Source organism: Colossoma macropomum, unplaced genomic scaffold (assembly GCF_904425465.1).
Source record: "Colossoma macropomum unplaced genomic scaffold, Colossoma_macropomum, whole genome shotgun sequence".
NCBI lineage: Eukaryota > Metazoa > Chordata > Actinopteri > Characiformes > Serrasalmidae > Colossoma > Colossoma macropomum.
Window position 1 is genome coordinate 33,651,855 of NW_023494792.1, and position 235,013 is coordinate 33,886,867.

Genomic DNA, 235,013 nt, shown 5'->3' on the forward strand with positions numbered 1-235,013 from the left:
AGACGTTTTAGACAACAATGTCTGTATTCACAAACCAGTAGGTGTGCTGACCTAGAATCAATATTTGTGACGGTTATTGTCATAAATATGGAGGAATATGGTCTAAGATCAGTCCTGCTTTCTGAATTGGCAGCCAGTAGCTGTACGCAGCATTTTTATAGCTCAAAGCAAGTTGTGCTGTGATCTTAACTACATGGACATATCTGCCTGACCTTAATGAATACCTGAATGAAGTGTTGGTGATGTATTTTTGCAGAAACAGTTCGGGCTATTTGGGTGACTTTTGTGACTATTGTGTTTTTGTTAGCAATGCTGTCCTTGTAACTCCAGCTCTAAACTAAGCAAATGAAATTTGGACTCCAAACGTTTTGGCTCATAACCTACGTCTCAGGTGTTACGAAAACTGGGTAAATTAGATTTTTTGTCGATTTTTTTCTGTTTCTTTAAACATTCTTGAATGAGTAAAACAACATGATGGTCAAGCAAATCCATCTCATTATAATGCCACATATTTCCAAAGGTCAAATACAAGTATTGCGACATTTCTGTGTTATTATATTAGACCAATGTGGTTGTATTACTACCCAATATTGGTATAGTAGCATATCTTAGTAGTGCTTCTATATACTATATGTTGCTACAAAGACTTTCCAAACAATATTTCAAACAATAATGTCATATGAATAAAGATTGGTCTATATTATTATTGACTACTTATTGGATTACATGAATACCTCGATTTATCAAAACACCCACAGAACACTCATCTGGCACTATGATTGGTCGGGATACTCACAGCACAATAGAAAACATTTGGATTGGTTAGAGGGCTCTTTTGTATATTTCAGACTTGAGCAACATCAGCATTTTAAAGGACTAAAAATTAGACTAGTTGAGGGCACTTGAAGAGATCACAGACCTGTTTGTGACCTGCAATTAGAAGTTGTTTTCTGATGCTGTACCGTATTGGTATTTTGAGCAGACCCCTCAATAACAGGCCCACTTTGTGCTCATTCAGGAATCCTGTGTGTGGCAGACCAGTGCCACGGCCTGCGAGAGCTGGCACTCAACTACCACCTCCTGAGCGACGAGCTGCTGCTGGCGCTCTCCTCAGAAAAGCACGTGCACCTGGAGCACCTGCGCATCGATGTGGTGAGCGAGAACCCGGGCCAGACCCAGTTCCACAGCATCAAGAAGAGCAGCTGGGACGCCCTTATCCGCCACTCTCCGCAGGTCAACATCGTCATGTACTTCTTCCTGTACGAGGAGGAGTTCGAGCCGTTCTTCTGTGAGGAAACACCCGTCACGCACCTGTACTTCGGCCGTGCCGTCAGCAAGGACATGCTGGGCCGCATCGGGCTGAACTGTCCGCGCCTGGTGGAGCTGGTGGTATGCGCCAATGGACTGGAGCCCCTGGATGAGGAGCTGATCCGCATCGCCGAGCGCTGCAAGAGCCTGACGGCCATTGGCCTGGGCGAGTGCGAGGTCACCTGCAGCGGTTTCATGGAGTTCGTGAAGATGTGCGGCGGCCGCCTCAGCCAGCTGTCCATCATGGAGGAGGTCCTGATACCGGACAACAGCTACAGTGTGGAGCAGATACACAGCGAGGTGTCCAAGCACCTCGGACGCATCTGGTTCCCTGACATGATGCCCACCTGGTAGACATATGTATGGGCATGTATATGTACAGTACAGTGTAAATGACTAAGAGAATTACATTTAAAGATATTTATTTGAGCACTATGTGTTTATTTGCTCTGACAGATGTCAGAATAAATACAAATAAATTTGAATACAATAAATTGTGATTTAAAGTGTTAACCATTTCCAAACCTCCCCTCGAGGAAACAAAGGATTTACATGTACGTGCAAATATATACTGTGTAAAAGTCAGAGACCACCTTTAATGTACTAAATTTCCAGTCAAAACACTATTTAGTACTTTGTGAAGTTCTTTATTTTCAGGAGATATTTCTGATTTCTAAAGAGATTAGTATAAGTATATTTTTATAAGTATATTTTGTAAGTAATCCACTTATAAAAAGATAAGATAGATAAGGGAAAATAAAAGGAAAACAAGTAAAAAAACAGGGGTTTCCAAAACTGTAGTTCAGACAAATAATTAAAAAAAACATATAGAAAAAATGGAACTCCTAAAAATTGTGCAAGACTTGGTCTGTCCCTCTGCCATGCGATGACTATGAGTCTGAAAAGATGTGTAGCACTCAAGAAGCCAGTACTGAGAAAAACAAATAGACAAAAAAGGTGCTGGCGGTTCTCATTGAACGTGTTCAAGATTACTTGGATTGAGAGAAGACTGAACTGTTCAAGAGTGCAAAAACTGGAAATATGTCCCTGCAGATTTCTTTATAAAACTGAAAGCAAGTCTCCTGAAAGGAACCGAAGCTGTAATAAATCAGTGGAAACAGTAAGTGTTGACAAAAATTGCCATTATATTTAGTTGTTGAGGCTTCTGTGTACTTTTCTGTTAAATATGTTTTCTGAAAAACTAATACATAATGGTTTTGACTGGAAACGTAATAAATTAAGGGTGGCGTCTGGCTTTTGCACAGTACTGTACTTGCACACACTTATGCAAACACACACGTATGTGTACATATGTACTAAAGTCCTTACACGCTTAGATATACTAAGGCAAGAGAGCGCACATGTATGCGAATGCATTCGGACACAAACAAGGGACAAAGAGAGAAAGACTTTTCTGGAATCTTTCTGCATGGAAATATGATACTGACACACTGGACGTGGTGTCTGTGTGGACAGACTGTTTTTCAGACTGAGAGAACTGGACTGTTTTTAACACGGGGGACTTGAAAGCCCCATATTGTGTATAGAAAAGAGATGTCAAATATGTGTAAATGGAAATGTGATTTTCTGTGTTATTAACTGAGGTTTTGTTTCAGGAAGTCAGATATAATGCAGTTTGAGACAGAGACCACCTTCTCACAGAAATACGACTTTCGCTCAGTAGAGACTGAAGATATCGACAGAATAATTCATGAAGCCCAGACTGCTGTGTGCTGCAGTGTCCTCCTGCTGTGGCTGGCTTTTCACAGCCCTCTCCTCCCCATACGGAATTAGGGAACAGGAAGGAGTCGTGGAGGAGTTGAACCGTGCGCTGTTAGGACAAGGTGTAGGTTTGGATAGTCAACACTAGAACAGGTAGAGTCAGTTCTGTTAGAATGGAAACGAAAGCTGTGAGGTTTCAGACAGTGGTCTCTCTCCCAACTGCAGCGGTTACATAACTCGGTTTTGTTCTGTCTCCTTTGTGGATTGAATGTCAGTATGATTAAGCTGTCTTTTCATAGGGGCTTTTCTTACTTTCTGCTATGTGAACAACTATGCTTTTGTTTGTACTTTTTATACTTCAGCGTTAGGCTAATTGTTGAAGACTTTTAGTGGAAGCGTTTATGTAAAGGCAGAATTGAGTTGTTATCTTTGAAAATATTTCCACTAGAATGAGGAGATATATGAGTTGTGTCATTGTGCTGAGCTTCACAGTTCTAGCAAAACTCAAGAGTTTCCTTTCTCACATGGAATATTAATGTGATTATGGCAAAAAAAAGGGTGATTCCTAAGTATGAAGACTGAAGGAGACTTAATGAGTGTCAAATAATGCTGATCTAAGATCAGATGGCCTGATTTTATATAATGAATTCAATAGTTAAAGGACTAGTATTACAGGAAAACAAACCGTTCCTGCTTTTTTGAAATATGTACACTGTAATCGTTATTAAAATTTCAAAGCATGCCATTTACATTCACTCATATGTGCGAACTGTGCTGGAAAAAACTGTTCTTTAGTTTTGTGATGTCACCAAAACCAATGCATTTATATAAATCCACCGATCCAGCCTATAGTAGCTTAATCCTGCCCATTCACATGGAACTTATCAGGAGTGTTTTAGCCTGGACTTCTTATTGAACTAGGCAGCTTGATTAATTCTATGGGATAAAAAAATAATGATTTGTTTCAATCATATTTCTCAATCCCAAGGATGCTTTACAGTATTAACACAAAATTACATTAATACATTTATTATTTTGGTGCATAAATCCACACATATAAAATAAAAAAATGTAGGTTATGGGTCCTTTAATACTGTTGAATTCCTTGTATTAACCTTAAAGGCTTAGATCAGGCATTTTTGAACCAGACTGCAAAAAACACTGAACAGGGAAAAGTCTTGTGTGCACTTATAAGGGACAATAAACTCTTCTCTGTGAAAATAAGACACTTAATTTCATAAGTTTGACTTTATGTTATGAAATCTCTAATGTTGCGTTTTCTTTGTGTGCAATAAATCATCTCGGCTTTCTCATTTGCTTGGTGATCAGAAAAGATATTCAAGACAGGAAAATATGTAAAAGAATGAGGCTGATTTAATGAATGTTGATGGTTTGGTGAGCTCAGCTAACAAACACTGTGACATAAAAAGGCACAAATATGTACTTTTGACATTGAAACATCATCCATCTTGTTCTCTTCCTCCTGTCCCTCTCATGGCGATGTCTTTGCAGGTCAGGAATCCAACACTAGATGGCAGAGGCGGCCCACCGAAACAGGCTCTGACAGCTTTACATAAAAATGCAACGAGCTCTCCAAATCGAATCAGTGCTAGACCCATTTTATTGCAAGCTTCAGCCACAGAGCACCCTTAAGCGAGACGTGGATGGGAAGAGTGAAACGTTCCCTCGGCTTCATCTGCTTGCTTGACCATACAAGTGGGATCATCATTGACCCCTTCAAGAGTGAGGAACGTCAGAAGGACGTCAGAGATACAATTAAGTATTCGAAAGGGGGGGGGGCACGTGTGTCCTCTGCTTTAGCAGATTATTTTCGCACACGGGCAGCCTAGTCAAACCTTAAATAATTAAGAATTAAGTGTAATAACAAAGCCAGAGATGCTCTTAAGTCTTGCTGCAGTGCTTGTGTTTCTGTCTCTCTCCATCAAGCCCAACATGCTCTCAATACGGATACATGAACTGAAAATACCAGGATATTATGTAACATCTGCAAACCTCAATTATTTCATGAGCAGCTCGAAGCGCTCGTGAATACAAATGCGCCCTGCATGACGAGGGGAAAGTAGGTTTCTCGCAGGGAAGCAAATGCTACCAAAGCACCCAGGCAGTCCGGTGAGGCAGCTTTTTGGTGAGAAACTGTGGGAGATGTATCGATTAGCCGGTGCGGCTCGTGCTGCCTAATAGTCTGAACTTCTGCCTGGAGCCCGAGAGAACCTCAGGGACCTGGTTTGGATCAGCCTTCTGCATTTATCCATGAGGCTTGTTAGAAGAGAAGGGGGCTGGAGGAAGCACATTCAGGAGCCGAAGACGGACTGCTTTGAGCTATTCTGCTTATTCCTCGACTGAGCTGACCAGACACGCGTCGTTTAACGCCGCAGTACTGTGTTCTGCATAAAACAGTGCTTTTGCACTTCTGTCTGTGAAACATCACCCATACAAATGGTCTGACCTCTCCCAATATGGCACATGGCCATGTGCAAATCAGTGTACAAATCACTTTCACCTTTTGCAATAATGTCCCTTGTGTCTCAAGAAATCTGACAAAGTTCTGACAAAAGCAGCTCTTGTGCTTCAGTGCTATATTCTAGTGCTGCTGGACAGCTGGGCAGTCGGGGTACTGGGGCTCTGTGCTGTGTCCTGTGGGACAGTAGATGAGGACATGCTGGGGAAAGAAGCACACAGTTCTTTGAGGCTCCTCCACTCTCTGAGCCATCGGTCCCGGTGGTGGGAAGGCAGCTGGTCTATCTGCCTTGCCTTGAGGTGATCGGATAGCACTAGTGTCCCCCTCAGGGCATGTAGAGTGTACCTGCAAGAAAGAGTCCTCATGAAAAATAGCCAGTCTTGAGTGAAAAACAGGCCAGTTTGCAGGGAACTGGTTACTTCACAATAAAGAATGTGAAGGGGATTTTCTTTTTGTCCGTTTGTCTTTAGTAAAATTAGCACAGTGTTATCCATCTGTTACTGTAAATAGTGAGCAAAATTGAAAAGAAAGTGATCAGATTACCTTGGCAGCAGTGCTACGACAGTGGTTAAAATGCAGACCAGGTAGAACATGGGGTCAGCCACTTGCTCCTGCACGAGCCAGTAGGGGTCAGAGGGAGGGTTGCAGCTGACGCAGAGGGCACTGAAGGCCAGACTCACGACGAAGTAAACAATCACACTGCCCACCATGATCACCCAGTGCACCACCGTCTGCAAGCAGCCAAACGGAGAAATCATAATGGCCCATTACTCTAAACCAGCAGTTAGGAAATGACTGGCTTGGCTGACAACAATAGCAGAGCAGTGGTTCCCAGTCCCAGTCCAGCGCACTCCCTGCCCTTCACCGCTGTGGTGTTGCCATCATTCTACCACACCTGGACCCACAAAACCCCCCTGGACCCCCGGGTCTTACAATAGCACATTTAACAGCTTCACAAAACCTGACCAACAGACCCGCAGTTAACTCATTTTACAACAGCAATTAATAACTTTCTATGTAATCCCAGGTTTAGATGCTCAAACTAAGATTAATCCTTGGGCGTGTGCATATGAAACTGACATTTACAACAAACGGCCAATCAGGGAAACATGACGAGGAGTCGAGTGGCTTATTTATCAAAGAAGGGAAAGGAAATCATACAGGAAATGTAAAGTAAAACATTCCTAACAGTGAAAAGCAGCACTGTCGCCACTGTGTTTACTGGAATACTAATTATTCAAATAACTTCTTGATGTCTATGCAGAACGATGTATTTCCTCCACTGAAAAGCAATATTTTTACACGCTTGACACCTCAAACCTCACAAAAAATCACCATGGCACCTTTTGCTGTACATCTAACCTGCTCTAGAGCAGGTTAAGTTTGGGATTTTGGATCTTGGTGGACCCCTCTGGTCCTTTTTGACAGAAAAGCCGTGAGTAGATTGAGCTAAGGTTAAAGTTACTAAAGGCTAAACAAGAAATCCTGAGATATAACCGATTCAACTGATCATCTTATAAACAAACGCTTTGTGAGTTGGATTAGATGCAACAGAGCTGGGAAATCTTGAAGGCTAAGGACACAATGTACAAATTTTGGAAACACTTTGCTGTACTGTAGTGTTCATTAGGCTACATGACACCTACGTAAGTTTGTCATGACTGACAACTGACATAACCCTACATAAATGCTGACAAATGCTTATACTACGTGTCATCTGTCATAAAGGCTACTTTAGCTAACTTTGATCAAAATTGTAATCTTTATAACCTTTACAACCTTAATATTGGAATACGCATTTATGTAGGGTTGTGTCAGCTGTCAACCGGTGTAAATTAATGTAAAGATAATTTCTTCAGAGTGATTTTGCCGCATTTCTATTGGCCCAATCATCATAAAACTTTAACACAATGTAAAGGACAGCTGCTGTATTTAAATTGTGCAGAAAACTAAAAATCGCAAAAATGGAGATAGCTGTTTTTATTGGACAGCGATGATATGTATAGATATTCATATTTGCATATGTTGCATATCCCTTACCACCTGCTCTACTTAGTATGTTACATGTCATGCAAATTCGTGGTATGTGTAACATACTTGGTGAAATGAAGGGGTCTGATTCTGAGAAGGTGGCTAGGACTCTAACTGGGAGCCACAGTGATCAAGCGTGTCAGTTTCGTTGAGGAAAAAGTATGATGTATGTGCAGAAGATAGGGTTCGTTCGACCTAGACTCAGAACGACTCACCCAACTCTTGATCTCGATTGCCAGATGAAGGATGATGGTGAACAGAGACACGGTGTTCATGGGAATTCCCAGAGTGAAGATGTCAATATCAGAGCCTGCGTATGTCTGGAAGAAGCACAAGAAAGACTTGGTTAACAAATTGCCTGCACGAGCATGAATGTGAACTTGAAAGGATAAATAAACAAGGCAGCATTTATGTAGAATGAAAGGCATCCTTACCCAGTATGGCACAAAGAAGCACACAAGACTCTGATAAAAGGCATCTAGGATAGCTATCCAGAAGGTCGAACGCCTGTATCCCTGAAATTGAAATAAAACAGTCTGAATCAGTCTTACAGCAGCACTGTCTCGTCACGGTTTGATGTCACAAAAAGACGTAAAAAATACTTCACTTAGAAATGCTAATGTGGTCAACATTGCATGAAACCTAGTGGGGGAAAGTTAGCATGATCTCCTGTGCGTAAAGCTAACGTGTCCTGACAAGCTTTCATTCAACATTAGTAACAACAGCAATTTTGAAGTACTCCTTTAAAATTTATATGGCACAAAAACAAGTGGATGATGCTGTATGGTGCCTGGTTGCATGCTAAGCGGAATCATGTCAATTATTGTGACTGTTGTTCTCAGAGCTCTACAGTACAGCTTTTGCATTGTTTCTGCTCGATTGCTCTCCGACATATGGGACTATGACAGTATGTAATATGACACTGAGCTCTAACATCACAGATGGAATTTTTCATAAGGTGAGCTGCTATGGTGGTGCTCTGTGAGAGGTCTTACATGTCGCATGATAACAGTGGTAGACATCTATGCATGCGATGCTGTTTCGCCACAGTGCGGCCCTTTCATTACCCATGGCACATGTGACAACTGAGTGTTCACAGACGTGAATGGAAAGAGCTACATGTAATTGTAAAACGACATTCCGTTCATATTTTCACACCCATCTGAGTCGAGACCATGGAGTGTCAGGACGTTGTAGAGAATGCCGTCTAAAACTGAGTGTCCTTGCTGAAACCATGGTTTCAGAATAATTGTTTCATGTGACAATATATGAGTCATTCTATAGAAAACATCCATTTTTGTGTCCCTAGCATTTACAGATATATTACACCTGAAAACATTATAGGGTCAGAATTTATTTATATTTTAAAATAAAGCAAAAACTTATTTTAACAGTTACACCTTCTTGAGCCTCAATTTAGCAATATTGGTCTGTAAATCAATTACATCGAATTCCAAGCACCACAGAAGAGCTCGTCCTCACAGTCATGTGTAAAGGCTGAGTCCATATTTTGAGGTAAAAAAAACTTTCTGCGATTTTAACTGCAATAATCTATATATGACTGTGAAATACATGATTTAAATGACAAAGTAAACAAATGCCAAATAAATATTATAAAATGTATAATGAAAGCTGTTGTCCTCAGGAGTCGTGTCACTGGTGTTACTGGTGTTACTATCATGGCATTTGGAGTGGGCACTGGGTTTTGATGGGCCAACACAGTCAGTATGCCCAGTTTAACCTTTGTTATGAGCTGATTGGTTGATTGGTCAAACTGTTGACAGCAAGAGTAGAGACTCTTGTTGATTGGGCAAGTGAAGAAGTTATTTAAGTAACATTTTAAAACTTAACAGTTTCAATTTTTATAAATTCCACCCAAAATCCTAAAGCAACGGGGTATGGGTGGACAATATGGTGGTGTTAAGCTTTTCTGACCATTCCGTGGATATCATCAGTCGTTAAACAACACTGACCAACTGTGCTTCATTCAAAAAGGCCATAACTGGTCCTGGATTTAGCGCAGCATGTAATATGTTAAATTAAAATCATAGTACTTATAGTTTTTGGTCATATTTCTAAAAACATGGCTCTGCTGGTGCATTTTACACGTTCCAGCTTATCAAGGCTCAGAAAAACTCCACTGTAATACTGTGTATTTTTGCCATTTTGTCCAGTCCTACTACAGACTGATCAAACCGCTGTTTGAAACATTCTACAATCATCTTGCTGAATTAGTGTGAAGGTTTTGTGGACCATGTCTTGCTGTTTGAGCACTGACCCCAGCGTGCTGACCCCTCTTATAGAGCTCCGGCAGCTGCAGCAGCATGTAGGCAGACACCTCCCTGTCCATGATGCCGAACATGATGGGCGGGGTGGAGGTGAAGATGAGGTTGAAGAAGATCATGAACCAGTAGTCAATCATGGCTGTGCCGGAGAAGCCGCAGAAGAACTGGTACCAGAAGAGGAGGTTGACGTAGGCCTGGTGGGAGGTAATAGTAGGGTGATGTGTGTGTGGTTGTTGGGGGGGTGGGGGTAGATTAGCATTAGCAGCTACTAATGAAAGCATTCCTAGTCATTTCAAGGTCAAACTGGAGGAAGGCAGTGAATGATAGTGCTGCTTAATCACACTGCGCTGCTTTACGGCTCTATTTGAAACTGTGATTGAGTGCATGGATTTAAAGTTTACCTTACATTTGGTTACATTATCTAGCCGTTGCATACACTCTTAAAATGGTGTTTCCTCAAGGGTTCTTTAGTAAGGAAAAAGGTTCTATATAGAACCATGAACACTCGAAGAACAGTTTGCATGATTAAAGGGGTCTTTGCATTGTGAAAGGGTTCTTCAGATTGATTAAGAATGTGTTGTATAAGATTCTGTGTAGAAAAGGGTTCTGTATAGCACCAAAAAGCGTTCTTCTATTGTTATAACGTCAAGCTTGCAACAGTAAAAGAACCCTTTTAGGTGCTATATAGAACCCTTTTCAAAAAGGTTCTATATAGAATCATCTACAGCACATTCTCCATCAGTCCCAAGAACCCTTTAATCATGCAAAGGGTTTTTTGAGTGTTCATGATTCTATATAGAACCATTTTCTTTACTACAGAACCCTTGAAGAACCTTCATTTTTTACTGTGTATGAAACTAAAATATATCGAATAAATAATGAATAATAAACTATAAATACCAGGTAAAGAAAGTGTGTTAATTAAAAATTGAAAAACTTTAAATGTACACAAAAGTGATAGTTACCACATTCTTGTAGAAGAAATAGATGATCATGTTCGTCAGCCGAGTGTAGCACCAGTGACCGTGAACCAGGAGGAGCTTCTTTAGGTGTTTGAAGCGAGATATTGCAAAGTCGCTGGCCATGACAGCCTTATGAGTACACACACACACACATACACACACACACACACACACACACACACACACCAGCCAGTCAGCAGCAGAAATGTCGTTCAATATCATTCAACAATGGATGAGTGAATTATATGAGTCATTTGATCCTCTTAACTGCATCTCTGAAAATATCCACAGAGAGAGAGTCTGTAAAGGCCAACACAAACCTGCATCCCTTCCTGCCCAGATATTCCCACGCCCACATCGGCTGCTTGAATCATGTTCACATCATTGGCACCATCACCTGAAGGTGCACAAGAGATCATGTCTTTAGTATTTAGACGACTATAACGGTTACATGCTATCAAACGAGTACATACTGTAGAAGAATAGTAGTACATACACTATCGTTCAAAATTTTCCAGTAATGCATGTTGAATTTTATTTTAGATACAAAGTTTTTATATATGCTCTTTATATATATATTTTATACATAGGCATATTACATGTGTCCAGAATGATGAACAGAGCTGTAGAATGTCCAAGACAGTTGTATAGCATCAAGAATGAAAAGATAAATAAATAAAACTTGACAAAATATTACAGCATTACTTATAATTTACCAACCTCTTGTATCCTAAAAACAACTAAAAATAACTTCTGATGTATTGTATTTCAATCCTTGCTGTAGAAGATATTACTGAATAAAACAACAATGACCAATATTTCCAAAATTTTGAATGACAGTGAAAAGCAACAATAATAATGTCACAGACTGATGACTGTCAAAGCCCCTATAAGCATTCTCTGTGCATTACCTATAGCGAGAGTCATGACCTTGAGTCTGCACCGCAGCAGCGTGACGACCCTGCTCTTCTGCAGAGGAGTGGCCCTGCAGCACAGCACCGAGCGGCAGTGTGTGCACAGCTGCACAAACTGCATCTGCAGGTCATCATCCAGGAGCAGGCTCAGGGTGCGTCCGTCGATCACCAGCCCAATGCTGGCCTCCCTCTCCAGGCTCCCGTCCTGCGGCAACTCCTGCAAAATTCCATTCAGCATGGTCTTACACACGCCCTGGGGTGAGAGAGAGAAACAAAGCAGGAAAAGTTAGGGCTGAGCCTTGAGCTCATCATGCATGCAGGTCAAAGACAGCGTTTGGTAGATATGTTAAGAGTTAAAACAAAACTTTGACAACAGATCAGTTTTGTGATATCTCTTCTTTCCTATCGTGTAGCACTGGAGTTTTTGCTAAATGGAAGTGAAATACTGAAAAAAATGAGGTTAAATCTGCATTCCCAGTGGATTTGTTTAACAATTACATTAATTCTGTCATTCCGTATGTGCCTCTCAGTTTAGCCATAGCTAAGTTAGTTATAGCTACATTGTAGTCACACCTGCTCAATGCGCAGCATTGATGCTGCGACACAGTGTTGTTTGAATGGTTTCTCTTGCACACAGACACGCGATTTTTGCTTTTAAAGGTGCAGTATATAAGATTAGCAACCAATTGAAAACCCATCCTCACCCTGCCCTTTCCAAGCATGTAGTAGAACCTACGGTGGCCATCATGTTTTGGCTTCTTTGTTGACGAGGATTCAGCCTCCCTTGCTTTTTACTTGTGCTAAAGTAATAAGTATGATCCTCCATTTGTCAAAATTTGGGTTCTCAAACTTCTCACAACACAAAATTGCTAGTCAGCACTGGCAGCAACCACTGATTCTTTCTAAGTCTTCCAACCGGTGCTACAACGTCACCAAATTCAAGCTGCCACTTCAGTGTAAAAACGTAAAAGACTCTACAACCAGTGTTTGGTTTGTCCATTCTGGGCTACTTTAGAAACATGGCAGTGCAACATGGCTGTATCCGTTGGAAGAGGACCCACTTGCTATGAAGAGTTCAGTCTAAACGAACAAAAATATAACGATTTGTAGTTATGGGTGATTATACGTCAGTGAGCATGTGGTTTTGTATACTATATTCCATTACTGCTAATAGAGCTCCCTAAATCTCACACACTGCACCTTTAACATCACTTTCATCCTCCTAAACTGATTTTATATACTTGCTATAGGTAACCAGCCATCCAGCCAATGTGTGGTGGACGAAGCTGAGGTAGCCACCAGATGTAAATATTTAGCGTAGAATAATTGATTTGCAGACCGAATTTAAGAACATATAGTGAATATATACATCATGATGTAAGAAGCTGGCAAGTTTGAGACAGTTTTTGACTGGCAAGCTTGAGGCTGGTAGTTTGAGAACAGAGTCAGTGTCAGGAATTTGGTTTAGGCCCTGGCCTTACCTACACTCTGTTTCCCGCAGCCCAAATGGGCAGTTCGTTATTCACACCCTGCAATTATTTAAGGTCATTATATTTACAGCACAGCCAGGGGACCAGTGTGTGGCCATGTCAGTGGTGTCTAGACTTGTGTCTTGTCTCTGTCTCTGTCCGGTCTGGTGTCATTGCTTTGACTTAATCCAGCTGTGTGAATGACAGTAGCCTCAGGGCAAGCGGTCCGGAAAATATCAGCATAATATCTATATAAAAAGTTGCTGCCTGCTGTAGAATCTTATGCGAAAGCCACACAGACATGAATACAGTGAGTATTATGCACATACATTCTCCAAGTGAAGTTCAACTTGTTGTTGATCAGCTAAGACACGTTCATTGTCTGAAGTTCGTTTATTGTGAGACTAATGTTGATAAGAAGTAGTAGCAACCTATTAATAGCACCAATCAGCATCATGCAAACTGCATAACTAAATCATCGTACATTTGTCTAGAGATAAGACCGGCCTAAAGTATGGACAAACGTCAGTCTTCAAGATGGCTACTACTAATGCTACTGCTTTTAGCTATGTGACTGACTTACTTGGATCAATTTTGATAGATAATAGTGCATCATACTGGGTCAGAAGGCACATAAGCAAGTGGATTTGAGGTTATATAACTACTTTACACGGTTTGAGGCAAGTGTATGATGATTTAAGCACGCAGCTTGGTAGTCATAAGCTTCCATTACTTGTTAGCTACATTAGCCTCGTAGCTCCAGTGTAAAACTGAAGAAGCAAATTTCAGACACCTCTTAACTGATCGACTCAATTTGGGATAAGCGGAAATGTGTTTTTCATGCTAAACTGTTATTTTAATAGTCAGGTTTATGTTTTAGTTGCGGAGATACTGGACCTTAGAAAAGGCCATTTTACAGATTTTATTCTAGAAGATTCCTAAACAACAGTCATCTAGTGAAGGTTATAGTTATTAACCATTGTGTCCACTATTTCCTTCCCTTTCCTTTTTTTTTTTTTGCTCGCTTGTGGTCTAAATGCAGCATCTCACTAAACAAACATAAAAGAAGCTGAATAGGATGCTGTGTCAGAAAGACTTGAGGTTGGGGTGGAGGGGGAGAGCATGTCTGAAACAGAAGCTGTCTCCTCCCCTCCTCAGCGCTGTGGAAATGGGATTACAGCACAGCAAAACGAGCCTTTTCAACATCTGCAAATTCACTTCCGCCCTGCTCTCCCAGACTGAAGGCTCGGGGACAGAGGCAAATGCATAAAGAAACAGCACGTCTGTCAAATCGCTGCCTTGTTACAGGCAAACGTTAATGTCTGACCGCGGGTTTCACGGAACTCTAGCCCCAAGGGCCCACAGTGACGAACAGCACCATGTCTCGCCTGCCCCAGTTAAACTAAATACAGCCGCTTCTACTGCGCAGGGCTCTCTCAGAGGGAGCGGCAAAGCTTGACCGCATGCAGGCTTATAGGCCAAAGGATGGAACGCTCAGACGCTTAAAGCGATGATTCAGCCAAAAAAATCAATCTAATTTTCTGTAAAAATGAAAACAAAAGAATCTGTGTCACATGGATAAAAACAAAAGCAGCAACCATCTAAAAGCTGGACCTGTTTCAACCATCAATAAACCTTTTAGCTGACAATTAACAGACATTTTAAAAATTGTGATTATTTATTTGTTTTTTTTTCTTCTATCCACACATTAAAGTACAAATGGTTGATATGGTAGATATCTTGCTTCAAATCTGCCAATAGCTCCCAAATGATGACAGACATGACTGGAGCTCAAATAAACAAACATTACTCACCACTGCCCTCTGCCCACTATAGCTGGTGTTGCAGCACCACTCAGAGGTCAGAACTTGCTGTTTGTTGTTATTAAGGTTCATGTCATTAAATCCATTCTCTTTCTTTTGTTTACATGTCTCTGCCTCAGCCCAGCTGATGAAAACCCACCCAATTCACATCCTGTTTGCTGTGATGACTGTAATAACTGTGGCAGGCCAACCTGAAGCCTGAATTTTGTCTGTGTTCGATAGCAATATGGCATGCACTGCCTCGATGCTTCCATTATTTGCTACTAGAAATGGCATTGATTATGTACCAGGATCCAATAGGATAAGATATCAGATGTCAAGTTAACTATTTGTATTTATTCCTATATAGTAGCAGAGCACTTAAGTAGTTTTAGTGTCTTCAATGAAGTGCTTCAATTAAAAATGGCTCATTTTAAATCATCGTAGTTTTTACAGTTGGTATTGGCTGATACTTAAGGTTTGGTACTGGTAACAGAAAAGAAAAAGCTGGTGTTGTAATGTCTCTCTAAGCTACATTAGCCTCGTAACTTAAATATACTTCAGACACCAAACACATTGAGCGGCCTGGACCTGATTGGAGAGCAAATTTAATGCAGTCAGCTCACACACACACTGAGGTGCGGGACCAAAGGCCCCACACTAAATCAGGATCTGGGGAATGCAGAGTGAGTCTGGCACCTTGTTCTCCGTGTTGAAGGTGAACACCAGATCCTTCTGGTCCAGCAGCTTGCAGGAATAGGCTATGTTGACAGCCGTCTCTAGTTTGTCCCCAGTCAGCACCCATACTTGGATACCCGCTTCTCTCAAGGCCTGGATGGTTTCTGGAACGTTCTCCTGAAGGCGATCCTCAATACCAGTGGCCCCTATAGGCACATGTGTTTCACGTGTTTATCATGCCCAGCCCTCTCTTCACACAAACGGACTAATGCAAGCTGTCACTTTCTATGAAAAACATGTCAGACTTGTACCATTTGATTGAATTTTTGGTTTCATTTACCCAGCAGTGTTAGGTTGTTCTCCATGTCGTCTGCAGTGTCCATGAGCAGCTCTTCTTTCCTGCTGATGGCTGACATGGCTTCCTGTCTCTTCACCTGCCAGGCCATATAGACCTGCTCACTCACAACCTTAGAGAGGATATGCATTAATTAAGATATGCATTTGCATATTTCATATGCTATGTAAATATGCAAATAGATACTTTCATCTCTACTCTTTTATACTTTAACTTATGTCGATTTTTATTTCTATTTTTTATTTTTATTTTCTGCATAGCATGTCACTGTTGTCGGAAGAAAACCTTGTATCTCCATTTTTGGTTTTTCAGTTTTTGACATAATTTGAAAACACCTGTTACCCTTTACATTGTACGTAAATTTCATGAGTGGACCAAAACAAACGACCCAAAATCTATCTATCCATCCATCCATCCATCCAGCTAAGATAAATGGAGAAAGAAAGCATGCATTGTTTTTTGAACATGTTGTCCAAAAAAGTCTCTGTCTGATACAAATAAAAACTGAAAGACTTTACTTTTTTACCTTTTTAGCAAAACACAAGGTCCGTAAGCCATCCTTGGCATACATGTCAAGGTCTGTCTGGGTCTTGTTAGCAATATCTCTGCTCTGACTCTCCACTCGTCGTCTGTCTGGGGGAATTAAAACAGTAAGAAATGTGTTTTTATTGTATTTTTGTGCCCTCTTGTATCAATTAAGGATAGCTTGTAGACTCTATTTAGGCTGCCTGATATATTGTTTGTTTTCTCATTATCGCAATACTGATTTGCAATACTGATACTGCCAGCTCTGATAATATGTATGTAACTAAGCCCAAATTCACTAACTGCTTTATTGTGTGCTGTCAGTGCTCGTAGCACTCTTGGATGAATGCCTTAATCCACATACTCCTCACACATTCCAGATAAGAATATATGAGTTTTGATGAATCAAGGCATTCATATAATCCAAACAGAGGCTGATAGTAACTATTTTTGATGGATATTGAGGGATTTGTACTTTCTGAACACTAATACATTAACTTCTATTCAAGTTTAATTGTAAGGAATTTACTTTTTACTCAATGCATTACATTTAGTCACTAATATTTAGTTCCCAGCTCTCTTTTTGTTTAATTTCGTTCTGTTGTGCTGATGACTGCAACTGTACTGCTTTAGGTTTTGAGCTTTGTCATTTATTTAAGACCAAAAGAGACAAACTAACTCAAGTTCCAATGCTGATAGATGCTGGATGTACTAAGAAGTTCCAAAAGAGTTCTGTAATTTACTCAGTACTTTATTTGAGTCATTACTTCACTGAAGTAACAATATTCTTTATGAAGTTACAGTACTGGAGTATGGGTTTACCCCACATTAAACATAATAGTTTTAAATAATAAAGAATTTAGGTTCAAACAGCGCTGATCACTCTACGGCCACATTGATAGTAAATGGTTTTAACCCATTAAATGGCCAGAACCAGCCAATGGGCCCAAGGTTTTATTACACGCTACTATAACCTTAGAATAGCTCAGCCAGTTTGCATTAAAGTCCCTGTAGTTACGAATAATATGTCTTAGTGTGTAACAAGACTGAGATTTTAAGGAGTTAATATATTTCAAGACATACTACAATCATAATATGAAGCAATATGATTGCAATACTAGTATTTTGTCCATATCTCTTATTATTTTCTACCTTCAAATATGTTCTGCAGCCGCTCCATGATGCCGGAGTCCGCTCCCTTCGTGTACATTATAATCTCTTTGCTGTGCGGGTGGCGCACTATTATGGACATCCTCCTCCGGATGGAGTCAAAAGTCAAGACGTCCAGCACCTTGAACTCTAGCACCTTCCCGCGAGGCAGCCGAACAGTCACGTGGTCAGGGGTGCGCTCCAGCAAGGTGAAGCCATAGGCTTTGGCTGCATGCACCAAAGCTGCCTCATCTGGGCTTTGGGCCTCATAGCACACTTCCTCTGGTGCAACTGAGCTGCTTCCTGTCCGGGCTCCCCCCGTTGCCGCCCTGCGGTTACTGGGTGAGTTATCGGCCTCATTGGGGCCCGCCATTGAGCCTGAGAAAGTGGGGACATCATAGACGGGGGAGTCCGTCAGGTCCATGTGAATAGGTTCTGTGAGAGAGCCCCTCTTGTGGGTGATGTTCTTTAAGGACGCGCTGAGTCTTTGAAAACATGTACCTCGGCCAAACAGAACCTCCAAACACTCGAGCGGACTCCAGGAGATAGAAGAGTTACGCCGCTCGTTGGCCTGAAAGTGAAAATCACATTCTGATATTCTGAAACAAATTCGCTACTAATGTCATAAAAAATCAACAATTTATTTTTTTCTCCGGTTTTGATGTAGTGTGTAAATGCAGTTAAAGTTTCCAAATTTACTGTTTACTCCCCAGTCCACACAGTCCTTATAAGGTAACCAAGCTGCAAAAACAGCCTGATTTGAATTCACTACTTTTGTGATGTCACATAAACCAATACATTTACATATATTTGCTTATTCAGCTAGTTTAGCTCCACCCATTCAAGTTGAAGTTTTAAAGAGTGTTTCAGCCCAGACTGCCTTTATAAAGGCACAATATAGGGCAGCCAATCAGAACAGAGGTAGTTTACATATATCACTCTTAAAGGCATAGAATCAAATCAGCCTGTTTGTTTCTAAGGGATAAAGAGAGGTTAAACAAATGGTCATGTAAAAACTGTTTTTGGTACATAATACTAAACAAAGTAAAAGGAAAGGAAAACGTCCTTTAAAGAAAGAACAAAAGGGTTTGGCTGAATGTCTGCAGCAAAAGCGTCCGGCTAACTGATTGTTAATGAGTTTAGCTGCTGGTGATTCTCCTGCAGAGTTTTATTGCAGCCCTAATCAGATCCACCTGATTCCCCCATTCAGACGCTCCTGAAGGACAGATTAAATGAACCAGGTGTGTTAAATTAGAAGTTTGTAAATTATTAAAAGCCGGTCACTGTAATTGACTGTTACCAACAGAGAGTATGAAGAAGGCTTTTCCTGTATAATAAGCTGGAGTAAGAGTACAGCATTGCAAACCAGCTGAATATTCCAGTAAAGACTATTTGGTTAAATAGTTAATTAATCTCAACCCAGAACCTAATCCTAACCCTCACCCTGGCCCTAATCCTGACCCTAACCTTAACCAAACCCTAATCCAGTGAAGCTCCAGGTACAGAATGGTGTCAGTGTGTCTGTAACAGCTTGTTGAGGATGTTGAGGGGGTCAGTATTAGACCTGTTTCATGTTCAGTTCCTCTCAGATTAACATCTACAGATATGAACTTGGTCACCAAATAAAGTGAAAAACAACTGAATTTGTCAGATTATGAATAAATTTTATTCATGCAGTTAATTAAGAGTCTCTTGATAATTTGCTGAATATGTATTCACTGCTGCTATGTCTGAAAAGGACCATTTAAAATAGTGTCACCACTATATAGATTTACTTTTAGCTTGTAGGGAAAACTGCGCTTGATTTGATGTAAACAGTCAGTGGGCAGTGGGATCACTCTTAGCCCAACTTCTCTGAAATGCCTTTTTTTTGCCACTCATCACTCATTGTGATTTTCAAGTCAGTTGATAATTAATTGCCATCCACGTTTGTAACGTATCAGCTAACAACAATGCTATTGTTGCTGAAATACGGATGTCTACCCAACGGCTAATCTCCCCCGTCTTCCCCACAGGGTAAGACGGCCTCTCTGGTTCTGATGGACCCAGGCTGATACAATCAAAATCAAATCAAATCAAATCAAATCAGATTTATTGTCACATCACAAGAGTACAGGGACACAGGTGAGTGAAAAACTTGAGTGCGAGTTCCACAAATTATGCAGAGAACAGTATTTACACATAGATAAACAAAACTATAGATAGGATAGAAGAATAGATAAAACCAATTAAACTAAAATATATACATATAATCTTACACAATAACTTAAAAATAATAATATTGCACCGAGACATATAATATTGCACTGGGAATGTAGAGTGAGTGTAATCAACTATATACTATATATAGTAATGGATATTACAATGCTATGTAGATGTGCAAGTAATCACACTAGGTGTGGAGGTAGAAGATGGTACAGTAGGTGGCAGAGTATTTAGTAAAGTGCAAGGTACAGGAAGTTAAGTGGAAGCGCAGGGGGAGAGTATTGTCTTTGGATAGGTATTCAAAGTCCAGCTATGCAAGTAAAGTGCGGGAGTACAGTGGGTGCACGTACGTGTAATGGGAAGGGTTGGGCTGGGCAGAGCAGTGATTACTGGCTGTTCAATAGCCTGGTTGCATGGGGGAAGAAGCTGTCTTTGAGCCGACTGGTTCTGGCTTTTAAGCTTCTGAGCCTCCTACCACTCGGCAGCTGAGAGAACAGACAGTGACTAGGATGGGAGGGGTCCTTCATAATCCTTCTGGATTTCCTCAGGCAGCGACTGGTGTATAAATCCAATAGGTTAGGGAGCTGAACCCCGGTGATGGACTGTGCTGTCCGCACCACCCTCTGCAGAGATTTCCTCTCACGAACAGTACAGTTCCCGTACCAGGTGGTGATGCTGCCCGTCAGGATGCTTTCCACAGTGCAGGTGTAGAAGGTCTTAAGGATGCTGGGGTTCAGGCCAAACCTCCTCAGCCTTCTGAGGAAGTAGAGGCGCTGGTGGGCCTTCTTCACCACCTGTGAGGTGTGCACTGCCCATGTCAGGTCCTCGCTGATGTGAACACCGAGAAACTTAAAGCTGCTGACCCTCTCTACCGCAGTCCCATTGATGGAAATCGATGGGTGTACTGTCTCCTGCTTCCTGAAGTCCACGATCAGCTCCTTGGTCTTACTGACGTTTAGAGAGAGGTTATTCTCCTGGCACCAGTTTTCCAGGATTTTAACCTCCTCTCTGTAGGCCGATTCATCATTGTTGGAGATCAGGCCCACAACTGTTGTGTCGTCAGCAAACTTTATGATGACGTTGGAGCTGTGTCTAGCAGTGCAGTCATGGGTGTACAGGGAGTACAGGAGCGGGCTGAGCACACAACCCTGGGGGGCTCCGATGTTGAGGGTCAAAGAGGAGGATGTGATACTTCCCATCCTTACCACCTGCCGTCGGTCCGTCAGGAAGTTCAGGATCCAGCTGCACAGTGTGCTGTTCAGACCCAGATCCCGGAGCTTGCAGTTGAGCCTCGAAGGAACGATTGTGTTGAATGCTGAACTGTAGTCTACAAACAGCATTCTCACATACGTGTCCTTCTTTTCCAGGTGGGAGAGGGCAGTGTGCAGGGTCAGGGCGATTGCATCGTCGGTGGATCTATTCCGCCTATATGCAAATTGCAGTGGGTCCAGGGTGGCAGGCAGTGAGGAACAGATGATATCTCTGACCAGCCTCTCAAAGCATTTGCTTACGATGGAGGTCAGGGCAACAGGTCGCCAGTCGTTCAGACAGGTAATACTAGCTGTCTTTGGAACTGGCACAATGGTGGCTAGTTTGAAACTAGCTGGCACGACCGAGAGAGACAGTGAGGTGTTATAGATGTCTGCAAAAACTCCTGCTAGTTCCCTGTAGCAGGCTTTAAGCACTCTCCCGGGAATGCCATCTGGTCCTGCTGACTTGCGTGGGTTCACCCTCTTGAAGGCTTTGCACACATCAGCTACGGAGACGGAGGGGGCGTTGGGATCAGCGGTGGGCGGGGCGCTCTCCAGTGGTGCTGCGGGAATTCCGTCGAAGCGAGCGTAGAAGTTATTAAGCTCGTCCGGCAGATCAGCGCTGGTACTGGGCAGAGTGCGAGAGGCAGTTTTATAGTCAGAGATTGTATTTAACCCCTGCCATAAGCTTCGTGTGTTGGCTGTGTTGAACTGTGCTTCCACTTTCATTCTGTACGCACGTTTAGCTGCTCTGATGGATTTACGGAGAGCGTAGTTGGATTGCTTGTACTCCTCCGTATTTCCCGCTCTGAATGCAGCGCTGCGTGCGCTGAGGGCGGAGCGAACCTCACAGTTCAGCCAGGGCTTCTGATTGGGGTAAACGCGGACTTGTCTGCAGGGCACTACGTCATCAACACACTTGCGTATGAAGGCGGTGACTGTGTCTGCGTACTCGTCCACGCTGCCCGACGAATCACGGAACATTTCCCAGTCCACATGATCAAAACAATCCTGCAGCATAGCGTCTGATTGGTCAGACCAGCGGCGCACCTCCCTGGTAGTGACCGGCCCCCGTTTCAGCTTCTGCCTATAGGTGGGCAGGAGCAGGATGGAGGAGTGATCTGATTTGCCGAACGGGGGTCGGGGGAGGGATTTGTAACAGTTCCGGATGCTGGAGTAAACATGGTCTAAAATCCTGTCTTTCCGAGTGAAACATGTTACGTGCTGGAATAATGTCGGACAGTAGGTTCGCAGGTTATTCCGATTAAAGTCCCCCGCAACAATAAGTGCAGCCTCCGGGCGCGCGGTCATCTGCTTGCTGATAGCCTCGTGTAGCTTCCCGAGCGCGAGGTCCGAGTCCGCCTGCGGGGGGATGTACACCGCGGCCAGACAGAGTCCCATTATCTCACGGGGCAGCCACGCCGGCCGGCAAAACACGATGAGATATTCCAAATCCGGCGAGCAGAAAGACTCGATGAAATGTACATTCCTCCGATCACACCAAGCGTTATTGATCAGAAAACATACACCTCCTCCTTTGCTTTTCCCGGAGAGCTGCTTGGTTCTATCGGCGCGGTGCAGAGAGAACCCGGCGGGTTCGATGGCATTATCAGGGACCTCATCGGATAACCACGTTTCTGTGAGGCAGAGAACGCTGCAGTCCCGGATCTCTCGCTGGAAGGCGACCCGTGCATGAAGCTCACACAACTTGTTTTCCAAGGACTGCACGTTAGCCAGTAATATGGTGGGAAGAGGCGGCCGATGGGCACGGCGTCTGAGTCTGACGAGCACGCCGGCTCTCTTGCCTCTTTTCCGGCGTCTTCGACGGGTGCGTGGCCGGGCGGCCCAGATGAGTGGCGCCTCTCCAGTGTTAGTAAACAAAGGATCGGCGTTATGGAACTCAAAGTCCGGTTTCCGGTGAGTGATCGACGATCTGATTTCCAGAAGTGTTTGTCGGTCGTAGGTGATAAAACCAGTAACATTTAGTGCAAAAAGAGTTAAAAACAAACACAAAAACAACAAAAAACTGCAAAAGTAAGCGGGAGCTCGCAACACGCACCACTGCTAATCAAATTAATTAGGGACGATGCGATTCCCTCTTTGAATCTCTCAACATTGCAGGTCTGGGGCCAAAAATAATTTGTACTCTGGACAAAGTGCTCTGGTCTGGGTCCTCAAGAGCAATTTAGGAAATTAGCCCTGACCAGCCATGAGAGGGAATCGGCTGCCTGCAACCGTTTGTATTAAGTTCACGCCCATTTAAGGCATGAGCAAAGGGGTGAAAGTAGGCAAGACCATTTGTCTAATTGGAGAAAGTTCAAATTGCCCAGGACAAGCGATCTATGGCCGCTTGTTCGTGAATTTAAATATCCTGATTAATCACTGTGCCACTGAGCTGTTTACCACTGGCGAAGGCAGAATTAGTCATACAAGGGGCCATAATAACAATATCTTGGGGCGTCTGGTTTGGAGACACATGTACTCCGTGCACAGGAGGAGTCATTTGCATGGTGTGCCATTAGCGTTATTATTTTGACATGGGGGTCGTTTTTTGCATCATGACTCAGCTTGCGGGAGCCATAGCCCCGCCCCCCTCCTGGTAAAAGCAGTAAAAGCAAGGTCAGTGCGACTGCATACTCTCACCCTTTGTCTCCGGGCCGTTTCCGTGGAAACCACCACCGTGTTGCAGATGGCCATAGCCAAGAAGAATTCCAGGTAGGGCTTGGCCTCCTCTTCCTCCATCAGCTGGAGCAGAGTATGGTCTGGAATGACCTCCGTTTCCTGTGCAACAACACAAAAGCCAACAGCTTCGGTAAAAATCACGTTATGATTTTCATATTCTGAAACTGACCGGTTGATAACTGACAGTCAATTAACATTTCAGCTAATATCAGCTTCAGGTTTTTTTTTAAAAATGTATAGTTTATTTAAGATATAAATCATTTTGGTGGTGATGTCACATTGGAAGGTTGATGTATTGTTGTACTGTCACTTTAAGACACAACAACACAAGAAGGCAGGGTCTCGTGTAGTATACTAGGAGTGAATGCTGGCCTCAAACACAATGACCTGTAACGCCTATTAAGTCAGTAAAAGTGCACTTTACTTTATGTAAATTATTATAGTTAATAATTAATTGACAACCTAGACTGTAATGTTTCAGCCAAACTGAAGTGTTTGTATTTTTACTGGTCATTCTGAAACTATTTAAGCAGGCAATACACAAATAAAACATTTGCACGTATGTAGGGAGGTATGAACAAAGACCAAACATACGGATATACAGTAGCCGTAAAAAGAATTTGGACACGTTTGTCATTGTTAAACTTTAACAAAGTTCTTAGTGTTTCTTTAATACATGTTGAAGAAGAGAACAAACACTGTTACTACATCAAACTGACTGTGATGTGGTAAAAGCCTGGAGAAGAACTCCAGCCAGACAGCACCAAGGCTACTGTAAAGCACAGCAGTGGAAACCTCAAAGTCTGGAGCTGTTTTACTAACAGTGTTGATGAGCTTGTGTTCATTGATCGGATCATGACCTCACATGTTTGTGATGGCATTTTGGATGCAAACCTGCAGAAGTCTGCAAAGAAACTGGTCAAATGATAACCTGAAACACATCAGGCTCCTTTTGAAAAGTCTTGGAATGGTCAGTGTAAAATAAACGCCACTTGGTTTGGTATTTTGTTGCCAAACACTATGAACTCAATACAGTTTTAAGCATGGCACCAGTGTCCAAATAGGGTTGGACTTCCCATTTCATGAGTTGTGATGCAAAAAATCAAATCAGGCCAAGTCAAAGTTTATTTATATAGCCTTTTTTACAACAGGTGTTGTCACAAAGCAGCTTTACAGAAAAATCTGGGTCTGAGACCCCATGAGCGTCGCCAATGGTGACAGTGGCAATGAAAAACTCCTTAAGTCTGTGCAGCATCATGCCTTAATATTTCTTAGTTTTCTGACGTTTAATCGCTGAGCTTCCAAACCAATATTAAGTAAGCTACTCTAAAATATAAATGAGTGTAATATGCTTACTTAGCCACTCAGATGAGGAATAGAAATTGGACATTATTATTTTTAAATGTCATCATTTTTAAAAATGGCCATCATTTTTAAGTACTTACTCTGGTACAACGTATTACCACTACACCACCCAACCTTATGTCCAAATACTTTTTGGGCCCCTTAAAGTCATTCTTCCGATTAAGTTTACTCTGTTTCTGTGCTGAAATGAGCTTGTATGCTGCAACAGACTGGAGAAAACTGGGTACCGTGTAAACAGGAAACAAAGCATCTAATAAAATATGGGGGGCTTTAATAGACCACCACCAAATTGTATTATTTGTAAATATATGGTAGTGTTAAAATATGTGACGAGGTGATGAGAGGATGTGTGACAGTGATAAATTGATAGGATGTGTAAACATGATTTTATTTAATTATCTGCTTAACCTCTTAAAATCCCAGGCTTATTACATGCTAAGGCTTATTATTCAGTAACTACAGGGACTTCAATGCAAACTGGCTGTGCTATTCTTAGGCTATAAGTGTGTAATAAAACTTTATGTCCGCCAGCGGGTCCTGGCCTTTTAAGGGGCTAAAGGAAAAAGAACATCAACACATTTCATACTCAGCACTATGCATAGTGCGTTTTATAAACATAACAAACCTTAAAAAAACTGTAAATTCCATCAGCTGGAACAGAGTCTGGTCTGGAACGACCTTTCGTTTCCTGTCCAAGCAAATGGCAGCCAACAGCCTCAGCGGTCAGTTATGGCAAAAACACACACTCGCTGACATCACCACGACAACATTGTGTCATATGGCTCCCTACGGTGGAAATATCGTACGATGGAGTGGCAGGAAGGTGCGGTGGGATGGGATGGGGAAGGCTGCGGGATAGCAGTAGGCCATGTTTAATGCACCGCAGCAGGCCCATATGTCAGCACACAGACACTGAGGGCCTCGGAGCCAGCATCCCTGCGCTCCCCGCTCACACCAAGCTGGCCGGCCATCTGCGGGACAGGCTGGGAGAGAGAGCGCTAATGCTGGATCCGTCCACTTTCAGAGACCAGGCATCAACGGCTCGCCAGTCCCACTCAACGCCATCTCAACGCACCTGCCAGTGCCTCTCATAAACATCACAGCTCACCACAGCTCCACTCTGCTGGGTGCTCTCACTAAATCTGGAGAGGGGAGGGGTGGGATGATTACTTTATTGATTCAGTACCCAAACATAACTCACCGGGGAATGATGCATGCGCCATACGCTCTTATATTTATATATTTTTTCACATATAATAAATAATATTGAAAGAAAAAAAGGATGTTTAAAATTGTAGCGAAATTTAAAACTACTGACAATAAGCCCCTCAGTTTCCTCTGGAAGTCTCTGCCATGACTGATCAATTGAATCAAATATGAAGCTTAAGAAAACAGTTACTTAGTTATTGTAAATGCTTACTATGTTTAAACGGTGCGTTAGTGTTATGCTGATATTTCAGTTTTGGGTGGACATGCCATCTAAGGCTTACGTGAGGCAGATTTTGTGTCATTTATAGCTCAGTTGCACAGTTTTATAAGATCACTATTTTGCATAAGGACATGCGAATTTACTGTGTTTTGCTTTGAAATATATGTTGCATTTTTCTTTTCTTTTCTTTAGTGTATGTAGGGTGTAATGAACGCAGAGACTAGCAGACAATGCAGCTTGTTCATTAAAAAAAAACAGATAACAATGGGGGACACTGAAAAAGCCTCAGTGACGCACCTAATGGACACAGTTACACACTGTATCATGTTAACATTTACATTATACCCTCAGGAATACATTAACAAGAGTGTTTGATGTTAGAAGCTTCTAAACAGGTGTTTGAGAAGCCATTTACAGCATCTCTCCTGCTCCTGTCTCTCATTACACCCAACACACTGCTACAAGCTCTTTGAATTTTTTACATGACTTACAGCAGCGGTGCCCAATACGTCGATCACGATCAACCAGTTGATCGCACAGTGCATGTTGGTAGATCGAGCCTCAGGGTATCACATTTCAACACTTTTTTTACTGCTTCTGGCAGCAGGCAGGTTGACGTGATTGACATAAAATGTGGCCACTGTCTTTTGTAAGTGTAATTTACTGCTTGTTACCGTAGCTACGCCACAGTAGCCAAGTAGCCATTGAACTTCCAAAGAAGGGGAACGCTGAGCGGCATTTTCGAACTAAACACAGAAACTATGATGACTAATTCCCGAGCTTAAAATGAACTAAATGAACTAAATAAATGAAAAAAGTGGTCCAGACTACACAAACCAGGCCAACACCGTTCAGTGCAAATTAGTGTGATTTTCCAGTCACTTACCTGTAATGTTGAATATAGCAATATATATCAATATAGGCCTCTGAAGTGCATTAAAACTGTTTCACAGCTTTTAAAAAGGATGAGTTCAGCCTTTTTATTTAAAGTAGATCATGATGGCTTGTAAAAAAGTAGATCTGAAGCCAAAAAAGTATGGGCACCCCTGACTTACAGTATGTACAGCATGACAAACCTGAGTAAAAGCACTGATCTTTCAGATGTGGCCATCTCCTCTCGGCCAGTACGCAGGATTTTAAACTGATATGAAATGGAGTTATGACATAACTGAAGTTTGAGGAAAGACCATGCCTAAAACTCCTCCTTCTCAGTTTCAGCTTCCTATAAATACCAGTCCTTCACTCGTCTTACTCGTGACGAAATTTCACACCCCACCTCCTCTCCCTTCTCCTCCACCCTGTCCACGCCTGCACTTGATCGTGACCCACAGAAGCTGTACTGAACTCCAGCCCAAAATTCCCCAGAGTTCCCCTGCTCTCATTATCTCATTTACCAAGGCGTGGTCTGCATTCGCAAAAGAAAACACAAATCCAACTGTAGCCTAATAGAATTCCACCTGAACCCATCTAGTACCAACAAGAGGCAGACTAAAACTGAACTTTCCTAATGACAGCGCCTGTTAAGATACCTTGTAGCAACAATGACTGCCATCACAGCCAGACAGGCTATGATGAACCTGACTATTCGAACCTCAACCCAGCCTGACAAATAGTTGGGGAGGGACTTTGGAACTTCACCAAACTTGACAGGAATAGTCGAATCCTCATAGTTTTGGCCAAATATTTCAAACTCTACTGTAAAGTACTCACCAGTGGGCTACTGAAGGCACGGCTGCTGGGGGCTCCTGCTGTGACCCTTGGCCTGTGAAGGCTGCTGTGGCCAGGCGAGTGTGCGTTGGCACCCACTGGGCCGTCCTGGGCCTCCTCCAAAGAGAACAGAGGCGGCCGTCTGTTCTGGTGGTAAATAACCTCTTCATCCGTGTCCATCTCCCCTGCCAGGAAGGCCAGGCGCACGGCTGCAAAGCACAACGAGAGCGTGTTATCAGCCAGAGCAGGTGATTATGATGTAGAGCTGCGGTATTTCACGAACTGAAAGGTAGGTGAGAACATTTGGGGAAATGCTGTAAACAAGATACAGACAGACCCATCTGTGCTGTGCTGCAGAGAACCATAGCACCGCACAGTGTGGGCTTTTCTACTCCAGCATGCAGGTCAGTGCATGAAGGGCCTGATAATTAGCTGACGAGTTCAATCAGGTGTGTTAGAGCAGTGGTAGCCCCGCCTTGCGTATCATCGCTGTACAAACACAAGCAATTTTTTTTTAATTTTTAGTTTTCTGCATAATTTGAGCAGCTGTGCTTCACACTGTATGTAAGATTTCATGATAGAGATGCTCTGAAACGGCTTTGAATGAAATCTCTTTACATAGACTTACACTGAAAGTCAGCATTGAGTGTGTTTACATGGACTCAATAATCCGATCATAATTGGATTTCTGCAGTTATCCGATTATTCAAATGGTCATGTAAATGCCATAGTCCGATCTAGAAATCCAATTAAGAAATCTGATAAAGAGAGCTGGATTTTAGCTCAGTAATCAGATTTCTCAGTGAATCTAGACTCTTACTCTGATTTCTTTCGGATTTCTCGGTCTGCGCATGTACGAAAACAAACTGCAGTCCTGGAAAATAAGCAAGATGGCAGCAAAACACTTTTGAAGCGATGCTGAAACCAAACACGAAATAAAGGATTTAAATATTCTTCATCTTCTAGATGATTTATGTTCAGATTTTCAGGTAAAGTGGTACAATGATTTTAAAAAAAGCCGCAGCATGAAGTCCAAGTTTTACATAATGTTTACGTCACGTTTTTTTTCTATGAGTTTATTGGCTGGTTGCAAAGCAGAAATCCGATTACTGTCTGACTCATGTAGACCCAGAGTTTCCCCATTATCTGATTACTCAAGTGCACGTAAACAAGCTGATTAGATCACTGACAAAATCTGATTTTCTGCAGTTATCAGATTATTGAGTGCATGTAAACACACTCACTGTTTTTGCCTTCTCCTGTAAAGTTACCATTTTGGAGATTCTTGTTTTTCTTTGGACAGTGATGATATTTTGTTATTTTTCCTGCTTTAACACATCTGATCCAACTAATCAGCAGAATGTGTGTTGGAACAACAATTTACTTTCATTTTTCCAGGTAATGTAGAACCAGAGAAAATAAATATGCTCAGAAATTGGGCAGAAATTGCACAGTTTGTAAGCAAACATTGTTCTTGCAATGGTAGAATTTTGCTGTAGGTTTTATAAATTGCACTTTCACAGCCTGTAAAATCATACATACATATATATATACAGTATAGTATTTAAGATGTTTCCTTGAGTGTTTATTAAGAATTAAAGCTGAAAAAACACTAAAATATGCTGGGAAGAGGAACCAGGACTGGGTTAAAACAGAGAAAACGTTACCACCATGCACGGCTGAAGTCCTGCACCTAAACTCACCGTTCTCCTCATGGGGGAACTCTGTGCCCACTATGGTGCAGCGGCGGAACACCATTTTGTTCTCAGTCAGAGTGCCTGTCTTGTCTGAAAAGATGTACTGGATCTGCCCCAGGTCCTCAGTGATGTTGAGAGCACGACATTGCACTCGAGTGTCCTTCTCTTCATCATACAGATCCACATCCTGAGTGATGAAGAACACCTGGCCTATCTTCACCAGCTCGATGGACAGATACAGCGAAATGGGGATCATCACCTGGACGGGGAGGCAGAGTGAGAATAGACATATTCTGCCAAAACTGCCAATATAGATAAAAACGTCCTCTCTCTCCTTTCTCCCCCATGCTGTATAAGCCATGACATCCTCTTCTTATTTATTATTACTGATTTATTATTATTTGAACCTCAGATTTTTGGCCTTTGCTCATTTTCTGTGAAGAACATATAAAATAACCCATTTTCAGTGTCTTCACACATTTATATTACACATGTGGTGTTGGGTGAACCCGCGGTGAATAAAAGTGTGGAGGTGCTGTGTCCTTCACTCTGTTCTCCTCCTACATGGCCTGCTGTTAGTGTGTCTGGGTCTGTGTGTGTGTGTGAGGGTGGACAACATGGACAGGCTGCTGACTGGCTACAGCTGCTAAAGGAGAACCCTACGCTGGACACTGGTGATATTTTAAACATCTGGTATTTTTACATATATTATTATGGCTGTATTGATTTAAATAAACAATAATGTGGTGGGTCCACCAGACCACTGAGTAACAAACACATCAACACCACACAAGGCTTAATTCAAATGTGTACATTGGTTCCAGATGAATAAAAATGCATTGCATCAACACACTCATATGAATCGAGTACATTCAAAGTAACACGTTTTTCAGTGTGTAATTAATTATGAAATGATGTAATCATATGTAAACAAGTGAGCAGTGTACACTGCATGTATAGAAAAATTACAATAATAATTACTACAGACTTCTGGCAGTTTAAATCATTTTTGCCAAATTTTTGGTCAAATAGTTTATGTCTTGTTTATTACTGGAGGCTCAAATAAACCATTTTAACTGGTTTCTATGAATCATTTAAATGAGATGAATGAAACCTTTCAGAGTTGAACATAAACAGACTGTGTCATTTATGCAGAACATGCTGTACCTGCAGCAGGATGATCATAGTGAGGAACATGAAGACGCCTGACAGAACAGCAGAGGTAAACGTCCCATCACTGTTTGGGACAAAGTAGATCGGGACACTCGAGAAAGTCTGCAACCAGATGGTATGACCTGAGAGAGAGAGAGAGAGAGAGAGAGAGAGAGAGAGAGAGAATATGGAAGAGAGAAAGGAAGAAAAAAGAGAGAATAAGGGACAGAAAGGAGGAAAGAAATAAGGAAGAGAGGGAACACAGATAGAGAAAGATAGAGAGTGAGAGAATAAGGGAGAGTGAGAGAGAGAGAAAGAAAAAAGAAAGAGAGAGAGAGTAAGTGACACAGTAAGAGAGAGAGAATGAAAAAGAAAGAAAGAAAGAAAGAAAGAAAGAAAGAAAGAAAGAAAGAAAGAAAGAGTGAGAGATAATAAGGAAGGGAGAGAGGGAGAGAGAGAAGGAAGAAGAGACAGTGAAAGAGAATAAATGGGAGAGACAGAGAATAAGAGAACAAGAGAGAGCAAGAGAATTAGGAGGTGTAAGAGAGAGAGAAAGAAAGAGTGAGAGAGAGGGAGAGAGATAGAGACAAAGGAAAGAAGAGTGAGAGAGAACAAAGAGAGAGAAAGAGAGACAGTGAGAGAGAATAAATGAGAGAGACAGAGAATAAGAGAACAAGAGAGAGCAAGAGAATAAGGAAGAGTGAAAGAGAGAAAATAAGAGAGAGAACAAAAGAAAGAGTAAAAGAGAGAGACAGAAAACGAGAGAGTGAGAGGAAGAGAATTAAGGGCAGAAGAGAGAGAGAGAGAGAGAGACATAGAGAGAGAAATTAATCTTTTGCCTTCTGCCGTCTTAACAGACCCCTCAGAGGCTCTGCGTCTGTCCTTCGCTGGTCGAGACCTCACAGAGTGAGTTTTCTACTCAAGGTCATAACAGCACTTTGTATCTTCATCTGTGAGATCATCGTTCATGCGGTGAAGCTCAGGCAGAATAAACACGCAGCTTTTAGCTTCAGCAGATCGACAGAGCTCCTGTGTGAGACCTGTGTTCTATCACACGTTTCTTTACAGTCTTCATGTTTTCACTTCACTCTGCTAAGTGTGTAAGTGGTGTGCGGAGTTCAGAGTGCAGAGAACCTCCTCCTCCTTCTCCTCCTCCTCCTCCTCCTCACTTACCCACAGCTACAATCAAACACATGCAGATGAGCAGCAGCACGCAGAAGAGGACCTCTGTGTTCATCTTCTTCTCCAGCTTACTGCGCTTACTGCGCGGCCTGTTATTGTTCAGCATGGACTTGGTCTCATGGCCTGCAATGAATAAGTCATCAATGAAGAAATCTAGTCTATAACATAGCAATAAGCAGGTAAAGGCCATAATTACATAATATGCATAATAGTACAGTGATGTGCTTTACTTTTTAAAATGAGAGATATCATCATCATCATTATCATCATCATGATATCATTGTAAATTATAGATTATTTTCAGTTTTGTCGCAGTGCACAAATAAATGTGTAACACATACAATACCAAAGGCTACTTTTAAATACCAAAGGCTACTTTTAAATACTAAAGGCTACTTTTAAATACCAAAGGCTACTTTTAAATACTATAGGCTACCTTTAAATACTAAAGGCTACTTTTAAATACTAAAGGCTACTTTTAAATACTATAGGTTACCTTTAAATACTAAAGGCTACTTTTAAATACTAAAGGCTACTTTTAAATACTATAGGTTACCTTTAAATACTAAAGGCTACTTTTAAATACTAAAGGCTACTTTTAAATACTATAGGCTACCTTTAAATACTAAAGGCTACTTTTAAATACTATAGGTTACCTTTAAATACTAAAGGCTACTTTTAAATACTAAAGGCTACTTTTAAATACTAAAGGCTACCTTTAAATACTAAAGGCTACTTTTAAATACTATAGGTTACCTTTAAATACTAAAGGCTACCTTTAAATACTAAAGGCTACTTTTAAATACTATAGGCTACTTTTAAATACTAAAGGCTACTTTTAAATACTATAGGCTACCTTTAAATACTAAAGGCTACTTTTAAATACTATAGGCTACCTTTAAATACTAAAGGCTACTTTTAAATACTATAGGCTACTTTTAAATACCAAAGGCTACTTTTAAATACTATAGGCTACCTTTAAATACTATAGGCTACTTTTAAATACTATAGGCTACTTTTAAATACCAAAGGCTACTTTTAAATACTATAGGCTACCTTTAAATACTATAGGCTACTTTTAAATACTATAGGCTACTTTTAAATACTAAAGGCTATTTTTAAATACTATAGGCTACTTTTAAATACTAAAGGCTACTTTTAAATACTATAGGCTACCTTTAAATACGAAAGGCTACTTTTAAATACTAAAGGCTACTTTTAAATACTAAAGGCTATTTTTAAATACTATAGGCTACTTTTAAATACTAAAGGCTACTTTTAAATACTATAGGCTACCTTTAAATACTAAAGGCTACTTTTAAATACTATATGCTACTTTTAAATACTATAGGCTACCTTTAAAAGGAAGCTCAATTTAATTCCTGCTGATTCAGCACAGTGAGTTTCCATTATGAGCTGATTATTAGTGAGGCATTATTCATAATAATAATAATAAACTGTACCGTATTCCTCCTTATCCTAAATGAAGTTCATTAGCCAAACATGTTTTTGGTTCTCTAGTTTTGTATTGGAGCTCCAAGGCTAATAGAACTAACATGAAATGAAGGCTTTTGTACACACATTAGCTACCACTTAACTAACCTCAAACAGACATGCTTATGTGGTATCAGACACTGTGACATTCTATTATCTTTAAAATGAGTATAAAATTATACTGGAAACCAGTTTATTGAGTCATTTATGGTTCTGGTAAAAATGGTTAAAGAAAAATCCTGAAATATGACAGTAAAGCAGAAAAATTAAGGAAATAGTTTTAAATTCTAACACAATATCTGGTGTGCAAGAGACATTTCAGTGCTTCAGACATTATTAGACATAATAGAAAAGTGAGATAATAACCATGAAGTAGATTAATATGGTGCTCAACCACTAAAAGGGCCAGATTAAAAAATCTCAGGAAGTAGAAATAAATAGTTTTGGGTAGTTTTTTTTTTTTAAAAAAAACTGCCTATTTGCTTGAACTAAACACCTGGCATCTTTTCTTTTTGTGTAACTGCTGGCCCATAGATTGTTGTTAGGGGAAGGGGGTCGGAACGCACCCCACGTTGCAATGCATGCTGGGAACTGTAGTGCATCTCAGCGTGAAAACGAGCTAACAAGAATAGAATAGGCCTTGTGTCTGACACATGGGGTGTAGTCCATATCGCTGCTGTTGGAACAAAACCTCTTATTTTTAGTTTTTAACATAATTTGAAAATGCCTGTTGCCCTTTACATTATGAGTGAAGTTCATGATGAATGGACCAAACTAAACGGCTCAAAATGACTCAGAAAAAAGTCTGGTTCCATTGACTTACATTAAAATTAAAGTAAGTTCTCTGTCCTGTAAAGTTACAATTTTGGAGATACGAGGTTTTGTTCCGGCAACAGCGATATAAATAGGAGTGAGGTCAGTGGATCAGTTGGTTGTTGTTGTTGGGGGCAGTGCTGTAGCTACTGTCTCTGTAGAATGTAGCCCCCCACAAGTTACTGGGTATCAGACCCTGATGTAGGTGCAGCAGTTGCATCGTGGAAATTCATGCCGGCAAGTAAACATCACCTGCAGTCGTGTCCAGGCAACTGAATTGACCATGAAAGCAGTTTCTAAAATTTGGTGTGCTTCTGATTATATGTCTACTTTGAAGCCTTTAGCAGTAAAATGTCCAGAGTTATTGCAGATATACAGAACAAAACAGTGTGTTTATGAAAATTTTTAAAATTTTACAGCATTATTTTTCACAGTTCTTCAAGACGGATGCTGCCACTGTGTTCATCGCTACAGGCTGTTGTCCATCTTTATAGATAGCAGTATGACGTACAGTGTCAGAAACCACATATGTAAGTCTATGCGAGACAACCCGACAACTCGAAGCTCAGAGTGGTTTTAAGATGATTTAGGCATGCACTTTGTAGTCTGCAGTGCTCATTGGAGAGCTGTAAGCTTCTATTACTTGTTAGCTACATTAGCCTTGTAGCTCCAGGGAAGGTTCAGACACCAAACATGTCTTGGCTGATGTGCTTTAAGGGGAAAAACATGCAAAAAAAAAAGTCTATATATATCTTTTTAAAAAAGCAAGCATGACACAGGGGCTGGAAACAGCACTGTACCTGCGTACACCACTATTCCTGAGGCATCAGCTGTATTTCTGACAGTGCATCCACGCAGCAGGAGGTTCTCAATGCCAAAACCTGTCTTCCTCCTGTCTTTTTCCCTGTAAAACACACACACACACACACACATGCATTTCACTGCCAGAATCCTTCCAAAACTGATGTGCATGAATATGTTGGGTCTTTCGTGGCTCATCAGTTGTGTCTGCTATATTTGTTGACATTCAAACCTCTAATTCCTGAAAACTGAATGAAATGTTCAATTGTAGATGGAAAGAACTGCTGGAAATTGGGCCAGTATATGTTGGATGGCAGAGCAACACAGGAAAGGGAGCTCATATTTTCTCAGCTCATATTTATTGCCCTGGACAGAAGCTGGAGCCGGGCCTTGGCTGAGCACTTTGACTAGATGAAGAGATGTGAGAGATGAAGAGTAGTGTGCAGGGCTGATATCTGATCAGGATGAGTCAGCTTACAGAGACATAATCCACCTGCTTTCTTCCTGACAACAATCTCTACCTGAGTACTGACAAAACCATTAAAGAAGAAATTCACAGAATTTTCAAAAGATTTTGCGTAATTAAATGATTAACATGTAATAAAGTCATTCAGAGTGGTTTTACATAAGATATGCAATTCTAGCGAAAGTTACCAAGTCAGAATTGTGAGCGGTGGTGGGCGGGATTCACGAAAGTGTCTTAAGAAACAAAATCTTCGTAAATTTTTGTTTTTTCTTAACTTCATTCTTAGGGAGAAAGTCACGAGAAACTTTGAGATTCTTAAGAATTACCTTAATTTATTTTCTTAACTATTTTCTTGAGAATAATTCTAAGAACAAGTGGTATTCCTGAAAATAAATGTTGTCTTCACCTTCACAAAAGCCTCACACTTGTCTCAGGCTGTAAGAGTCAACAAGGTCAGCGTCTATATTTATCATGGACACTGTCTTTGCTGCTCCTGTCCATCTTCCACCGTCACACCACAATTAGCATATTTTCCAATGAGCATTTTTTTTCCTGTTGGCTGTTCTTTCCGCTGTTACCTCTAGCTCTTGTTTGCTAATTTTTTTTTAAAGTCTAACTTTTTTTAAAAGTCTTTTTGGCGTATGTTGCCATGAGGCAACATTGGCTATGTTTACATGCAAAGATTTTTGCCAATCCGATTACAGATTCAGACTGAGGTGTTTATAAGCACACTCTATTCAACGATTTGATGGAAAATCTTCGTTTACATGCTCACTACAAGTAATCCGATGCAAAATGACGCGCATGCGTGGAGTAGCGTTTAGAGTAAACGTTACCATGACAGCGAACATCACGTGAGGTCCAGTCCGCGTGAGATGAGTTTCCAGTTGGCGCGCTTGTGTTTTAATTGCTTTAAAATGATGTCAGACTCAGGAAAACGTGCTTCACATGTGCTTATAAAGGAAGCGGCGAGAGGAAGACGTCGTGTTCTGAGACACATAAGCTGGTCGTCGTCCCACCGCCGTCTTTTAAAGATCAGAGCATGAACTTCGTCTCCTCTGCAGACCCGTTTCTGCTCCGCCATGCTGAACGGTATAAACTTTCGCCATGACGCGACGCACATGCGCAGAACATACTTACACGTTCCGATTAGAATGTAATCGGATTCAGGCGTTTACATGGCTATTATTCTTCTATTTAACGGATTATTTAGAAGTTTACCCACCTCGTTCAATCGGATAGAAATTGTATTCCGAATGGCCTCAATCGGACTAGTCTATTCCGATTGAGGTGTTTACATGGACGTGTTCTATTCCGATTGAGCTATTAGTCGGATTATTAACGGATTATCAGGCTGCATGTAAACGTGGCTATTGTACGATAATGGGAAGAATCGATATAAAGCCATGTGATCCCTGAAGTGGTGAGACCTGGCTTGTGACTGGCTAAATGAATTCCACTGTCGCACACGTGCCCACCAATAGTGTGACCAAGTACATGCATTTTATTGACTTCCTCAAACTCATCCCCTCATTGTTAACCCTATTGTTGTCTTTAAATATGTATAATGTTATTGTAAAGTGAAGAAAATGAGTTTGTTGCCCTGAGGCAACATTGTGCAAAAGAGGCTTAAAAAATTTAAGACCATCTTAAGAGAATATTTGAGAACATTCTCATAACCTTTTTTTAGTGTTTGTCTTAGGAACCTTCGCAAGCTTTTTCTTGAGAAAGATCATGATTCACGAATCCGGCCCAGATGTCCAAAGTGATTAATGCCTCTTAAAGCTGCCTCACAGAGTGTTATTAACAGAGGTGTGCATCTCGTCTATTTTTCCTATTCAAGTATCTGTAAGGGTTAATGAACAATCGGCCCGAGCAGTGATTTCATCACTCAAATCCCAGCACTTTGAACAGTGCAGAGTACCAGAGTATTCAAATCCTTAGTTGTGATATGAAATGGTTGCTGATGTGTTGCCTGAAGCCTGAGTCATCATTTTACACCAGTTTTGAGATAAAGTTTAAGCCTAAAATATATTTTTTAAATCCGTTCATGGAAAAGAGGTTCATGCATGATCTCATAAGGCCCAAAGAAAACTTTTTTCCAGCTCACTACCATTTTACCATTATCAACATTACATATTAACACTCTGAAGACGCGTGTAGGTTCATTGGTTATTTTTGATAGCAAATGGAATGGCTATAGTCAAAGCCAATGTTGCTAACCCTTGGTGTAGTATGTAGTCAAGACATAGAATTGCCATTTTAACAAATAATTTTTAAAAAGGGATTGAATCTTATGCTCAAACTTGAAAGTATGTGTATTATTACACTCATAATGCAAGGCCCTCCAGGGTACACAGGGTTTTCTACCCTAGTTCATGTGGACCTCACTGGTCTCCATTTATTTAACTTGGACTTCAAAAAGGTGTGTGAACTCTCTTTGTGTGTTGTACTTCACTGTTTAAAGTCCATTCAGGCTGTCAAATGGTTAATGTCTCAGCATTTCCCTTGTATTTCTTATCTACTGCTTGTTACTGTTCATGATTTATTACCTACTTTAGATCTAATGGGTATGTTATGTAGCTAGTGACAGTGAGAAGTTACAATGTGGGCCCATGTGAGCTCTTAGAGTTTAAAGGGTTAATTATTATCCAGGTCTCATGTAGCACCGTAGCACAGACAAATGGACTTCTCAGGGCATTCTGAATTGATCATAACGAGCAGGCTAATTATGTTATTGCAGCTTACTGTCTTCCAGTCTGAGGAGAGGGGAAAGGGCCCATATAAAACAAAGCACAGTGTCACGCTTTCTCAGCTACGTGATAACCCACTTACTACAGCTGCTCCAGCACGCACAATAGAGCTAAATCTGTTTTCCTGGCCTACTTCATACCCGGACGTCCCTGGACGTTCTTGAGTGGGTCGTGTGACACTAATTTGACCGCTGGTACCACTTTCCCCTTGTTAGGGAACAGGCGGCGGTGTGGCCGGCAAAACACACAGAGCGGACATTCCGCACTCCGTTCATTGGTATGGATCAGGCAAATAGAGAGCGGCAGTGGAGGCTGGATGTGGTTGATCGTGCATGAAATTGACTGTTGAGGGTTTCTCTGATACTCACAAAAAGCCATTGAAATGGTTGAGGTCGTCGTTGGGCTTCTCGCAAACAACAACGCCGTTGAAGTTCAGAGGTTCAAACGGAGAATTCTGAAACACAACACAACCAACATGTATGGTTTAACATTTATTTTCATGTATCTTTGACTTAATACAGATATTGATGAGATTAGGGCTGAGTATGCTGATCCATTGACTTTGGCACAGATTCTTGAATGTTTCTTCAATATAATAATACATTAAGGTAAAAGTCAAACAAGCACAATTGCCAAAAAGAAAAGGAGGTAAAATGCAGGTAAAAACAGAAACCAGTGATTTATGAATATACTTTGACCTGTTTTTGAACAAAAACAGTACAAATACAAGCCATGTAATGTTTTATGTCATTAACTTCACTGTCTTTTTGTAAACCACTTGCAAAAAATATATCAGCAAAAAACCCAACAGATCAAAAATAATGTTCCTTAATCCTTTCAGTGCAAGGATTTCAGTCATTTCACCGTGTATAGTGCATAATTTCATCAAGACATTCAGGGAATCCAGAGAAATCTTTGTGCGTAAAGGACAAGAACAAAAATCACATATAAATGCACATGACCTTTGACCCCTCAGATAGCATTGCATTAAAAATCGACCTGCTTCTGTGATGGATCTCACTGCTTGGGCTTGGGAATACTTTGACAAAACAATTATCAATAAACACTGTCTGTTGCTGCATCCACGTTAAGACTGTACTATGCACAGAAGAAGTCACATGTCAAGAAATGCTGCCAACTTCTCTGGGCTCAAGCTCATCTGAAATGGAATGATGCACACGCGTTGTGGTATCACGAGGCAACATTTCAGAGTGTTTAGAGAAATGAAGAACATGTGCTACAACATGGCTGCATAATAAGACATTGTGGGTGCTGGACAGGCTTTTCAGCTCCTCATGAGATAAGGTGTATTTGTTTAGTTGGTGCATATGACTTTTTTCCAAAGAGTCGTCTGGGCCTGAATCGTTCTCTAGAACAGTCTACACTACTGTGGTTTTATATACAGTACTGTGTAAACATCTTGGACACCTAAGCAAATTGTTTGAAACCATTTTCTGATCAAAGGAAATGCCTAATACCAGGTCAAATAGCTTTATAAATGGAGATTTCTCAGGTATGCACAGTGCTGCATGTGGCTTTCACATCTATATCAATGTACTTGACAGCAGATTCTCTTTGTAGACATACGACAATATAAATTTGGTTTAGTTGGTGTATTTGACATTTTCCAAAGTCTAGACTGGGCCTAAATTGCTTTAAAACCCATCTGCTTTCAGAAAGGTCTTTTTGTAATGGGAATAGTTGTAAAAAAGAAGCAAGAATGATAGAGCGAGAGGAACAGCATGAGAAAGACAGAGAGAAAAACGTGTGGGTGGAGAGGTGGGGGGGACAAATAAAGAGGAGGGAGTGGTGGCCTCCTGTGAAAATCATGACAACTAACCTGTAACACCTGTATCTCTAAACCCAATAACATCAACAGTGGAGCTCTTTGCGTGTCACTAAAATGAATCATATACGCGCGGAATGTAAACTACTGGGAGCAGTCAGAGGTGGCTGACGTGTCCTCCGTGAGTTTAGGTATGACCGTGTAGCTACTCCTTAGTTATCTCACAGCTATTTTTGTTCCTGTACCAGACAAGATGAACTCCTGACCCTGCTAAAGACGGCATATGGATTCATGGTACTCAGAATAGACCCTGGGAAATATTAACTATGTGTAAATGATAAACATGGAAAATACTCATACTTGCAAAAATAGTGAATATGCAAAATTCAGATTGATACATGGATTCCACATGAATGAAATCATGAACACAGTTTTTGCCAAAAGTAAGTGAAGAAAGATAAAGTTGTGGTTAGTGTGGTGTAGTGGGTAACATCTTTGCCTTCTATGCTGTAGAGTGGGGTTCAATGCCCCACCTGGGTAAGCATCCTACAGTATACCAATAAGGGTCCTTGGGCAAGACTCCTAACACTGCCTTTGCCTACCTGTGTAAAACTGCTCAAATTGTAAGTCACTCTGGATAAGAGCATCTGCCATAAATGAAATGTTCTTGAATTATTTTGTTCATGTGGAAATTATAGACACATTTGAATGAAGTAAATTCAACGACCTATGCAGATCTTGTAATTGTTCCAATTTAGCGAGTTTTTGAACAGAGCGACACAAATCGCAATCAAAATCTGCTACACTTAGACAGAATATGATTTAGTTTTATTATTATAATCTGAAATATGAAAGCAAATATGAACTGAATACATTGTATGATGATTACATCATACTTCTTAATAAACAAGTTAAACATAAAATCTGCATAGGAACTACAGATAGTTACAGACTTCAACTCGTCACTCCTAAAACTGCACAACTTACGTATTAGCTTGACAGTAATAACTGAATAATGTATGGCAGTAATAATTTATAATAGTTGCTGAAATGTTTATATTAGTTCCAGGATAATAAGCCTTGTGATTATTATGTGAATAATAACATAACAGCAGTGCATTACATTTATCTAGTACTTTTATTTTGCCATCACTCTATACATGTAGGTGGAAATGTGGAAGGTACTTGCATTTGCAAGACAATGCCATTTTTGTTAGTACATAAACAGTGTTCTGAGTCGCGAGAGTTCCAGCCGTGTCCTCACCGTGCTGGAGAAGCCGGGCACCACTTTCCTCTGCTTGAGGTTAGTCTCGCCGTCCAGATTGGCCGTCTCCATGTGGCACACTCCATTAGGGTCGGAGGTGTGTAGGAGCAGGATGTCTGCGGGAATTATCTCATTGGAGAGCACTCTCACAAAATCCCCCACCCTCACATCCTTCCATCTCCTCTCCACAAAGCTTCGCTGGCTCCTGCAGGACACACACACACACACACACACACACACACTCAGCATGTAAACTAAAGCCACACGCCATATAAACAGTCTGTTAAAAAGGCCTGAATACTGAGCTGTAGAGAACACAGTAAAATAACCTTATAATCAGTCATATATGGCTTTCAATTTGATACTGGTCTAATTTTACTTTCTGATCTAATGTGAAGCAAAATATTTACTGCACTATTAATTAACTCACTAATTATCTCAAGTTGGTTTTGCATGTATATTATGTTGATTCATCCCATAATATGTTTGGAACTGATCATTTACACTAGCTGTCAAAAATTTGGGGACATCACGTTTCCCAAAATGTTTCAGTAGTAATTGTCAAATTTTCTAAGGCTGTTTGCAGTGCCTTACACATTAAATGAAAGGAGTATAATGTATCACAATGTTAACTGCACAACATACACTATACTGTTATATCTCACAGTGTGTCACAATGTCACGACACAACTACAGTATAACATCTCACAATGTGTCACAATGTCACAACAGGCACTACAGTGTAATATCTCACAATGTGTCACAATGTCACGGCAGGCACTACAGTGTAATATCTCACAATGTGTCACAATGTCACGACAGGCACTACAGTGTAATATCTCACAATGTGTCACAATGTCACAACAGACACTACAGTGTAATATCTCACAATGTAAGTGTCACAATGTCACGACAGACACTAAAGTGTAATATCTCACAATGTAAGTGTCACAATGTCACGACAGGCACTACAGTGTAATATCTCACAATGTGTCACAATGTCACGGCAGGCACTACAGTGTAATATCTCACAATGTAAGTGTCACAATGTCACGACAGACACTACAGTGTAATATCTCACAATGTAAGTGTCACAATGTCACGACAGGCACTACAGTGTAATATCTCACAATGTGTCACAATGTCACGGCAGGCACTACAGTGTAATATCTCACAATGTAAGTGTCACAATGTCACGACAGACACTACAGTGTAATATCTCACAATGTAAGTGTCACAACCAGCACTACAGTGTAATATGTCACAATGTGTCACAATGTCACAACAGGCACTGCAGTGTAATATCTCACAATGTAAGTGTCACAATGTCACGACAGACACTAAAGTGTAATATCTCACAATGTAAGTGTCACAATGTCACAACAGGCACTACAGTGTAATAACTCACAATGTAAGTGTCACAATGTCACGACAGGTACTACAGTGTAATATCTCACAATGTAAGTGTCACAATGTCACGACAGTCACTACAGTGTAATATCTCACAACGTAAGTGTCAATGTCACAACAGACACTACAGTGTAATATCTCACAATGTAAGTGTCACAATGTCACGACAGGCACTACAGTGTAATATCTCACAATGTAAGTGTCACAATGTCATGACAGGCACTACAGTGTAATATCTCACAATGTAAGTGTCACAATGTCATGACAGGCACTACAGTGTAATATCTCACAATGTAAGTGTCACAATGTCACGACAGGCACTACAGTGTAATATCTCACAATGTAAGTGTCACAATGTCACGACAGGCACTACAGTGTAATATGTCACAATGTGTCACAATGTCACAACAGGCACTGCAGTGTAATATCTCACAATGTAAGTGTCACAATGTCACGACAGACACTACAGTGTAATATCTCACAATGTGTCACAATGTCACGACAGACACTACAGTGTAATATCTCACAATGTAAGTGTCACAATGTCATGACAGACACTACAGTGTAATATGTCACAATGTGTCACAATGTCACAACAGGCACTGCAGTGTAATATCTCACAATGTAAGTGTCACAATGTCACAACAGGCACTACAGTGTAATATCTCACAATGTAAGTGTCACAATGTCATGACAGGCACTACAGTGTAATATCTCACAATGTAAGTGTCACAATGTCACAACAGGCACTACAGTGTAATATCTCACAATGTGTCACAATGTCACGACAGGCACTACAGTGTAATATCTCACAATGTGTCACAATGTCACGACAGACACTACAGTGTAATATCTCACAATGTAAGTGTCACAGTGTCACAACAGGCACTACAGTGTAATATCTCACAATGTAAGTGTCACAGTGTCACAACAGGCACTACAGTGTAATATCTCACAATGTAAGTGTCACAATGTCACGACAGGCACTACAGTGTAATATCTCACAATGTAAGTGTCACAGTGTCACAACAGGCACTACAGTGTAATATCTCACAATGTAAGTGTCACAGTGTCACGACAGGCACTACAGTGTAATATCTCACAATGTGTCACAATGTCACAACAGGCACTACAGTGTAATATGTCACAATGTGTCACAATGTCACAACAGGCACTACAGTGTAATATCTCACAATGTGTCACAATGTCACAACACACACTATAGTGTAATACCTCACGCTGTAAATCACAGTGTCACAGTAGACACTACTGTGTAATATCTCATGGTGTCAAAACAGACAGTGGACTAGAACTGGGTGGGGATGATCAGGACTGCAAGGCTGATGTTCCAGTGCTTTGACTTTGGGTTAAATGGTATGATATGTCTTCAGCTGAGCGGCAGAAGGACAATGACTCCTAAAAAAGAATCCTATCTAATGACAGTTTCATCAAGCATGCTGTCTTACATGCGGGACTGGATGAGGAACATTCTTCAGCAGGACTTCTACGACATGCCACATCAGCCACCCCTCAAAAAAACACAATAGCCTGACAGATAACAGATGCGTCATATTTAGTGCTCTTGTTGTATGCAAACAATGTGCTCTCTTACAGACTGTTTAACAAGCTGTGTAAACACAGGGCCTGAAGGAGTATCAGTGATGCATTGTAGAACTATGTCTGAACTTTCATCTTAGGTTTGATAGCCATCTTATTCATGTCAGTCAGTTTCATATAGGTTATCTGTATGAATCTGACCTATATCTATCCCACATTAGCTTAGTAATCATTAAATAGGTTTTATTATTTATTAAATTGTGTTATGGAGCTCTTTATTTTTGGTTGCTTCCAAGATGTGAAATTTGGAGCAAACACTCTAAACTGTTATGTCAAGTGATGAAACTGCTGACAAAAGAACGTTAGCCCGCAAAACAGGACGAGAATTTTGGACTTTTATGCTGGGATGGCAATTCTCCAAATGGGTTACACTGTGTGAATTTCTTACAGAGCTGCTTTGTTGGAAGAAAAAGAGTTTTGGAGCACCAGACTTGGTGTACTGACCCTGAACACTGGGATTTTCAGTTAAAATCACTTTAGGAGCCTTCAGTACTGCTTAGTTCTATACGTGTTCTGTAAACAGGATGGGAAGGCAATGGAGTAGGTATTACAAAAACAATATTTCATTCTGAAATGTAGTTTGCATATGTGCCTTATTGAATGTAAGCCAGTGCATGCTGTGGTTTTGATGTGGCTAGTTAAAAAAAAACACATAACGATGCCCAATGTGGCTTTTCCACCCCTAAGGCGTTTTTCAATCCACTGTCTAGGCAGAGCAAGGCACATGATCACAGCACTTCCTTCTAGACGTAACCATTTTCAAGGGATCTAGCTTCTCTAAAAGGATTTACATTATCAAGAAAACATGTAACTACTTGATTATGATTGGAATTTAGACATAGACGTTAATCTCCACATCACGTAATGCATATTCGAGGCAGTAAAATGCTGGGGCTCCCTGCAAGATTGAGGGTTATGACTCTGCATTGATCTAAATTCATGACTGCTAATACATAATACACAATTTATAAAATGGACTGTTTTGTACTAGAATCTAACTGGCTGAGCCACTTTTAAAGTCATTGTAAAATACCCAGCCTTTAAATGGCCAGGGCCTGTGGGCGAACGCAAAGTTTTATCACACAATTCTATAACCTAAGAATAGCTCAACCAGTTTGCATTGAAGTCCCTGTAGTTACTAAATAATAAGACTTAGTGTGTACGAAGCCTGGGCTTTTAAGGCTTAATCATTATTAATACCAAATGTAATTGTTTGTTGAACATAAGCTGCTTATAAAAGCAAAAAGCCACCCGAGGCTGTGTGTTACAGTGATTTTACTCTGCTTTCCACTTTCTTTTATACAAACCCAATTCCAAAAAGGCTGGGACAGTCTACTAATAAAAACAGACAGTGGTGATTAGGAAATTCTGTTTGACCTGTATTCAGTTGAAAAGGATAAAAAAGCACAGTATTTGATGTTTTACCATATGAACTTCATTGATTTTTGTATATATATATATATATATATGTATATATATATATATATATATATATATATATATATATGCTCATTCCAAATTTGATGCCTGCAACACAGTGGTGAGCCTCGACCCATCCTTGCTCAATAAGGACTAGGCCTTTCTTGGGTGCTCCTTTTATATCTAAGCATAATTGCATCACCTGAAAACATTTTATATTTGTATATTTTCTAGTCTTAAATTGCTCCTGTCCCCACTCTTTTGGAACATGTTGCTGGCAACAATTTCAGAATAAACATATGGTTATAAATCATTACATACACTATATGGACAAAAGTATTGGGACACCTACACATTACACCTACAGGAGCTTTTATGACATCCCATTCTAAGTCCATAGGCACTAATATGGAGCTGGTCCCTCTTTGCAGTTATAACAGCTTCCAATCTTCTTGGAGGCCTTCTACAAGATTTTGCAGTGTGTCTGTGGGAATTTTTGCTCATTCATCCAGAAGTGTGATCTGACAATCATGTTGGATGTTTCACTGCATTTCACAGCCCAGCTGCATGACAAGTTCATTATAATATGTGTATATTTTATCACCCTTTGGGCCCACTGCTCACCCCACAGTGTGAGCCCTGCAGGCCCCTCCCCTATAAATGATTCTAGGTCTCTTAAAGTTCAGTTCAAGTTTAATTCAGTTGCTTAAAACTCAAAGTTTCTTGACAGTGTTTTGCTTGTTTTTTTAATGTACTAAACATAACAGTCATTAAACATTACTGCTGACCACAAAGAAAACTGTCCCAATCTACCAAACAGCAGTAATTAATTCCAATTTAATGAAGCTTCCCCCTTTACCTGCATATTTGCAATAGGGACTCACTGCAGAATACAGCTGCATAGGCATAATATGAGGAAAAATCTACTGTGAACAATACAGAGAGCTAAACATTTAGAACAGATCTAAACAAAACTGGTTTAAGGGCATAAATATTATAAAATATCTGTGGATTTTAATAAAATCATTCCAAATATGCAGTATCATGACACTATCAAGCAGATCTCTAAAGGCCTACAAAACTGCTGCTTCAACACGTCTCACACAGCCTGCAAGCAGCTGCCGAAAAGAGAGAGAGAGAGAGAGAGAGAGCGAGAGAGAGTCTTGACATCTTAAATTTAGCGACAGCTCAGTTGCCACCAGTTCGGATGTTTTGAAACACTTTCTTTCAACAGCGTTTGTGTGTCTATGTGCGTAAGTGTGATCATGCCTGGGATAAGAAATGTTCCAAAAGAAGACGAGTGTTTGCAGTTTGTGATAAGCAAGACATCTATTTCTGGCAGGCGGCTGTCAGTGGATGTGTGTAAGTGTGAAAAATAATAATATTTGGGCAGCACCTGCGGTTCTATTCCCTGGCTGTGTCTGAGGGTGAGACAGCACCTCTCCGGCTGTGTTGCCCGGCACAGCTGCGCACATCTGCATGGGTTCTTTGTAATAGAGGGCCGCATGCTCTTGAGCGCTTTCTCTATTCTTTGAACTAGTGACTAGTCAGCATATATGGATACAGCTTAATAAAAGAACCAAAGTATGGATTTATGTTATTTTAAATTAGATCAGATTAGATTACAATAGATTACCTTAGTCAGGATTACAATACATCACAATATATTGAATGGAAATGTCAATGACTTTTTCAAAATTTCTGCATAATTAAACAGTTGGATAAATAAAGTAATTGTAATTGCTTTGATATGAAATGGTCCACTCTAATTGTGTGACATCTGAAGCATGTAACCACACAGAAAGCCACAAAATAGTCACCTGACACGTTGTTTACAATGTTTTTGGGATCAGTTTTTGGCCTAAAATGTATTTTGTAAAATCTGTGCACAGCAGAAGGATGCATGCACATGTTATTAGGCAAAGTAGTCCCCAAAGAAAGCGAATTTTTTTTATTTAACTCTATTTTACCATCATCAACATCACATATACAAACTCAGAAGACTCGTGTAGGTTCACTGGTGGCTTTTGATAGTAAATAAAATGGCTATATTTGTGTTGTGGACATTGTGACATCGGGTTTCTATCACAACCACTGTAAAGAAAGTCCAAGTCAGTAGTTTAAAGAAGAAAATACTACCAAACCACTCTGAATTACTTTGTTTACATCTCAACAACATAGTTATGCATACATTTTGCAAACTCAGTGGAATTTCCTTTAGACCCTAAAGGCCCATACATGGGCCCACATATCAGTTCCTCATTCTACTAACTAAATAACTTATTTGTTTCATATTATTTACAGAATAATTTAAGGATGCACTGAATAATAAGTATTGAGGTTATTAGTGAAATAATAAGCCTGTAGGTTAAACAGTAATTTAAATATAATTGGAGGTTATGCAACCTGTTCACTAGGTATGTATCCTTCAAGAACTACGTGACACACACATTTACAGTAAACCTACAGAAGCCTTTCAAAGATTTTTTTAGTCCACCAAACCCACTGCATTCCAAGTGGCTTCAAAGACGATGAACAAACCGAATGAATGAGCGACATTTGTTGAAAACACACTGGGGTGGGGTATGAGCTACAGTGAGAAAAACACCCTGACATAGCAAGTCATGCACCATCAGCATGACAGAGCTTTTAGAGAATCAGATGTGAGGGAAACGAGTGAATCCACAAGTATGAAAGGATTCATATGAACTATTAGACATCTAAGCAAGGTATTTTCTCACCAGTGAAATTGACTATATTACAAACACCTTCCTAACAGGCCCAGCCCACTGTTTAGGTGTACATTTAGCCCATCATTGGTCCATTTCTGACCACAGGAGGACTGTTGACCAGATATTATTTGGATGATGGGCCCTTCTCAGCACAAGAGAATATAGTCTGATGTGAAATTCTACAGAAAAAGAAGAAAAAGAGCAGATCTGTAGTATTGATGGAGGGTTGAATGATGGCTGACATACACTGTGCATCAACAGATGAGCTACAGTCTCTGTTCACCAGCAAGAAAGGGTTTCCAATAAAGTGGACAGTCTGAGTTGATCTAAACTAAGCAATATCTCTCCAGTGCTCAGAAATCCTGCAGTATGTTGGAGACTAATGAGGTATGTCTTGGGGTAAAATACGTACAACTCGACTCACAAATGCAGAGATATGAGTCGTTGTTGTTCCACCTCTGAATACAGCGCACTGAATATTGCAAGCAGTAGCAACGTTACATACAGCAATAACCATCTGACTATCAGATTAGTGAAAGAAATATTACTGTTAATGTTTTCCCCCTGAGGGTTCACATCAGGAGCAAGTGAAGTGAATACTATTACTGCTGCTATCTAATGTCACTGGATTAGTTCATGATTGTAGAAATAAGCCATAATGTACAAACAGCAGCTATCTGAGTGGAGGAAAAACATGTTGATGCTTGAAGCCACGGTCCCTTTAACCTCATGCTGCACACTTATTATGGTGCATTTACTCTTAAGGCCCAGGTCAGAACTAAATCACTCCTGAACTGGTTTATGAGAACATGCAGTTCAAGTACATGAGTGAAAATAAATATGAAAAAAATGATCGCAAATCATGGTCAAACAAAACCATGCTGTGAAAAAAAGCACAAATTTGCTGTAACAGAGGTATTTACAGGCCCTCACAATACAAATCCCTCTGTTTTTTTCCTCATCACTTCTGGCTAATTGGAAGATTTGTGCAATTGACTGCTCACTGTACCACATGTGACTTCTGACTTGAAGAAGCTAAGCTGAATAATCTAAAGCACTTTCACTGTGTCTGAACTCTGAAATGGCGAAATGCTGCATGATCAGTAAGTAACAGGTTCACAATGACAATCTTGTTACGTCAAGAGTTAAAGGGGACGTATTATGCTCATTTTCAATGATCACATTTTGATGATCCATAAAAAACACCAAAACACATGTCTGAAACGCTCTGCTAGAGCTCCTGTGTCTTTAAGCCCCGCCTCCTGACGTGCCTGCTGTGCTCTGATTGGTCAGCTCTAATCTGTTCTGAACTGTCAGAACTGCCAGAGCGATTCTGCCCCTACATGTTACTCCCTAGCTAAGTAGTGTGCTGTGTAACATTAAGTTTAGAAATTCTAGCTTCTATTGTCAAATAGTGACTGCTTGTCGAGTATGAATGTGGATGAACCCCAAATGACCATTTGCGATATTTTGCATTGTTGGGGTGCAGAATCCAGTATTTAAATTCCTATGTAAGTTAGTGCACTATGTAGGGAGCAGGGAGTCGTTTGAGATTTAGCCCGAGCGTGAGAAAAGTGGCGTCGTCAGACTGGCAGAAGAGCCTCTAGTGGGAAATTAGTGACCAAAAAGTACTTATAAACTGAAAGTATTTGCATTAAACAGTGCTGTGTTATCATATGTTCACTGTTATATGGAAAAGGTTTTAAAAATCATCAAATGACCGCAGTTTACAGTGATTGGTGACCGAACGTTCTTCTCCTCATTCAGCGGCCAATGGTTGCTTAGCAACAATACCATATTTTAAAGGAACTACATTTCCAGGCGGAATTCTTGTTAATAATAACTTAAATAATTATCTAAAACATTGTGTATTGTAATATATTTTATGTTGGCCGCCATTTTATAAAAGCAATAAGCCACTTGAGGCAGTGAGTAACTGCGATTTTATCACGGGGAAGGGAGTTTTAGGCACTCCGCCGTGATAAAATCGCAGTAATCCACGGCCTCTGGTGGCTTATTGCTTTAGTAAATGATGTCTATGGAACGCAACATGCATGAGCACATATGCTGCTGATCAAGAATGTCTTCCCTAAGCTGACTGACCCCTCAGCAGACCCCTATTGCTGGAACTACAGGACTGAATACTGAAATGTGTTTTGAACTTGTCTTTGAACCAGTTCAGTAGAATGATCCATACAACCACTGCATTTACTAAAGAACCCTCGAAGAACTGAACATCAGTGGCTTGTCCTGAAAGTGGGAGAAACACTTCAGGGTCCTGAGAGCGTTCCTCAGACAAGAGATGGGTAAGAAAGACTCCAAACAGCATCGCTCCTGACAAATAAGGGAGCTTTTTGAAAATGCCCTTGGGACGACACAGCCATGTCAGAACAGGACGTCAGAGTGTGCTGACCCAGGCCGGTGTGTGTGTGTGGCTGAGCTGCAGCCCACCTGGGTTCCTGTGTATGGAAACACTCTGGGAGGCTCCAAATGGAGCACAGGCTCAAAATACATGAGAGGCACCAAGTAACCATGGCAATAAGTGATGGATTCGGTGTGACTTTTGAAAATAAGAATAATATCTTGGAATACACCTGCGATAATCTTCCCTCTCTCTTTCCCTCGCTCTCTCTCTCTCTCCTTCGCTCACTCCTCCTCATTTTCTCTCCCTCTCTGTCTCTGCTGTGTGGGGAATTACTGCTTTTTTTCACCAGCTATTCTGTTCGGTGGCTCTAAAGTAGATCTAAATGACGTTCTCTCTGTCTTCCCTCTGATGCAACGCTGTGATGAGGGTTTTTACCGAAATGCACACAATGCGTTGGATGCAAGACATTGTTGTGCTGCTCTTCAAAAGGGAGAAAAAATCTCCCACACAAATTTTATTTCTAGGTCAAAAATTCCCATGGGGTTCTGAAACACACAGACGAAGTGAAACGCTCACACACACACACACACACACACACATACACATGCACACAAACGTGCACTGCCACGCACGCAGGCACACGCACAGGCCGAGAGAAGGAGGAGAGAGGGAGAGAGAGAGAGAGAGAGAGAGAGAGAGAGAGAGAGAGAGAGAGTCACAAACACAAGAACGCGCTACACATCTAGGTTTTTAAAAGCTGGCGTAAATTTGTCAGCGTCATGCACCTTCAGAGAGAAGGCACAGCAATTTAAATCCCTCCCGAAAGCACACAGAGTGCAACAGTTCATACTGATGAATCTGTCTTACATAAAACCAAGCGCTGCCACAAAGGGATAATCAGCTGTCTCACAGACAGCTTTCCACATTTGGTGTTTTGTTGTTTTTGTGACTCTTAATGAGGCAATTATAAGTTCCTGGGTCATTACTAGCTGTTCAGTTACACCTTAAATTCAGTGTAATACCTGTTATCAAGCAGTTCTCAAAATAAGTTCCATACTTGGAACATATACTCCATAGGCCTCATTTACCTGAGATTATGCCACTTGTTTTTAAATAAGCACAATATATGTGTTATTTGGACTGCCAGAAAGACCCAGTGGCAAATATGCAAATATACCACATGACAAACAAATAGTGTTTCTAAAAATTTGAAATTTGAAATTTGAAATTACGTCTGCTGTGTTTATCTATCTATCTATCTATCTAAACATATATTAAACAAGAAATTAACACAAAGGCCTCAACAACTACATGTAATGTCATGTCAACATTTCCTGAATGTCCAGTATTCTAGTATTCATTCTTTTTAGGAGAAATCTGCAGGGATGTTTTTTCACACCACTAAGTTCAGTCTTAGAAGTTGCTTTAGCATTTTCTATTTCTATTTTCTATTTTGCATTCAATTTCAATGGCTGGTCAAGTCTGACCAGGAACACCACAGATGTACAAAATCTGAATGAATCACCTGAAGGATTCTTTGAAACTATCCATCCATCATCTAAACCGCTTATCCTTCTGGGTCGCGGTGGGGTGCTGGAGCCTATCCCAGCTGTCATCGGGCGGAAGGCAGGATACACCCTGGACAGGTCGCCAGTCCATCGCAGGGCAGACAAACAGACATATACATCCACACACTCACTCACACCTAGGGGCAATTTAGCACATCCAATTGGCCTGACTGCATGTTTTTGGACCGTGGGAGGAAACCAGAGTACCCGAAGGAAACCCACGCAGACACGGGGAGAACAGGCAAACTCCACACAGAAACGACCCTGGTCGCCCAGCTGGGAATCGAACCCAGGCCATTTTCGCTGTGAGGCAACAGCACTACCCACTGCGCCACTATAAAAAAACATTTATTTAATGTTTTAGCCTCATGGCAGAAATTGGATAAATAAAACCCTCTAAATGAAATATAATACAATGGTAGGGTTATAAACAGAACGGATCCATATTTATGATGGAGAAAAAGGGTCAGTTTTGACCAGAAAACAACTGGAGGAATACAAATAGAATTAATTTATAATAGACGAAAGAGCGAAGGAATCGAATCTGAGCTAAAAACAAAACAACTGGAGGTTTACAAACAGAAAGAAACCATATTTTGATGAAAGAAAAGAACAAATGGACCAAATTTGACTGGAATGCCACCAGAGGGTTAAATGCTGTTAAAATTAAGGGCTCTTTGCAGTGATAGTGAAAAAAGAACCACTTTAGGTTCCTTGGAGAAGCTTTCAATGGATGGTTCTGTACAAAACATGCAATGTGGGACATGCAAAGCTTAAAGACCCCTCTATGGAATCTAAAGGCTCTATACCAAAGGTTTTTCCTGGAACCACACATTCAAGCCAAGAGCCATTTAAGAACCTTTATTTTTACGAGTGTAGCTGTGGACAGGAGCCCACGAGAGGAGAGTTTGTTTGTTTACCTGCTGTATATGAGGCAGAGCGTGCTGTTGAGCTGCCGGTCACTCTGGTAGCGGCGGAAGTCCTCCCAGGCGTCCTTGATGGCAGTAAGAGACAGGATGACGCATATGGGGATGAGGGCCACTTGAGGCTGGAAGGCATTGACCGCTGGAACAAAGTTGAGGGCAGCGATGCCCACAAAGTACAGGTTAGCCCAGCGGTGGAACTGTTCAAACAGGTTCATGGGGATGAAGGACCAGAAGGAGTATTTGGTGGTCTTGATGGCGTTCCCCGCATAGCGCCGATTGGGCTGGTTTTGGGGCTTCAGGCCTTCGTAAGGCAAGTTGGACACCAGCTTTCTCTCGGATTCGCCCGAATCCCTCCATTTGGTCCAGCAGCACCAGCTCGTCCAGGTCATGATGTGTCAGCTGTCTCTCACATCTACATCTACGCATCTAGCAGGTCCTTCTATCCACAGTTGGTTTGAGTTGGTAGTTGGATGTAGTGTTAGGAGTCTTGCCCAAGGATTTAGCAGTGGCGTTCCTGCCTGGATGGGAATCAAATCTTTGATCTCCCGTGTGAGAGGCGATGCTGCTGCTGTCCAACTCCTAACTCTGCGTCAGTATGTGTCTCCGCTTCATTCCAGCTTCTGTCATCTTCTGCTCCCATCCAGTTTCAGGGGTGGTATAGCACTCCTTCAGCTCTTCTTGCAGACAGGCCGGCCCCAAACCCACCCCACCCCTCCACGTGTGCGTGGGACTGACAGACAGGGTGAGTAAAGGAAAGAGACTGAAAGAGACAGAACGAGGAGAAAGAAACCAGCTCGGAGCACACCTGTCAAACTCCCCTGACTGCATAGCATCCACTGAGGCTGATGTCAGAAGAGAAAGCATGCTGTCAGAGCAGTACATACCACATGAGCCCAGCGCTAAATGCTAACTGCTCACATTAGGGCTGTGGAATGCAATGGATGATGATAGACTCCTACCCATGAGCACTCTTCACTTTATTCTGCTTTATTTATATTAAAAAGCTAAGCATGGCCCACAATGCCTTTAAATAATCACAAACTAGCATCAATCTGCATAATGTGAAGCAGCCCGAAATACAGGGCCATTTCTTGGTATAAGTGGTATAAGCAGTTACTAAGGGTCCCTGTACCCTTATGATAAAAGTCTTATGTCAACATTGTTGATGATCATTAAGAAACAAGCACCGTACTTTATTTAATTTGTATTTATTTTACATATTATTTAGTTATTTTTTGTATTCATACACTCTTAGCAAAAAGGGTTCTATATAAGAATATAAAAAAGGGTTCTTTGACTTGCAACAATAGTGGAACCATTTGGGCACTATATAGAATAATTTTAAATGGGTTGATCAAAGAAACATATACAACTGGTTTTCCATCTTAGGCAAGAGCGACTGGCCCATGCAATAAACCATTTATGCATTCAAAAGGTTGTATGAGTGTTTACGGTTCTACATAGAACTGTTACCTTTACTAAAGAACCATTGAAGAACCATTTATTAACAGTGTATACATTGTAGTTGTTTAAATATTGTTGCTGTCCAACACAATCTCCATTTTTTAGATTTTATTTTTCTGCATCATTTGAGCTCATTGGCTGTCCTTGAACTCACGTCATAAATTTCATGATGGACGGGCCAATAGAAATGATCCAAAATGACCAAAAGGTCTCAGTACGTTAGTAAAGTGTGTTTTTGTTGTCATCTGTGAAGTTACCAGTTTGCAGATGGGTCATTCTACAGAAACGTCTTTTTTATCTATCCATTGGAGTCACTAATGTTACTTTTGAAAGGTACCACCAGAGACAGGAACACCAGAGACATTTTAATGAAAAATGAATTTTACAAAATGGCTGCTACAGAGCATCAAACCACATGTTGTCAATCATGGAACATCCACTAAAATAATTTAATTTAATCCATTTGGATTCTATTTTTTCACAATTAGAAAAAGAGTAAAGTAGGTCACACCAATGACTTCAGCTAAAAGCTTCATATGAAATCATGAGCTAAATGAGAAAATCTCTGATAACTGAAAGACTCAGTGGACTCACCATGTGCTTTTCTTCATAGATCCTCAGAAAATAGGTAAAAGGAGGTCAAGTGACGTCATCAGTGTGATTCTTATTTTGAAATAAGAGATTTTTTGTTACGCAGTGACACCAGTGATACGACACCTGGGGACCACAACTTTCATCATATATATTATAATATTTATTTGGAATTTGTTTTCATTATGTCATTTAAATCATATATTTCATAGTCATGTATAGATTATTGCAGTTATATGGCACTCGCCCTTTACACATGACTATGAGGACGAGCTCTTCTGTGGTGCTTGGAATTCTATATAATTGATTTGAAGACCAGTTTTGCTAAATTGAGGCTCAAGAAGGTGTGATTGTTAAAATAACATATAGTTTTATTTTAAAATATAAATAAATTCTAATCCTATAATGTTTTTCAAGTGTAATATATCTGTAAACGCTAAAAAAGATGGTCGTTTCTGTAGAATGACCCAGATACTTGGGCTTTTTATGTTTGCCCCGTATATAGTTATAATTCTTGTTTTACCATTTACACCTTAACATTTATTAAACAGTTTTCTCCCTGATGAAAACAAATGAATTTTATTGTATTAATAATAATTATTACATAATGCTGATTGGTGGAATATGAGCTTCCATTGCTTGTTAGCTACATTAACCTTGTTGTTCCAGTGTAAAACTAAAGAAGCACCAACAAGAACTTTGCACAACAAACAAACTGGGAAATTGTATAAATGAATCATTTTGTATTAAAAATAGTGTCTGTTAACACGTGTGTCATTTCAGGGTCTGTGCCACTGAGCACTGTGCACACTTTCACCAACTCGCCACTGCAGCAAAAACTCATATTTCCACTGCTTTCTTTTTTTTTAATCACATAATGTAAATTGCCAGCTGATCTTTACATTGTGTGTAAAGTTCATGATGAATGGACCAACAGAAATGCTCCAAAATGACTTGTCATATCAGAAATACAAGGTTTTGTTCCGACAGTGACAAACTCCATGTGCTGCAGCTGCAAACCCAAGTCGAAGTTCATTCGCTGTCAGGTTACAGGTCGGAGGAGGAAGTGAGGTGTTGTGCAGGAGGAGGTGAGCATGCAGTCAAACCTGCTCTGAGGCCTGAACGTGGCTTTCTCGTCAGTTACATTCCACTCAGCATAAACACATGAGTCACATGGGGGTAAGTAATTGGGTCATGTGACTTTCTTAAATGGAGAGGAATGAAGTGTGAGGTTAGCATTGCTAAGGCTGACTGGCAACGGGGTGTGACACGGGAATGCAAGTACTAATTGCAGACCAACTACTGAAAATAGAAAAGGCTGCAACACCAGAATTGTGCAGTTTCATCACTAGAGAACTTATTAGACACCCCTCCCCTCCTAGCTCCACCTCGCTGGTGTACAGGTAGAGACTGTTGCTCTCCAAAGAAAACAATCATTTCAACACAGCAGCGGTCCTTTGCATATAAAAAAAATCATGATGAATGGACCAATAGAAATGCTCTAAAATCACTTGGAATAAAACCTCTTTACATTGATTTACATTGAAAGGTAAGAGTGTTTTTGCCCTCTCCTGTAAAGTTACTATTTTGTAGGTACTTTTCTCTGGCCCTGCGATGGACTGGTGAACTGTCCAGGGTGTTTCCTGCCTTCTGCCCAATGACCACTGGAATAAGCTCCAGTTTGTCATCGAGTTTAAAATCTGCTACACACATTTAAATTACTGTGTTCAGCTTCATAAAGACTGAGTGACCAATGAGTGGAAGTATAAGGTAAGTGTTTCTAATAAAGTGGACGGTGGGTGTATATTGTCAAGAAGCCCCCCCAGAAGAGACTGTTTTGATGACTTGAGTGTGTGAAATTCCCTCATTGTACTCTTAGAGAAGGAAAAGAGTTTCCTATCAAAACCAGATCCACAGCTCAGCTGCACAGGCTTGTTAAACAAAGTAAAGCCTTTCATCCTGTTAAAAGCTTAGGACAAAATCAATGAATATTAGCCCAGAATTCACAGCAGTGCTTTCTAGGTATTTCAGAATACACTTTTTAGACATATCGCCAGGGCCTTTATTTTACTTATAGGTAAATTAATAACGATGTCAGGCCTGTTGTTAACGGCTGCGGCACGCTTAAATCATAATCCTCTCCAGAGACTTCATTACAGTAGGTGTTAAAGCAGCTGACCTGAAATCAGAGGCCTTTGGGGGATAGATGAGAGCAGGGCTGGGATGGGACGCTGCTGTATTAACAGAGCTGCATACATTAGAAGGAATGTATGTTCCAATATGCAAAGTAAACCACACTTTTAAAAATAAAGGTGCCAAAAAAGAGTCTCTGAAGCGATGCCATAGAATCCGAAGAATCCATAGAATGCCATAGAACCGCAACTGAAAGGTTTTTTGGTGAACTAAAAGTGGTTTTTTCTACGGTAGTGGTCACCAACCTTAACCATAGTGGGATGGTGTGCCTTCAGATTTTCATTGCAACCAAGAGCACATGTCATATACCTGACTAGTTGTTTAAAGAATGAGACCAACTGATTAAACAAGCAGAATCAGGTGTGCTTCTTTATTTTTGGAGTGAAAACCTGCAGCCACACTGGCACTTTGTGGATGAAACCCTTTATGGCATATTTATTTTTAATGTAAAGGCCAACTAGACTGTATACTAATGTATGATGCACTAAGCGTATGTAGTTTAAAAAATATATACTATATAATCGACCATCAAAGACCATTTTTTTAACAAATAGCAAGACATAGAGGTGATAGACATAATAGAGATAGGAGATCAGCTGTGGTCATTTATTGTGCAGGGTGTAGTTCTACCTTGCTGGTGTTCAGCTAGAGGCTGTAGCTCATCTGTTGATGCAAAATTTGTGTTAGCCATTCTCTAGTCCTTCATCCGTGATCAATTTCTGACCACAGAGCAGCTCTTGGCTGGATATCTTTGGGTGGTGGTCACTCCCAGCTTAGCAGAGACATTGAAGCGTATAAAAACTCTGCTGTGTTTGATACACTCACACCAGCTCCACCTACACACACTACCATATCAGCGTCACTGCAGTGCTGAGAATGACCCACCACCCAAATAGTATCTGATCACTGGTGGTCCTGTGGGGGTCCTGACATCATGAATGGGGTAAAAGGGGGATGACAAAGTATGCAGAGAAACAGATGGACTACAGTCCATCATTGTAGAACTACAAAGTGCACCTATATGGTAAGTAAGGCTGATAAAATGGACACTGAGTGTGCAGTTGTGTGTTGATTTTCCAAGTGAAAGTAAACTGACATTCTCTACAGAGAACAAGCGTGAACATTTTCCTGCAGTTTTTCTTGGAAAAATTCTACTGCAAAGTTTCTGTTTATATGCTGAGTTTAGTGTACAATAAAATATACAATGTGCCACAAGTTTTGCACAGGCCACATTTTATGTTGTATATTAAGTTCAGCAAATCAACAGTAACTGTGAATTAAAATGTTTTCCCTGTAAAGGATGTGTAACTTATTCTGACTTAGAAAATCAACAAAACATGTCATTTGACCGAGGGTGACCAAACGTTTGCATACAACAGTAAATTCAAGAAAGCTACAAAGGACCTAATAAAGCAGCTAGTGATTTTATGTATGTACATATATCGCTGTTGTTGGAGGAAAACCTAGTATCTCCAAAATGGTAACTTTAAAGGAGAAGGAAAAAACCTACTTTACTTTTAATGTAAGTCTATGGAACCAGACTTTGTTCCAAGTCATATTGGGCTGTTTTTTTGGTCCATTCATCATGAAATTTGCACACAATATAAAGGGCAACAGGCATTTTCAAAGTATGGCAAAAACTGAAAAAACACACACACACACACACACACACATATATATATATATATATATATATATATATATATATATATATATATATATAGCCTCTATTAAAACATGCCATGGATTTTCCTAATTCCTAATTACTAAATTAACTCTGTAGCTGCTGGAGACATCATTCTGTTTTCATAAGTCATGGTTAAAACTTTGCGTGCTGTAATTAAAAGGGTAAATTTATACTTTCCCACTGATCCATGCTTGTGTGTAGTCACCCACACGCTCTCACCCACACACACAGAACCCATTTCGGGGCTGGGACAAGCTCCACTGTGCCTGCAGCGCACCATGTGTTTGGAGCGTAGTGCTGAGTGCAGGGTCGCAGCAGTGGAGCACAGCCGGATCGGCCCAGGATACAACTGGGCTGCTCGTTCCAACAGGAGGAGGGCGCAGCTGCTAAAGCAAAACTCTAACCCCCCCCCTACCTCCCACTGTCCCTGCTCTCCTCCCTTCCTCTCCATCTCTCCCTCCATTTCTGAGGCACAGGACAAAGGTCTGTGAGCCTTTTATTCCTGCAGTGACATGGAAGCATTAAAAGAGCAGAAAAGCATCTGATGTTTCTCTTTATTCATGCCCATCTTACATTCCCCCACTAATGCAGCACACACACACACACACACACACACACACACACACACACACACACACACTCACACACACACACATGGTCATAGTAAAACTATTTTTGTGGGGTTTTTCGATTGATTTGTGTGATATCATTTAAACACACCTACTCATAGAAGGACTTTCTTTATTTGTAACTCACTGTTTTACTCATTGTGGAACAAAAGGGATGATATCAAACTATAAGTAATGCATGACATTATGCAGTGACCACACTTCACACTCACTGACAGTGCTATCTCAAACAGCTTCATATGGATAGATAGATAGATAGATAGATAGATAGATAGATAGATAGATAGATACATAGATAGATAGATAGATAGATAGATAGATAGATAGATAGACAGACAAGGCAGATTGTTCCAGACAGCATTTTTTAAAATCAATTTGCTCTTACAGTAATTCGAAATTAATTATTTGCAAGCAGATCTTTAAAAAACTGTTAATTGCTGATTGCTGCTCATCTGACCACAAAACCGTATCCAGCATTTTAGCTTGGTCAATTTTCTACACTCATTGTCCATTTTATCAGCTCCACTTACTATACTTACTGTGCACTTTGTGGTTCTACAGTTACAGACTGTAGTCCATCTGTTTCTCTGCATACTTTGTTAACCCCTTTAACCCTGTTCTTCAGTGGTCAGGACCCCCATGGACCCTCACAGAGCAGGTACTATTTGGGTGGCGGTTCATTCTCAGCACTGCAGTAACACTGACGTGGTGGTGGTGTGTTAGTGTGTGTTGAGTGGATCAGACACAGCAGTGCTGCTGGAGAGAAAAAATATCTGCCTTAAAGGAGATTTTTTCATTATAGGGATCAGCACAATGTGCGCACAACATCATAGTTTTCCTACCATCATGGGGACATTTGGTCCCCACAAAGAACTAAGTACACACACATATACAATGTACTTTAGCACATCTGTGTGGTGTAGTATGACAATGGATGACTGGCTCCTCACAGCGTGTAGGCGTGCTCGTGTGTGTGTGTTGATGGGTCATCCGCTCTACACATGGTCCAGTTTGACTCTGTTTCTGCACGCTTGAGTGAGTTTCTATGACAACACTGAGTAAAGATCACAGAGAGAGTCAGTCTGAGCATCTGTACACAGCTGTACTCACAGCTTCTGGGGAAACAAAAGAGATGCTGCATTTACAGAGGACAGGTTTTGAAGATGTGATACACGTTCCGCTTTTTATTCAAATAAGTTCTGGGCTGGAGAGTCTTCAGAGTCTTCGGCTGGTCCCCATGAAGCACCATCCCAGTCCCCGAATCTCTCACCTGGACATTCCTCGGCCTTTTTAATCCCCCGCTGCAGTCAGCACCTGTCACAGCGAGCTCCGCGCTACACAGGTCAACATGCCATCCCGGCTCTGAGATGGCCAACTTCCTCTTTAATTCTCCAGCCGAGACAGTTCCTCTGCAGCCCCTCCTGACACGACATTGTGATCTTTGGGCTTTGAGCTTTTTGGGGCCTCAGAACTGAGGCAGTTCCACAGGGGAGGTGGAGGGAATTTAGCTTCCTTACAGCACCAGCTCAAGTGGTAGGATGAAAAATAGAAGCCGTCGAACACCCAAAGCAATTTTCACCTCAGATTAGTGAGATTTTTTTTCCCTCCAATTTAAAAGCAATTCTCTAATGCCCCTCAAGAAAAATATAATTAACATTTTAACACCTGGGCTCATAAGGTTTTCTCGGCAGCTAAAGTCGGAGACACAAAATGGCTCCTGAACTGAGAGACTAGTGATGTCATTAACACAGAAAAGCGCAGAGACACACATGCAGTTAATCAGCCAAGACATGTTTGAGGTCCAAATGTTGCTGCTTTTATTTAGAATAAGAGATACGAGGCTAATCTCATTAACAAACCTTGTCTATAGCAGACGTGTCAAACTCCCATATTAAAAGATTTCAAATCTTCAGGTCAGAAAATGTGTCTGGTTTTATTTTACTTTGATATAAATCAAACTACCCATTGTTTATTCAAAATACGCCAAAACATAAATAGCAAAACACACAGACACACACACACACACACACACACACATATATCTATATATATATATAGATATATATGTGTGTATATACATATCACTGCTATCGTAAGAATACCTCGTATCTCCATTTTTGTAATTTTTCAGTTGTTGACATAATTTGAGAATTCCTGTTTCTCTTTACATTCTGTGTAAATTTCATGAATTAACTAAAAGAAATGACCCCAAATGACTTGGAAAAAACGTCTGGTTCCATTGACTTACATTAAAAGTAAAGTATGTTTTTTCCTTCTCCTGTAAAGTTACCATTTTGGAGATATGAGGTTTTCTTCCGACAACAGTGATTGAACTGTAGCTGAAATGCAGCTAGCGTAAAGACTGCTGTTAGGGAGATGTGGGGTGGGGTGGGAGTCCACATTAAGTTGCTGTGCATGCTGGGATTGTAGTGCAGGAGATTGTCTAATAATTATAGAAAATTTAAATAACATTGCAGGCTGGATAGGATTGGGCCTTGTGTTTGGTATGGGGTCTGTAGTTACCCAGATCTTTTCCTTAAATTCAAGCTTCTCTCAAACTACAGCAAGGTCTTCATTGAGGTTGTTGATGTAGTTTAAGATGCAGCATGACTCACTGTAAACTAACAATGATGATCAAAACTTCACCATGAAGATAAACGCAGCAGGCAGCCCATATCAGCCCCATTTTGAAAGACCTGCACTGACTGCCTTTTACAAGTTTTTTAAAGTTCAAAATAGTCTTAAAGCACCTGCATATCTCACAGAATGTCTGTCTGTTTGTTTCAACAAATTATCTTAGATATGCTGATTCTGACCTTCTGCGAAATATAGAAAACATGGAGAGACTCTTTTGATTATTAAGCCTCTAAACTGTGGAGCTCAATTCCACCTTCTATTAGACACTCAAGCTCAGTGCTCACTTTTAAAAAACATTTGAAAATGTTCCTCCTTAATTTAGCATTTTACTTGAAATTCTACAGCTCTTTTTGTATTTATCTAATGTCATTGCTTCATATGCTTTTAAATTAATATGATTTTCCTTTTTACTGTTGTTTCTAGACACAGAGTAGAAGGAAACCAAACTCAGTTTTAATTCCTTCTATTGATATTAAGCTTTATTGCCTGTCTGTAAAGCACTTTGAGCTTCTACCAGTATAAAAAAAACAAATTATGAGTCAATGAATAAAATTATTATTATTATCATTGTTATTTATTATTATTACTACTAGTATTATTATTATTGTTTTAGATAGCCCAAATTCTGGCTCCTCCTTTTGTGCACGCACATCATGCAAGAATGTGGATGTTCATAATTTCTGTAGTTTGTTTATTAATAGCTGTTAATCTTGAACACCTACATCTGGGGTGAGCGGAAAATTATGAAAATTTGTTTTTTTTGCCAAACGCTTCCCTTTAGCATCGGTTAAAGGACCCATATAGTGTGGAATTCCACTTTCCTCATTTTTTTAAATAAAAAAAAAATTGGTGTAGTAGATAAACAATGTTTCGAAATGTACTGCTCTTCATTCCCCTAGAGCATCCAATCAGAATGGAGGTTGTTTATATGTATCAGGCTTAAAGGCCCAGTAACAGGAATAATCTGTTTAATTTAAAAGAATAAAGAGAGACTGAAAAATGGTCATGACCCATATAAAAAAAATAAATGTATAATGTATATATCAAACACATTTGAACATGAATAAAAATGGCCAAAAACATGTTTTATTTATGTACTTGAGTGTTTAAAATACATTTTGAAATGAAAGTGTATTTGAAGTGTATCTGAAATTATACATACCTTATATAATATAATATAAAATACATACCTATACACAAAGTAAAGTGGACCTCGGTTGAAAAATACAAAAAAAGTAGCATATTGGCCCTTTAATGTGACCTTAATGTGAAGTGGTCATGAAATCCTAACTCAATGTAAAGGGTGGCTGCTTTTCAAATGGTATATAAAATATATACAATTTAAAAAGCAACAAAATATTATACAATTTCTGAAAGTATTATTTTGTGGCACCACTGAATCAACACTGCAGCACAGAGAGAGGATGTCAATGTGTGTGTTGTTGAAGGGGGGATAGAAGGTAGAAATTTCTCCCTATTTCTGCCTGCCTTTCATGTTTTGGCCCTCCTGGCCTACGGGGCCATTCTTCAGCTTGGACTGGGGAGTGTGGCGGAACGTTCATGCCTTTCTGCCTTAATGTCCCCCGTGGCTGACTGGCTACGGACGAGAACTCGCTTTTTTTGCCCACCACCCCCCCAACAGGAGCGGATGTGTTGCTTTTTCATCCATTATATATTCTCTGGGTTTTATCAGTATTCTCCGGAAGCCACTCAGTCATAAAGCGAAGATAAAATCCTTCACAGGCAGCTCGGTACACACTCTCATACACCTTCATCCTATATCATCACCTTTCCTTTTCCTAACCAGACCCAGGAAAAGGCATGTATTTATGTCAAAACAGAGTCTCTTTAAAATCTTCTGCGAAAAAAAGGTAATAAAGTGGCATTAAAAACTGCTGAGTTTGCCAAACATTATAGTACATTAAGGTTCTGCCACTTCATTCTGAGCTCAAAGAAATGAGTGATAATGAACTGCAGGCTATGCATTTACATTTAGCCATTTAGCAGATGATTATCTAAAGCAGCTTATTATCTTTAGCCAGCAACAGGAACTGTTCACCTGGAGCATGAGCCAAAGGCCTAAGCTGAAAGACAAAATAGGTCATATATAAAGACCCAAGATGGACCATATATAGACTCATAACTAAAGGTTCCTAAATGGTTCTTGGCTTGGATGTATGGTTCTAGAAAAATGTCTTTAATCGTTATAGAACTATAGATATTGAAACTTTTTGCATCACCGATGCTGATACCAAACTAATATTTTTTATATTTTCTTTATAGACTAGTAATAGACTAATATACTACAACTATAGACTGCTAATAGACTGATGATCTTGAAAAAGAAAATTCCTCCATTTCTTCATAATTTATAAGAAATGGTTATGTATACCCAGCCTAATGCCTCAGATGTTGTTTTCATTATAGTTTTGATATAAAGTTAAGATAAAGTTTGGCCTAAAATGTATTTTTTAAAAGCCGTTCATTCACAGTTGAATGCTGCACAAGTTTGGGCCTCCCAAATTAGCCTGTGCTAAAGTTAAGGCACATTTACATTTCATCTTTTATTTTTCCAATATGTTAAACTCAGCATATGAATAGAAATTGTGCACTAACATTTACAGAAAAACGCCATATGTGTTTACTCTGTGGAGGATGTGTTCACTTATTTTCACTTAGAAAATAAGCAAACAATGTCATTTGACCAGGGGTGCACAAATTTTTGCATATGACTTGTCTGTACACACAGGCAAAGTAGTCCCCAAAGACAACTTTTACCATCATCAACATTACATATTAAACACTCAGAAGCCACGTGTAGGTTCACTGGTGGTTTTGGATAGGGAATAAAATGGCTACATTTGTGTTGTGGACATTGTGACCCCTGGTTCCTATCAGCACCACTGTAAAGAAACCTGAACTGGCACATTTTCCCTACATCAACCCACCCTGAATGACTTTGTTTACATTTAAACCACTGAATTATGCTGACATTCTGAAAAATCGACTAAAATATGATAAATCACGCTTAATGTGACCAGATACATGAGCCAACAAGGTAAACATGGTCTATTTGATGTTAGATTGACTTTAAGATGAGCATCTAAAAGTAGGCTGAAACTACTCAACCACTCTACCCCACAGTAAGAAGTACACAGCTAAAAACATCACAGCATGCTGTGAGTCAGTGCTATTTCAGTCTAGACACGTTACAAAATTGGATTAGACTCAATGGGCCTCATTCAGCAACTGCTCTTAAGAATACATTTATTTTCAAAACCTACTTACGCAGTTTCCACAAAAACTCTGACATTCACCAGTGTTTTCTTATTTGGGTTTGTTCTCAGGTAAGAACAGAATCTACACACACTCAAGAGCACAAAGGTGTGAACAGTTCTGAGGTTTAAGAACACGTCACCAATCTGACGTAGACTTTTTCTAAGCACCTTTCTCAAAAACACATTTGAGAACAAAAACTTTAGAAGATACTGGTGAATAAGGCCCATTGTTTTCCTCTCTGATATCCCACCTAGCATTTTCTGATACCCCTAACCGGCATCAGACCAGATCTAGATTATGCTATTAATTTATGGAGATCCTTCACATTAAACTTTAACAAGGTTCTTCACACTCACATATCTAATTTCTAAAGAACCATCCATTAAAAAACTCGGAACCACTTTACAATTAAACTATCCTTATAAAAGGTTAATGAATGGTTAAAACAATTGTTTATTAATGTTTATTAATGAGCTCATAACCACCTTTAAAAACCAAAACCAGTCATATAAAAGTAACAGTGACCTGTTGCTTGCCAAATAGTGATCCCACATTCGTTTATACTGTTAAACTCAGATCTTACAGGTTACTTATATTACTTTGTCTTCATCAGTCAGCATTATAACAGTCAGCATCATCAGATATATCTTAATAAGTTACAATCATTCAACCACCAGCAGGATGTGTTGTTATGTGGTAATATGTGTTAGTTAGAAATGATCATTTGGCCTAAATGAACTTCAATCACTAAATTTGCATTCCGAAGTATACGCAGTAAAGTATACAGGACCCAAACGAAGTATTATAGTGATCCTTGAGGGTCGGTGGCACCCTTTTCAGGACAGCGTTCCAGGTGTACTGCTCTCCCACTCTGAGATATCTGTGGCTTTCCTAAAGCAGTGTTTCTCAACCCTGGTCCTTGAGGCCCACTGCTCTGCACTTTTCCCTGCTCCAAACACACCAGATCCAATTAATCAGCTCATTAACAGTCTATTATTGAGTTAAAGTCAGTGTGTTAAAGCAGGAAAAGCATGCAGGGCAGTGGGCCTCAGAACCAGGGCTAAAACAATGGCCTAAAGCGTCCTTGGTATCTGTTGTGCTTTGTGTTATTAGTCAATGTGGTTTTCTAATTGTTGAATTGTTAGGTTTTACTGTTTGGTTTGAGGTTTCTTGGCATCTCAAATGGTCTATGATCACTTGTTAAGGAGTTATTAACACTAATAACCACCAAAAGTGAGGCTTAGTAATAGTAATAACCATTAATGAAACTAATTTAAACTGTTCCTAAACACTTTATAAAGGTAGTTTTATTGTAAAGTGGTACCTTAAAGTGGCTTTTTAGAGACTCAGCAATGTTTAATCTATGATGTCACTCCCAAGAACCCATTTTGGCATCAGTGTTGCTGTTTGACCAATTTGTTTTGGTACCAATTTTCCCTGTATAACCTGGGTCAAAGGTTTAAGGACCATTCACAAATCTAAAAAAGCAACATACTCAATACACTCCAAAAACAGATATAAGCTTAATTCAGCTTTAATCATTTAATTTAGATACATTTTGTTATTGTTGACAGTCATTACACAATATATATTTACAGGTCATTATGAAATATCATTACAATTTACAGGATTTTGTACAAAATTGCCTTCCAGATGCCTCGATTGTTCTATCCAGATACTGTCGTGTTTTGATATGGTGACTTTATTCGTTTTCAGCATTCTGTACTCTCAACAGGTGCACGTACAGGCCTTGAGAAAGATTCTGGTTGTTTGCCTGCTCCGCACGAATTTAAGATCTTTCTCAACAATAAGAAACCTAGTACACCAAAAAATACATGTTTAAATAATGATTTATAACATTAACATCTGATAGTATAACTACTGAATTACAAAATTGTGTCTTTTTTTTAATATGATTTAATATCATCTATGATTTTTTTTTCTTAACTTAAATCTATTGGTAGTGATAATGAATTACAAGTATGCTGTATCTCTTTATATCAAGGGGAAACTCACCTTGTCCATTATATCACTTTGTTGAGAACACTTGAGAGATGTCAGTCAGCCGCTTGCTCTCCGTTGATCGCCGCCCATGAGTTTATACAGTGCAGAGATGAGGATTGTGTAGTGTTTTTTGATGACCTACGTTTGGACAGATTGCCAGGATAGTGATGCATCTCTATCTTGTCCTTCCACGGGGCTACGAATGTCCTCAGTCATGTTTTGTTTGCCCCAATCTCGTTCGATTTCCCTCAAAAGTTCAGAGTCCCCACCATAGGAGGGGCAAATTTAAGCCATTTTGGGTGTGTAGGAGAGAGCTCCCCATACAGGCCCATCCACATCCGCTCCAACGACGGCAACGTCACGATGACAACAAGTTACCTGGCGTGTATTTACCCTGTTTGGCTCCCGTAAAGACAGTGTTCTGCGATTTGCGCCCAAGCGAACTCATTTCGAAAGAATAGAAGGATCTTTAACCAGTCAAAACTAAAATGCATTGTGCTCCATCTCGCCGCAGGAGATGCAGAAATGAAAACAAACTGAAGCATGCGTTTTTTTTTTTTTTTAAAAAGATGTCTGAAAGACAGCAGTTTTAACTATAGGAAAATAGGCTTTCAAGGATGACTCCTTCAAAAAATCATCTATAAAGCTTTCCAGGATGCAGTTAGCATTGGCTACGAAGTAAATAGATATACTAACCAAAAAAACGAATCCTTAAAAGATATGCAAACACAAGCATAAATATTTGATCCACAGAGTAAGCGAGTAAGCTACGAATGACAAATATACGTGATATACTGAAACTCCGCCACAGGCCCCAGTTTTTCAGTCTTTGTTGGTGTGTTTGTCAGTCTTTATTATGGTGCTCTCAGAACAACAACAAAAAAAAAAAGTCAATCCTGATGTTTTTTTCGTCCCCATACGTTCCAAGTCTCCTCCATAACAGCAAGAAAGAAATCAGAGAAAAAGGGGCGCAGTTTTGTTTTGCTTTGTTTTTTTTTTAAATTCTCTCTATTTTTTTTTCTTTTAAACATGTTTCGGTCCACTCTCCTTCCTCTCCGGCCCTTCTTAATGAACGTAGTAGAGCCAGTAGACCACGTTGAAGAAGGAGAAGAGGGTGGGGAAGATCATCCTGGACCACTTGTCGATGGAGTTGACATCAGACAGGTCAGGGATGTTGACCTTGAGCTGCGAGGCCCGTCTCCGCAGGCGGCTCTTCTTCTGCGTGGCGTGACGCTCCAGGGCGCTGTGGCCGTAGTTGTGGCGCGCCAGGGCGGCCCGCCTGTACTGCAGCGTGGAGCTGTCGTAGGCCAGCATGCTGCTGCTGCGAGGGTCCCCCAGCCCACGGGACAGATCTCCTGGGCCCATCTCATTCTTCATCTCCACAGTGGTCAGCCGGATGTCATCTGGGTTCATCTGTGAAGGTGGGGAGACAAATTATACTCTTCTCATCCACTCAGTTTTTACTCTGATATTCAGCAAATATTTCCTTTTTTAAAATAACTGGATTTATAAATCTCCACCAAGCATCATGGCAATGTTATGAATAGCATGTAAGCAAAGCAACAATATCATTGAATGCATTACAACTCAGCACTAGATACTGTATTTATATAGTCTTAGCCACAGATATAATTTATAACTAAGTTAAATGTATGACAAATTACTGCTGAGGAAAACATACTGAAAGCAATGGTTAGGATAATGATCAGATTTACAGATTTCAATCAATTTTCTCCATACTCCAAATGTAGCCTATCAGCTAAGACATCTCTGCTGCCCAAAGTTTGCTTCTTTGGTTTTGCACTGGAGCTCAGAGGCTAATGTTGCTCATAGGACTGCACGATATGAACTAAAATGTGATGTTGTATTAAAGCCGTTGGATATCATGATGGCTGTTGGATATGAAAATTCCTTGAAAAGCTCCCTATGATGATGCAGATTTGTTGTAACAGTAGCCATTACTGCTTCATACATTTCGTAGATTTTCTAGATTTGTGAGAACAGCAAAATACAAGTTAATTTTTTTTTTCATTTTTATTAATCAGAATCATGTTTGTATATAAATTCTGCAAGTATCACATTGTTCAGTTTTGGATGCAAATAAAAGGGTTCATTTCCTAAAACACTGGGCAGAAAATTGGCCAAACAGGAATTGTTTTTCTCTATGATATCAAGGTAGATATGGGTAAGAGGGCTCTCCTATTGGTTAGGACTTCAGGAGCTGAAGAGAAGTCCTAAGGTGTTAGTTTAACCATCAGCATAATTGCAAAGTGACAGAAGAATAAACCAATCATGTTTTGATTTTCAATAGGTGAGACTGTTTCATGAGTAAAAATGTCACTCTAGGCCTTCTGGAAGTTCTACATACACCACTGACTGAGAATATGAGTGGCGGCCTATTCAGTGGGTTGTTAGAAATGGCACAGCTTTTGCTGAAAGAGTCACTGTGAAAATTCTACAAGGTAAACTTTTGCTAACATGTCTGTTACAAGCTTCAAGTGAAACATGTAATGTCTTTTAGAAGCTTTGAATGTCTGTGTTTAATCTAAAACTGCCAAAAAATATTCATATAGATCGCTGTTAACTTGGCGCTAACAACCTAATAGAATCCCATAGGGACAGAAGATAGAATTATCGTGGATTTTCATAGATCATTATCCTCATATTTCATATTTATATCCCAAATTGAAGGTCTAGTCATGGTTTGCCACTGATTGTCCCAAACAGTTTATGCATTTTTCTTCAGGTTTACTGTGGAAACTTTTATCACAATAACAATTAAAATGCGATTTATTGTGCAGCTCTAGTAGCTTACAGTGTTCACTGATATGGGCCAGTGCAAACAAGCATTATTTCTCATGTAAATATCTGCTGATACTGATAAACATTTATGAAATGTCAAAATTTACCTGGATTAGCATGACAGTAAAATATTACATTTGTTTGTATAGGGACACAAATGTATTTAAATGAATACATTGTGGATATATTAGAGTACTAATCCAGTGTCACCCAGCTTTTCCAGAACACAATAAATATATCATCGAATGTTGACTTGTTAGCTAACAAGTAATGGAAGCTTTTAGGCAGTTAGCATGCAAACTGCATGCCTTAGTCGCTAAACACATGCCTCTAACTGTGAAGTAGTGGCAAATTCAGGCCTTACAACAGCAACTAGCATTTTTTTATTTAGCTGCATGCTTTTGTCCATTTTTAAAAAGCCCAGTAATGTCAGAAACCACAAAAGCAAGTCTATTTGAGATTCCTTAACAACTCCATAACAACTTAACACAGTTTCTAAGTGTTTACACAATGCCATAAGCTTCCATTACCTGTTAGCGACATTAGCTTCGTAGCTCCAGTGCAAAACTAAAGAAGCAAACTTTGGTTAACAAACATATCTTGGTGAATCGACTACATTTGGGATAGGAAAACTGTGTAAATTAGATTTTTGGCCAAACCGTTGATTAAAACATGTTATTGTCATATGTAGTACACACCATGCTGTAGTTTAAGCAGCAGTTTCTACATAGCAAACAGAGCATAGTCGTTTCCGAATTTCAACCAAGACATGGTTAAAATTCTGTCTGCAAATATAAATAATCAGGCAAATAAATGCAAAGGAAAAGGCGAACTCATGAAGGCAAAGGTCCAGAAGAGTGGTGAGGGAAAGGGCTGCTGAGATGGAGGGAGGGACAAGGCTGGAATAAGGGGAGAACGTGAGGCTCCTCTGAACGCCCCCTCCTCAAAAAAAAACCCACCCAGCAACATGCTCTGATTCACCCCGCTATAAAGAGGAAGCCTACTGCACCCTCCCCTCCTCTGCTCATGTGGGTGTTAGCTTTGCATGAAGCTTTTTCGCCTTTGTTGTGCTATGACTGCTGACTAACCACCAGAACCGCTACCCCGAAAAAAACCATCATCTTTTTATATTTTTGACATGGTGCCTTTGTCATACTGATTTAGAAAATCCCTTTAAACAGCTAAAATCGTTGACTGATCAGTATACATTTTCAGCTGTTATACAGATTACATTCGCTGTTGCAAACTACCTGTAGGTCAGAACATTTCCGGATTCCCTGAGTTACTTAACGATTTATTATTTACCGAGAAATCAATCCAAGCCTACCTCTTCATTTCAGTACTATTTTTAGGCCCTTGTTGACTTGGAAATGCGTATGATATACATTACACAAGTAGCTGCTACGCTAAGCAGGACAAAGGCAGGAGGGAACAATAAAGAGGGGATTTTTAATAGGAACAACAGCTAAGAGTGCCTTAGTAAAGTATTTAGCTAGGTAAGCAAACCTTGTGTGCACAAACTTTGTAAATAACTGCCTTGTTTTGCTTAAAATTGTGATATAAAATGAGAACTGTGGTGCATTGATCCTCTTTTTTGTTGTCGCTAGCCCTTTGCTACCTAGCAAGCTAGCAGAGTAAAGTAGCTGCTATGCTAAGCAGGACGAGGGAAAGAGGGGATTTTTAATAGAAATTACAGCTAAGCCAGCTTTACTGAGGTAATTTGCTAGGTAAGCAAACTTTGTGTGCACAAACTTCGTAAATAACTGCTTTGTTTCGCTTAAAATTGTGATATAAAATGAGAACTGTGGCGCATTGTTCTTTTTTGTTGTCGCTAGCCCTTTGCTACCTAGCAAGCTAGCAGAGTAAAGGAAGAAAATCACATTAGCAGTTCTGCTTAACAGAAAGCATTACCATTAAATGTTATCATTTTTAAGCAAGAAAGATTTTAAAGTGTTATATTGCTCTGGGACAAGTACAGCTTTGGCCCCCATGTTTTTAGCTTCTAAAAAGAAGCTGGCTTCGTCTCAGACCACATACTACTATACTAAATAGTATGCAAAAACAGCACAGATATTAGCAGTACATTCATTAGTATGGCATGTATAGTGTAGTAGTATGTGGTTTGAGACGCAGCCGCTGTGTCAGATTGCAATGACTTCTGGGCAAGCCCTGCTGCTGAGGTCTACATTTACATTGGCTCAATCTCTCAGCCCTCCAAGGAGTCATTTAACCTCACTTGAGCTAATATTTTAACGGAACTGCCCGTAAAACGACCTCAGTGATTCGCCCGGTGGAAAATGTCGAGGCTAAGTCAACGAGGAGCTGTTAAAAGAGTGCGGAAACTGAGAATTCATCACACTGATTGGTTCCCTTCAAAAGCAAAGGAGTCGTCTGCAGTCAGCAAATGGACATGCTTACTGGGAAAGAGTTTCAGGTGCAAAGAGCAAATCAAATCAAAAAAAGGGGGAGTGGAAGTGGTGGAAATGATGATGGCTACCACCATTACTCTAAACCAACCAAAAATCAACAAATACAAAAAAGAAAAACAGCTCAGGTGGTTTCATTATTGCCATTAATTATTTATTTCTGATTGCTTATATCGATGCAGATCCATTTTTAATGTTTTACTTTCCAGTTGGCAGTACCTTAAGTCTCTGCTCGCCTAGTCCTAATGCAGCATCCTCCGCAAAGATTGGATCCCACATCGAGTCATACACGTCAATTTCCCTCTGTTTCATTCTGGCATACAGAGCATCGTCTCTCTGAACTACATTTCCCACCATCCACTGCAAGTACACAAAATCAGCACTGTTACTTGGGAAATGGAAGCTTTGCGACACTCAGAGAATGATAGACAGATAGAGAGAGAAAGAGTGAGCGAGGGAGAGTGAGAGACAGAGAGAGAGAGAGTGAGAGTGAGAAAGAGATAGAAGGGTTTTGGCACATCTAACTTATTCAAGCTCAATAAGATTATGAAGCGAGCGGCTTGACGCCCTGCCAGCCCTGAGCTGAGAGATGACTCGCCCTGTGAAACGGCAAGGTCACCACTTACTGCTACCCAAACTCTGTTCTGATCCGCCAGAGGAAAAATAAAAGCACACAATGTCCTTTGGAGGGTAAAAATCCATTAAACTGTGGTTGATCAGCAAACCTACGCCACTGGAAAAAAACATAAAGGTGAATTTCCAGAGTCATAGCAAAACCTAAAGCCCATTGATCCTGAAAGGGCGCGGGACAGAAGTCACAACACATAACCTCAAAATAACAAACCAGCTATTGCAGAGGAACAGCTGCGCTGGACCAAACCCTGACCAGGTGTTTTTTTTGTTTTTTCTGTTTTTTATTTTTCTGTTTTTTGACATGAGGGCATCCAGACGGACGCTACCTTGTTGGGGTCGGGCCGGAGTTTTTCGTTGTTGGCGGTAGCCGCCTTCTCCGCCGCTTTCTTCTGTCTCTGAGGGCCCCGGCCGAAGAAGATGTAGTTGACGAAGGCGTACTCGAGCAGGGCCAGGAAGACGAAGACGAAGCAGCCCATCAGGTACATATCTATGGCCTTCACGTAGGGGATCTTGGGAAGGGTCTCCCGCAAGTGGGTGTTAATGGTGGTCATGGTCAGCACAGTGGTGATACCTGCAGGTCAAGGGCAAGGTGGTATGTAGAGAATAAAAAATAGCATTAAACAGGACATCACAGGACATCAGGTTTTTCACAGTTTTTTGGAATGAAATAGTTTAATGTAGGACGCAAGCACTGTTAGCACATTCACTCCCTAGTCCATAGAAACTAAGCTGCAAAAACAGCCCACTTTGATTTCATTGTTTGTGTGACGCCCCAAAACTTGTTTAAACATATCCACCTATTCCGCTTTCAGCAGCCTAGCTCCGCCCATTCACGCTGAAGTTATAAGAAGTGTTTCAGCCTGGCCTGCTTTCTGAATGAGATACAATACAGCGAAACCCGTCACAAGAGAGCTTGTCTACCTATATCGGTCTTAAAGGCACAGTAACAAAAACAGCCTGTTTAATTTTAAGGGATAAAAAGAGGTTGGAAAACGGTCATATGAAATGAATTACAACTGTTTTTGCATCCTTAAAACCACACAGACATCAAAAGGGGACAACATTTAAATGTAGGATATGGCCCCCTTAATGACGCCACTCACACTTCACTTTATTACCCTGCAAAAAATGGTATGTTTTCAAGTGAAATGATCTTAAATCCAGGCGATATATCTAATATTTCGCATTTTGAGATGGCTGTGCTCTTATTATAAGATTATCTAATTTATTTCTAGACACTGTTTTCTTGTTTTGTCAAGTAAAATTATTTAACTGCTGGCCTCAGGCACTTTTCTTAAAACAAGCTAAATTTTCTGCCAGTACTGTTAGATAATTTTACTTAATAAAATTGCTTAAAACAAGTAAAAATGTCTAGACATAAGGTAAATAATCTTAGGCTTACAACAATCTCGATAGGAGAAATATTAGGTTTATTGACTAAGATACCATTCTAAAAACACCTACTTTGTACTTGCACTCCCTGGCCACTTTTTTGGAAACACCTACTACATACAGTCAAATGCAAAAGTTTGTGTTGATTTTCTAACTGAAATTAAGTTACACATCCACTACAGAGAACGCACTTCTGCACTTTTTAATGCACAATTACTGTTTATTTACTGAATTTAACATATAGGAAAGAAACAAAACATAAAATGTGGCCTGTGCAAAAGTTATGGGACATTTTATATTTTATGTTATGGTCCAATAAAATAAATTCAGCAAATAAATAGAAATTGTGCTCTAAAATTAACAGAAAAATGCCATAATTAATTGTATTCCTGTAGTTATTCAATTCAAAATCAGCACAACATGTCATTTGGGGTGTTTAAACTTTTGCATATGACTGTAGGTCCATTGTATAAGGTTATAGACTCTCGCCCATCAGCCATGCGCAATTAACCTATCCGTGCCCCACGCTTTGCTTTTTTGTGGCAACTGTTGCCAAGCTGGACAAGCTTTACAGGATTCTGAATCCCATTCAACCTAATGAGAAGGTGTAGCCCACAGCTCACTCTGGGTCAGAACGCCTATATTTACAGTGTATTACTCACTTTTAAATGTTTTGTATCCTGTATGTTGTGAAAGGTTATACTAATTGGGTCCAGTGCTATTGACATATAACCTTATCCTGCATAACCGCTACAGCAGGGACCCGCGATTGAATCACATGTTTGTATATAACTTATCATTTTTATCATTTATTCGCTGGGATCTAAAGGTTTCTGCCTCTACTTGTGTGTGTCTGTTGTTGTCTCAGAGCAGCTTCACTTTATCAATATGTCTCAAGGCTGAATTAGGTTTTGTAAAGTTTGTTGAACCTAGCAACAGTATCTAAGAAACAACGATTGATAGGTCAGTTTGACAGCCAGCCTGTGCCCCATTCATCATTGGTCAGGAAAGCTGTTGTCCAGATGTTATTTGGAAGGTGAATCATTCTCAGCACAGCAGTGACACTGACACGATAGAGTGTGTAACGTCGGTACGAGTGTATCAGACACAACTGTGTTTCAGGGGTTTTTACACATGTCAGTACTGACCATGGATAAAGGTGGATAAAAAATACTGTACAGCAACAGATAAGCCACAATTTCTAACTCTACACCAGCGAGATGGAGCTACAAGGTAAGAGTTTCCAAAAAGGTGGCCAGCGAGTATACAGCTAAGTATGTGGACAATGCTATAGTACAGCGGCAGGGACAGCAGTGTAATACTGCACTCTAGACAGCAGAACAGTACAGTGCAGCACAAGAATCACCATGTAAATAGCAATATAGCACAGAAGCAATAGCAACAGAGTACAGGAACTCAAGAAATAATACAGAGTAATGCTAAGAATGAGTGTTGTATTAAAACTTATGAAGAAAAGTTTAATTTTCCCATTTTTAGTGTTTACACCCTTCATAAACCTGCAGCTGCCATTGTGGTGGCACCTAATGATGACTGGCCCATTTACAATGACTTGGTATGAAATCTTGTTCAATAAGGTTATGGATGTTCAATAAGGTTAAGGATGATCAATAAGGTTATGGATGTTCAGTAAGGTTAAGGATATCCTGAATGGTGCTACTCATTGACCCCGTCGCCCAGGACATCATGAGTTTACTCATGATCGTGACTCCTGGATCATGAGTCTAAAACAGCATGACTGTCCTCACTCTCTCTGGGTGAGTAGAGTGGCTCTTCCTTTCCTAACATCACTCAGCACAATGCTAACCACCACAGTGTCTGTTAGCTAATTCTTAGCAGTTAGCGTTCTCCTCCAAAAGCTGTGAGCCGTCCAACGATGTTGTGTTACTGGCAGTTTGGAAAAATGTGGTGGTTTCATGAGTCTCTGAGTAAACACATGCCAGCTCTAACCCTCCTAGCTTGTTAGTATAGTGTGATAGGTGGAGACCCAGGCAGAATCTCAAATGGGTCCCTAGGCTACGTTCACATTACAAGCCTCACTGATTTTTCACTTTTTTCCGATCTCTCTGACTTGATGGTTCACACTCGTTTAGGTAAGTGATTCAAAACTGTCATTAATGTGAACGAACCGGCGTCCTGAAATGACCCGCATGTGAACATCCTACTCAGCAATGAATCATGTCACTCGAATGAATCACGTGCATCATCAAACAGACTAACGAGCAGAACGAGCTTCGCTGTGAAGATCATTAACTCTGATCAGCTCTCAGCTTCATTATTAGAACGAGATGAAGGAGAAAAAGGTGAGATGAGCTGCTTTTCCACTGTTTACAGGCTTTAACTTCTGTTCGGCGCTGCTGCCATGGTAATGCTAAATGGTGGTGCACATGCAGGGGAAAAAAAGCACATGAATTCTGATCTGAGCGTCACATTAAGGTTGCAGGGCCATGGATCGGATACGTATCTGATCTAGGACCACATATGAAAGTGGCTCAGATCTGATCTGAAAAGATCAGATTTGTGTGTCCACAAAGCCTTGAAAACATCAGATCTGAGTCGCATTAGGGCAAAAAATCGGATTTGTGCCACTTCAACCTGGTAATGTGAATGTAGCCCTAGTCCCTACTTAATGCACTATATAGGTCTTAGAATAATGGCTCCTGGACCAAAACAGTGCATAATTTAACATATATAACTCCCATAGTGCACTATCAGTGCATATGATCATTTAATGTTACTCTAAAGCCTCTGAGATGACATCACCAAAAACCTGCTTGCCATTAAGTATTCTTAATATAACTTTCAGTCTTCAAAAAAAGGAAGCTATTTGAGATTTGGCCACTAATCCTGTAGGCCAGACTTCTGACTTTGTGGGAGAGTTTGGTGCATTCTGTCACAAACCAATGTGGCTACCATCAAAGAGAAAAAGGCATCGGAAAGCTTGAGGATAACTAGCTTAAAAGTTACTAAATGTTTCAAAGAAACCTCTTGGATAACTTTGAAAGATGTAAATCCATGAACTTTTTTGAGTCTAGCAACTATCTCGCTCTGAAAGGCTCGATCATGGGGAACAGAGCAGCCAACTGCTTGCAAAAGTCTGTCAGACTGATAAAAGTAATGTGTACACAAGGCTGTGCAGATAGCCAATCAAATTCCTGATAGTTGTGGCCAACTTAATGCAAAAGATATTAGGGGCAGAGTGTCTGAGGTTGAGACTAAAATGAGAAGGAAATTGGGTAAAAATGCAAAAGACAATGTTATTCTACTGTTATAAAGTCACCTTTTCAGGGATACGACAGTGACGTTAGTGTGGTGCTGTGGAAACAGCAGTAGAGTCCAGCACAATGGACCACAAAGGAGTACAGAAGTGAAGCAGTATAGAGCATCACCACTGTACTGTACTCAATCCAGTTCTGTGCGATTTTATATTCTAGAGAGTGACACGTTTTTATTACACAATATGAAATAACCTTGCTTTGCTTCATGTCACCATTTATCACCCTCACAGCACACAGAATGGATCCATAAATAAACAGTATGAAAACATAGCTGCCTAATGTAAACAGAGAAATGATGCTGCCAAAAGTCACTGTCCTCTCCCCTTCCGTCACAGCCAGGGCTGCAAAAGCACATCCTGTATTTCTCTCGTTTCCGGCCGTCCGGCGGTGTTCCTCACATGCCGGCTCACCTGCCTGACATAGCGCCATTGTTTTTGATGAGTGAGGCGTCTGTATGTACAATCTGTTTAAATTCATATGTACCTAAACAAACACGCTCAGTGTCGACTGCCTCTGATAGTGATCTAATTTACTACCATAGAGAGAGAGAGAAAGAGAGAGACAGAGAGAGAGAGAGAGAGAGAGAGAGAGAGAGAGAGAGAGGGAGAGAGAGAGACTGAATAAGCAGACAGAGAGGATGACGGAGATAGATAGCAAGACAGAGAGATGATTACAGAGAAGAGGAGAAAAAACTAAGAAACAACACAGAAAAAGAGAGAGATGGGACAGAAAGTGAGAAAGAGCAATGAATGAGAGAAAAAGACACTGAGAGACAAAAAAAGAACGAAAAAAGAACGAAAGAAAGAAAGGATGAAAAAGAGAGAAACTGGGAGATATAGATATAGAGAGAACTGAGAAAAAGGAGAAAATGAGAAAACAACTAAGAGCGGGAAAGAAAGAAAGAAAGAAAGAAAGAAAGAAAGAAAGAAAGAAAGAAATAGAAACAGACAAAAAGAGGAGCTAAGAAAAAGAAAGAAACAAAGAAGGAAGATAAACGCTGAAACAGAAAAACTCAGACAGAAAAAAGAGGAAAATGGGAGACAAAGAAAGAGATGAGAACTGAGAAAAAGGAAAGAATGAGAAAACAACTAAAAGCATGAAAGAAAGAATAAAAAGAAAAAGAAAGAAAGAAAAAAACTGAGACAAAGAAAAAAGAGCAAAGAAAAAGAAAGAAACAAACAAAGAAGGAAGATAGATGGTGGAAGAGAGAAACTCAGAGACAAAGAAAAAAGAGGAAGAAAGGAAGAAAGAAAGAAAGAAAGAAAGAAAGACAGAAAGAAAGAAAGAAAGAAAGAAAGAAAGAAAGAAACTGAGAAAGAAACAAAGAAAGGGATAGTAACTGAGAAAAAGGAGAGAATGAGAAAACAATTAAGAGCATGAAAGAAAGAAAAGAAAGAAAGAAAGAAAGAACAACAAAGAGGGGGAAAAAGGCAAAGATGAAAAGAAAGAAGAGAGAGGGCAAAAGAGAATGAGAAAAGAGAGAGCACGAAAGAGAGAGGATCAGAGACAAAGAAAAGGAGAGGAACGGAGAGAAAGAAAGGGAGAGAAAGAGAAAGAAAGAGCAGGGAAGAGAGAGAAAACCAATCAGAGAGAAGGAGGGAGAAGAGAGAGATGGGAGAAAAAGAGACTGACTGAGAGACCATGAACAAAAGAGAGAGAGAGAGAGAGAGAGAGAGAGACAGTGACTTTCTTAGGCTTCTAATAGAGCTATTGTATTTCACTCTAAACATCACGCGGAGGCTGTAGCATCTGTTCAGCTGTCACACGGCTCTCAGTGCAGACAGATTGATTGTGACAAGCAAACCCAAAACGCTAAAGCGCTCCCTCGCTCATCAGTCACCTATTCTATCTGCTGCCTTCCCTGCAGGACCACTGGCAGAGACAGGCACTTTTTCATAACGGCAGAACACGGCCCTATTAGCCAGAGAACACATCAGTAACGACCATCCGGCCCAGAGTTTGTCAGCGCAATCAGAGGCGGTAGATCAGAGGGGATCCGCCCGTGCGATCTTCCGTGGGGTTCAGAGAGGACGGCTTTTTCTCCCAGTGCCGTTCCCCCCATCTCAACAGGGCACCCTGACTGTTTGGCTGCTTTATTGGAGCCGGGCAATTTCTACACCCACGCCAGCCCAGGCACCATCTAATCTAGTTTGGGGAAAGGCTGGCTGCCACAAAGCCCTGATCACAGAGCGTCCTCATTTCTACTTCAGGCGTCCTGCTGAACTGGGTGGGACCTTACGCAAACGTTAGGCTTTTGCTGACCTCTTGGTGTCCAACCTGATCAAAAGCCTTCTCCCCAGAGTCATGCAGCCAATATCCAATCAGTCAGGAGCATCTGAAGCAGGGTCATAAAATAAACTGGGCATTAAACTGGGCTCAGAACGAAAACATCCCAATAGCCACCAAAATGCTAGAGAAATATAAACACAGAAGGGCAAAAAATTACATGGATCTTGATTAAAAAAAATCGAATCCAAGGGGTAAAAACATGCCCACTTCATTCATTCTTTCATCATCTGACCCGCTTATCCTCCTGTGTCACAGGGGGGAGCTGGAGCCTATCCCTGCGCTCATTAGCCACATTTACATGCAGCCTGATAATCCGTTCATGATAAACAATAATGGCTTAATCAGAATAGAATACGTCCATGTAAACACCTCAATTGGAATAGGCTAGTCTGATTGAGGCTATTCAGAATACAATTTCTATCTGATTAACCGAGGTGGGTAATCCTGTAAATAATCCGTTAAATAGTAGAATAATATCCGTGTAAACGCCTGTCTGATTACATTCCCAATCAGAAAGTTTAAGTACATTCTGATCGTGTGCGTCGCATCATAGTGAAAGTTTATTACATTCAACATGGCGGAGCAGAAACAGCTCTGCAGAGGAGACGAAGTTTACGCTCTAATCTTTAAAAGTCAGCGGTGGGACGGACGTCCAGCTTATGTGTCTCAGAACACGACGTCTTCCTCTCGGCCTTTAGTAAGTATGTTTTCCTGAGTCTGACATCATTTTAAAGTAACAAAAACACAAGCACTGCTCACTGCTGCTCGTCTCACTCTGACTGGACTCACGTGATGCTCGCTGTCATGGCAACGTTTACATTAAGTGGTTCTATACACATGTGCATAATTTTGTATCGGATTACTTGTAGTGTGAATGTAAACTGAGATTTTCCATCAGATTGTTGAGTAGAGTGAGAATATAAACACTTCAGTCTTAATCTATAATCGAAGTGTGATCAATCAGATTGGCAAAAAATCTTTGCATGTAAACACAGCCATTGGGTGGAAGGCAGGAAACACCCTGGACATCCTGGGGGGCAATTTAGGATTACCAATTGGCCTGACTGCACGTCCTTTGATTGTGGGAGGAAACCCACACAGACATGAGGAGAACATATAAACTCCACACAGAAAGGGCCGTGGTTGCCCGGCCGGGGAATCGAACCCAGGCTCTTCTCCCTGTGAGGCAACAGTGCTACCCACTGCCCCTGCCTTCTTAATTTCTACGTCTGTTGGAAACATGCTTACTCACCTCTTACAGCAGAACTGCAGTAGTATCTAAAGTGAGATTTTCTCATTTAAGGACTACAAAATCCCCTTCTGATGATGCATCTTGAAGGTGAAAGTGATTTTAAGTGCTTTGGTTTGTGCTGTTTGACTTTTTTCCACTAGCTGGCTGAATACCTCCTTCAATAAAGAAACAGGTTTGAAAAACTGAGGTAAGTGCTATATCACTACGGCTAGCTAGCACCACAGATGTGTTTAGTAACCTCTAGATCAGCGGCTAACATTCAGGATTTGGTGAGCGCTGTAGAGATTCTTTAATGATGCGTGAAGTATTTGCTTAATGCATGCTGGGTGTTGTAGTAAGAGAAGGACAAAAACACAAAAACAGTACAAACTGTGGATGCTGAACTACAGAATGTTACATAACATAACCTATAGTAAACGTAACATATTAAAGGTTAGTTATAGGCCTGAATGTCCCTTTAACATTACATCCAGAAGTATCAGAAGGGCTGGAAATAAACAATGCAGAAAAGCAGATCTCTAGAACAGGGCTGGACATTGGAGTTTCTCCACATAGCTCCACTGTTTTGGTGCAAACCTGTCACAAGCCTCGGGTAGCAGCGGCTCCTAAAACAATTTCTAGATTGTCTGAGTGCTAGCTTACGCCTGAAGCATTTTCCCTGCCCATATTAAATTTAAGATGGCTCAAGATGAAAAGCAAGGAAGGAAAATAAATCAATCTTTGTCACTTGAGTTTTGGTTTGGTGGTTGGATTGGTAAACGTTTTATGTATAGCCTCTTTATACATCTAGATCCTTGAGGTCATAAGTTCAAATAAAATCAAATATTGAGCTATACATAAATATATATATTTATATGTACACACACACACACACACACACACACACACACACACACACATATATATATATATATATATATATATATATATTTCTATAGTGCTTTTTACAACAAAGACGAACACAGGCAGGTTAAACATAGGCATTTGATCATACTTATATGATACTTGGAATATTTTCCTGAGGTAAGCCAGTGTTGGGTGTATTCAGGCTGTTAGAGTTCAGTATGAGTGGTCCTCAGTCCCAGTCCTAAGGGACCCCTGTGTTCTCCTTGCTCTAACACACCTGGCTCATCTTGGCAGCTAATTATCAAGCCCTTGAATCGACAAGTTGAATCAGGTGTGTTCAGGCAGGGAAATTACTAAACTGCACTGAAGTCCCCCAGGACTGAGTCTGAGCAGCTGTACTGTACAAGACCAGCCCCAATATGAAGCACATGCTGTGCAATACCAGCCTCAATCTAAGGCCTATGGCCTACAGAACCAACCCCAATTTGCGGCAGATATTCTGTAAAACCAGTCCCAGTATGGAGCCTATGGTCTATATAACCAGCCCCATCATGAAGCCTATGGTTAGCAGAACCAGCCCCAGTATGGAGCCTATGGTCTATAGAACCAGCCCCATCATGAAGCCCATGGTTAGCAAAACCAGTCCCAGTATGAAGCCCATGGTCTACAGAACCAGCCTTAATGTGAAGCCCATGGTCTACAGGACCAGTCCTAATACAAAGCCTGTCTACTGGACAAGCCCCAGTATGGAACCTATTTACAGAACCAGCCCCAGTGCAAAGCCTATGTTCTGCAGAACCAGCCCCAAAACAACATCTGTGGTTTACATGACCTACCCTGACATGAAGCCCACCATCTACAGGACCAACTCCAGTATGAAACCCAGGACAGGACCTGTCCTTATGTGAAGCCCATTGTCTACAGAATCAGTTCCAGTATGAAGCTTATGGTCTATAGAACCAGCCCCAATATGAAGTTCATGGTCTATAGAACCATTCCCAATATAAAGCCTACAGTCTATAGGACCAGCCCCAACATAGATCCTGGGGTCTACAGACTTAATATGAAGCTCATGGTCTACAGAACCAGCCTCGAAATGAAACCTATCACCTACAGGACCAGTCCTAATATGAAGTCCATTGTCAACAGAACCAGCCCAAATATCAAGCCAGTGGCCAGCAGAACCAATACGAAGCTCATGGTCCACAGAACCAGTCCCAGTATGAAGCCTGTCATCTGCAGAACCAGCCCAATTTGAAATTTATGGACAGAAATCCCACCTAAAGCCACACGGGCAGCAGAGGCGTCATAGTTGATCCAGAAGGAGACCCAGGACAGGATGGTGATCAGGATGGAAGGCATGTAGGTTTGCAAGATGAAGTAGCCGATGTTCCTCTTCAGTTTAAAGCTCAGGGACAAACGTGGGTATGAACCTGGTTGAGATAGAGAGAGAGAGAGAGAGAGAGAGGCCGGTGACATAGCACAAATGTACAAGATCAAAAAAACAAATAAATCCCAGTCTTACCTACCAGTATCAGTGCTTTGCTTATATCTGGGTATATTTTGCAACACTCATGTTCACCAATGTGTCTTCCTAGCTATGAAGAGCAGATTTTATCTTAATCATTATTTGACAGTTTTCATTTGCAGACTATTGTTAACAGCACATGCTGGAACTCTTTTGGCCTAAAGGTGGTTTAAACAGCTTAAAAGAGTTTGAGTGCAGATGAGTGCTGATATTACAAGGGACAAAATAAGGAGCTTTTCTCTCAGTTATCTATTTTAATATTTTAAGTTGAAGTTAATTTGGATTTAAGATATTTTGAAAAGCTTGATGGACAATACACAGATCAGGCATAGCATTATGACCACCTCCTTGTTTCTACACTCATTGTCCATTTTATCAGCTCCACTTACTATATAGGTGCACTTTGTAGTTCTACAATTACAGACTGTAGTCCATCTGTTTCTCTGCATCCTTTGTTAGCCCCCTTTTACCCTGTTCTTCAGTGGTCAGGACCCCCATGGACCCTCACAGAGCAGGTACTATTTGGTACGAGGATGGTATTTTTAATTGGTGGACTATTCTCAGTCCAGCAGTGACACTGAGGTGTTTAAAAACTCCAGCAGCACTGCTGTGTCTGATCCACTCGCACCAGCGCAACACACACTAACACACCACCACCACGTCAGTGTCACTGCAGTGCTGAGAATGATCCACCACCCAAATAGTACCTGCTCTGTGAGGGTCCATGGGGGTCCTGACCACTGAAGAACAGGGTAAAAGGGGGCTAACAAAGGATGCAGAGAAACAGATGGACTACAGTCTGTAATTGTAGAACTACAAAGTGCACCTATATAGTAAGTGGAGCTGATAAAATGGACAATGAGTGTAGAAACAAGGAGGTGGTCATAATGTTATGCCTGATCTTTGTATGTGTTGTTAACAACATAAGATTTTCAAATTTAGCTGTAAATTGTATGATGAAAGACAAGCTTTTGGTTAGAAAAAGATGCACATGGTTTGGCAAAATGCTCCTCCTTATTCTCACAAATACACAAGACCAAGGAACCAAACTAATCACTCCAAAATCGCTTGATTCGTGTTATGAATGCCTGACTTTGACAAACACTTCTCGGACCAGTCCTGCCCGGGGCATCTGAACCAGCCCAAAGTGAAAAAACACAGAAACGTCTACTCTGCCAGCCTAGACCTTGCCTGCCTCTTTTTTGTTCCTGAAAGGCAGACCAGCGACGGTAATAACACAAGCCAAAAAAAACTCAAATTATGCTCTCTTACTCACTGACTTACTCATCCTGCATCGCTCGCAGGCTGGACGGGGTCATTCTACCAAAGCCGTCACAGTCGCAGCGACACTCCGGCTTTGGCCTGTCTCTCTTTGGCCGCACAAAGCCACGTTTGTTTTGGCCGTAGGGCATGTGTGCTGGTGTGCGTGATTGGTACCTGTGGAGAAGACCACGTTCTTGGAGATGAGTTTGTAGTCCACGATTGAAAACTGAGGCAGCTCGATGCGCTCCACTCCAGACACAGCCCCGTCTCCTCCTCTCCAGTAGAACTCAATGTCGTCTGTGGTGTAGCCATCTGTAGGGAGAGAAAGACGAGAGAAAGGTCTATCAGCATGGGCAGAAAGAAGGAACGGCAAAACCCTCTCAGCATCCCATTATTAGCATAAGTTGATTTTGTTGCATCTCCTTAAAAACAGTATTTCATGACTACCCAGTACTACAAAGCACACAAGATGAGAAGTAGTGATCAACAAGACAATAATGTACTCCTAAGGTTATTTGTGGAAAAGAACTGAGCGTCTGATCTTAACCATTAATTGTTTAGCATTATCATTTATGAGATAAGCTGTACATTATAGTACAGGTCACTGGAGTACATTATATATATCACTGTTCTCGAAAGAAAACCTCGTATCTCCAAAATTGTAACTTTACAGGAAAAGGAAAAAACCTACTTTAGTTTTAATGTAAGTCAATGAAACCAGACTTTTTTCCAAGTCATTTTGGGTCGTTTCTTTTGTTCCATTCTTCATGAAATGAAGACACAATGTGAAGGGCAACAGATACTTTCAAATTATGTCAAAAACTGAAAAACAACAAAAATGGAGAGGTTTTGTTCTGCCAGCAACGTTACACGTCTATGGAGCAATTGGAGCAACTTTTATTAGAGGGGGAGCGAATTTGTGCTTTATTGAAACAATAGTTGACTTTCAGTGTAAATAATTGCATTTTTTACATGATTTCATCAGCCTTTTGTAAAACACTTTAGAGTGAGAGCAGCGGAGATACCACAAGAATTGATTCCACTCGTGGAGCAGGGCACTGAGTATGTCAGTACAACACAGAAATGCCACCGTACACCAGACACACTGCGCAACATAGCGTCATGTAGCATTGTGTAGCAGATAGAACAAAGTGCTGCTGCCAGACCTCAAGCCCAAGATCATTTTACACTTTCCTCTTTCAGCATCTTTAGTGAATTCATCACGTTTGGCATCACAAACAGTTAAAGAAGGTGAAAAAAGGCTGGTGACACTGGCCGTGGTGACACAGTGAGCACTCGCCTGTTTATCTTAAAGTCAACCTGAAATCAAAATGGACATTTTTTTGACCTTGTTATTACACATCCTTGGTCACAATAAGCACAACCCATGTGGCATATCATTAAAAAGACAAAATCTTTAAGCTCTCTGCAGTCTTTAATTGAAGTGTAGTGATTTCTGCCTGCTTCTAGACCTCGTCTGATCTTTGGTTGTGTCACCGCGTTCCACCGTCAGGAAAACTATACTAATCAATAATATCTCTATCACTGTGACCGAGAACACCCATCATCACCTCCACTCCCGGCTGCATGAGCATGCATGTCGGCAGATAACCTCCTTGACTCTCCTCACTTTATTCTTGCACTTTCTATGTTTGGACAGATTGGATAATAATCACTTATATTTCATATTGATATTTCAGATAATTTACGCTGAAAACCTGTGTTCATGTTAACTGGAGTGAGGTAGTTCAGATATCTAGCAGAATCGTTGGCAGAACCTTAGGAAGTTACACTCATACAGGGGTTTATTTAACCTGACTTCTTTGCTCTTCTCTTGCTTTTGCTGTGAAAGTGTAAGAAAAGCGAGAGCAGCGCAAATGCTAACAGGCTAGCCTGCTGACCAGCACTTTGCATTGTCTACATCTTTAAAGGTAAAAAAGTACATATTAAAAGTGATCTTTCAATTCATGAATCATGTTTCAGAAACTACAGAAAATACACATCAAAATACTGTAGTACTTAATTTTTTTTTTTACAAAAAAGTGTCTGCTTTTTCTTATTTTTTTCCTTTGGGCTTTCAGCAAAATAGACGGATCCTGCTGATCATGAAAAGTGGGCATCCAATCAAATCCTGATGAATAAGATCATCTCCAGCCCACAATTATGTCCCAGCAGAGTAGCCTGTTCCACTCAGAAATATGTCATGTTAAAGAAGAAAAAGGCACTCTGATTTCTGATTCACACTGACTGAGTTTACTTTGGGATTGACTGCTTTCTCTGTATAAATTTCAAGCTTTGTCACCTACCTTCAATTTCTGTGGTCTCATTCTGGGCGTAATTTATGCAAAATCAGTAAAAGTGGCATGCTGTTGTGCTGAGACAATAAGCAGTGTTTGGAGTCGCTAAGCACCAGCGGTGGTGTATGCGGCTTCTTTTAAAACACTTTTCAGATTTGTTGGATGCTGTGAGGTGCTGGTGGCCTTAAGAGTAGTTCATGGTTTAGCAGAGACAGACCATGTGACCAAAACACAGACAAAAATATAAAGCTGGTCACATTTTGTGTGTATTTTATATGTTGTCAAATAAGTTTATATTCAGTAAACATCACTGATTAATTCTTCATGAACAATTTCAGTATCTTGCAGTCTGCAACAAAGTGTTGCCGGCATTAATCTAACACATGATCTAGTTAGATATCATCGCTGTCCAAAGAAAAACACACATCTCCATGTTTTTTAGATGTTTACATATCTATGCCATTTGAGCTCAGCAGCCGTCTTTTATACTGTGTGACAGTTTCATGGTGAATGGACTAATAGAAATGCTCCAAAATGGCTTGGGATAACATCTCTTTACATTAACTTACAGTTAAAATAAAGAATGTTTTTGCCCTCTCCTGTAAACTGACCATTTTGAAGATACTTGGTCTTTTTTGGACAGCAGCGAGATGCTAGTTGATTAATACAGTATTGTTTTCAAGTTTTCACCTAATGTTAAATAGCTAGCAAGTGTGAGCTAACATTTTTAAGGTTTATTTATAAGTCTAAGTGAACAAAAACTAGTAACTGTTCCTCAGTGAACAACTGCAAGGATTTTAGGTATTTCATCCTATATGGTGCATAATATCAAAAGATTTGGGAAATCCAGAGAAATACTGAATACTGAACCCCTCAGACGGCAATACATTAAAAACCAACAAGCTTTTGTAATTAATATAACCACACTATTAGGAGCCCCATTTTCTGTGTAAATAGTATTTTTTTACAGCTGTAGTTTTGGAAACTCCTGTTATTTTCATTTACTTTGCTTGACGCTCTACTTCCTTATGCAAGTGGATATCTTATATTTAATCTCCTCGGAAGTCTCTTCTGAAAAATGAATAACATAATGTCCTTAATGGCTTTTTTGACTGGAAATGAAATAAATGAGTCTCTGTCTTTTGCACATCACTGTGTATTATATACTATTACACTATAAATATTGACAACAACAGTAGGATTTCTAAACAGGCTGTAACTAAACGATGCCGGGACAGCTTTTGGTTACAAAAGCACACACACAAACACACATGGCTGAGGCAGTGTGCTCGCTGGCCCGTGTTTTCTTCTCTTGCATCGTTACAGTGGATCCCGCTTCATCTGCTGCAGCGCGTGTTGCTGCTTGCGACTCATAATGAGAACCAGTGACCTATTTAGTGTTATAAATAATTAAGGGTGAGTTTCTGAATCTTCATGTTTAAGGGCGTCAGCTGTGCAGCACTTAGTGGCCAGGTACTGGCTTAAAAAGCCCCCCACCCCCCACCCCCCACCCCCCAACACATACCACAAAACACACACACACACAGCACTCGTGAGTGGGGCTTATTCATCCTGTTTAATGGAGGGCTAGACGAACAGGATGTAAAAGATGATAACGGCAAAAAGGTTTTCGGACGACCGAGGTGTACCCGTGTCATCCTCCTGTCTGTGCAGGCTTTTAAATGGGGAGAGAGAGAGAGAGAGAGAGAGAGAGAGAGAGAGGGAGAGAGGGGGGGGGGCTCAAAATGGAGAAAGAGAGCCACAGACTGATAAAAAGATAATGATACAGAAAGAGAGGAGAGTGAGGGACAGACAGAGAGAGAAAGACAGAAAGAAAAGAGAACAGAGAGAGAGAAGAGAGAAAGAGAAAATAAAAGAAAAGGAGAAAGGAAAAACAAAGAGACAGAAAGAGAGGGAGTAAGAAAGAGAGAGTAAGAAATATAGAGAGAACAGTGATAAAAATAATGGGTGGGAGAAAAAAGGAGAGAGAAAGAGAAAGATAGAGAAAGCAAGAGAGAAGAGCGATAGGAGAGAAGGAGAAAGGAAAAGACAGAAAGAGGAAAACAGAGATGGGGAGAGAAGACAGAGAAAAGAAGAAACACAGACAGAAAATGATAGAGAGAGAGAAAAAGATAGAGTAAGAAAGTCAGAGAGAGAGAAGTGATAAAAATACTGTGTGAAAAAGAGAGACAGAAGGGAGATAGAAATAAAAAGAGAAAGAGAGAGACAGAGTGGAGAGAGAGAAAGAGAGAAAGACAGATAGGAAAAGAGTGGAGAAACAGAGCAGAGATAGAAAAAGAGGAGAAAGAGAAAGAGAAAAAACAGATAAAAATAGAGAGACAGGCAAAGACAGAAAGAGAAAGAAAGAAGAAAGTCAGAAAGAAAGAGAGAGAAAAAGAGTAAGAAAGAGAGATAGATGAAAGATAAAAGTATTGGGGGTGTGAAAAAGGAGAGAATGAAAGAGAGAGATAGAAAGAGATAAAACAGAGAGAAATACATAAACAAAAAGACAGACAGAGAAAGACTAGGAGAGAGAGAGAGAGAATGAGAGAGAGGGAGAGAAGAGATATATAGGAGGCAGAGTGAGGAGAGTTAGAAGAGAGTTGGAAGAGAGTGACAGAGGAAGAGAGAAAGAAAGAGATAGAGATGGAGAATGAAGTCAGAACGAAAGAGAAAAGAGACATAAAAATATTGAGCTAGAGAAGGAGAGGGAGAGAGAAATGGAGATGGAGAAAGAGAGAGAGAGAAGACAGAAAAGGAGAGAGTGAAAAAGAGAGAGACTTAGTGAGGAAAGTCAGAGAGAGAGAGAGAGAGAGAGAGAGAGAGAGAGAGAGTGACAGAGTGAGGAGTCTGCGGCTGTGCTAGGCTGGTCATTCGGATTCCATTAAATCCATTATCTCTGTGCCACTGAGTCTGCCTCTGTCAATCGACTGACTGACTTCTGTCAACAGATCACATCACTGTGCTGCAGAGAGAGAGAGAGAGAGGGGGAGAGAGAGAGAGAGAGAGAGAGAGCTGGAGCGGACCCCGCTTTATTAGCTCCTGCGGGGCTGAATAGGAGATCAGAGCGGCCGGGCTGGAGAGGAGGAGGAGGAGGATCCAGTGCTGCAATCTCTGCCTCAGAATCACCTCAATTAAAAATGGATCAAGAATCAAGTTTATCAAGGAAAAAAAAGGAGAGGAAGCCGGGCTCAGACCCACGGCTCATTAGGCTGCATGCAGCAGCGGGGAGCTACACACTGCAGTGAGACACTGGAGATACACACAGCACTGTGTAGAGGACTGTACAGTGCAGTCCTGGGCACTGAGTCTACAAACAGAGACAGGAAGGTTACAGAGAATAACAGAAAAAAGAGGTGCACTGGGCCAAAATGAAAAATGTAACCAGCGCTGCATCTGCTGTGAACATACCTGCAGTGGTGCCACAGCAGGCCTGAGAGTGAGAGGAGCCAAGGGATCTGGATAATGTAGAAAGAGCCGGCTATCTTAGTGGACTGCTCCGACACCTGTATTTATTCACCTCTGCATCAGTGCTTTTCTTTATCGCTATGGGGAAACTCACTATGGCTGTATGACGTGTTTGCACAATGCATGGTGGGTAATGTAGTTAGAGAGCACTGATGGATGAAAACATGAAAAGCATACAAAATGTTGAATTGTCAGTGACAGAGAAAGAGAGAGAGAAAGAGAGGGTGAGAGAATGGGAGAGAGAGAGAGAGAAAGAGAGAATGGGAGTGAGAGAAAGAATTAGAAAGACAGAGAGAGAGAAAGAATGAGAGAGAGAGAGAGAAAGAATGAGCAAGGGAGAGAAAGAGTAAGAAAGAATGAGAAAAAGAGAAAGAGAGGATGTGAAAGAGAGAAAGAGTGAGAGAAAGAGAGAAAGAGAAAGACAGGGAGAGAGAGAAAGAATGAATAAGAGAATGAGAGACAGAGGGAGAGAATGAAAGAGAAAATGTGAGAAAAAGTAAGAGAGAATGAAAGAAAGAGAGAGGGAGAAAGAGAGGGTGAGAGAACGGGAGAGAGAGAGAAAGAGAGAGAGAAAGAGAGAATGGGAGTGAGAGAAAGAATTAGAAAGACAGAGAGAGAGAAAGAATGAGAGAGAGAGAAAGAATGAGAGAGGGAGAGAAAGAGTAAGAAAGAATGAGATGAAGAGAAAGAGAGAACGTGAAAGAGAGAAAGAATGAGAGAAAGAGAGAGAAAGAGAAAGACAGGGAGAGAGAGAAAGAATGAATAGGAGAATGAGAGAGAGGAGAGAATGAAAGAGAAAATGGGAGAAAGAGTAAGACAGAATGAAAGAGAGAGAGAGAGATTAAGGGAGAATAAGAGAGGGGGGGAGAGAGAGAGAGAGAGAGAGAGTAAGGGAGAGAATGGGAGCTGGCTCTGTGCTGCTGAAGGCTCGTGGCGAGTGTGTGTGAGTGTGGGTGATCAAACGGACTCAGGCTGCTCCTCCTCGTCTCCGCGTCTCCAGGGAGGCCCGTAAAGCTCATGCTGAACCTCAGGACCCTCACACAGGCCCAAATCCTGCACTACACACAATCACACACTGTAATGACCAAGTGTAAAAGGGCCTTCGTCCTGATGGAGAGGAGGAGGACGGTGGGCTTTTGTTGGAGCTGTAATGGTTTAATCTGCTCCTGCAGCCAAGGCCTTATTAACCCAACAGGCCTGGGTGCTGCGGCACAGAGCTCCGACCCCTGGCCTGCAGGGGACTCTGTGAGCATGACTGTGATAGCAGATGGAAAATATGTGCACGGAGATGGAGATTTTTATAGAGATTCATCCTTTTAAATTATCCATAGTTTGGTGGTGAATTTTGTTTGCCGTTGATGTGTCTCGACTGAAGGACAGTTGCTAGGTAGGCTGCAGCAGTCTTAGCAGCAGTGGCCTGCGGAGGAGCCTTCCTCTGCAGCTAGCGCCAAATGTCATGGCAACTGCAGCAGTGTTATAATTTCTACCCAATCGGCTGAGACTGCAGTTTAAAATGTTTGAACTATGATCTGACCGATATATTGGCCGATTTTATCAAACCACTGCATTATCGCTATCGGCCAATAACATGCCAAAGTGTACGTGTAGCTTCAGTGTATTATATCTCCAAAATAGTAACTTTACAGGAGACGTAAAAAACACACTCTACTTTTAATGTAAGTCAAAAGAAAACAGACTTTTGTCCAAATCAGGTTTATGTGCAATTATATGTCTTGCTACTGTAACACTGAAATTTCCATATCTATCTATCTATCTATCTATCTATCTATCTATCTATCTATCTATCTATCTATCTATCTATCTATCCATCTTGACTGACATACAATATGACAACCAGAGCAGGTGATTCTACAACAAAAGCACACCTGCACATATTGCAGGTGTAGCATGGGTTGGCAGACATGTGAGGGTTTGTGACATGTGAAAGTTGTCTTGAACTTTTTTCAGTCCAACAGAATGAAACAGACAATAAACCTGATAGCTGAGGCCAGCTTAGCTTAATATAGATAACAGACAGGTCTGTGGAGTGTATGTGGAGTGTAGGTGGAGTGTATGTGGAGTGTATGTGGAGTGTATGTGGAGTATAGGTGGAGTGTATGTGGAGTATATGTGGAGTGTAGGTGGAGTGTTATGTGGAGTGTATGTGGAGTGTATGTGGAGTGTATGTGGAGTGTAGGTGGAGTGTTATGTGGAGTGTATGTGGAGTGTATGTGGAGTGTAGGTGGAGTGTTTGTGGAGTGTATGTGGAGTGTATGTGGAGTGTATGTGGAGTGTAGGTGGAGTGTATGTGGAGTGTAGGTGGAGTGTATGTGGAGTGTAGGTGGAGTGTATGTGGAGTGTATGTGGAGTGTTTGTGGAGTGTATGTGGAGTGTATGTGGAGTATAGGTGGAGTGTATGTGGAGTGTAGGTGGAGTGTATGTGGAGTGTATGTGGAGTGTATGTCGAGTGTATGTCGAGTGTATGTGGAGTGTAGGTGGAGTGTATGTGGAGTGTATGTGGAGTGTAGGTGGAGTGTATGTGGAGTGTATGTGGAGTGTATGTGGAGTGTAGGTGGAGTGTAGGTGGAGTGTTTGTGGAGTGTATGTCGAGTGTATGTGGAGTATAGGTGGAGTGTATGTGGAGTGTAGGTGGAGTGTATGTGGAGTGTATGTGGAGTGTAGGTGGAGTGTATGTGGAGAGTATGTGGAGTGTATGTCGAGTGTATGTGGAGTATAGGTGGAGTGTATGTGGAGTGTAGGTGGAGTGTATGTGGAGTGTATGTGGAGTGTATGTGGAGTGTATGTGGAGTGTATGTGGAGTGTAGGTGGAGTGTAGGTGGAGTGTATGTGGAGTGTATGTGGAGTGTATGTGGAGTGTATGTGGAGTGTAGGTGGAGTGTATGTGGAGTGTAGGTGGAGTGTAGGTGGAGTGTATGTGGAGTGTAGGTGGAGTGTATGTGGAGTGTATGTGGAGTATAGGTGGAGTGTATGTGGAGTGTATGTGGAGTGTATGTGGAGTGTAGGTGGAGTGTATGTGGAGTGTAGGTGGAGTGTATGTGGAGTGTAGGTGGAGTGTATGTGGAGTGTATGTGGAGTGTATGTGGAGTGTATGTGGAGTGTAGGTGGAGTGTATGTGGAGTGTATGTCGAGTGTATGTGGAGTATAGGTGGAGTGTATGTGGAGTGTATGTGGAGTGTATGTGGAGTGTATGTCGAGTGTATGTGGAGTATAGGTGGAGTGTATGTGGAGTGTATGTGGAGTGTAGGTGGAGTGTATGTGGAGTGTATGTGGAGTGTAGGTGGAGTGTTATGTGGAGTGTATGTGGAGTGTATGTGGAGTGTAGGTGGAGTGTTTGTGGAGTGTATGTCGAGTGTATGTGGAGTATAGGTGGAGTGTATGTGGAGTATAGGTGGAGTGTATGTGGAGTGTATGTGGAGTGTAGGTGGAGTGTATGTGGAGTGTATGTGGAGTGTATGTCGAGTGTATGTGGAGTATAGGTGGAGTGTATGTGGAGTGTAGGTGGAGTGTATGTGGAGTGTATGTGGAGTGTATGTGGAGTGTATGTCGAGTGTATGTGGAGTATAGGTGGAGTGTATGTGGAGTGTAGGTGGAGTGTAGGTGGAGTGTATGTGGAGTGTAGGTGGAGTGTAGGTGGAGTGTATGTGGAGTGTATGTCGAGTGTATGTGGAGTATAGGTGGAGTGTATGTGGAGTGTATGTGGAGTGTAGGTGGAGTGTATGTGGAGTGTATGTGGAGTGTAGGTGGAGTGTTATGTGGAGTGTATGTGGAGTGTATGTGGAGTGTAGGTGGAGTGTTTGTGGAGTGTAGGTGGAGTGTAGGTGGAGTGTATGTGGAGTGTAGGTGGAGTGTTATGTGGAGTGTATGTGGAGTGTAGGTGGAGTGTTATGTGGAGTGTATGTGGAGTGTAGGTGGAGTGTTATGTGGAGTGTATGTGGAGTGTAGGTGGAGTGTAGGTGGAGTGTTTGTGGAGTGTATGTGGAGTGTAGGTGGAGTGTAGGTGGAGTGTATGTGGAGTGTATGTGGAGTGTAGGGGGAGTGTTATGTGGAGAGTAGGTGGAGTGTAGGTGGAGTGTAGGTGGAGTGTTATGTGGAGTGTATTGTGGAGTGTATGTGGAGTGTAGGTGGAGTGTATGTGGAGTGTAGGTGGAGTGTAGGTGGAGTGTATGTGGAGTGTAGGTGGAGTGTTATGTGGAGTGTATTGTGGAGTGTTATGTGGAGTGTATTTTCTTCTAAATGTATTGTTTTTCTGTATTTCTCTTATTGATGCTTATTTCTAATTGCTTTGGCAATAATACACCAGCAATAAAGCAACGCTGATTGTGAAAGGAGCAATAAGAGAAAATGAAAGAGAGAATCACTCACAGCTCTCAATCTCCAGCGTGCAGTTCTGCTCGTCCAGTGGGTAGCGTCTCAGGTCCATCATGCAGGCCGCTGTGGTGGTGATCCTGAATGCAGAGCAGACACACACACACGCACACGGATTACTGACGCCTCTCAAGGACACCAGGGACACGAACAGAGCTGAAGTACACCCCTCCTCTACATCGCTCAGTATTTCTCCTCACACACTCCTCACACCTACACACAGGTTTGCTTTTATACAGTGTCAGGATGCTGGGTCATATTTCATGTGTTACACACAAACACACACACACATATATATATCCATATATATATATACATTCTACATATATACAACATGTATTAAATATATCTAAGTGTACATAATGAAGCTTTTGTAAAATACCCTTTACAAAATGAGGAGTGTGTAGATTTGTTTTTCCTACAAAGTATGGAAACCAACACTCGTACACACACACACACACGCGCACACACATTCCCCTTCCCATGCTCCTATAAGCTCCGGAGCCGCTGCTGAACTCAGTTAAGCTTGAGTAGAGTAGATGGGGTCAGACGCAGAGACCATAGAGCAGGACGCCGCTGGAAATGGCCAAATAACTGCGGGCCACTAATTTGTGTTTAAAGTGAAAAGCAGTGAAGCTAAGGAGAAGTGATGAAGTGTGCTGCTGCTTTATTTACTCAATAAACCACACGCGTCCGCAGGCCTGTTTGCTCGGACCACCCGCCGCATGGAGGGCTGCAGTATTTCAGAAAATGAAGGAACCGAATCAAGGAGTCACAGTTTCTCTTCAGCAGGAATAGAAGGTCGTTCTTTAAATGTTTTAGCCAATGCTAACGAAGCCAATAAGTGACATTTTGCTGTACTTTCGTCCATTTTTATTGATTGTCATGCATCCCTCCAGCCATGAGTCCCAGGCCTCCAATTCCCAGAACCCTCTGGATGAACACGTGACGTCAAGGTCACCTGTTTTATCTATCATATGACTGGATATAGTTAGTTTATAAGGCCGGGCTTTAGGCAGCTGAGTGTTCTTGACCATGTTCTGATCTGCTTTTTGTGTATCCGACGTGTTGTTTGTATTTTAGACTCTCCCCTTTGCCTGTGCCCCTTCTGGGCTTTGGTTGCCTTGATTTATCTTTGTTACGTTTGTACATTTCTGGCTCGTTTTGGTTTCGACCTTTACCTGTTTTTTGACCTCGACTGTGGATTATGGACAAACTAGTAAAGCCTCTTTTTCATATTTTAACCTCACACGTCTGACTAAGTCTGACTCGTTACATAGATAACATAGGTCAGAAGCTACATAATGTTGCTGTTAGGAGTCGTGTCACTGGTGTTACTGCGTAACAAAAAAATCTCTTACTTTAAAATAAAATCACACTGATGACATCACTTGACTTCCTTTCACTTATTTTCTGAACATCTATGAAGAAAAGCACATGGTGAGTCCACTGTGTCTTTTCAGTTATCAGAAATTTTCTCATTAAGCTCATAATTTCATATGAAGCTTTTAGTTGACATCACTGATGTGACCTTTTATTATAGTAAATTATATTACTTATTACAGTGACTTCTATGGATAGAAAAAAAAGTGGACGTTACTGTAGAATGACCCATCTCAATTTTTTTTTCCTATTTTTTACTTTTCTGCATTATTTGAACACTTGAGCACTGTGTGTGAAAATGCCATGATGAATGGACCAATAGAAATGCTCCAAAATCACTTGAAATCAATTTTTACATGACATTCTTGCATTAAAAGTTAAGAAATCTTTTGCCTGTTTTTTTTTTTGAACAGCAGTGATAAGCAACTCTATTTAAGACTTTCTTATCAATATAGCACAGGTTGAGACATGAATGTGATGATTTAGACCGTTTGCACAATGCCCACTGACCTAGCCAAGCCCCACCTCCTAAAACATTCATTCTCAGTGCAGACTTTACAAAATATTGACAAACTCCAATTCAACCTAATGAGATATTACAGCACAGTTTGGTTAGAGTCAATACATAAAATGAAGTTTCCAGTTTAAAAAGCTGTGCCACTAAGATGGACTATGACAGTTCAGCTAATCAAAACTAGGCAGGTTGGAAAAGACAAAAGCTGCATCCAATCTATCCTAACAGTGTGACCCAAACTCATTCAAAATAAAAGCATTTAAAATACTAATACACTCCATCTTTCTATTTTGACAAAGATAATTTTTTAGGTTGAAAGTTATTTTGTCGACGTTTGTAAGGCTTGTCCAACCTTGGAAGAGATTCTATAAAAGTTTTAAGACTGGTCCGTTAGTTGTTAGCTACATTAGCCTAGCCTAGAGTAGCTCCAGTGCAAAACTAAAGAAGTAAAGTCTGGACACAAAGCGATTCTTGGCTGATGTACTACATTCACTAAATACTGATCTATTCCTTTAAGCAGTCGCTTCGACCGACACACGTCATCTCAGGTGGATGGCTCAGAAACTCATTAACCAGAGGACAGCAGTCTCACCCACGAGGCCAACCTAAGCTCAGCACCAATGTCATTTTGATGGAAAATTAAAGATGAAGTCTAAAATCTAATAGGTTTTTGTGAACTTTACTGCTATTGGTCCCGAATTCATCCAGAGGGCCGCTTATCTTTAATAATTAAAGACACAAGTTAATTTGAAATTCTTTCTGCATAAAATACCCAAATCCCACTGCTATCCCAGCTTAGGACTTTCGGACCATGTTTTAGAGACATTAGAACATCTTCTACCTCCAGTTCAGGTTGCTAATGGGGCGGCAGGACCCCAGAGGTGTGTTTCTAAAGACAAATCAGTCGTGATGCGCAGCACAGTGATGCATTGCAGTTGGGAAAAAGTGCATAGAAAGCATCGCAGTGAATGCGGCAGTGGGGTCATCTGAGGTTCATTTTACATTCCAGTCACATAATAATAGAATAAGACTTTCTTGAACATCCTTTAGTGACTCTTTTTACCTAAATAACTCTTCACAAACTTGTTTCGAGCTAAAAGACATGAGGTGAAATAAAAGCTGCAGTGTAACTCGTCTGTTTTAAAGACAAAATGACTTGATTCTTTTAAAATATTAGACTGATGGCTTCTCACAATATGAACTGTGTGAATCGGGAGGATGTAACAAAGCAGTGTGAGTGAGGTCGGGCTATCTAGAACCATGTGAATGGAGGAGGATCTTCTGGAAGAGTGTGAGTGGGGAGGACAAACTAGAACCATGTGAAATGGGGAGGAGATACTGGAACAGTGTGAATAGGGGAACATTCTAGAACACGAAGGAGGACATTCTTGTGAATGGAGGAAGATATTGTGGAACAGTATGAATTGAGGTGGACATTCTAGAACAGTGTGAATGGAAAGGGATACAGTGAAACAGAGTGACTAGAGAGGACATTCAGGAACATGAAGGAAGACATCCTAGAACAGTGTGAATGGAGGAGGATATTGTGGAGCAGTGTGAATGGGGAGATTCTAGAACATGAAGGAGAACATTGTAGAACATTGTGAATAGGGAGACATTTTACAACATGAAGCAGGACATTCTAGAACAGGGTACATAGAGGAAGATATTGTGGAACAGTGTAGCTGGAGGAGGACATTCTATCACATGAAGGAGGACATTCTAGAACAGTGTAAATGGAGGAAATGGAGGAGAATATTGTGGCACAGTGTGAATAGAGGAGACATTCTAGAACATGAAGGAGGACATTCTAGAACAGTATGAATGGAGAAGGATATTGTGGAACATGAAGGCGGACATTATAGAACAGGGTGAATGGAGGAAAATATTGTGGAACAGTGTGAATGGAGGAGCAAATTCTAGAACAGTGGGAATGGAGAGGGATGATGGGGAACAGAGTGAACAGAGGGGACATTCAGGAACATGAAGGAGGACATCTTATAACAGTGTGAATGGGGGGCATTCTACAACATGAAGGAGGACTTTCTAGAACAATGTGAATGAAGAAGGAAGTTGTGGAACAGTGTAGATGGAGGAGGACATTTTAGAACATGAAGGAGGACATTATAGAACAGTGTGAATAGGGGTACATTCTAGAACTTGGAGGACATTCTAGAACAATGTGAATGGAGAAGCATATTGTGGAACAGTGTTTATGGGGGACATTTTAGAACATGAAGGAGGACATTATAGAACATCATGAATAGGGGGACATTCTAAAACTTGAAAGAGGACATTCTAGGACAATGTGAAGGGAGAAGGATATTGTAGAACAGTGTGAATGGAGCAGAACATTCTAGAACATAAAAGGGGAAATTTTAGAATAATATGAATGGAGAAGAATATTGTGGAAAAGCGTGAATTGAGGATGACATTTCTAGAACATGAAGGAGGACATTATAGAATAGTGTGAATAGGGGTACATTCTAGAACATGAAGAAGGACATTCTGGAACAGTATAAATGGAGGAGGACATTCTAGTACAATGTGAATGGAGATGGATGTTGTGGAACAGTGTAGATGGAGGAGGACATTCTAGAACATGAAGGAGGACATAGAACAGTGTGAATAGGGGTACATTCTAGAACGTGAAAGAGGACATTCTAGAACAATGTGAATGGAGAAGCATATTGTGGAACAGTGTGAATGGAACAGGACATTCTAGAACACGAAGGAGGACATTCTAGAATAACATGAATGCAGGAGAATACTGTGGAACAGTGTGAATGGAGGAGGACATTCTAGAACAGTGCAAATGAAGGACCAGATTCTAGAACATGAAGGAGGGCATTCTAGAACAGTGAGAATGGAAGAAGACGTTCTAGAACAGTGTGGATGGAGGAGGACATTCTAGAACAGTGCAAATGAAGGACAACATTCTAGAACATGAAGGGGAACAGTGTGAATGGAGGAGAATACTGTGGAACGGTGTGAATAGAAGAGACGTTCTAGGGCAGTGTGAATGTGGAATGGTCAGTGACTGTATATGTGAGTATATACAGGGTCATATATATATTCATATACACCCAAACTAAACACTTGAGTGGGTTGGTGTTTGTTGGGACGCTGTGCTCCCTCCTGTTAAAGAACGAGTGTAATCTCCATCGCCCTTCAGTCCGGGACGACCCGAACGCGGCGGGCTAAGAGCACCCGTCACTCCAGCGCCTCCTAATCCACCTTCAATAATCACACTTCCACAGGAAGCACTGGGGAAATGAGGAAATTAGGCCAAGATGGCTGAGGTAAAAATAACGGCCTATTTATAGGCCACGACATCATCACCGTCGTCATCCGCGAAACGTCCCTGCGCTTTTCTGCATGTGTGTGTGTGTGTGTGTGTGTGTGTGTGTGTATACGTCGTTGTCATTGTGTGTGGTTCTATGTTGAATGACAGTCTTTAACTGTGTATCTGATAGAGACCTGAAACACAGCGGAGTGGTGGTCTCTCCCAGCGTCCCACTCACCACAGCTCTGTGTGCAAAACAGCGCAATTTCCTCTCCCTCTCTCTTTCTCTCTCTCTCTCCCTCTCTCCCTCTTTCTCTGTCTTTCTATCACTTACTCTTTCTCTCTTCCTCCGACTCCCGCTTTCTTTTTTTCTTTTGCTCTCGCTCAATTGCCATGTCTTTCTCTTTTAATCAGTCTCTCACTCTGTTTTGTCATTCAATCTGAATAACATTCAGATATCTTTAGCTGTTACTGAATAATAAATCATAAAGATTAATAACTAAATAACAAGTTTGGAATGTATTTCTCCTCTTTTCACATCTCTCTCTCTCTTTGCATCTCTCTCTCTTTCTCTCTCTTTTTTTTGTCCACCGGCATCTGACCCACATGAGGAGGAGTTCAGGAGTGAAATTAAGCCCTCCATTACTGTCAGTCCTACTCTCTGTTCTTCACTGCCGTTTTCAGTAGAGTTCAGTTTCTGCTGACGTATGAATGGAAAGCTCGTCATGGCTTTTTCTGCATGTTTCTAGCTTTGGGTTCAGACAATATCATATCACCTATCAGTGATAACAGACTGTGGTCATTGTTAGCCTTTTTTGTAAGAGTTTATCAACTGGTGATCTGTATCCACTCATACTCAAAGGCCCATTTAATGCTCATATTAAACTATTAAACTTACTAATCAAGTCAGTAGCTGGTAATTAGCTGCTCACTGCAACATTATTTGTGCAATAACTAGGCTGAATTATTTTCCAGAGCACTTTGATGCATTTTATACATCATAATGTTTTGCACAACATTTATCGATTTGAAGGCATCCACATAGTGCTTTGCTAAGACATTCTGACAAAATGCAGTCTAACAGGTTTGGCACTGACTAAAAGCTCCAGTCAGACCCACACGGCAAAAATGAACACCTTCTTAGCACATTTACTTTAGAATAGAGAGGCAGTTTGTCTTTATTTAGAGCTAACTGGTGATTTATTATTGGGTGCGTTTACAAGCACTCAATAATCTGATTGTAATCAGATTTCTGCAGTTATCTGATCACTCAAATGGTCATGTAAACAGCATACTCTGATTTCTTAGATCGGAGTAAGGTCTAAAAATCTGATAAAGAGAGCTGGATTTTAGCTCAGTGATCAGATTTCTCAGTGCATGTAAACTCTTACTCTGATTTCTTTCAGATTTCTCAGTCTGAGCATGTGCGGAAACAGACTGTGGTACCAGAAACAAGCAAGCAGCAAAACCCCTTTGGTGCAACGCTGAAACCAACTATACTTGACAAAAAGAAAGATTTAAATATTCTTCATCTTCTAGATGATGTATGTTCATATTTTCAGGTAAAGTGGCGCAATGTTATAAAAGCTGCTGCATGAAGTTTGAGTTTTATATTACATTTACACCACAACTTCTTCTGTTAGTTTGTTGGTGGGTTGTAAAATCCAATTACTGCCTGATTCATGTAGACCTGGAGTTTTACATTATCTGATTGCTCAAGTGCATGTACACACGTTGATTGGATTACTGACAAAATCTGATTTCTGCAGTTATTGGATAATTAAGTGCATGTAAACACATTAATTGAGGTATTAATATCAATAGACACAACATGTATAATAGGCAAATAAAAGTGGTCTGGAAACGCTTAATTCACTCTGGCTATTGCTTAATAATGTAGTAATGAATAGTCAGTTGATTTTTAGCTATTGGCTCAATAATGGACACTTAAAATGTTGTGTTTTAGGTGTCGTATGACACACAAACAAAAAAGGCCTGCAAAGTATTTATTTATTCTAGGTACTGCTTAATAAAGTAGTAATGATTATGTAATTACCAGCTACTGACTAGATAAGGACTAATAATGCCTTTATAAGCACATTATAATACCCCCCATATACTGAAGTAGTACCAGAAATAGTTAGAGAATGTCCTTTATTCACTAAAGTGCATATATTTATATGCAAAAGTTCGGGTGGTCCTGTTTTGTTAACACATCCTCTATATACTTCTGCACATTTTAATACAAAATTCCCTTTTTATTTGCTGAATTTAAAAATAAAACATAAAATGTGGCCTGTGCAAGAGTTACTGCACATTTTATATTGTGTACATGTTTCTTTCCAGTATGTTAAATGCAGAAAAATGCTATATGTAGGTTTGTTCTCTGTAGCAAATGAGTTAACAAAGCAAGTCATTTGACAGGGGTGCACAAACTATTGCACAAAACGTAATTTGAGGGTGTTCAAATTTCAAACTTCTGTCCAACAACAAAACAGAATAATGATATTAAATGAGAAAACTAAATTAAACAGAACTAACTAAGGGACTTTTGTTCATTAGCATTAAAACGTTAGCTGAGTAAAAGCTGTGCCCCCTCAAGTTCTTTCCCCTCTGCTTAATTAATCCTGCCCCTATTCACCCCTCCACCCACCCATCCCTGAGCCACCGCACTGCGACTCGCTCCAAACGGCCGTCATGCGTCCAGTCACGGCAGGGCCCAGCTGCAGCACTGTTTTTTTTCCCCCTGCGCACACACCGGCAGAGTTCACGCGAGGTTCGGCCGCAGACCCCGAGGCTCCATGTGCACCTTTATTCCCAATGACCTTGTTTACTGAAGCCTGCGCCGCAACACATCGCAAAGGGCTCCTGACTAACATTTCATTACAGGGCCAAGCAGCAGAGTTCACACACACCGCGGCCACAAAGTCAACACTCTCAGCAGATTAACCCTTTAACCCTTATAGGCCAAGAGTGATCACTGTCCCTCTGTTATACGTTTCATTCACATGATTATCTACATGTCATTTCTGTGCTATAAAAAATGCTTTTGTTTAATTTACGGTCATAAACAGTGATTAAGAACAATTTTTTTCAGGAGATATTTGAGTGTATTAAATACAAGATAATCAATGTTCATGAGGGAAGGTAAAAACAGGAATTTCCAAAACTGGAGTCCAAAAAATGATTAAAGGCTTCAGAGAAAATGGGACTAACAACCACCTGGAACACCTGGTAGACCACCAACACTGTCCCCATCAGCTAAACAGCACTTAGAGAGGAGGAAATCAAGCTGCTTCAGATCTGAAAACATCCACAGGTGTTTATGTCCATCCTTCCACTGTGAGAAGACGACTCAGCACTATGGATCTGCAAGGATGTGTAGCTGTTAAGAAGCTCTTACTGAGAAAAGGAGACAAAAACATCTGAACTAGAACACTGAAACTAGACAGATGAGATGTACAGTGAGGTTTTATGGCCTGATGAGTGTAAACTTGTAAGTAGGATTATTTAGATTGTGAGAAGCAGGAAATGCAACCAACTTCTGAACTGAACTTTGGAGCTGTGGAAAAATAACCCTGCAAATTTCTTAGAAAAACTGAAAATGAGTCTCCTGAAAAAATGGAAGTTGTAATAAAGATAAATAGTGCATTCCACTTGGGAGACAGTTGTCTAAGTAGGCAGGACTCATATATTCAGTCTGTGCAAATTTCAGTTAAATGCATGTTTTCTGTTTTTTCCTGATGCTGTGAAATTAATAACTTGTACTTAATGGCCGTTTTGACACTTCTCTGCTTGTTTTAATGAGCGATGAGTGAGATGTAATTAAACAAAATGTAAGAGGAGGCGATTCATGTAGTAGATGCCATGGGGCAGCCAGGAGGGTTCAACCCTAGACTGATGAAGTTATTCATCTTCACAATGATTATCCAGTAGCTACTATAAAACACATTATCTGGTGATGAGAGTGAGGAACTGAAGTGTGGACCCACCGGTGGGATCTTGCAGTTTAACGTCATACTGGCCAAACATCAAATGTGTGTCCCTTTTCCTCAGATACAGTCAATCGGCCAGGACATGCGTGGGGCCTGACCTTTGATTTTGTAGTTTTGCACTGGACCGGTTTATTATAGCTTTGAAAATGTCATTAGATTTTATTTTTATTATTATTATGATGTCTATGTTTCTAAGAAATTCTAAATTCCTTCTAATAAATTTCACTGTTTCAGCAGCACTAAGTTAGCACAACAGAAGATGGTGCTCAGCGTGGTTGTTAGCGTTACTTAAAGGCACGACCATATCGAGCATATTTAATGTCAAAGAAGGAATCCACTCCTAGACTATGATTCCTGCTCTGGAAATTAAAAAAGAAAAACAATAAAGTTATTTTTCTCTGTTTACTATTTCCTATTTGTTAATTTTGCTGTGGACATTACAGTGTAGATTTACTTTCTTGTTTTTTTTATTGTAATTACAGTTAAAGGGCCCACATCCTACATTTTTGGGGGGGGGGGATAACTCAAGGGGACACAGCTTTCACTCAGTTAACCCTTTAAAAGCCTTAATTTACCCTTTTGCATTTACTATTCTCATTAATGACATCATCTCTCAGTGATGATTTACAATAAATGATTGTAACACTTCAACATGGGGGTTTTATAACATGTTTATAAAGCCCTTATTATAGGGCTCATATTCTATATTTTTCTTGTGTGGTTTATGTATTTTCATTTTTGTGGTTTCATGTGCCAAAAATGGTCATAATTCATTTCTATGTCACCTTTTTCCAACCTCTGTTTATCCTTTAGGATTAAACAGACTGTTTTTGTTACTGTGTCTCTAAGACTGTTACTGTAAATGAGCTCCATTCTGATTGGCTGTCCTGTATTATGCCTCATGTAAAAAGCAATCAGAGCTTAAATACTTCAATTGTAATGGACGGAGCTAAACTGCTATAGGCTGAACAGGTGGATATATGTAAATGAGCTGGCTCTTGTGACATCACAGAAACAATGAATTCAAAACAGGCTGTTTTTGCAGCTTAGTTTTCATATGTGGACTAGAGAGTTGAATGATACATGAAACCTTGACATTGTTTACATATTACTTCAAACTTCTTTACTTCAAAAAAAGTGTGAGAGATTTGTGCCAAGTATTTCATTTTTTTCACTGTAAGTTTTTGTTTTTGTAATGGTTTTCATTAATGATGATAACCCTGGCACTGGAGCTACTGTGCTAATAACTCCCAGAGTTGTGGGCCTTTTAATTAACAGCCTTGGACGCCTTGCTCTTTAGAGTAAACCTCACAAACTCTCCTTGCAAATTCCACAGTGGTCTTTATCTCTATTATTTAACACTGCTCTGTGGAAGGAAATGACCATCTGTAGATTAAAGCATCGCTGTACAAATGGTTGCATCACTCAATAATAGACTGTAACCAATAGTGGATCATGCACATATATAAAAAAACATATATCTCCATTTTTGTTTATTTTTTTTCCTGCGTCATTTGAACACAGTGGTGGTCTTTTAAATTATCTAAACATTTCACGATGAATGGACTAATAGAAATGCTCCAGAATCACTTCCAATAAAACCTCTTTACATTAACTTACATTAAAAGTAAAGAACATTTTTTGCCTTCTCCTGTAACGTTACCTCTTAGGAGATACTTGCTTTTCTTTGGTCAGCGAATATATGTACATCCTCACATATTCACATTAATGCCTCTTTCAGTATGTATTTTCTGCCTTTTACTTTCATTTGTTTATTCTATTTTATTTTCTTTCCCTTCTAGTTAATATGCCTTAGATGTCTAACCCAAACTTCAGACACCAAACATGTCTTGGCTGTTCGGTATAAAAGGCTCCGTAAACTTGATTTTTGCCCGAACCATCACTTTAAGGGGTTAAAAGTGCTGTTTCCCTGAAGAGGAAGAGTCCATGCGGATGGAAACGTGAGCTGGCGTGGTATCCTTTGGCACGCAGGCTCAGGCCGGGCTGAGGAGGACAGACAGCAGCTCCAGGCCTGCAGGAGTCCTCTCCACAGTCACACGGCTACAGCGCCTTTTGTTTTGACACGTCAATGTGGACACTGGCACATGATGCATGATATGGCTGATTTGCCATTCTGGATGTCTGACTGTGTTTTTGTCGAGCGCTGCCAGCCACTCGCTGAGAGGAGCAGACTTGGTGTGTTTCACATGAAACTCATTGTGGCCTCTGATTACATCCATCAACACCAACAAAAAAGATGCTTCGATGCTCCAAATAGTCCTCCTGTCAATATATCACAATATCAAATACTTGGGATGGAAAGATTGATCGATTATACACTGATCAGGTATAACATTATGACCACCTCCTTGTTTCTATGCTCAGTGTCCATTTTATCAGCTCCACTTACTATATAGGTGCACTTTGTAGTTCTACAATTACAGACTGTAGTCCATCTGTTTCTCTGCATACTTTGTTAGCCCCCTTTTACCCTGTTCTTCAGTGGTCAGGACCCCCATGGACCCTCACAGAGCAGGTACTATTTGGGTGGTGGATCATTCTCAGCACTGCAGTAACACTGATGTGGTGGTGGTGTGTTAGTATGTGTTGCGCTGGTACGAGTGGATCAGACACAGCAGTGCTGCTGGAGTTTTAAACACCTCAGTGTCACTGCTGGACTGAGAATAGTCCACCAACCAAAAATATCCAGCCAACAGCGTCCTGTGACCACTGATGAAGGACTAGAGGATGACCAACACAAACTGTGCAGCAGCAGATGAGCTATCGTCTCTGACTTTACATCTACAAGGTAGGAGTGTCTAATAGAGTGGACAGTGAGTGGACACAGTGTTTAAAAACTCCAGCAGCACTGCTGTGTCTGATCCACTCGCACCAACACAACACACACTAACAAACCACCACCACATCAGTGTTACTGCAGTGCTGAGAATGATCCACCACCCAAATAGTACTTGCTCTGTGAGGGTCCATGGGGGTCCCGATCACTGAAGAACAGGGTAAAAGGGGGCTAACAAAGTATGCAGAGAAACATATGAATTACAGTCTGTAATTGCAGAACTACACAGTGCTCCTATATATAAGTGCACCTCTAGCGATTTTTGGCCTAAATATGCGATCAAAAATTAGCCGATACACATGGAGTTTGGCTGATAGTGAGAGCCGGTCATTGCAACAAGTTTCGAAGAAAGTCTGACAGGTTTTTTACAATATCTGACTTAAACCAAGCCAAAAGTATAATACCATTTTAACTTTTAACATCATTAATCAGATCCAACACTTTAGACTACATCATCTAACCGAGTTCATCATCCATCCAAGTCATGTAAACATTTAACAAGTTGCTATTTTTGAAAATGATTTAAGGAATATAGTATTTGGTCATTAAGTTGTAAGACCGCATCTATATCACACTCCAATGTTTTGGTTGTTAAACCAATTTAAACCGTAATCTGTTCACATCTATCGAAAACATCTCATTAAATACATCTGAAAACTGAAAAAAGATAATCCTACACCACATAAACCACTAGTAGAGATGACGACACCTTATTCGCTACTTATAAACGGTGAAGTATCTTGATTCATACGTGTCGGGTGCTATTGTGCACCGTTGTCCATAAAGCCTAAACCATGAGGCATAGAATCAACATGGACCCACTTTTATTGCCACTTGTGGCTATATTTTATTATGTAATGTTGTTTTTTTTTCTGGAGGCTATTCAAGTGTGATGTACATAAGATTATAGATGGTGGAATATGTAGTGTATAATGTAAGAATATAGAGAGTGAAGTACATAGTGTATAGTGTACTTACTAATATGTATGTATAAGTAAAGCTATAACTATAGAAGTCTATAGTATAAGGAAGTAGTGCATAGTGCCTGAATTGAGACACAGGGCAACAGTCAAAGAAAAAAAGACAGAGGTACTGAAGTCTCTCGCCCTCTACCCAGCATCCTTCATCCCTCTGGGCAATGGCTGTCATCTTCCTCCTGCTCTCTTACCACAACAAAAGAAGATGGCCTCCTTAATAGCACTGAAATATGAGATTACACAAAAGGAGTTATGTCCACTATAAATAGCAACGTATTTTGCACCAGCTCTGTCCCATCTTTGGACGCTCGGAAGGGTCTATCGAAAAACACCTCAACGTGCTATCTTCACACTCTCCAGAATGAATAATACTTCCTTTTAGGACGCCGCTTTTCTCCTTGGCTGTTGATGAAAATAATGATGGGGCACAAAAAAGTGATAAAGAATGTGATAAAAATTCACACAAAAGCACTGAAAGCGAAAGGGAAGTCGGTAATGCAGTGTGGCTGAGAGAGTGGAGAGGCTGCTGTTTTGACTGGGTGCTTGTCGGGGCCTGTGGGCTTTTAGCTGGTGGAGAGCCGGACGGGACGTTGGCCGAGATTTTTTTTAGGAGCAGGATAATCAGATCTGCCTGCCGCTGTCCGATAGCAAAGTGTGCTCTCACACACACTGCTGTAATCTTCTGCTTCTCCGGGTAATTAAAGGCTTAGGAAGGAGAGTGTCCATAGAATACAGAGGACTGTTTCCGTTACAGGAATACTTTAGTGAAAAATCAAATATGTGCAATTCTCTCTTTATCCACAAATGTAGTTGAAAGGCCAAGATATGTTTGGTGTCCTTTAGCCTGATTAAAATGGGATTAAATCTGCATTGAGTACTGGGGTCATTTCTTCTTTTACAGGTGCTACTCAGTAATTTTATTTCTGTCCAGATCAGCCATGTTAGTGTTTTCCTCACTCCTCTTCTCTAATGTAGACACCCTCTCTGTGATTTTTCCAGGTTGCTTTGCAAAAAAAAGGTTTTTGACCATTTCCACTTGCCAGATTTAGGCCCAATCCCATTTCACCCCTCACCGCTACCACTTAGCCCTTATCCCTCTGTTTTTCACGTTCACACCTAGGGGTAGGGTGTCCTGATTTTTGTTGAGATAGAGGTGTAGGGTGAAGGATTAGGGCTACATGGCCCTCCAAACTGAGGTTTTTCAGAGTCACGCTTCAAGCTGGCTAATAGCTGACTTCAGCTTCCTATCACTGAAGAATTAGGGGTGGGTGATAAGTAATTGTCGCATCCCCCCCTTTAAAAGCATGTGACTCCCTTAAATGTAACTAAAGCCCAGCAGTGAGGTTGCTGAACTTTACCCGCCTACAGAGCAGCACTAGTAGCTGTTAATGAAGTAATGTTGTTTTTATTTGAGGGTCCCATTTCATACGGGAAGATTTCAATCACTACCCCTTATAGCTCAGTTCCAAGTGTTATAGTGGCACTTGAAAACAAGGGGTATGGGTAAAAATAAGAAATGCGATTGGGCCTTAGTCTCCTAGCACACTTGTCCATATTAAACACTTCCCAAATCATTAAACATTGAATGAAGCCTCTCAGTCATTTCTTCAGGCTGTATAGTAGAATTTTGTCTCTATCCTCTCCACACTGGGAGCACATTAGCAGGAGGAGATCAATCAAAACAGCCAGATCGTGCAGGCTGATTAAAAGGGGCAACTGTAAAGGCAGCAACTGTTATAAAACATGCACAGTCAGCAGAAGTTTGATGCACAGGCTCACCTGGGCCGAAGCTCAGGGGCCCCAAGTAAAATCTCTGAGTTTTATTTTTTAAACAGAGATTTATTTATTTTTGCTCCACCCACTTATACCAATTACTATCTTCATATGCGTGTCATACATGCTCGTGACTGTTTGATTGGCTGAATTTAATCAAAATATCAGCTCTGATTCTGATTGGTGGCTGTATCATATGTATTTGACTTGTTAGAACCTACAGCAACAGGTATGAGAGCGGAGCTCAAAAAGAAAAATATGTACCTTATAAGACACTTTTATTAAAACGTTCACTATCTGTTAGTTCAACATCAGCTAGTCCACCAGTCAGCTCCCACAGCCAGAATGCCATTTACCATTAGATGTGGACTTTGAGAGACATTTTAAGAAATTGGACATTATTCCACACAAAAAGAAGAAAAGAGAACAGTAAGCTTTGATCTATGTATCGATACAGTGTAGTGATGTTTATGGTTTTACCCAGTAAACTCTACCACATAACAAGAACCACCACTACATCACGTACTCGTATAATTTTAAAGAATAACACATTTTCAAAGATCAATTTCGATGAATTTTGTGATTTATCAGGTGTCAGCTAACTTCACAAACTCCATCAATTATCCTTAACACAACAAGGATGGAGAGAAGCTACTTTGCATATTGCTGTTGTCGGGAGAAAACCTTTTTGTCGTTTTTCAGTTTTTGACATAATTTGAAAGTACCTGTTACCCTTTACGTTTGTCTAAACTTCATGATGAACGGACCAAAAGAAATGTCCAAATAATGACTTGGAAAATCTCTGGTTCCATTGACTTGCATTAAAAGTGAAGTAGGTTTTGCCTTCTCCTGTAAAGTTACCAGCAAAATCTAAAAGCATCAGTTACTATTAAAGTTTTTAGACTTTAATGACTGTTTGAATATTCGAAAATTCAGACTCGTCTGTAGAAAATAGTATGTCATATAGTGTCAGAAACCACACAGGCAACACTCCTTAAAAAGATGGTTCTTCAAAGGTTCTTTAGAAAAGGGAATGACTGTATTTAGAACCATGTGTTCTATTTATAACTAATTATGCTTAAAATTATTTGCAAGGTGGAATGGTTCTTCAGATTGATTGAGAATATGTTGTATATGGTTCTACATAGCACCAAAAAGGGTTCTTCTATTGGTACGATGTCAAGCTTGTCATTTAACATGTCATTTAATATGTTTTAATGTTTACAGTTCCTTCCACCAAATTCCTTAACAAGCAGCTTGTTGCTACGTCAGAGTAATGAACTCCGCTCACTCGCTGCACAGTCTGCTGTAAGCCACACCTTTTGAAGTTTGGACTGAGCCATAAAACTGCTGCAATATCAAGTTTAGCTCAGTTTTGTCCATTTTTGCCAGATCAGTATTAATGTTGTTTTGTTCCAGCCAGTCTGTAAAGCATCTTACAGCCCATTTAGTTTGGCGAATGGTATTGGGTTCATTTCTGGCTGATTCCACGTTGTTTAGCTGTTCTTCTCTCACAGCTGCCAACTGAAAAGCTGCTCAGTGGTGATGACAGTTTGGGAATTTAGTGTAGTCTCATCTTCAGTCTGACCAAATCGGCTGTCGGTCAAATGTGATCTTAAAAGTATTCATTTTCTGTTTGTGAGCAAAGTAAGAAATAAAAACGTTTAAATGGCTTGAGCGTCTCCTACAGCTGTCAAAGTTGTTGCTAAGCAACGGCTTCTCAGCGGAGTGATACAGTGTTTGTGAACGCTTCTCAACCAATCAGCCTGCGTGCCCGGAACTACCTGTTGTATAAATTTGATATAAAAGATGATTGTGTACATATAAATTTTCAGTATTCTTTTAAACCATATACACACACATAGATCCCATCCCAGAAACCATCCTGATTCCTGTAACATGAAAGGGGCTTTCACTAAACCCCCAACATCACAGAGTAGAGATCTCCATTAACACCCCCCCCATCCTGCCCCCAACACACATACACACACCGACGAGTGCATAGAGCCAAAGCCTTCTTGTGCATGAACATCTCCTACTGCTGCTGAAGCACGTTCTCATGCTGGTACTAACAGCAGCGCTCGCATGCAGTCCAGGTTAACAAATATTCCCGTCTCCTCTCCAAGGTCTTCTCATGAGGGGTTTACTGTCGCCTCTGGTGTGCCCCCCGCCCCATTACCGCATGCACACACACACAGCGCAACACCTCCTATCCCTGCTCTGTTGTTATGTAAAAATATGTGTTGGCTTATGTAATTGAGCACTTACATAATGGAGCGTTCTGAATTACATTTATTGATTTTTAGTATCGCAACAGCTGTGAATGATGTACTGCACTGCAGATATTTAAATGTTTTAAGCAGCCTTCAGAGAAAGGGGAGGCTGTCAGGCCGGGGCGAGAGAACGCAGCCATATTCAGCTGCAGGAATTAGCTACGATAATCTCGTCCCACTAAATATAGACGCAGATGTGGAGTCATTAAAATACATCAGAGAGAGACAGAGAGAGAAAGAGAACAAACACTGAGAAGAGAACATGGCGTCTCCGAGGTGTTTCCTGGATGTCTGCAAACAGGTTGCTTTGAAAAGGAGGCTGAGTTACGAGTCACATTACAGAGGACCAGAGGACCTGTGCAGGTATCAATCCAACTCAATTCAATTTAACTTAATTTAACTCAATTCAATCTGAACTTTGCCTCTTCAGTTTTGCACTGGAGCTATAAGGCTAATGTGGATAAGAAGTAATGGAAGCTTATGTACCTTCGTTATAATCATGCAGACTCGGTACCTGAATCATCACACATGTGCCTTAAACCACAAAAAGTTGAGTTAAATCTCAAACAGGCTTGTTTGTGTGGTTTGGACAAATAGACATTTACATCACATTGCCAAAAAACAGCGCTAGCAGAAACCTGAATTTTATTAATTTTTTAATAAATGTCATGCAGTGTCAGACAAATAAATACAGTATGAGGCAAGTGTGTGATGATTTAGGTAGGGCTGGGCAATATGACAATATGTATGGATATCATGATGAATTATATCACAATACAATATGCTTTTCTGAACACAATTGATATCATTATACGTGAGCATTGACCAACTGCCTGTTTCATTACAAAGAAAGCCAATTTAGTTCAGTTTAACTGGATTTAGTGCAAAACAGTATGTGAAATATTGACTAAAAATCATTGTATTCAGTTTTTGATAGTACATTCTACTTCTACTGGCACTTCTACTTCTTTTTTTTCTCAGTTCCAGCTGATCAGATGACTGAGAAAATAAATATTTTGACATATCGTGTATCGTGACAATTTCTTGAAGTATCGCAATGTGATATTTTTGCCATATCGCCCACCTGTAGATGTAGGTATGTGTAAGACTTTCTACACCAAAGCAACTTTACAGAAATAAGGATGCAGCCCCAAGAAGAACCAATACTCAAAAGGAAACACTCCCTAAGAACATGAAGAAGAACCACTGAGAGGAACCAAGCTTTAAAATAAAAAAAAATCCTTTATAGTGTGAGGCAGAACTACTGAGAGGAACCAAGATTCAAAACTAAAAATTCACTAAGAACCTAAAGAAGAACCACTGAGAGGAACCCATACTCAAAAGAAAACACTCACTACGTAAAAACTCACTAAGAGCATGAAGCAGAACCACTGAGACAAACCGAGACCCTGTAGTGTTATTCATCCTCCAGGTACAAGACTGCAAGTGATATTAACAGAAATTAACAGGAAACTCGGATCAACAGAGTGAAAATAAAACAATAATTAATGTTACAGCTGCACTATTCTCGATTAACCTCTAAATTCCCAGGCTTAGTACCTCCTACAGCTTATGTAGGAGTGAGGAATCAAAGCCTGAACCTGCCAGTAGCTCCTGGTATTATTAAATAGAATTTGTCATTTTTTGGCCCAGAATTGAGATCATGATTCTCATTCACTGCTTTTACAAAGAATAACATGTATACTTAATAGATCCTCGCATTGCATAGTTGGCAGTGTGTGCATAATAGCGAATATAAACTCTTCAAGCTGCTGTATGAACTTGTGGTGTTTCCTTGTGGTGCTGATACCACAGAACAGTAGGTTATTTATCATCATCTTTCTGAAAAAATTCCTAACATGAGAAGAGGAACCTTTTTTGGTACTGACACAACATTTTGATTACACAGGTTAGACAAATGTGTTCTATCCTCTTTGTCAACAAGCGATTATGATTCTGATATTCATATTTAAATTCACTCATGGTTTACCGTAAGTTGTTTCTTCCGCCTGTAGAATCACATTTCACAGAATACTTGAGGGCACATGGCACGATGTCTATGGTCACTAGCAGGGGTTACACTGGGCCAGAGTGCAGATTCTTTATTGGTCACAGTGAATAAAGGAAACAGGGGCACTATTTCTACTTCATATAATAGTCGTCTTGAGTGCAAATGCAGCAGAATCGATGCCATTCTTGATTCAGATTGCATTGAGAAATGAACCAAGATCACAGTTTTAAAGGGCTCAATAATGCAGCCCTAATTAGCGCTATAAGTATGTGTGCATTTGATAAACAGCGGTGAGGGACTGTTGGAGAAAAACGCACCTCAGTCCGTACAGCACCGTGCCGTCAGGATGCAGACGGATCATCCGGTTCTTGACAGTGACGCCGTGGACGAAAGACTTTTTGTCGTTGAGGAAGTAAGTGTCGGGCACCCACAGCTGGTCAGCTACACGGTTGTCCAGCGTCAGGTTTAGAGGAATCTCAGAATAGGAGAGGCGCTTGTCTCGCCATGCTTGCTGGAAGTACATGGTCAGAGTGTAGTCCTGCAAATAGATAAGGAAAAACAGGACATGGCCATTAGGAGCAAAGATGGTCATTAGAAACAATTAAAATGTACAGAGATAGAGCAAATAGGTACATCCCAGTAAGTTATTACACAAAATCGTTATAAATGCATGGCTTGATACCTGAGACATTGTTTTGTGATAGTTTTGTTATAAAGTTTTGGCCTAAAACATAATTTTAATATAAACTATTACTCCAGGATCACTTCCATTGCATCCTCAGCTGAGATCAATGTGTGCAAGATAACATTCTTTTGTAGTTACCAGCCTGTAGCTACAGCAATTCAACACAGCTAACACCAGTGTTAGTTCCCCCTCAAATTCACATCTCCTTTGACAAATCAGGTCAATCCAGGTCCATTCACTGCTCAAATAGCAACACTAAGCAACAATGGAGCAACGGAAAGTGAAAAGGTTCAAAAAAGGTTGTACTGCAGCTGTGCTCACCCATTTGGCGACAAACAGTACAAAAAATTTTTGTTTACTGTTTACTCGAATTGAAAATAATGTTAACCATGGAATCTCAGTTATGCCATGTTATCTTGGGTGAAAACACGTGACCGTTCAGTCTTTTTTGAACCTTTTCACTTTCCGTAGTTCCAGTATTGCTTGGCGTTGTTCAGTGAATGTGCGCGCCTGAAGACCTGGTTTGTCAAAGGGATGTGAATTTGAGGGGAAACTGAATCAGATCCAACACTGCCGCCGAAGCAGAAGAACGCAGGGCGAATGGAAATCGACGTGTCCACAACAAATTACTTGCTACTCTGCTCACCAGTTTATGGGGTTGGACAGCGAGAACTGTGATCTATCGCAGCTCCTCTGATGAAAAACTTTACTCACATAAGCTCTGAGTTTTGCTGACGCAACACCACCAACCCAAACCACACAAAAGGCGTGCAGGGCGGAGAGGTACATACAGGGTGTGGTAAGGAAAAAAACAGTACCCAAAAACTATTTTACCATTATAAACGTGACATATAAAACCTTATAAGACACACTTGTCATTTTGCATGGCAGATAAAATGTGATATTTGTAGTGTAGACATACAGACGTCTGGTTCCTAGTGCTACAATCGTGAACAATTTTGACCCTGTAAATTTCTCTAGAAAGGAGCATTTCACACCAAACCACTCTGAATGATTTTGTTTACATCTGAACTGTTAAATGATAAAAAAGTAATTTTGCAAAATTAGTGGAGTTCCCCTTTAAAACATTAAATTAAGCTGAACAAGGCTGCGGAGAGGCACACGACACTCTGAGAGTTCTACGTGCTCTTCTCTGCTCTCCCAGTGGCAGCACCACAGTATGGTGGCATGCAGTGTTAGGCACAGCGTAACAGGCTGTGTCTATCATGCATTAACATGTTTTCTGTGATCGAATTACATTCAGATTCACTTGACGCCATTAAAGGCCAGGCGTAAACTTCTCTAGGATGCGATCAAGAGATCGGACTGCAATCTCATCACTCAAACCACATTCAGAGGTGGATCTCGACCTTATTCAGCACAAATGTGATCGCAGAGTGTTTTCCACATGCAGTCACATAGGGGGAAACGATGTATGTGTTGATGTGCTGTTTACATGAGAAGGTAAAATCAGATCTAATCTGCTCACACTGGGGACGCATGTTTTTGTAAAGTATGAATGAAATCCAACCAAAGTAAATCCAGATAAAATCCAGACATGAAACATATGTTATTGTAAGGTGTAAACAGCCTCTAAGAGCACCTTACTGCAAACCAATTTTTGATTGAACTAGATGTCAATAAACATGTTGTCTTGTGTTAACTGCTGGTCTGTGGGGCTGTTTGCTTCTGTAGTCTTATAATGGGGCTACACAAGCGGTGCACAAACTGAGACTTTTGTCAGCGCAAGAGGAAAGTTATATTTATTTATTTATTTGTTTGTTTATTTTACCGTTATTTCACCAGGGTAATCAGATTGAGATGAAAAATCTCTTTTGCAAGTCAGCCCTGGACAAGAAGGCAGCACACAAAGCAATCAACAAAGAAACAACACGACCACAACCAACAGGATCAAATCAGGGTCAAAACCAAATTAAAAAGAAGAACAAACAGAACGATACAGCTCTTCAACAATGATCTTAAAACCACTCAAGGAAATAAACAGCTCCAATGTTAAATGCTTCTGCATGTGACATGTGACAACCATTAGAATGTTAATTGTACCAAGACTTGTTTGTTGATATAAAAGCGGACAAATTTATAAAAAACCGAGCAATAATCGCTTTGTAGACAAAGATGATCCAATGCACTGGGACCTGTAGCAGGGGGCAGGGTGACTGAGAGTTTTAAGCCCATGACTCAGGACTGGACACAAAATGTTAATAATATACTTCAGCCATTAGCCTAGATTGGAGCACAAACTTGGTCAAGGCAAAGCAACAGCAAATACACTAAATACATTTTTATTTTTTCATTAATGTAAACTCTAAACTCACTCTGTATATGTGTATATTATATTTATACATATCTTTATTTTTTTTTACCACGTCCTTCTGCACTGTATATGTAAATAATACTGTATTTTGCACTTCTGCTTAGATGCTAACTGCATTTCATTGGCTCTGTACCTGAACTCTGCACAATGACAGTAAAGTTGAATCCAATCTAATCTAATCTAAAGTCATTTTTATTTGGGGGTTAGTTAATTTTGCTGCATTGGGGCCCATACCATCCTAGTAACACCTGTGAAGAAGGCCCTGGTGAACATATGTCCAGCACAAAAGTCTTATTATTGGAATCCTGCATCCAGGTACAATCCAGACATGAAACATATGCTAATGAAAGTAATAAACAGCCCCTGAGAGTACTTTACTGCAAAACAATTGAATTTTAATTAAAAAAAAATATATTAAACGAGATGTCAGTAAACATGTCCTGTGTTAACTTCTGCCAAAATATATAACAAATATTTCTGAAACTTGTGAATTCACTGCTGGCTCCTGTACTTTAGTCTGAAAAGTAGTTTCCTTCTTTAGTTTTACACAGGAACCACAATCATAATCTATCTAATAAAAAAAATCATCACCAGTTTATGTTAATTGCATTCCTAAATCATTACACACTACAGTGATTTATAAATGTGGAGACAGAAATATGAACAGAATTCAGGGGTTAAGATACTGTTTTTAGCTATGTGGCATACCTTCGTCTATTTATATATCTAACAGTATGTCATACAGTGTCAGAGATCACATAAGCAAGTCTGTAGCGAAGCCCGTTGGTTTTAAACGGGCAGATTTTCAGGTCTGAGCTTGGTTCTGAATGTGGCTTGTGTGTGCATGTGTGCGTGTGTGGGAGGGGGCTGTTTCAGGACCCTCTAATTCCTCTGTCTTTAATTCTCTGGCAGTGACCTGAAAGGGGACTGTTAAAGGCGGCGATCGTCTCCTGCCAAAAATACCGCAGTGACGAGCTCCTGTAGGGGGTGAGAGGACAAAAGAGCTCTGCGCTGCACGAGCCTCCGCTGGACCCCAGCTGGCCCACATGTGCACATCCGCAACACAGAGACAACCACTTCAGCATGAACTGGCACGAGCCCGCCCACACACACACACACACTCAACATGTATTTAACATACAGACACGTGAAGTAGTACAAACTGTACAGATACAGAACACATACAGACGCATACCGAGGCAAAGTTAGGGCCCCAGATGAAAGTTGACCAGTAACATAATGCAGCTGTCCACACAAACGCCTTTCAAAGGTGGATGATGAAGTAAGCATTAACATTTTAAAATAACATTTTAACACGAATTGACTGAGTGTGACGTCAACACAATTTTCATTATGGCAGAGGAATGAAGGGAACAGTACAGCAAAGGAGTCATCAAATAACACAAATCTAAATTAATAGCAATAATAAGTACATTTTAGACAAATACACTGCCTAACTACTAATTAACTACATTCAGTTTTACATTTAGGTTCATAAACACAGCATAGATTAATAAACAGGCCAAATCAATTGATGCCAGCTGACTGCTAGCAAATAAACTACAACAACCTCCATGCATTAACTTTCCCATAAAAAACACAGTTCCCTTTTAGAGAAAACTACTGCCCAATTTGAAAGCAGCAGATAGTTGTATGGAAAAGTTTGACCCAGTCCACTGGCATGTTTTCCTGAGTTTCTAAGTGACAATGTTAACACATCATCATCATTACATAAAATCTCCAGATTTTAGTGCACAATTTCTATCTGTCGAGTTTAACATTTTGCAAAAACATAAAAATATGCCATATGTTTTGCACAGACATGTTAAACTCAGCAAATACACAGTAGTTGTGCATTAAAATGTGCAGATTTTACCCCCAAACCTTCGCATACGATTGTAGCTATTGATAGTGCAGGAGGAAAAAGGCCTAAGAGGCTGTTTACACCATACAATAACAGGCATTTTCCGTCATCGGATCACATTTCACTTGACTGCATTAAAAGCCAGGTGTAAACTTCTAAAGGATGCAATTGAGAGATCGGATTGTGATCGGATCAGCCAAACCACATTCAGAGGTGGTCAGAGATGGATCTTGACCACAACACATTCAACTCAAGTGCAAACGGAATGTGTTTTCTGCATGTAGTTATATATGCATCTCACGAGTGCAGACTAGGAAACGGAAGTCATTTTTTTACATGTTGGAAGGTAAAATCAGATCATCTGCTCCCACTGGGGACACATTTCCATAAAATGTGTGAACGGAACCCAGCCAAAGTAAATCCGGATACAATCCAGAGAAAACTTGTGTTAATGTAAGGTGTAAACAGCCTCTTACCGCAAACTGATGAAATTTTCTGACAAAAAAAAAGAATTACATTTATCTTGTGTTGAGTGCTGGTGTGTGGGGTTGTTTGTTTCTTTAGTTGTATAATGGAGGTGTGCAGTGAGCATCCAAACTGTTAAACTTTTTGCCAAATTGCACTTTGACCTGTCACAGAAGGGCAGGGTGACTGACAATTTTAAACCCATGACTCAGGACTGGCTACAAAATTCTAATAATATACTTCAACCATTAGCCTACATTAGAGCACAGACTTGGTTGAGTCATAGCAACAGCAAATACACTAAATACATTTTAATTTTAGTCCTAGTTACACCTCTGAAGAGGGCCCTGGAGAACATACATCAAGCTGAGAGTGTTTTCCCAAATTAATTGACATAGGTTTGATTAATAACAAACAGAAGCACACTGATGATGTCATACAGCCTAAAAAATAGTCATTCAATGGAAACGTCCATGTTTGTGTCCCTAGCGTTTACAAATATATTACACTTGACATGTTAGGGTTACAATTTATTTATATTTTTAAATAAAATAATAAGTTATTTTAACAATTACACCTTCTTGAGCCTCAATTTAGCAATATTGGTCTTTAAATCAATTATATCGAATTCCAAGCACCACAGAAGTGCTCGTCCTCATAGTCATGTGTAAAGGGTGAGTGACATATTTTGAGGTAAAAAACATGTTTTTTCTGCAATTTTAACTGCAAAAATCTATACATGACAACAAAATATATGATTTAAATGAAATAAAGAAAACAAATGCCAAATAAATATAAACAAATATATAATGAAAGTTGTTGTCATCAGGAGTCGTGTCACTGGTGTTACTGCATAACAAAAAATCTCTTATTTTAAAATAAAAATCACGCTGATGACATCACTGTACTTCTTTTTACCTATTTTCTGAGGATCTATGAAGAAAAGCACATGGTGAGTCCGCTGAGTCTTTTCAGTTATCAGAGATTTTCTCATTTAGCTCATGATTTCATATGAAGCTTTTAGCTGAAGTCACTGGTGTGACCGACTTTATTCTTGGGTAATTGTGAAAAAATAGAATACAAATGGATTAAATTCTATATTTTATTGGATATTCCATGACTGACAACATGTGGTTTGATGCTCTGTAGCAGCCATTTCGCAAAATACACTTTTTCATTAAAATGTCTCTGGTGTTACCTTTCTTATGTGTAACACCAGTGAGGATCGGTAACACCAGTGACTCCTATGGATAAACAAAAAAGTGGACATTTCTGTAGAATGACCCATATACAGCCTATACATTTGTCAGTATCACGCACTGCAGAGTTTTTTAATACTAGTTAAATCCTTTATCTTTATCTCAACAGCAAATGGTAAATATAAGAAAACATGCACCCAAGTTCAATCTTTGGCACTAGGTTGGCAAGTTATAACACAACATACTTACACAAAGAGAACAGCTGGTGGAATAAAGAGCTCATTACCAGAACCTATACTGAATTCAGGTGCTCATAAGAATTATGTATGTACCAGATGGTTAACTACATGTTTAGCAAAAAGGGTTCTACATAGCGGAACCCTTTTTGGTGCTATAGAACCATTTTTTAAAGATTCTTTACAAACCCATACACAACTGGTTTCAATCAAGAACATTAAGAACTGTGCAAAGAATCGGTTAAACATTTAAATGGTTCTTTGAGTGTTCATGGTTTCATATATAGTGAGGTCCTTTACTAAAGAACGCTTAAAGAACCCCTTTTGGTAAGATGGTACTCCGTTGGGGCGCTTTTGGAAAAGTACGCCCACCACATGCAAAAATAAAGCATGGAAGTCTGGAGAAAACATATCCTGCTTTTTCTTTGCTATTTTAAAGTACACAGATCACACAGAAGCTCCTCAGGTATTCAGGAGAGTGTTGAGGGGGAGCCCTGAGGGGTCTTCTGCTTAAACGTTTAGATCTGTAAGCAGTGTTCATATATGGAGACAAAGCGCTTCAACAGCCCTTTTTGGATTCACCTTGGTTGTGATGTCATGTATACATTTACTCATGACTGCATACTTAGTTTACTGCAGTTTGGCCCCGCCTACTGCAGACAGTCTACAGTAGAGTTACTGGAGTAGAAGATGTGGGAAAATGATTAAACGTTGTGCTGTTCCTGGCTGTTGGGCAGCAAATGGATTTGGAGTTCCAAAAGAAGTAGCTGAAGTTTTTTTTTAACTGAACTTAACATTTTGTTCCTTACATTTCAACAGAGACCCAATCAGAGCAGAGATAATTCACATACAGTGCTGTGCAAAAGTTTTAGACACCTGAGAAAATGTGATTTACAAAGGTATTTGTCTGGTCAGTAACTGTTTATTTGCACTAATACACTAATACTAAAATAAATACAATTAATATTAATACAATAAGTCATTTTATGTATGTTAATGTGGTATTCTCACCATTTCCAAAACCTCTCAATCTGGCAGCATAGCACTATTTGTAAGTTTTCATCTAATATATATGGCTTGGCTAATCAGTGCTTTATTATGTTGAATTGGGAGTGCTGGTGATGGAATCGACCAATTCCATGGGATGACTGGCGGAATCGAGGAGATGTCTGGAACCAAACTATCTCACAACATATTAAATACATTACTAGAAATAAAAACTCTTGTTACTTTTTGCTGTATTTATGTTTACTTGCAAGTATTCGAATGATATATAGAGATTTTCCAAGCAAAACCACACTTATTACTAAGATTAATGGCTTTAAATAATGTGATTAGGAGCCTAAGACTTTTGCACAGTACTATATATCACACATAATGGATAAAAAGGTCATGTAAAAATGATTTATGGTTTGTTTTTTGTGCGTAAAAGCCAGCACGTTATAAGTCGACTCATGTAGAATATGAGGCCTTTAATGTAAATACGTAAGTATGTGAATGCTTAATGAAAAGCCCACACACCACCCGCTCGGAGACGCCACAGCTTTCCCTTTATAGACGCTGGTTGAGTCAAGCTCGCGGAGACGGCAGAGAACACTTGCTCTCATCACTTCGCAGAGAGTGATAGGAGTGTATCCACCTCCGCGTGCAGCACTCAAACTCGACTCCCCTGGGGCCGGGCAGCTGCAGCCTGGGGGCAACACGCTCTCTCCTGCCTCCACTTACTCTCTACAGGATCCACACACCTCCCTCCCCCACACACAGCACACTCCGTACCACCTGAACACGCAGCTTGGAATACGCTGCTCGACCATCAGCTGAAACTGAGAGGAGCTGCTTTGCCATTCCATCAAGTCTCTGCTATCTGCTACGTAAACTGCTACCACAATACTTAAATATTAAAGGTCCCATATTGTGGAAAAGCTTTTGTGGTATCAAAGAGTTTGATGTAGTACTGAAATGTTGTTAAAGTTTCAAAGCCCACCATCATCTCCCCAGTTTATATGTGGAAAATATATATGTTTCCATATCGCTGCTGTCAGAAAAAAAAACTTGTATCTCCAAAATGGTAACTTTACAGGAGAAGGAAAAAACATGCTTTACTTTTAGTGTAAGTCAGTGGAACCAGACTTTTTTCACAAATCATTTTAGGCCGTTTCTTTTGGGCCAATCATCATGAAATTTATACACAATGTAAACATGTATTTTCAAATTATGTCAAAAACTGAATAACGACAAAAATGGAGATATGAATGATATAATTTTGGTCTCAAAACAGCCATACATGGATACTAAGCTGCCAAAACTGCCTGTTTTAAAAGGACTGTTTTTATGATGTCATTAAAAAATCAACACATTTACACATTTCTACGGAGCCCTGCTGGTGAGTGAGTGGCCACAACTTAATAAGGCGTGGAAACAAGAAAATTAAGTCATGACCATGGCTGAATAAGGCATGATCTCGTTCCCACGCCCTCACTAAGTCGTGGCCATGACTTAATTATCTTGTTTCTGTACCTTACTAAGTACTGGCCATGTTATATTAATGCATGGGAACAAGATCCTAATACATGGTCAGGACTTGGTAAGGGCATGGAAACAAGATAATGCCTTATTATTGTTATATTATACGCATTATTTTTATTTATACAGTATGTCACCAGCAGGGCTGTGTATATATCCACCTATTCAGCCTACAGCAGTTTAGCTCCACACACCCACACTGACATTATAAGCAGTGTTTCAGCTTTGACTGCTTTCTTAAAGGCACAGTACAGGGCAGCCAATCAGAACAGAGCTTAGACTTAAAGGCACACTAACAAAAACAGCCTGTTTAATTCTAAGGGATAAGAAGAGGCTGGAAAATGGCCATTTAGAAATGAATTATGACCATTTTTGGTACATAAAAACATACACACATCATAAGTGGACCTCAAGGGAAAAAATAAAATAACAATAGTAAGAAAAATGAAGGATATAAACCATTTTAAAGAAATGGTTGGGTAAGAAATGTGGTGTCTGTCACTATATGACACACTGTGGGGACCCTAAGTGTCACCCTACATGCCCCCCCCCCTCCCATTCCAATCATACTATTTTGTATGCAATAACACAAAACAAATTTATACTTATAAATAATTAGTTAATATCTTTATTAAAAAGTGGGAAACATGAAATCTGCACTTGTTTGACAAATGATATTTAATACATTTTTAAAGACATTTAAACATACTGAGGCTCCCCTGGTGCCTTGGAGACCCTAAGCAACAGTTTATACTGCTCATAAATGGCCTTATCTATAATCAAGCAAACACAAGAGGGTGGCTTGCTGTTTATGCCTGCATCCAAATCAAACCTATGATATTACTAGCAATACCACACAAACTCAAATGCTCTGTTGTTTTAGTTTAACAGAAGAAAAGCTATGTTCACCTTACCAGGTTGAAGTGGCACAAATCTGATTTTTTGCCCTGATGTGACTCAGGTCTGATGATTTCAAGGCTTTGTGGACATACAAATCTGATCTTTTCAGATCAGATCCGAGCCACTTTCATATGTGGTCCTAGATCAGATACGTATCCAATCCATGGCCCTGCGACCTTAATGTGACGCTCAGATCGGAATTTATGCGCTTTTTTCCACTGCGCGTGCGCCATCATTCAGCGTTACCATGGCAGCAGCGCCGAACAGAAGTTAAAACCTGTAAAAGGTGGAAAAGCAGCTCATCTCACCTTTTTCACCTTCATCTTGCTCTAATAATGAAGCTGAGAGCTGATCAGAGTTAATGATCTTCACAGCGAAGCTTGTTCTGCTCGTTAGTCTGTTTGCTGATGACTCACGTGATTCATTCACGTGACGTTACTGAGTAGGCTGTGTGCATAAGGGTCATTTCAGGACGCCTGTTCGTTCACATAACGAATTTGAGTCACTTACCTAAACCAGTGTGAACCATCGAGTCACAGAGATCGGATTTGAGCAACAAATCTGACTTGAGCAATGAGGCTTGTAATGTGAACGTAGCCAAAATGTTAAAGCAAAGAATCTCTAAACATTGTATCGAATGAGCTTCTATATTGACAATTTCGTCCAGCAAAAATATCTTTGTCACACGGACTGCAGGTCAGATATCATCTTATAGAAGCTATTCTCTTTGTCTGTTTTCTGTTTTCGTATGTGCCAAAGTAATAACATATTAACAGTGAGCTGCTGCATAAAAAGAATCAGCAAAAGGATACAGGATACATACTGTCATCACAAATAGCAGCGCAGAGTAGAACACTTCTCGACCAATCAGACTGTGTCATTGGAAGTACTTGTTGTGGAGCTAAAGTAGTAGCAGCCACCTTAAAGTCCGGATTTAGCCTGTACTGTGCATTTTTGGGGTCCCATGTGGAAAAGAAACACACAGGCATGTATCTTCATATATGTGAGATTCATTTCAAATAAACTGTTCCATCCCAAAATGCATCACAAACACTGAAGTGCATTTAGAAAAAATAAATCTTTGGTCATTTTCATACATTTGCATGTTTATTCGATAAATACTCTTTTTCGGAGTGGGGTAAGGGAAAAGTTGTGCAAGTTGTATGTAAATTTGATTTTCCGCCGAACTGTTCCTTTAGTGGAGGATGAAAAACAACAGAATGCAGCGCCATGCGTATGCGCATTTCTGATGACTTTTAATACTTCTACATGCACGCCTTTCCGCCTCCGTTCATTTTTACAACCCGGGGTTCACCAGGGAGCAAATCTAAAACAGAAACAGCGAGAAAATTACACATACCATATGCCATGCAACTGTTATTAACTACAGAATACGAATACAGAAATAAATAAACCTGCCACGCTGGAGAATAAAACAGAAACAGGGAACGGCGCCGAAGAGCGGTGCTTTTTCTTCAGCGGTTGGGGAAACAGAGGCCGAATATAGTTGTTGTTCTCTGTGTTTTGTTTGCGAGTGCAGATGCCGCGCTGGCGAACACCTGGGTCTGGAACTTGCCTCCTGGCTTTGGTGCAGAATGGCTGAATAATTACTCTGGTCACAGATGGTAGCAGATGCCTCTTTGGGCTCTGTTTACTCTCCTTTGACATCAATGGATTCCAAACAGGGGTGCAAACACACAAAGTCTGCAGGCTTACGTACAAATGAGTGGATTTGGCCTCCATTTTTCCCCCTCTCCTCTTTGACCAGCAGAGTTATGCAAGGAGTCGGACACGAGCGCAGAAATTTCTACCATCTGCTACTATCAGCAGGGCGTTCCTCATTTAAGACAGATGACTAAGGCCTTTGTGAGTTTAGGACAAAAGGACTGGTTTTTACAAACCTGATATGGCGATATAAGTACTTAACTTTGGATAGTTTACATCACATTTTGGTGATGAAGACTTCCACTCAGTGGCCACTTTATCAGAAACACCTATACTGTACTTCCAGTCACTGGCCACTTTATTAGAAACACCTACCTTGTACTTCCACTCACTGGCCACTTTATCAGAAACACCTATATTGTACTTCTAGTCACTGGCCACTTTATTAGAAACACCCAGCTTGTACTTCCACTCACTGGCCACTTTATTAGAAACATGTACCTTGTACTTCTACTCACTGGCCACTTTATCAGAAATACATACCTGATGCATAATTTATTAGCCAGCCTCTACTTCATTTAACATTGGTCAGTTTCTGACGACAGGACTGCTGTTGTCCAGATTTTAATAATATTATTTAAAATTTGGGTGGCGGGTCATTCTTAGCAGAGCAGCGACACTGACATGGTAGTGTTTGTGGAGCTGGTATAAGTGTATCAGATTAAGAGTGACTACCTAAAAATATCCAGCCAAAATATCAAGAGTAGCTCTGTGGACAGAAACTGACCATTGATGAAAGACTAGAGGATGGCCAACACAAGCTGTACATGGACAGATAGACTATAGTCTGTGATTGTGCTATGGCTGTCACTGTCCACTGTATTCATAACTGAGTTATTCTGATGATTTTTGAGTAATCAGGGTTGTTTTAAAATGTCAAATACTAGAAATGGACTTAACAACTAACCACTTATACATTTCAAAGCTTTCAAATTATTTTACTAAAAAATAAAATAATTAGGAAGCCTTTAAAATACCTTATTAAAAATATGTAAAAACACTGGCAGAAGATGCATAATAATGAGTGTTTTCATTAGGCTCTGTTTCCTAATGTAAGAAAGAAGAATTTACATATGTAGATTGATTTAAATGGGTGACTAATTATTGTAGAATTGTCAAAACTTTAATCAATTTTTAGATGTGAAGCACCTCATGGACCTGGCCTGTAACTCATTAACTCACTCACTTACTCACTCACTCATGTTTAGCAGGCTGAAGATTCTCCACAGGGGGGTGCTATAAGCACTCAGCACTCAGCTTTTGGTACTTCGTAAGAGCAGTGCTTCACATCAGTGACATTGTCTGACATTGTAATAAATTGACCAAACAAATCTGATCAAATAATCATGACCACCCTAAAACATACACCTACACAGTAGACTTATAAGTTAGGTCTGTCTAATAAAGTGACCGGTCAGTGTATATCGATGCCTCTCCACCAGATGCCCCATTTTGAAAATGCCAGGGCATGAGGGGCAGCCGACAGTCCTGAACGGCATCCCAACACTCAGAGTGCCAAATGCTCGTACGGCCCTCCGGATCAATATCTCAAACTGAGATTGTAACAGAATGACAGTGTAATTTGTCAGGACCCTCCTGTCTAAGACTGACACGCCGCAGGGACGCCTCCATTTAGGGTGTCAGAAACCAAATCCAGTGGCAGTTACACTCGCTGAGCGCACGCCACTTAAACGTAGAGCGCCATGCCATCTCCCCTTCAAAACATTTACTCTTTCAAAAACGCAAATAAGTCATTATTTATTCTCATCTCTGCATGATTCCAGCCAATTAAAGAAATGAAATAAATAAATCAGGGTTTTTTTGGACTATGTGATCTACGAATGTGATAACTAAGGGACTTGGTGGTGGAATCACAGCGTGCAGATATGGCTTAACTCTCTCTCTCTCTCTCTCTCTCTCTCTCTCTCTCGTCCTTTCCCAGTCGAGCTATACTCTGAGCGGCGGCGCTGGACTGGCAGGCTTCATTAATTTGTCACGACAGGAAAACTGTCCGAATGACTGCTTAAGTACATGCCTCTAAATATCAGAGGTTGTAAAGGAGAGGGATGGGGGGTGGGAAGGCAGAAGCCGTTGGTTTTACCCTGGGGTGCGGCTGCATTAGCCCCCAATCCAGCCCCATGGGAGCTTTGGGTTTTACAGCTGCTTTAACACATTCTGATAAAATGGCCTAATTGCCCAAATAGAGATGGCACATTAACAGACTAGCAACAGAAATGCCGTCTCATTATCTCTGATAGTTTTAAAGCTCAAACATGACAGTGCGCTAATGTCAGCTAAGACATGTTGGAAGCTAAATACCTGATGTAAAGTTGAGCTAATTATCTTTTTTTTGCTGCATCAGACAGAAACAGCAGGTGTTTGAAATGAATTCAGAGCCACACAGTCATTTGAAAGAGTACGTTTTATGGAACACTGTTGTTTGACAACTGAATTTCAGGGCTGTTTGTGTTTAGCATGACAGCATTAATAAGAAATCAGACTACAAAATTAAACTTTCCAGATCATGTTAAAATGTAAAAAACAACAGCAACGAAAATGTAGTCTGAACAAAACCTCATAAACCTCATAAAGTCAAAGGTCCTGTTGTTCAGTCCACATTTCATTTCTTCCATATTAGTTTTATAGTAGATAACACTAGAGCTAAGCCTTCAGTTCAGGCCATAAATGCCATAAATTCAGTCAAAAAACAACAAAAAAAACCCATCTCTACTATAATGCTAATGCTTGCGGGTACTATTTTTAATAGTACCCTAAACTATACACTATACTATATGGTATACACTAAAGGCAAAAGTATGTGCACACTTGACCATCCCACCCATCCAACCATGGGCATTAATAAGCAGTTGGCCCCAATTGCAGCTATTACAGCCTCAACTCTTCTCGAAAGCCCTTCCACAAGATTTTGGAGTGGGAATTTGAGCTCATTCAGTCAAAAGAGCATTTATGAGGTCAGACACTGATGTTGGACAAAAGGGCCTGGCTCACAGTTCCAATTCATCCCAAAGGTGTTCAGTGGGGCTGAGGTCAGGGCTCTGTGTAGGCCACTGGAGTTCCTCCACGCCAAACCATGTCTTTATGGAGCTCACTTGGTGCACTGGGGCTCAGTCATGTTGGAACAGGAAAGGGCCTTCCCTAAACTGCTGCCACAAATACTGTATCCTGAAAAACAGCCCCAGCCCATTATCCCTCCACCTCCAAACTTTACAGTGGCACTATGCGTTGCAGTAGGTAGCATTTTTCTGGTAACCACCAAATCCAAAATTCTAGCAGGGCAAACATTCCACAAACTGGCTTGTGGCAAACATGGCATCTTATGAAAGTGCCAGGTCTAAAATCACTGAGATCTTTAGTATGACCTATTCCAATACCAGTGTTTATCTAGAGAGACTGCATGGCTATGCGCTTGATTTTATACACCTGTTAGTAATGGGTGTGGCCAAAACACCTCGACTCAATAATTAGGAGGGGTGTCAACTCATACAGTGTATGTCTGCACTGAGTGCTGTCTAACAACTGACTCAAACCTGTTTAGGCTGCTGTTGGTATTCACAGTCAGTGACATATCTAGAACATCCAGAAGGCCTGGAGTAAGCCTTTTGTCATGGAATTGGTCCCACCCACTGGGAATCAAAACTTTACTTGATTGCTAAAATTCCACTGTCACTTCCCAATTATGTTGGTAGGTAATCTAATGTGTAAAGCCTTCTGTCCAGATCCTGAAGTCCTAACCCATGGGAGAGCTAGACTGGCTGTAACTACCTAGATAAAACAGAGGGAATTTTTTTTTATGTTTTGAGAGCTTAACTCTGTTTCTAATGACATGATGGGTGCTACAACAGCACTTGCAGAGTTTAAATACAACAAGCATGAAGATTCAATTAAATAAAAATGAACAAAAAATTAGACATGTATTTTCAGTTCCCAGAAATCGTACGGCTGTTTCTGAAGGCATGCAAGGCCCTAAAGGGGTTCCCCACCTGTAGTTACTGAATAACAAGACTTAAGATTGATAACTGAATGATGAGTCTGCATTTTAAAGAGTTATAAGTGGTGACATTGACACTGTGTATGATTGTGGGATACTATAACAGTATCACTGTCATATTTTCTGCAATAAACCTGGCAGGAAAACTCTTTTAGGGTGTGTTGGACCTTCAAATTCATCTATGTAGCTCTGCAAAACCAACAGCCTGTGTCCTGAATGGCTCTGAAGCTCCAACTGCACTATTTGCACATGCTACACATCATGTAAACTGGCTTACAATAGAGCAGCAAAGTTGCTCTGAGCTCTTATGCAATGTAATGAATATTCCTCACTTATTGCATACAGTGTAACATAAAGCTCATATAAACGTGCAGATTTCATACACACATTAAATGAACGTACACTAAATGATACGAGCGCAAAGGTCATGCAGAGGGCAAAGTCAAGAGAAAAAACAAGACGTCAAAAACAAGAGAATCAATATCTATACGCTCAGAAATGCATCTGAGAGAGACGAGCCATCTTAAACCTCACGTTTTCTGAGAGGAATGGTGTTGTCATAGCAACAATAAGTAAAAATAACACAAGACTTTTTTTCATCTGGAATTGAACAAACCCAACGCCTGATAAAAACACAAAACAAGCTTATACTGATCACCAATTAACGGCTATTTTGTCCAGAATATACACAAGTTCCCCCCCAAGCGCCTGGTCCTCCGCTCTGGGCCCTGCTGGCCTCTGGTTGGACAGCCACACCTCTCATTCACATAAGGAATTAATGCTCGTCAAGATAATGATCATTATAAAGGCAACGTTTCCGCCCCGGTAATTATTTACTCCATGAGCTAGGACAAGTCTATTTGGACCTTCCTTTCTTTAAAAGGGACTAATTACGCTTTCAGAGGTTCCTGTTCAGCACATCATGACAGCAGACTGAAGCCAGGAGAACATCTCAGAGCTCTGAGAATCCCCAGAGCACAAGTTCTCCAACAAACACTGACCACCCCTCCAACAATGGGTTTGTGAACTATACCTAGTGTGACTCTCAGTTTACCCCCAGATCAGTGTTCTAATATGTTCTCCCCATTCTCACCATTCTCATTGTTCTAGGACATTCTCTCTTATTCACGCTGTTCTATAATGCTTTCCCTATTCTCACTGTTCTAGAATGTTGTCCCTCCTTCACACTGTTGCAGAAGGTACTCCTTTCGTTCACACTGTTCTAGAATGTTCTACCCCAATTACACTATTCTAGAATGTTTGTTGCCATTAACACTGTTTCAGAATGTTCTCCTCCATTTACATTGTTCTAGAATGCCCTCCTTCGTGCACATTGTTCTAGAATGCTCTCTACCCATTCACACTGTTGCAGAAGGTACTCCTTTCGTTCACACTGTTCTAGAAAGTTCTAACCCATTTACATTATTCTAGCATGTTTGCTCTCATTCACACTGTTTGAGAATGTTCTCCTCCATTTACATTGTTTTAGAATGCAGTCCTTCATTCACATTGTTCTAGAATGCTCTCCACCCATTAACGCTGTTCTAGAACATTCTCCCTTATTCACTCTGTTCTATAAGGCTCTCCCTATTCTCACTGTTCTAGAATGTTGTACCTACTTCACACTGTTGTAGAAGGTACTCCTTTCGTTCTAGAATGTTCTCCCTCATTCATATTGCTCTAGAATGCTCTCCATCCATTCATATTGTTCTAGGACATCCTCTCTTATTCACACTGTTCTAGAACAATGTCCCTTATTCACTCTGTTCTATAATGCTATCTCCATTCTTATTGTTCTAGAATGTTCTCAATCAATCCACACTGTTCTAGAATGTGCTCCCTTATTCACACTGTTCAATCATGCTCTCCATTCTCCCCATTTCCCCAAAACGTTCAACCCCAATTACACTGTTCTAGAATGTTTCCCGTCATTTACACTGTTCAGGAATGTTCTTTTTCATTCGCATTGTTCTAGAATGCTCTCCACCCATTCAAACTGTTCTGGAATGTTTAACTCAAGGGGGTCCAAAATGGTCCTCAGAGCACCCCATACTTGAAACAGCAAAACCATAGACCATGTTGAAGGCCCACTGTTCAACCCCATTCATGCTCCTCTAGAATGTCCTCCTCTCATTCACATTGTTCTAGAATGTTCTACTGCATTCACACTGTTCTATACTGTTCTCCCCCAATTCACACTGTTCTAGAATGTTGTCCCTCCTTCACACTATTGTAGAAGGTACTTCTTTTGTTCACACTTTTCTAGAATGCTCTACCCCAATTATGCTATTCTAGAATGTTTGCTGTCATTCGCACTGTTCAAGAATGTTCTCCTGCCTTTACATCGTTCTAGAATGCTTTCCTTGATTCACATTGTTCTAGAATGCTTTACACACATTCACACTGTTCTACGACTTCCTCCCATATTCACACTTTTCTAGAACAATTCACACTGTTCTAGAATGCAACGGCAAAAACATAGACCATCTTGAAAGCCCTTGGAAACTGAGAAATAGTTTGAAAACCACTGGTCAACCCCATTCATGCTATTCTAAAATGTCCTCCTCTCATTCACACTGTTCTTGAATGTTCTACTGCATTCACACAATTCTATACTGTTCTCCCCCAATTCACACTGTTCTAGAATGTTTTATTCCATTCGCACTGTTCTATACTGTTCTCCCCAGTTCATACTGTTCTAAATTTTTCCGCTTTAATTCACTCTGGTTCATTTGTTTGTCAGTTCTTATTCGAGAACAGTCTGATTGAGGAACAGCATGACAGTGTTCCTTCTGCTTGATCTGCTGTAAACCTGAAGGAACTGTTTAGGGTGGGTTCGTCTGCTGTCAGAAGCTTGGACTTCAGCCCAGCACCAGATCCATGGTGAGGAGATCGATTAGGATATTATCATAACGTCCCATTTGCGTTTCCAATCTCCTGTGAGTCAGCAGAGAGAGAGAGAGAGAGAGAGAGAGAGACAGAGAGAGACAGAGAGAGAGAGAGAGAGAGAGAGAGAGAGAGGGAGAGAGAGAGAGAGAAAGCAGCCCTGCCTTTGCTTCCTCCAAAAATAACCTCCATTTTAATGTCAAGACTCGACAGCAGAGGGAACACAGGATGGCCCAAGGATTCACATCGCCCGACGCCACAGCTGACCTTTGGTCACGCAGGGCTACCTTCGCCAAAAACGAAAAGCACGCTGACTCGTGTTCACATCAGCGAGAGAGAGAGAGGGAAAGAGAGAAAAAGAGAGAGACAGAGACAAAAAGAAAAGAAAAGCAGACAGAAAAGTGAGGGAAAGTGAGAGAGAGAGAGAGAGACAGAGAGGGAGAGAGAGAGAGAGAGACAGAGAGAGAGAGAGAGAGAGAGAGAGAGAGAGAGAGAGAGAGAGCTGTGCTATAAACCCCGTATCCAGAGGGAGAGTATCAGAGGCAGCAGGGCCTGCAGCTCTCGCTCCACCTGCGGCGTTTGTTCTGCTCTTAATTGGGAGACCATCCAGCTGTCTAGAGCTAAAGAACCATACTGGACTAATGAGTTCCTCACATGATCCACTGAGATAGAGAGGGGGGTACACGGTGAAAGGGAGGAAAAACAGCAAGAGAGAGAGAAAGAGGGAGCAAGAGAGAGAGAGAGAGAGATATGCAGGGCAGAGAGAGAGAGAGAGAGAGAGAGAGAGAGAGAGAGAGTAAGACACAAAAGAGAGAGGGATAGACAGATAGAAAAGGAGAAAGAGAGTGATAAAGAAAAGACAATGAAAAAGAAAAAGAAGGAACAAGAAAGAGAAAGAAAAACAGAAATAGTGAGGGGGAGAAAGAGAGAGACAGAGAAAGAGAGTGATCAAGAGACAGAAAGAGAAAAAAGGAGCAAGAGACAAAGAGAGAGAGAAGGAGAAAGAGAGGAGAGAAAGATACAGAAAGAGAGAGATAGAAAGAGAAAGACAGTGATGAAGAAAAGACAGTGAAAGAGAGAAAGAAGGAACAAGAAGGAGAGAGAAAAACAGAGAAAAAGGGGAGAAAGAGACAGAGAAAGAGAATGATAAAGAAAAGAGACAAAGAGAAAAAAGGAGTGAGAGAGAAAAAGAGAGGGAGAGAGAGAGAGAGTCAGAGAGAGAGGGGCAGAGACAGAAAGAGAGAGAAAGAGGCAGAGAGAGAGCGGGAGAGAGAGAGAGAGAGAGAGAGAGAGAGAGCAGGGGGAAGAGAGAGAGAGAGAGAGAGAGAGAGAGAGAGAGAGAGAGAGAGTGAGAGGTAAATCTGAACGTTTGACCTCGTCGTCTGTCGTGACGTTAAGCCCTGTCAGTTCCTCTTCTCGGCTCCAGGCTGGAGAGATACACTGTTTAGAACGAAGGAGTCTAGAAAAAAGCTTTACATCCAGAGAGACTTTAACTCTATTAAACCTCTTTATTCTGAGTAACTCAGTGTTTCCACCAGACACACAGGTAATAATGAGACGTCCGGCACATGCTTTAACCCTGAACTGCCCAGTCTGAGATGACTGACCAGGTCAGGAGCTTGGCTGGAAGCGACTGATGCCACAGATTTCAGTGCTGTTATAAATATTTTTTTGCCTGATTGTCCAGTCTGCCCTCCCTCATAACAAAAAAAAAATCTGTAAATAACTGACATTGTGTGTGATGCTCTCCATTTTCTAAATTTGTCTCAAAGTCGTGTGGTGTAGGCCCAGCTTAATGACGCTCACTCACCTCCAGCATTTATTAAAGGCCTCAACTTTACTGGTGAACACACACACATACACACACACACACACACACATACACACACATTCGATTCACTCAGTCACCAGACTGATTAGATGAGATTATCACTCTAACCGCATTCATGCTCGTTTTTTCAGGTAGCGCATCCCAACCAGCACATACTACTACTACACGCCTGTGGCTCAAGTGGCATTTTTTCTCTTTTAACAAACCACCAAAACAGCTGAATTTTCACACTTGCACACATATTCACCATTAACAACAAAACAACTATTTTTCACCATTTTCACAATACTTTTAGCACAAATACAATGACATGTTTTGTTGCTTTTCTAAGGGAAAATAAGTCAACACATCCTCTACACTGTTAGAAATAAAGGTACCACAGTGAAGGCACATTTCTCGTTCATCAAGGCATAAACAATGTAAATGTTCCCTCAAAGGTACAACAGTGGTTTTAAGGTCCAGTTGTGAACCTTAAATAAGTTTTCCCAGGTGAACCTTTTCATAATCTAATGTTTTAAAACACAAAAATAAAATAAAAGTCTGGAGACGAGACGGGGTGTGTGGAGTCGATACAGCTTAGAAAATATAATTTCAATGGATTTCGGTACAATTATGTTCCCTGACTAAAGGTACTGAGATGTACCCTTAAGGGTACCACCCCAGTGACAAGAGGGGTCCTGCCCCAGTGACAGTTTACTACCTTTTTTTGGGACTGTACAAAGAGCTTGAATATGGCATGTCTTGCACATTTTAGTGCACAGTTTTCATTTTTTGCTGAGTTTAATATATTGTAAATAACTGACATTGTGTGTGATGCTCTCCACAATGACATCTTCTTGCTGAACACACAGTCTGCTGCTGCTCAGGTTTAATTTCTATTCTGTTTTTAGCATGTTTTAGGCATTAAGCATTAATTAATGAAATCAGATATTAAATAATACTACGTAACTCAAGATTTTATAATAAACTATTTCAGCGCTTGTTGTGGAAGCTGTGACTGCACAGGCGTTTGTGAGCTCCTGCTGGTTTGGGTGCTTCTTCTCTATAAATGACACAAATAAAAGCAACTTGCATGCAACTACTCCCCCTAGTGGAAAAACCTGAGACTGCTGAACAGGCACGAGTGCATGTCTGTGTTCTTAATAATATAAAGTTTTTAAAAATATTTCCTTCTCAAGGCAACCTTGTTAATATAATGTATGCATGATAAACATGTTTCTATAATTCTGGCCACAAATTCTTAACTTTTTGGCCATGCAACTGGGTGGCGCAAATGGCTGGTGCAAATATTGTCTTCACCTGTGTACTATAACTACAACTACTACTACAAATACTACTACTACTACTACTAATAATAATAATAATAACAATAATAATAATAATGATAATAATAATGATAACACTTTATTTAAAATGGTTGTAGATGATTAATAAACTCTTTACAGATTATCAGTAACACATCAACAACATATCAGTGAAGTAGCAGTAGTGCAGCATCTTGCAGATGTTCTGTTGATACATTACTTATATTAAGTAGATGTATTGTTAATGTTACTATGTAATCCTAACGCTCACCCTGGCCCTAATCCTAACCCTAACCTTAACCTCAACCCAAAACCTAATCCTAACCCTCATATGTTTTTGACATGTTACTGAGAGTCTGTTGAGTGTTTGTTTCATCTAAAAAGACCATTTAAAATAAAGTGTCATAATAATAATAATAACAACAATAATAATAATAATAATAATAATAATAATAATAACACTATTTCTGGCTGAATCAGTGACTTTTTGTACAACAATAATTATCTTTAAAAAAACATCTTATTATTGTTGTTGTTGTTAAAGGCAAAGAAACACACTCGATTCCCGAATAAATGATCTTTAAGCTGTATTGTGGTCAGACACAGAGGAATAAAGGTCAAAAGAACGCCTCTACTGTCTCAAACTTCACCCGGGGCTCTAAAGTTATTAGGTATTGTGAGGCCTCAGATATTTTCCATGAAGCTGAAAGAGCTACAGGGGGGTTCACCGAGTCCGTCCACGTAAGCTCTGCATTAGAGGACAAATCTCAAAACCACAGCGTCTCAGGATCCAAAATTAAAGCCACAGCAAACCAGAAACATAAAATATAAGATCACAACACATTCCAAATTTATCTCAGTACACTATAAAAAGTTGAACCGAAGTCTATTTGTTGATTTGTTTTTGATGAATAAACTGATTTGAAACATTTCTTTTATTTACCAAACCTATACATTTAAATATTTCTTTGGTTTGGATGAAAACACATAAAAATTTCTCATAATCACATGAAGTACTTTTGAGGTTGAACTGACAAACCATTACTTACACTGTATCATACTAACAGAAGACATGTAAACAACAACGGGGGCCTCCATACAGCAAAATATGTATTTAAGACAGCACAATGCTTTGAGGCGTTTTGAGGAAAATGATATGCAAAACAATATTTAGTGATAATAAAGAGTCAGTAGTGCTCAAAAAGAGCCAGAAAAACTATTTAACATTTCACACGCTGAGCTGCACCAAATCCAGTTAAACAGGACTAATTACGCTGTCTGTGTAATGAATGCAGCTGATCAGTGTTCTTTAAGTACCGATGATAGCCACGACATGCTCCCAGAAGCATATTGTGACATAATGTGAGGCAATTTATCACAATAACAATAAATATTGTCATGTTGCCCACCCCTAGTTTGCATTAGTAAAGTTAATGAGCCCGTCCTGTCAGAGCGCGACTGCTCTATACTACTCTATAGAAACCTGACACAGCTTGTTTTGATTGGACTGTTTGTCTTAAGTTTACACCAAAGGGATCCTTACGCTGTGTTATAAGCCTTAACCAGACACCAATCGTATTAACGGAAAGCTTATTAAGTCTGTCTGTATTTTAAACAGCTCTTTCAAAACAATACAAAGTTTGCAGTGAACCACGTGTGGTACAGTTAACCGTCAGGTCCTGGACGCCATGAGTGAAGTGCACATAATAGGATTAACAGATTGCTTGGCAACGTCTATTTTATGGGTGTTATAACATGGATACACAGTCGTATGTAAAGGTTTTGGCGCCCCAGTCAAATGACATGTTTTGTTGCTTTTCTAAGGGAAAATAAGTCAACACATCCTCTACACTGTTAGAAATAAAGGTACCACAGTGAAGGCACATTTCTCGTTCATCAAGGCACAAACAATGTAAATCTTCCCTCAAAGGTGGTTTTAAGGTCCAGTTGTGAACCCTAAATAAGTTTTTCCAGGTGAACCTTTTCATAACCGAATGTTTTAAAACACAAAAATAAAATAGACGGGATGTGTGGAGTCAATACAGCTTAGAAAATATAATTTCAATGGATTTTGGTACAATTATGTTCCCTGACTAAAGGTACTGAGATGTACCCTTGAGGGTACCACCCCAGTGACAAGAGGGGTCCTGCCCCAGTGACAGTTTACTACCTTTTTTCTGAGACTGTACAAAGAGCTTGAATATAGCATGTCTTGCACATTTTAGTGCACAGTTTTCATTTTTTGCTGAGTTTAATATATTGTAAAAGCAAAGTGCTACAACCTTTGCACAGGCCACATTTGGTGTTTGCATTATGCTTTCTCCCACAATCTCAGAATAAAAGGTCCTAAACTGTCACTGGGGCAGTCCCCCTCTTGTCACTGGGGTGGCCCCTTTACAGGCACATCTCAGTACCTTTAATCAGGGATCATAACTGTACCATAATCCACTGAAATCATATTTTCTGATTCGTACTGACTCCACACACCCCGTCTCGTCTCCAGGCTTTTTATTTTACTGTTCTGTTTTAAAACATTAGTTTAAAAGTACAAATATGCACTTTTCACCTGGAAAAACATATTTAAGGTACATAAGTGGACCTTAAAACCACTGTTGTACCATCGAGGGCACATTTACACTGTTTGTACCTTAAGGAACGAGAAGTGTACCTGCACAGAACCTTTATTTCTAACAGTGCCTAGGTAAACATCAGCAAATAAACAGTATTTATGCATTAAAACGTGTGTTCGACAAAACATATCATTTGACCGGGGGTGCCAGAACTTTTGCACAGGACTGCAGCGCATTATCTATTAAATATAAAAACATCACAGATAAAAAATATCATCACGAGGCACGATTGAGCGACTGTCGATCAGCAATACATCTGCCACACACCTGCCATGTAAACACCTGGCAGGAGGGAAGAAAGGAGGAAAGGAACGCACGTGCCTTATCAAAGCAATAATAAAATGATTTAATTAGACTCTTTCCCACCGTGTTTACCCATCAGTGCCGTTATTAAAGAATAAAGCAGCGACTTTCAGCTCATTTATTAGTAAATGAAACGTGAACCTCTGGCTCTCTGGGAGATTAAACTGCTCCATCAGCCGCTGCAATGATAAAGCTGGAAATCAGTGGGACACATAAATCTTTCATTTCACAGCCATACATATTTCCCTCTGATTACAGAGTCGTGGCGCCCTGCGGCCGACAGGGGGCGCCGAGGGGCGACGCAACTTTTCTCCACGTCCTCTTCTCTGTTGCTTTTTTTTCTGCTGAATTAAATTAGAGTCTTCAGTGAGGGGGGATAGAGAGGGGCGTCCATCAGGACTGTACACTGAGAGAGACGCGGACCGGCACGTGCCAGCAGAGAGCAGACAGCGCGTATCGTTTACAGAAATGACCACGTGGCCGCTCGGCGTTGCCATGTGAAGCCGGTCTCCTTGAGGAGGGATGGATCACCTTGAACTACTGCATCCCCCCAAAAGGAAACGTCACTGAGGGTCCGGTCTTCATCTGCCTCTGCGTTCACGTGCGGGTCAGGCTCGTCCTGCCGCTGTTTCCCTTCGCTAACGCTGACGGACGAGCAGTGGCCAGGGCGAGCGCGCGCGTGTGCGCGTGTGTGAGTGCGTCAGTGTGAGTGTGTATGCGTTTGTGTGTGTGTTTGGAATTCAAATGGAGCCTCCACACACACGCGCGCGCGCGCGCCGTGGCAGTGAAACGCAGAGGGGAGACTCTGAGCTCAGGCATGCCAATGAACTTCTGCAGTTTTGCAAAATCATCATGTAGCGCGAGCCCCGCGCACAGCGCCAGCACGCGCCTCCGGGTTCGGCGTGCACAGAATACCATAAAGCTTTATGCAAAAGCCTATGACATCCTCATGACACGAGATCATCTCCGGATCAGCTGTTCTGTTCTGACCATCGCGGGCAGAAGGCAGAGAACCCTGCGTTCTGGAGCAATAACCCACTTACGACAGCCTTAGAACATCCCTATGACGTTCTTATGACAGGAGAGCACTGGAGCAGCCATCATTCTTTGGGGCGCTCCACTGCTGAAGCATATAGCATCCTTATCACAACCTCAGACCATCCCTTTAACACCCTTAAGATAGGAGACCACTTCTGGTCAATCATCTTGGACAGAGGCTAAAAACACTGGTCAAGCCTATGCCATCCTTATGGCAGCCTATGAACATCCTTCTGACATCTTTATGACAAGAGTCCATTCCTGGATCCACTGTTTTCACCATGATGGACAGAGAGTGAAAAACAATGTTTTGTACCCAAAAAAGCACTGCTCCAGCTTATATCCTCCTTACGACAAGCTCAGGACATCTTTATGACACTCTTATGACAGGACGTCACATTTGGATCAGCTGTTTTGGTCCATCATCTTGGACAAAAGCTAAAAAAACAAGCCTACATTCTTTAAAAAGATGGTTCTTCAGGGGTAAACCTTTCCCATGATTAAATGGTTCTTTGTATGGTGAAATTGTTCTTGAGACTGATGGAGGATGTGCTGGAGATGGTTCTATCTAGAGCGTTTTTTAAAATGGTTCTATATAGCACCAAAAAAGATTCTAAAATTGTTAACATATCAAGCTTGTAGCGATAGAACAACCCTTTTTGGTGCTATATAGAACCATCTACAGCACATTCTGAAGAACAATTTCACGATGCAAAAAACACTTTAATCATGCAAATGTTGGATGAGTGTTTATGGTTCTATATAGAACCATTTTTTTTTTACTAAAGAACCCTTGAAGAACCATAATATCCTTATGACAACCTCAGAACATCATTCTGACATCTTTATGACAGAGAGACCATTTTTGGATTCACTGTTTTGACCATCATGGATGGTAAAAAAACAATGTTTTGTACCCGAAAAGCTCTGATCCTGCTTATATGCTCCTTATGACATGCTTAGAACATCCTTTTTAGATTCTTATGGCAGGAGATCACATTCAGAGCAGCAATTTTGATCCATTATCTTGAATAGAGGCTGGAGATCTTAGTGTCTTAGTGTCAACAACAACAAAAATCCACTTCTGAAGTCTGTGCCATCCTTATGACAACCTCAGGACATTTTTTTGACATTCTTCTCAATGTCATGTTTAAGTCAGCTATTTTTAATCCATCATCTTATACAAAGGCTAAAAAACCCTGCTCAGCCTTGGCTTATGACAGCCTAAGAACTTCCTTTCCACCAAGAGGCCATTTTTAGATCAAGTATTTTATCCATCATGGACAGAAGATTAAAAAACACTGTTTTGGAACCCAAAAATCACTGCTCAAGATTATAACATCCTTATGACAACCTTAGAACATTCTTCTGACATTTTTATGACAAGATATCATGTTCGGATCAGCTATTTTGATCCATCGTCTTGGACAGAGGCTGAAGAACACTGAGTTTTGGAGCCAAAAAAACATCGCTCAAGCCTATACCATCCTTATGAGAGCCTTAGGACATTCTTTTGACATCTTTATGACAGAGAGGGCATTTTTAGATCAACTATTATTGTGTCTTGGAACAGCAACAAAAAACCCACTGAAGCCTATGCCATTCTTAACAACCTCAGGACACCTTTTTGACGTTTCATGTGACAAAAGACTATTTGTAGATACACTACTTTGACCATCATGGACAGAGGACGGTGAACACTACTGAAGCCTATGTCATCCTTATGACAACCTTAGAACATCCTTTTGATATTTTTATGACAAGTTGTCATTTGGATCAGCTATTTTCATCCATTATCTCAGACAGAAACAATAACAACAAAATAGCCTATGCCATGCTTAAGACAAGCTTAGGACATGCTTCTGATGTTCATATGACAACAGATCATGTTTGGATCAGCTGTTTTGATCCATCATCTTGGACAGATGGCATAGAACACTATTTGTTTAGAACAAAAACCCAGTGTTGATGCTTATGATTCTAACGACAACCACAAGACATCCTTTTGACATTGTTGCGACAAGATATAATGTTCAGATCAGCTATTTAGATCCATCATCTTGGACACAGACTGGAGAACACTTAGCTTTAGAACCAAAAAGCACTGCTCAAACCTATGCCATCCTTACAACAGCCTTACAACATCCTTTTGATGTTTTTCTAACAAGAGGCCATTTTTAGATCAACTACTTTGACCATCATGGGCAGAAGATAAAAAACACTGTGTCTTGGAACCAAATAGTCACTGGTGAAGCTTATGCCATCCTTATGACAACCTTAGAACATCCTTTTGACATTCTTATGACAAGATATCATGTTCGGATCAGCAGTTTTGATCCATCGTCTTGGAAAGTGGTGTGCAAGGGTCTTGAAACAGCAACAACAACAACAACAACAAAAAAACCCAAGGGGGCAGGGGCAGGGGTATGACCCACTACTGAAGCCTTATGCCATCCTTATGACAACCCAAGGACATGCTTTGACACATTTATGACTATTTTTAGATAAGCTATTTTGACCATCATGGACTGAATAGGGAGCACTGTGCTGTGGAACAGGGCTAAAGCCTATGCCATCCTTATGACAACCTTAGGACATTTTTTGACATTCTTATAACAACAGAACAATTTTGGACCAGCTATTTTGATTCAACGAGGATGGAGAGCAGTCAAAACCCAGCGTTGATGTTTATGCCATCCTTAGGACATGAAAGCATTTTTTTTTTTTGGATCTGCTATTTTGATCCCTCATCTTGGACAAAGGATGAAGATCACTGCTGCTGCTTAGGACATCTTTATGACAACCTTAGGACATCCATGCCACATCCCTTTGACAAGATACCATTTTTAGATCAGCTATTTCGATCACTGTGGACAACGCTGTGGATAGAACACTGTGTCTTGGCCATTACAGGCAGGAACAGAGAGCAGGGAGGCACAAAAACACACTGTTGAGTGTTACATACCATGTTCACTTCGGACACCATGTCTATGCTGGCAATGTCTATGTTCATCCCCACCGCCACCGGAGCCCCTAAACGAGAGAGAGCCAGCAATTAACCAAAAAACAAGCACAGTAAGGCAGCGCAGTCAGGGATAGAGAGGAGCCAGGCTCGCTCAAATGAGCCTGGCTCATTAGACTCGGGCTAAACCCCAGCACCCCACATTCACGTGGCACTGCGCATGAAAACTGTTGATTTTGCTACAAACCCCAATTCGGCTGGAGGTGAATAAATACGGCGTTTCGTTTACTTTTCCCACCCGTATTCCGCCAAAGACCCGCCCCTTCTGAGGCTGCGATTGGCTCGTAGTTTCCACACTCGCAAGAAGCCCGCCGTTCTGGAGCGCGCAAGCCCCGCCCCTCCTGCGCTACGATTGGCTGGTAGTTCGTACTCACGCGCTCTAGAACGCGAAGCGCTTCAAAAGCTAAAAGCGTTCCAGAACGCCTCTTCCGACGCGCCCCGCCCACCCGGGCTACGATTGGCTGGCGGTTCGCACTCAGTGAAGCAGTACGCGCGTTCTAGAACGACAAGCCCCGCCCCTCCTGCGCTACAATTCGCCCGCGGTTTGTTCCCACGAGCAGTCCGCCGATCTAGAACGCGTCTAGAACGGAAAGACTGCGTGTGGGTGCGAACTACTGACCACTCGCAGCGCAGGAGGCAGCACGATACCAGCCAATGGCAGCGCACGGGGGCGTGGCCTGCCCGAATACGGGTGGGGGGAAGATCATAACGCGTGAATCCACAAACTGTGAATCCACTGGCAACTGTTAAACGCAGCATCTTCAGCAGAGCAGAACAGAGCAGCGCATCAGGGCTGAACTGCTGATTATCTGCGTGACCGCTGAAGCATCGCGAACATCGCGAAGTTTACGAAGTTTAAAACGCAAAAAAGGGCTCGATGGTCAAGTTTAATGTGGAATAAAAGCACACGGGGGTCGGGGGTGGTGGTGGGGGGGCACTGCATGCATGCACGGTTCATGCGTGACTGTCATGAATAAGGAAGGTTTGCATAAGTCATTGGGGATGTGCCGCACGTCTGAAATGGATGGGGTGGAAAAAAAAAAAAAAAACAATTACCTCCAAAATCCGGCCTGAGTCGGATGTCGTATCCCTTCATGAGTCTGTCCACCGTGTCTTTGACCACTGGCATGTTGCTGGGGTCTCTGTTGCTGTAAGGAAAACGCAGCGTTAACATGAGAACGAGGTGCGTGCAAGTGCTCTAAATTCCCCACGCATGACATTCTGGAGTCCGCATCCACACCGAGTCCATTTACCTCTGCGCGCACACGGCGGTCATGATCAGAGGACACAGCAGGAAGATGCACTGTGTTTTCCTCATCCTCTCCATTGCAACAGTTCTGCTGAGGGGGGCTCGGACCTGGCGAAGGCAGCGCACGTCCAACTTAGTCCAGCGCAGTGGAGGCAATGAGGCGCGCATGCGCACACTGCGCCTCCAGATCAAAGAGCAGCGACTGATGATGATGATGGTGGTGGTGGTGGTGGTGGTGGAGGTGGAGGATGAGCAGTTTGCATTGCGGAGGAGAAATTAAAGGGACAAGTGGGTGAAGAACGTAAAGACACCGAGAGCGGGAAGGAAAACGTGAGCAGCCTCTAATGAGGAGGATGAAGAGCCTCCTTAATAACTCTGGGAATAACTTCAGGAGAAAGAGCGCGAGACAACACAGGCTTTTCACTGATCAATAACAACAACAATAACAACAACAACAACAAAGATAATAATAATAATAATAATAATAATTAATAATAATAATAATGTTATTATTGTTAGTCATGTTAATAACAATACTAATATTATATACTGTTATATGTATACTAATATATTACTAATGACTATTGTTATATTAATAGTTTATGAATAGTAATGATAATAATTATTAGTACTAATATTATAACACTTAATATTACTATTAACAATTGTACTCCTTATTAATATGATAGAAATCATTATTATTATTATTATTATTATTATTATTATTATTATTATTATTGGTGGTGGTGGTAAGGATTGATTAAACCAACCAAAATATAATATTAATAATAATAATAATGATAATAATAATTTTGTTGTTGTTATCAAAAATAATTCTTCTTATTATTGTTATTGTCATATTAATAACAATACTATTATTTTATATATTATGTTATATATATATATATATATATATATATATATATATATATATATATACTAATAAATCACCAATAACTGTTGTTATATTAATAGTGACTATAATAAGAATAGTAATGATAATTATTAATAGTATTAATATTATAATACTTAATATTACTATTAACAATTGTACTCATACTTATTATTAATATGATAGAAATTATTCATTTTTTCTTCAACAAAATAATATTTCTATTCATTATGATTATTATTATTGTTGTTGTTGTTGTTGTTGGTATTATTACAGCTGTTGTTAATTGTTTCATAAAAGAATCTCTACAGCTTTCTCGTTATTGCGTGATGAGTTATTAATCTTTAACAATCAATAACACTCTAACAGTGATAGACAAGGTGACCATAATAACCTCCTGCATTACATTATTATTAATGACTCGTCATGCTTGTGTCATTAATGACACCCATAACTAAGGCTTTGTTTACAGTGACAGTGACAGAGACAGAGACAGAGACAGGGCCATGTTTAATTTACAATGAACTACATCAAAAATTTACACTCTGTCAGTGTCACCAAGACTTGTAAGAGCTGGCAGACAAAAGCTAATCAAACAAGCTAAAGCCGAAGCAGTTCGTCCACAACTAATCATGTAAGAAACATGGGACCTACTTTAGGATCTGTTCTGACTGTCAGTGTCCACCTTTGGTCACATCTTTAAGTGACCTGTCATATATTGCATGTGGGTGCATAAGAAGTGTACAGGCATTGTAAATAATCTTGCACTGTGCTATACGGTATATTTGTGCATATCATTTTCACCCCTTAAAGGAGAATTCTATTAATTTTTCAGATTTGCTGCACAGTTCAGTCATTGAGATGTAAACAAAGTCATTCAGAGTGGTTTGGTGTGAAGTGGTTCATTGTAGTGAGACTTATAGACTCAGGTTTCTTTACAGTGGTGCTGATAGGAACCAGGATCACAATGTCTACAACACAAATATAGCCATTTTATTACTATCCAGTAAACCTACACGTGTGAGTATTATTATTTGATTTTGATGATGGTAAAATAGTGGTAAAGCTCAAGAAACACACAATTTGGGGACTATTTTGTCTTACAACACCTTGCATATACCACTCCACCATGACAAAAAACAAAAAGCATTTTAGACCAAAACCTTATCTAGAATGAGTGTAGTACGATGTCTCTGACTTCAGAAAGTTATTCATTACCATTTCATGTAATACATTTCTGTGAGGGAGCTTTTAGAAGCATTAAACATCTGGACGTCTGGTTCCTATCACCACCACTGTGAGCAGTTCTGACTTTCTCTAGAACAGAGCATTTCACACCAAACCACCCTGAATGAGTTTGTTTACATCTCAACCATTTAATTATGCAGACCCTGCAAAGTCCTGTTCTTAGGCCCGCATGTCAGTTCCTCACTCTCATGACTACAGTTATTTGCTAAAGTTGGTATTTGTGGCATGTAAAAAGGTTGGACATCCTACAGAGTCAGCACTATTTTCAGCACCTTTACTGTGATGTTCTTGGGCTGTCTTGCATGCATATTGCTGCTGCCGGAACAGAACCTCGTATCTCCAAAATGGTAACTTTACAGGAAAAGGAAAGAACCATCTTTACTTTTAATGTAAGTCAATGGAACCAGAAGTTTTGTGAGCAATTTTGGGCTGTTTCTTTTGGTCCATTCATCATGAAATTCACACACAATATAAAGGGTAACAAGTTTTTTCATAATATGTCAAAAACTAATAAAACTACAGAAATGGAGATACAAGGTTTTGTTCCAACAACAACGATATTTTGCATGTTTAAGATCTACTCACAGATTTTAAATGAAGGGACTGTGAGGGCCAATCCAAAACCTTTAGCTTTTGTTTCATAAGTACTTCATGGTACCTTTTAAGGTATGTTTTGGATCATTGTCCTGTTGTAGAACTTTTCAACTTAAGTTTCTTGACTGTCATTTGGTGATACTTAGTGGAATCCATCCTTCCATCTACACTGTGCAATGTATCCTGTGCCACTGGATGCACAACCCCAATGCATAATACTGGACTGGCAAGGTGTTCTTTTCATCAAATGCTGCTCTTTTTTTCTCCAAGCATTGTTGATGATTGTGGCCGGATAATTATATCTTTATTTCATCAGTCCGCAGTACTTGTTCTCAAAATGCCTCGGGCATATCTATATGTTGTTTTGCATACTTCAGACATTGACTTTTGAGCATGAGGTTTCTTTCTGATGACTCTTATGCAAATCATGTTTGTGCAGGCAGCGCTGCACAGTTGAACTGTGCACCACCATTCATGTGTGTGTCACCTAAACCTTCCTGCCAGATCCTTTCATTTATCCTGTGATTCATAATGACAATTTTTGCCCCAGCTAGCCAGTCCTAATGAGTCAACTGAGGCGAAACGAGTTGATTAAGTCCTGAGACTTTACAATGTGCACGTGCCACAATTATTATTATTATTATTTTTGTTCTATTTTTAAGTTAACCAAATACAAAGTAGCTGAGCATTAACATTCACATTAAAATGTTTTTTAATATTTTTCTGATGTTTACTTTTGTTAACAGAAATTAAAATATATCATTTGGCCAGGGGTGCCCAAACTTTTGCATACAGCTGTACATAACTTACATATTAGTTCCATAGCTAACACTGAACAAGTTTTATATTAATAACTCAATGATAAGCCTACAGTTTGAGGAGTCAACTGTAAGTGGGTGACTTGGATTCACTCTAAATAAAACAAACAGAGTTACTGAAATACTCCAAACAGAGATTACAGTCCACAGAAAGAAGCTCCTCCATCAAAATCCTCACTGCCGGTGTTGGGAAAGCACCTTGGAAATCACAGACTGGCTGCACCAGGAGATGCAAGTATCAGAATTCACTCCTCTGATCATTCTCTTGCTCTCGTTTTGTTTTTCGGTTCTTTTTTCCTCTCAGATGGAGAATTCTTTGAAGCTGCTGGAGAATATGAGCCCCCACCGCTGCTCCTCATCCAGTGCAGTGAAGGCTGGGTCTCTATAGAGGGCACACATCTAAAAGCGTTGGTTCAATGTTGCATCACCGGTTAGAGCTGCAGATTATATCATCAACTTTTTATTCTGGGTGTGTTTCTTACTCTCTGTCACACACACACACACACACACACGTACACAAGTACACACGTCCGGATAATAAGCGGTGCAGGTTTACGATGTGCTGCATGCACAGATTTAGTCAGAGTAGATAGCAGTGAGGGACACGGGCCTGAACGACAGAGCCAAACGGACGGAAAAAGAGGCGCATATGGCTGACAGAAAAAACACAGGAGTGGGAACACATGCTTGTCAAGCAGTGTCAGACAGGCCTGTGTACCATCACAGCTAGGAGTGAGAGTGAAAGAGAGAGAGAGAGCGGGAGAGTGAATGGAAAGGAAGAGTGAGTGAGAAAGGGAGAGAAAGAGAGGATAGTTAGCATAGAGAAAGAGAGAAAAGAAGGACGTGGAGAGAGAAGGAGAGAAAGAGACAAAGAGTGAGAGGAGAGAGAGATGAAGAGAGAAAAGAAGGACACAGTGATGTGAATCACCAAAAGATAATTGACTGTTAACGACGCCCCCTTGTGGAGAATCTTTAGCCTGCTAAACATGAGCGAGTGAGTTACAAGACAGTTCCATAAGGTGTCTCACATCTAACAGAAGAGACACTAGAATAAGAGAAAGGAAAAGAAACAGAGAAAGAGAGAGAATGAGAGAGTGAAAGAGGTGAGAGAGAGAGTGAGCAAAACAGAAATAGAGAGAGCAAAAAAAAACAGAAAGAGAGAGAGAATGGAAAGTGAGCTCTTATGGAGCTCTTATGAAACACAAAAAGCTATTTGATCATTAACAACGCCCCCTTATGGAGAATCTTCAGCCTGCTAAACATGAGTGAGTGAGTTACAAGACAGTTCCATAAGGTGCCTCATATGTAAAAGGAGAGACACTAGAACATGAGAGAAAGCAAAAGAAACAAAGAAAGAGAGAAAATAGAGAGAGAACAGAAAATGAGAGAGAGAGAGAGGAAACAAGAACACAGTGTCACTGATGTGAAGCAGTGCTCTTCTGAAGCACCAAAAGCTATGACTGTTAATGACGCCCCCTTGTGGAGAATCTTCAGATGCTAAACATGAGTGAGTTACAAGACAGTTCCATAAGATGCCTCATATTTAAAAGGAGAGACAGTAGAATATGAGAGAAAGTAAAAGAAAGAGAGAAAACAAGGGGGAGAGAGAGAACGGAAAGTGAAAGAGAGAGAGGGAACAAGAACGCATTGTCACTGATGAGGCACTGCTCTTATGAAGCTCTCATGAAGCACCAAAAGCTATGTGACTGTTAATGACGCTCCCTTGTGGAGAATCTTCAGATGCTAAATGTGAGTGAGTGAGTCAGTAAATGAGTGAGTTACAAGACAGTTCCATAAGGTGCTTGACATCGGAAGAGAGAGAGAGAGACTAGAATGTGTGTGTGTGTGTGTGTGGGTGTGTGAGAGAGAGAGAGAGCGCGAGAGAGAGAGAGAGAGAGAGAGAGAGAGAGACAGAGACAGAGATACAAATATGTCTACATTCTAAGAAAATCCCATCTTGAGTTAAAGTTGATGGCACACTGATGGTATGAAGTCAGTGGCGGTACTGGTTTTCAGTGTAATGTATGCTGTATACTTAAATGTACAGTATATATTCAAATTAATACTATGTATTGTGGCTGTCGTGACAAAAGCTCATATCTCTGAATTGGTGACCAACAAAGGAACATACAGACATTTCTAACTCTTTTATGTACAGTAACATAACAAGATGTTACCTCAGGTCATTTTGGGCCATTTCTATTGGTCCATTCATCATAAAATGATCTCAGGATGTACAAACAAAAGCTGAAAAAATAATGTTTTAATGTAACAGCAACAATATGTAGGTAATATGTAAGTTATGTAGTTAAAAGAGTTGAAGTGTGGACCCATATACAGCCTGTTACAGTTTAATGGGTTAACAGACAGACACGATCAGCAGATTTAAATGTTTTGGCAACACTTTAACCCAATATGGTTATGCCAAACAGCTTCATTAAATGGGAATCTGAATTTAAGAGAGAAAAAAGAAACCAGCAGATGCTTTTTCTTCAGCAGTGCAGAGCTGGCTGAGCTGAACCGTGCGCCAGAGAGACTCAGTCGATCTCCCTGTAGAGATAAAAAACACACAAAGACACAAAACACGAGATGAGCAAAGATTACACCTCTCCGAGCGAGTGTGGCTCTGCATCATGACGTCAGTGATTAATGTTTGATGAAAATCATTTGTTCTGAGTGTGAAATCATGGTCGGCGGCGCACGGAGAGCGAGCGCTGTGCTGTGCGATGCCTCTCTCAAGCCATTCTCAGCCTTGCTATTGTGCAATTTTATTCGAGCGGCAAGAAACCTCCAACAAATCTCCCATTTGCTGCTCTCACGTACAAGCACACCAGAGCACGGGGCTCTGGGTGTGATAAGGGCGTCAGCTCAGAGAGTATGTGATGCTTTTCGAGCACTATTTTGGACTCGATTAGCTATTTAAGCCCCAATCAGGAACTGCTGCCACTGCTAGGAAGGCGTCAACAGAGGCCTTCTAGCAGCAGCTACATGACATCCAGACTGTCCTCGCTAAAATTAAAACATACAGTTGTGCTGATAGTGTGTTTAATTGCTGAACCGTTACTCAGTTTGAGCCCTTGTGTCAAATATATTTATTCTTTTTTACTGGATTGTTTATCTATGTAGGGCAGCACGGTGGCGCAGTGGGTAGGGCTGTCGCCCCACAGCAAGATTCGATTCCCGGCTGGGCGACCAGGGTCATTTCTGTGTGGAGTCTGCATGTTCTCCCCGTGTCTGCGTGGGTTTCCTCCGGGTACTCCGGTTTCCTCCCACAGTCCAAAGACATGCAGTCAGGCTAATTGGACATGCTAAAATTGCCCCTAGGTGTGAGTGAGTGTGTGACTGTGTATGTCTGTCTGTCTGCCCTGCGATGGACTGGCGACCTGTCCAGGGTGTATCCTGCCTTCCGCCCAATGACAGCTGGGATAGGCTCCAGCACCCCACCGCGACCCAGAAGGATAAGCGGTTTAGATGATGTATGTATGTATGTATGTTTATCTATGTATTCATAATCATTGTTTATTTCTAAAGTTCAATCCACAAATGTGGATGTAGTACCTACTTAACACCTATAGATGGCAGCAGTTATGAAAGGCCAGGTACATTTTGTGATCATGTGGTGCATCAGAATATGAATTGTGACACGTATTGAAGTATCATATATAATAATAAGTGTACATCACTGACCATCCATAACATTAAAACCACCTCCTTGTTTCTACACTTATTGTACATTTTACCATATAGAAGCACTTTATAGTTCTACAATTACAGACTGTAGTCCTTCTTATTCGGGTGGTGGATCATTCTTAGCACTGCAGTAACACTGACGTGGTGGTGGTGTGTTAGTGTGTGGTGTGTTGTGCTGGTACGAGTGGATCAGACACAGCAGTGCTGCTGGAGTTTTTAAACACTGTGTCCACTCACTGTCCACACGTCATTTCCACATGAGTGAAATCACAATTTTGTCTTTCGCTTACTCACTTTTAGCAACTGTGTTGATATAATATACAATCCCATTTCCAAATATGTTGGATGCTGTGAAAAATGTAAATAAAAACAAAATGCAACAATGTGCAAATCATTTAAACCCTATATTTCAATGAAAATCATAGAAAGTCAACAAATCAAATGTTGAAAATGAGAAATGTTATTGTTTTTTGAAAAATAGATGCCCATTTTAAATTTGACGCCAACAACACGTTCCATAAATGTTGGGGACAGGGGCAACAAAAGGGCTGGTAAAGTTATGTAATGCTAAAGAAAAAATTAAAAACAGACATGATTCTGTAGTGGAAATCACTGCATGGGCTCAGAAACACTTCTGAAAACCACTGTCTGTGAAAACAGTTCGGCGCTGCATCCACAAATATAAGTTAAAACTCTAAAATGCAAAGAAGAAACCACATATAAACAGGATTCAAAAAAACCTTCTCTGGGCCCGAGCTCATTTAAAATAGACTGAGGGGAAGTGGAAAAGTGTCCTGTGGTCCGACAAATCAACATTTGAAATTCTTTTTGGAAATCATAGACACTGTGTCCTCTGGGCTAAAGACCGCTCAGCTTGTTATCAGTGCACAGTTATTGTATTTTTCAAAAAACAATAATTTCTCAGTTTCAACATTTAATATGTTGTCTTTGAACTATTTTCCTTTAAATTATGGTTTACATGATTTGCATATCATTGCATTCTATTTTTTATTTACATTCTGCACAGCGTCCCAATTTTTTGGAAATGGGGTTGTATTTTATTCATGCAGAAAAGATACATGTTTGAATGAATAAAATTCAATGCAGTACTTTTTTCGGTGCAAGAGTCAACTGGCCGCACCCTCCGCTCTTCTGGTTTTGTCTAGTCAGTCCCGAGGCTGTTTTACAGTCAGAAATTATTCATGCATTTACAGCTGAGCCAAAAAATTCAGACAAGGAGAGCATGTTGCTATTGTTTTAGGGGAGCGTGAGCAGATCAGTGTGTGCTGCGTGGGGGTGACTTAGCCTCAGCTGTTTACTGCACAAAAGGGAACAGATCAAAGAGAACTGCACTCACAGCACCTCCACAGTCGGAGGGCATGATCACAGGTAAGGCTCACGGTATTGGTGCACTGATATTGGTGTGTGTGTGCAGTTTGTGAAAATAAAGACTTTACACTGAGATAGGTAAAACAGAAAGCCTGGATTCCAAAGCGACAAGCCACCCCTCACCTGTCTTGAGCCACACCTCACCAGGCACCTGAGCGTTCACTGTTATAAACAATCAGATACTCACTTTTCAGGACTTCAGACTTTCTCTGCTAATAAACCTTTCCCTTCTACTCACAGACCTAAACCTTTTAAAGGAATAGTCTAGCAAAAAAATGTAATTTGTACAACATTGCCCTTACACCAGATTTAATCAATCAGCCAGGACATGTTTGGTATTTGCTTCTTTAGCAGGTTTTTTCTGGAGCTATGAAGCGAATGCTGACAAAAAAGTCATAGTAGCTTATAGTCACTGATTAGCATTGTGCAAACTGCATGCCCAGATCACCTCACACACCTCAAACAACATTAAGTTGATCAAAAATGGGTCAAAGTATGCAGCATTGGGTTCCCAAGTGGCTCTGTTGTTGGAAGAATAGATTAGATTAGATTAAGTGACCCTTATTAGTCCCACATTGGGGAAATTTCACCTCAGCATTTAACCCATCTGTGCAGTGAAACACCACATACACACTAGTGAACACACACACTAGGGAGCAGTGAGCAGCCCTATCCACAGGGCCCGGGGAGCAGTTGGGGGTTAGGTGCCTCAATGGCACTTCAGTCACGTACTGTCAGCTCAGGGGACCGAACCGGCGACCTTCTGGTCACAGGGCTGGTTCCCTAACCTCCAGCCCCCGACTGCCCCATAGATCACGGTAATCACTGATGAAGCCACAGCCATACATAAGTGGGAATCCAACACAGCGTAACTTTCCTCATTCTCTCTGGGTGGGTATTCAATGTCTATTAGCCAGTGTAATAGAACTGACAGTTAGCATTCTCCTCCAAGCACCTTGAGCTGTCCTATTAAGTTGCATTAGCATCAGTTTGAAAAGATGTGCTTCATGTGACTCTGAGAAAGCACAAGCTAGCCTTCACCATCCCAGCTTAGCAGCATCATGTGATAGGGGGAAGATGGCTGGAATAGGCAATGACTAAATTAGGAGGTATGAATTTTGTCCATTTTTGTCGATAAAAAAACTGATAGTGCTGATTTTTGAGGTGTACACTTTTATTTCTTGTTCGATGCATTAGTAAGAGTGTAAATGTTTGAATGCAGTACTGAAAAGTGGAAAAATAACACTCAAAACATTGTGGCGAAATGTAGAACTGTATCGGTCTTCTGAACATCTCGTTTACTGTCTTTCCTGGAAAATATAGTCAATGATCAAAACTTGGCATCTGGGAGCGCAGCTGTGCTCAAATGACAGGACTTTATTCTGAAGTCGCTTTCTAATTGTAGGGATTCTGACTTTGGGGGGTTATGTTGTTAAAGGGGAACTCAAATTTACTTAATCTTTCAGTGGTTTGAATGTAAACAAACTCATTCAGAGTGGTTTGATGTGAAATGCGCCTTTTTCTAGAGAAATTTACAGAGTCAAAGTTGTTCACTATTGTAATACCAGGAACCAGACATCCATATCTACACTACAAATATCACCATTTTATCTGCCATCCAAAATGACCAGTGAACTTACATTTGTCTTATAATGTTTCATATCTCGCACTGATAAAGGTAAAATACTGTTAAATCGAAAAAAAGTTACGTATTCTTTAGGTACTATTTTTCCGTAACGCCCTGCATGTACCTCTCCCCCCTGCACATGGTTTGTGTTGTTTGGGTGGGCAGTGCTGTGTCACACGGTGTCAGCAAAACTCAGAGCTGATGTGAGTAAAGTTGTTCATCAGAGGAGCTGCGATAGATCACAGTTACACCTTGCTGGTTAATTGTTCAGAGTGGTGGTGGACGGCGCTGGACCAGGATGTAAAAATAAATGGAGAAAATACAGTTTGGTGCGTTTTTTTTGGTTCCCGAAACTGAACTAAAAACCAACAAAGACGACTCAAGACCAGTGAAAAAATACAAAGCGGATTTTTTTTAATGCCCGCTGCTAAAGAAAACGGCTGTTCCCTCTGTTGTGTTTTCCACCACAGGAACTGGAATCAGGGTAAGAGACATTTGTGAGTGACAGTCTCTCTCTCTCTCTCTCTCTCTCTTTCTCTCTCTTTCTTTCTCTCTCTCTCCCCATTTTGTCTCTGTCTTCTTCAAATCACTGCCACTCATTTGTGTGTTCTGGTTCAAATGGATATGGCTCTATGACATTTAGGAAACACACCTCCTCACAGTCCTCCGCATACTCTGCCATCTTCCCAAATAGGTAAAAAACTGTAAAAATAAACTGTAAACGAAATGCCAGCGTTAGCCGTGTTGAACAGACTAGTAACAACAAAAGCACGTTATCTTTGGTGCATTGATCTCAGTAGAGAATGCAGTTTTGAGAGGAAACAGAAGTGATCTAGAGTAAAACTTTATACTTAAAATACATTTTAGGCCAAAACTTTATAACAAATCTATCACAACACAAAGTCTGAGGTATTAAGCCATGGATTCATAACCACTTTGTGTAATAACTTAATGGGATGTAGTTTTAAGAGCCATTAAATGCTTCGGACATCTGGTTCCTAGTACTATAATGGTGAACAATTCTGACTCTGTAATTTCTCTAAAAAGGCGCATTTCACACCGAACCACTCTGAATGACTTTGTTTACCTGTAAACCATTGAATCATTAAGTCATTTTGCTAAATCAGTGGAGTTCCCCTTTAAAGGGTGGTAGAGCAGGTACTTGAAAAAGTTCTGTTTGATAACTTGTTTTTCTGTAAAATCACGATAGTTTGTATACATAAAATTTAAAAATGTAATCAACTTTTGAGTTGAAAACCATCTTTAACTTGAAAATATGAGTATCGGTACACCCCTCTACATTAGCCTTGTAGATCTAGTGCAAAAAGAAAGAAGCCAGCTAAAGGCAACAAACATGTCTTTGCTGATCAAACTGGGTTTACTGGCTGAACTGTCACTTTAAGCGCCTAGAAAAGCCTGAATCATCTCCCAACTCTGTGACTGAGAAAGGCAGCTGGGTACATACATACAGACACACACACACCTGGCTTGCTCTATGGTGTCCTTGCTGAGGTAGATAAACCAGTAGATGATGTTGAAAACAGCAAAGGCCAGTGGGAAGAGGATGCGGGCGTACTTGTCAATGGGGCTGAGGCCGGCCAGCGTCACATTGGGTGGGATGGCTGAGCCCTGCTGGAGGAAGATGGGCAGACGGGTTTTGGGGGCTTCGGAGATTGAGCCCATCCTCTTCCTCACCCGACCTCCAACGCTGGGGTCAGACACCGTCTAGAAAAGAACATATTTTATAAATGCATACAAAAAGTATTTTGCAGTGGCTTTGAATGTGACGCAGGCAATCAGTGTTTTTAGAACAGAAACTGTCCATTTTATCATTTATATTTTGGGTTGCATCCTTGAATTTTGACCTGCCGGTTAACAATTAGTCACCAACTCATTCTGCCAACATTTGCATTCCTAATGCTAAAAACACAACAGGGGAATAAAATAGAAATACTGGGATGATTCATCGCAAACTGACTAGACAAGCTCATTTATATTAAAAACAGTTTAAAAACAAAGGCGTCCCCAAACTTTTGACAGGCAGCATATGCAGCAGCTGGCATGTGAATACACTGAATAAGAGGGGCTGTTGAAAATAAGGGCGACTCCATAGAAGATATAGAGGAGAGAAAGTGCCTGAGACCCAGTAACAACTTTCCTGTGCGCAAAAGCTGCTTACGTGCAGCTTTTTTCTGCATTACAGGTGACGTTTAAAGCTCAGAAAGTGCTGAAACAACTCCACAGCAAGCCCGAGATTACCACTGAGTCGACTAACAGAGAACATGGCACAACATACACACACTGTTGCACTTTCTAGAGGGTGCAGCTTGAAGCACTTTTGTTGCCAACTGCAGCAAGACCTACTTTAGGTGTTGGCTGGCTTATGTTCTCTTTTTTTCTGTACTCTACTGCTTTTTCTTTGTTTTTTATGTGGTTTTATATACCAAAATAATATTATGCTATCACTCTTTATCCCTTAGAATTAAGCAGGCTGTGTTGTAACTGTGTCTGAAACTAAAGTTTAAAATCTTCAGCGACATCAGAAAAAAATCAACGTGAGCTTCTCAGATGTTTGGATTCTTTGGAAGGCAAAAATGAACTGTTTGCTTCCCGACAGCCAGGAACAGCACAACGTTTAATCTCCTCATCTTCTCCTCCAATAACTCTGCTACAGACTGTCTGCAGTAACAACACTCTGCATCACTTTAGTGGTGGGTCTAAACTGCTGTAGGCCGAATACGCGGTCATATGGAACTGTCTTCACGGTTGTGAGATCACAGCCATGATAAATTCAAGACAACAAGCACAGTTTCTATATATGAATTGTATAAAAAAGTGAAAAAAAAAACAGTATATTTTGACATTCTAACCACATGAACTCAACAAGCTCGGTATCAGGCCCAAAAAAAAAGAAAGGGCTGCTCATTTAAATATGTCAACACAGGAATTTGGCCACATGCATGTAGCCTTTGACCAAACTAAAGTAACTGTATCAGTTTTGGTGTATAGATTGGGAGCTTTTTGTGTGCTACCATGTTTTCTATCACTGTATAAAATATGCATAAGGCTGTCTTTATTGTTGGGGGCACCGTGAGCACGTAAGCTCATCCAGAGCTCACTTCAGATAAGTAAATGCTTATTATTCATGTGTCTAATCAAGGTAACAATAAAACAATGACGTGTAACTTCTATTCCTATTCAACTTGTTCACAAAGCTAGTTTGTGACTCAGAATGAATTAAAAAAAAAAGAATTTTCGTCTTTGTTAGATCCCATTTTCTTCATATCAAATAAACACAACGACAGCGTTTTATGTTAATTATGTTATTAATGGAAAAGAGATCATAAAATGGCAAAGATATCACTTTTTTGTGTCGGGTTAAGAGCGATTACACAGTAGATCAAACTCATTATTTAAAAAAGATAATCAAAATCATGTTTTCATGATATGTTTGGATTTAAATGGTGTCCTGATTCTCAATACCAATTTTTCTCAAAACTGTTCAAAACAGTAGAGATGCACTTGGAGCTCAAGGGCTACACATAGATTAAAAAAGCCTCCTAAGCAAAAGTATATAGACAACATCTTCTAAGTTTGAGGACGGAGTGTGGTGACACGTCCTCCTCCCAGCCAGAGAGGAGGAACAGGAGGGTAGTAGGTAGTATCTCCACAGTACACACAGAGATTACAGAAGATCTCATGGAGCGCGGTTCTAATATAGAGGCTATTTTTAAAACGCCAGGCATGAGCTGGCCACATGGGAGCGCTCTCTGGAGACACTGCATGCCTGCAGCATTAGCATATCCAGCCTCAGCACATCACATTCTCATCACACATGTCCTGATTCAGTTACAGCTGTGCGAGACAGGGAACTGTACATGAACGATACAGACAAGGACGACGGCTGGGTGCCGCTGGTGGTTTATCAGAAGTCACATTTAAAACAGCATGGTGTCAGTTTATAATCATTTCTTTGATAATTAAAGCAAACAGAAAAATATGCCAAAGGTGTGGATACATATTCAGTCCATACTGGATTTGTGTTTGTAAGAAGGAGCGATGATAATTTATTATGATTTATATTTTATGAAAAGTCATTGTTGTATGTACAGTTTTGCTTCACGCAAAGATTTTGCCATGGTTGTCATTTCTTGACACTGAAATAGTCGCGCAGACTTGAATTAACTTGTTAATGCAAAATGTCCAGTCATATGCAAACGTTTGGGCAGCCAGGTCAAATTACAGGTTTTGTGGATTTTCTAAGTGAAAATAAGTGATTACATCCTCTACAGAGAACACACTTTGTGCACATTTTAATGCACAATTACTGTGTTTTTGCTGAATTCAACATAATGAGGAAAAATATAACATAAAATGTGGCCTGTGCACATTTTATATTTTATGTTTTATTTTTCCAAACTTTGCAAATAAATAGAAATTGAGCACTAAAATTTGTAGAAAAACCATTTTTAAGTGTGTCCTCTGTAGAGGACGTGCTAACTTATTTTCACTAAGAAAAGCAGCAGAATATGGAAGTTGATGGGGTGTTTAAACTTTTGCACACTATTGTATACAAAGTGTAAATGTGATTCATTAACTCTCTAACTAATCATAGATGCGAGAATTGGGTGTATGAGGGGTCAGCAGAACCCCCAGATTTCAGGAAGGTTTTACTGCTAAAAATAATAATAATAATGTAAAAAATCAGAACTTTATAATATTTAAGTGTAGTAAAGGCCACATTCGGTTTGATGTAAATTATTTAAAAAAAAAACTTTCCAATGGAAAAAGGCAAATGATTTTTCCTGTCTACGTGTATATGCTGCTTAAAATCTCAGCACCCCTATTTAAAACCCCATCCCTGTACGTCATTGTATAATCACACTTAAATAATTAAACGAAATTTAAGCCGAATACAAAGCATCACGACTCCAGACGTCTAAAGGATAATGCGTAGCGGTTTTGACATGTGGCAGGCCAAAGTTCACATGCAAACAAATGGTGCAGCCCAGAAGGTGGTCACAACTCCTTCTGAGTGTTGGCTTCTCTCAGTACCCTATCCCGCAATATTTTCCGTGCCACGGTAACCTTTGGATTCCTCGCTGGGGTCTAGGCCCAGATGTCTATAAAGCTGCTCTCTGACAAAATCTACTGTGAAAAGAGCTTTATAAATAGAACTGTGGGGCAGAGCCGCTCCGACTGCAAAAAGAGCTGTCACACTCGTCACGCAGACCAGAAACCATGTCAGTCACTCCACGGGCTGAGGGACAACACTGGGGAGCTAAATCTATCATTCAGGCCAGGGAACATGGTTCTAAGGACAAAGTGTCTTTAGACTCCTTAAAGGAGTAGTTTGGCAAAAAAAATCTAATATGCCCAATTTTCCATTTACCACAGATGTAGTTGGTCAGCCAAGACATGTTTGAGCACAAATTGTGCTTCTTTAGTTTAGAACCGGAGTGGCGAGGCTAACATTGCTAACAAGCACTAGAACTCAATAGTCACCCAAATAGCCCAAATCTTTTCTATAAATATACATCAGCAAAAATTCTTTCAACTTGCTCAAACAAGCATCAGGGTCTTTATTAAGGTCATACAGTCTTGACGATGTGGTTTGGGACACAGTATGACTTACTACTTAATGGGCAGCCATTTCAGACAACATCGTGGCTGGTACTATCAAAGCAGGGTTGATCTTGGATCAGATTCCACCATATTTATAACATCGTATTTATGATGAAATCTACTGGTGTCATCATATCTTTATCAGTATAATGTTGATTTTGCATTTGAGGCTGAAACATCAAGCCGGACCTTCTTTCTGAGTCTGTGCATGTGATGTTTATATGTAAAGGCTTAGGATGTGGTCCAAAAAACTCCCACAACATTCAACCTGACACCTCTGACTTTTAAATTAGCATTTGAGGCTTTGCAGGGAGATTAACAGCAGCACATGGACATCATATCTTAGTGTTTTTCGTCCTGACTCAGTAATGCTAGTTCTGTCAATTTTAACAAAACAGAGATCTTACATAGTGCAGCTTTAACCAAATCTATGAAAAAAGGAGATTTTTTTTACTTGCTTACCTAAAAGAACCAATTAAAAAAAGGAACAGGAGGAAAAATGAAACTGTTGGTAAAAGTAAATTAATTAAATGAGATTATATCATAAATGGATGACATACAATCAGTACTAATGATGTCCACAATATACACAGAACAGTGTATCGTGACCTAATTTATCACTATAACACACTGTCATATTGGCCACCCCTTATTCAAGGGATGCAGTAGTTACCGATTCGTCTTCATCATCACTGCCCTCGGCTATGGACTCCAGCACGGACCCTCTGGAGAGTCTGCGTCTCATTCTGTTGGCCTCCAGTGTGGCAAAGTAGTTAACTGCAGCAAACTCCACCAGAGCGGAGGCCACAAAGGCGAAGCAGACGGCGATGAACCAATCCATGGCCGTGGCGTAGGCCACCTTGGGCAGGGAAGAGCGGGCGCTGATGCTCAGAGTGGTCATGGTCAGAACGGTGGTGACTCCTGCAGGTCAGAGCAGGTTACAGGAGACGGTCGTATGGTCGTATGTAAAAGTTTGTGCGCCCCTAGTCAAATTATATTGTTGATTTTCTAAAAGTTAACACACCCTCCACAGAGAACGCACCTCTGCACATTTTACCCCCTTAAAATCTCAGGATTATTACAGACTAAGGCTTATTACTCAGTAACTACAGGGACTTCAGTGCAAACTGGCTGAGCTATTCTTAGGTTATAGAAGCGTGTAATAAAACTCTGGGCCTACCATTTATAAAGGAATTGAACGTATTGGAGAAAAAATAAAACATAAAATATTTCCTGTGCAACAGTTATGGTACATTTTATATTTTATGTTTTATTTTTTTCCAATGTGTTCAGCTCAGCAAATAAACAGAAATTGTGCACTAAAGTTTTAAATTCCTTGTATGGAATATGTTAACCTAATTTCATTGAGAAAATCAGCTGTATAATTTGACTGGGTGTGGCCAAACTTTTGCATATGACTATCAGTGAATATGGTCATAAATATATATCTGACTTTGCTGATTCACTCAGCAAATCAGAGAATAAAACATTTCTGAGTCAAACACAAACAGGATCAAGCCTTCTGTAATGCTAGGATGTATGTCACTTTCATTGATGACTAAAATCTACAGGCATTTTTGCTGGACTTGGTCATAAACATGTATCAGACCTCATTTCTGGGCCAAACCCTGCAAAGGAAACCCCAATCTAGAACCCGACCCGCTGTAAACATCAAATACTACTAATTCTAGAGCTTGTCAGAGCCGCCTTTATTGATGACTACGCAATATTAATACGCCTGTAAAATATTTGCTGTATGTCATCATCAAACGTTACCAGCAGTCATAGCTGTTCTGATTAGAATTTGTACATGGCATTGTTTTAGGTGAATAAATGAAGGAATGCACTAAAGTCTACAATGTTCCAGGACTGGATATGAGGAACACTGGTTTAGACTGTGACTAGTCTATGTAGTTAATACTCAGTGCAGTCTGATTCATACAGTATTGTGGGGTGACTGGCACCCTCTGCAGGCAGGAGGAGAAAAAGACATTGCGGAGACTATAACAAATGCCTTTATATACTAAACTAGGCCTGCTTTAGTTTTCAAGGTTTGAATAAAGCACTATTACATTATTCTTGTTGTTTTGTGAACAGATGAAGTCATTTTTTTAAATGACTAAATGACTGGGCTAACACTGCATGACCTCTACATTTAAAAAAATAAAGGTTTCTAAAAGGTTCTTGGCTTAGACATATGGTGCTAGCAAAGACATTTAATTGGTATAGAGCCTTTACATTATGTTGCGAGTCTTTGAACTTTAAAAAGACTTGCACATCTCATCTCTTCATGGAGCTGCTCCAAAGAACTGTCTGTGGCAGCTCGATTTTTAAGAGTGTACCACTTTTTAAAGAGTGTACCAGCGTTGTACCATGGGAATGATTTTAAAAGGCCAAAGTGCTCACGACAATGAACTTCAGGTCATGGATCTCATTCAAGTAACAATATCCCAATTAAATCATGACCATGTAGCAAAAATCACATGCATTTATACTTTTATGGTATAACTGAATATATGGAAACTTTACATACCATAGCTTTTATTTAATAACTTACATTACCGTACAAAGATTTTATATTGTAGTGGTGCAATAATGGTGTATACTAATCTGTATAGTGTGTATATGTGTATATATGTAGAGTCGTGTACATGTATATATATGTATATATGTATATATGTGTTTCCCAGAGGCAGGAAACACCCTGGTTGTATAAATACACATTAAAAACGTGTATAAAATGATTCTGTGTATAAAGTGTATAAAATGATTTCATACACTTTATATACATATAACTCTGCTTGTCCTGTGCAACTTTATGTTTCAAACACCTAAGAGGACACAAGGAAAAGATGTTTCAGATGTGTTACGAATGATCATGAGGGCTGTAAAAGATTCTAAAATGACTGAGAAAACTGTAAAACATCGGAAATTAAAGACCAGTAAAACCTTCTTCTGATGATGTGTCTTGAAGGTGGAAGGAATTTTTGAAAAACTACAACTTTGGGGCAGATTTTTGGGGCGGGTTGTATTTATTTCTTTATTTATCTTTTCGTTGCCTCTGGTGTCCATTTTGTGCTGAATAAAGACAGATTTGCTGTTGTCTTTTCAATTCTGCGTGTCTAGTGAGGTAAAAGTCATGCCAGCTTGATTGTATTTATAGTCTATGGTTCAGTGGCTGGGCTGGCAAATAAAAAAAGTTAATGACATTGCATTCCCTCGCAAAATATACGCTCATCAGACAGCAAGCAAACTAGGACCAGAGGTGCCCAACGACATTGCCTACATTAGAGCTTTGTTTTTAGCACATTTAACGGTAAAAGCTGTTTCCCCAGTTTCACCAGTCTATGCTGAGTTTATTCAGCAATTGTTCTCTGCAGTCTCTGTAAATGGAGCTTTTACTGTACGCAGACGCTCGACCTCTGTTTCAGTTTGCATCACTAACAGCAGAATCATGTTGATTTTGAGAAGCGACGTCTTTATATTTCAATCCAAGATCAACATAAAATTCAATGAGCTGCTTCATGTCTGAGCTTAGCAAAGCACAGCTTTTGCAAGTGAATGCAAACTGTTGCATCGTAATGCAAAACATTTGCGAGGGAACACAGTGTCATTAACTTTTTTTATTTTTTAATCACGGCCCCTTAGGGGCTCCGTAAAAGGTAGATACTTGACAAACTTCATAAAAATATTAATGTAATATTTTACATTTTTGCAGACAATTACATTATATTATTTAGCATTTAATAACCTCTTGCTCACATAAGTCCAGAAATATAGAATAAAACATCTAAAAATACCCTTTGGCGAATAGTTATGTTATATAAATTGTACGTATAATGCAGCAAGTGATTCCAAACTTCTGAACGGTAGAGTAAATACAGCACGTGGTGGTCTAATGTAGAAGGACCACCTGGTTCTGAGATTAAAGCAGGTCTGAAAGTGTTTCCCTACCAGCCACAGTGCGAGCTGGAACCGACTCCTTGTTGATCCAGAAGGCCACTTGGGACAGCACAACCACCATGATGAGGGGGATGTAGGTCTGGATCAGATGATAGCCCAGCTTCCTCTGGAGGATGAAATGAACGAGCTTGACGGAGTAATGGCCTGAAACAGAGCGGGAGCACGAGGGCAAAGGAGGACACAGAGTATGAGGAGAAGAGTTTAAAGTTAAAACTATTTATGTCATATATTTAAAATGCACTGCACTATAAGAGGGACAGGGAGGTTCTTAAATGTTCAGCCATTCCGATTTTAACCAAGGCCTTCGTGAAAAGATATTCACTATATGTTCCCACTTGGTTATCACATGGATATAATTACATTTAGAGGTTATTAAAAATGTCTTCATTTGTTTATAATGTTCAGGATATTCACAGGATACAAAAGAACATCTTTTTTATTCCACTTACACTTTTATTCCAAATACAAATACAATTTATAAAACTGTATGAAATTAAATGACTGATTTAAATTGTTGTAACATGCAACACATGGAGGCATAAAGCGTCATTATTTTAAATGTTTATTTCTTTGCTCTATGAGGGAAAAATGGAATATACTTTATTCAACCCCCTTTTTGCATGAGTTATATTTCAGTCTTCTTGCATAAAATTGACGTGTTTATTAAAATAAAACACAATTTTTGAAGAACAATGTGTACAAGGTATTTTTGGGTTATGTTTCCTTGAGGCAACACTGTGCAACAACAGAAAGAAATGAAAGTGTTTTATATGAAGAACAGCATGTTTTAATCTAAGTATCTGGAAAATTAATGTTTTTTCATTTCTCACAAATCAAATAATCATTGAAAACCACAAAATGTAATTATATTATAACTGAAGTTTGGGGGAGGAGCATGCATGAAACCCCTCCTTCTTCCAATCTAACGGCCTATAAATTCACAACCTCACCTTCCGTTCCCGTGATGAAGGGTTTGCAATTCCCACTGCCACCCCATCCCCTCTCTGTTTCTCAGTCCTACATCAGTCCTACTACAGACATGAGGGGGGTCTGGCCTTCTAGCTACAGGCAGAAGCTGCTCAGAACTCCAGCCCAAGTTCTCAGAGTTCTCCCCCTCCCTCAATCAGTCTTCCCTCATACTACCACCACCATGCTGAAGGCATGGTCTGCACTTACATACAACAGTTAGAACCATACTAACACATAAAAAGAATCAAGGAAATTTTAAGCACTGAGATTTTTCAGAAATAAACATTTATATACTGTTGACAGTAAAAAAACATCTCTGCTGAGTGCGACATGACAGACTGGAGTGGACTTCTAGCCTCTAATATTGAGTACACATTAAATACTGAAGTTAGATTTCCTAAATAAACAAAAAACACAATTAATTCTATAAGCCTAAACAAAAAACTAGATGATAACTGCAGTGATCTCTCAGCTGGCTGCATAAATAACACTTCACTTGCTACTGGCTAAATCCATCCACTCTCACATAATGTTGCTTGTAGGCAACAAAATAATTTGTAAACAATTTCTTACTAAAATAAAAATATTATGTGATAACGAAGGTTGAAAAAATTCTCCAACAGATGTGAACATCATGCATGAGGGGTTTAAATGTGAACAATGACTCAACACAAATAAAACATACAACCCAATTACTGAAAATGCAGCCTTGGTGTTAATGTAGTATATTTTATTCATGTGGAAATGATGCACACATTTGAATCTAGTTCATTCAGAGCACTAGTTTATCAGTGAATGAGGTGAGAAGAGCAGTTTATCAGAGAATAAGGTGAAAAGAAAGAGAGAGAGACAGTCTCTCTCTCTCTCTGTCTCCCTCTCTCTGGCTTTAACTGGGGCACTGTCCTCGCATTTGGGCCTGCGCCTGATCCACTGTCTCTGTGCCTCACTGATCTGATGGGTCCTCAGCAGGGGGACACTGCTTTTTGCCTGCGCATAAATCTCCCTCTCGCAGACCCCGTATGGCTTCAGGGCCTGCGAGCGGCTTTAGCCTTCTCTGTTCTTTTTAAAGGCACACACAACAGAATAAATTAGCCCTGACTAGTTAAGCATCTTACACTGCCGCTCAGGGAAGCATTTGGCCAGCAATATGCCCACCTTGTGACTGTTACATCACGCAATTAGGTTGGAAAAGTTACTCATTCTGTTGCTAATTGGCACCACAGTAGCTACAATAATTGCTACTGTAGTACTTTAGGGGAGTGTATCTGTGACAGAATGGATCGATTAGAGTATAACTCTTTAGGAAGCAAAATTCAGTGCACCACGAAATCTCTAATTTGTTTTGAAACAAATAAAAAAAAAGAAATTTATATATATATATATATATATATATTTGGGTCATTCTCCATTTGAAGTGGGAAACCATGTCACAAAGGTTGCAGGGCTTAAAATATTAGGCACAGCTCCAAAAGTCGGTGTGTACGTTTACACAGTTGACCTTAGATTAAATAACACTTTTCCCTCATGATTTCTCTTATTTTTCTTTCTTTATCCTCTTTCATAGTCGCTCTGCATATGTCGAACAGCTCGTCACAAAACCAATTTTCAACATTTGAGAAACCATTTTTGATATAAAACAATATTTTTAAGAGGTTTAACTTAGGAATTATATAAAACAGATTCATGTTTACTTTTTATATCATTAACCTTGTACTACATTTTAAAAATACATTTTAAAAATTTGTCACAGAGATTTCGGTCACAGGTGTTATCAGGACTCTTATGTTACATTTTGACATAGTATTTTCAACTCTGTTAATCTGCTTCCTTGGGTCAAGGCTTATCAGAGAGGATGCATCTCAAGACATGAATGGAGAGTCCACACTTGCTTATTATATACACCAATCAGGCGTAACATTGTGACCACCTCCTTGTTTTTATGCTCATTTTCCATTTTATCAGCTCCACTTACTATATAGGAGCACTTGGACACAGTGTTTAAAAACTCCAGCAGCACTGCTGTGTCTGATCCACTTGTACCAGCACAACACACACTAACACATCACCATCACATCAGTGTTACTGCTGAGAATGATCCACCACCCAAATAGTACCTGCTCTGTGAGGGTCCATGGGGGTCCTGACCACTGAAGAACAGGGTAAAAGTGTGCTAACAAAGTATACAGAGAAACAGATGGACTACAGTCTGTAACTGTAGAACTACAAAGTGCTCCTATATAGTAAGTGGAGCTGATAAAATGGACAATGAGCGTAGAAACAAGGAGGTGGTCATAATGTTATGTCTGCCTGGTGTATTTATGTGCTTTAATGGGTGGCTAATAAAAATTTTGTCAAAATAATGCTGAATATCATTTTTATTACTGATTTTGAATAGTTGCACAAGGTCACATGACTGCCGAGAAGTCAGCCAATTTACAAAATCCTTGGTTTTAACCAGAATGTCACTGGTGTCACAGCCACTGGTGTTACGCCAGTGACATGTTGTGGCACCAGTGACTAATGTTAATGTTAATGTCATGAATAATCAGAGCATATCAGAATATACCTTCACTGTCAGGACAAAAAACTTGTATGTCCATGTATAAATTCTTTGACATAATTTGAAATCATCAAGTGTCCTACTGATGCATAAGTGAGATCTTAGTACATTTTAAATGTGGTACATTCTGTTTATTCCAATTTGCTTGCAAACTTCAAAAAAACTAAACATAATGACACATCATTTATCAGTGCTTTTAGGTCCTGTTATGTTATATTTGTGCCACATTGCCCACCCTTCATTTGAAGCAACACTGTCCATTAATTAGAGCCATTATCCAACCAGGAGGGCCAGTGCCTACCTGTGCTGATCTTCAGTGTTTCACTGGACAGCGTCTTTCCGATTAGATCATACTGCAGTAAATTGGAGGACTCAGGGGGGATGTCCACTGACTCCTCCAGGCCCTTCCTCCATGTGTAAATGATCTCACGGTTTGTGTAGGCATCTGCAGGCAGGACAGAAAAACAGAAAAGTTAAAGCCAAATCAAGAACCTCTGTGGTGCTGATGATAGAGAGAGAGAGCAGGTGCTCACAGCTTCCAAACCGCAGAGGACAAATATGGCCATCCATGGGGAAGTCCATCAGCTTCATGGGGCATTCTGCACTTACAGTCAGTCTGAAAAACCACCCCAGAAAGAGACACACATAAATTAAAAAAGCAAGAAGCAACTTGAGACCATGCGTTACAGTGATTTCACCAAAAGGGTGTTAGGGATGATGATAAGCCGCTTGAAAGCCAACTTAATGTTAACATTTTTTGCAGAATTAAATGGCTAAGATGTAAACAGTCATTAGGAGTGGTTTGATGTGAAAGGCTCTGTTCTAAAGAAACATAGTCAGAATTGTTCACAGTGGTGGTGATAGGAACCAGACGTCTAGAGAGTTTAAAGTCTCTAAAAGCCTCCACAGAAAGTTATTAAATGCCTTAAAAATAGGTTTTATGATAGTTTTGATAAGATCATTGCCTAAAATGTACATTTGTAAATATATTCGTGGCAGAGATGAACATATGAGGTGTTGTATAACAAAATAGTCCCTAAATAAAACACTTCTTTTTTTGTTTTGTTTAAACTTTTCAAATTTACCTCTACTTTACCATTTTCAACTTTACATGTGTAGGTTTCATACCAAATTAAATATATATATTTTGTACGTAGACACTGTGACCCCTGGTTCCTATCACCACCACTGCAAACAAATCTGAGTCTGTAAGTTTCTCTACAATCAAAATTTCACATAAAAATATTCTGAATGACATTGTTCATATCTTAATGATTGAATTATGCAGACATATTGAAAAACAAGTGGAATTCCTGCTTAACTGTGATAAAATCACTGTAACACAACCTTGCATTTATAAAAAGGTGACTAAATATAAGATACAGAAATTTTCACTAACTAAAATACATTTTTATTATTATTAACAATCACAGTAGATAATTTTTCTGCTGCTAAAGGTACTTTGTAGGTAATTTTTTAGGTTTAAAAACATAAGATATGAATGGGACTATACTTCCGTTAGATTTCACTCCTACGTATTTCTAAGGGTGCCAATCATTGTGGATATATAAATTTAAGAAAATTTTTTTTCATGACAAGATTTAGTTTTTCTTTTGATCATTATACCTTAAACAAAGGTTAGATTTTTGCTAATAGTTTGAAAGAAAGACCAAAAGAATAAGTCATTAAGAATATTTTGGTGCTCATGTTTACCAGGGGTGCCAATATTTGTGTGTAATTCAACTGAAGTCTAGATGTATATAGAGTAACACAACTAGCCAAATACACAAGGGCTCAATCCACATGCTGTACTAATAAGTGCACTAGCAGCAGTTATCTAGTATCTAGTTATCTGTGTTATCTAGTAAGGTAAGACGACGCCAAGGATTTGTCAACACGACCTAGACTGAACCTTGAGTTCAATATTTGGGGAAACTGAAAATAGCATCTTGTAGCTCGTCCTCTCCATATGCTTACTGTCTCTTGGCGATCTCTTAATTACGTTTCCTGCTGCTATTTTGAGTGTCGGGGTTGTTCATGACTTTTTCATGTACCTCATGGTGTAGAGCACGGTGCCGTTCTGCATGATGCGGAACATCTTGTTGGGTGAGGTTGTGTTGTGTGCCAGAGATTTCTTTGCGTTGCGGAAAAAGGTGTCAGGCGTCCAGATCTTGTCCACCATGCGGTTGTTCAAGCGCAGGATTTCAATGGGGCCCTCGAACGCCAACCTCTCGTCCACCCACATTTGACGGAAAAACATGTCCATGGTGAACTCCTGTGTAACAAATACACATGAAATGAACCCAAGTTCATCTCTTCACCACCACAATTCGGGCAAATTTCATGCAACATTCTTAACTCATTAATGTCCATATGTGAAACTGTACACTTCCTTTGGTCCATGTGTTTTCTCAGGTTGTCTCATATTGTGTTTTCTCAGGTTGTCTCATATTGTGTTTTCTCAGGTTGTCTCATATTGTGTTTTCTCAGGTTGTCTCACATTGTGTTTTCTCAGGTTGTCTCATATTCTCTCCGATTTAACAAAAATGTCAAATCAATCAATCCATGTGGCTTTAAAAGTGAGTTATTACTTAATATATAACAATAAATTAAGCTTCTTGTTGGTTATCAAAACAATAAAAAACCTACTTTTGATTGTGAATAAACATAATTACATGATACACAATTCAAGTGAATACTGTTAGATGCTCACCCGAGGTCTAATATCATCACTTTAGACAAGGGGTGGTCAAACTTTTTGTCTTGGGCACCAAAGTATGTTTATAGTGAGCCGAGGGCCAAGACAAAATAGGTAGCCAGCAACTTATTCGTCTTACATTTCACACACTGCCATTCTATGTAATATATATTGTCGTTTTTTAATACTGTGGTTTTGTTATATATAAGGCACCCTGCACCACACACTGAAAGTCTCTATATCTTCACTTGTCTGTGCACAACTGTTATGCTCAATTAGCTCACAATCGCCAGCTTATTCTTTTATTTTATAGCATTACACCACATGCCTCCAGCACCCCACCGTGACCCAGAAGGATAAGCAGTTTAGATGGTGTGTGTGTGTGTGTGTGTGTGTATGTATGTGTATGTATGTATGTATGTACGTGTGTGCACCACATGCTTTGTCACTAAAAGTACTTTAAAATAGCTTAACATTAAAAAAAGATTTAAAAAATAAGAAGTTATTTAAAACTGTGTTCCCTCATTGCCTGAGAGTGTACAGGGTTAGACTTTCTGGTGGACCAAATCAAATGTCTTTGAGGGCTTACTTTGACCCACAGGCCACACTTTGGTCTGCTGTATAAGTTCTGTTGCACAGTCGTATGCAAAAGTTTAAATACCCTCAGTCAAATTACATGTTTTGCGTATTTCTTAAGTGAAAATAAGCTAACACACCCTCTACATCCTCTACTGTTCATTCACTGAGATTAACATGTTGGAAAAAAGAAAATACAAAATATAAAACATGCTGTATGTTTTGCACAGGCTACATTGTGTGTTTGATTTTTCCTGCAATATGTTACAAGACATGTTGGAAAGACTTGGTGAATGTGAATGGGTTTGCTAAAGGAGAATTCTACCAACGTTTCGAAATTGAGACAGCATTTAAAGGAATTACACACTTCAGACGTCTGGTTCCTATCACCATCACTGTGAACTGTGAGTTGGTAACCCACTCTGAATGAGATTGTTGACTGTTGACATCCTAACTATTTAATTATTAAGAAATTTTGAAAAATAGGTGGAATTCCCCTTTAACTATTTGGAGTGGCATTAAAACATGTGACTTCACACAGAAAGAGAGACAAGTCTCAGACTCCATTATGGGTTCTTATGACACTGTCCACAGAGCACCATTCAGTGCCTGGACGACAGCGTCCCCACCACGACCCTCAGCAACAACAAATGACAAAAGACAGAGAGGAGTGAGTGATGAACTGTGATCTCCTCACCATTTCAACATCTGACACTGGCCCAAAGCTGGTCACAAATATGTCTGTTTTGACTTCAGTGACTGACACTGTAGAGGAAACGACATTGAGAAAGAACTTAAAAATCATAATCACTTTTGCCCAGAAGAACATCTTAACCTTTACGTCAGTTATGCAATGTAATACAATGTATTCATGTATAAAATGTTATGAATGTAAATGATGTAAGTGTACAGAGTCACCTCCTGATCCAGGACGCAGCCGGTTATCGTAACCCTCAAGAAGCCGATCCAGAATGCGTGTGATGTTTTCTGAGCTTATTTTTGCGTTCCCTATTACATCGCCCACACTGAGGAGACAAGGTGTTTATACACGGTTTAGCAAGTTTGATTGAAATCCTTACAGAAAATCTACAGCAATACCATAATAAACCATTACACTTAAAAGTGATGCTTCTTCTGTGTTCTTTAGTAAAGAAAATGATTCTATATGGAACAATATGGACAATCATGCATGACTATAGGGTTCTCTGCATCATTAAAGGGTTCCTCAGACTGATTTCAGATTGATGGAGAATGTGCTGTAGAGTTCTACATAGCACCAAAAAGGTTCTTCTGTTGTTACAGTGCCAAGCCTGTAACAGTAGCACAACTCTCTTTAGGCGCTTTATAGAACCCTTTTCTAAAAGATTCTATATAGAACCGTATAAAACACATTCCCCATCAATCTGAAGAACGCTTTCATGATGCAAAGGGTTCTTTGAGTGTTCATGGTTCTACGCAGAACCATTTTCTTTTCCAAAGAACCCTTAAAGAACCATGTTTTTTAAATGCGTAGGCTCTATAATACTTCTATAATGACCTGTCATATCTTGACCTCTGTATAGGGCTCCTGTAGTACTGTCTCATAGTAATCTATAACATTAGTCCTGTAGTAAATTATAGAACTATATAAAAAAGAGTCTCTTTTAAAAGAGGAATTTGCTGATTTATCAAAATTTCTACTTAATTTGGTCACTGAGATGTAAAAAAAAAGTCATTCAGAGTGGTTTGGTATGAAATGGTTCACTGTAGAGAAACTTACAGACTCAGATTTCTTTACAGTGGTGGTGATGGGAGGAACCAGACGTCACAATGTCTACAACACAAATATAGCCACTTTATTCACTGTCCAAAACCACCAGTGAACCTACACGAGTCTTCTGAGTGTTTATAAGTAATGTTGTTGATGGTAAAATAGTGGAAAATCTGAAAAAATAAGTTTTCTTTAGGGACTATTCAGCCTTAGAACTCATCACATGTACTATGTTGTTATGAATGCATTTTAAAAACATGTTTTAGGCCAAACTTTATCTTAAAACAACGTCTCAGACATCAGGCTGTGCATCTGTAACCATTTCATGTAACAACTTTCTGTGAGGAGGGCCTTAAAATGTTTCTGACGTCTGGTTCCTATCACCACCACTGTGAACAATGCTTAATCTGGAATGGAGCATTTCAAACCACGCTGAATGACTTTGTTTACATCTTAACCATTTAATTATGCTGAAATGTTGGAAAGTAATTCCCTTTTAGAGGGTAAAGACACATCTTATCAGGCAGTTCTATACCTCCATACCCCTTTAACCTGTCTATAAATATCACATGTACCTTCTCACTATGTCAAAAACAGACACAGTCACTTGTTCCAGGCTGTTTCCACTCACCACATCAATAAAAACAATGCCAAAATACGGCCCATGTTCTCCACACTCAGCCGGTGCCTCCTTCTCCAACAGTACAAGTCCATAACTTGGGTCTCTTGTCTTCGCTGCGCTGCGACTCTCAGCGTGTTGCAGAGTTGTCTGAGGTGAGATCTTGGGGAATAATCGAGTTAAGGGATTAAGAGAATCCACTAAGTGACTGGGTTTTGGAAACAAGCAGGCCTGGTTTCACCCAAGTGGTGAAAAGAAAAATAAACACAGTTTAAAAAGCGTAATTACATCCATAATTAATACTGGCTCATTATCACTCCATCTAAATCTGAGGATGTTTAAATGATCCCAGCTCATGTGCATCACCAGGGCCCCCAGTGTTTGTCTGGCCTGTTTGAAGTTCTGCCATCCAGCCGCGCAGCGCGGTGCAGTTCCGGCTCTCACCACCAGGTGTCAGTGTGAGTTTCTTCACGCTGCGGCTCCCCGGCGTAGAAACAGAGCGGGGGAGGGAGCAGAAGCTGAGAGAAGGTGCCGGATTGTTGGAGACTGTTTTGAGGAGCTTCTTGCTTTGAGGGATGATGTCTTATCTTTAGGGGTCAGTCTGATAGAGGAGGGTCATTTCAGCAGCTCGGACTGCACCGCTCCGGTTGCGGTGACCGCTGTAAGGGCCGAGGCTGGGTCAGCAGGCTGGTAGGTGAGAGGCTGCAGCTGCTGGCCCAAGATTACACTAATAAACATGTCGGTTCATTTCGAGGAGAGGAGCGGCGTCGTTCCCTGTAAAACGCCGTGGGGGTCGTGGTATCAGACCATGGAGGAGGTGTTCATCGAGGTCAGCGTCCCTCCGGGAACGTCAGGCAAGGAGGTGCGGTGTAAACTTGGAAGCAAAGAAGTGGAGCTGAGCGTCAAAGGGCAGGAGGTCTTCAAGGTGCGGACACACCAACCATTGGCCTTCATTTATTAGTACACACTCAACACTGATGAAGGGTTCCTCAAGGGTTCTTCAGTGAAGGTAGAAAGGTAGTGGTTCTGTTTAGAACTGTGAGTTCTGTATAGGACCGTTTTGAAGGAGAAAGAAAGGCAGGGTGTGAATTATTTATTTACTTTTAAATCCTGAATGTTATATAGATACACACTTCAAAAAGATGGTTCTTCAAGGGTTCTTCAGTAAAGGTAGTGGTTCTGTGTAGGACTGTGAGTATACTATAGGACTATAGAACCATATTTAAGAAAAAAGGAAGGCAGAATTTGAATTTTGTAAAAAACATAAATCTTGTATAGATAAACACTTACAATGATGGTTCCTCAGGGGTTCTTTAGTAAAAGTATTGGTTCTGTATAGAACCGTTTCGAAGGAAAAAGGAAGGCAGGGTGTGATTTCTTTTGTTTTTGTTTTTTTTTTCCTAAAATTTGAATCTTATATAGATAAACGCTTAAAATGATGGTTCTTCAAGGGTTCTTTAGTAAAGGTAGTGGTTCTGTATAGAACCGTTTCGAAGGAAAAAGGAAGGCAGGGTGTGATTATTTTTTATATATACACTTAAATGAAATTGATGAAGAATGTGCTGTAGATGGTTCTATGTAGAATGTTTTTGAAAAGGGTTCTATTTAGGGTTCTGACATCATAACCAAAAAGAACCCTTTTTTCGTGCTGTATAACCTTTTTAAAAAGGTTCTACATAGAACTATCCACAGCACATTCTCAGTCAATCTGATAAAACCTTTCATGATGCAAAGAACCCTGCAGTCATGCAGAGAGTTCCTTGGATGTTTATGGTTTTGTATAGAACTATTTTCTTTACTGAAGAACCATAATTTTAAGTGTGTATCACACATGCCAAAGCTAACTGGGTTTACTGCCACAGGGAAAGCTGTTTGGAACCACAGTGGGAGACGAAGCTACCTGGACGTTAGGTGAGATTGTACTGACTTTGGGATCGTTTTGGGGAAAAACTGGTTAAAAATGAATGAAGCCTGTTAAACTGATCAGGTTTATGTTGTGACTTTTCCTAAATGCCGTTCAGAGGACAAAAAGCTGATCAGGATTGTCCTGATGAAGACGAATCGACAGGCTGGAAACTGCTGGGCTTCACTGCTAGAAGGGCAGTACGCCGCTGACCCATGGGTGCAGGACCAGATGCAGAGAAAACTCACGCTGGAAAGGTTCCAGAGAGAGGTACATGAACATTCACACACTAGAAGACTGAAGTCTGACACCCTCTCACACCTGAAGACGGTGTCACAGAGTTTTTAGTCACAGACTATGATTTTGCAAAGACTGGGGATCTTACAGGGTCACTATTTGCAAGAGTGCAGCTAGATTTTTGAGATTATTTTACCATCATGCACCTGCTGGAAATTTACCAGCAGAGAAACCCTTTTCCTTCTCCACTCTGCTGTGGTACTAATGAGAAGACACGTTGGCTGGGTGTGTAAAGATCTGGGACTCTCTAGAACTGTCTATTCTGGCAGATCATCACCCAGTATTTTTAAAATGTGCAGTTACTTTTTTATTTAATATGTCGCTGTTGTCAGAACAAAATCTTGTATCTCCAAAATGGTAACTTCACAGGAGAAGGAAAAAACCTACTTTACTTTTAATGTAAGTCTATGGAACCAGACTTTTTTCCAAGTCATTTTGGGCCACTTATTTTGATCCATTCTTCATGAAATATACACACAATGTAAAGACCAACAGGGACTTTCAGATTATGTCAAAAACTGAAAAAGGGACATAAATGGAGATTAAAGGTTTTCTTTCAACAACAGTGATGTTCCTAAGTCCTCTGCACATTTCCTTACATCACTGTTACACACTTAGTGAACTTAATATTAAAACAGTCAGTTTACACTTTCAGGTTAATATTATTGTGGAGCAGATTTGCCTTTTTTTACAGAGACTTCAGGCACTCGCACATGCATTTACTCCCTCGCTCTCTCCCTCTATCGCGCCACTCGCAAGCGCTTGCCCAAGACTTAAAACATGATAATATTAAAGACGATTGATTGCACTGTCAGGACGAGAAAAAGACCGACTTAAGACCACCAGCCTGACCACCTCACACTAAATGATTGAGATGACACGAGCACGAAGCGACTCTAGCAAGACTCTCATGATTTTATTCCTACATTGTAAATTTGTCTGCTCCAGTAAAATCACTTGAAAAGTCGTTTGGTGTGAGGCCGGCATTACTCCCAAAGTTTTTAGTCACAGACTGTGATTTTGTGAAGACTGGGGGTCTTGCGGGGTCAGTATGATTCCTTTTGAGATTATTTCCCCATCGTGCTCCTGGTGGAAATTTACCAGACGAGAAACTGAATAACAGTGGAGCAGATAAAGAAGCAGCTTTTGGCCGCAGCTGCCCTTGTGTGTGCAGTGGGTAGTTCTGAAAAAACAGCCAAAAAGAAAAAGACTAAGAAGATTTCTGTCCACCTTTTTTTCCTTCTCCGCTCTATCATGGTACAAATGGGAAGCCTTGTCAAAGAGACTCTTGCTCACTCCGCCAGTTTATCCTCCTTTTGCACAGTCAAACAGAATAGTCTCTTGCTTTCTTTCTTTCTCTCTCTCTCTCTCTCATGCATGCATTCTCTTTCTAGCTTTCGCACACACTCACTCATTCTAACACACTTCATCACACTAACTGACTAATTAACAAGCCCCCCTGAGCTGAAGTGGGCATGTTGGAGCAGAGAAGACACTGAAATGTGTCCAGGATTTGGACATTCTGGTCTCTTGTGAATCTATGGGTCAGTTCACACCTGGACACAAAGCATGTTCAACACTGACAGTGTTTCTGACCAAGTTTCAGCTTCACAACACTTAACAAAGGCAGCCGCAGTGAACTTGATTTATGACAGTAGTGAAAAACTTTCTCTGTTAGGCCAAGTTTAGATTTTCGAGCTATAATTAATCTTTTTTGCATGAGCACAAGACAGGAGCCGTGTTTACATGCAGCCTAATAATCCGTTAATAATCTGACTAATAGCTCTGACTAATAGTAAAGATCTGGGACTCAGCCCAGTTCACTGTAGAACTGTATATTCTGGCAGATCATCACCCAGTATTTTTAAAATGTGCAGTTACTTTTTTATTTAATATGAAAATAATACAATATTTCGGAATACAACAGGTTCATGTAGACACTTCAATCGAAATAGGCTAGTCTGACTGAGGTCATTCGGAATACAATTTCTATCCGACTGATCGAGGTGAGTAATCCTGCAAATAATCTGTTAAATGGAAGAATAACAGCCATGTAAACTACTGTATCTGATTTCATTCCCAATCTGAAAGTTTAAGTACGAACAGGTCATGTTCATCACGTCATAGTGAAAGTTTATAATGTTCAGCATGGCGGAGCAGAAACTGGTCTGCAGAGGAGATGAAGTTTATGCTCTGATCTTTAAAAGTCGGCGGTGGGACGGACGTCCAGCTTCCGTGTCTCAGAACACGACGTCTTCCTCTCGGCCTTCTTTAATAAGGACGTGAAGGACGTTTTCCTGAGTCTGACATCATTTTAAAGCAATCAAACACACAAGCGCGCCAACTGAAAACTCGTCTCACTCTGACTGGACTAATGTGATGCTCGTTGTTATGGTAACGTCTACACTAAGTGGTTCTCTACGCATGCGTGTCATTTTGGATCTGATTACTTGTAGTGTGAATGTAAACAGATTTTCCATCAGATTGTTGAGTACAGTGAGATATAAACACCTCAGTCTTAATCTGTAATCGGAGTGTATTAAATCGGATTGTCTTTGCATGTAAACACAGCCAGTGTGGTGTTTATTACAAACAGTCGGTTGTTTGAAACATGAGGACAAGCTGAGTGGCTTATTTGTGAGACAGACCTCAATCTTTAGATAAAGCAGAATTTCTCAGCTATATCGTTTTAAGCACATCCAATAGCAGGAGATGTTCCTTTTGCACGGTCCTCACTTTCGGCCTGAACGAGGGTTCCTCAGTTCTGGGCTAAAAGTTACTGCCTTTTCCTACCGATCTTCCTCTTCTTCTCTATGACCCAGAAACAGCTTCGGTGACACCATTTTACCAGCTGTCCAACACTAAAGGAGACAAGATGTTTTGAAACAGCTGCTGAAGCAGCTCCCACTGGAGGATACATGCTTGAGTGCTACCCAGGGAGTCTTCTACAGGTTTTAACAGATAGGGCTTAGATTTGATGGCAAAATGGATCAGCTGTCCCATTTTTCTCATTACTGCTCATTCTCTCAATTCCTCCTGCTCCAGTCTTCCAGGGTTAGGACCATAGATATACATACATTGGGGTGGTCAACATCCCTGCTGGACAGCATTCAGTACCATTACAGAGCGGCAGTTAAGAAAGATACTGTCAGAATTATACTATTTCAAGAGTATTGTACTCAGACAGTGGGATAGGATTATATAACGGAGGGAACACAGTGATCCACACTCATGTTAGTGTGATCTGTATTGTTTGTGTGATGTTCATGTAGTTGTGGTCGTGTGGTTGGTGAAGCACAGAGAACCTGTTGATGTGATTGTTTTTCCTCTGGTTTTATATTAAGCTTGTTTCATTTACAAGTCTATTCGGGGGGTCTTCACTTTATGTAGGAGTTATTTATTTACAGTGATGGTTAAAGTTCTGTAGCTCGGTAAGTTATAGCATTCCTTAATCTGTGTAGATATTCATAATAGATTAGCACCTTCTTACACAAACCTGAAGTCAGCTTCTTATTTGCCAGCTTCTTGTTCGAGTTTTCCCGTTCCACCTTAAATGGTGTAACGGTCACTTTCTGGTGCCTGAAGCAGCACCATTTAAGGTGGAACGGGAAAACTCGAACAAGAAGCTGGTGAATAGGAAGCCAACTTCAGCTCTGTCCTTCTTACTGTGTTTTGTGGGGTTTATTTTATTTGTATGTGTATTAAGATGAGAGGTGATTCACACATTGATGGATTTGCTGATGTGTGTGTGATCATGTTTCTCGAGCTAAACTGTTTTTAACTTCAGGTGCAGACTGAATACTTTCCTGATGGTCCGGACGGCTAAATAGCAACCTCTTATTCCCCAGGGTGTATTTTGTTTTTTCCATCTGAAGTTACATAAACAAATCGTAAGGCAAATTATTCAGTAACTGTATGGAATAAATGTCATTTTTATTTTATTTATTTTGGTAAAACCTCCCCTCAAATTAACAGCAAGTGTTTTATGATCATATGCATATCGCTATATGCTTACAATTTACTCCTGAAAGCCAAAAGTCTTAGACTGTCAGAGCAGATCACTAATGAGACACCATCTGGTATCCAGTTTACAGCTCAGATTTGTGGAAAATGGGTCGACTTTCAGTAGAAAAAAAAATTGAGTTCAGCTTCTATTATAAAAGTTGTAAAATTACATTACCCATCTGTTTGACTGGAATGAAGACAGTTGCAGCTCTCATATGATACCCACCTTTTGAACATTGCTTATGAAATATTAAAGTTATAAAGAATCTGACAAAGTGTGTTTTGGAACCACCGGTGGTCCCATGGGGTTGAAAAGACTAAACAGATAAGATTTCAGACTTCAGTTTTTGTAATGTGGCCCCAAATCTACACTTATTGATTTGTGTTTTTGCTCGTTTTGACAGAATCCTGGATTTGACTTTAGCGGTGCTGACATTTCTGGAAACTTCCATGGTGGGGGACCAGATTTCTCCAGCTTGGAGAAGTAAAACCACACTAATCCAGGAGAGCATGAGGACTTTAAACTGACAGTAAACATTATGGGTTGGTTTCCATTCAATGGGATGTTTTCAGATGTTTTTCTTTTGCTCTTCAAGTGGGTGATTGTATTGGAGCTTTGGACATTCAGTAATTTAGAGCTCAGGCTGTCAGTGTTAAAGCCATAACTTACCACAAGAAGCCTTCAAGTCAGTTTGTCATTTAGGTTTACAGAGGCCAATATTTTTCAGTGACTCAGCCAATGCTGTCTGTACAGGCATAGTTCAGACTGTGCAGTGGAAGTTCTGGATTTATTATAAAATAATAAAAAAGTAGATTATACAAGAGTGTGTTTCATTTAAAGAGAGTGAGCCAGTTTAACATTTCAATAATGTTTTATTGAAAGGTGCACATTCATGTTTACAGGGGTACATGTCTGGTCATTAGCCAAGTCAAGCCTGATAACATTACTGCAGAAAAGAAAACTAGCAGTGAGACATGCTTTGCATTGTCAAGAATGACATTTGTGAAGCAATTTGGACCCTGTATATAAAGTTTTTGGTTCCACACAGCCATGAAGGCATGGCAGGTCAAACCTGTTAGTCATAAGAAGCATCTCAGTTAGGAGCATGTTACTCAGCAAGATAAAAACCTACATGTTTATTTGGTTTATATCCCTAACCTAAGAAATGAAAGAAAAAAGTAACTTCGTTTAATCACCTTGGGTAGGAGTGTGCTTTAGGACAGTTCGGCAACCTAGGGTGGGAGTTAAGGGTTTTGGGCCCGATTTCTTGGTTCCATTGTTTTCGTAATTCACAAAACCCTTCTCCCTCCTCTTCCACATGGTGGACTGAGGACCTAGGTGGTTCAATACTTCACCGCTTTAAACAACCAGCGCCAACGACTGCGCCGATTCAAATGAACATACTGTACATGCGCGCAAGCTGATCAAACCAGGCAGGTGTGACCCTGTCTGGCTGACCGCTCTCAATCCCACCCTTGACTAGAAACTTCTAGTCAAAGCAGACAATAAATAACCATTACCACAAGAGGAAAAGGGAGGGGGTTAAAAGCCACACATTCAGCTTCCTTACAGAGCTTCACATAGAAGCTCTTTAAGGAATCCGATTCTCCATTAAGTTGCCATAACTCAAAGCATTTACTCTAAATTATGGCCACCTAACATTAATAAGCAGATTCAGGAATCGTAGGCAGGTGAGCGATCTTGTAGTAGCTGTGCTTTAGCTGTCGGGCCGTTCTACCCGAGATGATCCAACGTAGCCTCTGGCCGTTAGGCTTTGAGCACTTGGTGGTGGAATATTCAATCAGGCACTTGCCAACCAGCTCCCTTGCACAAACCAAATCTCCATCTTTAACCTAGAAAAGGATTAAGAGAAAGAAAATCGGCAATCCGGTCAAAGGCCGTGAGAAAGCAGTGCACTGCTGTATGAAGTTACAACAGCCCTGTTGCAACTGCTAAAATTACTTTTCCAGACTTCACAACCAAAGTCATTAGATAACCCATTACACAACAGTCCTCAACACATTACCCATTTAGAAACTGGGACTCGACACTTACAGCAAGTAGCTGCTGAAGGTCCTGCACCGCTTCTCTCAGGACTGCTACCGACTCAAATCCATGCAGCTCCTCAACCTCATGCGCTAGCAAAGCCAGGGCAAGCAAGGAAGGCTGAGGGAACAAAATCAAGACATTTGAATAGTGTTATCCAACAATACAGTGAACTTTACTACAACTTTAACAAGACTCCACTGGCTCACCTTTATTTTTGTGAAGACAAAGGAGCAGTGGCAGGCCTTGAGCTGAGCCTCAAGCCTCTCGATGTTCAGAATCTTTTTACTGCAAGAAAATACCAGATTAAAGTCTAATGCAGAGCATTACTCATAAGAAACAATACTTTTACATCATAGCTATTAGCAAATGAATTTACTCATTACATCCACAACATGATTGTGCTGAAGTTGCTGACCTGTCAGCATCCATCTTCTCCTGGATGTGGAAGTGAAACAGCCTGAGGAAATGCAGTGCAGTGGGTGCTCTGACTTTCCAGTAGAGTTTTTCCAGAATGATCTTTTCCATCCTCATCATATCTGAGACTGTGAAGCGGTTCTGGCTGATCCTGATCAGATCGCTTGCCAGAGGAACGTTCTCCTCTTCTGATGTCTTCACGGCGATGTAGAAGCAGCAAAGACCAACACAGGAGAGATGCTTGGGCTGAATCTGAACGTGAGAAACACTAAACATTAACCTCTAGTAAAGTTATGGAAAAGTAAAATGATCGTGTGGCCATGGGTTTCAACCTTGGCAGAGAAGCAATAAACCCGACATGTTTAACAAGTTTCTAGTTTGCATATTTACACACCTACACCATTACACTTGGACCAGTTAGAGAGGATGACCAGCTACAAGATATGAAAAGCATGTGTGCATCACTGTCTAAGGAAAGCCTCATCTCCAAAATGGTAACTTTACAGGAGAAGGAAAAAACCTACTTTACTTTTAATGCAAGTCAATGGAACCAGAATTTTCCAAGTCATTCTGGGCCATTTTGTGATCCATTTATCATGAAATTACATAAATTACACACAATGTAAAAGGCAACAGGCATTTTCAAATTATGTCAAAAACTGAAAAACGTCAAATGGAGTTAAGGTTTTGTTCCGACAGCAGCGACATATATTCAACCTGTTCACTGATTATTCCAGCCCTGAACCATACCTTCATCACAGCCAGAAAGCGGTCCAGGAGGCTCACGGCAAGGGAGAAGGTCTCCGCACTGAAACCAAAGAAGCGGGTCAGGGAGAGCAGATCCTTCACCTCGAAGTCCCTCAGCTTGGCAGTCATCCTCAGGCCATTATCATGAGCAGACTCCAGGATGCGTAGGCCGCACAGTTTGGGCTGAAAGCGAGCCTCCTGCTCCACAAGAGCCTTCAACTGGACAGCAAAGGGCAAGGCCTCTGTTCCGGTCACTCTGTCAATCATCTTAAAATGAAGAAGCAGCATTTAATAACTAACAGCAGTTTGTAATGACAAGTGTCAGAATGGGAAATCTACTGGTGTTGGCAAGCGAAGGTCTTCTGGACTGAAAGCTTCTAGAAAGATATAGGGAGGGGGGGATGGGCGGAGGGCTGTAGGTTACATGCCCAGACATGTCATTCCTTCGTCAGAGGCCTGTCCAACTACGGACAACAAACGCTGAATCGGTCATTAAATGACAAAATTAAACGGGGCTTTGTGTTTTAATTAAGTCTTTGGAAACAAACGCTGAGCGTCACATGAGGCTAAGCCCACTGATAACCTACAATAACAGGACCACCTTAGAGAGACATGTCGGGACATGTTCCTGCCAGACTAGACACACTGTCGCAGCGCAGCTGAAGTCAGATCTGTCCTTGAATTTTCCCGTTCCACCTTAAAATGACACAGCAGTTACATTATGGAGCCCGAACATTAACGTTTAAGTCAGCTGCCGCACCATTTAAGGTGGAACGGGAAAATTCGAACAAGCAGCTGGCGAACAGCGAAGCTGACTTCAGTCTGCAAGTTAGTTTTATAACGTTAACTTATGTTTACAAACTAATGACCTATAAAAAAAACATTCAGACAGATTATTTATAGCATATACACTTCACTGTCGTCTACAATTATTACTGTTAAAGTCTCAGGCCTACATGAACGTTAGGCCGAGCCTCAGTACGGTACACAAGGGCTCAAAAAAACAGCTAGGTTAGCCTTGTTAGCTACACAGCTGCTACCTGGCTAACTTTAGCCGAACAATGATTTACAAACGTTAAACCTTTACAAACTTGATATTTAACAGCTGTAAGGTTAGTTATAACGCACAGCCTGGAGCCAAATCTCTATTAGGAATGAACGCATTAGCTACGTCGCTAACTTACAACTTCACAGAAACGCCGTAGGTTGGCGAAGCTAAGCGGCTAACGGACAAGACGAACTCACCTTGAAGTATCTGTTTGCTGAAAGCGCAATAATACGCCCCTCAAATAAAAAAAACAAGTTACAGAAAAGAAATAAACGTAAAAAGAAACGGCGAATGTAAGTATGAAAGGGTTTAAAGTCAGTGTAAAAGTGTCCGCCCCGCACACCCCAACCCGCGGCGTCAGGCGACCGAGAGGCCGCAACTCCCGTCTTTTATACTCGTGTAGCCCCGCCCATACACAGGAGGCGCGTTTTAATTGGCTGGTAGGGAGGCGGTGTCCCTCTTTTCTGCTTTCGCATTGGTTAAGAAAGCCTTCAGTCCCGGCCCCTAGCCCTCAAGCCACGCCCCTGCATGGCAGCTGCTGCTTTTTTTATCCTCATGGAGTCAGCGACAAGGGTGGGCAGGTCAGGGTGTGAAATGAAACTTTCCCCCTTGAACTCAGGGCAGATCGGAGGAAAGGCTCGTTTCTTTGACTTGTTCATGCCATGTTTGATAAGAATAATACCTGTCCAGTGTGATCAGCTCATATCTTAATGATAAAACAGATCAAATGTGAAGCTCTGGAAGTGCAGGGTGATTATCAGGCCTAATGTGGGCCGAATGTGAAACTGACATAGTTTTATAAGGTCAAACAACTTAACCCAGTTACGCCCACACTCTTAAAAGGACGGTTCTTCAAGGGTTCAACAGTAAACGGAATGGTTCTGTTTAGAACCATGAGTGGTTCTAAACAGAACCATTGGGTTAAGTTGGCTTAACTGGGTTAAGTTGTCTGAGCTTATTAGAACTACACTCTTAACAAAGATGGTTCTTCAAGGGTTTTTTAGTGAAGGGAACGGTTTGATGCAGCACCATAAACACTCATGTATGCTTACACGATTCTTTGCACGGTGAAGCGTTCTTCAGATTGAATGTATTGTATGTGTTGAAGACGGTTCTATACGGCACCAAAAAGGGTTCTTCTATTGTTAAAAGCTGAAAAAGCTATTTCACAATGCAAAGAACAATTTTGTGTGTTTATGGTACTGTATAGATTCCCTTCACTAAAGAAACCTTGAACACTCATCTGTATTAAGAGTGTAGTTTTATTAAGCTCAGACAACTTAACCCAGTTCATACTATTAGAGCAACAAACCAGGGTGAATGGAGACGCTGCATATAAGCACTCATAAGGATGAAAAACGTCTGAAGAAAAAAGAAAATTTTTGCTTGATTAAAGGGTTCTTTGCATAGTGAAATGGTTCTACAGATTGACAGAGAATGTGCTGTAGATGGTTCTATAAAGAACCTTTTTGAAAAGGGTTCTATATAGCAACAAAAAGGGTTCTTCTATCTATATAATGTCAGGCTTTTTACAATAGAAGAACCCTTTTGGTGCTATTTAGAACCCTTTTCAAAACGATTCTATATAGAACCATCTACAGCACATTCTGCACCAGCTCTTTCACGTTCTTTGAGTGCTCCTGGTTCTATATAGAACCATCTCAACTAATTCTACACCAGCCCTTTCATATCCTTTAGGTCCCAAGAGGCTGTTTATGTTTATATTACTGTGCCTTTAAGAATGATATATGCAAATTGCCTCTGTTCTGATTGGTTGTGTTGCATTGCGCCTCTTTTTAAAAGTCCAGGCTGAAGTACTCCTTATAACCTCAGTGTAAATGACAGACTGATTGGGCAGATATATGTAAATGTGTTGTTTTTTGTGACATCACAAAAACAATTCATTCAAAACAGGCACCTAGTTTCTATATATATAGACTGTATATATATAGTCTATATATACAGTCTATATATATAGAATGTATAATCCAAGGAGTGAATAATATGATTTAATGCTTTAATAATCTTTACAAACTATATGCAGTTATTAAAAAAATGTGACAACAAATTTGATTTTCTATGATATACCCCTTTCAGTGGATTCCCTTGGTGTGCTGAGATGCTGCATATAAGCACTCATAATGATGAAAAACGTATGAAGAAAAAAGAAACCTTTTGCTTGATTAAAGGGTTCTTTGCATAGTGAAATGGTTCTTCAGATTGATGGAGAATGTGCTGTAGATGGTTCTATAAAGAACCTTTTTAAAAAGGGTTCTATATAGCAACAAAAAGGGTTCTTCTATCTTTACAATGTCAAGCTTGTTACAACAGAAGAATGCTTTAATAATTTCTACAAACTATATGCAATTATTTAAAAAAAAAAAAAAGGTGACAACAAATTTCATTTTCTATGATATACCCCTTTCAGTGGATTCCCTAAGTGTTATTCATATATGTCTATAAAACAGTGTTTATTTGAGGGGGATTTTCTTGAAGGCAAACAAACTTAAGTCAAGATTCTACACTCTCTGCAACAGAGACACTTATCAGTGATTTCCAAGGGCGGTTTATTTATTACCAAACTGCTGTGGTTTGTCAAGGGAATATTTAATGTTTAAAGGGAATCTACATAATGATCAGCAACACACCAGAAAGCAATTTCTAGGGAAATAAATGAATAAATAAATAAAGTTAATGAATAAAAATCTCTAGTCTAGTGTAAAGTCTTTAAGCAGCTCCAGTAGTAAACAGTGAACGCTGCCATTTCACAGTTCTACAGCGCCACCTTGTGCTTCACAGTAAACACAGCTCACAGTGTTGAAAAACACTGGGCAAACCAAACCACGCTCACTCACACAAATGACCTGTTTACAGTTAAAGCTGTAGGTTATATTTTGGAAATTAAACAATATTTATTTAAAAATGAAAGCTGCACTAGTTTAAATACAGTTTTAGAGTTTTACTCAGACTGTAAAAGAAGTATAAACACATGTAGGTGAACATGATGATTACTGTCACAATACAAATCAAACAAGTCTGTTAGTTATACAGTGGTCCCAAAAATATTTGGACACGTACCATACTTAAAAACGTCATACTAAATAGACCATTCAGAGACTAAGCATTCTTTCAGAAGGCGGCTGGTGAATTTCAGATCCTTATTGTTTGAGCAGTGGAAGACTTTTGCAGGTTTGCATCCAGGATGCCTTCACACACTTCTGAGTTCATGATGCCATCAATAAACACAGGCTCACTGACACCACTGTCAGTAAAACAGCCCCAGACTTTGAGGTTTCCTCCTCTGCGCTTTACAGTACTACGTGTTTTGTCTGGTTGGAGCTCTTCTCCAGGTTTTGTCCTTCAATTTGATTGTTTTTCTCTGCAACAGATACAATTTGATTAACATTGTATCTACAACAACCTAAAGAGCTTCACTGATGTTTACTAATGGTTAACCTTCGATATGCAGGTGATACAACTCTCATAGCAGAAAATCTGGAAGACCTAAAGGCCCTTATTAGGAAGGTTGAAGAACAGAGTAAAAAAAGGGACTTCAGCTCAATACGATGAAGACTATGTTTATTATAACATAAAGGCCTGCTAACTTTACCACTGATGGAGAAGGTGTGGAAATGGTGGACAGCTTTTTCATACTCTGATCAATTATTAACAACAGAGGATCCAGGACTAAAGAAGTATGACACACATCGGTGCTCGGCAGAACAAGGACGAAGGAGCTTGAAAAGATTGAGCTTGAAATGCAACAATTCATCTCTACAGATGAGGATCAGAACTGTCCAGACTGGGATCTTCCCTGTGGTTCTTTATGGAGGTGAAAGTTGGACAATAAACAGGCAAGACAGAAAAAATACAGATACCTTTGAATTTTTGGTGCTGGTGAAGATTTTTTAGAGTTCCTTTTATGGCAAAAAAAAACAAACGAATGCATTCATGACCAAATCAAGGCTCTCCTCTCATTTGAAGCCCAGATAACCAAACTGAAGCTCTTATTCTCAGAAGAACCAATTTTATTGGAAAAGAACACTATGCTTGGAAAAGTTGAAGCTAAAAGAGGACAACCAGCTACAAGTTGGATGGAGACAGTCAGAAAAATCCTGAACCAGCCATTCAGAAGCCTGAAGACCCAAACCTAAGACAGGATGTTCTAGAGAAACACTGTCCATATGGTCACAAGGAGTTGGAAACGACTTGACGGCACTAAATAGTAATAATAGTTAAAGTGTCCAAATATTTTTGAGGGCAACTGTATATCACAAAGGAGAGGACAGTAGTCCTTTAATTTTCTCCCTGGCCAATGAGAATGAAACAAACCCTAATTCAGATTCCTTTCTGTTCTGGAGGAGAAAGCTGATGGAAGACTGAAGAAGCTATGAAAGGAAGAAAGACAGAAGATAGATAGGGAGCAGAAAAGAGAGAGACAAACAGACAGAAAGATAAACAAATAGACAGACAATAAGAAAGAAAAAGAGAGCATACAATTAATACCTTCATTTTTAGCATCAATTCATTTGCTGTAACTGTTTCATGCAGTTAATTGACACATAAGGAGAATGAAAGCATGTAAAGTAAAAACCTGTCTGGCTTTTTCTGAGTGACATCATGTTTTGCACGGGGCGAAGTTTTAACCCTCCACTGCTTTTTCAAATTCTCTGCATAATTCAGTGTTTGCGATGTAAACAAAGTCACTGATGTGAATTGGTTCACTGTAGAGAAACGTACTGACCCTGATTTCTTTACAGTGGTGCTGATAGGAACCAAACGTCATGATGACTGCAGCACAAATCGAGCCATTTAATTACTATCCTAAACCACCAGTGAATCTACACGTGTCTTCTGAGGTTCATATGTGATGTTTATGATGGTAAATAGTGGTAAATAAACAAAAATAAGTTGTCTTTCTGTACTATTTTGCCACATAACGCCCTGCATGTACCTCTTCTCTCCAAATTTTAGGCCTAATTCTTCTCAAAACTGTCATGTGATGTAGGTTTTAAAGGCATTGAATTTTTCAGACGTCTGGTTCCTATCACCACCACTGTGAACAATCCTGACTCAGTAAGTTTCTCTAGAATGGAGCATTTCACACTAAATCACTCTGAATTACTTTGTTTACTTTGTCTTATTTAATTAATTATGCAGAAATTTTAAAAATCGGTGGAATTCCCCTTTAAATTCAAACCAGTGAGAGCTTTATAGCGTTTCTATGAGCAGATCCCATTTGACAATGGAATTTACCAAAACTTGGATTAAGTAAAGTGTTACTTTGCCCACACTGAGGTCAAATGAAGTGGTACAGGACATAAGGCCTTGTATGTAATACATCTGATTCCAGAAGCTTCCAGATGTTTCCATGCCTTATAAGAAATGGAAAGTATAAACAATTTTAGGCTAAATGCACAGTAACAACAGGCTTTTATGAGATGGAAGTAAAAAAATATTATAAATAATAAATAAAGTTAAAAAACACAAAATACAAATAAAGGACACTTTCTTTAATTAAATGTAAAAAACACAAATACATACAGACATATTAATGGTATATGGTGGATAAATTTGCACAATAATCTATAAATCTCCCTCTTGTGCCAAGATATAAAACAGTTAGTACCACTCATAACACACACTGGGCAGTTCAAAGCTAACAAACTTAAGAGTCAAATATTGATAATGTTAAATATAAAGACATACAGCATATACTGGTGTATTGTTATGAGGCTGATAGTTCTACAGTGCATAGTGAATTGCATCACTGAGTGATAAAAACCTCAGATCATATAAAAATTTGTTACTGCTGTATTTTCATGCTCTGTTTCAGAGTCCTGTCAATGCCATCTAAGAATAAATTAAACATGTAAACTCACCGGACAAAAAATGAGTCACCTGTGACTGAAACATACCTAATAGCATGTAATATCCTGATTCGACTGCGATTCGATGTGGCTTGGACTGGACAGGTTTCTGGATGTAGGCGACATCAAAGTTCAGCCACTCCGGCATCAAAGAATTGCGCAATTCAGCCAGATTTCGACTTCCCTGGCGTCTTACTCGTTGTTCCAGGGAGTTCCACAGATTTTCAAGAGGACAGAAATCTGGGGATTTTGCGGGCTGGTCCAGATCATGCCAATCTGTCACATTCACAACCCTGTGAACCTGAGAACTGTCATCTTGGAAGGCAGGAATAGGAATGTCATGTTCCTCAGTAAGATGATAAGCAAAAGGCAAAACCTGGTTGTCCAGCAGCTCAATGTAGACACTGTGGTTAAAATTTACCAAAGAGCCCATTTCTGCATAATTAAAACACCCCCAGAACATCACAGCGCTCCTCCAGCTTGAACCACACCTTCCACACAGTCCTCATTGAAGGCTTTGTGAGCTCTGTGATGAACACGACGCAGAGCATCATTCACGAGATTCATCTGACCAGATAACATGTTTCCTGTCACGAACAGTCCAGTTTTTGTGTCTCTCCTTTCACTGTAACCGGGAACTGAGCAGAAGTGAGTGAAGGCCTCTTGCGTGCCGCTCTGGTCTATATGTTCATGGTATGCAACTCCCTGCTGAGAGTTCTTTTAGAAATTGCTTGTGAAGAACCTGCATTGACTTCTTAAAGCCATTATTGTCTGGAAGCGAAGCGATTTTTATTCACAGTCCATTAAACACGCTGGCGGTCTGTGTCTGTCAGTTTCGTCTTTCGGCCACAATTCTGATGAGAATTTCCTGTAGACTGGGATCTTTGCCACTGCTGGTCGTCCCTTATGACCGTACACTTCAACACACCTGAAAATTCAGCTACTTCCTTCACACTGTGGTCTTTGGCCCCCCAAATGCAATCACTATTTTTTGCCAATCATTAACATCTGCTTTGTGCACCATTTTCCACACAACGAACGAGACATTCACTGCACTGTACCACCTCTTCTCAATCAATGAATCCCGTTGCACACTCTGCAGGAATTTATAGCCTTATCATCCTCGTGCAGCGCCATCTGCAGAAGCCTAAAGTTACTACCACTTTAATTTCGCAAGGTGACTAATTGTTTGTCCGGGGAGTTCATGTTTCACTCTCATAGGAAGGTTTTACAAGGAAATAAAAAAGAAAACACGTTATAAAGTGTCGTAAGATGTTTTCATTTTGTAGTGAAAGGTAATAAATCACAATATGTCTTAGTAGGTAATACTGTAATACTTTCACAATCACAATTTTGAGAGTCATATTGTGGCTCAAGTATCATGATTATATAATACTGAAAGGCCTCTTCTAATCCTCTCTCCAGTTACCATAAGCCTAGTCTGTATAGTGAAATATATTCTACAATAACCAAAAGCATATTTCAGTGATGACCCATCTGCTGCTCCATGTTTTGCTGCTGTCATTGTAAACCATGTGAATAGGTGGAGTGCTCCGAGCAAGGCTTAGAAAGTGTGCAAATAAGTCAACTGAAAGACAAAACAGAGGAAAGGAATGACAAAACAGCTCACATGGGTAAGACATGGGTGAAAAAAATCACAAACAGTAAATAATAATAACTTGGATTACTGACAGAGTTTAATCAACAGTCATAACTGTTCAGCCTAGAAGGAATATTCATTACCTTTATGAGAAAACCTTGATTTCAGACATGAGCCTCATATCGCTGCTGTCGGAAGAAAACCTTGTATTTCCAAAATAGTAACTTTACAGGAGACGGAAAAAACATACTTTACTTTTAATGTAAGTCAATGGAACCAGAATTTTTTCCAAGTCATTTTGGGTCGTTTCTTTTGGTCCATTCATCATGAAATTTACATACAATGTAAACAACAACAGGCATTTTCAAATTATGTCAAAAACTGAAAAACGACAAAAATGGAGTTATGAGGTTCCGACAGCAGCGATAAGCCGCTTCTTAATTAAACAGTCCAAAAGACCAGCGTAACAAAAATAGTTGAGACGCGCACACATGGGCGTTTGCTCATGCACAGTGTAGATATGACGAGTGAACGACTGCAAAAAATGGCATCTTGTCAAGTGAAATTGTCTTAAATCTGGTTGATGTATCTATTTCTCATTGTGAGATTGTTGTAAGTTTATTATATGGTTATTAAATTTATTTCTACACCCTGAAAATGATGCTTCTTTAAGGGTTCTTTAGTAAAGAAAATGGTTCTATATAGAACCAGGAACACTCAAAGAACCCTTTGGCATGAGCTTCTTCAGACTGATGGATAATGTGCTGTAGATGGTTCTATATAGAACAGAACCTTTTTGAAAATGCGATGTTGGTCTTGTTGCAATAGAATAACCCTTTTAGCGCTGTATAGAACCCTTTTGAAAAAGGTTCTATATATAACCATAAACACTCAAAGAACCCATTGTGAACTAGTTCTTCAGATTGATGTAGAATCCGCTGTAGATGGTTCTATACAGAACCTTTTTAAAAAGTGTTCTATATAGCACCCAAAAAGGTTCCTCTATTGTTAGGATGTCAGGCTTGTTTCAATAGAAAAACCCTTTTTGGTGCTGTATAGAACCCTTTTCAAAAAGCTTCTATATAGAACTATGAACACTCAAAGAACCCTTTGCATGATTAAAGGGTTCTTTGCATTGTGAAAGTGTTCTTCAGATTGATGTGGAACATGCTGTAGATGGTTCTTTTTGAAAAGGGTTCTATATAGCACCCAAAAAGGGTTCTTCTATTGTTACAAAGTCATGCTTGTTATAACAGAAGAACGCTTTTTGGTGCTATATAGAACCCTTTTCAAAAAGCTTCTATATAGAACCATTTTCTTTACTAAAGAACCCATAAAGAACCAGATTTTTAAGTGTGTAGACGATTTAAAACTTATTTTAGGTGGTTTTACTACGTCACATTATTTCTCTATACTGTCAGACAGTTGTGCTTATTTCAGGTGTATTTCTTGCAACAAGCAACATAGTGATATGATTACTTACTGAAGTGAGACAATAACTTACTTACCTAGTGTGACTTCTTGGCTTTTTTATCTTGTACATCTACTAAACGCTGATTTAAATACCAGCTTGCTTGACTAAACAGATTTGTAAAGAGCTACGATGCTAATATACATGTACATTGATTTACATTGTGCAACCTGCGTCACAAACTCGCCACAAACCACACCATTCTGAGCTGTAAAGTCAAGCAGAGTAAATAATCTCAAACAGACTTGCTTATGTGGTTCATGACACTAATGTTGTCTGTAAAAATGGACAAAAGTACATCACACAGGTGAACACAGCATTAGCAGTGCTAGCTACCTGTAAGCCTGGATTTTGCCTGTAGTTTTATCCATTTTTATAGAGAGCGGTTTGTCATACATTGTCAGAAACTACACACGCAAGTGTGTTTGGTCTTATTTTACAACTCGCTGTTAAGTGTGTGATGGTTTAGTCATACAGTTTGCAAAATGCAAATTGCTTAGAAGCTTCTATTACTTTGCCACATTAGCCTCGTAGCATAAAACATAAACAGGGAAAATAAAGAAAGAAACTTCAGACACATCACGTCTTGGCTGATCACTACATTTGGGGTTGATCGTGTATGGAAAATATATACAGACATGTATTCTTATGTATTTGAAATACATATCTAATACATTGCAGTCCATGATAAAATACATTCCAAACACTACCATGTATTTCAGAAAATACTGCCATATAAACCGAAACTATTTAAATACATCTATTTTAAAATGTATGTGGAGAAATTTACAGTACAAAATAAATGTATCCAAATGTATCTATGAAATACATTTAAAAATGTATGAAATAGTCAAAATACTTGTCAAATTCGCTTCATTGTTTGAAATACCTTTTGAAATGAATTTGTATTCCAGTATCTTAATTTTAATTACTAGCCAATGAAGCTTTAACATGGCAAAATCAGGTGTTGATGCTCTGTGAAAATGCAGTTATGATTTGATATCTTCTTTATTGGAAATGCATTTTGTCTCACTGCATTTGCATTCAATTCATGTACATTTAGTTTAATCTGTAAAACCTTTATTAAAACTACGTACGATTGAAAAAATATAATAAATTATAAATAATTGCATTTTAAAATATATATTTAACAAATACCTGTTTTGGCCATTTTCATACATCGCATATGTACACTGCAAATATATATGATAAATACATTTGGAATATATTTTTCTTCCTTTTTTTAAAATTAATTAATTTTTTTTGTTTTTTTTTTGGTGGGACTATTCCATTAAATGACCTTATGCTGCCATTAATGCTGGTTGTGTCCAGCAGAGGGCGCTACACTCAACAACCAGTGCAGACGAAGAGTGGTTGATATTGTGACGTCACTCAGAGCACTGTCACATCTATTAAAGCCAGGAAAGTTAAAAAGACCATAACAGTCACTTTATTCTAATGATATTGTCTAATATTTACATTCACTCTGTTTATATACTGTCTCATTGCTCTGTGTTTCCAACTGCAGTGACTATGTGAAGCATCTCTTTCTCTCTCACTGCTGGTTCTAAAAACACACCTGACACAACAAAATGACAGCTCAGAGTGAGCCAGACCCCAAAATAACACTCTTCTCATTTAGAGCAGAGGACAGAGACAGAGACAGAGACGGAGACAGAGACAGAGACGGAGATGGAGACAGAGACAGAGACGGAGATGGAGACGGAGACAGAGACAGAGACAGAGACAGAGACGGAGATGGAGACAGAGACAGAGACGGAGATGGAGACAGAGACAGAGACGGAGATGGAGACAGAGACAGAGAAAGAGACAGCCGCGCTCACACACAGACTGATGCTGTCCTGACATAAAAATACTGACACCTACTGTTTTCTTTAATCAGTTGTTTTGAAGAAATTAAATGTGGATTTGATGCTGACTCATGGCAGCATAATCACTTCAGCAAACAAGCATTAGGTTATTTAAAGGCTAATTTAACATATTATTTTTTATTTCAGCATAATTAAATGGTTGAGACGTAAACTAAGTTTAGGTTTGGTGTGAAAAGCTCCCTTCTTTAGAAACGTACAGAGGCAGAATTGTTCAGGAACCAGACCAGGAGTTTAATGCCTATAAAACCTCCCTCTCAGAAAATAATTGCCTGGAATGTTTACAAATGTGCTGCCTGATGCCTGAGACATTGTTTAATGACAGTTTTGAGTATATATATATATATATATATATATATATATATTTATCCAGACATGAAGAGCGTTCTAAGGCAATATAGTCCCCAAAGACACTTTCTGATTTACCATTATGTACAATCATCAACATTACATATAAAAACTTAAAGGACGCATGTAGGTTCACTGATGGTTTTGGATAGTAAATAAAATGGCTATATTTGCATTGTGGACATCACAACCCCTGGTTTCTCTACCACTGTAAAAAAAATCTGAGTTTCTAAGTTTCTCTGCGATGAACCATTTCACACCAAACCACTCTGAATGACTCTGTATTGGAGTGGAATTCCCCTGATATTTCTCACCTGTTATCTCATAAGCACAATTTTAAGATTAATAGAAAAGATTAATAGAAAAGTTTAAGCACTCCTGGTCAAATTACATATTTTGTTGATTTTCTAAGTGAAAATAAATGAGCCAATCCTCTACAGAGAACACACTTCTGCACATTTTAATGCACGATTACTGTTTATTTACTCAATTTAACATTTTAGAAAAAATAAAACGTAAAATGTGGCCTGTGCAAAAGTTAGGGCATTTATGCGTTGCATGTTTTATTTCTACCAATATGTCAAACTCAAAATAAATAGAAATGAAATAGCAAATAAATGATAATTTGGTGTAGTGTGGTGGGTAACACCTCAGCCTTCTGCACTGTAAACTGGGGGGAAACTGGGTAAGCACCCTACACTATACCAACAAGAGTCCTTGGGCAAAACTCCTAATACTACCTTCGCCTACCTGTGTAAAATGATCAAACTGTAAGTTGCTCTGAATAAGAGCATCTGTCAAATGCCGTAAATGTGATGAATAATAAATTTTAAGTAGAAATCGTGCACTAAAATTAGCAGAAAATGTCAGTTTAAGTGCGTTCTCTGTGGACGATGTGTGAACTTATTTTCACTTAGAGAATCACAAAAAAAAAACAGGGGTGTTCAAACATTTGCATACAACGGGCATAAAGACGGTCATTGGTCAGTTTAGTTAATAGCTTATTTAAACTGATGTAAAGACTTTAAGTATGAGTACAGGAACATGATCCTTCGTATTACTCAGTATTGGTATTATATATCCTCATATATCCTAACATACTCAGCACACCGCTGGGCTCGGCAGCCTGTGTCTTGGTGCAGGGTGCTGTTGCTGAGTGCCAGGCTGCTGTGCTGTCATAGCGCTTCTCTCTGCACTGACATCATCAGCCAGCTCATACAAACAAGAACAGCACACAGAGACAAGCATAAAGCCTACAGAGACAAACTGAGAGACACACAGAGAGTCAGAAGATGTGGAGACACCCTGGCACACATAATATAATATAAATCCTTACTGGTTGTGCAGAAATGTTTAAAATGATTCACGTGGAACTTTACAGGTTTTATATTATTTGTTATGAAAGAGTGTGTGATGAAAAGTGATGAACAGAGCTGTAGATGATTGTAAAGTAATGAAAAAAGCTGTATAACATTAAGAATGAACTTCTAATAAAATGATTATCTAAAATGTGTTGTATTGTAAAAGTATTAGTCCAATCTTGAGGTAGAAAAGTTGACCAAAAATACTGTAAACAAGTACTTACAATATATTGATTATCACTTAATAAGTTCTTGCTGTTCACAAAAAAAGAAACATTCAGTAAGACATAAATATATTATGAGTTTTGGGAGGGTGGCCATGCAAAGTGTCTCTCGGGTGCTCCACTCTCCCGCTTAAAAAGGACTATTATTGTTGCTGCTGTTGCTGATGTTGTTGTTCCACTGTTTACCTTTATTACAGCTTCCATTCTTTTCGGGACACTTGCTTTAAATTTTTTTCAGTTTTTTGCTTTTCCTTCATCAAGTAATCCCAAACACATTTAGTGATGTTGAGGTCTGGACTCTGGGGTGGTCAGTCCATTGTTCAGCTTCTTTGTTTGATGTGTCCATCTCCTTTTCTCACTAAGAGCTTCTCAACAGCTACACATCCTTTCAGACTCATAGTGCTGAGTTGTCTTCTCACAGTGGAAGGCTGGACAGAAACACCTGTGGATGTTTTCAGATCTGAAGCAGCTTCATTTTCTCCTCTCTCTCAAAGGTGAAAGCTTTAAGTGCTGTTTATCTGATGGGGGCAGTGTTGGTGGTCTACCAGGTCTTACATAGTTGTTAGGAGCCCCATTTTCTTTATATAATTTTGTTATAACTCCTGTTTTTTTCACTTATTTTCCCTTCCTTTCTTTTATATTGAACCTCCTCAGGAGTATCTCCTGAAAACCTTATATTCAATGGCTGTTTTTGTGCTGACAACCTGTAGCATGATGTAATGTGTGTGCCAGGGCCCCGACTGCCAAGGTGCTGTCATAGCGCGTCTCCCTGCACAGCACATGCAAACAAGAACAGCATGCAGAGACAAACAAAAAGCCCACAGAGACAAACTGAGAGACGCAGGGAGAGAGCAAGGACACAGAGACACCCTCACACACACGCTCAGAGAGGCAGACAGAGCCTAACACAGATAGGAGCAGACAGGCTGACACTGGAGGAGGGGAGACCACTCACTTTCTCTTGTCTTTGTCCTTTTTGATGGTGTGTGTGATGGAGCTCTGCAGCATGTGTGCCTGCAGCGCCTCCGCCGCCACCTTCCTCCTGCTGAACGAGTTCATCTCCTCCTCCAGCTCACGCCGCTTCTGCTCCAAACTCCTCTTCTCCTCTTGATGCACACGCTTCAGCTGCTCAAAACGCTCATGCAGCTGCACACACACACAGGTATATTTCTATGCTGTATCAGGATATGGTACCATAAATATGCCCTATACTTATTGGATATATGTGAGCATCTATGTGTAATAATAATATGACCATGTGTAATAATATGACTCTATTTATATCCAATTATCTGTGTAATAATACCCTTCCCACCACCCCACCACCCCACCTATCATCAGGAGAAAAAGCTCAGCTACTGCCGAGACCTTAAAAGACTTTATTAGTCAGCGTGGGCTTCATGTCTACCAGTAGTGTTTATTCCCCAGGATGTCCTTCCCTGACCCCTGACCTCTCTCTCCCGCTCCTTCAGCTCCGCCTCTGTCTCCTTTACTTTGTTGACGAACATCTGCCGCATGTCCTCCTCGCTGCGCTGCAGTTCAGCCAGGAACTCTCTCCTCTTGGCCACGTAGACGTCCTGCAGACTGAGGAGAACCAGAGAGACACCAAAAACACCAATCAACAAACTCTCTTCAGTCAGCTGCAGTTACACATCTCAGCAGCTACACAGCAGGTCTAAAACCCCCATTTAAACAAAATCTCTCTGAGGATGGCTTCGTGGAGAACGAGACAGAAAACTCCTGAGAAATGTGAATCCCCAGTGGAATCCTAAAGGAATATTTATAATAAAGTAAAACAAATTTACACAATTTCTTTCAAATTTTAGCAAAGCAAGATTTTACTGTACATGGTTTCCAACACTGATATACTGTTAACCCTGTTTTGAAGTCTAAATTTTGCATGATGCTAATTGTTGGGTTATACGCTGCCATTATTTGTTAGCTTCTTTAGCGCCTGGGCAGAAACTAAAGAAGCAAATATCAGACAACAAACATGCCTTGGCTGATTAACTATATATATATATATATATATATATATATATATATATATATATATATATATATATATATATGGGACATATGTATATGTAACATGTCTCATAGGTACATATCACTGTTGTTGGAAGAAAACCTTGTATTGCCAAAATGGTAACTTTATAGGAGAAGGAGACAGACGACTCCATATTACATGTGCCATATGAAACAGTACAGTACACACTATAAGCTGAACAGACTATAACCAGATAAGGCCAGCAGTCCCTCTGACACCAAACATGTCTGGGCTGATCAACTACATTTGCGGTAAAGGGGGGAGAAACTGCATTCATCTGATTTTTTTTAAACTACTGCATACGTGTGAAGGGTCCATCAACCCTGCAGCAGTACCTGAATGGCTGTGTGTCAGTGTCGGTGTCTTTGAAGCCCATCTCCTCCAGTTTGCAGCGGCGGTAGAGCTCGTAGTGGCGTGTGTGTGTCTGCTCCCGCAGGTCTTCCATGTTCACCCGGATCAGCATCTCTCTCAGCTTCACAAAGTCACAGTGACTCTCATTCTCTACTGCGCTCCGACACACAAACACACATACTGCTTAGGCTGGCTCCACACAGTGAAACGTTCATGCAACTAGTTGCATGTTGTGAGTTGCATGCAACTTAGGTTCCATGCAACTTGACAGTAACACAAAGCAATTCAAAAACAATCAAAATGGCACGCAACACATTCAATTACTCTAACAGAATAGACTCCAAGTCTGGTCCTGGAGAACTACATTCCTGCTGAGCCTAGTTCCAACCACAATTTGCCACACCTGCATTAGATACTCACCCTGCACCACTCCCCATGGATACTGCCTGGCTCGCACCAGCTTGTTCCCCACTTTAACCTCCTCACAGCTCCCCACAACAGCAAACGGCATATGTGCCTGCAACACAAATCCACTGAAGTCCACTGAGTGAAAACACATGCTGGCCATTATAGCTTCTGTACTTTCATCTGTTTTATAGCATTCTTTATAACAGTTTGAGGCATGTAATGATTTAGGCATGCAGTTTGCACAATGCTAATTCGCATTAGCTTCCATTACATGTTAGCTACATAAAACTCATAGTTTCAGAGCAAAACTAAACAAGCAAATTTCAGACACCAAACATGTCTTGGCCAGTTGATTACATTTGGGTGAAGGAGAAAAGTATTTTAATGATTTTTCAGCAAACTATTCCTTATACCACTTTTTTGCTACATTATGTGGCTGCATACAGTATATCCCAATCCCAAAGTTCAACACATGAAAGGCCTCAATCTCCCACCTCAGGTGTGTTAGAAGCTGGAATATAACAACAATATTGAGAGGCCACATGGAGACCAGATTGAGACTGTCTGTGTTAGGTGCTCAGGACTGGTTTCAAGTTCATAAAGATACACTACTATGACACAGTCTCAGATATTTCCACAGATTGTATCTGCAAAAGCCATTCATGTTACCACATCCTGTAATATTATGAACCCCTTAACCTACAGTCCTTTCGTTGGGTTCACATTTCAGTTCCTCACCCTCATAACTACATCACTTACATAGTAGTGGTTAAATGGTCAAAGCAGCATTTCTTTACCCCTTTTAATAGCCACAGCCCACTGGCAGGCCCAAATGTTTATTACACACTTCTATAACCTATGAACAGCTCAGACAGTTTGCACTGAAGTCTCTGTAGATGCTGACTAATAAGCCTTAGTATGTAATAAGCCTGGGATTTTAGGGGTTTAAACTGAACCTGTGCTTGAATTTGACTCACGTTCATGGTAGAGTTGATTTCTGTAACGGCTTCATCGTCTGTTGGAAACTGGTAAATCTGAACGCCGTTGCTGACCAGTTCGCTCATGATCTTAATCTTAAATTTCTGAAGCTCACACTTAGAGATGGTGTCCGCCTTCGCGATAAGGGGGATTATGTTCACCTATCAGAAAAATAAAGTTTGGATTTTAATTCATGCAGTACAAACCTTGTTTTACAACCCTACTTTGTATCATCCAGTTCAGAATTCAGAAACTTTGCAATACTGTAATATTAAGACTCTTTCGAATCGTTCCTGTAGATATAAAGCACTTTCAGCTGCAACTTAACCCTTTAAACTCTAAGGGCTCATGTGTGGCACACAATTCTTTGCTTTTATAATTACATACCTTGTTGTAGTTACTGAATAATTTACATTACTAAGTTATGTAATAATAAGTCTTAAGAATAATGCAGAAGCAATAATCTAGCAGTTTAAGAGGTATAAATATAAAACGCCTCACTGTCCAACTTCATGGTGAACATGAAGTAAGGATTTCATCTTAAAGACTATATCTAAACATTACTTTTAGCCTGTTAGCCGTCTGCCTAGCTCGCCAAATTAGACCTAGTTAAACAAATAACTGAAGCCACTTGCATTGTTTCTTATATACACACAATTTGTGACTACACACAGATATATTCATGAGATCCTGCTAGTGTGGGTTTCCTCCCTTTCAGCCATGTACACAAAAGTGACATGAGTGCCAACAGCTCCCTCTTGAGGAGAATCTTCAGCCTGCTATGTGTGGCTTCATAATGACCCATTGAGACCCTGATTACCATTAAAAATGCAAACTAATCATTATCGATTCAAAGAACTGCAAAATTTAATCAAAGATAAAAATACCAAGTAATCTATTTTAATTGAGTAACAATGATAGTCCTATTGCAATGTGCTTTAGTCTTAAGATTTATAATGAAATAATAAGACAACAGTTTAAAGGTCAAACATATAAAAGCTGCTACACATCTAGTACCTTACTGTCCAGTTTCTTCATGGTGACCAGATCTAGAGACTTTAATGAATGGCCTGTAGGGGAGATGAAGTACAGGCAGATGTGGATTCTCGTGTCGTGGTAATTATGGAGTGAACGCTTGATCTTCAGCTCCTCTTGGAGGAAGTGTTCAAACTGGGTATCAATGTAGTCCACAATGGGCTTATAGCTACAGAGGACAAAATAAGAAATATATTCATTATCCATCCATCCAAGATGTAAAATCCATAGAATCCCTCTTTAAACAATAAATCCATATTGTTTGTTGTTTTCTGGTGTAATCCTTTCAGACCCCGTGTCCATTCCAGTTACGCCACTTATTCCTGTTTGTTATTGTCGCTATTTTTTCCAATGAGTTTAAGAAAATGACGCCGCCCAAATGCAATGGATGGAATGAGCTGGAATGAGAAACAGTAAATCTTATTTCCAACCATTATATTCATATTTTCCATGCATAACTTAAGCTTTAAAAGTGCAGTTGAAGGTGATATTAGTTAGACAGTAAGTATAAATAAGTATAAACGTTGACAACCCTTGTGGACAGAGGGTCTCAATGTAAACAACAGAGCCCAAGAGAATCACTCTCTAAAGAATAAAAACCTGTTATTGTTTGCATCGTGTGGCTGTTACCATTATTTTGATGAATAAGTAATCAAGTAATCTGTTTTTTAAATAAAAAAGCAAACCATAAAAATGAATGTAATAGTACAAAAACAAGTTATACAAAGCAATTTTTTAAATCTTTTACTGGAACACATAGAAAATATGAAAAAAAGCATGCAAATTGGTGCGTCCATTAACACTGCAAAAAATGGTAACTTGTCAAATACAATTATCTTAAATAGAGTCAATCTAATATATTTTCCTGTTGAGATTGTTGTAAGCTTATTTTAAGATCATTTACTTTATTGCTAGACATGTTTTTTACTTGTTTTAAGTATTATAGTATTTTTATTAAGTAAAAATATCTCACTATATTGGCAGATAATTTTGCTTGTTTAATAAAATTTATAAAATTATCTGCCAGTACAGTGAGATCATTTTACTTGACCTACAACAAGTAAAAAATGTCTAGAAATAAGCTACCATCAACCATCTCATGGGAAATATTAGAAATATTGCTTAAATTTAAGATAATTTCACTAAAAAAGATACCGTTTTTTGCAGTGAAACTCTGTTTCTTACTGTACGAGACACCAGTAAGACAATTTAAGACATGCGTTATGAGGGTACCCCCAGGTAAGGTAAAGCCACTGTGAGAAGTTTAGAAATCTGTACAATAGTAATTTGCTAAGTGGCGGAATATATAGGGTATCTTCTCCAGTGGCGACATTCACATTGATCTTAGCACAGTCTGTCAGTACTGGTCCTTTTCTCACCACTCACCACGCCCACATTAACTAGACGCTGCACCCATTTCAATTAATATGTGCTCACTGTTAGATAAAGATGAGTAACATACATCATTTAAGTTCAGAGTTCATTTGAGTTTCTTCAGGCGTAGGGATGATAAAAGGCCTTTTGATAGACAGCAGAAGCAGAAGCTTTAAGAAAAAAAAAAGAAAGCTTCTTTCAACAGAAAATAAGATGAGTGATTCCTCATATGACCCATTTGTGAATGACCGTGGTGAATCATCCATGTGCAGGTACAAAAAACTATATGAGCTTACAAATGACAATGGACTAAAAGGTATGTTAGAGGTAGCATCTCTGTCTGGATTCTGGATCAATGTTTTCATAAGGAAGGTAAATAAATATAGTTTTCTGTATATTCTGGTCTCCATCAACCCTGCAGCCACACCTTTCGGTCGACCAGTCTGCAAGAATATTATCAATATAAAATGGGTCTGCGGTGCTAGAAAGGTTGGGGTCCACTGCTTTAGTTATCCTCTCTAGACAGAGAAAGCAGACCCCAAACCCCTGGGATTTCGGCAGTGGTTCTGAAATGAGGTCCAGAGTGGGCTAAAGTCCAGCCAAAAACCTTATAGGAAAGTCTGTCCACTCGGAGACCATCTTGGTAATGCCAAGGCATAAAAGAGCAGGCTGCCATCTCTTTGAACTGGGAGAGACTCAAAACTGAAGGCCAGTTTACCTTTTCAAAAACATATTTGAGATCACTGGTAAATTTTGCCAAAAATCTTATGAATAGTTTATAGCCTTTGGCTCAAATAATGCACAAAAAACTTTGTGTGGGTTGTTCTAGCTACCGCGCTTACCTAGATCTCCACAACTGAGGGGGGCTTTTCCTGCTAGCGGCTTTACCAGCAGGCCGATTGGGTCTTTTTTTAGTGAAAAGCAGGACTTTCTCCATAACAAGATGCTATGTTGAGCATTACACGCTTCCTCATGCATTTTCCAACCAGTGACCTGTCTCCTCCTTTATAACATCTCCGGTTCAGCCGTGCTTAGCTTTAGCACTTATTCAGCCATCCTCATTACCAACCCAAACAGGCCCAGCGTCCACAGAAAGAATAACTGTGTTTTACACTACCTCTCCTCTTTATTGACCTGGTCACCAAAACCCACGGTGTCCACAATCGTCAGCTTGAGGTCCACGTTACTCTCCTGTAGGTTGTAAGTCCTGGGCCGTAAATACACAGTGTTCTGGAAGTGGCTGACCTCTTCGTTCTCAAAGGTCGTGTTGAAGAGAGTGTTCATTAGAGACGACTTCCCGATCCCTGTTTCACCTGAGCGGACCAAAGGAACATGGCTTCAATTAAAACCTACCAAACGTCCAGCAGCCACTCACGGCTCTTGCACATTTCTCTGCTCCATTGCTTACCTACACAGAGGATGTTGAAGCAGAAGCCCTGGGAGACGGATTTGCTGACCAGTTGGTCAGGAAGGCTGTCGAAACCAACATGACCACGGAGGGTCAGCGTCCTCTTCTCCTCAGTCTGATTGGCAAGCGTAAAAACACACCAAAAATCTGATGAGACTCTTACACACACAGTTGCCACCTTATTAGAAATACCTACCTTAGACCTTTACTCACTGGCCATTTTAACAGAAACACCGACCATATATGTTCACTTTGTACAGCGCTGTGAGAAAGTATTTGCCCCTCTCCGATTTCTTCTATTTTTGCGTATGTGTCACGCTTGAATGTTTCAGATCATCAAACTACTTTTAATATTAGACAGTAATAATCTAAGTAAACATATAATGCTATTTTTAAATGATGACTTCATTTACTGAAGGAAAAATGCTGTTCAGCCCTACCTGGACCCGTGTGAAAAAGAAATTGGCCCCTTAGCTACTAAATCAACCAGTTAACCAGATTCAATGGACTTTTGGGTTCAGTTTTACTGGCCACACCCAGGCATGATTACTGCCAGACCTGTTGAAACTAAACATAGAACCTGTCTGGCAAAGTGAAGCAGCTAGAAGGTCTCAAAAAGCAGCACATGATGCCATGAGATTCAAATTCAGATGCGAAACAACAACAGGCAAAAAAAAAGCAGTTAATTTCTGGTTTTGTAAATCAGATACATTTACAATAAATACATATGTATATATATATATATACATTTACAATAAATATATATGTATATATATATATATATATATAAACAATGTTACTGAAGGAAAATATGCACAGTGCAAATACTGAGGGAACTCCACACCAGGCAGACTTTGTATCCTATGAATACTGTTAAAAAGAGTTAAACGACTGAAATAGCCACACTTTTGCCTCAACTTTAAAGGATTAACTTCTTCAGCTGCATTAGTAATGGCACGTTAATATCCCAATATCATTTTTAGTTACATTTTGATTTAATGAGTAATTTCTTATTTTAGTCATGTTTTGAATTTTTATTCTCCTTTACATTATTTTCAAAATTATAATTTGAATTATCTCTGTATTTTATCATCTGTAAAGCACTTTGAATGACTGCAGTGTATAAAAGGCGCTATATTAATAAACTTGCCTTGCCTGGTGTTATGTAAGGAGGGGGGCAGCATGTTAGATGCAGGTTGTAACTAAACCCTGCAGGAAAGTAGATCTCCAGGAGGAGGGCTGGTAGCAGCGACACTGACTGACCCTATCTCTACCACTACCTTGTCAGAGTGAGTGCTGTGAGAGTGGTCAGTCTGGAGCAATTCTCTACAGTGAATTCATGAAGGCAGCACTTGGGCTCTAAAACAGGGCAGCAGGCCAGCAAGGCTAGAGCTGAATTGAGATGCATGGCTCATTGCAGCGATGAGACCAGCCCTAGAAACACACAGCAGGCTGAGGGCTTCACAGCGCCAGCTTCTGTACAAGCACAACACAGCGTTTCACTCACTGCCGTCATCTGCTCCGCTGTCCCACTGCTCTTAACACACACACAATGGACATAGAGGCCTCTTTATACACCCCCATACCCCCCTTACTGCCCTCGCCCTGTAAAATAACCATTAAGAATCAGTCATGCTTTCTTTTTTCTTAAAATTAAATATATACCATCTCAGTAAAACATACTCTGGCAACTCATTACATCATATTAAAGGGCTCAAATAATGAGAAACTACATTTTCTTCACTTGAAACATCGTAAATGTCTCAAAACATATTCTTCACTCCTCAGCACATACATAGAAGCTAAGCTGGATAAACAGCATATAGTGAATTCACTGTTTTTGTGATGTCACAAAAACAGATTTGCATAGATCCACCTAGTTCAGCCTACAGCAGTTCAGCTCTGCTCATTCTCACTGAAGTTATAAGGAGCTGTGGCTGCTTTTTGAATGAGGTCAGCAAATCAGAACAGAGCTCATTTGCATATATCAGTCTTAAAGGCACAGCCTGTTTAATTTTATGGGATAGAGGTTAGAAAATGGTCATGTAAGGGGAATTATGACTGTTTTTGGCGTATGAAACCACAGACATGTCATAAATGGACCTTAAGGGGGGAAACTAAAACACAATATTAATGTAGAAAGTGAGCCCTTTAATATGAATATTGCAATACGGCCTATGTAATGCAGTCCCAGTTAATGACTAAAACATAAATTCTCATAATTTCTTGGTTTGTAAACGGGGTAAAACACCAGTGAAGTGCAGGATGACTATCGTGTCAACTTGTAGCAAGGTATTGATCCTCTTCTGTCTGTTAATCAGTGCTCTAGAGGGAGATCAATACTGTTTGCAGATCAGTGGTGCAGAATGATGGTCACTGTAGGGGTGTGAAAGTGAAGCAAATACAAAATAAAAGTCCCCCTTGCACTGTAGTGCATTCATACTCTAGCAGAAAAGTTTAAACTGATGAAATTGTGCTGAACAGTACACATAAATACAGTCATGTGCAAAAGTCTGGGCACCCCTTGATCAGATTATTAAATAAAAAATAGAAACATAAAATGAGGCCTGTGCAAAAGTAATGGCCCGTTTGATATTTTATGTTTAATTTCTTTTTTCTAATATGTTCAGCATATAAATAGAAATTGCGCACCAAAATTTGCAAAAAAACTCAAACACAATGTCTGGTCTGGTCTGGTCACTGCAGAGAACGTGTTAACTCATTTTCACTCAGAAAATCTCCAAAACATTTGACCAAGGGTGTTTAAACTGTTGCATGCGACTGTATAAGCATCCGCAGTTTGTCACCGTGTAGTTTCATGTAATCAATGGATGAAAGTAGCAGAAACTCTACAAGCTTTATGTCTTACTGGAGTGCAGCTACAGACCAGCGATACTCTCAGACTAAACTGACCCCCCAAAAAACACAGAGAATAAAACTGAATGGTCACTTACAGGCTGTATGTCTATGTCCACGGTGGCCATTCTGATGTAGGAGAGGCAGCCGACAGCGGGTCGTCAGTGTTGTCATCTACTCCGCGACTGAAACTTCTCTCTGAGCCTCTTTGGTACGGCCGCTTGATGGCAACACCCTCTGAATTAAAATGCAGCTCAGGCAGCTTAGATGCTTAAATGCTTTCCTCCACAAACTTGGCAGCTCCAGTTTTCCTTGCACTGAAGGAATGTGCGCACTGAATACACTTAAAGTGGAATTTCACCAATTTTTCTAAATTTCTGCATAATAAAATGGTTAAGAATCACAATGTCATTCAGAGTGGTTTGATGTGAAACGCTGTGTTGTAGAGATTTTCTCATGGAGGCAGATTTGTTCACAGTGGTGGTGATAGGAACCAGACGTCTGAAGAGTTTTATGCCTCTAAAAGCTACATCACAGAAAGTTATTACAAAAAGCTATATGTAAATATAATACAAAATATAAATTTAAATACTCTGCCTAAAACCTGAGACAATGTTTTACGGTAGTTTTGAGATCAGATTTTGGCATGAAATATAGATTTTTGAAAAGTAATCATGGACCATTTTATTGTAGTGGTTTAAACTGAGGTCAAAAAAAAAAGTTTTAAGTATTCAGACTTTTCCAAAGATTATGTTATGAAATATCTAAACTCAAAGCATTAATTGAGAGAATAATAAGTTAATTATACACAACAATATAATTTATAGGGTGCTTTCTATTGGGAGGTGGCTGTGCCAGTCCCTAAACCCTAAACCTCAACTTCTGAAAATAATTATATATATAGTTTATTTTTCAACTTTTTAAAGATCATTTTGCTTCTTTTAAAGTGAAGCTCAAATATTTCGATGCATCATTAATTTAATTTGTGTATATATATATATATATATATATATATATATATATACAGAGTCTGTGGGCGGATCCTTATTCTGACCACACCCCTGCATTTTAGAGCAGGAAGTGAGACTGCATCCCTGTCCCTGATGGCCACATGGCCACATGGTGAGCAGTTAGACCTCATTGTTTTGAAGTAAGAGTGTCCCAAAGTCTGAAAATCAGTGTTGAACACAGTGTAGAACTGTCACCACCGAAACACGTATGTTCTGTAAGTGAACTTTTTGTGTTTTAATGAAAAATGTTATGATTTTATGTCTGTAAAACTGTTCAAAGCTGTGTTTGCTAGTCATGTACTGGCTAGCATTTTTAAGTTACACTCAAAATTAGCTAAAATTGTCACTACCGAATCATTTGGTGAGGTTTCAGTGGCGTTATGGGAGTTTTGAAAGAGCCAAAGTGGAATGTTCAATCATTTATGTTAATAAACATAACTAAGGTATAGGGACACTCAGAGAAAAGGGATTTTACTCTAAATCTAAGTCAGTTAAAAGTCTGAAATGTGCTTTCCAATTCAGATCCACATACAGTGGAGAGCTTCATTAAGGATGTTGTAACGCAACCTTTTTTCCAGATTTACCATCATTTTTACCATCATCAACATTACAAATAAGCACTCAGAAGACTCGTGTAGGTTCACTGGTGGTTTTTGATAGCAAATAAAATGACTATATTTGTGTTGTAGACATTGTGACATCTGGTTCCTATCAGCACCACTGTAAAGACATCAGAGTCATTTACTTTCTCTACAATGAACCATTTCACACCAAACCACTCTGAATGACTTTGTTTACATCTCAACCACTGAATTATGCAAAAATTTTGGAAAGTTGGTGGAATTACCCTTTAATGTAGTCTGTTTGCACATTTAATTAGTATTTAACCTACTGAGCAAATTTATTAAGGGACTGCAACCAACAGTCTTAGTTTATTGAAGTTTTTCATAAGAAAATGCCAGAATTCATCTGTCAAAGACAAACAGGCATATAAACCTACAGACAAAGCAGATCACTCCAATATAATTTGATCAGTTTGTTCAATGTATTATGCAATCAAATCAGTTAATGAAATTATAAAGTGTGGTATGGAATGTTGTTCTATTGCCTCTGGGAGTGTCCCAGTGGATTAAAGCTTTTAAAAATGCTCCAGAGTAACGCTACAGGAATTTCCACAGGATTCCTACAGCAAGTTCAGACAGGTCATAGAGTGAGCTACAGGACACTACACTACATTACATTACCATTACATACATTACTATAAACAGCACTACAGGAATATTGTGCTGAATTAAAGTATTCATCTCCTGCTAGTGCTAAACTGCACCCCTAGGGGTCTCACCTCACTATATAATGAATTATTTGACACAATCATGCACTTCCGCTCAAACGTTTAGAGTCACCACCAAAAAGTCTGGAGCCACTGTTTTCAATATTATAAAACCATCCTTAGAAGCTCCAGACAGTAATAAGAATAAAGTTACAATGCAATGTTCCATTGTATGCAAAAATCTTGCACCCCTGTTCAAATGATATACTTTGTTTATTTTCCAAGTGAAACTAATACAACACATTCTCTATAGAGGACACAATTAAACATGGCATTTCTGCAAATTTATCGTAGACGTTCTGTTAATTGGCTGAATTTAATATGTTAGTATGGCAATATGTAACATAAAAAAATATAAAATATAAAATGTGCCATAACTTTTGCACAGGCCACATTTCATGTTTTTCCCCAATATGCTGAATGCAGCAAATAAACAGTAATGGTATATTTAAATGTGCATCCTGTGTAGAGAATGTGTTCACTTATTCACACTTTTATTATCAAATTCCTTTAAATCATATGTTTAAATCTCTAATATTAACATCTAATTGACATTTTAACAAGAATCTCTCTCTCTCATATATTTATATATATATATGGATATATAGGAACTAAACCTTGCATTTTGGAGATACAAGATTTATATATATATATATATATATATATATATATATATATATACACACACAAACACACACACACACACATACACATTTAATATATGCATATTTATATAAACACACACATACATAAAAATACATTTGGTGTCTAGCTCCACACTTTTTGATGTATAACAGAAAAAGACAATAATTAACAATATGGCAAATTATAAACATTACAGACTCTTGAACAGTGTTGTACATCGAAAGTGCTGATTAATACAATTAATGAGTTGAGAGATCTACAGTCACATCTATCTTTATGAAGCCATAATGTTGTTCAGAAATATGATCCTCATTTAGACCACAACACAAAAAAAACACACTGTTCATTATTGGCAGATTTCACAGTATTTTAGTTTTTTTTATTTTCATTATTTTATTGTGAAATCAACACTGCAAATTACCATGAGTTTGAGTGTGAGTTTGAGGGTGAGTTTGAGGGTGAGTTTGAGGGTGAGCAGTAAGAACATATTAATATTTTTATTCTGATGATCCATTTTTTTTTTTAAAGATTTACATGCTGGAACACTGATGTGTTGTTGATGAAGTGGAATGTTGATATTAGGAGATATAAGCTTTTGTACAAATTAAGCAAAAACTGTCAAAATTGTAAAATATGTATTTGAATTTGAACATGAAAAACACATAGTTAAGATAGTCCATGCATATGCAATGTAAAACATGGTGAATAAACATGTTCACTGAAATTTTTTTTATTTTAGTTTATTTTTTTAACTTTTTTTACATTAAATAAATTCGATTTTTATAGGGTCTGGAAAAGGTGTAATATTTCATATGTAAATTTACAGTAAATTAGCTGCTTTGCTATGTAAAATACTGAAGATTACTGTAGCTTAGTTACAGATCATTACTGTATTAGTGGATGCAGCTGCATCACAGTAATCTTGGAGTCGTTGGCTGTAAAGTCAGAGTATGAAGTTGCGATTTTATTGTTATTTACTGTTAATGTGGTTCAGTAAATTACTCTGAAACAAATGCAACTAGTATACAGTAATTTACAGTAATTTTACACTGAAATTTTTACAACACAGAAGCTTTACAGGATCTTCTGTGCATCCACTGTTGATTACAACACAAGCACTCGAGCAGACTGGGCTTCTCAGCGGTGCGGCCTAGAGAGACCAGAGCTGTGGCAGCCCAATCCAAAGTCCTGGGGACCCCCACACTCAGTACACTGAATTATGTTCTCTATTTTAACACACCTAATCCAGCACATGAGAGGGTTGTTCATTGGTAAATGAGTTGAATCAGGTGTGTCAGATGAGGGGGGTATAAGTAATGTATGGAGTGTGGGGTCTTCAGGACTGAAATCAGGATCCACTGCACTAGACAGTTTCTGGTTAAAGGTTCTGCGAGTAAATGGACTTTGTACCAGAGAGCTGCTGTTTTTAACTCCACGCCCACTGAACATTCCCCGAACACTTAACCCTGAAGTGGATCCTCTGTCCAGGGCCTGCGTGTGTAAACACCCTCAATCAAATTATGTCATCACTGTTCAAAGAAAAACAAGCATCTCCAAAAGTGCAGCTTTACAGGAGACGCAAAAACATTCTTTGCTTTTAATGTAAGTTAATGTAAAAAGATTGTATTCCAAACTATTTTGGAGCATTTTTGTTGGTCCATTCATCATGAAATGAGTTCAAATGACATAGAAAAATGAAAATTGAAAAAACTGGAGATACTTCTTTTTGCTAATTTTTTCCAATTTATTTTGCTAATTTCCATTTTTTGCTGATTTTAGTGCACAATTTCTATTTACATGCTGAGTTAAACCTATTAAAAATATTTTAAAATTTTAATTTTAAATACTTTTTCACAGGGCACATTTTGTGTTTTATTTTTTTCAATTTGTTGCATTAAACAAACAAATAAACATGTACAGAAGTGTTTCCTGTAGATGTGTTTACTTATTTTCACTTAGAAAATCACCAAAACATGTTCTTTGACCAGGGGTGCCTACACTTTTGCTGTTGCTGGAAAGTATAAACAGTAAACGAGTCATTCAACAGAAATGTCCATTTCTGTGTCCCTAGCGTTTACAGATAAATTACACTTTAGAAACATGTTAGGGTTACAATTTATTTAGATTTTAAAATAAAAAAATAAGTTATTTTAACAGTTACACCTTCTTGAGCCTCAATTTAGCAACATTGGTTTTTAAATCAAGTATCTAGAATTCTAAGCACCACAGAAGAGCTCATCCTCACAGTCATGTGTAAAGGGTGAGTGACATATTTTGAGGTAAAAAACGTTTTTCTGCAAATTTAACTACAATCTATAATCTATATATCACTATGAAATATATGACTTAAAGGACATAAAGAAAACAAATGCCAAATAAATATTATAATATATATTATAAAGTTGTGGTCCCCAGGAGTCGTGTCACTGGTGTTACTGCGTAACAAAAAATCTCACTGATGACATCACTTGACTTCCGTTTACCTATTTTCTGAAGATCTATGAAAAAAAGCACATGGTGAGTCCACTGAGTCTTTCAGCCATCAGAAATTTTCTCATTTAAATCATGATTTCATATGAAGCTTTTAGCTGAAGTCACTGGTGTGACCTAACTTAATTCTTAGGTAATTGTAAAAAAATATACAAAACAAATGGATTAAATTACATAATTTTGGTGGATATTTCATGATTGACAACCTGTGGTTTGATTCTCTGTAGCAGCCATCTTATAAAATGCATTATTCATTAAAAATGTCTCTGGTGTTACCTTTCTTATGTGTAACACAAATGAGGATCAGTAACACCAGTGACTCCTATGGACAGATGGTTTCTGTAGAATGACCCAAACAGCACTGAAAGCTTTCATCTTTGAGAGAGAGGAGAAAGTCAAGCTGCTTCAGATCTGAAAACATCCACAGGTGTTTCTGTCCATCCTTCCACTGTGAGAAGACGACTCAGCGCTGTGGGTCTGAAAGGATGTGTGGCTGTTAAGAAGCTCTTACTGAGAAAAGGAAATATAGACAAAAAAGAAGAAAATCTGTAGATCAAGCGAAGAAGCTCTCAGAACAATGGACAATGGACTGACCATCACTGAACGTGTTTGGGATTACTCGAGAAAATTTAACCAACTTCCATGACTGAACTTTGGGGGTGTGGAACTGAATGTATGTGTGTGTGTTCTTCTGGATTTCTATTCTCTAACCACACTCACCTGTATCTGAGATTAATAATGATGCATAACCAGTGTATAAATCAATTAGGCTAATTGTTACAGCTAAATGAGATCAAAACCAAACAGCATAGGGTTCATTAAAAACATGTACACTCTTATCTGGCTAACAGCTACATAGACAGAAACAGATACAGAGATCATTGATCTTCAACATCCTTTATTTCTTCTAGGTAACCTACACATTACAACATCCCCATTAATGTAAAAAAGAATAACACCTTTCTCAAAAATATCTGACCCATCTCATTTACTGTAAATGGCAATTATAGCTTAATTTCATTCTGAATGTTTGTGCGCCCCACTGGGGACGCTGTACGTACCGTCCCGATGAACTACATCCATCATTTGACTTAACATGCTGGTTTTGTTCTGTGCCTTTTTTGAATATTGATCACATAGTTCAAAAATACAGATTGAAACACAAAGATATTACATTTAAAAAAAGAAAAAAGAAAAGATGCCTGTTAAAGTCCAGAGTGCTTTGTAAAATAGTGTTACCACTTCTGTGTATTTCAGGTGTCTGATCTGATTCTTAGGCTGAACACTGGTCAGGGCTGAAGATACTGTATTATCCATTTCTGTGCGCGTTAAAGAAATAGTCCAGTGTCTTTCAGCCTAATTTTTATCTGACGCATCTGTATCATACACTTGATTACACTACAGACAATTTCTGTACTTAAGAAACACATTAAAACATACTTCTAATAGAAGTCAATGAAGCACCTGCCCATTGACCTCTATTATAAACATGTTTCAAGTCATAGGATTTACTAAGCCAAGGGAAACATATCAAAATTGCTGTTTGTGGTAATCGAATGTATTCTAGAGATACATCAGGTAAAGATCAGGTTGAAAGACACTAAAGTATCCTGGTAAAACTCCTAATTCTGTGCGTAATAATGTAAACGTTCAATTTTAAATCAGATACATAATTTATAATAACCCCAAAATGTTAAAAGTAAAAAAAAAATGAAAAACCTTCATAAAATTACTAAATAATAGACCAATTTTTATGTGTTCACAGAAAATAAATGCAAATTAGAACATGGCCTCACATCACAGTCCATTTAACAGGCTAACAGTCTGCACTATACGGCACACTCACCCCTCGCCTAACCACGGTTTGAGACACTGTTCAATGCACAGACAGTTCCTGAAACATGACTAGTCAAACGTAACCATAGAGAAGTAGAATTAAACACATCAAGGCTCAGTACAGTGAAAAAGAATTACACTGCTGATCAAAAGGAATGACCACAAAAATGAACACTGATAGAAACCTTTAACACTCACAAGCACAGCTACTGACCGTAAAACCAACGGGGTTCTGAAATAAAGGCCGGTGTACAACTTTTGCAAAAGAAAAGAAAAAACAAAAGTCACATTAGCAGCAAAAGGCCACTAGACCGTACACTAGTATAACAGAACACTGGGCCTATTTGTACTAGTCTGACTGAAGAACACCTGTAGTAATTGGCTTTGAGTCAAAAGAGAGAAAGAATACTAAACAACATTAAATCATTAACTTTCTAAGTGTGTCAGGCTGTGTGAAACCGCCTCTGGATCTGAGGTAATAATTCATGTTTGTGATTTCACTTTTATAAGCACAGCTCTGTTTCCAAACACTAAATTAGTACTAGCCTTAAATGTTGCCATAGACGCTCTAATATGGCAATATGAGTAACTGATGTAACTGATGATCCCCTAAAATTTGATATAAATAAATTGTCGCTGTCGCACCAAAACCTCTTATCCCTGAAATGGCAACTTTATTAGGGATGCACTGATATGGGAACTCTGGATTTTTCGTGTGTATATCTGCGAAAACTGATACATAAACATGAATAAACGTTAGAAAAATTAGCACTACATCTACTTGAATTAGCTTTAGAGAGAAATACAACATTTATGTCTGTAAGGCTACAATAAAATGAACTAGCAGGGGAAAAAGTTGTGAACGAACATTAAGTTGGCCCGAGAGAGCCGTTGCCATGGATGCCCAGATGGTTGCTAAAGTGTTGCTTTAATGTTGCTACGGTATCGTAGTTGGTTGCTATGGTGTTGTTAGGTTGTTCCTATGGTAGCCCAGGTTGTTGCTAATACACGCGCACACACACACACACACACACACACACAAAGTATGTATATGTGTGTGTGTGCGCTAGTACGTGTGAGACTGTATGTAATGTCTATGAGGGTCTTAGTGACATCATGTGTGCTAGTTAGAACTGAACTCTCTCACGATTCTGCCACTCATTAATTTTCCTACGGGAAAAAAAAATGTGTTTGAACGAATCTTGTATAAAAACTATACAAGTGATTGGTCCCAACAGAACAAGGGCACTAATTCTGTATAGGCGATTGCTAAGGTAGGCCGCTGCTCTGGTATCCGGGGTGGTTGCTAAGGTGTTGGCTAGGCTATTCTAATGGAATCCCAAGTGATTGCTAAAGTGTTGCTATAGGCCATTGCCATTGAATCCCAGGCGATTGCTAAGGTGTTGCTAAGCTGCTGTAATGGAATCTCAGCCATTTGCTAAGGTGTTGCTAGGCTGCTGCTGATGGAATCCCAGGAGGTTGCTAAGGTGTTGCTAGGCCGCTGCTATGGAATCCCAGGTGGTTGCTAAGGCGCTGCTAGGCCGCTGCTATGGTATCCTAGGTGGTTACTAAGGTGTTGCTAGGCCGCTGCTATGGAATCCCAGGTGGTTGCTAAGGTGTTGCTAGGCCGCTGCTATAGTATCCCAGGTGGTTGCTAATATGTGTGTACGTGCCATGTGATGTCTGTGAGGGGCGCTGTGAGAGGTGTCCTTTGTGACATCATTTGTGCTGGCTTTTTCAATACAAGGAACAGTACATTTTTTTTGGATTAATAAACACATCAAATATCAGTTTGAAGTACTGGTCAAATCTAAATATCTCTCTGATACCAGTATTTTCTTTAACATCTGTCAATAACTAAAGGATTCTGTTATTATTGTGCATCCTAAACTTTATATCTAAATAGTTTAAGAGGGAAAAAAACAAACAAACAATCTTAACTCTAATGCAAGTAAATATGAGATTTTATTCCAGGTAATTTTGACCATTTCTATTGGACCATTCAACATCCAATGTAAAGAGCAGCTGGTGTTTTCAAATGGTGATAAAATATACCACACAAAAAAGAGAAATATGTATGTATATATATATATATACATATGAGGTATGAGGTTTTGAAACGACAGCTACAATATAGTACCCAAAGTCCTTTAGGTCACTTTAGGTCACAGTGAACTGTGAGCTATCAGTGATTACCACCTGCTCTGCTATTTGAACGGACTTTGCCACACTGAACGAGGACACAAGGGAATGTTACCTTAGGCAAAACACCCCCCCCCCAACTAAACAGTTTGTTCATGCACGGTTGGCAAGCAGAATAATACATCATATTTAAACAAAATACTGTGGACTATTAACCACACTGCACTCTCTCTCTCTCTCTCTCTCTCTCTCTATATATATATTAATCCAGTTTCTTCAGGACTGTGCAGCTCAGGTTGGCCTCTGCAGGCTGTTTTGTAACGGAGAGATAAAAACACATTTGGCAACGTTTCACATCAATTGCACTGCTCTCAGATAGAGGTCCCTCGATTCTTCGTTAAAGGTACACTAAGCAGTTTCCCCCATTGTGCTTGTAAGTCATTTATTGCTAGCTAAGATGAAAGTGACATCGATGGTCACATGGCTTAAGGACAGGAACTACCCACCAGTGGAACCTAGCAGGAATCCTGACAGTGGAAAAGAGGAAAGGCTTTTTTTCTGCGTCTTAATGGCAGAGTTGAGCCTTCAGATTGCACCATTCTACACACAGTAAAGCACCAATTTTAAATGGAAAGATTCTGTTTTAGTCTTTATGAACAGAAATGGTATAAAATGACTGGGTTTAAACAGTTCAAAATGAAATAAAAACTGTGATAGCAGTTCAATTTTTCAAATTAAGGTCTCTGTTGTGGTAATATTTTCCAATGTTGTTTATCTAGTTAAGTCCACTTACATACCTTTTTTGGCTGTTATTAATTGACCAGTTGTGACCCACAACCAATTAATTTGCTTAAACTGTATTACCATTATCATCACTTATTATTATTGTTGTTATTATTATTATTAGTAGTAGTAGTAGTAGTAGCATTATTAGTACTAGACTTGTCACAATCATGACATTTTCACTAACAATTCATTGCAATTAACAATTTAATTGCCTGGTTTGGCTGTATTGCTTCCTAGCTGTTGATGCTTAGTAGCTTCCAACTGATGACAGAAACAACTCAAGCTCAAGTAAACAAACATTACCCACCGCTGGCCTCTAAAGGTGTTATATCACCAGACAGCAGTTAGAACGTTCCTAATGTGTCTCAATAACTTAGTTTTCTATTTTTTTTAATTGCCATGTATTTACCCCAACCCAACTGATAAAAGCACACCCAATTCAGTTCTATATGTTGTGACGCAACCATATAATAACTAAAATAATTACAGTCAGCTCGAGTAACTGCGGCAGACCTAAATAGAGTAAGTTTTATTCACTCCTACTAGGTGAAACTCACACATACACAGTTAAATAAGACTCAGCTGTTCTATAGGAATAAGTAATTTACTGAAAACCAGCTATCATGAAGTACCTTTGTAGTACCATGAATGGAAAACACTATTTAGTGTACCTTTAAAGTGAGCTTGAAATTTTTGGCAGTTTTGTGTCAAAAGCAGCCTTAATGGACACACTAACACTGACTAAATACAGTAATGCAATAAAAACACTAACAGAAAGCACAGGATCGCTTCCCACCGTCTTTGTTCCTCTCTGAACATGATTCCGTATGGCACATGGAATGGTTTGGCATCAAACACGATAACAGCGCAGTTTGCACACGATTGGACAGTGACACAGCTGTTGCTGCTTTGGCTCTGTATTGCAGCGCACTGGATTTGAAATGAAGCAATACTTTGGATTATTGTCCTGCTACAATATGAAATATCTTCTACAGAGATTTCAGACATTCTGGTTATTTAAGCAGTTAAGATGTTTCTGTTCACTTCTGAATTCATCCTGCTGCTGATGGTCACATCGTCAATAAAGACGAGCGATCCAGTTCACATCATCTATCAGATTAGAAGCCCTGCCAGCGGTCACACATGCTCATACAATTAACCATGTTTCATATATGAGGTATTCTGGAACGAGCAATTCATTTTTCCTCACATACCTTTTAAGCTTAAGGTTGAAGGGAAATCCCACTGACTTTTTAAAACGTTGTCATAAATCTATTATTAAAATGTAAACAAAGCCATTCAGAGTGTTTTTATGTGAAATGGTGAATTGAAGAGAATCTTAGTGAATCAGATTTCTTTACAGTGGTGGTGAAAGGAACCAAGTGACCAAAAACGCCATTTTATTTAATATCCAAAACATACAGTGGACATTTTTTATCAATTCTTTTTTTTCTTTTTTATTGGTTTGGAGGGGTGCTACTGTGCCTAACAATGCCCTGTATATAACCTCTCTCCCCTGAATGGATGAATAATAATAATTAATCTCATCTCAAAACTATTATAAAACAATGTCTCAAGCATCAGGCAATGCATTTCTAACCATTTAGGTTTAAAAACATTCTTAGGAACATTCTTAGAGCTTTTAGAGGCATTAAATGCTTGATTCCCATCACGACCACTGGGTCAGGAAGTTTCTCTAGAATGGAACATTCCAGGTCAAACCATCCACATGACTGTGTTTACATCTTGATGGTATCAACAAATCAATACCTTTTTAATTTACATATTATTCATTAATAAGATTTTCGCCCAGATCTCTAAGGATTTTGTGTGTTAATCAGCAAAGTGTAGCTTGACTTTTCTGTTCTTAGACTTCTATCCTTTGGTTAACCCTCTAAACTCAAGCTGTAATATTTTTTATGGTTGTCTTATTATTTGTCTTCTTCATGATCTAAAGGTTAGGGTTAGGGTCCTCCATCATCCATTACCACAGTTTTCCAGGTTGTTTTCTATTGTAAAGTTAACCACTGTGTTCTTGCTTAACTATGTACCAAACTGCTGGCCTGAGTTTGCAATCCTCTGTTTTTTTCTGCACTTTTACCTCATTTTTATTATTTCATTTCAAATCCAAAACAGCACAGATCGCGCCACCATCCAACTGCTTTTGAACTGCGAACGAAAACGTCAAAAACTCTACATGTAGGTACAAAACCAAACTGAAAGAGCACCCTTTGAGACAGGTATTTTCCTAACACTAGCACACACCTGCAACGTCAAAAACTCCTTTTTTTTTATTTAAAAAACCTAACAGTCACTAGGAATAACGTCTTACAAAACAACTGAGTCGGGATGTCCTTGAGATGAGACAGAGGAACTTAACTTTGGCACACTGAAGGTGGCTTTAACATGGCGGTGAGAGGGATGGCTATGGCAGTGTAGGGATGGGGCTTTTCCTCTCATAGTCCTTTGTTAAAGTAGACTCTCTCCACTCCTGGATGACTCGCACGGATCTTTTCCTGAAGCTCGGGCTCCAGACGGCTCAGGGCCATGGAGCTGCGGGTCACACGGTGAAAGAGACACATCAGATTCAGACATTCACACCATAAAGCAACAAGGTCTAACGCTGCGTTTACATTGGATCACAACAGATCGCATTTATTTTCAGTGTCCATCATAAGCGTGTCCAATCTGGGGGATGCAGTATGTCGAAGAAGTTGAACGGTGCTGAACTGTAATGCAAACAGACCTGGCCAAAGAGATGCGTTTAACCAATCAGAAGGCAGATCCAATTTTGATCACCAACATCCAGTGAATAGCTGCTGCATGTTCCTATGCAACTTCACTGATTTTTCCACAGCTCTCCTACGAACACTGCTTAACACAAGTCTTCCTTTTGTGTTAACATTAATAATATTGATGATTATTATGCTAATAAATGCCACTGTGTCAATGACGTTCCTTTACATAGCTTTGTTTTTATCAAGACAGCCATCAACTGAACCGCTCATTTAAAAAGCGGTAACGGAACGACAGGGCTACAGTCATGGTGTCTTAGCAACATGCAACGGAAGCAGCTGACCTTCAGGGTTGGGTTTCGGATGCCTTAAGGGGTCAAACTAGAAAAATGCATTAACGCAGTTTAGAAAATTAACAGTTTAGCACTTTGACACCTCTAATTTAAACTGTTTTACCTCTAAGATGCAAAATTCAAGCAGGAGGACGATTAGCTGAACATTGACAGCAAGTGATAAACAATGACCTCTGCCCCCAAACCTGTATCTGCCCAATGTCAATCAATGTTTTGGAAAATAGTAGTTTGATCAAAAAAGTCAAGGCATTTATTACAGAAATATTTTCTAAGCCAGGCTTGATTTTACATGGGACGCCCTCGTAGCACTTATTACAGGCAACTGAGGTGTGTGTAAGTGTGGTGGTAGTGGTGGTGGGGGTAGGGTGCCACACCGGACCAGCTTAACTAACCATTCAGAGCAATAAAACCTGTTAATTTTCAATGTGTCGCTTTAAAAATAAGGTCAATGCAGAAGCACCACCTGCTTGTCCCTGTAAAACAATAGTTCGCTGGCAAATACATTCAGGCAACAATTTACAACAAATGCAGCTGATCTGCCAAGAACCATTCGGTGTCTGAAGTTTGGTTCTTTAGTTCTGTGCTGGAGCAACGAACCTAATGTAAGTAATGTAAACTTATAGTCCACCAATTAGCCTCACTCACCATACAAACTGAGTCTAGTTATTAAATAATAATCCCAAACAGACTTGAGTTGTGTGGTTGCAGACACTATTACATACTGTTGTCTACAAAAACGGACAAAATATGTACAGATAAAATTCAGGATTCAGGATTCTGCTACTGTTTTTATGTATACTTTTGTCCGAGACTGTTTGAGGCAAGTAATGGTTTATATATGCAGTTTGCACAATGCTAACTGGTGACTATTATCTTGCATTACTTGTTAGCTCCATTAGTTCCAGAGCAAAAATAAAGAAGCAAACCTCAGACAGGAAATGCATCTCAGCTGATCGATTACATTTTGGTAAAACTGTGTAGATCTGATTTTTGTACTGAACTGTTGCTTTAAAGTAGTGACCTCACTGAGCTCATTTAAGAAATGTAAATGTAATACATCGAACCAGCTCTTGTTTTATTGAGAAACTACACCTGAATGTTGAGGTTAGCAGAGTTTGAAACGGCTGTTTAAAGCTTTCTCACCTCTTCTGTGGGAACAGTGCACAGCATAGTGGAGTGGCGAAGACCAAGCTATGCAGAAAAAAGGAAAGACAGTCACAAACAGCCTTTGTTGAAAGGCTATTAGAAACACTGTAAATGGCCATTTATTACACCACCAATCTATCTTTGGCAACTCACCAAAATCCCACCAAGCCGACCTGAATGGGTGCACTCATCCATGGGAACCTCTGAAAAGATGAGAAAAAAGAAATCAACCCAGCAACCACTGCAGCGCTTCTGTGGGGCTATTGTGAGCGTTAATGTACGCACTGGGATGTAAAACACTGAGGCCCTTACTGAGCATGCTCCGTTCAGACTATTCAACTACTGCCCTGAAACACAGGCATACAGAACGAAAATTACGTTGGAAGAGCAAATACCTTAAGGAAAGCCTTCTTTTCCAATGAGTTCATTAAAAATGGTGGAATAGCTAAAAGAAAAAGAAAAAAAATATTAGACTTTGGCAGCTTAATTACAAACAGCCTGAAATCCAGTTCTTGAGTGCTCTTCACACCTGACTCCTCTTAAACAGGGCTTGATGATTAGGAGAGGAGATGAATCAGACATGATACAGCAGGGAAAACATGTTTTAACAGTGCAGGGTGGCGGCCTGGAACAGCAGCTCTGTGTATTGAAGCTCTTTTTGGTTTTAAATGCTAGTCTATATGACAGTTACATGTTCAGTGGACTGGAATTCTGAAAGGTTCTTTCTTTCTTTCTTTTTATCTGTCCATCCGTCTATCTCTCTATCCAAACACTGACCTATATCTATCCATCTATTCATCTATTCATCCATCTATCTATCTATCCATCCCCATCTACCCATCTACCTATTTATTGACCAATATTTATCCATCTTTTATCTTTCCATCCATCCACTCATCTCTTTCTCTATCCACAACTTCCCACATTTCTACCTACCTATCTACCTACCTACCTACCTATCTATCTATCTATCTATCTATCTATCTGTCTATATATCTATCTATCACTCTCTCCATCCATCTCTATTTACCAAACTAGCTATATCTATCCATCCTTTTATCCATCAAGCAATCTTTCCTTCTATCTATCTATTGATCCATCTCTCTTTCTATCTATGCATCGATCTATCATCTATCAATTCATCCATCAACTCATCCACGCTCATCTACCCGTCTATCTCTCTACTGACCTATATTTATTCATCTATCATCCATTTTCTATCAATCTATCTGTTATCTATCCATCCATCCACTCATCTCTTTATCAATCAAACTTCTCATATATCTATCTATTGACCTATATCTATCCGTCTACCTATCCATCCGTCTATCTGTGTACCTATCTGTCTGTCTGTCTGTCTATCCGTCTATCTGTGTACCTATCTGTCTGTCTATCTATCTGTCTACCTCTGTCCATCCGCCTATCTGTCTACCTATCTGTCTACCTATCTGTCCATCTGTCTACCTATCTGTCCATCTGTCTATCTATCTGTCCATCTGTCTATCTATCTGTCGACCTATCTATCTATCTTTCTATCTATCTGTACATCTGTCTACCTGTCTGTCTATCGACCTGTCTACCTATCTGTCCATCCGTCTATCTGTCTATCTATCTGTCTACCTATCTGTCTACCTATCTGTCCACCTATCTGTCCACCTATCTATGGTGCTCTCTCCATCTGTCTCTCTCTATTCATTTATTTACCAAGCTATATCTGGGATTCTTTTTATCCATCAAGCCATTATTACATCTAACTATATCTATATCTATGTACTTTTCCATCTCTTTTTTTATCTATACATTTATCCATCATCCATCTATCTGTCCAGCTAACTATCCATCCATCTGTCCATTCATCTATTCATCTAAATGACATTTCTTTAAAGGAATAAAATACTGACCCATTCCAGGAGAGGCCATGAGGATTCTGGAGATGACCACCTGTGAGATTGCCTGTTGTGCTGCGTTTGTTGACTCCCCTAACCGGTTATCATTCTCATCTGTGACTGGAATGCCGTGTTTCAGCTCCCTGTGAGTGAGACACAGTACAAACGCTCAGTGGAGGGTAAACCATACACAAAGTCCACCATCCTAACAGACCAGATATACAACATCAGTAGGTAAAGGGAGAACCCATGAACATCAAAGCAGTTTGATTTCTTGGTTTGAAAACTGATCGTACCTTTGCCTCATCAGTGGAATATTGATACAGTTAGCAGCAGCTACAGCAGCAAACGGCACAAAGCGTCCTACAAGTGGAGAGACATGCTGGGAAAAAAAACCCAAAAAAAACACTGAGTTAAATTATGGGGAAAAACATGACCACTCTAATTATCTATGCTGCCCTGGAGAGTGGGAAGGATTTAAATTAGCCAATGTATTTTTACACCACACTCTGACATGCAGAGTGTAAATTAACATGAGCTATTTTTACTGCAATTATTGAAACTGCTGTGAGGTTAAAAGTACACAATAGTAGAATAAAGATCTAGAAACTGTGTTAAACTGTGGCCTGAACGTGCTTACGCAATGAGACAGTTTGCCCTCAAGTCTCTTATCAAGATCAGAGTAATTACCAGATAAATAGGTTAATGAGTAAATATCCATGTGAAGGTTAAGGTATGGCTGGACTATATATTGTCTATACTGATACATCGCAATACTGACACACCTTGGTACTGCATTTCAGTTTTTCCAACATTTTAGCGTAATTCTGAGCCGTATACCAGTTCATCCTCAGGTATATGTTTCGTCATAACCATTCTAGGTAACCATGCCACAAATAAGCGCAGAAATGTGACGAACAAACAGTGCAAACCATGCTAACGTTATCCCCTTTAGCTGGATGGCTGCGCCAGGGATGTTTCAGTCAGGCTTCAAATGAAAAAGAAAAAACAGCAGACCCTGCTGTCTTGTCTGCACCTGAAGTCGTCCAATGTGTTTTTGAGGTAGCAGACATAAAAGAATTGCCAGTCTTTTGGGGTTTGCTTCAGCCTAACATAGACCCCAGATAACTTTGCAATTCTATTTCCTCTGAATCCCCCGGGTAGCCGCCTGACTTGGTCAGCTGCACCAAATGAGGACACAGTCAAGGCTCAAGCCCAGTAGACCAGCTGGTACTGATAGCTGTATAAATATAATATTTTCCACATTCCAGCAGTGTCTGACGGTCAGAGGGACGAGTGTAGGGGACACACATATAATATAATATATATATATAAGACAAACTAGAAAATTAGTGAAGCTGAAGTTTGCGTCTTATTTGAATTTCCCATTCCGCCTTAAATGGTACAGCTGTTACATTCAGGCACCAGTACACCCCGATAAAGGTGCATTTATAGTTCAGTTTTGTTTTTAATGTTTTGCACAATTAAAATATTTCAGACTTGGTTGTTACTTAAGCGTCTAAAACAGTTTTATTTGAAATTTTTTTATATATATTTACATACACAGTTTATAACCATACAACCATAGTATATGTCACTCGCTACGAGCTTCAAATCTTTCTAAAAGGACAGTTTGAAGACCATTAAAAAAAATCTGCTGTCTTTCTGCAAATGTGTTTTCTGTTAATGTTTACAATACTGTGTGAAGTTTTCTTTTGAGTAATTTTAGGGAAGAACGGGCTCATTAACTTTCTTTTTACAAATCCATATGATAACATGATAGATTGAACATTATCAACACTGTTCAGCTCTAGTTTCTGTGTATAAACACTGCTGGAGAGTACTGAGTGCAGAGTGAATGTCTGATGGATGTTACCTTTGCTAGTGCGTTGAGTCCTAAAGCCGTGGCGACCGCTCCTGTAGTCGCAGACACGTACGCTGTGCAGAGCTGACTGAACAATAGACCGTTCAATGTTATCATTAATGCATTGTGGGATGTGAAGGAAACACAGAGCATTCTGCACTGAGTGACAATCTGCAATGCAAATGAATTTCTGAAATATCCACTCACTTCACTGTAATGGGAGCATCTCCACTGCGGTTGGTGTAATTAACTATTGCATTGAAGGACTGATTGATCCACTGCCAGAACAGCACTGCTGGGGTTGTCCTGTTGTTTTAAGAAACAAAAAGCTTTGTACTGAATTATTAGAGACACTATACTATCACTCAGACACAAATGTGCGACACAGGTGCGCTCTAGTTTATTTACAGTTAAATTACAAATAATGAACACACATATGCTGTAAAGTACAACCCCATTTCCAAAAAAGTTGGGATGCTATGCAGAATTTAAATAAAAATAGGATACAATGATCAAATCATGTAAACTTTTGAAAAATATTTTTAAAAGAAAATACTACAAAGACAACATATGAAATGCTGAAACTGAGAAATTTTGTAACTTAGATGTTACAAATATATTTTAATGAATAAAAAAAAATCTATTATATATATATATATATATATATATATATATATATATATATATATATATATATATATATATATATATATATATAAAATAACAAAGTAACCCACTCAGGCAGTCCTGACAGCAGTTTGTGTGAATATATCAAGGCACATACAGTGATTCCTGACTGGGGCTGTGCTTTGCCGCTGCTCACCTGTAGAAGGTCATCATGCAGCCGGTGATGGTCATGTTCATGGGGACCTGAGCGGACATGCGGCCGATCACCAGCATCTTCTCCCCCGTGTCTGGATGAAATGCTGAGTCAAAAATATACTTTGCCCTCCAGAGCTCATCTTCTGTCAGACCTGGGGTCACCACCCCCTGTCTAGGGAACAAAAGATTAAATGAATGAATATATTTGCAGCCTTGGTTTTATCATAAAACATTTTGTTGAGGTCAAAAAAAGTTCAAATAATACTAATAATATGAAATTTAGTTTGTTTTGCTGCTGGTATATAAGGGCCTGAGAATCAACACAAAGGCTATGAACAGACTCTCTCTAGAGTTTGTGACTAACAGAACGGATCTACAGGCCCTCTACAGTGTACTGTACGTTAGCTTTAGCATAAGCTAACGTCTTTTACACATCCTTTTCAGCAGAAGGGTTGGCACCATAATCAGGAGATTGCGAGTTCGATCCCTGGTGATGCTACAGCCATCTGTAGCTGGGAGTCCAAGAGAGCACAATTGGCCTCGCTCTCTCTGGGTGGGTAGGATGTCCCCTCCTTCTCCCCCCAACCCCTTAACGTGATGCTAGTCAGTGCAGGTGTCTGTTAGCTGACGTAACAGATCTGGCGGTTGGCGCTTTCCTCCGAGTGCGTTCGGCTGTCCAGTGACGTTGCGTGAGCGGCAGTTCGAAAAGAAGCGGTGGTTGGCTTCACAGGTCTCGGAGGAAGCCTGTGTTAGCCTTCACCCTCCTAGCGCTGGTAGTATCGTGTGAATGGGGGAGTCCTGACTAGCGGGTGGAATTGGCGACGACTAAATTGGGGAGAAAATTGGGTAAAAAAAAATAATAAAAATTGTATTTTCTAAGCTGTTCTGCCTCCACACCCCGTCTCGTCTCCAGGCTTTTTATTTTATTGTTCTGTTATAAAACTTTAGGTTATGAAAAGGTACAAATAAGTACATTTCACCAGGAAAAAAACTTACTTAAGGTTCACCATTAGACCCTAAAAACACTGTTGTACCTTTGAGGGAACATTTACATTGTTTGTACCCTGATGAACAAAAATGTACCTGCACTCTACCTTTATTTCTAACAGTGTAGTTACTCTACTGTTATGGCCACAACATGACTGATTCACTAATGCCCCAGTGCTTTTTAATCCATTATCAAAAACTTGCCAAAAGTGGAATGAATGATGACTCAAAATCTATTGAATGTAACCAGCAGATGGCGAACGTCTGCACTTTCACTCCATATTCAGAGTATAATAACACAATACTGCTGAATCAGACCAAAATAGTCCTACTGAATTGTGAAATCTGACATTTCATGCTGCATATGAATGTAATCTAATTCACATCAGCTCAGAGATTTACACCCTTAGCATTCAGCCAGTCAGCGAATGGCTCAGGTACCTGTAATCCTGAATGATCCTGTGCGCCTTCTCGAGCTGTTCATTGGACAGGAGGATGTTGCGGGGGTCTGTGACGGTGAAGAAGTGTTTCGCTCGGCCTATGAAGGTTCCCTGATCCCAGCGAGGTTCTTTGATGTTTATGGAGGTGGAGAGCTCGGCCGCCATGGTGACTACGGTACAAAATTGGGAGAGAGGTTCAGTTAAAGCTCAGAGGGGTTCGGCAGGTTAAACACGTTCCACATTCGTGTGCAATCAGAAGCCTGAGGGTCATAATGTTAACAAGCTCAGGTGAGAAAGCCTTGAATAGCATGGCTTAATATTCAGTGTATTTTTTTATAACAGCCTTTGAGAGAGCAGTGATCACATGACGATTGATTTTAGGGTCTTTTGATGACCACACCAGTCACCCGTGTCCTAAACTAACACTGGACAAAAAGTACACTCCTGTTTTTTTTCCTCCTACAGAACAATGCTAGACACGAAACTCTTCCCCGGATTACCCGCTGCTGAATCAGCACCAAGTTGCTATGGAAACAGCTGACCAGCCAACCAGGGAGGATTTGAGTTCACCTCCTCTGAAGCGCACGGCAGCAGCAGGCGGCTTGATTTTCAACCAGGCCGTGTTCTCTCACGTGAACGGCTGCTCTACAACTGCAGCGAGAGACACAGGCAACAGGCCAAGAATGCCACAGAACTGAAAGAGGAAAAAAGGCCGGTGTAGTCAATGCTGAACGAGAACGAGAGGTGATGTAAGATCTCTTAGCGTAAGGCGGTCTTGTTTGTTTTTAAATGGCCAATAGAATTTAAAGCATACAAGACCACCTTGTTACTGAGGGTCCATACCAAACTGAAGCTGCAATACCAACTACAGACATTATACAGTATATCACTGTTGTCAGAACAAAACCCTGTATCTCCAAAATGGTAACTTTACAGGAGAAGGAAAAAACACACTTTACTTTTACTGTAAGTCAATGGAACCAGACTGTTTACAAACAACTTTTGGGCCGTTTATTTTGGTTAATTAATCCTGAAATTCACACACAATGTAAAGGACAACAGGCATTCTCAAATTATGTCAAAAACTGAAAAACATCACAAATAGAGCTACAAGGTTTTGTTCCGACAGCAGTGATATATGTCAGTTATGAGGAGCTGGGCTGCCTTCTGTCCTGAGAGGACCTTCTGTTATTGTTGGGATGGTGTTATACAGACCCAGACAAATGTGTTTAGGCTGGCTACTGAAATTTAAGGTTCTAAAAGGGACAGACCAAAACATTTGAGTACCGCCTGACACCAAAACATGAAATGTATCACCCATGTTTTCATATTTTCAGTTATATAACACAACCCTGACGTCCACCTTTGCAGCAAAGCAACAAAAACTGTCATCTTACACCTAATGTAATGACTCTTTTTAATCTGTTTATTTTACATTTTGTCCTAAAACAAACATTAGACATACCAGAGGCTTTCAAAAATGTACAAAATGGAAAATAGGTGGTATAAAGTGATTGTCAGTGATGAAATAACAGTCTAGTCATTTCAATGTGGCATCTGACTGGTGCAAAAAAGCAGGGGTGGGCGACATGGCAAAATAAAATATAATATCACAATAGGTGACATTTACATAATACACAATATGTACCATGATATTTAGTTGTTTTCTGCAACTGAAAATGAAATTAGACCAAAAAAAAAAAAAAGTTGAAAAACGATTTTTTACTAAACGTTATACACTTATTACTGCACAAAATAATGCTAATTTGTAATAAGATATGCAGTTGGTCAGTGTTCTGTTCTGTACTGTACTGACGATATTCACAATAAGAGAAAAGCATGTTATGATGTAATTTATCATGATAATGATATAATATTGTCATATTATTCACCCCAACAAAGAAGTATAAAATTTTGCTGCTCTTTTCGAAACTGGAGCCCCCTTTGAATTCTTTTTTCACTTGCCCTCACCCACTTTGATTCACCACCCGGACATGGGTCACACCTGTTTTACACAAGTGGCCAGTCAGTGCAGAAGGGGAAACGTAGCCCACTTGCCCTCAGCAAGAGCTGCTCCCCAATTCAGAGGCTGCATTTGAAGGCCGATTGCGTCACAGCGGCGCGACTAGCCTGTCCCATTTCGAAGGCTCCTTTATACGCGGCCAAGAGATGTGTCCTTTTTTCAATGGCAACCCGTTGGATTCTTCGCCAGCCAACATATCCCGAGATTCATTGCGTGCCGGCAAAGATTCAAGAACATGGCGGCATCAGCAGAGGAAGAGCACACTTTTAAATGAATGTACTAGGTTTAAACTGATTCGAAAAGTAAACGATACAAATGTTAAAAAGCCTCACTGAATGTGGTTTGAAGCAAAACGTATGCTAACGTTTTGTTTTGTTTTAGGGAAAAAATAAAAACAAAGTTTCTGGCTCTAAAAACTTCAAAAGAACTAGAGCTCCGTTGTAAGGCAGACCATCTCATTTTAGTTCAACCTTCTAGGTCTACGCAGCCTTCGAAGGACACGCCTTCATAGACCGCATCCTTCGAAGGATGCAGCCCCTGAACTGGGACACAGTGTAGGTTAGCCTGAGCGAGCTAATCGGCTAGCCATGCAAGCTTTGCAATGCAAAACACTTTTTTTTTGAGTCTAAAACATAAAATTTGCGAATAATCGCTTTGTCTGGTTATGAACTTTGGTGTAGAGCTGTGGTGTGGTGCCTTCCTTGTTGCTGTCAGGCGTGTAGCTTTCAGAATGCTAACTAGCCGACTAGCAGAGGAAAGCGGTGCGGTTGTATTAGCAGTCATGGATAACAAAGCCCAGCAAATTGAATGATTTGATTTTGAAACAATAAACCATTTAAAGTTGTTTACTGATATGGCTGAAAATAATATTCATCCACTATTATTTCAGATCTGAAAAGAGAAATGTGTTTGCCACAAAACCAAAAGTCACTAATTTGGGAAAACACTCCTTTTTTTTTATTTTTAATGATATGATGAATTGTGAACGACATGGCCAGAACCATGAACTAACAGGGAAAAGGTTACTTCTGTTTTCAGTTTCACTTTAAGGAACTCTTAAGCTTCACAGAGGTTCTCTTATTTTGTAATTGCTGCCAACCTGCAAATCACATGACGTCCAAACGGCTGCATGCGCCTTCATGCCTCTACATTTCTGACAAATTAAATTTCCTTTTCTGTTGCTCTGTGTGTAGCTTTAGCACCAAACGGAGAAACTCTGGAGGCACTTTGTCTCTTTTTTCAGTAAAGGGTCAAAATAAATATAGATATAATTTATGATGTAGATTTTCTCTTAAGTATCAAACATGGGTGCTGAATTTCACACTGCAGTGTCAGGCAGTACTGATATGATGGTCTGTGTGCCTTTGGGGACTGAGTTTTAGCACCCAGACCAGATTACATCCTTCGAGTGCCTAAGCAGCACTGCTGATCTTGTTTCAGTGCTATTTTTAGTGCTATATACACTTGCAAAACCACTCAACCTCTTCCAGAACTTGTAAGTTGCCTTAAATTGTCTTAAAAGCACAAAAATAGCCTTATTTTTAGCATATCACTGAAAACACAGGGAAAATTTTCATTTAAAGCAAACAGAAATGCCACATTTTCACATCTGCCACTGATTCCAAATAGCGACTATCTGGTATCTGAGATATTATCTAACTTTTCTTCTGGAACCACTGGGTACTGGTATTAGCATATGATTTGAATTAATCATATCCATCTGAATTGGCAGAGTTATTCACGGATTAGAAATGTCCTGTTTTTACAGAGCTGCATGGAATGAACCCAATGATATCTGTAGGAAACATAATACACTCTCCACTTCAGTGTGTTGTCAGTATCACTTGTACTGTAGCTACACATCTAGCATTACTAGATACAGTGCTACAACCACTAAGAAATGCATAAAGCTGGTGAGAGTTTTTTGGTTTGCTTCAAAATATGTCCCACTTTGCACCTGGTTCTGCTCTAGCATACACTGTAGTGCATCAGTCTCAATCTTGAGATTTGCTTTGGCCAAACCTTGTTTATGCTGTGGCTTATTGTCTTATTCACTGCAGCCAATGAAATGAATGGAACAAGTCTCAAAGGCCCATATCCACAATTTTTAATTTCATTCCCCCCTTGAGGTTCATTTACAACACTTACAAGTGATAATTTATACACTGACAGCACCCGTAATTCATTTTTGCATGTCCATTTTCCATTTTTAGAATTAAACAGGCTGTTTTTGTTACTGTGCCTTTAAGACTGATGTAAACTCTGATTGGCTAACCTGATTCACACCTCAGTCCAACTGCAGTCCAGGCTGAAACACTCCTTATAACTTCAACATGAATGGGCGGGGCTAAACTGTTGTAGGCTGAAAAGGTGGACCTGTTTAAATGTGTTGCTTCTTCTGACATCACAAAATGGATCATGCCCAAAACAGCCTTTTTTGCATCTTCGTTTTAATATACACTATATAGTCAAAAGTTTGTCGCCCCTCCTAATTATTGAGTTCAGGTGTTTCAGCCACACCCTCTGCTAACGGGTGTATAAAGTCAAGCACATAGCCATGCAATTACCATAGAGATTAGAATAGGTTATACTAACAAGCCTGAGTGACTTTTCATACAGCACTGTCACAGGATTTCATCTTTACTACAAGTCAGTTCATGAAATTTTTGCCCTGCTAGATCTGCCCTAGCCAACTGTAAGTGCTGGAGTAGGGTAAAGCATGCCACCATGGTATTGGGTTATCTGGGGTGATTGCTATCAGAATGCATAGACTGATATATCCGCAAAAGGAAAAGGAGGGCAACTCTATATTAATGCCCATGATTTTGAAACGGGATGTCCAACAACCTGTTATAGGCATGATGTTTAGGAGTGATGGTGACAATGACCATTTGTTTTTTCCATGATATGGGTCCTTTAACTACCAGTCATAACATGCCAAACAGAGTCTTTGAGTCAGGCTTGTGCAACAGCACGGTGAGATTTCTCATGAACAACTGCACCAAAGATGGCTGCAGGAGCAGCACTGGAGAACTACAGCAGACTGTCTCTTTCAGCTGCGTTCAGCCTCAAACCTCAGAGCAGATCAGCATTAAGATTAAGGGTTTTTTTTGGCCATTCAGATTCTATGTATATTCACCAAATCATATCAGCGTTTTGCTACTGAGGCCTTTGGAGCAAAGTGTGTGAGGCCAACATGAACTTTGATCACAGAGATGTTCTCACTCTTATCCAACACGGCGCGCGCTCACATTTCAGTTCAATAAGGTCTTGATTAGCTAATTAAGTCTCGTGGCAGCAGAGCTGGTTTGTGCCCTATTACTGCTGCGTTTTGAATAAAAAGCAGTAATGCATGCAGCAGAACGAGTCGACTCGCGTGCAATCCGTGTTTGGTAATTGCATCATTCATTCTGCACCGTGCGGATGGAGTCCGGCCCCAAACCAGTCAGTACTGGTTACAGAGATTCAGCATCTGAATGGACCAAACCGCAGTCCCCAGTTTGGGCTGGAAAAAAAAATGTGTAAGCCCAGCATAACAGTCGCTGCAGATCGCGACCACCTGAAGAAACGCCAGGCGTTCATTATTATTATTAATATTATTATTAAATAAATCTCCGACTCCAGCTGTGCAGCCGCTGCGCTGCCACATCGCCACATCGCCCAGCCGCTGGATGGCGAGCTGGACCCGCCGCCGCAGACCGGCTCATAAAAGCGCTGCGATTTTCAGCGCCGCATGACAGAGAAGTTCAGTATTGTGTGAAACCAAAGGCAGAAATGCGCGATTAGCGGTACTTACAGTCCCAGTCCGTCCGCTCAGCCCAGTCACAGCACTGCCACTGAGTCCGGCGGCTCCCAGCTCATTTAATATGCAAGCGCGGAAGAGCAGCGCCGCATTTCAAACTAAGAGTTTCGGGTTTCCTTTAAAATAGCGTCCGGCTACAAGCGCGATCTTCGCCACGAGCAGGGGTTTCTGCAGAAGTCCGGGGTATATTTTTTTCTGGACTGTTATCTTGAGATCATGACTTATTTGCCTTGTGATCTCAAAATAACAACAGTTGTTCTCTTGATGTCACAACTTGTTTTTCTCATGATCTCAAGATTATCAAGATTATCACATTATCTCGAGAAAACAACTTTTGTTATCTTGAGATCACATAATCTTTGCCCCAAGCAGGGATTTCTACAGAAGTCCGGAGTATATTTTTCCTGGGCCGTTATCTTGAGATCATGACTTATTTATCGTGTGATCTTAAGATAACAATGGTTGTTTTCTTAATGTCACAACTTGTTTTTCTCATGATCTCAAGATCACATAATCTTTGCCACAAGCAGGGATTTCTATGGAAGTCCAAAGGATCCATGAGGTAGACAAAGAAATTGTGATATCAAGAAAACAACTTTTGTTATCTTGAGATC

General features: G+C 39.9%; 8 protein-coding genes across 13 annotated transcripts in view; 2 read left to right on the forward strand and 6 right to left on the reverse strand.

The window, feature by feature from the left end:
* Positions 1–1,808, forward strand: part of fbxl3l (F-box and leucine-rich repeat protein 3, like) — a 10,326-nt gene extending 8,518 nt beyond the window's left edge. For both annotated transcript variants that reach the window (XM_036576932.1, XM_036576931.1), the window contains exon 5: positions 1,019–1,808. In XM_036576932.1, the coding sequence (XP_036432825.1) occupies positions 1,019–1,662 (644 nt within the window). In that variant the 3' untranslated portion in view covers positions 1,663–1,808. The remainder of the gene's footprint in view (positions 1–1,018) is intronic.
* Positions 1,809–4,216: 2,408 nt separating this feature from the next.
* On the reverse strand, positions 4,217–54,461 carry atp10b (ATPase phospholipid transporting 10B). 2 transcript variants are annotated; one of them, XM_036576929.1, is made up of 21 exons: positions 53,757–54,461; positions 41,726–41,930; positions 39,044–39,129; positions 35,456–35,559; positions 32,340–32,471; positions 31,182–31,309; positions 30,021–30,273; positions 28,321–28,526; positions 23,778–23,915; positions 17,683–18,250; positions 16,532–16,638; positions 15,991–16,117; positions 15,672–15,856; positions 11,699–11,954; positions 11,108–11,184; positions 10,791–10,916; positions 9,819–10,019; positions 7,975–8,055; positions 7,756–7,860; positions 6,053–6,240; positions 4,217–5,854 (listed from the first exon to the last, which is right to left on the reverse strand). In XM_036576929.1, exons 1-21 carry the CDS (start codon positions 54,149–54,151, stop codon positions 5,626–5,628), a joined length of 3,897 nt encoding a protein of 1,298 aa, XP_036432822.1. In that variant the 5' UTR covers positions 54,152–54,461; the 3' UTR covers positions 4,217–5,625. The 2 variants fall into 2 exon arrangements, with proteins under 2 accessions (XP_036432822.1, XP_036432823.1); XM_036576930.1 differs by lacking the exon at positions 53,757–54,461 and adding an exon at positions 52,794–52,903.
* Positions 54,462–68,247: 13,786 nt separating this feature from the next.
* Positions 68,248–145,539, reverse strand: gabrb2a (gamma-aminobutyric acid type A receptor subunit beta2a). Of its 2 annotated transcripts, XM_036576934.1 has the most exons (10): positions 145,402–145,539; positions 145,205–145,296; positions 144,092–144,159; positions 115,511–115,731; positions 96,122–96,204; positions 86,148–86,285; positions 84,463–84,615; positions 74,434–74,678; positions 73,694–73,834; positions 68,248–69,659 (listed from the first exon to the last, which is right to left on the reverse strand). In XM_036576934.1, the coding sequence occupies exons 1-10, from the start codon at positions 145,473–145,475 to the stop codon at positions 69,312–69,314; spliced, it is 1,563 nt and encodes a 520-aa protein (XP_036432827.1). In that variant the 5' UTR covers positions 145,476–145,539; the 3' UTR covers positions 68,248–69,311. The 2 variants fall into 2 exon arrangements, with proteins under 2 accessions (XP_036432827.1, XP_036432828.1); XM_036576935.1 differs by lacking the exon at positions 73,694–73,834 and having other exon boundaries at positions 69,312–69,659.
* Positions 145,540–149,525: 3,986 nt separating this feature from the next.
* Positions 149,526–174,463, reverse strand: gabra6a (gamma-aminobutyric acid type A receptor subunit alpha6a). The gene is made up of 10 exons (XM_036575346.1): positions 174,428–174,463; positions 172,965–173,071; positions 172,744–172,811; positions 170,827–171,047; positions 169,306–169,388; positions 169,074–169,217; positions 165,235–165,387; positions 161,954–162,201; positions 157,137–157,380; positions 149,526–149,602 (listed from the first exon to the last, which is right to left on the reverse strand). The coding sequence occupies exons 1-10, from the start codon at positions 174,460–174,462 to the stop codon at positions 149,526–149,528; spliced, it is 1,380 nt and encodes a 459-aa protein (XP_036431239.1). The 5' UTR covers position 174,463.
* A 446-nt stretch (positions 174,464–174,909) lies between these two features.
* Positions 174,910–182,149, forward strand: nudcd2 (NudC domain containing 2). The gene is made up of 4 exons (XM_036576937.1): positions 174,910–175,340; positions 176,278–176,326; positions 176,437–176,588; positions 181,025–182,149. Exons 1-4 carry the CDS (start codon positions 175,152–175,154, stop codon positions 181,106–181,108), a joined length of 474 nt encoding a protein of 157 aa, XP_036432830.1. The 5' UTR covers positions 174,910–175,151; the 3' UTR covers positions 181,109–182,149.
* On the reverse strand, positions 181,479–185,262 carry ccng1 (cyclin G1). The gene is made up of 6 exons (XM_036576936.1): positions 185,077–185,262; positions 183,835–184,098; positions 183,086–183,336; positions 182,877–182,955; positions 182,677–182,787; positions 181,479–182,474 (listed from the first exon to the last, which is right to left on the reverse strand). The coding sequence occupies exons 2-6, from the start codon at positions 184,096–184,098 to the stop codon at positions 182,283–182,285; spliced, it is 897 nt and encodes a 298-aa protein (XP_036432829.1). The 5' UTR covers positions 185,077–185,262; the 3' UTR covers positions 181,479–182,282.
* Positions 185,263–188,710: 3,448 nt separating this feature from the next.
* LOC118812169 (septin-8-A-like) lies at positions 188,711–208,335 on the reverse strand. 3 transcript variants are annotated; one of them, XM_036576940.1, is made up of 10 exons: positions 208,201–208,335; positions 205,247–205,361; positions 204,956–205,151; positions 202,447–202,633; positions 201,429–201,590; positions 200,464–200,560; positions 200,028–200,196; positions 199,094–199,226; positions 198,598–198,788; positions 188,711–189,267 (listed from the first exon to the last, which is right to left on the reverse strand). In XM_036576940.1, exons 1-10 carry the CDS (start codon positions 208,228–208,230, stop codon positions 189,213–189,215), a joined length of 1,335 nt encoding a protein of 444 aa, XP_036432833.1. In that variant the 5' UTR covers positions 208,231–208,335; the 3' UTR covers positions 188,711–189,212. The 3 variants fall into 3 exon arrangements, with proteins under 3 accessions (XP_036432833.1, XP_036432831.1, XP_036432832.1); XM_036576938.1 differs by lacking the exon at positions 188,711–189,267 and adding an exon at positions 191,287–192,337; XM_036576939.1 differs by lacking the exons at positions 188,711–189,267; positions 208,201–208,335 and adding an exon at positions 191,287–192,337 and having other exon boundaries at positions 205,251–205,349.
* Positions 208,336–214,458: 6,123 nt separating this feature from the next.
* Positions 214,459–234,515, reverse strand: sfxn1 (sideroflexin 1). The gene is made up of 11 exons (XM_036576941.1): positions 234,394–234,515; positions 228,576–228,744; positions 227,149–227,319; positions 226,533–226,631; positions 226,338–226,413; positions 224,758–224,843; positions 224,477–224,604; positions 222,971–223,020; positions 222,729–222,778; positions 222,573–222,620; positions 214,459–220,894 (listed from the first exon to the last, which is right to left on the reverse strand). Exons 2-11 carry the CDS (start codon positions 228,737–228,739, stop codon positions 220,798–220,800), a joined length of 969 nt encoding a protein of 322 aa, XP_036432834.1. The 5' UTR covers positions 228,740–228,744; positions 234,394–234,515; the 3' UTR covers positions 214,459–220,797.
* Positions 234,516–235,013: the final 498 nt, after the last annotated feature.

Bases quoted from the DNA above. Each gene is read 5' to 3' on its own strand.
- LOC118812169 (XM_036576940.1), bottom strand. From the start codon at position 208,230: ATGGCCACCGTGGACATAGACATACAGCCT. The intron at 205,152-205,246 runs GTAAGCAATGGA...TGGTCCGCTCAG, and splicing joins CTTCAACATCCTCTGTGTAG to GTGAAACAGGGATCGGGAAG. The intron at 198,789-199,093 runs GTCAGGGGTCAG...GTGTGTGTGCAG, and splicing joins TGAAGGAGCGGGAGAGAGAG to CTGCATGAGCGTTTTGAGCA.
- atp10b (XM_036576929.1), bottom strand. From the start codon at position 54,151: ATGACCTGGACGAGCTGGTGCTGCTGGACCAAATGGAGGGATTCGGGC. The intron at 39,130-41,725 runs GTGAGGACACGG...GTTGTGTTTCAG, and splicing joins TGCCCGGCTTCTCCAGCACG to AATTCTCCGTTTGAACCTCT. The intron at 16,118-16,531 runs GTAAAAAAGTAA...ATCCTCTCTAAG, and splicing joins CCTTGTGTTTTGCTAAAAAG to GTTGTGAGTGAGCAGGTCTA.
- gabra6a (XM_036575346.1), bottom strand. From the start codon at position 174,462: ATGGGCCGTATTTTGGCATTGTTTTTATTGATGTG. The intron at 171,048-172,743 runs GTGAGGAGATCA...TTTGTTACACAG, and splicing joins CAGTGTCAGATGTTGAAATG to GAGTTCACCATGGACATGTT. The intron at 165,388-169,073 runs GTAGGCACTGGC...GCTCTGTTTCAG, and splicing joins AACACTGAAGATCAGCACAG to GCCATTACTCCGTCAAGCTC.
- nudcd2 (XM_036576937.1), top strand. From the start codon at position 175,152: ATGTCGGTTCATTTCGAGGAGAGGAGCGGCGTCGTTCCCTGTAAAACG. The intron at 175,341-176,277 runs GTGCGGACACAC...TTACTGCCACAG, and splicing joins AAGGGCAGGAGGTCTTCAAG to GGAAAGCTGTTTGGAACCAC. The intron at 176,589-181,024 runs GTACATGAACAT...TCGTTTTGACAG, and splicing joins TGGAAAGGTTCCAGAGAGAG to AATCCTGGATTTGACTTTAG.
- sfxn1 (XM_036576941.1), bottom strand. From the start codon at position 228,739: ATGGCGGCCGAGCTCTCCACCTCCATAAACATCAAAGAACCTCGCTGG. The intron at 226,414-226,532 runs GTGAGTGGATAT...TCTATTGTTCAG, and splicing joins GATGCTCCCATTACAGTGAA to TCAGCTCTGCACAGCGTACG. The intron at 220,895-222,572 runs GTGAGAAAGCTT...TGTGACCCGCAG, and splicing joins GCACTGTTCCCACAGAAGAG to CTCCATGGCCCTGAGCCGTC.
- gabrb2a (XM_036576934.1), bottom strand. From the start codon at position 145,475: ATGGAGAGGATGAGGAAAACACAGTGCATCTTCCTGCTGTGTCCTCTG. The intron at 115,732-144,091 runs GTATGTAACACT...ATCTATTTGCAG, and splicing joins TGGTGTCCGAAGTGAACATG to GACTACACTCTGACCATGTA. The intron at 96,205-115,510 runs GTGCGTTTTTCT...CTCTGCATTCAG, and splicing joins ACGGTGCTGTACGGACTGAG to GATCACCACCACAGCGGCCT.
- ccng1 (XM_036576936.1), bottom strand. From the start codon at position 184,098: ATGATTGACAGAGTGACCGGAACAGAGGCCTTGCCCTTTGCTGTCCAG. The intron at 182,956-183,085 runs GTCAGCAACTTC...ATTTTCTTGCAG, and splicing joins GAGAAGATGGATGCTGACAG to TAAAAAGATTCTGAACATCG. The intron at 182,788-182,876 runs GTGAGCCAGTGG...TTGTTCCCTCAG, and splicing joins TTGTCTTCACAAAAATAAAG to CCTTCCTTGCTTGCCCTGGC.